This window comes from Heptranchias perlo, chromosome 25 (assembly GCF_035084215.1).
Source record: "Heptranchias perlo isolate sHepPer1 chromosome 25, sHepPer1.hap1, whole genome shotgun sequence".
Classification (NCBI taxonomy): Eukaryota; Metazoa; Chordata; class Chondrichthyes; order Hexanchiformes; family Hexanchidae; genus Heptranchias; species Heptranchias perlo.
Genome location: NC_090349.1, coordinates 23,827,339 through 24,115,696, shown reverse-complemented (window position 1 = coordinate 24,115,696; position 288,358 = coordinate 23,827,339). Strand labels below are relative to the sequence as shown.

The window sequence follows — 288,358 nt, the reverse complement described above, 5'->3', positions numbered from 1 at the left end:
AAAAATTGGAGCTGGCTTTGATCTTAAATACTTAATCTCTTTATATTAGAAATTCAATGTAGGAACATGCAAAATCAACACACAGAATTTTAACTTTTATGTAATTTGTCTGTTTGTTTATGCCAGTAGTCTTCCTGCTCCAGCGTTCAATTGACATGGCAGCTGACATAATAAAAGCTGAAATCGTGCGCTATATTAAAATATAAATTTAATAGTCACATTATATCTTATTTTAAATTCAGAATACAATTTGCAGATTTCCTGGTTTGTAAACACAAATCCATTATTAATCATGATTTTATTTATAACACAATGGGAATATTATATTCAGTTTTGGACACCGAACCTCAGGAAAGATATATTGGCCTTGGAAGGGGCTCAGCGCAGATTCACCAGAATGATACCAGGGCTTAAAGGGTTAAATCATGAGAATAGGTTGTATAAACCTGGCTTGTATTCCTTTGAGTTTAGAAGTTTGAGGGGTGATCTAATGATGGTGTTTAAAATGATATAGATATTCAATAGGGTAGATACACAAACTATTTCCTCTGGTGGGGGAATCCAGAACAAGAGGGCATAATCTTAAAATTAGAGCTAGGCCATTTAAGAGTGAAATCAGGAAGCACTTTTTCACACAGAGGCTAGTGGAAATCTGGAACTCGCTCCCCAAAAGGCCGTGGATGCTGGGTCAATTAAAAATTTCCAAGATTGAGATCAATAGATTTTTGTTAGGTAAGGGTATCAAGGGATATGGAGCAAAGATGGGTAAATAGAGTTGAGATTCAGATCAGCCATGATCTAACTGAATGGCAGAACAGGCTCAAGGGGTTGAATGGCCGACTCCTCCAGTTCCTGTGTGCTTATGTTCCTATTTAAGGAAAAATATAAGATAGGTGTCACCTTTGTTGCAGATTAAAATATTACAATGTACCCAGGTACGATAGAATGCCATAAAAAAGTAGAGCAAGTGACCTTGGCAGGGGAGCAAACTTTATTAGATGATCTGACCCTATAACCAAGACATCTAGCTATCTATTAACCCAGCACAGAGTAGCATTGGTATCTGAAACTGTAGTCAGTCTATGAGCCATTTTATTGTTTGCTCCCACTCCAGCTGAAGGACAAATGGATGTGAATGTGCTAATCAAGGTAAGAAATTATAATCTTGGGGAACTTGTTTGCTCTTTGAAGCCAAGTCAACATAACAAGTACTCCCAACCTAGGTGCAATATGGATCAGATGTAACACAGAGCTGCCTCTTTATTATTCTGGCTATACATATGACCATCCAAAGGAGGTCCTTACTGTACCACTGCCACATTTTTATTCCTCCTTCCTCCTCACAACCAAATTGGAAGGTAGTTTTGCAGTATGAGCTTATGTCCACTGGGAAAACTAACCCAATTAACTTTGTTTACAGGTTAAAAAAAATCTCAGGAAGTCACATACAATCATAGAATATTACAGCACAGAAATGGGCCATTTGGCCCATCGAGCCCGTGCCAGTGTTTTTCTCCATAAGTACAGCATAATAAGTAAATATACTAAACAGGCTATGCAAGTTAAAAAGTTATAAAATTAATTTACAAAATGGAGATGAATGGCTGGCAAGGAGCCAGGAACTGGATGACATGATGATAGTACAAATTCAAAGAGAAGTGGATGTAGCTGGGTTACAGCAGTGGAGAGAGATTCCAAAATGCATCCATATCATATTTTATTTGTTGCAAATCACAATTTCATGCCTCCATGCCTCCGTGGGTAAATGCACCGTGCGTCATTGTACTTAGCTGCAGTGGCGGCTGGTGACCTTTCTGACAGGTGAGGCACACGCTATATATGGCTAACCAAGCCAGCATGTTACCATGGCAACGAGTCCTTCATGCATGTGCAATGCGTTTTATTTTCTTGTCCATAGCAATCTTTCATTATAAGAATAATGCAAGGTCAAAGAAAAGAGGAAGAGGATAACCAATAAATGGATGGGCAGAGAGGAAGCCAATAATCACTTTGGTAAAGCCAGCTCCTTTTTGTAACCTTGTTCTTCCCGATATTGCCCTAAAGAAAAACCTTGCCGCTATAAACGCACTCAAAAGTGGAGCGAGATGTAATGCCACATCAGGTCTTCTCATTCAAACTGTTACTGGAATTCACCAGGTGAATAGGAGATAACTATCCCAGCAAGCACACCTACGGTCAATCGATAGGGAAGTCATGCACAATCTCCATTGCCTGTCTATAAATATTCTGAGAGAGACGGGGCCTCACTTGCCTCACCTGATCAGCCCACCTCTGCTGAGCTGTACACATCAGGAAGGACCCATGTTTAATCCTCACTCTGTGATCTCAGCCAGAGTGGCAGTGTGAGTGGTACAGTTAACATCAGTGTCCCAGAACTAAGTAGGGGGAAAAGGAAATCCAAACAGGGTTCCTGCTTATAACCACTGTCCTGTACACCCAACTATGAGTGTCTGTGCATTGCCATCATCAGAATCAAGCTTAGGTGTGATGCCCCCACAGCCAAATAGCCTAATATTCACCAACTATCCTAATATAGACTGGGATAACAATAACAAAATAAGGGGCAAAGAGGGGGAGGAATTTTTGGAATGTGTTCAGGTTAACTTAACCAGTGCGTTTCCGGCCCAACGAGGAAGGAGGCATTGCTGGACTTGGTTCTAGGGAATGAGGCGGGCCAAGTGGAGCAAGTGTCAGTGGAGGAACATTTAGGGAGCAGCGATCATAATATCATAAGGTTTAGAATAGCTATGGAAAAGGACATGGACCACTCTAAAGTAAAAATACTCAATTGGAGGAGGGCCAATTTCAATGGTTTGAGAACAGATCTGGCCCAGGTAAACTGGAATCAAAGATTGGCTGGCAAAACTGTAATAGAATAGTGGGCGGTCTTTAAAGAGGAGATGGTTTGGGTACAGTCTAGGCACATTCCCATGAGGCAGAAAGGTAGGGCAACTAAAGCCAGAGCTCCCTGGATGACAAAAGAGATAGTGAGTAAGATGAAATGGAAGAAAGGGGCATATGACAGATGTCAGGTTGTTAACACAAGTGAGAACCAGGCAGAATATAGAAGTTCAGAGGGGAAGTGAAAAAGGAAATAAGAGGGGAAAGGAGAGAGTATGAGAAGGAACTGGCGGCCAACATAAAAGGAATCCAAAAGTCTTCTACAGGCATGTAAACAGTAAACGGGTAGTAAGAGGAGGGGTGGAGCCGATTAGGGACCATAAAGGAGATCTACTCATGGAGGCAGAGGGGATGGCTGAGGTACTAAATGAGTATTTTGCATCTGTCTTTACCAAGGAAGAAGATGCTGCCAGAGTCTCAGTAAAGGAAAATATAGTTGAGATACTGGATGGGCTAAAAATTGATAAAGAGATACTTAAAAGGCTAGCTGTACTTAAAGTAGATAAGTCACCCGGTCTGGATGGGATGCATCCTAGGTTGCTGAGGGAAGTAAGGGTCGAAATTGCGGAGGTATTGGCCATAATCTTCCAAACATCCATAGATACGGGGGTGGTGCCAGAGGACTGGAGAATTGCAAATGTTACACCCTTGTTCAAAAAAGGGTGTAAGGATAAACCCAGCAACTGTAGGCCAGTCGGTTTAACCTCAGTGGTGGGGAAACTTTTAGAAATGAAAATCCAGGGCAGAATTAACAGTCACTTGGACAAGTGTGGATTGATTAGGGAAAGCCAGCACAGATTTGTTAAAGGCAAATTGTGTTTAACTAACCTGAAAGAGTTTTTTGATGAGGTAACAGAGAGGGTAGATGAGGGCAATGCAATTGATGTGGTGTCTATGGACTTTCAAAAAGTGTTTGATAAAGTGCCACACTGTAGGCTTATCATCAAGATTGCAGCCCATGGAATAAAGGGGGCAGTAGCAACATGCATACAGAATTGGCTAAGGGACAGGAAACAGAGAATAGTGGTGAACGGTTGTTTTACGGACTGGAGGGAGGTGTACAGTGGTGTTCCCCAGGGGTTGGTGCTGGGACCACTGTTTTTCTTGATATATATTAATGACTTGGACTTGGGTGTACAGGGCACAATTTCAAAATTTGCAGATGACACAAAACTTGGAAGTGTAGTAAACAGTGAGGAGGACAGTGATAGACTTCAAGAGGATTTGGACAGGCTGGTGGCATGGGTGGACACGTGGCAGATGAAATTTAACGCAGAGAAATGTGAAGTGATACATTTCGGTAGGAAGAATGAGGAGAGGCAATACAAACTAAACGGCACAATTCTAAAAGGGGTAGAGGAACAGAGAGATCTGGGGGTATATGTGCACAAATCGTTGAAGGTGGCAGGGCAGGTTGAGAAAGCGGTTAAAAAAGCATACGGGATCCTGGGCTTTATAAATAGAGGCATAGAGTATAGAAGTATGGAAGTCATGATGAACCTTTATATAACACTGGTTCGACCACAACTGGAGTATTGTGTTCAGTTCTGGGCACCGCACTTTAGGAAAGATGTGAAGGCCTTGGAGAGGGTGCAGCAGAGATTTACTGGAATGATTCCAAGGATGAGGGACTTTAGTTACGTGGATAGACTGCAGAAGCTGGGGTTGTTCTCCTTGGAACAGAAACAGTTGCGAGGAGATTTGATAGAGGTATTCAAAACCATGAAGGGTCTAGACAGAGTAGAGAGAAACTACTTTGGAAGGGTCAAGAACCAGAGGACATAGATTTAAAGTGATTGGCAAAAGAACCAAAGGTGACATGTGGAAAAACTTTTTTACACAGTGAGTGGTTAGGATCTGGAATGCACTGCCTGAGGGGGTGGTGGAGGCAAATTCAATCATGGCCTTCAAAAGGGAACTGGATAAGTACTTGAAAGGAAATAATTTGCAGGGCTACGGGGATAGGGCAGGGGAGTGGGACTAGTTGGATTGCTCTTGCATAGAGCTGGCGCGGACTCGATGGGCCGAATGGCCTCCTTCCATACTGTAACCTTTCCATGATTCTATGATCTTGACTCGCATACGAAGAATGGTGACACAAGTGAAGTAGCAGAGGACTCAGTGCCCGTGGAACCATTGGAAGTACCTTGACAATGGGTGTTCAAATGAATATTATATATATTTTATTGTGCTATGCTAATTGTGAAGTTTCCCAGTGGATTAGCAAAGCTGCCAATTAGAATACAATATTTATCTCCATTATTGAACTCCTTTATAAAAATGAGCTACTGCTCATCCAAACCAATGAATGAGAAACATCACACAGAGACCAGCAGTAATTCTCCAGTCATTATTTCCTAGATTCAGCCTGTAGTTTTCTATATCCTGGGGTATAGTCGAGTCAGAAACAGAAATTGATTTTATTTCCTGACTTGACCTATTGCTGCACATATGAAACTGAAAGGCTGATTCAGAAAATGACTGCAGAATATGATTAATCTTTACATTGTTCCTCAACCATTAATGAAGCCTAGGTGTTTGATTTTTTTTCTTCTTGGAGAATCGCCTTTTAAAACTAATTTGGAAAATAAAGAATAAATTAGCAGCAGTCGATTCAGGTGCAGTATAGGTTTCACCCCCAGCATATAAATCCAATTGTCATTTCACTTCTATGATAGCAAGCTGGACCAAATGGTAAATGATTCATCTCCAAAAAAAATCACATTGTTATGCAATAACCAACTTTTCTGTTTGATTATATTTCATTCCACCTCCCCTGCCCCCCACCCCCCTCCACTCCTCCCCTGAAGGTGCTGACTCTATCCAAAGTAAGGTTTCATAGGCCCCAGCAGCCCTCCGGTATTTCAGTCAAGTGGCCATTTTTCACATTAGAGCCTTAACATGAGTGTTAGCAAGACATTCAACCATGGAGTCAAGCCTGATCCTGACATTCACACACAATCACTTTCTAGCCAGGGTCACTGGATAGCAACCAGGAGCAGGGACGCTGTCTGATATTTTCCTCCCTAGCCTAGGGGCATTGAGGCTGATTGTGGTGTCCAAAAGTGTTCCCAGGGCCAAGATTGTCTAACTCAGTGTAAACCAGGATTGAACATAGGACCCTGAAGGAGCTTGGTATGATTTCATTTTATAACTGAGGTTAAAAAACACTGGACATGCAGTGTGTACAATAGGCAAATCAGATCCATTCAAACCTCATCATTACCAATTCACAATCGTAGATCTTCTGCATTGATGTGAAGTTGGTGGGGTGAGCTTTGCATCCACCCAACTTGACCACTGCAGACAAGGCAAATTTGTTTCTGTGGGGACATGGAGAAGAAAATAGCTGCTGCAGGCCTGGGCAAAAGGATGTGCAGGGATAGTAAGGGATGCTTTTGATCAATGTCTTTATACTGTGAACAGTATACTCATACTCATGCAACAGAATACAAATGTATATACATATACACAAACATATACTTACACAAGGGTGTCAGCCTTGGCTCAATGGATGCACTTTCCCCTCTGAGTCAGAAGGCTGTGGATTCAAACTCCACTCCAGAGACTTGCGCACATTAGAGACGTTAAACTGAGGTCTCATCTGCCCTTTCGGGTGGGTGCAAAAGATTTTATGGCAGTATTTGAAGAAGAGCAGGGGAGTTGTCCGAGCCAATATTTATCCCTCAACCAACATTACTAAAAAAAAGAGGGGATGAAATTGGCTAGCACCAACCTGCCAATGTGAACTGGGCACAGGGAACAATCCCTGCGGCTGAATGGCTAAGCCCGAGGCACAGTCAATATTGGGCACAATCAATAGCAATATTAATCTGCAATTATGGTTTTTGGCCTGGCTGTTTCACTGAAGATTTTCTTGTGTATATTGCTCACCTCTGGAACTCTGCTCTTCAACATTTTGGTGAATGATTCATTATTCTATTGGACATCTCCAGAGTTCTTTGAGTCCCTGACACCATGCACTGTTAAACAAGTTACCATCATGTGGCCTCCTACCAAAACTATGTTGCTATCTAGTTTCCACTTAAATCACTCTATCATTGACTCGTTTTTCATTAACTTAGAGATTCTCCAGAGCCCTGGCTTGTGTCTCATTCTGTTCTTCCTTCATATCAACGATCTCTTCCACTCATTATTCAAAGATATCCAATCTTTTTCTGATGAATTCATTCAAAGTTCATCACCTTCCTTCACATCACATTGCCTCAGTACTCACAATCTTCATTTCTCATATAGTACAATGATTGAATCACTACAATTTGATTTTTTTCCAATACCTTTTTGCTGGGCAATGACAATCTTGTTTCCTTCAATTCTTCAAAACCACATTATCTTTATGCTCCTCAGAAGTCTACCCAATAGCTAGTATTTCCTACTTTTGATGATTACACCCTTAGTCCTTCTTCATCTGTTGATCTTATTATCTCCTCTAGCCTCCAACAGAACTGTTGTATCTTCTCCATTGCTAAAGCTACCTCCCATAAGGTAGGTTTCATGCCAAACACTTCTTTTGCTCTCAGCAACTCCTGACTCACTATAAAACCCAAGTCCATTCAAGGAGCGAGAACTGCTCAATAAGTACCTCTTTTGCAGTCTAGAATTAAATTCAAGAAAACATTTGTTGATTCACGTCTAGCCTCCAATCCCTTTCTCTCTGTCATGAGCTTTCTTGTCTTTGCAATTTTATTAATACTGCTGTGGTAGTTGCTCTTCTCAACATTCCTGTGTTATTCCTAAGCTCCAAATATGCCATCCCATGCGCTTTTTTCTCCTCCCTACATCTCCACTGTGTTGAGATCAAATTTCACCACAGTTTCACGCTTCAATTCATTCTTTCCCTGGACCACAAAACTGGAACTTCTTATCTTCCTCATTGCTTTCTTCTTCCTACAATCTTCAGCCTTTAACACATCAACTTGACATTACCTAATCCACCACGTCTTCACAAGATAACTTCCCAGAATACCAACCTGGCTGTCTTATCATTACAGGATTTAGATGTCTCTTAAATGAGTAAAGTCCTCTGGCCTCACTTGCATGGCAGCCAATTCCAGCTGTTGATCACCACCTGTCTTATCCTGCGTGGCGTATGTGAAAAGCTTTACTTTCTCTATCCTGCTAAGTAACTTGTCTCTATAAGATCCCTCGTGAGACATCTCTTTTCAAAGCTGAAAAGCCTTATCTTATCCTCATAGCTGTTCCCTGTAACAATGAGGATTAACATCATTGCTTTCCTTTGCATCATCTGTAGGGCCTGAAAGGTCTCTATATCATGGTGACCAGAAGTGGTATGCAGCACTCCCGGTAATCCTGACCTTTTACACTTAGCAGCCTTGGTGCTGAATTGCGTTATAGGCCTCGGCCATTCACCTTGGTTTTTTAAATTTAAAAAAACATTGCTACAAACACCTCCTTATTGAAATTATTGAAAACATTTACTGTAAAATGTAACAAATTTAGTCCAGCTTTCCATCATCACCTTTATTATTACTCAACATGCTTGCCTGAAGTTTTCCCTATCTACTACCAAAATTTTGGTGGAGATCAGCTGATACCCTGGAGAAATTATGTAACTGGACCAAGGACCTTATTAGTATATACCAGTGATCGTTAACAGGAATTCTACCTCCATGGAATAACCTGTTAAACTGATTTCATACATAACAAATATGGCCGCACCTTAAAAACTGATTCAGAAAGCTCAATGTTAATGAGCCTTAGACTGGGCCTACAAGTCGGCCATAAGCCTACACAAGTCAGATTGAACAGCCTAAATGCTGGAAGCTGGGGTTCTGGATGCTGGGTTTCAGGAATTTGAATTAAAGGAAGATTGATATAAACGTGACGAATGATACTGGGTGTTGAAACTATTCTTTGAGTTGCATGTATAAGCAGCTTCAATTTGCAGCTCAGTCACTTTGAAAGCCAAAATGCTGTTTTATGCTGCTCCAGGTGTAAACTTTCTGCCTGAAAGCAAACAGCCAATAACCCAGAGTGTCCTTCACCAACACCTAACATAACAAATAGTGTTGTTAAACTTAATCCCAAACAAATGCTTTTAACTTGAGGCAGTGTGAGGCAGTGTGAAACAATACAGAATGCATGTCACTGGCCAGGGTGATGATGTCCTTTTAAGTGCAAAACAGGGAATTCAGGGAGAAATTTAACACCGTGCTTACTTACACAAAGGTGAAATATTTTTGTCACCAGTCACTGTGTGCGACAGCAGAATCAGCTCCCTTCTGTAAACTGATACTGAAGCACTTGCAAAACCAGACAACTGTTTCCTTGGGGCATGTTCACCGTGAAGCAAAAACGACACATTTTGCTGCTGGGCTGGTTAACCAGTCTTTTTTTAAATTGAATCACATCCAGTAAATGTGGTCCCTACACACTGGACAGAATTCAAGAAGACATTTGTTGACTTTAGAAGTATATTGCCACACACACAAAAATATCCTAACGCACAACATATCCTAACACAGGGACGAGGGAGTCAACTAGTTACACAGTCCAAATCTGAATTAATCCAGAGTCACTTGTCTGGTGGTGCTACAACTGTGGGTTAAATTCCTTTTTTTAAAATGAAAAAGGAGAGAAAGACTGATTCTCTCCGTAACTAATGAATCACTAACATAATTGTATGCTCAGAAACCACACATCATTAATTACAGAGACAAACAGACATTCTCCTGGTCTTTGTTAAAAGAGGAATTTCATCCCCTTGAGATGAATGGGTGGGAGAAGTGGTGTGTGGCATGAGACTGAAAATTTTTAGAATTCAGCCGCAGATAACAGATGTATTCGGAGGGTAAGAATCAAACAGGGATATGCGCAAAGGAACGACACATGTGCAAGAGGAAATTTTGTCACTGACCGTGAACCTGGCTTTTTTTATATATAAAGGGGCAGGCATACTAAGGTAAAATTCAAGTGTTTATGAATTGACTTGAAGTGGTCTGATTTGGCTCACTTTTTGTTATGAATTCAGTTCAGCTTTCACCAGTATGGAGAATGCCTTGACAACTGCAATGATGCATTTTGACGGTGGTTAGTAGAAGTTGCAAAGCTTTTAATCCCTTGGATAAAAAAATGGGAATATCATGATTTTAAAAATAAAATACAGAAGGTTCAGATTTTGCACTCATGTTCCCCTGTTTACATTGCCAAACTCATGCCAGAGAGAATCCACAAATCACAGCAGGCAAGCACAAAAGCTTGGTAGTTGAATTGTGCCTTTGAATTCCTTGCTGGAATGAAAAGCAGTTCCTTTAGGGATTGATTTCAGAAGTTCGGAGGTGGCTGTGGTACAAACCCCGCAGGAATGTAAAGCTCGTTTTACTCTCCCAGAATCCCATGTGATTTGAATGCATCATCTTTTTGATGTCCATTCAGGAGGGCACTCCAAAATATTTAGAGCAGTTTACCATAGAACACATGCATTCCGCATTAAAACATGATGCACTAGAGCAAACTGCAGTATTACTGGGGATAATCCACTACCGTATCGTTTTGGTAGTAGAATTCATACCTCACCACTATAATAGCTACAACACTGGCATCTATCCAGCAGTGTGGAAAATTGCCCAGGTATGTCCACAAAAAGCAGGACAAATCCAACCTGGCCAACTACCGTCCTATCAACCCTCTCCCAATCATCGGCAAAGTGATGGGAGGAGTAGTCAACAGTGCTGTCAAGTGGCACTTACTCACTGATAATCTGCGCATTGTGCACAGTTTGGGTTGTGTGAGGACCACTCAGCTCCTGACCCCATTAAAGCCTTGGTCCAAACACAGATACAAGAGCCTAATTCCAGAGAGGGGAGGTGAGAGTGACTGCCCTTGCCATTCAACCAAGTGTGGCACCAAGGAGCCCTAGTAGGATCAGGGGGAAAGCTCCGAGTCATACCTGGCACAAAGGAAGATGCTTGTTGGAGGCCAATCATCTCAGCCCCAGGACAGTTTGGCAGGAGTTGCTGAGGGAAGTGCCCTAGGCCCAACTATCTTCAGCTATTTCAATGACCTTCCCTCCATCATAAGGCCAGAAGTGGGGCTGTTTGATTCTGATTGCGCTGATTTGATTATGTTCAGCTCCATTCGCAATTTCTCAGATAATGAAGCAGTCTATGCCCACATGCAGCAAGACCTGTACAACATCCAGGCTTGGGCTAATAAGTGGCAAGTAACATTCGTGCCACACAAGTGCCAGGCAATGACCATCTCCAACAAGAGAGAGTCTAACAACCACCTCTTGACATTCAATGGCACTACCATTGCTGAATTCCCTGCTATCAACATCAGAATGACTAGAATCTCAACTGAACTAGCCACATAAATGCCTTGGTTACTAGAGCTGTTCAAAAGCTGGCTATTCTGTGGCAAGTGGTTCACTTCCTGACTCTCCAAAGACTCACCACCTCTAACAAGGCGCGACAGGAGTGTGATGGAATACTCTCCATTCCCCTGGATGGTACAACTACAACAACGGTCAAGAAGCTCAACACCATCCAGGACAAAACAGTCAGCTTGTGCGGCACTTCACCCATTAGTCGAAACATTCACCCCCTCCACCATTGGCATACTGTGGCTGCAGTGTGCACTATCTACAGGATGTACTGGAGCACCTCGCCAAGGTTTCTTTAGCAGCATCTCTCAAGCCCGTGACCTCCACCACCCAGAAGGACAAGGGCAGCAGGTGCATGGGAACACCATCACTTCCAAGTTCCTCTCCAAGTCATACACTGTCCTGACTTGGACATTTATCACCGTTCCTTCATCGTTGCTGCATCAGAATCCTGGAACTCCCTATCTAACAGCACTGTGGGAGCACCTTCACCTAACAGACTGCAGCGGCTTAAGAAGAAGGCCCACCACCACTTTCTCAAAGGCATTTATGGATGGGCACAATATGCCAGCCATGCGAGTGATGCCCACATCCAAAGAATACATTTCTTTTTAAATTCCTGGACTTGAACACATGGCCTAGGCTGAGTCTTCAGGCCAGTACTGAAGAATGCTGCAATTTGGAAGTACTGTCTTTCAGATGAGATGTTAAACCAAGGCCTGTTCCTGTGGATGTAAAAGATCCCACACTACTGTTCAATGAGTAGGGGAGTTCTCCCAGTGTCCTGGCCAACATTTCTCTCTCAACCAACACCCAAAAAACTGATTAACTGATCAGTTAATCTTAATGCTCTTTGTAGGACTTTGCTGTGCACTAATTAGCTTATTCTATAAGCTTCTGTTAGGCTTTAAACGTTGAACAAGCTGTGAAAATCAATTCATTAGTGAGGCCTTTAACTAATACTCCTTCTCATAAGCGGCACCATTCATCTTTCTGTCTTTCACTCACTGCCTTCTCTGAGGTATTTCCTGGACACCAAATCTTTTAGCCCGCACCAACATCACCAGAATCTTTGATCGGTACATGCATGCAATGATGCAGGAATTCCATTCGTTTTTCTTGAAAATGGCAGCATGGAAAACTCATAGGGGTCGAAATTGGGCCGTGTAGCGCCCATTTTGTAGGCGCTACACGGACTCCTAAACTTTGAAAATGGCGTCCGAGATGCGCGCGTGCACTTCCGACGTGATGTGTGCAGGACGCCACCTCAGTAAAGGTGGTTTGCGCACGCGCACCTAACAAAGACCGGCAGCATGTAGAGTAGGGAGATTATGATGCGAATCAGTGTGCAACGCTGATTTGAAGCAGCCGCCGCCGTTTTGGAACTCCCCGCTCCAGCCAACATTTACATTGTACGGCTGAACAGGACTTAAAGGGCATGAAGGATATCCCACCAGCGCTATTTAAAGGGATCATGCAGGAGTTAAAAGTTAATTACTGGATTAGTTATTCTGGCTGCTGGTACAAATGTGAGTGTTTGTGGAAGTTTCCTATACTTGGAGAAAGTTGCAATATTACATAGAGAGTGGTCTGGGTGGTCTGGCTGGTCATGCAGTACTGTTAGTGGCATTTAAAATAGTGTGCTGACCAAAGTTGCTTCCAGACATGGATGGCCTGCTAGGGCTTCCTCTGGGAGTTGAACATGACTGGAAGCATGCAGAGAGGCCATGCAGAGCAGGACAAGCTGCCAGAAGAGGCAGGAGGAGGAGGAAGTGGAGGAAGAGGCAGGGAGGCAACAAGGTAGACAGGCCCTGTCTGCTAGGGCTTTGCTTAATCAGATGATTAATGAGTGACTCCAGTAACCTCAACGATACCTCCCCATTCACCAACAGTCCCACACTCCTTACCTTTCCTCTCCCACATGACCATCAAATCGTCCTCCTTATTGCTTCCTCCTTCAGCTCATGGCAGAAATGAAAACCACCACCAAATACAAATTCATAACCACATTTATAGATTTAGACATGAAATGATTCAAACAAACTGATACTATTCACCTTTGTGCATTCCCTTAATGCCTGTCGTTTGGGTGCCTTTACCTTTCCTAGTGCTCCTATGAGGTGCATCACAGTGGCTGGAGCATGGGTGGAGGAAGGCGACTGACCTTCAATTGAGGAGCATGCAGATGGCATTGGAGGACGACCTCGAGCAACACTGGGCCTGGAGGGCCTGGCTGCAGACTGCACCATCTCAGCCAGGGCTGCAGAGTCTGGCCTGTCTGGATGACAGGCAACAGCAAGGGCACTGGCTGAGTGGTAGGGGTGGGAGAGAGGACAGCAAGTTCGACTGCTGTGGCGCCACTGCCACTCTCCCAGGGCGGCGCCTCAGCAATCCTGGTGATCTGCTGGAGAACAGATTGCTGGAGTGCTGTGACGCCCTGGTGGAACCCAGAGCCACTATAACAGCAGTCTGAGCTCCAAATGCAGCAGTCGGACCTTGGATGGCAGATGTTTGTGCTGCAATGGAATCTGTGACATCAGTCATTAGACGCTGCATCATGGTGGGTTCCACAGGTGTGCTGATGGAGATGACCACCCATTCCATGTGGGAAAGGATGGGCTCCAAGCTCTGCGCAAAGCCTTGTGCCAAGTTGGAGCTGGACTACTCCATGCCCCTTATCATTGCGCGCAGGCTTTCTGACAGGCTTTCCAGTGCACCAAACATTCAGCTGTGAACTCACATCAGTCTTCTTCTGTAGCCTGGCCCATCGAAGTCATCATCTGACTCCTCTGCAGCAGAACTAGGTGCGACCTCGCCCTCCGGCAAGCTGGCGCCTGCGGTATCCGTTCCCCCCGCCCCGGCTCCTGCGCACACGTGCCCAATGTCTCACCATGTGCCGATCCCTCCTCTAACCCAGCCTCTAGAATACGAACAGTCTCAATATCTGTGCTGGTGGCTGCGAGTGTAAGATCGAGTGACGGTGTGACTGCATCATCACTGCCGTCTTCCTCTGCCTCCTCTTGGGTATCTGCAATGACCATGCGACACGGGTGGAGTTGTGGTGAGGGGAGAGGAGAAAGTAAGACATGCGTGCTCACACCATCTGTAGCGTGTGAGTCAGAAAAGATTGTGGGATGAGGGAGAAGTGGGAAACGAGAAGAAGGATTTGGTATGCAGTATAACCCCCATATGTCTTAGTTGTTCTAACTGGATAGCCTGGTGGTGAAGGAGAGAATACAAGAGCCTAGTCTTCAGTTGCTTCTAAGCCTTTATTCACAGAACTCCACACAACAACCCACCCCACCACCCTAGATCAGCTCTCTTACAAATGGATACAATAGAGTCCCCAGTTGATACGTACCACCTGAATACAATTAACACTAATTGATATAAAGCACATGGATACAATTAACATTAGTCAGAGACAGAAAAACAGCACAACATGAGGGAAATTCACTAGAATCTCTTCAACTTGCCTTATCAATAATTGTTTCTCACTGAGTTTGAAATAATTCTGATGCTATCCTGGTGAAGGAAAAACACCAAGCAACAAATAATTTGTATCTAATACTCCCTGTCCTCAGCCAAAACAACCTACTACTCTAGAGTCAACCTGAAAGACAAGGACAGCCAAAAGACCCTTTTCTCCTTGACGGACTGCCTCCTGAAACCCCTTTCCCCCATTCCCTCCACCCTCACCTCCAAAAACAAGTGCGAAGAGTTCACAGATTTCTTTGTCTTTAAGTTCAACTGTGCAGCTGCATCTTCTGCTACCTCCCTTCCTCTTCCCCCTGCTCCCCCAACTCTAATCCTAATCCCGTCACTATGAAGTTTGTCGCACATCTCTCCTACCACTCTCTCCAAGCTCATCTCTTCCATGAAACCCACCTCCTACTGCCCTAATTGCCCCCTGCCCCCACTCCTGATCACTCAACTACCTTTCCTAGTCCTGTACTAGTTCACTTGGTGTATGGTTCCCTGTCACCAGGCACCATCCATCTCCCTTTCAAAGCCATTATCATCAATCACCTCCTCGAAAATCCACCCTTGACCTATCCGTCCTTTCCACCTACTGCCTCATCTCTAACCACCCTTTCCTCAAATGTGTTGTGACCTCCCAACTCTTTGCCCTTCTCACAGCAGTGATACAACACTGACCAAAATCATGAATGACCTTCTCTGTGACTGATGCATCATCTCTTTTTGTCTTCTCCACAGCATTCGATACTGTTGACCATGCCACTCTCCTCCATTGCCTCTCCTCTGTTGTCCAGCTTTGTGGAACTGCCCTCATGTACCTCTTCCCATTCCCACGCTGACACCTATTGCAGAGTTCACCTTGTTTACACTGCTGGGTGCATTCAGCAATACCAGAAATGTTGCATACTTGCAGTTGCTCAGAAGTCACTCTCTTGATCTTCCCATTTCGGTTGGAATAAAATGGCAGCCGATTCCCTTTTCTGGCAGCAGTGCTTTGCCCTGGGAGTTACGGGACAAAAGCACCACCCCTGAACAATCGCTGCACCGCCCCTAACTGACAGACCAGTAATACATATTGCCTGTATGTCACCAGGTCACGGTATGTAGTGCTTGCTACTGGCTGAAGCAACGCTGAAGTCTAGGAGTTCTACATAATTTGAGGGTGTTTTTCCCTACAAGGGCAGGATAATCATTAACCAAGAGAAAGTTCCTCTTCTCTTTAATCACGTTTTAAAAAATTATTGAAATTTCCCAATTAAACAAGGCTTCCTTTCAATGTTATCCTTAGCACGAGTTTTGGCCAACAAAATAACCTTGAAGCATTGTAGGAGTCAGGAATCACCAACTATCTTATCTATCAGCAGTTTGACATGATACAGTACACACATGGATTGTAATGCCTTCAGGCCCCATAGTAGAATAAGAGTAAATGGAAAATGTGGAATCCTGTATGGGGAACGATTAACGAAGGGGCTCTGCTTGATAAAAAGATAAGGGCTGGTTGATAAGGAGACAAAAGCATCAGAAGACGACTTACTGAAACAAAGGCTGATAATAGGAAGTGGCAGAAGGACATTCAGTACATATCTATGAGAAGAAGCTGAGAAAAAGGATACTTTGCAATTGGATCTGGGGAAGGTTAGATGGGTACCTGTTACTGACTAAGACTGTGTGATGGGGGGAGGGAGAAAAGATTTTTTCTTGCAATTTGCCTTATGGTTTATAGTATAGAACAGGAAGTTGCACAAAAGAGGTTACAAGGATAAACAATACTAAAGATTATGATAAAGACCCTTCTGGTTTCCAAACATGTCGTTGTCTTCTAGAACCATGCTCATCTATTCTGATATTCCTTGTTCAAATTCATCCAATCCGGCTTCTGCCCTTCCCACAGTTCTGAAACAGCCATGGCTAAAGTCACAAATGATATCCTCTGTGACTATGATGCATTATCCCTCTCTCTTTGTTCTTCTTGACCTCTCTGACACAGTGGACTAAGCCATCCTCCTCTATTCCCTCTCCTCAGTTGTCCAGTCCCATGGGACTACCCGTAAATGGTTCCATTCCTATTTACCCTACATGTCTCCTGCAGTGGCTTCTCTTCCCGTCCCATCAACTCTTATCCTCTCCTCTTTATCTTGCTGCCCTTTTATGACATCATTCATCGACATGGGGTAAGCTTCCACATGTACACTGATGACACCCAACTCTACTTCTCCATCCCTTCTCTTGACCTCACAACTACTTCTGTACTATCATACAACTTATCTGACATCAGGTCATGGTTGAGCCACAACTTCCTCCAGCTCAACATTGGGAAGACAGAAATCATCATTTATGGCCCTGTTCACAAGCTCCATCCCCTTCCCAATGACTCCAGCCACTATCTCAGGTGGAAACAGATTGCATGCAATCTTAGCATCATGTTCGACCCTGAGCTAAGCTTTAAATCCCATCACCCAACCATCACCAAGACTGTTTATTTCCATACCTGCAACATTGCCTGCCTCTAGCCTTACCTCAGCCTCCACTGCTGAAACCTTTGTCACCTCCAGACTCAATTTCTCCAATGTCCTCTGCATCCTCCACCCTCCATAAACTAAAACTTGTCCAAATCTCAGCCACCCCTATCCTCACTAAGTCTTGATTGCCCATCCTTCCTGACATTGCTGACTTACAATGGTAAGTTGGCAACCCATTAAATTGAAAATCTTTGCCCTTGTCTTCAAATTCCTCTACGACCTCTCCCCACCCTATCTCTGCAATATCGTCTGGTCCTATGCCTAATCCCTCATGCTCTGGTCCTCTGATTCTGGCCTTCCGTGCACTCCTCCCTCTCTTAGCCCCACAGCTGGTGGCAGAGCCTTTGTATGTCTATTCTGGTGCGTATGTAATTTTGGTCAGCAGCACAAAACATATCATCTGGTGAAACAAGCTCCAAATAATCTCTCAAAAGTAATAAGTGGCTGCTCTCATTAAGAAACGGTTACACTGAAACTTGTTCGTCCAGCAATAAAAATGAATTATTGTTAGCAACCAGCTATAAAAGGAGAGTTCTGTGACATTGCCTAGAGCGTGGAGTTTCTCCTTTAAAATGAACTGGGCCTACAGATTCATACCCAACCAATTGATTAATGGGTGTCCATTATAGGAGTGTCACTAAACACTGGCAAGTGATCCGCAGAGAAATTCCACACCAAATCCCTGTTATTGTTGATTGAAGAGTTTGATTCCTAACAGGATATCAAGTGAAGATCTGGATGTGTGTCTCCTCCTATTGTTTTGACATAATTTTTATTCACATGAACCACATCTTGATGTCTTGGCCATGGAAAGTTAAACATCCGAACTAAATTAGTTTATGAGCAGGAAGAAAAGCCTTTCCCCTATGCTAATAAAATATTTTGCATTCCAATGTTCTGTGCAATTATTATATAAGGAATTAAACCAGCAGCATCCCTTAAAAAAAATGACGACTTCCCCATTCCTTACCCCCCCATTCCTTATCCCCCCCACCCCCGATGATTCAGTCCGTCACTGAACCATACAGACCAGAAGGTCTCAGGTTCGACTCCTGGTCTGTGATGAGTTGGATAATCTCAGACAAGGTGACAGTAGAGATACTACAATTAGCACCAGTGGCCTCTGGCCAGGGAGAGGATAAAATCCTGATTGCTATCCAATGACCTCTGCTGGAAAGAATGCAAATGAGAACAACAGGTGAGACAAGGTTTGCTCTCAGTAGTGATGCCAAAATCGCCTGCCAACACTCACATTACGGACTCACGTATGAAATATGCGCGGTTGGGCACAGTATTAGAGGATGTCAGGCAGGGAGGGACCTTGCCCACTGAGGAACCTTCAAGGGAAAAGGAGGGGTGGAATTAGACAAATAATTAAAAACAACTTCAGGAATGCCGATTAAGTTCAATATCTTAATGTTCTGCTGATCTTCTAAATACTTTGGTTTGACAATGAATGTTGATGACGTGATCAATGCAACTGGCTTGGAGGGTCAGATTGTGTAAGACAGCAGATTTAATATCAGTAGACACAAATTAACCCAGAGTATGTTGTACTCTTGCCACTTCACCAGTGTATGTTACTTCAGCTCCTCGCCAATTTGGGATCATCCACACTCACTGCTTAATACAAAAATATGTTTTTTAAAAATCAAAAGAGATGGAAAAGTGTTTTAAAATGTATTTGTCATTCTTTGCCATGGTTTGATATTTCACAAGTGATAAAATAGTGAACTTTTCTATCGAATGCGAAGCTGCAGGCAAAACAGGTTTAATTTTTCAGCTAGTTGGGTGCTGAAAAAAAATTGTTTTACCTTTGAACGTTATAAAATAAAACATGATATCCTGTTACTGATGAACAGACACCATGCCCAGTATGACCCAACACAAGCCTGACTTGACATTGGATATGTTAAGACAGCTGATTGAGGAGACATGTTTATATGTGAAAGCCCTTCCACATAAGCACTTCCTGTCCTCAGTCAGCTTTCTTATCCACCTACCAGATAGAAAATTAGGCCATTGTACATCAAACAGGTCAAATGTGATTAACTGGACCATTAATAAAATATGATCAGTTTTTAAATTCTGATATCCTCAAAATGAAGCTACATTTAAATCTTTTCCCAACTTCTTTAATGAGTGCATCTAATTTTTTTGAAAAATACTAATTGATAAGTCATATCCTTGAGTTTACTGCTCACCCAAAATTTTGTCTACTGTTTATCTAGTACTCTTGCTTAATACATATTTTAGCTGGGTGGGTTCCAGTTAAATAATAATCTCTTTAATGATTCATATTCTATACACATTGTACTGTGAATATAAAACCTGAATAAGTACCAATTTCATAGACTATAGGATAAAGATCCTGGATCAGAAGTCAGAACAATTTAAATGCAGTTAAATGGTAGTTAAATGGGCAATGCCTGACTTTTTTAAAACATGGTCTTCCCTACACCTTATGAGGTATGCTGCAAGAAGCTATAGTGAGGCCTAGACAGCTTTGTAGCTATCGCTACCACTAATGAAAAGAAATGATGACATACTTTTAGTAGGACCAGTAAATACATTGGCAATAGTCACTGACATTAGGAATGACTAATAGTGTATCGGATAACCTAGTACTATTGTACCACCATGGTCAGAATTGCTGATTAAAGCTAGAGGTTTTCCATTCATACTTTGACTGTTTTGATCCCATCTTTAGACATCATTGGTGCAGGATTTTTGTGGTGGTGACACCAATGTATTTTCATAGATTAGTTTATTTTCTGTTAAAACAAGATGACTCAAATTCTATTCATACAGTGAGTCCTCCTGAATTGCAGGAACATCATTCCTTTACCAATTCAAGAACAGTTATTGGATGAGATCTCATTGACGTTTAAGAAAAGGCTTGTAGAATACATTTGCTGGTTCACCTTTGGTTTTAAATTCAAATCACTGGAAAAGAGGCTGAACAAAAGTCACAAAGTGAGTGGTGTTTCCTGCCGACCGATGCACTCTGCATTCTGTGATGTCATCTGTCTCTTTGTACTTTTTACTGGATGTCATCTCAGTTCCCAGGATAACCCAGGAGGTTATGTATTCACTCTTGCTCCTGTACCAGGGACTTAATAGTTCTGAACTCAATTACCATCCCATGTGAAAAAGGAACTTCACATGTAGGCTTTTAAATTAAAAAATATAAAATTGCTTCTTTTATCTGATTATATAAATTTGGTAATTCCTTTTTATTTTCTATAATTTCAATGCATTATATTCAAAATTGTTTATTTTAAAAACAAGAAACATAAAGGAGCTGTTCATTGTTTTATCTTTGGTTTATATCTTCACCTCAAATCCCAACACATGAAGTTGTTCCAGGAGCCAAATAGTTAATTCCCACATTGCTCATTAGAAAATCCCTTTTCACTAGGGTGCACATTCTCAAATAAATGCTTACTTTGTGAAGTGTTCATGGATCAGGCTAGGAATGGAACACAGTGTGTGAAGTGAAATCATTTAAATGTAAAAAGTAATTAGTCTGATAGTGTGAAGCCATCAGAATCATTGCCAAATTTCAGCCTTTTAAAGCACCAACAGAACCAGAATGTCCTTCAGCTGCATTCAATGGAATAGATTTGAAGTAACCCCAATCAAAAACAACTAACCATCTCTGAAATTTACAGCATTTTCTTACCAGCACTATGACCAGAATAGTCTTATTTCCAAAGATATGAAGTTAATTCTCATACAGGGAGATGGAAAGTACAGGAAACTGTACAGTTTTGTTGTTTTTTTTTTCAGATGTCATAGTCCAGTTTGAAACTCAATCCCAATGAAATGGACACAGAAAGATATACTGTATCTTTAGCACTAGTCAATCTTCACAAGTGGGCTTGAGAAACTTGAGTCTGCTTTGCTGAAGTGCTAGGTACATGGGCCTCTGTCACCTGATCATCTTCTCTTGGCTCACAGTGGGAGAAGGTGATGACAGTCGATCGTGTGAAGCTGTTCTGGGTGTGTGACAGTGAAGGCTTCTCTGGCTTCACACAGCTGGACCGGGTGTGACAGATGTGAGGAAGCCTGCTTTCAATGAGGCTGCTACAGGCCACTTTGATCTTGCCTTGGAGGGAGGTGATCGGGTGCTTCAGCAAATCCTGCCAGTTTATCTTGGAAGGGTGTGAGCAAGAAGAGAGAGAGAGACAGAAAGTGTTTAAAAAGACAGATTATATGGTTAGAAAGGCAGTTTATTTTGCATGCGGGATTTATGGTTTTCAATCTAAACGATCTTGGTCATTTGACTCTGTATGAATAATTCACCGGCAGATTCTAAACATATATTTAAAGGTGCAGAGACAATTATCAGAGTAATTTCAGTTACAACAGTATTATAATAATTTTTAAAAATATTTTTCTTGTGAAAAATCTGGAAACTGTTTTAATGGTGCAATAAAAATATAAGCAGTAAATCCAGGAAGACAAAATACAGAAAGAGGAAAACTATATCTACCAGAGTCTCATTTAATTGGCGTCCGTTACTCTAGAATGAATCGAGAATTGTTTTGACTCCAGAGTAACAAGCCCCATACACATGTTATTAAAATCAGAGTCTCCTGTTACCCCTTGCTGGGTATTGGTTTATTCCAAAGGGAACGTGAAGTCTTATCTGACACTAATCTTTACTTTGTATCGGTTTTTCCCTGCTATAAGTCAAGTTCTTTTTAAACAGTTTAGAAAAGTTTACAAACTTTTTGCAAAGTTTTGATAGTTGGGGCATGAGGTGACCATGAACAGTTGGTGAAAATATTCTCTGTTTCACTCACTTTAGCAGGCTTTATTTTTGCTGTCACCCAAGAAATTGGCAGAATAAAAGGAAGTTTATAAAACATTTCATTTTAAATGATCTACATTTCCTTAGAGGAAAAAATTGCCAAAAACTTTCATGGAACAGGATGCGAACAGCTGAAATTTTCTAAATTGTTGTAGGATTCTCTGACCAATACCATGCCGAATATTCTTAAATTGGCTTTGTTGACTTTTGTCCTTCAAGAAGTACAATCCCTTAAAAAAAGTGCCATCCTACAGCATTTGTTTCAGTTGATACTGATATCTAAATGTAAAATCTCCGTACAACACAAAGACCAGAAATTGGGTTTCAGAAATTGGCTCTGTTTTCTTTCCTTTGGTCCAGGAGTCACCCCACAATGCAGCAGAACAATTGGTCTTAGTGTCCCTGGCTCGATTTGGAAAATTAAATTGGTCACTGTTCCTCTTCCTATTCACTATTCAGCAACCCCAGCTGAGAATGTGCATGTGTGGATGTTGGATAAGTAGAAGGTCAGCCTTGGCCTTTTTTTAAAACATAACACTGGCAAGACCTCATTAATTGCCCAGCCGTAATTGCCTTGAGAAGGCGAAAGTGGGCCTTCCTGAATTGCTGCAGTGCTTGTGGTGATGGTGCTCCCACTATGATGTTAAGTAGGGAATTCCAGGATTGTGACCCAGAGATAAAGAAGGAACAGTGATATATGTTCAGGTTAGAATATTGTGTGACTTGAAGGGGAACTTGGAGGTGACGGTGTTCCCATAACGTTGCTGATCTTGTTCTTCTTGGTGGTAAAGGTCGACGAACTAGGCGGTGCTGTTGACGTAAGCTTGCTGAGTTGCTGCAGTGCATCCTGTGGTTTGTATGTACTGCAGCCAGAGTACAATGGTGATGGAGGGGTGGCGAATGAGTCCTATGACAGGGGCACCAATCAAGTGAACTGCTTTATCCAGGCTGGTGTTGAGCTTCTTGAGTGTTGCAGCTTTACTCATCCAGCGCGTATTCCATCACACACCTGACATGAGTCTTGTAGATGATGGAGAGGTTTTGAGGGTTAAGGAGATGAGCCACTCATCGCAAAATACCCAGCCTCTGCCCTGTTCTTGTAGCCATGTTGTTGATTATATAGTATGAGTATTTATAGATGTTCCTTTACTTCAGTACGTGTTAATATTTCAGATCAGTTGCAGTATGGACTTTAGAGACATTCCCTTACAATTAATATCTGACAATCTTTCAGTAAGGCAGCTAGTTTGAGCCAGACTGCCCCAGCAAGGACTGATCATGGAGTTATGTAAGCAGAAGCTGAACTATAATGTTTTAAAATCTTAAAGAAATATTTTTCCTTCAATCTTGGATTACAAATAACCCCCCAAAAAGTTCAGGATAGGTATATTACTGGAGGGAAGCTTCTGAAAATCACCCTTCTAATGCCAACCATGTTATTTGATATTATGGGTTGCAAAGGCATGAAATTTGCACTCAAGAGACATCACCCAACATGAACCTGCAGCATCTCTCACAATAGATAAATGACTGGTAATAAAGTTAACAACATATGCTTCATATACAGAGGATCACAACATATTCGATCTGCAAAAAAAATCTTATGAAGAAACTTTCAGAAAATCACAGGAGTCTATATCAGATGGTTTGAATAAAAGCGATTACTACATATTTTCATGTACAGCACATCTTTTGTTAAACAAGCTTCTTTTGTGTAGCTTATGATATCATCCAACTGAATTGCTAGATCTCCTGCATAACTGTTTGTTATTTGAATTTGGTAAATTTAATCTGAGTCTGAATTATTTCAATTAAATTCACCCTTTTGATGTGGTCACCCATTTGCACTTCAACTGGTGATAAGGTCACTCATGGGAGCCAACTCAAACGTCATCAATCCAAATCGGTGCAGTTATAAGGTCAACTGCACTCATATGGCCATCACTGAAGCTTTTGCTCCACATCAATTATACTTGTTAAAGAGTCTTTATTGATGATACCTGACACCTTCACCCATTGGGCGTTGGAATATCAAAAACACCAACGTGGTTTATTGAAAATCAAGGACATAGAATAATTTTGGTTCTACATTCAATGATGTGTGTAATATTACATTAAACATAACTTTATGTCACACTGTTATGAAAGGATATTCTTTTGATGAGTTGCTTTTTAATGTTTAATGAACATGTAAAATTTATAAAGAATGAGCAATTATTATATTTTAGTAGCTAACCTAGAATTTGTACTGTTAGTCCCGTTATGAACAAAACCAAGACAAGCAAGGCACATAGCAGCTGACAGCTAGTTTGTACATTAATAATGGGTTAGTATTCACATAGTTTACATTTTAATAGTTTTTAAGAGTACAAGTAGGCTAGCTTTTGGAATTAAGTGTTTTGGAAGGTTGAACAAACTGAAATGATAAAACATGTTGGATTCATCCTGTGCACTTTATTTACAATGTGTCATGAGGATCAGCCCTGTGTTTATGTTTACAAACCACATTAGCGCATCCTGGGTCCCGATGTAGCCACATTCTATTTTTGTTTGCTGGGCGGAGATCTGTCTCTTTCTATGTCTCTATACCAGCTTCTGTAGAGGGCAGGCAGACAATCTGTTCCTAGGCCTACGTCAATGCTCATGTTTAATGAGCTGCTAGGAGGTGCATGCGAGAAAGCCATTGTCACTTTTACTTCTATTTCCTGTCACCCTGTAGAGCACCAACTGGCACTGCCTTGGCATCTCTTTGCAAAGAGGCACTTGATTATCAGGGACTTGCTCTTTGGGAAACTGTAACATCCATACCCACTACAATGCATCAGAGCAATGCATGGAGGTGGAGGATTGGTTATCGAACAGGAAGCAGAGAGTTGGGATAAATGGTTCATTTTCGGACTGGCAACCAGTAACCAGTGGTGTTCCACAGGGGTCGGTGCTGGGTCCCCAACTCTTTACAATCTATATTAACGATTTGGAGGAGGGGACCGAGTGCAACATATCAAAATTTGCAGATGATACAAAGATGGGAGGGAAAGTAGAGAGTGAGGAGGACATAAAAAACCTGCAGGGGGATATAGACAGGCTGGGTGAGTGGGCGGAGATTTGGCAGATGCAATATAATATTGGAAAATGTGAGGTTATGCACTTTGGCAGGAAAAATCAGAGAGCAAGTTATTTTCTTAATGGCGAGAGACTGGAAAGTACTGCAGTACAAAGGGATCTGGGGATCCTAGTGCAAGAAAATCAAAAAGTTGGTATGCAGGTGCAGCAGGTGATCAAGAAAGCCAACGGAATGTTGGCTTTTATTGCTAGGGGGGTAGAATATAAAAACAGGGAGGTATTGCTGCAGTCATATAGGGTATTGGTGAGACCGCACCTGGAATACTGCATACAGTTTTGGTGTCCATACTTAAGAAAAGACATACTTGCTCTCGAGGCAGTACAAAGAAGGTTCACTCGGTTAATCCCGGGGATGAGGGGGCGGACATATGAGGAGAGGTTGAGTAGATTGGTACTCTACTCATTGGAGTTCAGAAGAATGAGAGGCGATCTTATTGAAACATATAAGATTGTGAAGGGTCTTGATCGGGTGGATGCAGTAAGGATGTTCCCAAAGATGGGTGAAACTAGAACTAGGGGGCATAATCTTAGAATAAGGGGCTGCTCTTTCAAAACTGAGATGAGGAGAAACTTCTTCACTCAGAGGGTGGTAGGTCTGTGGAATTTGCTGCCCCAGGAAGCTGTGGAAGCTACATCATTAGATAAATTTAAAACAGAAATAGACAGTTTTCTAGAAGTAAAGGGAATTAGGGGTTATGGGGAGCGGGCAGGAAATTGGACATGAAGCTGAGTTCGGATCGGTCAATGCCCTGTGGGTGGCGGAGAGGGCCCAGGGGCTGTGTGGCCGGGTCCTGCTCCTACTTCTTGTGTTCTTTAGATTTGTGGTTGGGATCAGATCAGCCATGATCTTATTGAATGGCGGAGCAGGCTCGAGGGGCCGATTGGCCTACTCCTGCTCCAATTTCTTATGTTCTTATGTTCTTATGTTCATCTGCAGCATCTCCAACACCTTTATATTTCTGGAGAGAACCAGTGGCAGTTTTACAATGGATATATATTTGTTTTGTCTGCCACCTTTCTTCCTTCCCTCCTCTCCTGAATGTATTGACTGCTCAATGGGATATCATTCCAACTGTCCCTTTCTCAAATAGGTTATTATTCACATATGAGCCAAGACAAGCTCTTTGACTGCAGGAGCATCACAGCCGAGTCTGATCCTGTCTTCGCTCAGCATTTATAAATGTGCACATCCGGCAAGAGGCACTAAAAGGCATCAGAGATGCGAACCCTGGCAGATTTTCCACTCTATAACTCAAAGGCATGAGGCCAATTGTGACACCTCCAGGATGTCTTGGCTGAGATTAGCAACTCAGCACAGATCAGTGCTCAAAGCTGAGACTTTTCCAGTCTACATGGCTCAGCTATTCACTGCCTTACCTCATTGAATGATTGGGATAGCCCAATAGATCCAATTCGAATTTCATCCACATCTTTTGCCTACATTATAGTCAGTGCATTTCAAAAGGAATTCACAGTGAGAAATTTTGACATGATAAGGCAATGTATAAATGAAAGTATTATTACTGGTTCCAAACTGATCTGTCATCTTTATTAACATGTTGCTATATTATCAGTAGAGATTCACATAGTTAACATTTTAATAGTTTTTAAGAGTACAAGTAGGCTGGCTTTTGGTTTCCTAGTTAAAAGCCAGAATAGAGCCATTATAGTGCATCAATTACTGTATGTACTGCTCCTACTCTAGCTGTTAGCACAGCTATCATAGAAACAGTACCCTAGAGTAATCAGCAGTGTTATGGTGGTTTATTGCTTTGCTGACAGCATGAACACTGGTACAACCAATCCATTTTAACAGCATCAATTATTTACTGCTGTTATTCTCTGCCCACACGCTAATACATGGATCCCTCCATTACCTGTTACCAATCCAAAAGCTTCTGTTGAACAACAATTCAGGCTGAACTTCTGCCACCAAGGCCGTCAATTATTTATAGCGACACAACAATTTGCATGCTGCTTAATTAGGAGTTGTAAAATATTTCATAAACAGAGTTATTCTGTGGATCCCCACAGTCAAAGAGCTGGCAATTTATTATAAACATTTGATGGAAATCTGATCCTCACTACATTGGATGTTTTTGCAGTGGTCCATCTGGCAGTGTCTCTCCATTTGTTCCTACAGTAAAGCTCCCCTGCAAGGTACAATTTGATGTCCACACTGATAAGAGAATGTTTTGTTGAGTAGGTAAATCTTGTAATGATTACATATCACAAAAACAACAATGAAGGTTGTCACGGGTGGACGAGGAGAGACATGTGAATTCCTACTTAATTAGTACATTGGCCAAAACCAAATGCCAACCCCTAGCAACCTAAAAGAGCGTGTAAAAGACCCAAGTAACAGCAACAACTGACATTTAATTCACCTCAGCCTTTTACAACCAGTGTCCAAGTGAAATCACAAGGCTCTTTTTCCCTTGCCTCCTTTAGAAAAAACAAGTATTTTTATATTGCTGAATCTTGTGATAATCTCATCACACTGGATTCTAGCTCTTTTTCTTTTAAAAAAATGCTGTTTTGTTCAGAAGGCCATGATATGCTATTTTGGAAAACTCTGGTTGTTCCACGTTGATGCACAGAACTGTCCAATGGTGAAATGTTTTAGTACAAAATAGGACCAGGTGGAAATCTGCCCACTTGAAATTTCCAGGTAAATCAATGAGAGTGAATTGCATTGGGTATTTGAGATGATGCAGACCCAGGCCAAGGATTTGGGTCAACTGATCTGTAAAGTTTGTTACACCAGCACAATGCACACACAAGCAAGAAGAGCGAAACTAATAGTGTTGGAACTGCTGGAGCCTGAGAATAGCACAGTAAGGAGAATACATGCCCATCACACTGACATTCCTTCAGCTCACTGGCTCTTGAGGCAAGAAGCAAACCAACATTAATAGGTTCTTATCGGGTCATATAGGCCAAAGGGAGGCTCTGTATAGCCGACCAGGGACAGTGCAGCTGACCATGGCATTTCTCACCCACATTATTGGCATCTTCTAAGTTTCATTGGCAATTGGTCAGTGGACAAGGTCAAATGGCATTGTCCAGGCTTCACGCTACTGGTTATGTTACTGGGCTAGTAATCCAGAGGCCTGGACTAAAATCCAGAGTCATGAGTTCAAATTCCGCCACGGCAGCTGGCGAATTTAAATTCAATTAATTAATTAAATTCAATTAATTAAATAAAAATCTGGAATTAAAATACTAGTATCAGTAATGATGGCCATGAAACTACTGGATTGTCGTAAAAACCCATCTGGTTCACTAATGTCCTTTAGGGAAGGAAACCTGCTGTCCTTACCCGGTCTGGCCTATATGTGACTCCAGACCCACAGCAATGTGGTTGATTCTTAATTGCCCTCTGAAATGGCCTAGCAAGCCACTCAGTTGTAAAATCTCGCTACGAAAAGTCATAATAAGAATAAAACCGGATGGACCACCCGGCATCGGACCACAAGGCACCGGACACAACAACGGCAAAACACCAAGCCCAGTCAACCCTGCAAGGTCCTCCTTACTAACATCTGGGGACTTGTGCCAAAATTGGGAGAGCTGTCCCACAGACTAGTCAAGCAACAGCCTGACTATAGCCATACTCACAGAATCATATCTTTCAGCCAACGTCCCAGACTCTTCCATCACCATCCCTGGGTATGTCCTCAACATTGACTCTGGACCCCATGAGATCTCATGGCATCAGGTCAAACATGGGCAAGGAAACCTCCTGCTGATTACCACCTACCGCCCTCCCTCAGCTGATGAATCAGTCCTCCTCCATGTTGAGCACCACTTGGAGGAAGCACTGAGGGTAGCAAGGGCACAAAATGTACTCTGGGTGGGGGACTTCAATGTCCATCACCAAGAGTGGCTCGGTAGCACCACTACTGACCGAGCTGGCCGAGTCCTGAAGGACATAGCTGCTGGACTGGGCCTGCGGCAGGTGGTGAGCGAACCAACACGAGGGAAAAACTTACTTGACCTCGTCCTCACCAATCTACCTGTCGCAAATGCATCTGTCCATGACAGTATTGGTAGGAGTGACCACCGCACAGTCCTCGTGGAGATGAAGTCCCGTCTTCGCACTGAGGACACCATCCAACGTGTTGTGTGGCACTACCACCGTGCTAAATGGGATTGATTCAGAACGGATCTAGCAGCTCAAAATTGGGCATCCATGAGGCGCTGTGGGCCATCAGCAGCAGCAGAATTGTATTCCAGCACAATCTGTAACCTCATGGCTCGGCATATTCCTCACTCTACCATTACTAACAAGCCAGGGGATCAACCCTGGTTCAATGAGGAGTGTAGAAGAGCATGCCAGGAGCAGCACCAGGCGTACCGAAAAATGAGGTGCCAACCTGGTGAAGCTACAACTCAGGACTACATGCATGCTAAACAGCGGAAGCAACATGCTATAGACAGAGCTAAGCGATTCCACAACCAACGGATCAGATCAAAGCTCTGCAGTCCTGCCACATCCAGTCGTGAATGGTGGTGGACAGTTAAACAACTAACGGGAGGAGGAGGCTCTGCAAACATCCCCATTCTCAATGATGGTGGAGTCCAGTACGTGAGTGCAAAAGACAAGGCTGAAGCGTTTGCAACCATCTTCAGCCAGAAGTGCCGAGTGGATGATCCATCTCAGCCTCCTCCCGATATCCCCACCATCACGGAAGCCAGTCTTCGGCCAATTCGATTCACTCCACGTGATATCAAGAAACGGCTGAGTGCACTGGATACAGCAAAGGCTATGGGCCCCGACAACATCCCAGCTGTAGTGCTGAAGACTTGTGCTCCAGAACTAGCTGCGCCTCTAGCCAAGCTGTTCCAGTACAGCTACAACACTGGCATCTATCCGACAATGTGGGAAATTGCCCAGGTATGTCCTGTCCACAAAAAGCAGGACAAATCCAATCCGGCCAATTACCGCCCCATCAGTCTACTCTCAATCATCAGCAAAGTGATGGAAGGTGTCGTCGACAGTGCTATCAAGCGGCACTTACTCACCAATAACCTGATCACCGATGCTCAGTTTGGGTTCCGCCAGGACCACTCGGCTCCAGACCTCATTACAGCCTTGGTCCAAACATGGACAAAAGAGCTGAATTCCAGAGGTGAGGTGAGAGTGACTGCCCTTGACATCAAGGCAGCATTTGACTGAGTGTGGCACCAAGGAGCCCTAGTAAAATTGAAGTCCATGGGAATCAGGGGGAAAACTCTCCAGTGGCTGGAGTCATACCTAGCACAAAGGAAGATGGTAGTGGTTGTTGGAGGCCAATCATCTCAGCCCCAGGGCATTGCTGCAGGAGTTCCTCAGGGCAGTGTCCTAGGCCCAACCATCTTCAGCTGCTTCATCAATGACCTTCCCTCCATCATTAGGTCAGAAATGGGGATGTTCGCTGATGACTGCACAGTGTTCAGTTCCATTCGCAACCCCTCAAATAATGAAGCAGTCCGAGCCCGCATGCAGCAAGACCTGGACAACATCCAGGCTTGGGCTCATAAGTGGCAAGTAACATTCGTGCCAGATAAGTGCCAGGCAATGACCATCTCCAACAAGAGAGAGTCTAACCACCTCCCCTTGACATTCAACGGCATTACCATCGCCGAATCCCCCACCATCAACATCCTGGGGGTCACCATTGACCAGAAACTGAACTGGACCAGCCATATAAATACTGTGGCTACGAGAGCAGGTCAGAGGCTCGGTATTCTGCGGCGAGTGACTCACCTCCTGACTCCCCAAAGCCTTTCCACCATCTACAAGGCACAAGTCAGGAGTGTGATGGAATACTCTCCACTTGCCTGGATGAGTGCAGCTCCAACAACACTCAAGAAGCTCGACACCATCCAAGATAAAGCAGCCCGCTTGATTGGCACCCCATCCACCACCCTAAACATTCACTCCCTTCACCACCGGCGCACTGTGGCTGCAGTGTGCACCATCCACAGGATGCACTGCAGCAACTCGCCAAGGCTTCTTCGACAGCACCTCCCAAACCCGCGACCTCTACCACCTAGAAGGACAAGAGCAGCAGGCGCATGGGAACAACACCACCTGCACGTTCCCCTCCAAGTCACACACCATCCCGACTTGGAAATATATCGCCGTTCCTTCATTGTCGCTGGGTCAAAATCCTGGAACTCCCTTCCTAACAGCACTGTGGGAGAACCGTCACCACACGGACTGCAGCGGTTCAAGAAGGCGGCTCACCACCACCTTCTCGAGGGCAATTAGGGATGGGCAATAAATGCTGGCCACGCCAGCGACGCCCACATCCCGTGAACGAATAAAAAAAAAAATTACTATATCTGTTTAACTAGGATCCTTGAGTAATAACAAAAAAAAAACCTGATTTAAAAAAAATACATCTGCCCTCACACGTGGTCTTTGGACCATAGTCTACCCCTTCAGCACTGTAAACACAGACAAGGTGGTAGTCCTGGTTTTAAAATTAGCCCAAATTATTGCTTCATTTTCACAATATAAAAGAACTGTAAAAACTCCACAACTACCATTGTAAATACTCCTGTAAAGGTGTCAGTATTTTGAGATTCAAGCTTTAGTACGTGCAACACATACTATAAACTTAACAAGCTATGCTAAAAATAGCCCTGTGGCCAAATGGGTATTGACAGCACCCGATGTAGTACTGAGCCGTTCAGACCAGAAAGTGCTAGGCCCGATTCCTGATCAGTACTGGGTTTGCTCACCACAGCTTGGCCAGTAGTTGGGCTGCTGCAACTTACACCAGTGGACTGGGGAAGGGGATAAACAAATATCAGCTTGGGTTCCTTCTTCTGATTGTTGAAAAGCGCATGTGTGTGGAGATTGGGTGAGAACAGTGTTGGGCTCCACTGTTGCCCTCTTTGGTAGACACTCACCATGTCGGCTCACACAGAGAATAATAACTGGGCCAAGGTACTGCTAGGTGGTCAGCACCTATGGAACTGTATCCCAGTGAGAATTGGGACCTTCTGCAAAGAAGAAAGTTGGCAAAAAAAAAACTATAATCTTGATTTTTTTTAAAAAAGAGAATTGTAAACTTTTCAACTGAGCAAAAGCTTCTGAGTACAAATTTGGCAACCCACCTTACTTTGTACAGGTAATTCACTTTGTTTTTTGATAAGCTGCTTAATGCACACAATACTATCAGTAAATTCCATAAACAATGGGGGACTTTTAAGGAATGTTTTAGTTGTTATTCGAAACCCTAGAAGCCAGAAAGTGCAACAGGTTATTGAATATCTGCCCGCTTTTCTAAGGAGACACAATGACTGTATTATGGAAATACAGAAGCCACCATAATGAGAATAATGCAGCTTATCACACTGCAAACATCAGCTGTAGGGCCGCGAAAAAAGAAAGCAGACACGGAGACAAACATCAAGCCAGCAGCCAACTTTGTGCTTAGTGCATTAACTGAAGATAAAGTAAAAGCTGTGGGTTTATCTGCTGAAGACTTGTCAAAAAGAATGTCATACTGTTCGTGCAACAGGTGTGGCAGGTTTACCTGTAGGCAGTTCTACTCAGCTTTCTGTCACGTCTTTAGTCCATAGGACTAAAGATCCTTTGGATAAGATTCTTCAGAAAGTGTCTCTTGCTACATTTTAAACTCATTAAACTACTGTATTAGCTTCGGTCTAATTTAACAGTTAAGTAATGGATCTGTCTGCATGCTTTGCATCTAGTTACAGCGTTAAGTATTTTAAGGTCACATGTGGTACAGTGTTGTCATCAGCTGCCAGAATTTTAAACACAAAACACTAGTGCTTTTAGGATTGGTGGAACCACAAGAAGGGCCTACATAGAGAATAAAACTCCAACACCAGAAATTTGAAAATTAAAAACAGAATGTGCTGAAAATACACTGCAGATCAATCAGGATTTGCAAGAATAATATAGATTAACGTTCAGAGTGTGACCCTTCATCAGAGCTTCGGGACTATATTACTTTGCTAATAATATTTTGGTTAATTTCTGAATTGACTCAGTCCCAACACAAAATAAAGATAGATTGTAACCAAAATGTATCACTTCGGTCCAGCCTAGTACATCTCTTATTCAGCCCATTGCTGTTGGCATTTTCAGTAGCAGCACCATTTAAGACTATACTAGATGTGGTGGGGGGGGGGGGGGGGTCACTGTGGGCCTATGGTTGAATAAAAATGATACCTCTGCTCACTAGTACACAGAGTTAAAAGAAAAGGATTACAGAAGGGTTAAATCCTAATGTCAATAGGATTGAATTAAATGTAATTTGTCCATTTCACAGTTGTATGATTTCTTTTCATAACCATGAAATTATAAGGTAAATCAAGCTTCAGACTTTTGCTAGGCTACACTTCATAATGTAAACACATATTCTGGGCAGTTTTTATACTCCAGGCTTGCAGCACATGAACATTTAAACAAAGCAAGCACCAGACTTGCACATTTCTGAAAGGGACATTAAAGAGTAAGAAAGAAAGAACGAACTTATATATAGTACCTCTCATATCTTTAGCACATTTCATCGTGTTTCACAGCCAATTAAAGTACTTTAGAAGTATAGATACTTTTGTAATGTAGGGAAACATGACAGCCAATTTGCACATAGCAAAGATCAATGAGATAAATGACCAGATTATCCGTTTTAGTGGTGTTGGTTGAGGGATAAATGTTGGCCAGACAACTCCCTTGTTCTTCTTCCAACAGTGTCATGAGATCTTCTATGTTCACCCGAGAGGGCAGACAGGGCCTCAGTTTAACATCTCATCAGAAAGACGGCACCTCCGACAGTGTGACACGCCCTCAGTCTTGCACTGAAGTGTCAGCCTTGATTGTGCGCTCTGGAGTGGGGCTTGAACCCATGACCTACTGACTCAGAAGTGGAAGAGGTAACACTGAGCAACCTTAGCTGAAATGAGAAGGTTAGCACTGCTACATTGCAGAGAGTTCTGTTGAAAGCATTATTTAGTCAAAAAAGTTAAGAAGGTGGCTTAATGGTTTAGTGCATTGGTGCTTGAACATGTTGTACCACACAATGTTATGAAAGGAAATCATGGGCATAAAACCTATGTGAGAAGTCAACCCTGTCATTGGGGGCACACAGACATAGATACCCAGTGCTCCCTGTACATGGAGGGAAAGTCACCTTGGGCAGGGTGCCTAGATACTGTGGAGTATTGGACAGGCCAGGGAGCAAGTTGTTAGCCTGAACTCTTTGCCTGATAAATATAAATGATTAAAACCTCAAATCACTACCAGGATCATAAGCAATGGATCAGATTTTGAAAGCTATCAAAGGGCCACCGCTGTTCATCTGTGGTAAAATTTGGTTGATTTTGAGCCATTTGCTTTTCAATTTTTCTCTGGTTCATCTGCTCCGATATCTGACTGCAGGTTCCAATATTGATTGCCTTGTCTTGCAGTTTTTCTGATCATTGGTGAGCACAACCATTCAAGGAGCAAGTGGTTGCTACTGAGTAGAGGGTCCATAACAACCTCCAGTCAGAGCAGAGTTCTGATATGAAGGGCAAAGGTTTTACATACTCAAAAAATAATAAAGAAAACAATGGGCTGAATGGCCTCCTTCTGTGCTGTAACCATTCTAAGCAAGCTTACTGAAGGAACAATTACTGTCTTTAGAATACCAAATAAAACATGGATGTTCCTAACAAACAGGTTCTTTCAACTGTTATAAAAGATCTTATATAATTAAAGTACTTATTAAACTAGAAATTTATTTCATCCCAGTTGAATGAGCAGTATATTTGCTGAGACATTCAATATTATGTAATATTGATCAATATTAATATTGATCTGTTTGATCATCGGAGAACAAAAACATTAATTTTTCAGATATCACTATCACAAGTTTGAAGAAACAACTAACTTTGAGGTCCATGGATGTTCCAAGTTTGAAAATCTCAATGATTCCTCCCTCCCCCCCCACCCACAAACATTTCATTTTCATCCACTAAAAGTTTCTCGTAGATAACCTTGAATCTTCCTCACCCCTCAGAGCACCCCATAGCAGAAGATAACAATGAGGAACTGTTAGTCCAAGCTCAAAGATCCAGGATCACAACTACAAACATTTTCATTTGCAATGGGCACTTTGTTACTTATGATCTAATTTCAATAATCTTCAGTCACAGATATAATAGGGCCAACTTTAACTTTCTCCGCCCGGCGAGAACATGTGAATAAGGGGAGTAAAATGGCCTGGGAGGGGGTTAGAGGTTTACGACACGTTGCCATCCGCTACCGTTTTTACTTGCCTGAATTCAGGCATGGGAAGGCTGCCTACCCCAGAGGAGCAGGTACCTAATCTAAATGGCTGTGTCGCGTCCTGATGACATTATCGGGACACAAACGGCATTGTAACCACGGGCCCAACTACGGCCCAAGTGGTCTCCGGCAGCAAGAAATCAGGCCCAGGTAAGTGATTGCAATTTTTAAAAAAAAGATAGGTTTCTTGTGGACCAGAGCAGCAGGAGTGCTCCTCCTGACCACACAAAGATAACTTGGGCCCCCCCTGCCCTGATCACAGACTTGCCAACCTCCCCTAATTCATAGTTACCTTGCCGGGGACCTCACCCATGCGTCCCCAGTGGTGTCCAGACACCCCCCACCCCACCAATTTTGATGTCACTCCTACCAGTTTTGAGGAGCAGTCACAGTCGAGGCATGTACATGAGGGCCGGGGAGTTAAAATCTCTGGGGCCTCACTCTTTAGGGGGGCCGGGCGGTTCGCTGCCTGCTTTGGCCCCCACACCCCCAATTCCCACCCTTGAGTTAATATTGGCCCTAATTTTTTTTTATTCGTTCATGGGATTGAGAAGGTTGTGGTGAGCCGCCTTCTTGAACCGTTGCAGTCCATGTGGTGAAGGTTCTCCCACAGTGCTGTTAGCTAGGGAGTTCCAGGATTTTGACCCAGCGACAATGAAGGAACAGCGATATCTTTCCAAGTCGGGATGGTGTGTAACTTGGAGGGGAACATGCAGGGGGTGTTGTTCCCAAGTGCCTGCTGCTCTTGTCCTTCTAGGTGGTAGAGGTCGTGGGTGTGGGAGGTGCTGTCGAACAAGCCTTGGCGAGTTGCTGCAGTGCATCCTGTGGATGGTACACACTGCAGCCACAGTGCGCCAGTGGTGAAGGGAGTGAATGTTTAGGGTGGTGGATGGGGTGCCAATCAAGCGTGTTGCTTTGTCCTGGATGGTGTCGAGCTTCTTGAGTATTGTTGGAGCTGCACTCATCCAGGCAAGTGGAGAGTATTCCATCACACTCCTGACTTGTGCCTGACTTGAATTATATGAATAGAAGAAAATTTGTTACCTGCGTGGGGTCCTGGAGTGGCAGGATTGAGGCAGAGGGCTGTTGGCAGAAAGTGGGAAGGGGATGGAGCCAGGGGCTAGGAGGGAGAGAGAAGGCTGGGGCCTGAGAGGAAGCAGATAACTGGGAGCCTGGAACCTGGGCCTGGGGAAAATAATTGCTTGAATCTCATCATATTTCCATCTGGGTGTTCCATCTGGAAACTGACACTGGAAAGCAATCTCCCATCAAACATACTAAATAAACAACTCTCAACGCAACATGATTTCATGTGAGCAGGGACCCATCATGGCTACTAATGTTCTTTCCTGGAATATTGAACCAATCAGGAACTTCAAAAAAATTAATTACTTCCACAGAAATTTGATTGTTTAAAAAAAGAAACAAAGACTTGCATTTATATAGCTCCTTTCATGACCTCAGGACGTCCCAAAGTGCTTCACAGCCAATGAAGTACTTTAAAAAAAAATCCTAGTCACTGTTGTAATGTAGGAAATGCAGCAACCAATTTACGCACAGCAAGCTCTCACAACGAACAATAGAAACAATGAACTGAATCAATCAATCAGAAAGCTCAGAGATAAGCCCTTCACTGAAATCAACCAATAAGTTGGTGCATAAAGCTTCAGACACAAACTTAAAATCAAGTTATTTTTTAAAGGAGCTGATGAACATTTTTGACGTTGTTGGGAATCTATTTCATGTATCGGGAGGAAGAATATTCTCATTCCTAATCTTGCAAAACACTCATTCGTTTTTACCAATGTCCTCTAATATTCTAATCGCAGTCTAAGGTTAGCAAACTGCCTGCAGCCACACATCTCTCATCATTTGAAAGAACTGGCTCACATCCACTCTAAGGTTGCATTCAGACTGCAACTACTGGTCTCAGGCCAGCAGCTGCAGTTAGACAGAACTGCATTCACATTGCCTACAACTTGCCTGCCAGGAGCTATAACAGCCTTCCCCAGGAAAGGGTTGTGTGCATACTTGGAGACAGGCCTGAGTAGAGCTCTGTCCCCACAGTTTCATATTTCACTGCTTAGAAAGTGGGGAGGGGAGGATTCCCGCTCTCTGGACATTCAAGTTGAGGTTAGATAGCTTTACAATAACCACCCTTAGTACTTTGTAAAGGACTGGATTTACACTCTGCGTGTAAAGCAGTGTGAGGCTACCCTCTTCGAGGGATCTCGCTCAGCTCCTCGCTAGAGTCAAATCAAGCACTGAATCCTGATTTATTGGTGCAAAGCCCAAATCACTGTGCACCAATGCTGGTTGGAGCTAAGAAATGGATGGAGCTAAGAAATAACAAGGAGCAGAAAACACTGGTGGGAGTAGTTTATAGGACCCCTAACAGTAGTTATAGTGTTGGATAGGGTATAAATCAGGAAATTAGAGGAGCATGTAACAAGGGTAATGCAATAATTGTGGGGGACTTTAATCTTCATATAGGCTAGGCAAACCAAATTGGCAAAAGTAGTTTGGAGGACGAGTTCATGGAATGCATTCGAGACAGTTTTCTAGAACAATATGTCAAGAAACCAACTAGGGAACAGGTTATTTTCGATCTAGTATTGTGTAATGAGACAGGGTTAATTAGTAATCTTATAGTTATGGATCCTTTGGGGGAAGAGTGATCATAATATGATAGAATTTCATATTGAGTTTGAGAGTGATGTAGTTAAGTGTGAAACTAGGGTCTTAAATTTAAACAAAGCCAATTACTTAGGTATGAGGGGCGAGTTGGCTAAGGTAGATTGGGAAATTAGATTAAGAGATATGATGGTAGATAAGCAATGGTGAACATTTAAAAAAATAATTCATAATTCTCAACGAATATACATTTCCTTGAGAAATAAAAAGACCATGGGAAAAGTGATCCAACTGTGGCTAACTAGAGAAGTTAAAAATAACATTAGATTAAAAGAGGCTTACAATGTTGCCAGAAACAGTAGTAAGCTTGAGGATTGGGAAGATTTTTAGATATCAGCAAAGGATGACCCAGAAATTGATAAAGAGGGAGAAAATTAAATATAAGAGTAAACGAGCAAGAAACATAAAAACAGATTGTAAGAGCTTCTACAAGTATGTAAAAAGGAAGAGATTAGCAAAAGTAAACGTGGGTCCCTTAGAGGCAGCGACAGGAGAAATTATAATGGGGAATAAAGACATGGCAGGGACGTTAAACAAATATTTTGTATCGGTCTTCACAGTAGCAGACACAAAAAACATACAGGAAATAGTAGGGAACTAAGGGTCTAATGAGAGTGAGGAACTTAAAGTAATTAATATTAGTAAAGAAAAAGTACTGGAGAAATTAATGGGACTAAAAATTGACAAATCCCCTGAACCTCATGGCCTACATCCTACGGTTTTAAAGAGGTGGCTGCAGAGATAGTGGATGCATTGGTTTTGATCTGCCAGAATTCCCTAGATTCTAGAACAGTCCCAGTGGATTGGAAGGTAACAAATGTAACCCCGCTATTCAAGAAAGGAGGGACAGAGAAAACAGGGAATTACAGACCTGTTGTTCTGACATCAGTAGTAGGGAAAATGCTAGAATCTATTATTAAAGATGTAGTAATAGGGCACTTAAATCATAATATGATTAGGCAGAGACAATACGGTTTTATGAAAGGGAAATTGTGTTTGACAGATTGATTAGAATTTTTTGAGGGTGTAACTAGCAGGGTAGATAAAGGGGAACCAGTGGATGTAGTATATTTGGATTTTCAAAAGACATTCGATAAGGTGCCACACAAAAGGTCGTTACCCCCAATCCCATGAGCACTAATCTTGTGTAATATATTAGCATGGATAGAGGATTGGTTAACGGACAGAAAACAGAGAGTAGGAATAAACGGGTCATTTTTGGGTTGGCAAGTTGTAATAAGGTGGCAGATGGAGTATAATGTGGGGAAATGTGAAATTATCCACTTTGGTAGGAAGAATAGAAAAGCAGGATTTTTTTTAAAAGGTGAGAGACTAAAAGATGTTGGTATTCAGAGGGATTTGTGTGTCCTTGTACACAAATCACAGAAAGTTAACATCCAGGTCCAGCAAGCAATCAGGAAGGCAAATGATATGTTAGCCTATGTGGCAAGGAGGTTGGAGTATAAGAGTAAAGGAGATCTTGCTGAAATTATATAGGGTTCACCGTCTACAGTTTTGGCTTATACTTGCCTTAGAGGGGGGGCAACAAAGGTTCACTAGATTGATTCCTGGGATGAGAGGGTTGTCCTATGAGGAGAGATTGAATAGAATGGGCCTGTATTTTCTGGAGTTTAGAAGAATGAGAGGTGATGTCATTGAAACGAATAAAATTCTTAGAGGGGTTGACAGGGTAGATGCTGAGAGGCTAGAACTAGGGGTCACTGTCTCAAGATAAGAGGTCGGCCATTTAGGACAGAGATGAGGAAAAATTTCTTCACTCAGAGGGTTGCGAATCTTTGGAATTCTCTACCTTGGAGGGCTGTGGATGCTCAGTCATTGAGTATATTCAAGATTGAGATTGATAGATTTTTGGACACTAAGGGAATCAAGGGATATGGCGGAAAAGTGGAGTTGTGGTAGAAGATCAGCCATGATCTGATTGAATGGCAGAGCAGGCTCAAGGGGCCATATGGCCTACTCCTACTCCTATTTCTTGTGCTCTTATGTTCTAAGTATCTAGAGATGAGATTTTAGGGAGAAAGGAATCAGTGACTGTCATGAACAATGTACGGTGATATAATCAAGTCCATTCAAACTTCTCCAACTTATTCAACCAAGATAAATCTGAACCTTTGCACCTATTTTCTTGAATGTTGATGAAGATCAGCTGAACATTAATAGTTTGAAATATTTTCACGAGTGTAAATAAAATGTAGTTACATATGTGCTGATGCATATTACAGATTTTGTGACACTTCAAACTTTGTTTACATTTGCAAATGGCCAGCACAGTTTGCGTCTGACTAAACCAAGAGTGGTTGAACCAAGCTCCCTGGGTTTCCTTTCATGGGCTGGCGTGTCCAATTTGTATCAGTGCCTGCGCAAATATATATTTTAAACAGTAGCTCCCTCCAATTTCCACATAGGTGGAGATTTTATAAAATCAGCATCTTGAAAAATCAGACTGTATTTGGCTGACTCTTCTTAGAAAAGCTTCAGATCTTGCACAAGCGCGACAAAGCAGCAACAGTACAAAGTGAGCAAGATTAAAGAGCAGCAAGTCAAAAGTCCTACCTACTTACCTGTTTTGCATTATGCCTGCCTAAGAAACTGGGAACACATTTTTACTTAGTTTTCTGTATTCTTTGAAATATAATATTCCTCACTTTTATCTCATCTGTATTTTCAGTGAAATGCCTACTATCAGGTTCAGGTAACTAATGTTGAAGGAAATGTCAAAAGTCAACTCCCTTGCTTATAGCAGCCTTTCACATTCTCATTCCACACAGTCTCCTTTAATTGTCAATGCTGATTTGGAAACATCCAACAAAGTTATTGATTTTCTCCACATAAAAATTCAACTGAACTGCTGGGAGCCTGTTTTACATCATTTATTATAACTGAGAATCAGCATTAACAAGGCAGAGCTAAAGTATCTATTAGGCATGGCTTTTAATAACATGCAACCAATGGATGTCGTATCTCAGACAATCAGTTGGTTATTTCTACCATTCTACAAATGGTTGTATAATGGCAGATAGATATTTTATTAAAGTACTCGCAGTGTTGGAATTCCATGTTTTATAAGTGTTGCATATTTAGTTTCACTGATAAGGCTATGCCCATTCCGCATGGGTTTTTTTCCCTCAAAGTATTTATGGAATATGTGGAGATCATGCCAATATGAGGTTAGCACATTGTACATTAGTAGCTTTTAGGTTCAAAGTTACCCCAAGGCATAAAGACTAAGTGCAGGCAAAGCTGGTTCCAAAACAAATTAATGCTGAAGTTTGGTTGGAAATGAATACCGATCTAATCTTCTAATTTGCCTTTATGTCTGCATTCATGTTTTTACAAGTTTCTTGTAACTTGGAAGCACTGGATCCTTTTCCTTTTGTACGATGGCGGGCTCACTATTTACAGGCACAGCCTCCAGAGGAGGCCTCACAGGCATGTTCTACTTAAGACAACTCTGTGTTTAAATTAGACAGCGTAGCTAAAATGTTGTGCAAAAAAAAGTTATCTGCAGCCCATCTCATGTCAGAAACAGTGCAAGGGATTTTTTTCTTTTGCATAGTTTAGAAATTCTATTAGACAGGCTTAGGTTCTATATTCATTCATTCAACTAAAAAGAGTTGGAGTTTTAGGGAAAAAAAAGTGTCAGTAAGCAGAAATGACAATGAAAGAGCTGACTGACAATTCATGGAACCCCTGTTGTACTACAGCACTTCACAGTATTTTCAGAAGTTATTTATTTTCTTTACAGGTGGGCGATTCGCCTTCATGTGATGGATTGAAAATTCATATCAAAATCACCATGGAGTAGCACTCGCTCCAGGTACATGGAAATCGTAGCAAACATCAAAGAACCTGCCTACAGTCGATGCCCCTTAAAGAGACATGTCAGAACCAAGCCTTTCCTCTAATCCCTTGTGATGGGTTTTGGCAAGTCTCAGCCAGGTTACTAAAACAGGCCACGTGACCAAAGAGAAATATGACCTGTCTTCTTCATTGTCATTGATGTGTGTCAAATATCTGTGCACAACAGTATTAACAGTAAAAGATATGCAGAGATCTACAGCCTGCTCAGCAAGCTAGATAGGTAGTGACTGTAAACAGAGGAAAGAGAAAACAGTTACAGGAAGAAGGGAAGCGTTCTAGTTACAAAGTCAGCTTTAGTAATATAAGAATTTCTCCTCATATTGATTTCTATTCTTAAAATAAAGACTTGTTCCATATGAGAAACTGAATAGTTTCCATTAACTTGATTTGGTGATCTGGATTTTTTAAAAAAATAATAAAATGAGAACGATGAGTTGCTTCCTTTTTTTGTGAAGTTGCAGGTTCCCTTTTCCATGATCTTGTTCATTTAAGTTCAGTCTCAAAAGAGCAACAGCCATTGATTGAGTACCTTGGTTGGTTTTAAAGTAGGGATCATCAAGTAGTATTATAATATTGCATATGATGCAAGAGAAAACGGTTACAGAAATTTACAAAAGGAGCACTTTGTTCGTGTGTGTGTGTGTGTGTGTGTGTGTGTGTGTGTGTGTACAGACAAGTAATGGGTGCTGGGAAAAGGAATATATTTAATGCTTACTAACAGCATCAAAGTTTCCCCTTTTAGGCATGGCATGAACTAGATGCCATTCTAAACTTGCCTTGCCTTTATAATGTCCATTCATCCCAATTTCAATTGCATCACTGTAATACTTGCCCACTTCTCAATCATTCAGGACCTTGTGAATAAGATTGTTGAATTAGCACCAAATACGACGTCAGTTTTGCTTCATCTCATCTGTGCGAGAGGATTCTAGTCCAGTATCAAACATAGGGGAATATTCACTCTTATTTCATACTCTGTTTCTACAAATATCACTTTTCAATTGAATCTTATAAACTGGCCAGTAGAAGGGCAGCTGAAGCGAACCAGAAGCTAAATAATCAGAAAAATAAGAAAATTCAAAGCCATGCTTTTGAAAGTTCATTATGCAGTCTCGGAGCATAGGCAATAGAGGCTGGCTTCCAGACACAAAAGGCTTTCTTCTTGGCTAATAAGTGACATAGGCCTTGGAGATTCCTCGAAGGTGCTCCCACTCCACCAGCGTTACTTCACTAGAAATGTGGTATAAACGGAGTTTCAGCCGCACATCTGGCGAAGTAGTGCAGCTGCGAAGAATTTCTCGGCCATAGTTACAGGGCTGACAACGGTAACCAAGATGCATGTTTTACACAACTAGCACTGGCAGTTGTTTGGAGCACAAAAAGATTTCAAAAAATTGGAGTATCAGTGAGCAGCAGATTTGCCATATATCCTCCAGCAATCCTTCTTCACTAAGCTCTGCATTTGAATCTCTACATACAGAGGGACTGAATTCCAGGTGATAACATTGTCTAGGAAACAGTTCCACAGATAGAAGAAATGTAAGATGATTTGCCAGAATCTCAGAGCTCCTAACCTTAACCCTGCCTCACAGCAGGGGCTTTTCTAGTTTACAATCAGGCTTCAAGATGAATGATACCCAGAACCTTGCATCTCAGGCAAGCAAAAATTGAACATTGTTCAGCTCACTTCAGTTAAACTGTATCTCCTGATGGCCGATCACAGAATGGTAGAGACCAGACACGTGGAGAGTTCTGTTGCCACAGTTGGTAGTGATAATATCCACAGGCACCGAGTCAGCTTCCTGATGTATGATGACACCCAACTCTACCTCTTCACCACTTCTCTTGACCCCTTGACTGCCTCAGTACTGTCAGATTTCCTGTCTGACATTCAGTCCTGGATGAGTCATAGCTTTCCCCGGGTCAACATTGGGAAGACCAAAGTCACTGTCTTCAGCCCCCATCACAAACTCTGTCCTGTTGCAAGTGATACCCTTCCCCTCTCTGGCTACCTTCTCAGGCTGAAACAGACAATGTGCAACCTTGTTGACTTGAACTAAGTTTCAGACTGCATATCCTCTCCATCACAAAGGCCACTTACATTCACCTTCGCAACATTGCTGGACTCTCCCTATCTCAGCCCCATCACCACTGAAACCCTCATCCACGCCTTTGTCACTTCCAGATTCAACCATCCAATATTCTCTTTACTGGCCTTCGATGCTCCACTTCCATAAACTCCAACTTGTATAAAACTCTGCTGCACGTGTTGTATCCTGCACCAAGTCCGATTGGCCCATCACCTCTATCCTCACTAACCTACATTGGTTTCCGGTTCATCAAAACCTTAAATTTAAAATCCTAATCCTAGTCTTTAAATCCATCTATGGATTCACTCTGCTCTCTCTCTGGAACCTCCTATAGCCCTATATCTCCTTGTTCCTCTGACTCTGATCTTTTGTGCAACCCCCTCCCTTCACCTTACCAATAGTGGCTCAGCCCCTGGGTTCTGCTGTCTAGGCATTACCTCCCTGAACCTTTTTGCACTTCCATCTTTCTCTTCTCCTTTACAAATTTCCTCAAAAATCATCTCTTCTCTCAAGCTTTCAGTCATCCTTCCTAACGTCTCCCTTCTAGGTTTGGCATCCCCTTCTATATACCAATCTGTGAAAGACTTTAGGATTGCTTTTACACTAGAGGAGCTGTATAAATGAATGTTGTTGTAGTCGCTGCTGTTGTATTAACCATCTTCATCAGAGCAGAATTAAGAAAAAGTATTGCTTCACTAAAGAATATTCATTCCCTTTATCTTTTAAAAAATCAGCACCTGTCTTTTTAATACTCAAAGAAGATAAATCAAAAGGGACTAATCATTCTGATTGGAGTATATTTGGGACAACCTGATTTTAGTTTCCTTTTTTAATGTTGGTAGCCAGTTCTTCTGTGTAAGAGCCTTTGATAGTCAGGAACATAGAAATGTAAAAATCAGATCAGCCATGATCTCATTGAATGGCCGAGCAGGCTCGAGGGGCTGAATGGCCTACTCCCTCTCCTATCTCTTATGGTCTTAATGTAGCAGTCAATGCCAATTTGGAGAAATGTCCTAAAACACATTTGACAAGATATGGTTTGTTTCTTTTTGTTCCTCCAATTTTCCATCCTCCTCGCCTGACATCAGCAACTCTTGCTGGGCGTTGGTTTCTGAGGTGGCTCCTTGGTTCTCACCCAAGTGCTGAAACCTGGAGAGTGAAATCAGCGGATTATTCGACAGCCGAGCCCACTCCTGTCCTCACCTACATGAGGTTGAGTCCATATTTGGGATCTTTTGTCTAATAGAGTGGAAGCTTTCATTCCACTAGTCCGGTTTGCATTTGAATCTAGGTTCCAGAGGGCAAATGATAATGCTTTACTTGCTGTATCATCTGTATTGTTGTTATGCCTTATTGTTTTACATTCTTAAAATTTCAGGATCAAATGATGGAGGAAAAAACACTATGGGGGTAATTTTAACCTAGCCTGCATGTCAAGAAGTCAATGGAGAACAATATTGGACAGGTGTAAAACCAGCATTGCACCCGATCCCATGGATTTCCCGACAGGGGAACAGCGAATCGGCGGCCCGTTTTTACACTGCGCCCATTGACTTCAATGGGAAAGAAAATCGAGCGCAGAGTTAAACGAGCTGCCAAAAAACCAACGTCTTGGAGAAATAGTACTGAAGAACCAATGGGCAGTCCCAGCTTTCCTGTAATCCTATTTATACTCCACATGGTCTTATTTCTCCCCCACAGTAGTTGATCAATGATATTCGACCTGTTTTATATACTCAAGTTTCATTCTAGCAGCACCACATTCAGATTCTTTTTAATTTAAAAATCTTTTTCTTGTCTACTAACTCAGATCTTCTTTTCCCCCCCCCAATTCAGGGTGCCATCGTTAAACACTCCTAGATCAGGTACTGCACCTTATACTAAAGCTGTTGAGGCTAGGTCAATTGACAGGCGGGTTAGGGTAAGATTGCCCCCTAGGTTTTTATAGCTGAAAACAAATTTACCGTAGCATTCAGCAGCTCACTGCTAGCTTAAAACTTCCTTCTTGCAGGTTCACTTCTGTCTTCTGTTTAGAGGTACTGGCTGCTAAACATCATTATGGATGCAGCATTTACTGATGTTAAAGGTTGTCTCCAAATTCTCATGTCATTACACCACCCAGTTCACAAACACTTATTGTACACATCAATGTGCCATCAAAGAATTGTTGGTCAGTTAGGTGCTTGGGCAGTGAACAGCTATATTCTTTTAGCATAAAGATTCAGATTGTATCACTCCTCAATGGCTCACCAAGTTTCTCCAGTGACTCGCTGAACCATATAGATCAGGAAGGGCCCAGAATTAATTGCCAGCTTCTGCTGGGCCCTTAGCTACACTGAGACAGCTGAATTCAGCTGGGACTACAGTTAATCTGTGTCCCTGGGTTAGGGAGGGAAAAATCACCCACATTTCCTATCCAGTGTGCAATGTCAGGTAAGAACAGGATTGAGTTTGGCTGTAATGCTTCCCCTGGTAGCCTAGCCTGCCGACATTCATTGTCAAGGCTCAAACATGAAGGATGGACATCTGACTGAGGTGCTGGAGCGTTATTATTCCCCGTGAAACTGTACCCCAAAAAGCAGTCGGGGGGGGGGGGGGGGGGGGAAGAAGATCTGAGTTAGTAGACAAAAAAAAGAAAAAGATTTTTAAATTAAAAAGACTCTGAATGTGGTGCTGCTAGAATGAAACTTGAGTATATAAAACAGGTCGAATATCATTGATCAACTACTGTGGGGGAGAAATAAGACCATGTGGAGTATAAATAGGATTACAGGAAAGCTGGGACTGCCCATTGGTTCTTCAGTACTATTTCTCCAAGATGTTGGTTTTTTGGCGGCTCGTTTAACTCTGCGCTCGATTTTCTTTCCCATTGAAGTCAATGGGCGCAGTGTAAAAACGGGCCGCCGATTCGCTGTTGCCCGTTTCACGCTTTCGCCGAAGACCAATCTCACCCCCGTTGTGTGTTCACAACAACCAGCAAAGGTCAAAGTTTGAGACATTGGCCCTGGTTACAGCTGACTTCAGCTACACCCTGTTATGTAAAAAAAATCCACATTGAGACGGAAGTAGGACAGTCTTTGTTACAGGATATGAGTGCTGCATCAAATGCTAATGTTTGCTTTATGGGAAATAGGACTTATTCTTTGATAAACAGAAACCATTGCTAGGTGTAACCACCAAATGCTGCATGTTGCCACTTTGTGCTTTGGAATACAGTATATTCATTGTTCAGTAATCAACATTATATCACCATATAGAACACTTGAACTAGCCTCAAAATATATCATATTTCATGCCTACAGGCACATTATAATTGTCTGGCTAATATGCAAGTCTCTCAGCTAGATTTGCATTCAAATCATTCAGATCTAGAGTCAAAACCAGCATCATGTCTAGTGGAAGCTGTGCGCTCACCATGGACTTTTCATCTCTTTCAAGTTTACTTCTCAGATTACTGCAGGCACAGTATGACTGCATCTGCTAATACAGCCACAAAGCACTAGTGCGGCAGAGTGCTGTCTCTACCCGTTTTGGGCAAGTCATTGAATTATCAGTCAATTATACTGTGCTCAAGCCCAGCAAAATTTGTACAATTCCCACTTGTGAAGCTTTGGAACACAAAGCACTCTACTTCTAAGTAATGTATTTTCCAGTGAAATCATCTCTAATTGTACTCTCTAGATTTTAAAATAAAGCAGTTGATAGTCAAACCTTTTCAACTTTTAAATTATGTAAATTGTCATATTTGTAGCACTTGTTCATTGTACAACGTGGTAATGGGCTGGTGATTTCAGAACTGGTATTAGACAGATCCTCATTGTTTAGTGAAACATGAGTCACTTCATTCATATAAGTATATTAATATCATTTATTTTGAGTTTAGAATTTCCCGCTGTTCAATTGCAAATAATTCCTCAATAAATTTGCGATAGCGACACAACAATTGATCTTGGTGTATGAACATCTTCGTCCATCAACACTGAACCCATTTGGATTTGCACTGACACCTATAATTGCCATTAGGAGCCGTAGCTGAAACCCCCCCACCCAAAAAAGTGAACAGATTCCATCGATAATACAGGTAGAACATGGAGTGATTTCAAGGTAGCAATCTAAGATGGTGTTTCAAAACTGCTCTCGTCTCACTGCCACAGTCCCTAGAATAACTTGAATCTCTCAGCAATGATTACTGTTTTGAAACTATTCCTCCATATCCATTGTTTAAATTATGTATTGCAATAGCCACCACTTCCATGTACTGCATTTATTTTATTAATTGGACAAATTATTTCTACCCAAATTATTTTCTTGCTACTCCAATATTTATTGTCTGTGTAAGAGTTAACACACAGTGGGCAACACAATTCCTGTCGAAAAACTTATGTAACGATTAATAGAGATTCATATTAAGTTCATGTTAAAGGAGCTGTATTTTAATAATGATATCCTAGCCCTCCCTCTGTTGGACAGCAGTGGTACTACAACTCTGAAGCATTTTCAACATTTCACACTGTAGACGAGTGAAAAACACAGGGAAACGCACATATGGTCTCCAGACAGAGGTCTGAGAGAAAGAACAAAAAAACAAACGAAGCCCACAGAATGTCCTACTGTTCTGTTACAGCTTTCAACAATTATTTGAGTCACAAGAACTAAAAGTACTGTAGGAAAGTCAGAAGTCTCCCTGAGTAAAGTTCAGTTTGATGAAAGTGGATTTCAGCATAACATGTGGCCCAAGTTTACTCATTCAGAATTATCTCAGTAATTCAGGATGCAACATATTAACTTATCTAACTTCAGCTATTAGGAAATTCTTTACAGATATCAGTGGAACAGTTGCTAGACACACACCACTTAATGCCAAACCTTTATCATTTATTGGGGTGTCGATGCATTGTCAATGTTACAAAGAGGCAAAATTCACTTTGAGGAAAGCATTTAACATTAAAACATTTAGCCATAGAATCTCCTGAGTGTTGTTTCTATTTTAGTGAAATTCTATTTTAGTGTTATTTCTATTTTAGGGAACACTTTCCACTTTGGAAATTCAGGGTGCCATCGTTAAACACTCCTAGATCAGGTACTGCACCTTATACTAAAGCTGTTGAGGCTAGGTCAATTGAAAATGTCAAAACTGAGATTGATAGTTTTTGTTTGGCAAAGGTAACTGAACCAAGACGGGTAGGTGGAGTTAAGATACAGATCAGCCATGATCTAATTTGAATGGTGAAACAGACATGAGGGGCTGAATGACCTACTCCTGTTCCTATGTTCAACACTGTGCCTTCGTCCCAACCTCACAACAGCACAATTTAATGCACCTTTCTCACAGGTGACACCCTCTGCCCTCTCTGAGCAAGATGGCCAATATAGTGCCACCTAGCTGTGTGTGGTGGAGCCATGAGAACCAGTGTCAGGCTGAACCCTGACTCTGGCTTCAGTTGGAGCAAATCCACCAAAACATCAGGTCCTAAGAGCTGCTGTGAGAAGCAGATAGTTGATTGGAGAATAACTTGTAGATAATTTTACTTCTTTGTGAATCACCCACCTTCTTCAGTTGCCTGCTCTTGATGCCTTTACCACAAAATAATGAGCACACTGCCTGCTCCCAAACCAACCACTAGGAGGTGCTGGTAATCATTCAGATGAGACTAACCATCCAAATTTCCCTCCTGCCCTGTTACATCCATTCAGCATAGTCCCAGATTGGGAACTGAGCAGAGCAAGAGTCAAGTTGATCCTACCCTCCGGGACTCCGTCTTGTGGTGTGGCGTCATGAGTCAAAAGGAAACATTTTTTATTTCCAGTCAAAGACAACACCAAAGCAAACTTTTCACCCAAAAGTTATAAGCACTAGGGCCCTATTCACAACGTGTTGCAGATCTGCTTCCAAGTGTTTAGATCCAAATGGTCAAACTTGGCTATAGATGAAAATAAACTTCAGGAAACCACATTTTAGCAGATCAGAAAAGCCTTGTGAATTGGTGTAAATGTCAAAAGCCTTGATGTTAAACTGGAAGTTTGAAGGAAACATGAAGCTTATGAATTTTCATGTTGCATTAATTATCCTATTTTTAAACTGTAAACCCAAATTGGGTTGATGTCTCCCTGGTATGCACACAGTAATACAAAATTGCTGTCAACATTGACATTTTGAAGTGTTTGCCTTATAGTGCCATCATGTGGCAAGAGTACCCAAATTCTGTCAGTCTCTGAGGACCTGGACTTGTGTTATTGCAAGATGGCCTAGAATTAAGAATCCAAATTATTGGCCCAGATTTTGCTGCCAAAATAATGTGCTCGCTGATATTAATGTGTAAATCGTCCAGCAACTTGTGGCAAGGAAGAAATACCCCGTGAATTGCGAAACGCCACAAGTTGTTGGACAATTTACGCCTCTCCGCCGATAGCCTCGTGAAAACAGCAGCTCGCCCCCAACCTCCCAGTGAGTTTCAACAAATTGCTGCATTTGGGCATTAATTGCTAATTAAACTCGCCGCATAAAGTTAGGGCTGCTACTTAACAATGCAAGTTCCTTTTTAATGACAAGATTTATGTTCCTGCAATGCCACTGAACCTCTCCAGCCCAGAAAGGGAAAAATTGAAACTATGGAGACTCATTCCTACAGGTAGTAAATTATTGTTAGAGATTTTTAAAATTTAAAATTCTAAAATGTTTTTCTTACTTTTTCTTTGTCACTTTTCTATCTCTCTCTCTCTTAATCCAATCTTTCTTTCCTCTTTCTGTACGTGATTTGACTCTAATTCACCCATTTTCCTTCTAAGTCATTCCTCTATTTCATTCTCAATCCTTAAATCTTATTGATTAAGGAGATAGACTGTTGGTCCCATCGCTCACTAAGGTCCCAGAAGCCCCATTGCCTTCACCATGCTGTTATCAGCTCGCACTTCCAGGCCAAAAAATTTGAGCTGAAGGGTGAGGGAAAGAGGCTAACTAACGAGATGCCCCACTCCAGCAAATTCTGGGCCATTACATTATCACATAAACTTAAATTTATCACCATGTTTATCATTGCGGAATTTGGAAAAATAATAAAATATCCGGAGTTGTGTAAAGCCACCAAAGACTAGGGCAGGGAATTTCCTCTGAGTTGCTCCCACTCCACCGTCGGAGCTTTGCCGGAAGTGTGGTGGAAACCCGGCAAAGTTACTGAAGCGGAGCGGGAGCAGCTCTGAGGAAATTCCGGCCGAGCTTTCTCTTACGAAAACAATTTTCAATTTTACATATTAAAAAAGAATCAATTTTGATTTTACAATTGAAAAATAGTAACATTTTACATAAGTGATGGAAGGTGTCATCGACAGTGCTATCAAGCGGCACTTACCAATAACCTGCTCACCGATGCTCAGTTTGGGTTCCGCCAGGACCACTCGGCTCCAGACATGGATAAAAGAGCTGAATTCCAGAGGTGAGGTGAGAGTGACTGCCCTTCACATCAAGGCAGCATTTGACTGAGTGTGGCACCAAGGAACCCTAGTAAAATTGAAGTCAATGGGAATCAGGGGGAAAACTCTCCAGTGGCTGGAGTCATACCGAGCACAAAGGAAGATGGTAGTGGTTGTTGGAGGCCAATCATCTCAGCCCCAGGACATTGCTGCAGGAGTTCTTCAGGGCACTGTCCTAGGCCCAACCATCTTCAGCTGCTTCACCAATGACCTTCCCTCCATCATAAGGCCAGAAATAGGGATGTTCGCTGATGATTGCACAGTGTTCAGTTCCATTCGCAACCCCTCAGATAATGAAGCAGTCCGTGCCCGCATGCAGCAAGACCTGGACAACACCCAGGCTTGGGCTCATAAGTGGCAAGTAACATTCGCGCCGGACAAGTGCTAGGCAATGACCATCTCCAACAAGAGAGAGTCTAACCACCTCCCCTTGACATTCAATGGCATTACCATCACTGAATCCCCCACCATCAACATCCTGGGGGTCACCATTGACCAGAAACTTAACTGGACCAGCCATATAAATACTGTGGCTACAAGAGCAGGTCAGAGGCTGCGTATTCTGTGGCAAGTGACTCACCTCCTGATTCCCCAAAGCCTTTCCACCATCTACAAGGCACGAGTCAGGAGTGTGATGGAATACTCTCCACTTGCCTGGATGAGTGCAGCTCCAACACCACTCAAGAAGCTCGACACCGTCCAGAACAAAGCAGCCCGCTTGATTGGCACCCCATCCACCACCCTAAACACTCCCTTCACCACCAGCGCATCGTGGCTGCAGTGTGTACCATCCACAGGACGTACTGCAGCAACTCTCCAAGGCATCTTCGACAGCACCTCCACCACCTAGAAGGACAAGGGCAGCAGGCACAAGGGAACAACACCACCTGCACATTCCCCTCCAAGTCACACACCATCCCGACTTGTTAATATATTGCCGTTCCTTCATCATCGCTGGGTCTAAATCCTAGAACTCCCTACCTAACAGCACTGTGGGAGAACCTTCACCACACGGACTGCAGCGTTTTTTAAAAATTCGTTCATGGGATGTGGGCATCGCTGGCAAGGCCAGCATTTATTACCCCATCCCTAATTGCCCTTGAGAAGGTGGTGGTGAGCCGCCTTCTTGAACCACTGCAGTCTGTGTGGTGAAGGTTCTCCCACAGTGCTGTTAGGGAGTTCCAGGATTTTGACCCAGCGATGATGAAGGAACGACAATATATTTCCAAGTCGGGATGGTGTGTGACTTGGAGGGGAACGTGCAGGTAGTGCTGTTCCCATGTGCCTGCTGCTCTTGTCCTTCTAGGTGGTACAGGTTGCGGGTTTGGGAGGTGCTGTCGAAGAAGCCTTGGCAAGTTGCTGCAGTGCATCCTGTGGATGGTACACACTGCAGCCATGGTGCGCCGGTGGTAAAGGGAGTGAATGTTTAGGGTGGTGGATGGGGTGCCAATCAAGCGGGCTGCTGTGTCCTGGATGGTGTCGAGCTTCTTGAGTATTGTTGGAGCTGCACTCATCCAGGCAAGTGGAGAGTATTCAATCACACTCCTGACTTGTGCCTTGTAGATGGTGGAAAGGCTTTGGGGAGTCAGGAGGTGAGTCACTCGCCACAGAATACGCAGCCTCTGACCTGCTATTGTAGCCACAGTATTTATATGGCTGGTCCAGTTATGTTTCTGGTCAATGGTGACCCCCCAAGATGTTGATGGTGGGGGATTCAGTGATGGTAATGCCGTTGAATGTCAAGGGGAGGTGGTTAGACTCTCTCTTGTTGGAGATGGTCATTGCCTGGCACTTGTCTGGCCCGAATGTTACTTGCCACTTATGAGCCCAAGCCTGGATGTTGTCCAGGTCTTGCTGCATGCGGGCTCGGACTGCTTCATTATTTGAGGGGTTGTGAATGGAACCGAACACTGTGCAATCAGCGAACATCCCCATTTCTGACCTTATGATGGAGGGAAGGTCATTGATAAAGCAGCTGAAGATGGTTGGGCCTAGGACACTGCCCTGAGGAACTCCTGCAGCAATGTCCTGGGGCTGAGATGATTGGCATCCAACAACCACTACCATCTTCCTTTGTGCTCGGTATGACTCCAGCCACTGGAGAGTTTTCCCCGATTCCCTTTGACTTCAATTTTACTAGGGCTCTTTGGTGCCACACTCAGTCAAATGCTGCCTTAATGTCAAGGGCAGTCACTCTCATCTCACCTCTGGAATTCAGCTCTTTTGCCCATGTTTGGACCAAGACTGTAATGAGGTCTGGAGCCGAGTGGTCCTGGCGGAACCCAAACTGAGCATCGGTGAGCAGGTTATTGGTGAGTAAGTGCCGTTTGAAAGTGCCAAAATAGTTTAACTGGTCATTTATTTTCTGGCTGTTTGTTTGCCTACAATACAATGCAAGTACACTCTGAATGTACTTGTTAGCCATGAAGCGTTTTGAGATGTCCTGAGGATTTGAAAGGCGCTACTGTATATAAACTCAAGTTCTTTCTTTAAGAATGAGTATCTTAGTAGTCTCTCCATTCTCTTTTTTTTTTCCTACGGGAATGGTTACCTTTTTTGTCTTTTATACCTGTGACTATTCTTTATAAACTGGTTTTTGGTCCATCTTTAGCTGGCCCTATTGCTCTCTGACCAAGTTGCTAATAGATCTGTCACATCTGGCTGTTCTTTCACCAATCACATATCAAATAATGATAGGAAGTGCCAGAAACAATAAAGAACCACATCCAGACTATCCATTACCGGTTATATAAATGACTAATGTCCTTATATGGAAAACAATGACTAGCATTACAGCGAGAGGAGTTGACCATGTAGGTCAGAAGACTGTTGGCAATGTGACAAACTGATGAAAACTCCAACTGACATTTTATAACTTTGGTGCCAAATTCTCGGAAATAAATCTGCACATTTTGATATAAAATATAGTCAGCGACCAAGGATATAATCTTCAGAAAACACAAGGGTATAAAGTGCATTGTATCTATTATGGAACATTAATGATACTTTTTCTTTGATCTTTTTGATAATCCCCTTAATCCTTTCTTCCTCCTCACACACTTTCATTTTAGGTGGTTTAAATCAAAGTCCTTCTCTAATGCAATAAGAAGGTTACAAATAAAACTCCTGGATACAGCTGAAGGAATGAAATGCCACGTGCCCGCTTGGCTCACTGAGAAAATGCACTGCTCAGCGTTGTATTCAGTCAGTCATTCAGACCAGGAAGAGCCCTAGTTTAGAAAGCTGTGTCACCATCAAATGCTCCCAAGTAAATCAAATATAGCATGTTTAGATGCAGGGGAATGCTCTCCTACTCAGTCCAAGTAATGTGCTTTCTCACCCCAACCTCCGGAAAGGAGCCCACACTGCACCAATGTTACATCTCCATTACCCACAACACCCACCTTTGTGGCTTCTCTGAGTGAGACGGACAATTTTATGCCAGTTACGGCCACATTTCATGTTGTGAATTTTCGATTGAGTCTGCAGAAGCTAATTTCTCTTGAAGACCCTTATTGTTATCAAAGGGAGGAAAGGTTTCATGTCTTTAGACTGGGGCTGGATTTAAACACTGGTTCCACAGGTGAATGGACAGTACTCTAACCCACTGTGCCAGTCTCTCGCTCCCCCCCCCAACCCACCCCACCCACCCCACCCTCAGACCTCCACTTTTCATTGGAGCCATCTTTTAATTTCTGCGGCTACAGCGAGAAAGTAGAATCTCTCCGAAATTGTTCGGGAAACACTGCTTCCAATCCATACAAAGAATAATTACCATATGAAGATTCTTTGGTTTCTCATGAAGATATACAGCTAGGTAGCTACAGCAAAGTATTAAAAAATACTTCTATGTGCCTTTTCATTTTAAAGATCTATGATTAGAATCAGGAAGTAAGATATTGGGCTCAATTTTAAAATCAAAAATTGCGGGTGCGTTGGGGGCGTGGGGGGTGCGATAAGGGTAAAAATCCCGAGGGAGTTCGGAAGCCGGCTCCAACCCGCCGACTTCCGGGGTTGCCACAGACGATCCTGTGTGCGCGCTTCACGAATCCAGAAGTCCCATTCGCAATTAAAGCCGGCAGGATGATAGGTAAAGAACCAAATGTTTTTTTTTATTCGTTCACGGGATGTGGGCATCGCTGGCCAGCATTTATTGCCCATCCCTAATTGCCCTGGAGAAGGTGGTGGTGAGCCGCCTTCTTGAACCGCTGCAGTCCATGTGGTGAAGGTTCTCCCACAGTGCTGTTAGGAAGGGAGTTCCAGGATTTTGACCCAGCGACAATGAAGGAACGGCGATATATTTCCAAGTCGGGATGGTGTGTGACTTGGAGGGGAACGTGCAGGTGGTGTTGTTCCCATGTGCCTGCTGCTCTTGTCCTTCTAGGTGGTAGAGGTCGCGGGTTTGGGAGGTACTGTCGAAGAAGCCTTGGCGAGTTGCTGCAATGCATCCTGAGGATGATACACACTGCAGCCACAGTGCGCCGGTGGTGAAGGGAGTGAATGTTTAGGGTGGTGGGTGGGGTGCCAATCAAGCGGGCTGCTTTATCTTGGATGGTGTCGAGCTTCTTGAGTGTTGTTGGAGCTGCACTCATCCAAGCAAGTGGAGAGTATTCCATCACACTCCTGACTTGTGCCTTGTAGATGGTGGAAAGGCTTTGGGGAGTCAGGAGGTGAGTCACTCGCTGCAGAATACCCAGCCTCTGACCTGCTCTCGTAGCCACAGTATTTATATGGCTGGTCCAGTTAAGTTTCTGGTCAATGGTGACCCCCCAGGATGTTGATGGTGGGGAATTCGGCGATGGTAATGCCGTTGAATGTCAAGGGGAGGTGGTTAGACTCTCTCTTGTTGGAGATGGTCATTGCCTGGCACTTATCTGGCGCGAATGTTACTTGCCACTTATAAGCCCAAGCCTGGATGTTGTCCAGGTCTTGCTGCATGCGGGCTCGGACTGCTTCATTATTTGAGGGGTTGCGAATGGAACTGAACACTGTGCAGTCATCAGCGAACATCCCCATTTCTGACCTTATGATGGAGGGAAGGTCATTGATGGAGCAGCTGAAGATGGTTGGGCCTACGACACTGCCCTGAGGAACTCCTGCAGCAATGTCCTGGGGCTGAGATGATTGGCCTCCAACAACCACTACCATCTTCCTTTGTGCTAGGTATGACTCCAGCCACTGGAGAATTTTCCCCCTGATTCCCATTGACTTCAATTTTACTAGGGCTCCTTGGTGCCACACTCGGTCAAATGCTGCCTTGATGTCAAGGGCAGTTACTCTCACCTCACCTCTGGAATTCAGCTCTTTTGTCCATGTTTGGACCAAGGTTGTAATGAGGTCTGGAGCCGAGTGGTCCTGGCGGAACCCAAACTGAGCATCGGTGAGCAGGTTAATGGTGAGTAAGTGCCGCTTGGTAGCACTGTCGACGACACCTTCCATCACTTTGCTGATGATTGAGAGTAGACTGATGGGGCGGTAATTGGCTGGATTGGATTTGTCCTGCTTTTTGTGGACAGGACATACCTGGGCAATTTTCCACATTGTCGGGTGGATGCCAGTGTTGTAGCTGTACTGGAACAGCTTGGCTAGAGGCGCAGCTAGTTCTGGAGCACAAGTCTTCAGCACTACAGCTGGGATGTTGTCGGGGCCCATAGCCTTTGCTGTATCCAGTGCACTCAGCCGTTTCTTGATATCACGTGGAGTGAATCGAATTGGCCGAAGACTGGCTTCTGTGATGGTGGGGATATCGGGAGGAGGCCGAGATGGATCATCCACTTGGCACTTCTGGCTGAAGATGGCTGCAAACGCTTCAGCCTTGTCTTTTGCACTCACGTGCTGGACTCCGCAGTCATTGAGGATGGGGATGTTTGCAGAGCCTCCTCCTCCCGTTAGTTGTTTAATTGTCCACCACCATTCACGACTGGATGTGGCAGGACTGCAGAGCTTTGATCTGATCCGTTGGTTGTGGAATCGCTTAGCTCTGTCTATAGCATGTTGCTTCTGCTGTTTAGCATGCATGTAGTCCTGAGTTGTAGCTTCACCAGGTTGGCACCTCATTTTTAGGTACGCCTGGTGCTGCTCCTGGCATGCTCTTCTACACTCCTCATTGAACCAGGGTTGATCTCCTGGCATGTTGGTAATGATAGAGTGAGGAATATGCTGGGCCATGAGGTTACAGATTGTGCTGGAATACAATTCTGCTGCTGCTGATGGCCCACAGCGCCTCATGGATGCTCAGTTTTGAGCTGCTATATCTGTTTTGAATCTATCCCATTTAGCACGGTGGTAGTGCCACACAACACGTTGGATGGTGTCCTCAGTGCGAAGACGGGACTGCATCTCCACGAGGACTGTGTGGTGGTCACTCCTACCAATACTGTCATGGACAGATGCATTTGCGACAGGTGGATTGGTGAGGACGAGGTCAAGTAAGTTTTTGCCTCGTGTTGGTTCGTTCACCACCTGCCGCAGCTATGTCCTTCAGGACTCGGCCAGCTCGGTCAGCAGTGGTGCTACCGAGCCACTCTTGGTGCTGGACATTGAAGTCCCCCACCCAGAGTACATTTTGTGCCCTTGCTACCCTCAGTGCTTCCTCCAAGTGGTGCTCAACATGGAGGAGGACTGATTCATCAGCTGAGGGAGGACGGTAGGTGGTAATCAGCAGGAGGTTTCCTTGCCCATGTTTGACCTGATGCCATGAGATCTCATGGGGTCCAGAGTCAATGTTGAGGACTCCCAGGGCCACTCCCTCCTGACTGTATATCACTGTACCGCCACCTCTGGTGGGTCTGTCCTGCCGGTGGGACAGGACATACCCAGGGATGGTGATGGAAGTGTCTGGGACGTTGGCTGAAAGGTATGATTCTGCGAGTATGGCTATGTCAGGCTGTTGCTTGACTGGTCTGTGGGACAGCTCTCCCAATTTTGGCACAAGTCCCCAGATGTTAGTAAGGAAGGACCTTGCAGGGTCGACTGGGCTTGGTGTTTTGCCGTTGTCGTGTCCGGTGCCTAGTGGTCCGATGCCGGGTGGTCCATCCGGTTTTATTCTTATTATGACTTTTCGTAGCGAGATTTTACAACTGAGTGGCTTGCTAGGCCATTTCAGAGGGCAATTAAGAATCAACCACATTGCTGTGGGTCTGGAGTCACATATAGGTCAGACCAGGTAAGGACGGCAGGTTTCCTTCCCTAAAAGGACATTAGTGAACCAGATGGGTTTTTACGACAATCCGGTAGTTTCATGGCCATCATTACTGATGCTAGTATTTTAATTCCAGATTTAATTAAATTAATTAATTGAATTTAAATTCGCCAGCTGTCATGGCAGGATTTGAATTCATGACTCTGGATTTTAGTCCAGGCCTCTGGATTACTAGTCCAGTAACATAACCACTATGCTACCGTACTGTACTTCATTGAGGTACTTAAGGTGCTTTATTTCTAAGCAGTAGATAGTTAAAACAATTTTAAACTTACCCGGGCAGCTTCCCACGGCTTCCGATTCGTGAAGGGCCGGATCAGGCAAAAATAAACAAAATAAATTAAATAAAAAACCATTGCACAAAGTTAAAAAACAAAATGAACCTACCTTTCCACCCTGCTCTGATGTTCGATGTCTCCGTCTCAGCCCCTGATGTCTCCGTCTCCGATCTTCCCCTCTCCCTTCCGATGTCCACCTCCTCCCCCGATGTCCCACCTCCTCCCCCGATGTCCCACCTCCTCCCCCGATGTCCCACCTCCTCCCCCGATGTCCCACCTCCTCCCCCGATGTCCCACCTCCTCCCCCGATGTCCCACCTCCTCCCCCGATGTCCCACCTCCTCCCCCGATGTCCCACCTCCTCCCCCGATGTCCCACCTCCTCCCCCGATGTCCCACCTCCTCCCCCGATCTCCCACCTCCTCCCCCGATCTCCCACCTCCTCCCCCGATCTCCCACCTCCTCCCCCGATCTCCCACCTCCCCCCCCGATCTCCCACCTCCCCCGATGTCCCACCTCCCCCGATCTCCCCCGATCTCCCCCCTCCCCCGATCTCCCCCCTCCCCCGATCTTCCGTGCCCTCCACTCTCTGATCCAGCGCCGGATGACGTCTCTCTCTTTCTCTCCTTCCCACCCCCGAGCGTTGCAGCTCCTGTCGGCAGCCTATCTGTCAATCAAGCTGGCTGCCAGGCGCGAAACCCAGAAACAACTTGAATCACCATCAATCACATCGCGATTGTGTCGGAAAAGTTAAGTTTTTTTTGATCATGCGGGTTTGCCACACACACCTTCACCCCCCCCGCTGCCAAACCGCCACCATTTCAAAATTGAGCCCATTGTACGGCTCACCATCTTTGCTTTCAGTATTTATTATGCACAGTTCTATAAAAACATTAGATTAAATACAGTTGAAAGCAACTTCTCACACACTACAGTAATTAAACTGAAAAACCTGTAAACTAATGAAAAATAATAGTGAATGACTGTTGCTGTATACAGAGAGTTATTGCGATAAACAATAGGAGATTACCATGGTATCTTTCACTGGCACTTGAAAATCAGGGAGAAATTGGCCTTTATAATAATTGAGAGAAATGTGAAGGAACAGATAGAAAAATTCAACTACTTCTTCCCCCAACCCCCCCCACCTCAGAAATGATCCCTCAAACCTACTTGGTGTGAAGCTTCTGTAGTTTAGTCAGCAGCCACAGGCACTTAATGAGATACAGAAGGTGAAAGAAAGCACGATTCATTGAAGTGTGCCACTGCGCAAAAAAAAATCTTCAAAAGGCAACCTGAAAGACATGATCCCTAGCCTCTCCTATTTCTAGCTTTGTTTTATGTGTACACGCATATAGAGGTTCAAAAATGTGACTGAGGCATCTAACAAAAGGAGAATTGAGCATTCTTCCTTGATACAGGCCATTTCACATCTTGTACATAGTGCTGACTAGTGGTAGAATTGTTTTGATGAGATGACATTGATGTGTAATGTATATATCGATATCAAGATCCAAAGTAAAAGTCTGCAGATCCTCATTGTGGTGCTGCATCAGTTCAGTTAGAATGTCATAGCACACTGACATACCAGCCACTCCCACACTCAGGCTGCTACCAGCCCTCTCTCCACTCAGTTCCTGCTCACTGCTGAGCGCCTGAACTGAATTCCTTGCCATTACAACCTCAATAATAAACTTTTTAAGAAACACAATCCTGAATTACATGCCAATTTGTTTTAAGGATTGGAAGTTCAAAAAACTGATAAACCACTTGGACGTCATTCCCGACCTCTCATCATGTACATACCGCCAGCTTGCACCCATCTCTTTGCTCACTTTACAACCTGTATGAAGACAAAATGGATGCTGGGTCGAAACGCTGAGTGTCTGCACAAACACCCTCAGTACAACACATGCCACATTACCTCGTCCCCTCTGTAAAATAGTTCCAAAAATATTGGTATTTTGCAGTTGCTTGGCACTGCGATTATTATTTCAAAACTACAGCTTGCTGCTCTCTCTGTAGGCTGTTAGAAATGTTTCTATGTTCTATACTTTGTTGCCAATGGGTTTTGTAATAACTGAGCAAGAATGAAGGAGAAACCATGCATATAAAGGGGGTTCCAGCATTCCGATGATTGTTTTGGCAAACTGCTAAGCCAGAAGAAAAAAACCCCACAATATACCATCTTCCTCATTCACTACTGACATTAGATCACATATTCAGATGCTGTTCCATTATTTGAGGGGACTGCTCAATTTCTGGCTCCACTTCAGTCCCACGCTCTTCTGCAGTCTTGTCCGCGCCTGGGTGGCCCTGGAGGGGGAGCATGCGGGGTCTGTCGGTACGCTTGAGGCCTTCCGTGACCAGTGAGCACCACAAGGACTGGAGTGTATAGTGAACACTAGTGGTAATATTATTTAGTTTCACAAGCTTCCTTTGTTCCTTTTTCACAGTTAAGTTCTTTTATTAGTTGTGCCCCCTTAAAAAAGGGGCACATCGAAAAGAATGGGTTTTCAGTTGATGACACTAGGGCAACCCAGTGGCTCCTTATTGATAATTAGAAAAGGCATACCCAGATGCTGATCTATGTGAAAAGTCAATGACTCTTCTCACACTGCAACGACATGCTGTTCAAAAGATGTTTAACGTTGGTGTGTAAAAGAACCCTGCATTTAATGTTGCAACTGAAGTGGTTACTGATTTGCCTTGATGCTAAAACTGGTTTGTAAACAAGGATGGCGACATACAAATCACACTAGAGCATTGGGAATGACCTCCCCCAGACTGTGGTCTGCTACAGTTTGGGTTCAGAGGTGCACAGTGCTAACAGGGAACCTAAAACATCACAACATCAGAACATCAAAAGGCTTCAAACTGATTTTGAAACCAGGAAGTAAGATTGAGTTTACAGTTGGGTCTCCAATCCGGCAATGAACCTGATAATGATTTGCTCTCAGTTTGACTGGGGAAGGGGGAAGTATAATTGCTCCTTTACAGTGACAGTCACAACCACCATGGATAGTGTCTTTATACAGAGGAATATTAAAACTCCATTCTGAGTGAGTATAACAGAATTATATTTTCAGTGCTATAGCAGCTGATTACCATGTTAATATTGATTTCACACTGATGGGCCCATCATATGTGGTTATACAGAACATCATTTAGAAATTTAACAGTAAGATGTTTAAACCACAGTTGTGATCTCAGAACTTGTGGTCTGTGTAGGTGATATCACTAATGCTGCATTATTGGCTTTGACTCCCAAAAGAGAAAGGCCCATAAATTGACAAACATCACTGGCATGAGAGAATTTGGAGTTTTTCCCTCCCTCAATGTTCTCTTTGGATTTTACTACTGGGGAGGCTGCATAACAGTATAACACACTGATACATTAATGTGCAGTATCACAGAGTGGTCTGTAATTCCCAGTTAGTGAGTGTCTAGTCTTAAATGAACCACCTGATGAGTTGGGGCTTAGCACATTCCCACAGTGAGGGAAGAGAATCTGAGGGACACATGTTCACTGGAGCAGAACAGCAGCTCTGCTTCTACACAGCCAAATAAATAGCTTCCAAATATAATTCTCAAAAGGTTCATGTTGATAATGACTCTCTGTCAATCCTTGAGACAAAGTTCTGTTCTGCTGTAACACTCCAGTGATAGAGAGGTCAATTTATTGAATGTTAATGGGATCCATGCGATACATTAAACATTAATAACCGGCTCACTGCTTTCAGTAACAAAATGGTTTGAGATAATCTATACCGTCATTTATGATATCCTCACTCCAAGCAGCATAACAAGAATGTTCCTTAAACCAAAAGCAAAATACTGCGGATGCGGGAAATCTGAAATAAAAACAGAAAATGCCGGAAATACTCAGCAGGTCAGGCAGCATCTGTGGAGAAAGAATCAGAGTTAATGTTTCAGGTCAATGACTTTTTGTCAGAACTTGAAGTTGTTAGCGATTTAACAGTTAATAAGCAAATGCAGAGCCAGGGAAAGGAGGGCAGGCAGGGCGGGGTGGTGGTGGTGGAAAGAACAAAAGGAAGGTCTGTGATAGGGTGGAGGGCAGGAGTGATTAAATGATAAAAGGGATGATGGTGCAAGGCAAGGAGGGTGGTAATGGGACAAGTAAAGAAACAAAAGTTGGGTCTAGAGGAGCTGTAAATGGCAGCATCAGAACCATTACCAGCACCTGCTGTCTGAAAAAAATGGGAGCTGTGGTTATGATCTGAAGTTATTGAAATCAATGTTGAGTCCAGAAGGTTGTAAAGTGCCTAATCGAAAGGTGAGGTGCTGTTCCTTGAGCGTCCATTGAGCTTCATTGGAACAGTGTAGGAGGCTGAGGACACAGAAGTCAGAGTGGGCGTGGGACAGGGAATTAAAATGGCAAGCAACCGGCAGGTCAGGGTCACGCTTACGGACTTAACAGAGGTGTTCAGCAAAGTGATCACCCAATCTGTGTGTGGTCTCCCCAGTGTAAATCACTGTTTCACCTGGAAGGAGTGTTTGGGGCCTTAGATGTTGGGAAAGGAGGAGGTGAAAGGGCAGGTGTTGCATGAGAAGGTGCCGTGGGAAGGGGAGTGGGTGATGAAAGAGTGGACCAAGGTGTTACGGAGGGAACAGTCTCTTTGGAATACTGAAAGGGGAGGGGAAGATATGTTTAGTGGTGGCATCGTGCTGAAGGTGGTGAAAATGGGGGATGATCATCCATTGAATGTGGAGGCTGGTGGGGTGGAAGTTGAGGACAAGGAGAACCCTACGGTGGTTCTGGGAGGGAGGGATAGGGGTTAGGGCAGAAGTGTGGGAAATGACACGGACACAGTCGATGGTCCTGTCAACCACAGTGGAGGGGAATCTTCAGTTGAGGATAAAGGAAGACATAGTATCATAGTAAGTACAGCATAGGAGGAGGCCATTTGGTCCATCGTGCCTGTGCTGGCTCCTTGAAAGAACTATCCTATTAGTCCCACTCCCCTGCTCTTTTCCCATAGCCCTGCAAATTTTTTCCACTTCAATTATTTATCTAATTCCCTTTTGAAAGTTACGACTGAATCTGCTTCCACCACCCTTTCAGGCAGTGCATTCCAGATCATTACAATTCGCTGCATAAAAAACATTTCCTTATGTCACCTCTGGCTCTTTTGCCAATTACCTTAAATCTGTGTCCTCTGGTTACTGACCCTTCTGCCACTGGAAATATTTGCTCCTTATTTACTCTGTCAAAACCGTTCATGATTTGAACACTTCTATCAAATCTCCCCTTAACCTTCTCTGTTCGAAGGAGAACAACCCCAGCTTCTCCAGTCTCTCCACACAACTGAAGTCCCTCATCCCTAGTAAATCTCTTCTGTACCCTCTCTAAGGCCTGGACATCCTACCTAAAGAGTGGTGCGCAGAATTGAACACAATACTCCAGCTGAGGCATAACCAGTGTTTTATAAAGGTTTAGCATAACTTCCTTGCTTTTGTACTCTATGCCTCTATTAATAAAGCCCAGGATTCCATATGCTTTTTTAAAACAGACTCTCCTGGGCAAGATCCCTTTTTAACTCACTGAAATTTGTCCTCCTCCAGTTAAGCATTTTCACATTTGATTGTTCCTTGTCCTTTTCCATAACTATTCTAAACCTAATTATCTTAAGATCACTGGTCCCCAAATGCTCCCCCACTGAAACTTGCTCCACCTGCTCCACTTCATTCCCCAGAACTAGATCCAGCACTGCTTCCTTCCTCATTGGTCTGGAAACACACTGTTCTAGAAAGTTCTCATACACATTTCAGGAATTCCTCCCCCTCTTTGTCCTTTACACTGTTACTGTCCCCGTCTATATTGGGATAATTGAAGTCTCCCATTACCACTACTCTATAGTTCTTGCATCTTTCTGTAATTTGCCTGCAAATTTGCTCCTCTATCTCCTTCCCACTATTTGGTGGCTATAGTATACACCCAGTAGTGTAATAGCTCCTTAATTCTAACCAAATAGATTCAGACTTTAACCCCTCAACTACATCATCCCTTTCTAGTGCTATAATAATTTCTTTGATCTTTACCACACCCACCCTCCTTTCTTTCCTTTCCTATCTTTCCTGAATACCTTGTAGCCAGGAACATTAATTACACATTCCTCCCTTCTTTGAGCCTGGTCTCTGTTATTGTCACTATATCATAATCCCATGTGGCGACTTGAGCCTGCAGCTCACCAACCTTATTTACCACGCTACGTGCATTTACGCACATGCACTCCAATCTCATCTTAGACTGCCTTGCATTTGCCCCCTCTCTGATCCCTCCTATTTCAGAACTATTGTTTATTCCAGTGCTATTTGTCCCTCCCTGTCCTCTGTGCACCTTGTTTCTCCTCTCTAATGTTTCATCCTGATGCCTATCCGCCTGCCAAATTAGTTTAAACCCTCCCGCTCAGTTAACCTCCTCACGAGGACATTGGTCCCAGCTCTGTTGAGGTGCAACCCGTCCATCTTGAACAGATCCCTCCTGCTCCAGAACTGGTTCCAATGCCCCAGGAATCTGAAGCCCTCCCTCCTGCACCAATGCTCCGGCCACGCATTAACCTGTCTTATCGTACTATTCCTATACTCACTAGCTCGTGGCACTGGGAGTAATCCAGAGATTACTACCTTTGAAGTCCTGCTTTTTAACTTACCCCCTAGCTCCTGAAACTCTGACTGCAGGACCTCGACCTTTTTCCTTCCTATGTCATTGGTTCCCACATAGACCATGACTTCTGGCTGTGCCCCTTCCCCCCTCAAAATGTGCTGCACCCTCTGTGATGTCCTTTACCCTGGCATTAAGGAGGCAACACACCATGCGGGATTCACTTTGGGAGTTGCAGAAATGCCTGTCTATCGAATACCCGAAAACAACTGCATTTCTTTTGCTCCCTGGGCAGCCAAGTCTCCCACTGTGCTGTGGATTTGCTCCTGACTGAAATCCCCCGAGGTGTCGACACCCTCACTGGTATTCAACACTGAATACTGGTTTGTGAGTGCCACACTCCCTGGGGACTCCTGCACTGCCTGCCTGTTTCTCCTAGACTGTCTGGTAGTCACCCACTCCCTGAAGGAGGCCTGAACTCTGTAGCTGCGGGGTGACCACCTCCTGATGCTATCCACGAAACACTCAGCTTTCCGTATGCACTGAGCTCAAGCTTGAGCAGTTGGCGGCATTTGCTGCACATGTAGTTTTCCAGGACACAGTGTTCTGGAGTTCCCACATAGCATAAGATGTGCATGCGATGGGCCCCAGTTGTCCTGCCATGTTAGCTAATAGTTGTTTAAACTGTTTGTTTAGCCTTAAGGCACTTTACTGATTATCTGACATTAAAAACACTAACCAATGAACTAAATACTTACTGACTTACCCTTGGCGCTCTGCTTTGCCTTGGTTTGATTCCTCATGAGGTTCCCTTTATGCTCCGCTCAGTCTTAGTCTATAGGTCTTTCCTTTAAATCACTTAGCACCTCCTTCCACCTCTGCACCTAATTTCCACACTCACCAAATCCCCAGTTGAATGTGTTCACTCCGTTAGAGGTTCACTCCGTTAGAGGTTCACTCCGTTAGAGGTTCACTCCGTTAGAGGTTCACTCCGTTAGAGGTTCACTCCGTTAGAGGTTCACTCCGTTAGAGGTTCACTCCGTTAGAGGTTCACTCCGTGTTTTTCCCAACATATCAGAAGCACTGGCGTGGAAGGTGATATCGTCAGAACAGATGCGACGGAGACGGAGAGACTGGGAGAATGGAATTAGTCCTTAAAGGAAGCGGGGTGGGAGGAAGTGTAATCAAGGTAGCTGTGGGAGTTGATGGGCTTATAGTAGATATTGGTGGACAGCCTACCCCGAGAAATGGAGATAGAGAAGCCGAGGAAGGGAAGGGAAGATTCAAAGATGGACCATGTGAAGGCGAGGGAGGGGTGGAAATTGGAAGCAAAGTTGATGAAACTTTCCAGTTCCGGGCAAGAGCAGGAAGCGGCACCAACAGGGTCATCAATATATCGGAAAAAGAGGCGAGAGTGGGGACCTGAGTAGGACAGGAACAAAGAATGTTCCACGTATCCCACACCAGTGCTTCAGATATGTCTTCCTTTATCCTCAACTGAGGATTCCCCTCCACTATGGTTGACAGGGCCCTCGACCGTGTCCATCCCAATTCCCGCACTTCAGCCCTTATCCTTTCCCCTCCCTCCCAGAAGCACGATAGAGACCCCCTATTCCTCAAATTCCATTCCACTGTCCAGGGCCCCAAACAGTCCTTCCAGGCGAAGCAGCAATTTACTTGTACTTCTTTCAATTTAGTATACTGTATTCGCTGCTCACGATGTGGTCTCCTCTACATTGGGGAGACCAAACGCAGATTGGGTGATCTCTTTGCTGAACGTCTGTCCAGTCCGCCAGCTTGATCCTGAGCTTCCAGTTGTTTGCCATATTAATTCTCCATCCCACACCCACTCTGATCTCTGTCCTTGGCCTCCTACACTGTTCCAATGCAGCTCAACGGAAGCTCGAGGAACAGAACCTCATCTTTTGATTAGGTACTTTACTACATTGAGCTCAATAACTTCACATCATAACCACTGCTCCCATTTTTTCAGACAGCAGGTGCTGGTAATGGTTCTGATGTTGCCATTTACAGCTCCTCTAGACCCATCTTTTGTTTCTTTACTTGTCTCATTACCATCCCCTTTTGCCTTGCATCATCAACCCTTCTGTCATTTAATGAGTCCTGCCCTCCACTCTATCACAGACCTTCCTTTTTGTTCTTTCCACCCCTCCGCCTTTCCCTGACTCTGTACTTGCTTATAAACTGTTAAATCTCTAACTTCTTCCAGTTCTAACAAAAGATCATCGACCTGAAACGTTAAGAATATTCATTACATTTTTTCACCTAGATCATTTAAGTAATATAGTTTTACACAGCAGTACAGGTGTGAGTTTATATCTCTTTCAATTATTCTCCATTTTTAGTTAGACCTAAAAGGACTAATGACCACAATGCACTGCAGTGTCTCTGTCTATTTGTTAGTCCAAAATCTCACCTCCCAGTTTCATTTCTTCCACCTTCAAAAGGCACCACAAAACCTACCCTTTTGACTTTGCCTTTAGTCTGGTGTCCAAATTCTATCCCCTCCTCTTGCCTTCAGATGTTTTTCTATTTAAAGGAACTATTAAAAGTATAAGTTGTGTGTAATTGTGTCTACAATGAAGTCTGGGGCCCGATTTTAGCAGGCCTGCGGGTTCCCAGCGGGTGGTCCTTCGGGAGCATGGAAAATGCGGACGGCTAATTGAGTGCGCCCCCCGCGCGATCGCGGGATAATTGATCACATTAAGCCGTGGTTCCGGGTTCTCCGCTCCCCAGCTGCGTGCCGGCGGGCTGCGCATGCGCACTACCGTTTTCGCGATGGAGGAGCTCCACTTAAAGGGGCAGTCCCCCAAAGCCCCTCCTGCTGCAAGCAAGAGGCAACACAGGATGGCGCACCCCAGGGGCAAGGCTGCGCCACGCTTCTCCGACCTCGCACTGCAGCTGCTGCTGGAGGGTGTGAGGAGGAGGAGGGACACGCTGTTCCCGGCGGACGGACGCAAGTGCCCTGGCTCAGTCACCAGGAAGGCATGGGCAGAGGTGGCGGCGGAGGTCAGCAGCAGGGCCAACACCCCCAGGACATGGGAGCAGTGCCGCAAGCGGTTCAATGACCTCACTAGGTGCGGCAAGGTGAGTACACCAACGCACCCTCCCACAACCCATCCCCACCATCACGCCAAACATATCACAACCCCTCCTGCAGAGCCACCACAGCGCTCCCGCAGCAATCCTCACAGCCACTCACTCACCATCCTCGCCGTGCCCGCAAGTACCCACCGTCCCTGTCCCCACCCGAACACTACCACACACCCCAATCCCCACCACACACCCCAATCCCCATGCAATGGGATGGGCATGTGGCACACGCATCCTCCCATCCATCTGCCCCACGCTCAACCCACCCACACCGATGCTTGCTGCGTCTCACTATGCAATATGCACTCACTCACGCATCTGTGTTTTGCCTTGACAGGAGAAGAGATGCAAGAACAACCGAGAAAGGGCCCGCACCGGAGGGGGCCCGCCGCACATGGTCGAACTGACGGAGGCAGAGGTGGAGGCGCTCGACCTCGCGAGCACGCAACATTGCCGCTCCGTGGCAGATGGTGAGTCTGGCGCTGCAGAAACGGCCGGTAAGGGAAAGCTGACACTCAACACTCATGATCGCGAGTGACCGTATCATCACCTGGCACAGGCGCACCGCAACGTTTGTGCACATGCCTCATAGTGCCCTCTGTTCTCTTGCAGGGCCGTCTGCGAGCGCTGTGTGCGAGGAGGGCGATTCCTCAGAGGACATGCCGGTCTCTGAGGGTGCATCGTCACATATGAGCCAACCGTCCACCAGCGCAGAGACACGCACCTCGGTGGGTCCCCCTCGCCAACTAGTTGGGGTTGCACTTGGTGATTCACCGCGCACGTGTGAGCATGAGCAGACCCTGGTGGCAGGGGCAGCCGCGGAGGGTCCGCATCGGTGGGAGCACTCATCTCCAGGCTCTGCTCAGCCGGACCCAGATACTGAACCCAGGGGGCCACCAGTCAAAAGGAGAGTCGTCGAGGGGCACCAGCTAATTGCCGAGGTACTGGGAGAGGTGCCGCGCGCATTGTCCACAATTGCGCAGGTGATGGAGGAGTCCAACTCCTGCATGCGGGCATTGGTGGCGCAGGTACAGGAGGGTATCGGCGACACAGTGTCACGGGTAGGTGCGGGAGCGTCTGCGGTGGACGACAGGCTAGCCTCCCTTGAGCGTCACGCACAGCTCCACATAGAGTCCGTGCAGGCCCTGACAACAGCTGTACGGATTCAGGGTGAGCAACATTCCGCCGCCATAAACAGGCTGACGGATACACTAGGGGTGGCCTGGAAGGCCTCACACATGCCATCCAAACTGTCGTCCAGCAGGGTGGAAGGGGTGATGTGGGCCGAGGCCACGAGAGGGATGATGGTGAACGGGGACATGGAAGCGGGGACGCTTCTCAAGGTGCCCCCACGTCCCACCCGTTGCCCCCCTCTCAACCAGTACCCGCAATGGTGCCTCCTCTCCAGGTGGCCGAGTCTGCCCCTGCACAGGTGCAGGAGGAGCAGTCTGTGGAGGTGCCCTCACGGGCACCGAAACCCAGGGGCCGTCGGCCCAAAGCATCTACCCGGTCAGGGCACGAACAGGAGCAACCTGCCACTACCTCTGCTGGAGCCACAGGGGTAGCACCACGTAGGGGTACCCGGAAACGAAAGCCAAAGGCGTTATAAGCACAAAGGGAATGCACCAGGGTGTCTGTTAATTTGTACACTTTTTGTTTATAGTATTGCACCATGTACATATTAAACACTATCGTTCTCACCACTCCTGCCACCTCTCGTCCATTCTTCTGCGGCCTGTGCAATAGGTGCGTTCCGTGCAGCCCATCATGACGGCGAACACCTGCTGACGCCCATTGGGCACATTGCTGTGGGTGCAGGAGTACTGGCAACACTCTTCAGTGGAGGGGGCTGGTATGGCCCCTCGCATGTGCAGGTGAGGAGATGCGAACGCGTAGCACTGTCTGACTCTAAGAGAACCGTTGACATATGAGTGCCTCCCTGGCCCGGCGAGCATCCCGGTGAGCCGGTGTTCGGCGCATGGGTCGTACATCATCCTCTGGCGTGTCCTCCTCCTCCTCCTCCCCCACCTCCTCCTCCACCTCCTCGTCCTCATCGCCGTCCTCAATGTGGGTGGCGGGTGTGGATGGGGCCTCCTCCAGCGGCACCCCTCTCTGTTGGGCCATGTTGTGCAGGGCACAGCAGACAACTATGATTCGTCCCACTCTGAATGGTGTGTATTGGAGCGCTCCCCCAGAATGATCAAGGCACCTGAAGCGCATCTTGAGCAGCCCTATGGCCTGCTCAATTGTAGACCTGGTAGCAGTGTGGCTGTCATTGTACCGACGCTGCGGCTCGGTGATGGGGTTCCTCAGAGGTGTCATGAGCCACGTGTGTAGGGGATATCCCTGGTCGCCGAGGAGCCAGCCGTTGCCGGTGTTGGGTGCGTGGAAGAGGGGCGGGATGGTGGACTCCCTGAGGACGAAGGCATCGTGGCAGCTGCCGGGGTATCTGGCGCACACGTGTAGGAATCTCTGGCGGTGGTCACAGATGAGCTGCGCGTTCATGGAGTGATACCCTTTCCTGTTGATGAACAGCCCTGGCTCATGCGGAGGTGCCCGTATTGCGATGTGGGTGCAGTCGATTACACCCTGTACCCGTGGGAAGCCAGCCATGGCATGGAATCCAACCGCCCTCTCCATCTGGCTGCGCTCGTCCATGGCGAAGTTGATGTAGTGCGAGGCCCTGCGGAACAACCCATCGGTGACCTGCCTTATGCACTTGTGTGCAGACGACTGACAGACCCCGGTGATGTCCCCGGTGGCACCCTGGAAGGATCCGGATGCGAAGAAGTTGAGGGCAGTGGTGACTTTGACGGCGACAGGTAAGAAGATGCTGCTTGGTCCATCCGGGAGCAGCTCGTCGTTAAGGAGACTGCAGATGTCAGCGACTACCTGGCGATTGACTCTGAGCCGCCGTATGCACTGCTCCTCGGAGAGGTCCATGAAGCTGAGCCTCGGTCTGTAGACCCTGTGCGGAGGGTAGTGCCTCCTGCGACGCATCTCTCTCTGCGGTTGCCCTCCCTCCTGCTGTGCAGGTGGGTGTGCCACAGCACCGTGTTGGGGGGCTCCATGTCGCTGAGGCGGACGGCGTGGACTGCGAGGCTGCTGGGGCTGGTCATGCTGTTCGTCCTCCGAGGATGTCAACGCACCACCCATCTGGCAGGTGTTGGTCTGAGGGGTTGTGTACGGTAGGTAGGTGTTTCCTCGCACTGGAGCTGCGGTTTCACGTCGGTGTTTCCTCTGGCTTAGAGGGGGGTGGTGGAGGGCAGGGGTTGCCCTATGTGACGCGGTGGCCTCCTGCGAGGGCTCTTCCCCCCCCCCCCCCAACCTACCTGTGGAGTGCACCTTGGCAGCTGCCACAGGGCTGCTGGCTGCAACACGTCCGGTTGGAGTGAGACTGTTTCCCCCAGTGTGTGAAACAGTATCGGTTGAAGGTACAATCCCACACTTCCTATTAAGACAGCTGAATCAGGTCATTTAATGACCTCAACAAGCAAGGTAAATACACTCAAGTGGCATCCCGCTGGCTTTAATTGCCTGCGGGATTCCCACCAGCGGGGGCTGCGCACGCACCCCCGCACATCAGCTCGGAACCCGGAAGTGGGCGGGATCGAGGCGTGATCCGGTGACGCACCTGGATATCGCGATTTTCGACCCCCCCCCCCCCGGCCGGGAACGCACCCGGAACCCGCTGGTAAAATCGAGCCCCTAATAACACCTGTAATCTCACATGTGGAATGAAATTTAATGAATTAATATATAAAAGGCACATAAAAACAAATATGAATTTCAAAGAAATCTGACTGCAGGATTACTTAGAAATAAAAACTTTACAATTACAATGATTTATTTACTTTGGAGTCCCACCTCTTCTTCACATACAGTTATTGGGAGTGCTGGATTGGAACTAAAGTTTACTTGTTTAATCCATTCAGCTACAGTTATTAGTACACTGCGAAAAAATGCAGGCGCTTTACTGACAGTATTGATTCACGAAATCTTGCAGTCTGGTCAATTGAGAGGGCTAGTGAAATTAGTGAATGATAGCACAGGTGTATGAACAGAATGTTTTAGAAAGCAAATATGGGACTGTCATGAAGTTGTACTTGCAATTAATGTTCTACTATAGAACAGTATACTGTTCTAATCTACTATAAACCCACATTGAGTTTAACAAGGCGTTGAATAACTCATGAAAACCTGTCAATGGAGATGATCAATACATTATTTGTCTATCATTAAGTTAAATATAGAATTTTTTTTTGTTTCAGAAGTGTGGGGATCACTGTGCTATAAGTTTCATAAGATCACCCTTACAAATGAACTCACACAGGGTCCATGACACTCAGTTACTTCATAAATGTAAACTGGAAGAAGAGCAGGAACTATTATCAGGGTCACTGAACACCACAGGTCTCTGTGAGGCTTGTAACTTATGAACCATTTTTACTAACTCTCATTGTTGCACGAAAGGAGATTGTTACCCTCATTTAAGTCAGTGTTATGTCTTTAGAGATTTAGAGTACAAATGTATGTGGTGCAGATGAGCATTAAATGGGCCATAAATCAAGTCTTTTGTGCGATGCAGGAAATATGTAGTACAGTGGAGTGTTTGAGGACAACATGTGTGGCAGGTGGTGAGACTATGTTTTGGGGCTTATTCAAAGTCACATGATATAAAAAGTGTTTGTGAAACTTAGTGTATGGGAAAAAGGTATTTATTAAAAATTGGAGAAGCCAAACAACACACATGATCTCAGCTTGTAATAAATTAAAGCAAAGGCAAATTAAGTTCAACCTACATACATATCACACCACTGCCCAACTGTCCAAGTAATAACCTACAGTTGCAGAGTATTTGAGAGGGCATGCACATCTTCTGGACTTGTCGAAACATCCAGCGTTACTGGGAAAAGGTGCAAGACATAAAAGATCATAAGAACACAATCGGATCAGACCCAGCGCATACTTCCTCCTGGGCCTCCCCATATAATGTATCTCTGGGCCTGACTATGATTACGTTCCTGAGCTTCTCTCTGACAACAGCCAGAGATGGAGGTAGGGTCTTCTTCTGGGCTGACAAGAGTATAAGCACTACGGAAAATAGCCTTGTCCAAACAAAGTCATGTACTTGCTCAGGCTGAACCAGGAGAAGGTTTTGAAACCTGTTCCCAGTTCCTGGCCGGTAGATCAACGTCCCCTTCAGGAAACAAGGCAAAAAGTACACTTCTCAACCCACCTAAATATGCTAACTCACAAAGCACAACCATAGCCCACTGACCAGTGACTCTACTGGTAAACATAGAAGTACAACACAACACTACCACCACTCTCCAGTGTCATTTCCCAGGATCATTGGAAGACAGTCTGCACTTCAAAATTCACTTGCTATCACGAAATAACATGTGCACTGCACCTTATGCACTGTTCATTATGAATTTAACAGTATATACAGTTACTGTAACCAGAGAACAACTGGAATTTTGAAAAAACTATTGTGTAAAAATTGTTACCTCTTATGTTGGAAAACACATGCTATTAAAGAGAACCCAACTGTAATATAAAATTGGACAACAAATATTTAACCATTTCTCTTTCAAAAGCTACTGTCAATTCTGCTTCCACTGCTGCTTCTCATAAGGCACGTCCTAACAATCCTCTTGCAGTAAAAATTCGCTTAACTTCTCCCTTCATCTTTTGGTGACTATCTTAAATTTATGCCTTCTGGTTATCAACTCACTGACCAATGAATATATATTAAAAATCTTGGGGCCGATTTTCGGATGGCCGAGCGGGTGCGTTGGGGGCGGGGGGGGGCTCGTAAAATGGGGGAATCCCGGAGCCCGGCTCCAACCCGCCCACTTCCGCGTTTCCCAATGACGCGTCCGGGTGCGCGCGCAGCTCCCGCATGCAGGACTCCCACCGGCAATTAAAGCTGGCGGGATGGCAATTCACATACTTATTAGCTAGTTGAGGTCCTTGACAGACCTCATTTACAGGAGATTTTGGCAGGGGTACAATTTTCAAGTATCCTCAGCGTGTTTCCCGTGCTGTGGGAAACACTCCCTGTTGAAGCAGACATGTTTCAGCCAGCAGCCAGTGGGAGATGTAAAGGATTATTTGACAGGTGGGGGGGGAATACCTCATTTATTGTAGCAGGGCACTCTGTCACTTCAGACAAAGTTTTGGCTGCAACACCTTTGTCTTCCCACTCAAAATTATTAATTTATACCCTAAACTCTGCTGTGCAAACACATTTACCTACTTTGCGGACCCCCTCAAACTCACAGAGTCAGCATGGGGGGCGCCATAGCTGCATTCATCACTTCATCTGAGGACGAGCAACATCACCAGCCTTGCCAGGCACGCCGTCCACCTCCGCCACGTGGAGCTCCACAACACAGTGCTGTGCCACACGCACCTGCACAAGAGCACGGAGGGCAACAAGAGAGAGAGCGGCGTCGCAGGAGGCACTACCCTCGCCACAGGGTCTACAGACTGAGGCTCAGCTTCCTGGACCTCTCTGAGGAGCAGTGCACACCGAGGCTCAGACTCAGTCGCCAGGTAGTCGCGGACATCTGCAGTCTCCTTCATGCCGAGCTGCTCCCGGCTGGCCCGAGCAGCATTTTCTGACCTGCCGCTGTCAAAGTCACCACTGCCCTCAACTTCTTTGCCTCCGAATCTTTCCAGGGTGCCACCGGGGACATCGCCGTGGTCTCTCAGTCGTCTGCACACAAGTGCATAAGGCAGATCACCGACGGCTTGTTTTGCAGGACCTCGCACTATATCAACTTCCCATGGATGACCTCAGCCAGACGGAGAGGGCAGTTGGATTCCACGCTTTGGCTGGCTTCCCACGGGTGCAGGGTGTAATCGATTGCACCCATATAGCAATACGAGCACCTCCACACGAGCCAGGACTGTTCATCAACAGGAAGGGCTATCACTCCATGAACACTCAGCTCATCTGTGACCACCGCAAGAGATTCCTTCACGTGTGTGCCAGATACCCTGGCAGCTGCCATGATTCCTTCATCCTCCGGGAGTCCAACATCCTGCCTCTCTTCCATGCACCCAACACCCGCAAGAGCTGGCTCCTCGTGAACAAGGGATACCCCCTGCACATGCGGCTCATGACACCTCTGAGGAACCCCACCACCGAGCAACAGCATCAATATAATGACAGCCACATCACTACCAGGTCTACAATTGAGCATGCTATAGAGCTGCTCAAGATGCGCTTCAGGTGCCTTGATCGTTCTGGGGGAACGCTTCAATACGCGCCAGACAGAGTGGGACGCATTATCGTCCTCTGTTGTGCCCTGCACAACAGAGAGGGGTGCTGCTGGAGGAGGCCCCGTCCACATCTACCACCCATATTGAGGAGGAGGAGCAACTCATGGGCAGAACAGCGGCTCACCTAGCTGCTCGTGAGGCCAGGGAGTCACTGATATGTGAACGGTTCTCCTAACATCAGACAGTGTGAAGAGTCCAGTCCTCGCCACCTGGACAGAGGAGCGGCCACACCAGCCCCCTCCCCCTGAACAAAATAGTCGTGCAACTACGCCTACACCCACTGTAGAGTGACCCAATGAGTGGCATCAAGTGTGGGTGTGCATGGTGAACCTCATGAAAGGGACTTATTGCACAAGCCAGTCAAGAATGGGCAAGACGTGGCAGTAGTGGTGATAATAATAAGATTTATTGTGAGTGGAAAAAAAATCAAATATAATAAAAAACATGACAAAGCGGTCAAACACCCTTGTGCATCCCCTTTGTGCCCACAAAACCTTTGCCTTACGCTTCCAACTACTCCTACGTAGTGCTTCCCCTGTGGCTGCAGCAGAGGTAGTGGCAGGTTGCTCTTGTTCATGCTTTGGGCCGATGCCCTCTGGGTTTCGGTGCCCATGAGGGCCCTCCAAAAACTGCTCCACCTGCAGCTGTGCAGAGGCAGACTCGACCACCTGGAGAGGATGCAGCATTGTGGGTACTGGCTGAGAGGGGGGCAACAGGTGAGACATGGAAGCGCTTTGAGTGGTGTCCTCACTTCCATGTCCCCTTTTGCCATCATCCTTTTCCTGGGCCAGGCCCACATTACTCCTACAACTCTGCTGGACAACAGTTTGGAGGAAATATGTGAAGCCTTTGAAGGCCAGTGCTAGTGTATCTGCCTGCCTGTTCAAGGCAGCAGAAAGTTGCTCACCCTGAGTCCGAACGGCTGTTGTCAGGGCATCAATGGCCTCATTGTTAAGCCGTGCTTGAAGCTCGATGGAGGCTAGCCTTCCCTCCATCGCAGACATTCCTGCACTTACCTGCGACACTATCTCAGCGATGCCCTCACGTCCCTGTGACAGTATCTCAGAGATTCCCTCCTGTACCTGTGCCACCATTCCATTCATGCAGGACTCCTCCATCCTCTGCGTGATTTTGGAGAGTGCACCTGGCACCTGTTCCAGCACCTCGCAAATGTGCTGCTGCCCCTCGATCATTCTCCTTTTCATGGATGGTCCCCAGGGTTCAGCATCTGTGTCCAGCTGAGCAGAGCCTGGAGAAGATTGCTTCCACTGACGCGGACTCTCCACAACTGCTGCTGCCACCAGTGTCTGCTCGTGCTCATGTGTGTGTGGTGACTCACCATGTGCAACCCCAACTAAGTGACGACGGGGACCCACCGAGGTGAGTGTATCTGCGCTGGTGGATGGCTCACTCAGATGTGACGGTGCCCCCTCAGAGGCCGGCAGGTCCTCTGAGGAATCGCCCTCTGCCGTCACGGCAGTCGCTGAAGGCCATGTAAGAGAACAGAAGGCAATATTAAGCATGATGACAGATGTTGAGGTGCTGAAGATGGCAAGGCATGTTAACATCATTTGCTATTGTGAGTGCTGAATGTTAAAGTTCTGTCACCAGCTGTTTGTCAGGTGGCAGTCTCGGCATCGCCCACGGACAGGCACTCGAGGGTGCAGCTTAATTTGAGAGCCTCCTGCTCCGCGTCCATGAGGACGACCTGATGTTGTGGCCCCCCTCTGGTCTTCACCCTCTCTCGTGCTTTCTGGGCTCTCTTCTCCTATAAGGGGAGAAAGTAGAGAGGTGAGAGTGAGGGATGGTGACTGAATGCATTGGTTTGGGTGAGGCTGACCGTGAAAGAGATGCATCAGAGGGAGAGTATGAGACAGAGCCATGACATTGTATGAGGATTGAGTTGAGTGGTAATGGTGGGATGAGTACTGGGGAGGTGAGGAAGTGCAGGTAAGTTGAGGATGAGGTTTGAGTGGGTGTGAGGAGTGATGTGATAGAGTAGTGTTGGCAGTGCAGAAGGAGTTGTGGGGTGGGGGTGGTGATGTGGAAGACGGAGTGTAGGAGAATGAGTAAGTGTACTCACTTTGGCTGACCTAGTTAGGTCATTGAAGCGCTTTCTGCACTGGATCCAACTGTGGGATACGTTGCTACTGCTGCTGACCTCCTCTGCCACCTCGAGCCAGGCCTTCTTGGTGGCAGAGGCAGGCCACTTCCTCCCATCCTCCGGGTAGAATATCTCTCTCCTCCTCCTCACCCCATCCAGTAACACCTGGAGTGAGGCATCATTAAACCTGGGAGCAGCCTTTCCCCTGGGCTGCTCCATGCTCCTCTTTTGGTTGTTTGCTGCAGGAGCAGCATTGGAGGACTGCCCCTTTAAATAGGGCTCCTCCAGGTGACAGCCTGTGATGCGGGAGCGCAGTCCGCCCGCTGCGCAGGTTTCCAACGTGAAACCCGGAAGCCAAGGTAAGTGACTTCAATTTACTCGCGATCGCGTGGGGAACGCACCGATTTTACTGGTTACCCACGAACCCAGTCGCCCCCCCCCCCCCAACCGCTGCCAACCCGCCTCCCTGGTAATATCGGGGCCCTTATGTCTGCATGCACATCTACAAAACGTTATTGCTGTTATCATACTGTTGTGTCAACTATTACCATTATAATGGGCTATGTCCATATTTATAATGGAAACTGCCTATGTAAACTTGTCTCGCTGTAAGGACACCCTCTCACTAGTGGTGATGCTGTGGCACTTAAATTTGCATCTCCCAGCTCCTCAGCACTTCCAGCAGAGAAACTCCTATCCTCAAACTAACTCAATTTCTCTGCGTCTCAAATCGCTACCAGTTTGCTATAAATCATATCAAATAAAATTATTAAATAAAAATAAGGACAGAATGCATGACTTTAAAATGATTGAATTATGCCTGCATGCACTAGTCCAATTACCCCTTGCTCTCTAACTTCTCTTCATCTGAAGATTATACTTGAATATACTTAGATGGTAAAGTATTTCCTCACAGAAAGTGAATGGAAATTGAGGAAAGTGAATTAAACTGCACTGCTCTATACACTATTCACAGCCGTTTGAGTTGTTACAAGAGAGACTCATGGCCCCGGCTCACCTCCCGCAAATGACAACATTCAGGCTTGGGCTGATAAGTGGCAAGTAATATTCGCGCCACACAAGTGCCAGGCAATGACCATCGCCAACAAGAGAGAGTCTAACCACCTCCCCATGACATTACCATTGCCGAATCCCCCATCAACAACATCCTGGGGGTCACCATTGACCAGAAACTTAACTGGACCAGCCACATAAATACTGTAGCTACAAGAGCAGATCAGACACTGGGTATTCTGTGGTGAGTGACTCACCTCCTGATTCCCCAAAGCCTTTCCATCATCTACGAGGCTCAAGTCAGGAGTGTGATGGAATACTCTCCACTTGCCTGGATGAGTGCAGCTCCAACAACACTCAAGAAGCTCGACACCATTCAGGACAAAGCAGCCACTTGATTGGCACCCCATCCGCCACCCTAAACATTCACTCCCTTCACCACCGGCACACAGTGGCTGCAGTGTGTACCATCTACACGATGCACTGCAGCAACTCGCCAAGGCTTCTTTGACAACATCTCCCAAACCCGCGACCTCTACCACCTAGAAGGACAAGGGCAGCAGGCACATGGGAACAACACCACCTGCACGTTCCCCTCCAAGTCACACACCATCCCGACTTGGAAATATATCGCCGCTCCTTCATCGTCGCTGCGTCAAAATCTTGGAACTCTCTTCCTAACTGCACAGTGGGAGAACCTTCACCACACGGACTGCAGCAGTTCAAGAAGGCGGCTCACTACCACCTTCTCAAGGGCAATTAGGGATGGGCAATAAATGCTGGCTTTGCCAGCGACGCCCACATCCCATGAATGAATAATTAAAAAAAGAATGAGTGCGCTTGACAAGTGGCTCCTGCTCCTCCACAGGACCTGCGCACTCTGGGTGACCAGTTTGTCGAGTTCAGAAGAAACAAAATGGCCAGAGCGTTGGAGGAGGAGAGATTTGTGAAGGAGCGGGAGGCACATACACATGCTCTGCAGGCACAGGCTATGGAGAGTGTGATGCATCCAGTGCAGAAGGTCCATTATGGAGCCGACCTGACAACAGATAAACTGAAAGGTTTTCGTGGAGAACAGATTGGACAGCTATATGAACTGATGCAAGAAGTCACAAAACCTAATTACCAGTTCAATATTGAAGATGACACCTATTGCAAGAAGTAATTGAGTAACTACCACAACAACATATGCTTAACAAACTAAGGGATTATATCTGTTGTACCTGCTATCTATGTATTGGTTGTCTCTGTTAAAAATAATAACGTCTGAAAATTAAACACTAACAGCTGGCTACCGAGAAACAATAGCAGATACCTGGGAGAAATGGACTTGCCTGTCATTTCAGTCAGGACACAGTGAATGCATGGGAAAACCAAAAGAAAAGAGAAAAACTAATTTAAAAAAGGAACAATAATAAAGTATGTGTGAAAAACTTCTGATCCTAATGACACAATTGCTGAATACTAACATTATCATCTTGTCCTGCTAATAGATCAGATCGGCGAGTAACTGTGTGCTGTTCTTATTAGAGTTACGAAGTGACAAAATAATGTTAGTGTAAACCATGTCACCACATGGATTGGTTACAAATAGGATGTATGCATGTTAGTGGGCTGTTCTAAGCAGCCCCATTGATTACCCAACTGGGCAACACCTACATTTAAGAGAAATCTGTAGGACCCGAGTGATTGCTATGCTATGAAAAATGCATTAGGGGGCAGTAAAGCAGTTTCTAAGGGACAATTGGAGATGAATCGTATTTTCCTCCTTGCTCAATTACACTTAAACAAATGCGCTGACTAGGGTAAAGCACCATATCACAGAAAAGGGCTGCACTCTGAGTCAATACTAACATCCCGCAGCAGGGACGGAGCCATTCATAATCCAAACAGATTATGCACTTTCAATTTCTCACTTTGAGGCCCTTCTTCCAGAGGAACATGCTTCACTTCAGAGGTGAATCCAATCCATCCATCCTCTCGGTGCCACCTTTCTTAGTCTCATTTACATTTACCAGCGTTTTTAAAGGGGAAATAGACTACAGTAAAAAAGAGACTGCATTTCATTTTTCATCTAATTTCTAATGAAGGAATCTGTGGCGCTGCACGGTAGGAGACAGCCCCATTTATCAAGTGCTCCAGGCACGAAGCTTCGGAGCGGCGTAATTCTATGAGGATAACAAGTAAAATGGATCTCCCTCGCTTTCTGCGGAGTTTAAAAATAAAGTCATTGGAGAATAGTTAGAGTGGAGCAGTGGGACGATCTTTGTGCCTGGTTGACAGCAAACCCATAGATTAAAGCAGGGGAGCTTGGAATAAATACATGGGTAAGACAGGTACAGTAAGGTTTTAGACTTTGTTAAGTGCCAAGTTTGGATTCAAATCAAACTATAGTACAGCTGACCTGAATCTTGTTTAGCATGCAGGCACCGACAGTTGAAGTAAATATTAAATTACACCTCCACAACATGCACCGTTAAGGGATGTGTCACCAGATGATGAATCACTGTACCACATTGGATTTTTAATTTGAATCCATTCCAGTTTGATTTTGGATTACTGTGGGTCTGGAGTGCAATAGATTCTCTAGGCAATGAAAGGATCATCGTTTGATTCACATTCAGACAGAGTTCATTTGATCCAAACCATTGATACTGGGGTTTGGAATTCAGCTGTGCTGGAAATTCGAATTTGAGCTACAATTGACAGTCACACCAGTCTCTCCTCTTGTCATGTGTTACTACATCTGAATCAAGCCCAACTTACACTACAGACTCTTGCCTTGCTTTAAAGTGATGCAAGAAATGAGGTAAACTTTTTCATCCTGAACTAATATTTTTTTTAAATTGGGCACATAAAGTGAAATCGGCCAACACCAACATCTATAATGACACATGCAGCATTCAAGGCTCCTGCAGCTAATGATTGCACACATCAAATTGCAAAGAGACAGACCTGGCAAACTGAGAATTGACTGGAGAAGAATAATAGGAAAAGGAACTTGAATTAATGGAACCAAGAGGGAGGAAAGCAAACCGGCCAAGAGTGAGACTTTAGATGTTAAACCCGGCAAGAATCATTTGCAGTGATACCTGATGCTGTAATCCAAGCTCAATATATGGACTATATGAGGCCCAATTAGTGGAGCCACCTCGGTTATACCAGAAACTCTCAACAGGGCACTTTGTCACAGAACTCTATTTTTGTCCATGCTTTGGTTCACATAGGCAGGATATTTTTCACATTTTTATTTTAAATTGTTGCAGAGGCAGAGCTGATTCAATTGGGGGGGGGCAGGGGGGCGGTGGTGGTGGTGATGAAAGGGCAGTCAGGAATTCAATAAAAATGTGGCTCATTTAACATCAAGCCGACTCGGTTGCCCTCCTCAATGGATAAAGTCCAGTGTAGCATTAAGCCAAACAGATCAGAGGGCTCAGGTTCAATTCTTGGAATGTGATGAGTGAGCTGATCTAAACCACAGTAGCTGTTGGGGTGCAATAGTATAACTCAACTCCCTTAGGCGAAGGAGAAGAAAATCAGCCAGGTTCCTGCTCCTGATCCTTATCCAGTAATGCAACTGGAAAGTGCATGTGTGGCGGCTTTCTGTTGAATACAGGATTGGCTCAGCTGCGCTGCCATTTACAGTCAAATAGCTTTTTGGTACTCACTGTCTACACTCACATGCAAAGAATGGCCATTTTGGGAGAAGTATCAGAGAGCTGCTGGCAACTTTCAACTGGACCCCAACAAAAGTCAGTGCTTTCAGGAGAGAGAAAATAAAGGAGGGGAAATTTCTGCTGGGTTATATTGGCAGAACAGAACGGACTATTGCAAAGAAGCATACCGACAACTGGACAACCAGGAACACTACAGACGGTTACCCGCAGATCCGACCAAAGAACACACCCACCAGCTCAACAAACTGATCAAGACCTTCGATCCAGACCTTCAAAGCGTCCTACGCACTCTCATCCCACGTACTCCCCGCGTGGGAGACTTCTATTGCCTCCCAAAGATACACAAAGCCAACACACCCGGACGTCCTATCGTATCAGGCAACGGAACCCTGTGTGAGAACCTCTCTGGATACGTCGAGGGCATCCTGAAACCCATTGTACAGGGAACCCCCAGCTTCTGTCGCGACACTACAGACTTCCTACAAAAACTCAGCACCCACGGACCTGTTGAACCAGGAACACTTCTCACCACGATGGACGTCTCGGCACTCTACACCAGTATCCCCCACGATGACAGCATCGCTGCGACAGCCTCAGTACTCAACACCAACAACAGCCAATCTCCAGACGCCATCCTACAACTCATCCGCTTCATCCTGGATCACGATGTCTTCACCTTCGACAACCTGTTCTTTACCCAAACACACGGAACAGCCATGGGGACCAAATTCGCACCCCAATACGCTGACATGTTCATGCACAAGTTCGAGCACGACTTCTTCACTGCACAGGACCTCCAACCAACGCTATACACCAGATACATCGACGACATTTTCTTTCTATGGACCCACGGCGAAGAATCACTGAAGAGACTACACGATAACATCAACAAGTTCCATCCCACCATCAAACTCACCATGGACTACTCCTCAGAATCGGTTTCTTTCTTGGATACACGAATCTCCATCAAAGACGGGCACCTCAGCACCTCACTCTACCGCAAGCCCACGGACAACCTCCCGATGCTCCACTTTTCCAGCTTCCACCCTAACCACATCAAAGAGGCCATCCCCTATGGACAGGCCCTGCGAATACACAGGATCTGCTCAGACGAGGAGGAACGCGATGGACACCTACAGACGCTGAAAGACGTCCTCGTAAGAACGGGATATGACGCTCAACTCGTCGATCGACAGTTCCGACGGGCCACAGCGAAAAATCGCATAGACCTCCTCAGAAGACAAACACGGGACACAACCAACAGAGTACCCTTCGTCGTCCAGTACTTCCCCGGAGCGGAGAAACTACGCCATGTTCTTCGCAGCCTTCAACATGTCATCGATGACGATGAACACCTCGCTAAGGCCATCCCCACACCTCCACTACTCGCCTTCAAACAGCCACCTAACCTCAAACAGACCATCGTTCGCAGCAAATTACCCAGCTTTCAGGAGAACAGCGTCCACGACACTACACAACCCTGCCACGGCAAACTCTGCAAGACATGCCAGATCATCGACACAGATACCACCATCACACGAGAGGACACCACCCACCAGGTACATGGTTCATACTCCTGTGACTCGGCCAACGTTGTCTACCTCATACGTTGCAGGAAAGGATGCCCCAGAGCACGGTACATCGGCGAGACCATGCAGACACTGCGACAACGGATGAACGGACACCGCACAACAATCGCCAGACAGGAGGGTTCCCTCCCAGTCGGGGAACACTTTAGCAGTCAAGGACATTCAGCCTCCGATCTTCGGGTAAGCATTCTCCAAGGCGGCCTTCGAGACACACGACAACGCAAAATCGTCGAGCAGAAATTGATAGCCAAGTTTCGCACCCATGAGGACGGCCTCAACCGGGATCTTGGGTTCATGTCACGCGACATGTAACCCGACCAGCGAAAAAAGTTATCTGTTTTTAATACAACTGGACATTCTCTCTCTCTCTCACTGCCTTTCGGGTCTCTTTCTCTCTCTGTCTGTGTAATCTGACCCATTGTGTATTCATTATACTGGGATGTAATGTTTTCCGTGGCTAACCTGTCTGAACACCAACGACACCTTTGATTGCTGTAATCGTCTCCCAGGCGAGGTGTTATAGGGGGCAGTTGGAAAGATTATCTGTAATCACCAGGCATTGTTCTCTGACTATATATGCTATCCGTTTTTCGAATCTCTTCACTCACCTGACGAAGGAGGTAAGCTCCGAAAGCTTGTGATTTAAAATAAAACTGTTGGACTATAACCTGGTGTTGTGCAAGTCCTTACATTTGTCCACCCCAGTCCATCACCGGCATCGCCACATCATGGTTTACTTTGTTATTGACTCATCATCCGCGATTCAGGTAAATCATAATAAAACCAGAATTGTATTGAGCCAAGGTTTGAGCTGACCTATCCCTCATTTATTGATATATGGTGAGAGGTAAGTGCCTATTTCCAGTTAGTAGCATCAAATATGAGTAAGTTACAGTTAAGATAATGTTATAAATTATGTAATTATAACAACTGTTAAAGTTTGTCTCAGTGTGCAGACTTTCCTACAACGGGACACTGATTATCTGAACAGTTCCTGCTTTATTAAGTGAATAATCTGGATAACTGATCACATGTTAATTCCATTAAATGATGTTAACTCCCCATCAACACTGATAAGCAGTATGATGAAATAATGACATACACAGAGTGTACTGGGAGGTCCAGCCACTTGAGTTAACCAATCAATTCAAATAACTAGTGTTTAGTAAATGGGTTCCCACTGTAGTTATTTCAAGTCTTTAAGATACAGATTAAGCTTTTAACAATATTTTAAATTAATATATAATAAACACAAAAGATATAGCTAGATTATGTTTAAACTGTTTGCTACAGACCGACATACTGGAATCTCTATAGTGCTGACTTAAGTCGTCAGGATTACATGGTTTAAATATGAACCGGTCATGTAACACTCTGAAGTGCATGGGTTCTTTACAAGCAGAGCAGGGACCAATAACCAGATCACAGGGTTTTATTAAAGTTAAGGTGCCACAGCTCTTACACAGTGAGTACAGTGCTGCACTGCTTCACGATATTAAAGTGGACTTATCTGAGAATTCCTTCAGCAGCCTACTTCTCAAACTCTATCTGGGGCCTGCATATTGATTAATGCAAAAGTTTGCACTACAGCAGATGGGGTTTATGCCTCAGCATGAAGTGGTGTGATGCGGTTTTTGTGAGGTGGTGTCAAATGAAGTATATTAAAAAAATATTTTTTTCACAGCACTGCCAGTGCAGGGTGATATCACTTGTGTGAAGCGCCACTGAAAAGGCTCACTTGCCAGTTTTTAGCAGTGATGAAACCCTTTAAGATCAATACTCTGATGCCTCCTTTATAGTGGCAAATGGTGGTTGAATCAATTGCGAACATCACACCTGTTTGTTAATGTAAATCAAGCCATCTGTGCCAAACTGGTACCAGTATGAGGAAGACTCACGTCAAGGGCAGATTACACATCATTGGTGATGTAGAAGCATTTCTCCATAAAGAACAGGGTGATTCAGTCTACCCAGTGCATCAATTTGTGTCAGCCATCTGTTTAAACTGTGACTAGAACAGAAACAAATCGTTTGTAAAATATTATTCTGCATGTGCACACGCACTCTGCCTTGCGCATGTGTACAGTACACATCAGTACATCACGTACTAAAAGGTCAGAAATGTGCGTATGCTGCTCCACGAGACAGTAAGTGGGGTAGGTTCATGGCAGTTCTCAGATTCGTACTCAAAGATTTGATAATCAGGCTGCACTTTTTGCACTGAGTCTCATCATAAATCTGACTGAAGACACCATGCAACAAAATTGAATCTCGTTACGCCCTGCCCTCTGCAGTAACCTCCTATTTTTCTCTGCAGTGTCCCGTTTACTAGATTGCAGGAGATTTCCTCTGAATAGTCTGCAAACTTCAAATTTTAAAAGTTTCCCATTACGCCAATATTAAAATCTACATTTTGTTTGAGCCATTATTACACTTGTTCAGTTAATCTGCAACTTTTACACTGGAGCAGTTAATTCAAGTATAATTCTGGCAATGTTTAGAAGCATTGTGGACAGAGCTTGGGAAAGATAATCCCATGTGAATGTGCACCAAGTACAGTATAACTACAGCAAATGTGCAGTGGGCTTTTTAAATTTTGTTAAAAACCATAGGTAGCTTGATGTATATCTTCCCTTTTCTAAGGGACTGGAGTCTCCAACTATCCTGCAAGTCCTTTTCAGTCACTGAAAATCTCACTTGCAGTCAGAGGCCAGTTAACACCTCAAGCAGGTGTTTGAATACCCCACTGAACAATGATCTGGACAGACTGCATAACCACAGCTTCCTATCTTGCATCATTGTTAAAAATGCACCTGATACTGGACCCCGTTAGTGGAGAATTACTAGACCATAATAAAACATTTATTTCTTTTTCTTTTAAACCAAATAATTTTTTCTGCTGGACTGGCAACTGGTAAAAAGTCCTTCATCAGATCATGTATCAGGAAAATGTAGCACTAAAGTGGAACCTGTGACTGACTAGGGATTTAAAGCCTAGCTCAGACTCCTGGCCTGGCCAAGACTAGAGGTTGCGTCAAACTTACTCCTGACTCCGCTCAGGTCATTCTTATATGTACAGGGTCACATAGTTCATTGTACATTCCTGAGGCAGTGACACTGGAGGTGGCTAAGACTGAGAGTTCAATTTCTTTGGATTTAGTTTTAAACACATTAAATGGTTAACAACAATGTGCAGCTGGAGACAAATGGACTTAGGGCAAATGTGTCATGAAATTGACCCCGATGGTTACTGAGTGTCAAGAAAGACGTGGAGAAATTGTAACTGGATATCAACTTACAAGTCACAGAACACTGTTCAAATTTTGCTTTAAAAATCTGCAGTTCACAAACCCAAATGTTAAACAGCATGTTTTAGTATTTTAACACTGGGACCAGGGAAGACGCAAACGGAGTGTTAGCCAAAACACTTTATGACCTTGTAGAGCTGTTTCAACTACATAAAGAATTATGGAAAGGACCAACACAATTATGAGTTGTCAGATGATGCACGAGTACAGTGAAGCAGACAACCATTCTGCTCTCCAGAATACTAGACGCCTTTTATCACAATCACTCTTCTCCCTAAACTACCCACAGGTCAAATATATTCTTCACAAGGTCAAGATGTCATCCAATAACCACCAGCCAAAGAGATAAACTTAAAAATAAATCATCCACATTTGTTGCTGTGTTTGGTCAGTGGCTTGCTGTCCTTTATTACAATAAAGGAACTAATAGCAGGGCCTGTAAAACTGCAGCTTATATGGACAAAGGATTTGCATATATATGCATGCAATCAATTATTTTTGTGTCTTTAGGTGATGCAGGCAATATCCCTGCCAGCGACGTATTACAATGAAGAAATAATGTTCACTCAGATAGCCAGAACAGGTTTCCCATATTCATCCCATCACATACAACGACCAACAATAGATCTACTGATTAAAAAGGTGAAATTTCATTTTTTGTACTGAGGAGGAAACCAGAAGGATTTGAAAAGATTAAACAAAAATGGACAAACAGAACAGGTATACATCCGTGAATTCAAACTGCAGGTCATGAACTTACAGTCTCAGGGAAATTCCCATTTTTTTTTCAAAATGGAAGTTTCATGTTGGCTCCATAGATAACGACTTTAATGCTTTTAGGAAAGGAACATTCTAACTTAGTGAAAATAGTCAAATTCTAGTGAAAATGACAAGATGAAAATGCTCAACAAGTTTAATAACTATGTATATGACAGACAGGCAGTTATTATTCTTCTGGTAACGAAACACTTGCAGTTTCTTCAATAGTAACAATACCTTTCAACTTGTAATAAAAACAAAAAATGCTGGAAATACATAATAGATCTGTCAGAGTGTTTAAATCTGTTCATGGCCTTGCCCTTCCTTATCTCCATAACCTCCTCCAGCCCTACAACCACATTGAATTCTCCATTCCTCAGACTCTGGCCTTTTGTGCATCCCTCCTCTCCTATCAGCCATCCAGGTACCATGCTCAGGAATTCCTTCCCTAACCCCTTCTTTTTAGGAACATAAGACTAGCAGTAGGCCATTCAGTCCCTCAAGTTTGATCTGCCATACTATTAGATCCTGGCTGATCTGTACCTCAACTCTATTTACTCACCTTTTCTCCATATCCCTTGATACCCTTACCCAACAAAAATCTATCAAAACATTTCAATTGGCTCAGCACCCACAGCCTTTTGGGGGAAGAGATTTCCAGATTTGCACTACCCTTTGTGTGAAAAAGTTCTTCCTGATATCACTCCTAACTGACCTGGCTCTAATTTTAAGATTATGACCTTATGTTCCAGATTCCACCACCAGAGGAAATAGTTTCTCTTTACCTCCCCTATTGAATCCTTTCATCATTTTAAATACCTCGATTAGATCACCCCTCAATCTTCTAAACTCAAGGGAATACAGACCACGTTTATGCAACCTGGCCTCATAATTTAACCCTTTAATCCCCAATATCATTCTGGTGAATCTGCGCTGCACCCCCTCCAAGTCCAATATACCCTTCCTGTGGTGCGGTGTCCTGAACTGAACACAGTACTCCAGATGAGGTCTGACCAAAGCTCTGTACAACTGAAGCATAGCTTCTTCCCATTTGTATTCCAGCCCCCTTGCGATAAAGGCCAACATTCCATTAGCCTTTTTGATTGCTTTTTATACCTGTCTACTAGCATTTAGTGATTTGTGTACATGGTCACCCAAATCACTTTGCTCCCCCACAGATCTTAGTCTCTCACCATTAAGAAAATACTCCGATTTTTCTTTCTTGAATCCAAAGTGGATGACCTCACACTTCCCCACATTGAACTCCATCTTGCACAGCTTTGCCCACTCACTTCATCTGTCTGTGTTCCTTTGTAACTTCCTGCTCCCATTTACACAACTTACTGTGCCTCCTAACTTAGTGTCATCTGCAAACTTTGATATACAAATCTCTATTCCTTCATTGCACTATCCGACTTCAAAGGACAAGTGCTTCTAACCTGTCTTTGGTTTAACAAAACTAATAATTTAGTTTTCAAGACTAAAGAATCTGCAGGTAAGGTATTTGAAAGGGCAATAAAGAATTCAATTCTTGCCTTACTGTTCTATGCCACATTCTAACAATACAAAAGATCTATCAAAAACACCTACCATAATTACTGCATGGCTGACACACATGATCCTTTTGTCAAGTTTTTAGATAGAAGGGCTTTAGTTAGCATGCTTGGCTATGACATACAGCTCCTAATTTATTAGCGCTGCCTCTTTTTCTGGTTCAGTAGCGTAACTGAATGCCATAAATTGTTAGCAAAATTAATTTGGAAGATTAACCAGGCAGCTAAACAATTTATAAGAGCATATGATGTAACATGTCAACATGTTCTTTAGCCCTGTGTACCCATGAAGTGTGCACGATCGTGATGATATCAATGCTGATAGTCCACAGCAATTAGTTACCATGATAGTGCATTAATAAAAAAATCAAGGCGTTAGCTGTCATGTCACACTGGGGATGAGGTACTTTCACTCCCTGTCAATGCACATTAATTCAAACTGATTGCTCACACACATTTCTAGACCACCCACAGGCTAAATTTGAACACGCACAACCTAAAGGAATGTGAGTGATGGCGAAATAGGATTTATTTTCAACGTTATAAATTTTTAAACGAGCTGCTTTAAATGCAAGGTAGAATTTGATAAATTTGTCAAAATGGTAACATTTATACAATGATGTAGAGCTCATCTTCCATGACTAGAGGACTCAAAGTGGAACTAACAGCAGTCTTCACAGACAACCTCCACTAGCTTCCCAACTGCGAACACGGCGAATTCAAAATCCTCGCCATCCCTCCAGGGCCTCCCGTCACCCTATTTTGCAAGTTACTCCAGCCCCAAAATGTAGTTTGCACCCTCCAGTCTTCTGATGCTGACCTACTGTACAACCCCCCTTCCATCAGTAGCAGAGCTTTCAGCTGGCAATGCCTTGCACTCTGGAAATTTCTTCCTTAACCCTCCCTTCCATCTATATCTCTTTTCACCATCAAAATCCTACCTCTTCAACCGTGGCTTCAGCCCATGCCAAAAAAAAGGCTGAATTTACACTGAAAATCATGGAAATTCCAGCAACTCTTGCAAGTATAAAAAGATTAAACCAAACTTTATATATATGTAGAGCACACCATTATATTCCACTGGAAACATCAACAAAGGGACTTCTACACAAAATAATACAGCTATTTCAAAGACACTGCCATTTCATAAAAATTGTTGACAGCTTTTATTTCACTTGTCTTTAAACAAACAACATGCTTACATAAGTGGCCTCGAATAAATCTTTTCTTTAAATGTATCATTGCATCACTTGAGGGTGAAGTTTTCTCTTCCAGCATTTCTCTCTCCTCAAACAAAAAGATATTTGCCAAACATTTAATATTTATATATATCTATATCTGGAATTAAAGTTGATGTTTATGTTCTCAATCCTTTCAGTGCATTCTCAGACTTCCAACTGAGCTGAAAATGTCCCTCCCTCCTTGGTAAAACGTGGATGGATAGCACCTTATGAGATTGTTAAAAAGAAAGTTCAGTAAAGTAATACCACAGCAGGTCTGTAAAACCTCAATCTTATTTCTACAATGGGATTTGTTGACCTCTGACCATTAGTTGATGAGGCCATTGGTAGTGCTGTGTGAAATGATTTCTGCAATGAGATATGCTATCAGTGTCTGTCATGCACTGCAAGGACTCTCAAACAAGGCAAGTAATGGTGCTGTTAGGGCAGTGTTAGGTTTTATCCTGATATTTCTTAAAATGTATGTTTTCATCATTTAAAGAATACTTGGTATAAAATACAGCAAATGAAGTGGCAAAGAAACCAACAGGCAATATGGTTACTCAGGTTTAAGAGACAGAGCAAGAGCTGGCTCAAGCGCATCACGGTTAAGATATTCTATGAACAACCCTTTGTTCACAGGTTTGTGTCCCTGAATAGTCTGATTCTGATCAGTTCTTTAGTCAGACTCCGAGGCCTCGATTTTAAGGTGGGGGCGGGTCCGGTGTACACAAACCTCGAAGCGGGCGGCAAACCCGGGGAGTCCGGGGACGTGGGGGCCCAGCCTCATTACCATAACTTTTCTCTGACTCCCACCCGGAACTGGCCAGATCCATTACCTGGCCAGCAGGTGGGAACGGGGAATTTGGGCGGCAGGAGGCAGTCAGTCTGCGGGGGGGAGGAATTGGAGAGTGGCCACAATCGGGAGGAGTGGGGCTCTGGCCACAATCTACTTACTGGAGTAAGGATGCTTGGTTAACAGATCAGTGGTGTTGTATGAATTAAAAGTAATCTTATGAATCTTTTTATTGAGAAACTAATAAGGGCAAGGTTCTATAGTGCAGAACATCAAGGTTGAAGCCATATGGACGTGGTGGGGGGAGGCCCAAGGCTTTCTTATGAGGCCACTTCTGCTCCTCCTGGCCTACAAGGAAACCTAAAATAATTTTTTTACACTTACCTGCTGGGCCCCTTCTGGCCCTGACCCACCTCCTGACAGGTTTGGCCTGACGGGGAAGCTGTCACTGCTCCCCACTCAGGCCTCTGACTTAAATTGCAGATGACATCATTGGACCTGATCTGCATATTTAAAGGATGTCCTGTTTGCCTGCTCAAAAGAGCAGGTTAAGATCAGGACACGGTGGGAAAGCAGCGGGATTAGAGAGGGTAAGTGACTGGCTTTATTTTAACTGACCCCCCCCCCCCCCCCCCCAAACCCGGTTTCCACCAGGTGGGATCAGTTAAAATCAGGGCCCAAAACTCACCTACCCAAACTGACCTGGAGTTAAAATCAGGGCCTGTGAACAGTACTGTTCATTGTTTGTAGCAAAGTTTTAAATGAATGTATTAAGAACACATTTTTCTACAAATAGCAAACAAAGGAAATCTTCCCCTAAAGAGGCTGCTGTAGAACAATCTCTTTCCCCAATTAAGAAAATGTTGGCTTTGTGAGGTAAGATATATCTGGCAGTTCAGAAAATATTACCTGATAAAACTCCCCAAGAAAATGAATTGATCCTTTAACACTGATAATAGTTAGCGTTAGAAATAAGACTGGCCGGATATAATCTGCTATATAAAAAAATCCACAGTCACTCCATAAAGTGAACATGTGCTCAACTTTGGCATCAAATTTTCATCACAATTTATTAAACTGTGCTCATCATAATTCAAAATATACTTCACATTCACCTGCACGGTCTGGATATGGGCAAGCCATCTTACACTAAAAGACAAGCCACAATTGTCTAACTAAAAGATATTCCCCTAAAATGGCAGAAACTTTTCTTTCATTAACTTTCAGCTTAGTCTCCACTATCCATAACTCATCCAGATCTACTAGACTCCATTTGTCATGGCTTGACTTCCTGCTGAAAAATATAGCCTTCATTAAATAACATGGCCATAAAATAAATGGATGCCAAGTAATTTAGTGAGATTAAATGGGCAGGACTTTGGACACTTATCATGGGCCCTGCAATGTATCATGCTAGAATACAGCAAAATTGCAAAGTTAAGAAATGTTAAGGCCATTTATCAGTCTCTCAATATAGCCAGGATATAAAATAATGCCAGTGGGAGATGAAATATAGATTTTTATTTTGGTAAAACTATGCTTTGATAGAACATGCTTCTTCTGGATTACAAAAAATAAGAGACCCAGCAAAGACACATTTTTCCAAAATAAAATGTTTTGCACATTGTACTTTAAAATGTATACAGTATTCCCTGGTTAGAATTCTAGGCAATAGTATGATACATGATACTTCACTAATCTACTTGGTTATTTTCACAGTAACTGAGAAATGTGACGTTCAGAACAGGGAACATTTGAAACACTATAAGCCCCAATTTTAACCTACGGCGGGAGTGTGGCGTGTGGAGGCCGGTGCGGGCGGCAATAAATCTGGCCCCCCTCAGCACGAGGCCCAGCAGTTAAAATCTCCCACGGCCTCGTTTAAATGATTTAAGCAGCTCTCCTGCCAGGGACATTGGGCAGTAGGAGACCACCCACTGGGGGACCCGAGGGCATGGACCCCGGCGGTCAGGTAAGTCGACCGATCATTCCTCCTGGCCCACAAGGAAACCTTTAACAAAATTTCAAAAAATTAAATTTACCTGGGCTTCTCCTGGCCACAATCCATCCTGCCACCAAATTTTACTGACGAGTTCGGGACTGGGCGGGTCTTCATCGATCTGCAGTTAAAATGGCGCGTGCGTCTGGATGATGTCATCGGAGAGTCCCTTTACCTTTGTAATTAGGCCCCCGCGTGCCTGGAGTGGGTGCCTGTCCCGAAGCAAAAAAAAATTACCTGTTAATATGGCAGCCGACGCAAGTTCCCAAGCCCGATTTTAACCTCCGCACTCTACATTCCCGCCGTGCCGGGAAGAATAAAATCGGGGCTTCTGCTTCTCCATTGCACTGAACTTAATTACGAGTGTTGACCAGTATTGGGAATGAACATGGTTTAAGATGATTGATTGAAACCTCCAAAAGTTCATTTAATTTGAATTATGTGTAAAACGAAAAAAAAACTTGCATTTATATAGCGCCTTTCACGACCTTAGGACATCACAAAGCGGTTTACAGCCAGTGAAGTATTTTTGAAGTGTAGTCACTGATGAAATGTAGGAAACACACAAGGTCGCACAAACAGCAATGTGATAATGACCAGATAATATCTTTTTTAAGTGATGTTGGTTGCGGGATAAATATTGGCCAGGACACCATGGAGAACTCTCCTGCAGGATCTTTTACATCTGCTCAAGAGGGCAGAGAGGGCCTCGGTTTGACATCTCATCCGAAAGATGGCACCTCCGACAGAGCAGCACTCCTTCCGTATTATACTGGAGTGTCAGCCTAGATTTTGTGCTCATGGCTCGGCAGCGGGACTTGAACCCACAACCTTCTGACTTAGAGGTGAGCGTGTTACCGACTGAGCCACAGCTGACACCTACAGATACTACTGAACAACAAATTTCTTCATTATAAAAATTTACACAATAGTTGTATTAATATACTCCGTTGTAAGAACAAATATGTTAATACTGTAATGGTTATTGAAAGAGCAAATAAATATTGTAGCTATTCTTTGCAGCGAATTATGTACTAGGGAACCTTTGATTTCATTCATTTAACAAGCTGGGTTGATACCAGTTTAGTCAGATATGTATGGTTGCTTAGCCACTGGTGTTATCTTAGCACCCACCCTTGCTTCTGAATGGATGATGCGGGGTAAAACATTTGGGTCCAAAATCCCTTGAGCCTCACTCCCCCATTGTAAATGCGACGGGAAGGAATTCAGCATGCCAGTCTCCCCCACCCTGCCTCCATCTTAAATCCAAACCATAAAGTCATTTGCATGCAAGGGGCAAGCAAACACCTACTTGTCCCATTTCCTGTGCTCTGTCCTGTGTGAGGAGCAGGTTAGTAAATTTAAAGCAGCACTTGGTCACTCCGCTGGGAGAGAGGCAGTCTGTTCTGGTTGAATATCACAGTTTCTTTTTTCAAAAAAAAACACGAATTAGTCTTTGCTGTTTGGAAGCCAACCTTTTGGGCCCCACTTCTGCATTTTGCAGGCACACTTTGCAGTGGAGTGGGATTTCAGCTGGGCAACATCGTCCCTCAAGGCCCACTGCCTCTTCAAAACAAAAATAAAAGGAACAGTGACCCAGCAGAACCAAGTCTTGCCGAATATTCCCCCCCCCTCCCCGGTATTTGTTTGGTATATGCCCTTCTCACCTCCTCCCAAATCCAAGGATTTTGGGCCCTATGGCTTAAACTTTAGATGAATTTTCTAGAATGTATCACATGTTTTTTTTTTTGCTTTCCCCCCCCCCAGAAAACAGGGGGGGGGGGGACTAATTTCAGGGGGCAACATCCTATGCCCAAATATTCCTGCTCCTCCTGGCTCACAAGGAATCTAAAATAATAAATAACTTACCTTACTGAGTCTTTTCTGGCCCTCAATCTAGCCTCAGAAAAGAAACCGCCATTGGTCCCCTGTTCAGGCCTCAAGTTAAAATGGCAGCTAGAGTCCTGATGACATCATATTTAAAGAAGACCCCACCAGCTTGGGGGGGTGTCCTTGCTGCCTGCAATTTAAAATTGTGGTCAGTCAGATTGGGGAGGGAAAGGAATGGGTAAATCCCCCGCTCCATTTTAACTGCTCCCCCTACCCGGTTTCTGACAATCGGGGGAGTTAAAATTGAGGCCTTGGTTTCGGTTTAAAACTCATTTCAGCCTGGGGTATTGTAACTTCCAGGCCTCTTTATAATCTCACTGGTGACTTTCCCATTGAATTGGCCGACCTGATTGGAAACCCGCCCATTTCCGGAGAGCTATTTCTGATGGGTTGTCCTAAGCCCTATTTAAAGTGGGAGTGCACCTCTTAAAGTGAGGTTGTACTCCCTTCTGGCATCTTTCGTTTCCAAGATGCTGGAAGAATCTTCTCTGAAATGGGTCACAGGCAAGCCCCTAGATTCTCAGAAGCCTCCCTGGAGGTGCTTATGGAAGCGGTGAGGGCAGCGATGGTAATCCTGTTTCCCAGCAGTGTCAGGAAGGTTGACAAACGCTCTGTTCAGCAGGCACGAAGAGAGATTGCAGAGGTCGTCAGCTCCAGGAGTGCCACCCTTAAGGAAGTGCTGTAGGAAGTGCTTCAATTACCTCACTAGAGTAGCAAGGGTGAGTACTGCTCTTCATTTATCCCTGTCTCTCTACAATACATGGCAGCTGTTCTCCACCCTCTTCCCCCACCACTCTCAACAATTCCATTCCCTCCATCACTTCCTTCACCGCCAAGCACAAGGCCACACTACACCACCTTATTCTCTTAACAAACATGCATTCACCTCTTTCTTGCTCCCTTCACACTAGCCACTAGCACCATTCCCCTCTCACTTTCTAGCCTTTGCACAATTCTCTCAGGACTCCTTCCTCACTTCACACTTGCTTTCCATTCAGCACCTCTTCATCCTGCCTGCATCTTGCATCTTCTCCCCCTCAGCATAGGCTCAACAAGCAGAAGCCCCACACATCTGCACTCTCCTTTCTGTAGCCACTCACTAACTCTCATCCTTTCTTTCTACAGGACAAAACGGCATATAATAATTGTGAGAGGATCAAGACTGGGAAACAACCACCCAGCCTAATGATCCTCAGCGAGCTGGAACTGCAAGTCATGGACATTTATGGGCCTGCAAGAGCTGTGCGCATCGGTCATTTTGAGGCTTAACTGACAATTAGATGTACCACTTCATTAAGCACTGGAAAAACACACATTGAACCAGCTTGACTACATCAAATTACATTGTTATGCATGTCTTCTGCAACTGTGCAGTCTCCCAGTGCCATCCTAATGCTTCTCTCTTTTTTTCTTTTTTCTAGGTTCTCTCAGCAACTAGACCCCCCCCGAAGAAGGAGAGGCCTTCTGAGGAGGCACCATCATGGGCTCCATCACTCCCAAGCACCTGCACAGAGCAGAGCTGGGAGAGGATCTCACTGTCCGATGAGCTGTCTCCTGAGCTGTCCCTGCTACCACTACCTGCTCCGACGCACTGGTGCTAGGTGCACCACCACCTGCAGACTCCTCTATCTCACTCTCTAACCCAGCCGTGATGCCAATCTCTGTGTCTGGGTCTGACATGGGGGAGGGAGTTTCACTCTCTTTCACTCCAGAGTCAGATTGGCCTTGGAGCCCAGATTTACACAACGGTCTCTTGGCATCAGTGTGACGTGAAGCCACTTTGCACCAATACTACAGCTGTAGTGTAAATGGTAAATGCAGCCTTGAACACCACATTTAGAAATGCTGCTAACCATTTCTTAAGAGTCAAACTGTATTTTGGATCTAGAATTATTAAAAGCAGGTTCTGATCTGTTGGAAGTGTGAATTTCTGTTGATAAGTACCAGTGAAATATTTAGCTCTGAAATAATCAGAAGTGCCTCTTTCTCTATTTGACCGTTATTGTATTCAATTTGATTTGATGTGATTGAGATATATAGGCTCTTTATAATGAGTCAGCACTGCAGTTTCTATGTTAGTAGAAATTCCAAAGGCCAAATGCTTGATCACAAGCTTTTCTTTGACAGAGATGTTGATTTGGGGAATGATATAACAGCTGATACGTTTGGTGTGAGCTTCCTATAACACTTTGCGAACCCTAGAAATGCTTGTAGTTGTTACACATTTTCAGGTACATCTGTTTCTCTTACAGCCTTCTCTTTATCTGGTACTGTATGGCGCCTTTGTGAATTCTAACTTATCCCAAAGAAGGAACTATTGGGATAGATTTTCCACCCACTGACCATGAATAGGTGGTAAATCTTCATATCTTGCATGAGTGAACATCTAGCCTAGTACTATTGTTGCAAAGGCATTCTAAACCCGTTCAGCCTGATTAAATGCTGAAACAACAATCGTTGACAATCTGATATTTATGCTGACCCAGATGAACACTTATTGTAACTAATTATTTAACCTTTATATCTAGCATTATCTGCTCATTAGCATGCAACAAGTCTAACTTTAAGAACTTTTGACCTCTATTAACAGTGCTAATTTGGGCAGTGGCTACTGATCTAGGTCTAGAGGAAGATTTGTGATGAGTTTAAGATCAGCATTGTTGTAGCGGCAGTCCACTTATTAATTTACTTCTTCTAGCACATTTAAAACTGGCTCAAGTTCTCTTCAATCTTCTCTGTAAAAAATGGGACACAGTTTTAGTCTCAATTAGACATTCATTCCCTTAAATGTGCATCATTTCTCTTTGACTACTTTCCCACTCCCTGGTGAGATGCCATGCGCCCAGCTTGACAATTAGATCTCTAGATAATTGCTTCAGTGCTTGACCATGCTTGAATGAGAAGCTGAATTTCAGCACAGTTCCCACCGCTTATAGTGGGGTGTTGCTTTGGATGGTTTAACCCCACCATCTACAATACTCATGATGCTCAGAAGAAAGAACTGAAATATCAATTAAATCAATTTAATGCTAAAATGTCGACAGCTATGTATAAAAGATTCATTTATCAAGATTCAGCTATTATTTTGTAGATGTACCTAATGATTTTGGATGCTTTAGAATATTCCTTAGGTAAGTGTAGTCAGAAAGCTGATAAATAAATAATGGTAAGTGAAATGGAACTATAACGATAGACTGTGGCGGTCGTACTACAGCGGAGATGAAAGATGAACCGCCGGCTACTTTGTCCTATGGACCTTAATGAACTACTGTTTACTTTGTTACTGTATTCAGTGCTGAGCAGTGCAAGCTGAATCCAGCACCAGTTAGAGGTGATAAAGTGGACAAGGTAAAGGCACCTTAACGAGGTGCGAACTGCTGAGTGAACACCTGTTTCTGTCTGAAATACCGTAAGGGGTGACTTTTTAATTGACTAGATTGGTAATGGAAAATGGCTAGCACTTTTGGCCGATTTAAACGATTGGCCAATTTAAGCATGGGTGGTTTAAATTGTGGGGACTGTATATTCTGAAATGACAGACACTATATCCAAACTCTATCTAACTCCAGTTCAGCCTGACCACCATTTATCTCTGGCTTTACTACAATGGGTGGCAAATTACCATGCATTGTATTTTTCATTAAACAGAGAGATCTTCATTTGCTTTTCTACAGAGCTGACATCTTGGCTAAAAATTTTAAGCAGCTTTACCTCTGTTTGATCATTTTTCAGCTTTTCTGTGGATTTCTCTAAGAATGCTCACTGGAGATTACCACTGAGGTAATTCAAGCTATTACAGAATTACTTTTTACCCAGGCAATTTAAGTGAAGTGAACTGGGTTTAAATTCAGGTTATTTTTAACTTTATGTTGTTTTACAGGTCATTCCTTTTCTGCTGTAAAACTTGTCTCCTCTCTCTGACAGCTATAATGGTTCTCTCCTGTGCATTGAGTTCAACTCATCTCAACCCAGTCCCTGGTAGATGCATGGGGCAAAATTGCTCAAAATTCAGCACAAAGTGTCATTCGTCTTCCCAGAGGCTGTGATGGAAAAAGGAAAAGTTCGAACTAGTACTGTAGGTAATAATTTTGTGAGATTAGGATTATGTCCAATCCTCACTAGATACAGGGGAGGTACCGGAGGACTGGAAGACTGCAAACGTAGTACCATTGTTTAAAAACGGTATGAGGGAAAGGCCGAACAATTATAGGCTGGTCAGTCTTACCTCGGTGGTGGGCAAACTATTAGAATCAATACTGAGAGATAGGATAAACTGTCACTTGGAAAGGCATGGTTTAATCAGGGATAGTCAGCATGGATTTGTTCAGGGAAGGTCATGCCTTACAAATCTGATTGAATTCTTTGAGGAAGTGAGAAGGAGAATTCTTGAGGGTAGTGCAATGGATGTTGTCTACATGGATTTTAGTAAGGCATTTGACAAGGTCCCACATGGCAGACTGGTCAGAAAGCATACAGGGAAATGTGGTGAACTGGATCCAAAATTGGCTCAGTAATAGGAAACAAAGGGTAAAAGTCGATGGATGTCTTTGCGAATGGAAATCTGTTTCCAGTGGTGTGCCACAGGGCTCAGTGTTGGTTCCCTTGCTGTTTGTGGTATATATTAATGATTTGGACTTGAATGTAGGGGGCATGATTGGCAAATTTGCAGATGCCACAAAAATTGGCCGTGTAGTTGATAGTGAAGAGGATAGCTGTAGACTCCAAGAAGATAACAATGGTTTGGTGGAGTGGGTGGACAAGTGGCAAATGGAGTTCAACCCAGAGAAGTGTGAGGTAATGCACTTAGGGAGGGCAATCAGTAAAAGGGAATACGCAGTAAACGGGAATATATCGAGAGGGGTGGAGGAAGTGAGAGACCTTGGAGTGCATGTGCACAGGTCCCTGAAGGTGGCAGTACAGGTAGATAAGGTTGTGAAGAAGGCATACGGAATGCTCTCCGTTATTAGCCGAGGTATAGAATACAAAAGCAGGGATGTAATGATGGAACTGTATAAAATGCTAGTAAGGCCACAGCTGGAGTATTGTGCGCAGTTCTGGTCACCACATTACAGGAAGGACGTAATTGCTCGGGAGAGAGTGCAGAGAAGATTTACAAGAATGTTGCCAGGGCTTGAAAATTGAAGCTATGAGGAGAAATTGGATAGGCTGAAGTTGTTTTCCTTGGAGCAGAGGAGGCTGAGGGGAGACTTGATTGAGGTGTACAAAATTATGAGGGGCCTAGATAGAGTAGACAGGAGGTATCTGTTTCCCCTAGCGGAGAGTTCAAGAACTAGAGGATATAGATTTAAGCTGATTGGTGGAAGGATTAGAGGGGACATGAGGAAAAACTTTTTTACCAGAGGGTGGTGGGTGTATGGAATTCGCTGCCCGAATTGGTGGTAGAGGCAGGGACCCTCAACTCTTTTAAAAAGAACCTGGACCTGCACCTAAAGTGCTTTAAGCTGCAGGGCTACAGACCGGGTGCTGGAAGGTGGTATTAGAATGGGCACCTGGTTGTTCTTGGAGCTGGCGCGGACATGATGGGCCGAATGGCCCCCTTCTGTGCTGTATCTTTTCTATGGTTCTATGGTTCTATGTTACATTGTTGGGACAGAGTAGAGGGAACTTTCCTCCACACCTGGCCTTTGCTAGACTTGATCTGAGAGGGTTGATGCTGACATTGGGTGGTAAAAATGGAAAAGACAATTCACCTCTCCTGTACTCCCCCCCCCCCCCCCCCCCCCCACAAAAAAGGATGAAAATGGTGACCTGGTTCCTGTATCAGTAAAATGTTAGACTCTAAAGAATGGGAAAGCTTGAATTCCGGTTTGATCCCGGGCTCAATTCACCTGTTCGCATTGGATAAGGTTTTCCAGTTCTTGACTGGGCCGCTAGATCTGCAGCACTTTAGATCAGTGGTGGGTGGAGAAGGAGGACCTGTCTGGGTCTGTGGGACCACAATTCTAATCAGTCAAACAGTGTGGTATTAACTGCAAATGTGGAGACGTCCATGGTCCAGATCACCACACCTTCTTATATAGAAGAAGGAATCGTGAAAAAGGGGAGCTGCGAATGAAAAAGAAAACACTTGAGCCATTTAAAATAAAAAGGGTGAGATTTTGGTCAATTTGTACAGCAAGAGACCGATACAAATCCTAGCTCTTCACTGCGCACTACAATAAACCTGCATGACCTCCCTCAGAGGCATATAGTTAATTTAGATCAATATAGTCTAAATTAAATGTTTCCAGCCTTATTATTTACCTTCATTCACACAGAACCTTGTTAAATTTCACACAGATGCAAATTCAATTTAGATTTACAGCCATGGTTTGTAAACTTACACGACCTTTGAGATTAATGTATTATGTACACTGTGGTGTTATTCCATGCATATTTAATAATACTTCACAACAGCCTTTTATCCGTAATGTAAAATTACTCATGTTTGTCTGTTTTGATGAAAGCAAAAATCTTAATGACACTCATGGTTCTGCTTCTCGTAATATAATGCAAACATGGACGGCTATCTTGGTATCACTTACAATATCAAAATTGTATGTTTAATGTCCTTAGTAATTAGGCTGGAATCTGTTTCAGCACTGAGGAAACATCTTTGATAACTGTAGTAAGTCTAGAAAGTTATTACAGCCTGACTTGAACATGTAAAAATCTACCTGCCACTCAAATATAGTTAAATATATTCACAAAGATCACTAAATAGATCAACACAGACAGCTAGTCTACCAGAGCAAATTTCAATCTACATCATATATTTATTATTGTTGCAGATATTCAACAGTCACAAGTTACTGTGTAAAAAATCTTTTTATGACAGGGATTTTGTTTATAATGATTAGATTATGAATTGAGGTCACTGTGAAAATTGACAACACTAGAAAACTAAATGGTACAGCTTCAAAATAGTGTAGGACAAAACACCATGTACACAGAAGACACCTTATGTAAGAAAGGCCCATTTATAAACATATTTTATTATTCAGAGAAAAGAGTACATACATAGATTTTCCGACATCACTGCACACTATTTGTTACACTGTACATATGGGTTCAGTTAAGCACTTGCACACACTTTGGGGGTTAGGGTAATTTGTCAGTGCGATTTCAAGGGTCCTGCCTGCATAGAAAGAGGTCTCTCACAAGGTTGGCTACTTGCCTCTATGTGGGGTTTTAAGGGCTGAATCAAATGGAAGAAAATCCTTAATGGCTTGTGGCTGAGTTCCAAGTTAGTCCCTTCTTACCTTCTGGAGGGCAGTTAGGGTGGGCAGGAATGTCAGAGTAGGTTCCCATGAAAGGGCTCAGAACACAAGGGTGCTTCTAGAGCTCCAGGCAGGGTCCGTATATTCCCAATTCGTACTGGTATATGTCCCACCAGTGTTTCTCACACACACACAAACACACACTTGTGGGGAAAGTTGCAGTTTGCTACAGGGGGGAAATGCAGTGACAGCTGTACTAGCTTACATGTTGCTAATAAATAGGCTTAATGAGCACAAGCCAGGGACTTCAGGGATTGAGAGACTCATCATGTTGTCTGTGGCCTCTTAGACTGCTGTCCAGAATGGCTGAATGAGGAGGCACATCCACAATAAGTGATTTACAGCCAATGAATTACCTTTGAAGTGCAGTCACTGTTGTTTACTAGGCAAATGCAACAGCCAATTTGTACACAAACAGTAATAACATTAAATATCAGAAAATCTATCCAATGGTTTTGGTTCAAGGATAAATTTGGCAAGGACACTAGGAGAACTCCCTAGCTCTTTTTTAGTTAATGCCATGGGATCTTTTACATCCACCTGAGCAGGCAGTCAGGACCTCAATTTTAATGTCTCACCTCCAACAGTGCACCACCGCCTCATTACTATACTGAAGTGTCAGCCTCAATTATGTGCTGAAGTAGGTCTTGAACCAATGACCTTCTGACAAAGAGGTGAGAGTGCTACGACTGAGCCACGTTGACACTTGGCAGTATGCCTTTCTGTTCGCAATCCCTTCAGCAGTCATCACCCATGGAAGTATGGCATTTGCGAAACATCTGTGGGGTGTGGTGTTGTCTTAAACTAGTCGTCTCACATTCTTCTGCAGGCGGTAGCTGTGAGGGTTTGCTCACACGCCTATCTTCTTCCTCCTCTGCTATCTGATGGCCCAGGTCAAGTGAGGGGGAGGGGGTCAAAAAAGAGTTCTTATAACATGGCTGGCTCCTGGGGTAGCTGTTTAATTCAAGTTGGAGGGTAGTGGTATTGGTCTTGTTGGGTGAGGTGCAATTTGTCTGCCAGCTGTTGAATGGGGATAATTTGGCAACAAAGTGTGCACCTTTCCATGCCAGGTTCAGAATCTGCCCATGCACGTGGGAGATTTCCTTGGTCCCAGATTGGAGAGAGAGCCCATAGGACTAATTGAATTCTCGGAGATTCACGGGCTTCTTTCCAGGCTGATTCATTGGCCCCTACGTTTACGGGGAGGCGGGGAGGGAGTGGGGTGGGGGGAGGTGTAGCAGCCAGAAATACGGCTTTCCCGGAGGTCCTGCCGAATTTAATGGCAGGACCTGATTTTAAATGTTTGGACTCTGTTTCCCAGCTACTGCCAGCCAGATTGAGAGGCTGGCTGGCTGACGGATAGGAAGGCCTGTGGCACCAGGCCGCAGTCGGGGAGTGGAGAGGAGGAAGGGAGGGAGGGAGAGGATCGTGGGTCGGGGCATCGGGGTGGGGGGGCCTGGAGATATCGGTCGGAGGTCGGAGAGATTGCGGTGGGGGATGGCGATTGTGAGGGTCCGATCGTGGTGGGGGTGGGGGGGCAATTGCGAGGGTCCGATCACCAGGCGGAGGGGGATCCAGTCGCGGGGAGGTTAACAGGTTTGCTTGGTGGTCTGGGGGGAAGCACTTCTGCTCCTCTTGGCCCACATGCAGTGCTGGAAAGGCACTTAACTGTTGGATCCAGCCGTTCTCGCCTCCCTTCAGCTGCCGGGTTTCCCGAGGCCTGGGAAACCCAACCCGCAGGTGTTAAATCTGAAACACAGCTAAAATTTGAGGGAAGCAGCCTCATTAAAATATGTCCCCCAACCCGCCTCTGTTAAACCGGAAGTGGGCAAGTGGGAGGCGGGTCAGGGTCGGGTTTCCTATTTTTCAAATTTTAAACCCCACCCCCACCCATCCTGGGTGGGGGGGGATTTGAAATGACCCCCATTGCGGTTCTGGCCCTCTTTCTGTCTCCTCTCTGTGCGATGCTTAACATGCATATTGGGGGTTGTGTTTGACGCTTTGGTCTCCATACCCAGCTATGGGTTGTGGAAGAGAGATATATATATTTATTTTCCTAGCCCATAGGGTATGGCTTTACAGATTATTAGTAACTTTTATACATTCTATAAAGCCTTTCACTGTTAGATTTAGCCTGATTAATAAATACAGTGGCATCTTTAATTTCAATAACAGAAAATCAAGAAGACTAAATAACTTATAGAGGGGACCAGGCAGGTGATTGTTGGTAGAGCACGGAGATGGTAGGATGCAGCTTAGTGCACGTAATGCTCAACGCAGTAAGTTCCTGATCTTTGCAAGGCTGCCAGGAAGAGCTTGGTGAGGGCAAGCCAACCTTGGCTGGTCTCCCAGACATGCTTGCAGCCAGTTGTAACAAAGCAGCAACAGAGGCTGGTACATAGCGGGGGAGGGGGGAAAGTTAGAGGCAATTAAAAAAAAGAAACAAAATAACTCAGCAATTGCTTCTCAGATCACCGCAAATGTTAGAGACGCATTTCTTGCGTGAAACCAAATCTTTCTCTTCCAGGTTGTTTTGCTCTGGTAAATTGCAACATGAGATTGAAAATGTTAGCTGATCCACAGGTACATCGAATGCAGCAAGAAAGGGGCTGGTAATTGTAAGAGAACTTGTGACTGCTGTATGGTTTTGTAAACAGGAGGTGGTCGTGACTCATGACAGATGGTGACTTCTACACTGTAGTTGGGCAAAGTGATCCATGATACAATGACCACTTTATGGGGTTTATTTTTGTACTGTTTTGTAGTTCTGCAAAAGTGAGATCACCTTCTTCATGATTACCAGCGATGCTTATACTGTTTCTGTTCAAGGTCTAACCTGCTTGTATCGATCAATTTGAAATTGGCAGGATGCGTGTTTTTAATGTGTTCTCCCTGTTAACAGCGAAAGACGTCAAAGTAGCGTTCAGCACGAACAGAGTAGTTTAATGGGTCTGAAATTGAAAAGCGTTCATCCATACCACCCTCCTTCCCCTTCTAATTGACTTGGTCAATCACAGATTAGTTCCTAAACAGTCCACCAGATGGCACTTTCAGATCATCTTTCTATTCCCAGATTACACAACTACATAACTGGATTTCAAATTGTATGTTTGCAATTCATGCAATGCATTAGCTAGCTGGGTCATGAAAATAAAACAATTTCTGGAATTTATTAATTGTAAATTTAGTTGGCTGGTATTGTGGCTAATTAACTGACATGACAGCTCTGCAACACTGAGATGTACAAGTCTTTTATGAGTTTAAAAAATGACCATAATTTCAATTATGTAGTACCTTTAGGATAAACTAACTGAAGTATTAGGTCATAGACGGGGAGAATCTATTCTAGTTCACCTGGCTTTCCAAAGTAATAAACTACATAAATAATTTTTAAAAAAACAAGTTTGTGGAGATACTAATGGGATGGAATGTATTGCATATCTTGCTGATATCGCATTACACTGGCAGACATATTTTATCCTGATTCCAAAATTCCATTTGTTATTTTCGAGTCCAAAAATATGAATTAGAATGAAAAATACCCATTTTGTACTGCCAGTGAGTTAGAGATTGAGGGAGACAAAAGACAATGAAAGCATCAGTTCCTTATTAGGCTATTGTATATTCTTAATTTCTAAGCTCCAGTTCTTTCAGCTATGCTGCCTTGAACATACAATTTAACCAAACGCTTATTTTCTTATTGCAAATGATGCAATGTAGCAAACAAATGTAATTTCTTTACATTACAAACATTATACCCTGCTCTTAAAGACATGTGAAGCATTAACCGCTCTCTTACTGTCATGTGAAGCATTTACCTGTTCTCGTACAGTAATGTGAAGCAGTTACCCCCTCTCGTACAGTAATGTGAAGCAATTACCCCCTCGCGTACTGTAATGTGAAGCAATTACCCCCGTGTACTGTAATGTGAAGCAATTACCCCCTCGCGTACTATAATGTGAAGCAATTGCCCCCTCTTGTACTGTAATGTGAAGCAATTACCCCCTCTCATACTATAATGTGAAGCAATTACCCCCGTGTACTGTAATGTGAAGCAATTACCCCCGTGTACTGTAATGTGAAGCAATTACCCCAGTGTACTGTAATGTGAAGCAATTACCCCCTCGCATACTATAATGTGAAGCAATTACCCCAGTGTACTGTAATGTGAAGCAATTACCCCCTCGCATACTATAATGTGAAGCAATTACCCCAGTGTACTGTAATGTGAAGCAATTACCCCCTCGCGTACTATAATGTGAAGCAATTACCCCCTCTTTTACTGTAATGTGAAGCAATTACCCCCTCTCATACTATAATGTGAAGCAATTACCCCCGTGTACTATAATGTGAAGCAATTACCCCCGTGTACTATAATGTGAAGCAATTACCCCCTCTTTTACTGTAATGTGAAGCAATTACCCCCTCTCATACTATAATGTGAAGCAATTACCCCCTCTTTTACTGTAATGTGAAGCAATTACCCCCTCTCATACTATAATGTGAAGCAATTACCCCCTCTTTTACTGTAATGTGAAGCAGTTACCCCCTCTCTTACAGCCATGTGAAGCAATTACCCCCTCTCATAATGTAATATGAACTATTATACTGCCACTCTTACTGCACTGATATGTGAAGTGATCACCTCCCCCTCACTTACTGCTACGTGAAGTTATTGTATCACCAATTTGGTATCACATTGTTGTGAACAAAACCCTTTCCAGTTAAAGGGAAAGAGCAAAACTAGACAAGGATCATGAATTATGGTGGTGGGGAAAAACTAACTAAGAGTGAGAGCTCCAACAGTAATATCCAAAAGGGAAACTCAGAAATGGTTGGTGGGAGGAGAGGGGTAAGGCTGGAAACCGCACATATAACTAGAGAAGTGGTGTTTGTAATTGTAGTCAAACCACTAACAGACTCTATGGTGCAGTAGTATGTTGAGCTGGAGAGTTAGGGTATTTGCTTGGCCTTGGGGCCTTTTGTCATTCTTCATTTTATGTCCTTATGTAATAAACTGGTTAACTTCAGATAAAAACAGGCTGAAAGAATCCATTCCTTTATCTATTTGAATTTTTTATTTGTTTTTATTTTTCTATTATCTCTCTTAAATTAGTTCCCCAACCCAATTTACACCAGAGAAATTAGTCTAAATTTTCTTAGTTATTGCAATAATACAAAATGGATTTGTTTTGAATGTTATCTTAATACCTGAAGCTATCAAATGAAATTGGTGTTTAAGGGTTTGATGGGCAAAATAGAAAGGCCCCAATTTTAATTCTGGGTGGGTTTAGTGCAGGTGGGCGGCAAGGTGAGTTGAAAACACATACACTGCTGAAGAAATCAGGCCTGGAATTTTAACTCCCGAGCCTTACTAACATGCTGCAGTTCCGGCAACAAAGGCCCGGGAAGAGGCTTCCGGCCTCTGGAAAATCGGGTGGTCCATCTTCGCCCGACAGCACTCAGGTATGTATGGGAAGAGGGTTCTAGGAGGGGCTTGCAGGAAGAAAGGTGGGGAGGGAGTGGAATCCAGGGCAGGTGAGGCCAAACTTTTCTTGTGGGGCCGGAAGAGCACTCCTGCGCCTCCTGGGCCCCCAAAGATACACTGGCCCCCCCACTCAGGCCTGAGTTAAAATTGCTGTCCGGGCCCAATGACGTCATCGGATCATAATCTGCATATTTATTGAAGGACCCCGCCATTTTGGGTGGGCGGCCTGCATAAAAATCGTGGTTGACGGGATCCAGGCGACTCGAGGCGGGTAAATAGCCTGGGCATTTTTAACTGCCCACCCACCCACTTTCCGCCGGGCAGGTTGGGTTAAAGTTGCCCTCAAAATAAAATGAACAATGCTACAGTAAAGGCAGATCAGAATTGCAGCAGAGAACTTATGTATGTATTCCTTATGAAAACCTACTTATTGATTCAACTACCTATGCCTCTAATTTTTCATGAATTATGATGGAAGCAATGTTAAGTCTTTTCAACTCCCTTTGGCTGAGATGCATTTAACACTGACTACCTTCCATGAGACCTATTGCTTTTTCTCCTCTAATCCTCTTACACAGAAACATTAAAAATCTGGGTGACTTGCTGTCCCGCTGCAACTAAACTTTTGGGCTGGTTCAGAACTGGTGTAAGTGCAGGAAACTTGTGTTCTGAACTCACCGACCCATGCTGGGTACAGCTCCCCTGGTAACACAGCCGCCTGGTATCTCATGGAAATAGCCATATTGCATGTGTGAACCTGGACAGTGATTGCCGGCACACTGTTCAATCGTGGAAGTCATCTATTCAAGTATTTTCTGAAATGCTTGCAGTACAACCAAATGATTGCCAGGAAACGACATCCATTTGTTCTACATCGATATACTATTTAGTTTGAGTAATGACTGCAATGCCTCCAAGGTGACTCCTTCTGTGAAGCTGGGTTAAGCCCATGTAATGTTGGGAAAAAAAAGTCACTACTGTTGCTTGTCGTGTTGCGTTAAAGAGGATGCACCTGTGCCCACTCCCTACATGGCAGCATGGCCTGGAAATCCTGCATCAGCTCCAGTGGGAATTAAAAACATGCTGCTACAGTTGTGTGCTAGTAAGAAGCATTGAGGCTATTTAGCAATGATGCAATGGAAAATTTACCCCAGCCATCTGTGGGGAGGAGGGAATATTATCAAAGTCAACTTGTGAGTGGCAAATATGTTGCTGACGTGACAATACAGGATTCATTGATTCACTGCTGAGATTCGGCGAGACGGTACACATGTATCTATTATTAATTTATTTCAGATTAACTTGAGGGGGTGGGGCAGCTTGTCTCAGCCCACTTTCTGTGTGTTTGCTGAAAGTAACTGATTATCATTTCAAATTTAATTTAAATATGCACAAGGTTCTTCGTGGAAAGCATCGGATTAACATTACAATTTTTAAGGTAAATGAAACCAGTAACAAAAATATTGTCCCGATCAGTTATTTAGTTCAAAGCATTAGATGAGCATTTTTATTGTTACATTACTCTATTAAATTACAAACCATTATTCAAGAGAAGAATTTCAGCTTTGCAAGATGATGGGCTCCAATCACTTCAGGCCCTCTTACCACTTCACCCTGTTTCTTGGCAATTGCATCGATCTCTGTTGTGTCATTAGGTCTTAGGGCAACAGACAGCCAAGCGATAGTGGGGGGATCTGGGGGGTGTAGTTAATACAAAGGAAGAATGCATTAAAATACAAGAGGATATTAATAAACTTGCAGAATGGGTGTGTAATTGGAAAATGAATTTCAATATTGATAAGTGTGAGGTGGTGCATTTTGGTAGGAAGAATAAGGAAGCCACATGTTGCTTGGATAATAAAAATCTAAACGGGATAAAGGAGCAAAGGGATCTGGGGGCACAGATACACAAATCTCTAAACGTAGCGACGCAGGTTAATAAGGCCATAAAAAAGGCAAATCAAGCGCTAGGGTTCATTTCTAGAGGGACAGAATTGAAAAGAAGTTATGTTTAACTTGTATAGAACCTTGGTTAGACCACACTTGGGAGTACTGTGCACAGTTCTGGTCATATAAAAATGATATAGAGGTATTGGAGAGGGTGCAAAAAAGATTCACAAAGATGATACCAGAACTGAGAGGTTATCCTTATCAGGAAAGGCTGAACAGGCTGGGGCTCTTTTCTCTAGAAAAGAGAAGACTGAGGGGTGACCTGATAGAGGTCTTTAAGGTAATGAAAGAGTTTAATAGGATTGACGTAGAGAAAATGTCTCCACCTGTGCGGGAATCCAAAACTACAGGTCATAAATATAAAATAGTCGCTAATAAATCCAATAGGAAATTCAGGAGAAACTTCTTTACCCAAAGAGTGGTTGGAACATGGGACACGCTACCACAAGGAGTAGTTGACTCAAATAGCATAGATGCATTTAAGGGGAAACTAGATAAGTACATGAGGGAGAAAGGAATAGAAGGGTATCCTAATAGAGTTAGATGAAGTAGGGAGGGGGGAGGCTCATGTGGCGCATAAACACCAGCATAGACCAGTTGGGCCGAATGACCTGTTTCTGTGCTGTAATTTTGATGAAACTCAATGTAACCTGAGGAGGAAAGAAGAGAAGTTCTGTGGTACATAGTTAGAAAACAGGCTATCCATAAAAATTCTATCGTGTCAATTAGAGTATTGGCCAGCAAAAAACGTAGAGGTGTGTGCACTGTCAGAGTGACTTTCAAATAAAGTAACGCCAATGCTTGACAAGACTCTGGCACTGCTATGGAGAATTCATAATAAATATATTTTAAAATTGAACTTAATTTACATTTTGTGGCATGTATCATGGCGCAAAGCACCATTTGAAAATGCAAGGAATCCTGCCCATGTAGTTGATGGGGTAACAATAACTTCCTTTTGGTCTCCTCAATCAGTTCTTGTCTATTTACCTGTGTAGTTAAGCTTTCTTGCATTTGGCACACACAGACATGGCCAATCAACTTTTCTAGAAAAAAAAACAACTTTTATTTTATCATTTATTATTCAGGAAATATTTGAATAGGTGCTACTGAAATAAGAAATATAAATGGTAGCAGGGGCCTTTTACAGGCTTCATCTACTCAGGAGGTTTACCTTCAGAGCGTAAAACTGCACATGTCATTAATTTTTCATATTCTGATATGTACAGTGCCATAAAGCTCTCGATATCTTCTCATACTTGCTATATGCTTGTTACACTATTGGAACTATGTAAACTTTACAAGTAAACCTGTACAACTACAAGGAAGGGATATCTACTCAGTTCTAACCTTTTGAGTTGATCTGAACAGTAAAACAGCACAGCTAGCATTTGTTTCTAATGGGTTACGTAATCTTCCCATGAAATAAAAAGACTCTACTGCTGACCAGCAAGTACTCTCGTTATTCTGTATTATTTGTCACTGTTCTGTATTATGTGTTATTGCTGGATGATGTTATCATGATTTAAAAAGAGCTTACAAACTCACACACCCAATAATGTTGGGTCCTGTTTCTACTTCTGGTCTTTGTTCATTCTAAATTATTTACAGCTGGTTCACTCTGGGTGCCTTCTTTTTATGTATAGACATAGACATGATCATCAGCCTCTCATTAGATGCTCGCTTAATATTTCCCGTGTATTTTAATTACCATTATTGCTGTATTTTGAGCAGAATACAGTTAAGGGCCATCCCTTGATTCATTCATCGAGTTACATTGAGTCGACAGCACAGAATCAGGCCATTTGACACAACTGGTCTATGCCGGCGCTTATGCTCCACACGAGCCTCCTGCCACCCCTCTTCAGCTAACCCTATCAGCATACCCTTCTGTTCCTTTCGCCCTCATGTGCTTATCTAGCTTTCCCTTAAATGCATCTATGCTATTTGCCTCAACTGCTCCTTGTGGTAGCAAGTTCCACATTCTAACCACTCTCTGGGTAAAGAAGTTTCTCCTGAATTCCCTATTAGATTTATTAGCAACTGTCTTATATTTATGACCTTTTAGTTTTGGACTCCCCCACAGATGGAAACATTTTCTTTGTGTCTACCCTATCAAACCCTTTCATTATCTTAAAGACCTCTATCAGGTCACCCCTCAGCCTTCTCTTTTCTAAAGAAAAGAGCCCCAGCCTCTTCAGCCTTTCCTGATAAGTATATTCTCTCAGTTCTGGTATCTTCCTTGTGAATGTTTTTTGCACCTTCTCCAATGCCTCTATATCTTTTTTATAATATGGAGACCAGAACTGTTCACAGTACTCCAAGTGTTGTCTAACCAAGATTCTATACAAGTTTAACATAACTTCTCTGTTTTTGAAATCTATCCCTCTAGAAATGAACCCCAGTGCATGGTTTGCCTTTTTTATGGCCTTATTAACCTGCGTCGCTACGTTTAGTGATTTGTGTATCTGTACCCCCAGATCCCACTGCTCCTCTACCCCATTTAGACTTATTATCCAAGCAGTATGTGGCCTCCTTATTCTTCCTACCAAAATGCACCACCACACATTTATCTATATTGAAATTCATTTGCCAATTACATTCCCATTCTCCAAGTTTATTAATGTCCGCTTGCACTTTGATGCATTCTTCCTTTGTATTAACTATATCCCCCAGTCTGGTGTTGTCTGCAAATTTTGAAATTATACTTCCGATTCCCGAGTCCAAATTGTTCATTCCATCAATCCATCACCTTGGTGTCAGAAATGAGTGAGAACTCCAGAGCTTGAGTACATAATCTAAGTTTACGCTTCATTGCAGTATTTACTAGTAATACACACAGCAAGCACTTGAGCCTAAGTAGAAATAATTATATAATACATGAACACATTGACATTCACTTTAATGGTAAATCTAAGAATCACCAAGTTCCAGTTTCAAACTGTCAAAAGCCCAGTGATAATGTACAAATACTGTTTTAGCCAACTTATTTTTGTCTGCCTTGACATACTGCAAAAGGTGAGGAGTTCACCATGCTTTAAATGACAATATCGTGCACATAACATTCTTCCACACACATATATGTATATACACTGGCTTTTTTCTTTCCTAGAATAAGAAATTATCTGTTTATAAACAGAGTCTTCCTCGATTTACTTACAAAAAACATTGTATGGAGTGCAAATAACTCAACAGATACAGATAAATAAGGTTGCCGAGACATAGGAGATTTAGGAATTTCCAACATTGTGTACTTCACAGGGTTTCATATATCTAATCACTGATAGCAAGTAGTGATTGCAATACTGTGGTGGATTTAAACCATAGTACAAATATTAGGATAGTATTCAATTCATGTCCCTCCTTAACAAGATTTATTTTTATATGGCTTGTCTATGATGCTTATACTGAGTGACATATAACTGCTATTTGAAAATCTTTCATACTCAGTATCAGAAAATCTCAACTGTTTTCAGATGTTCCTTGTTTAATTTGATCCAACTGAATGGCTCCAATGATTGGGGCAATCTGGTGCTCTCATACTGTGACCTACTTCAATAGCTGGACACCAAACGGCAGGTGCCATCAAAGACAATGTGGAATAAAAATCTTGGGTGATGAAATTACTCTGGACAACTTAATGGAAAAAACAACAGCCAGACTCTTGCTCAGGCATTAAATGGCCAATTTCTGCAAGGAAGCTTCTACATTATGTGAGGAGTCACTGATAAAATGCTTTGGTGTGTTGAGCCAGAACCGCTGATGAAGTTAGAATGAAAGAGCATATTGTGACCTGGTCACCAACAGTCTTAGAAAAATGGGATGATCACAGAAGGCCCTTCAGCCCTAGGCCTGTGTAATAAATGAAAGAGAGGAAGAAAGAAAGGAGCCAACCGTTCCCCCCCGCCCCACCTGAGAATCATATGTTCTTTATCATTCACACAAGCATTACTCTTTTCCAAAAACTTTAATCTACATGTAGTTAAAGAGATGACATTGTCCTTCCATTTATAAAACACATTCCAAAATGAAAAAAGCATTACTGAACCCTACGAATTCAACATGTTCATTAACAATCAAACAAGCATAAATACTAAATTTCTGTCAATTTACCTGACATAGAGAAAGCCTAATGGTTTTAGTTTTATTTAAAAATGTACTCCCCCTACCATATTTTAAAAAATAATACCCTTGGGATGGATGACGTTCATTACTCAATTAAAAATGTTAATGCATCCTACTTATTCAACACTTTTTGCTTCCGGTCTGTACAACATTTAGGCTTTTTCTTCTGCATAAAGTTTCACTGGGGCTGTGATATGTACTTACTCTGTTCTCTATGATGTACAATATTAACCTTCACACTGTCATATTTACAGAATAAGCCTACTCTAATTATACAGTGATTGTGCTGAAAGGGTACTTGCTACCATAGTGAGTCTTATTGTTGTCTGACTACGTAAAAACTGCAGGTACTTTACAGGAGTTTTTCATTAAATAGCAGAAATAATTGCAATCAATATTTTTTTGTTTGTCCAGGATCTAATGTACTTTGTGGGTACAATCCTAAAGAGAATAAAATGAAAACTCTCAAATGCAAAAACAGGAAAATTCCCGACACCAGTAACTGTGTAGATAAATATAAACCATAATATCAGATCTTAAAGATTACCATCTATTGCCAATAAAGAAGATGTAATTTAGTATGAAAACAAAGTGGATGTAATTAAACAACATTGTCATCATGAGGACTAATTTTAGCTTTCAAAACTGAGAACATTTTAATTTCTTTAGGTTGCGCACATTGAAAAATCTATATAGTGATCTTCACTGAAGTAAAATTGTAACTGTGTGGAGATAATGTTATAGCCGCAAGATTATTCTACCTTCAAAATGTCCTGTGTTAAAAGAAATCTTTAAACAAGGACTTTAAGTATATACATAAATATAATAAATAAAAGGCTTTAATATGACTGTAAAAGAAACCTGAGGTTATAGTGAAGTGCACAGGTGGTAAATACTACTGCACAAGTATGAATACTCTAGATTTATTTTCTTGTAACCTTTATTTGAGCTGATTCTTAACCTCAAACATGAGTACTTGTATCTAGTCTTCTGAGACTTTAAGTGTTGCTCTCTCTGCCTTTCTCTGTGTATCACAGTGTTAAGGATCAGTAAAGGACAGTTAGAAATCATTGGCTCCAGAATGTTATTTTGGGTTCACAAATATTCAAAGCATTATTGGAATCGATTCTGAGGGACAGCATAAATCGTCATTTAGAAAGGCATTGGTTAATCAAGGACGGTCAGCATGGATTTGTTAAGGGAAGGTTGTGTCTACATGGATTTTAGTAAGGCATTTGACAAGGTCCCACATGGCAGACTGGTCAGAAAGGTAAAAGCCCATGGGATACAGGGAAATGTGGTGAATTGGATCCAAAATTGGCTCAGTAACAGGAAACAAAGGGTAAAAGTTGATGGATGTCTTTGCGAATGGAAATCCGTTTCCAGTGGTGTGCCACAGGGCTCAGTGTTGGGTCCCTTGCTGTTTGTGATATATATTAATGATTTGGACTTGAATGTAGGGGGCACGATTGGCAAATTCGCAGACGACACAAAAATTGGCCGTGTAGTTGATAGTGAAGAGGATAGCTGTAGACTCCAAGAAGGTATCAATGGGTTGGTGGAGTGGGCGGAAAAGTGGCAAATGGAGTTCAACCCAGAGAAGTGTGAGGTAATGCACTTAGGGAGAGCAAACAGTAAAAGGGAATACGCAGTAAACGGGAATATATTGAGAGGGGTAGAGGAAGTGAGAGACCTTGGAGTGCAAGTGCACAGGTCCCTGAAGGTGGCAGTAGAGGTAGATAAGGTTGTGAAGAAGGCATACGGAATGCTCTCCGTTATAGAATACAAAAGCAGGGACGTAATGATGGAACTGTATAAAACGCTGGTAAGGCCACAGCTGGAGTATTGTGCACAATTCTGGTCACCACATTACAGGAAGGACGTAATTGCTCTGGAGAGAGTGCAGAGAAGATTTACAAGAATGTTGCCAGGGCTTGAAAATTGAAGCTATGAGGAGAGATTGGATAGGCTGGGGTTATTTTCCTTGGAGCAGAGGAGGCTGAGGGGAGACTTGATTGAGGTGTACAAAATTATGAGGGGCCCAGATAGAGTAGACAGGAAGTATCTGTTTCCCCTAGTGGAGAGTTAAAGAACTAGAGGACATAGATTTAAGCTGATTGGTGGAAGGATTAGAGGGGAAAAACTTTTTTACCCAGAGGGTGGTGGGTATATGGAATTCGCTGCCCGAATTGGTGGTAGAGACAGGGACCCTCAACTGTTTTAAAAAGTACCTGGACCTGCACCTAAAGTGCTGTAAGCTGCAGGGCTACGGACCTACGGACTGGGTGCTGGAAGATGGATTAGAATGGGCACCTTGTTGTTCTTCGAGCCGGCGCGGACACAATGGGCCGAATGGCCCCCTTCTGTGCTGTATCTTTTCTATGGTTCAATGGTGCCTGGCTAACTTAATTGAATTTTTTGAGCAGGTAACAAGGAGGGTCAATGAGAGTAGTGCTTTTGATGTAATGTACATGGATTTTGGAACAAAGGAGGCTGAGGGGAGATTTAATTGAGGTATATAAAATTATGACGGGACTAAATAGAGTGGATAGGGAGGACCTATTTCCCTTAGCAGTCAGTGACAGGGGGCATAGATTTAAAGTAATTGGTAGAAGGATTTGACTGGAGCTGAGGAGAAATTTTTTCACCCAGAGGATGGTGGGGGTCTGGAACTCACTGCCTGAAAGGGTGGTAGAGGCAGAAACCCTCAACTCATTAAAAAAGTACTTGGATATGCACATCAAGTGCCGTATGCTACAGGGTTCCGGACCAAGTGCTGGAAAGTGGGATTAACCTGGATAGCTCTTCTTCGGCCGGCACGGACACAATGGGCTGAATGGCTCCCTTCTGTGCCGTAACTTTCTATGATTATTTCTGAAAGAGCAGAGACCTGGTGAGATCTTTTCATTCTTAATCCTATTACTTTCCCCCCACTTTTATACATTGTTTCTTCTTCTTCAACAACAACAACAACAACAACAACAACAACTTGCATTTATATAGCGCCTTTAATGTAGTAAAAAGTCCCAAGGCGCTTCACAGGAGCGTTATCAAGCAAAATTTGACACCGAGTCACATAAGGAGGTATTAGGACAGGTGATCAAAAACTTGGTCAAAGAGGTAGGTTTTAAGGAGATTCTTAAAGGAGGAGAGAGAGGTAGAGAGGCGGAGAGGTTTAGGGAGGGAATTCCAGAGCTTAGGGCTTGGGCAGCTGAAGGCACGGCCGCCAATGATGGAGCGATTAAAATTGGAGATGCGTAAGAGGCAAGAATTTGAGGAGTGCAGAGATCTAGGAGGGTTGTAGAGCTGGAGGAGGTTACAGAGATAGGGAGGGGAGAGGCCCTGGAGGGATTTGGAAACAAGGGTGAGAATTTTAAAATCAAGGCAATCCCGGACTGGGAGACAATGTCAGCGAGCACAGGGGTGATGGGTGAACTGCACTTGGTGCGAGTTAGGATACGGGCAGCAGAGTTTTATTTATTTGTTAGCTGTAGTTTGGATCGTATGTTATTATTTCTCATTATTATCCTCTGATGCATAGCACTGCACCATCTGCTGCACTCATAAACAAAATTACAATTTGGAGGACATTAAAGTGATTTGCCCAAGACAGATTTTTCATGTTAAAATGTTTGGTTAAGGACACAAAAAACATCATGCATCATAATTGTTTACTGTCCAGATGTTTCAAAAATAATCAGAAACTTTCCAAGTTGTCCCAGGATGTTGTTATAAATTATTTATTTTTATATGGATGAGAAGTTAACAACTACCTTTGCTGGTGTGTTGATTCTCCTCCTTGGGGGGAGGGGAGGTAAGAGGGATCTTTTGGAGTCAAGGTGGCTCCATCTCTCAAGCCACGTATTCATCCTAGCTATCCTGTCACTGTGGAGCATCCGCGATGCAGAGAAACTCGTGGCTAGCACGTTTAGCGAGTTGGTCACACCGCAGGTAAAGGGAGTACAGGCAGGAAGTGAATGGGTGACCACCAGGCAGAGTAAGAGGTGTAGGCAGGTAGTGCAGGGGTCCCCTGTGGCCATCCCCCTCTCAAACAGGTATACCGTTTTGGATACTGTTGGGGGTGATGGCTCACCAGGGGAAGGTGGCAGCGGCCAGGTTCATGGCACCGTGGCTGGCTCTGCTGCACAGGAGGGCAGGAAAAAGAGTGGCAGAGCTATAGTGATAGGGGACTCGATTGTAAGGGGAATAGACAGGCGTTTCTGCGGACGCAACCGAGACTCCAGGATGGTATGTTGCCTCCCTGGTGCAAGGGTCAGGGATGTCTTGGAGCGGCTGCAGAACATTCTGGAGGGGGAGGGTGAACAGCCAGTTGTCGTGGTGCATATAGGTACCAACGATATAGGTAAAAAACAGGATGAGGTCCTACAAGCTGAATTTAGGGAGTTAGGAGTTAAACTAAAAAGTAGGACCTCAAAGGTAGTAATCTCAGGATTGCTACCAGTGCCACGGGCTAGTCAGAGTAGGAATGACAGGATAGCTAGGATGAATACGTGGCTTGAGAGATAGTGCAAGAGGGAGGGATTCAAATTCCTGGGACATTGGAACCGGTTCTGGGGGAGGTGGGACCAGTACAAATTGGACGGTCTGCATCTGGGCAGGACTGGAACCAATGTCCTAGGGGGAGTGTTTGCTAGTGCTGTTGGGGAGGGTTTAAACTAAAGTGGCAGGGGGATGGGAACCAATGCAGGAAGTCAGTGGGAAGTAAAGTGGTGACAGAAACAAACGGCAGTAAGGGAGAGTGTACTAAACATGACCGGACAGATGGTCTGAGAAAGCAGGGCAAAGACCAAGGGAAGTCTAGATTAAACTGCATTTATTTTAATGCAAGAAGTCTGATGGGCAAGGCAGATGAACTCAGGGCATGGATGGGCACATGGGACTGGGATGTTATAGCTATTACTGAAACATGGCTAAGGGAGGGGCAGGACTGGCAGCTCAATGTTCCAGGGTACAGATGCTATAGGAAAGATAGAGCAGGGGGTAAGAGAGGAGGAGGAGTTGCGTTCTTGATTAGGGAGAACATCACGGCAGTAGTGAGAGAGGATATATCCGAGGGTTCGCCCACGGAGTCTATATGGGTAGAACTGAAAAATAAGAAGGGAGAGATCACGTTGATAGGATTGTACTACAGACCCCCAAATAGTCAACGGGAAATTGAGGAGCAAATATGTAAGGAGATTACAGACAGCTGCAAGAAAAATAGGGTGGTAATAGTAGGGGACTTTAACTTTCCCAACATTGACTGGGACAGCCATAGCATTAGGGGCTTGGATGGAGAGAAATTTGTTGAGTGTATTCAGGAGGAATTTCTCATTCAGTATGTGGATGGCCCGACTAGAGAGGGGGCAAAACTTGACCTCCTCTTGGGAAATAAGGAAGGGCAGGTGACAGAAGTGTTAGTGAGGGATCATTTTGGGACCAGTGATCATAATTCCATTAGTTTTAAGATAGCTATGGAGAATGATAGGTCTGGCCCAGAAGTTAAAATTCTAAATTGGGGAAAGGCCAATTTTGATGGTATTAGACAGGAACTTTCAGAAGTTGATTGGGAGAGTCTGTTGGCAGGCAAAGGGACGTCTGGTAAGTGGGAGGCTTTCAAAAGTGTGTTAACCAGGGTTCAGGGTAAGCACATTCCTTATAAAGTGAAGGGCAAGGCTGGTAGAAGTAGGGAACCTTGGATGACTCGGGAGATTGAGGCCCTAGTCAGAAAGAAGAAGGAGGCATATGACATGCATAGGCACTTGGGATCAAGTGGATCCCTTGAAGAGTATAGAGATTGCCGGTGCAGAGTTAAGAGAGAAATCAGGAGGGCAAAAAGGGGATATGAGATTGCTTTGGCAGATAAGGCAAAGGAGAATCCAAAGAGCTTCTACAAATACATAAAGGGCAAAAGAGTAACTAGGGAGAGAGTAGGGCCACTTAAGGATCAACAAGGTCATCTATGTGCGGAACCACTAGAGATGGGTGAGATCCTGAATGAATATTTCACATCGGTATTTACGGTTGAGAAAGGCATGGATGTTAGGGAACTTGGGGAAATAAATAGTGATGTCTTGAGGAGTGTACATATTTCAGAGAGGGAGGTGCTGGAAGTCTTAACGCGCATCAAGGTAGATAAATCTCCGGGACCTGATGAAATGTATCCCAGGACGTTATGGGAGGTTAGGGAGGAAATTGCGGGTCCCCTAGCAGAGATATTTGAATCATCGACAGCTACAGGTGAGGTGCCTGAAGATTGGAGGGTAGCAAATGTTGTGCCTTTGTTTAAGAAGGGCGGCAGGGAAAAGCCTGGGAACTACAGACCGGTGAGCCTGACATCTGTAGTGGGTAAGTTGTTGGAGGGTATTCTGAGAGACAGGATCTACGGGCATTTGGAGAGGCAGGGACTGATTAGGAACAGTCAGCATGGTTTTGTGAGAGGAAAATCATGTCTCAAAAATTTGATTGAGTTTTTTGAAGGGGTAACCAAGAAGATAGATGAGGGCTGTGCAGTAGACGTGGTCTACATGGACTTTAGCAAAGCCTTTGACAAGGTACCGCATGGTAGGTTGTTACATAAGGTTAGATCTCACGGGATCCAAGGTGAGGTAGCCAATTGGATACAAAATTGGATTGATGGCAGAAGACAGAGGGTGGTTGTAGAGGGTTGTTTTTCAAACTGGAGGCCTGTGACCAGCGGTGTGCCTCAGGGATCGGTGCTGGGTCCGCTGTTATTTGTTATTTATATTAATGATTTGGATGAGAATTTAGGAGGAATGGTTAGTAAGTTTGCAGATGACACCAAGATTGCTGGCGTTGTGGGCAGTGAAGAAGGTTATCTAGGGTTGCAAAGGGATCTTGATAAATTGGGCCAGTGGGCCGATGAATGACAGATGGAGTTTAATTTAGATAAATGTGAGGTGATGCATTTTGGTAGATCAAATCGGGCCAGGACCTACTCCGTTAATGGTAGGGCGTTGGGGAGAGTTATAGAACAAAGAGATCTAGGAGTACAGGTTCATAGCTCCTTGAAAGTGGAGTCACAGGTGGATAGGGTGGTGAAGAAGGCATTCAGCATGCTTGGTTTCATTGGTCAGAACATTGAATACAGGAGTTGGGATGTCTTGTTGAAGTTGTACAAGACATTAGTAAGGCCACACTTGGAGTACTGTGTACAGTTCTGGTCACCCTATTATAGAAAGGATATTATTAAACTAGAAAGAGTGCAGAAAAGATTTACTAGGATGCTACCGGGACTTGATGGTTTGACTTATAGGGAGAGGTTGGATAGACTGAGACTTTTTTCCCTGGAGAGTAGGAGGTTTCGGGGGGATCTTATAGAAGTCTATAAAATAATGAGGGGCATAGATAAGGTAGATAGTCAAAATCTTTCCCCAAAGGTAGGGGAGTCTATAACGAGGGGGCATAGATTTAAGGTGAGAGGGGAGAGATACAAAAGGGTCCAGAGGGGCAATTTTTTCACTCAAAGGGTGGTGAGTGTCTGGAACGAGCTGCCAGAGGCAGTAGTAGAGGCGGGTACAATTTTGTCTTTTAAAAAGCATTTGGACAGTTACATGGGTAAGAAGGGTATAGAGGGATATGGGCCAAGTGCAGGCAATTGGGACTAGCTTAGTGGTATAAACTGGGCGACATGGACATGTTGGGCCGAAGGGCCTGTTTCCATGTTGTAAACTTCTATGATTCTATGATTCTAACATGACATGCCTGGTGATGGAAGTCTGGAATCAAGTCAGCCCTCTGTGGCAGATTTATAGAATCATAGAATCTTATAGCACAGAAGGAGTCCATTCGGCCCATCGTGCCTGTGCCGGTTCTTTGAAAGAGCTCTCCAATTAGTTCCACTCCCCTGTTCTTTCCCCGTAGCCCTGCAATTTTCTCCCCTTAAAGCATTTATTTAATTCCCTTTTGAAAGTTACTATTGAATCTGCTTCCACACCCTTTCAGTCAGTGCATTCCACATCATCATAATTTGCTGTGTTAAAAAAAACCTCTCATCTCACCTCTTGCTCTTATGCCAATTACCTAAAATCTATGTCCTCTTAATAATCTGAAAACTGACCCAGGCAGATCTGCTGTAATCTAGGGTCCTGTTAATGACTGACCAGCCAGTCTGTCTTCCTCATGGAATGTGGAGGGTTGACCAGTTTCTGTGTGCTGGGATTCTTCCTAAGCAGCTCATGATAAACTTGCGAACCAATGCCCTAATGGTTTGGATGATCCTGAAAGGAGAAACAATGGAAAGCTTACCAGTGCCCTGTGCTGGGAGACTGCATGGTTCTGGCTAGTTAAACTCCAGCAGTTCTCCAACGCATACTTTAGTCCTTAAGTCTTGTCTCTGAAAACCTGCAACTAAGCTTTCTGGACTTCGGCAAGTGGGGTGTGTCTGTATGGTGAGAAAGTTTGCACTCTGTATTGAAATCTACAAGTATCAGGAAGCTGCCTGACCAAAAAAAGCTGGTGTGTATTTATAATACCTGAATTGAGAACAATATTGGGAGTATGGAACTGGATTAAACATGAACTGCTTGGATGGGGAGGAGAAAGAGTGAAGGTTGACGATTGGAGTTGGCTCATATCAGGCTCCTTTATTCTAACTCTGCTGGGTACTTATTTGCTCTCATTCTTAATTTATATCATTTTGTTCTATTTCTGCATTATTTGCACTTTCCTTATCTGCTTTATTCCTTTCTCCTTCCATAATTTGTCCTTTGTGTTCCTCTTTTCACTCTGTCTTTCATTTATTTATTATTCCCCAGCTCTGTTTCTTAATGAAAGAAAGCAGTAAAGTTATTTCAGTTTCCCCATGTTCATTTATATTTATACTTTAACTTTTTTTTTCAATAAATCTGAACTTAATGTATTAGTTTTAGAAATATCAAAGAAGCACAAATAATTCTATCAACTAGAAACAGACTTTATGTATAGCCACTGAATATTTTACAAGTATTTTATTGCAGGCATGTCTGTAGAATAAGAGCAATAAAACTATAAATGAGCAAATGCTTCGCTAACTTCAGGCTATAGATCTTGTATTTACTCAGTACATAATACATTTGTAATGCATAGAGTCATAAAAAAAAATAGGATTCCATAATCACAAGACTGAAATGCAAGGTTAATGCATGGTTTATAATGATTTATTTTATTCTATGTTTTCCCTTCTCCCCTAGACAGAGTTCAGGGATGTCGCTAACAATTCAGGAGAGATGGCTCCAGAATTACTGGATTCATCCTTCATTCAATTTATTAATGTGGAACCTCCCATATGCTTAAAAGGAAGATCATCTGTAGGATGATAGTATTAGCAGGCTATTTGCGGACTTGTATTAGAATATAATGTTTTTTAACACCTTAAGGTGATATATTTTGGTATTTCTTATATTCAATATTATCGTACCGAATCGTTCTTGCAACCAAGTTGATTTTTGTCTTCCAGAAAAGTATAATGTAGTGATGTAAGATCATCTTTCATGATCCCTAATAGTGGAAACTTTAAAGAGGGAGGAGCTCAGCATGCATCAGTTTCACGTTAAAGATTAATGAACTCATCCTAGATCTAACCAACAAAATCTCCTCTTAGTAGTAATGTTGACAAACTCATGAAGTTCATCTTTACACAGAGAGTTGTGAGGACGTGGAATTCAATTCCAGGTCTCGTGGTTGAAGCAGCAACTCTGTTGACATTCAAGGTTAGATTGGATAGGTGGATGAAGGAAAACAAGTGAAAGGGAACATGGGAACAGGGTAGGTAAATATGATTAGAACTGTTTGCTCATGTGGAGGTTAAACGCCGCTGTGGACTGATTGGGTCAAATGGCCTGTTTCACCGTTGTAACTTCTATGGATCCCTAGTTGGCAAAGGCTGGTAAAGAAAGTTAGATTTGCAAAACAATTTTAACTCTTTTAATCAATTACAACACACTTTATAGCAAAGTAGAAGTTGAAGCTTTCACCGACCTTTAGGAATTGGGTATAATTAGGGTGCTTAGGTTTAAAAAGAATTTCTGTGAACGTTTTAATTTTCAAAAAATGAATCCTGATGAAAATAAAAGGGGGATTGAACAAATGTTACACTTTCCATGTGAAAATCAAGATCACAATGCAATGTCACTCTCTTTTACTGATTGTATACTTTCCATACATTAAAAAGCAAAAACACTCTGAAATCCTCACAGGCTGAGAGGACGTACACAGTAACTTTTACTGCTACACAAATTGCATACTGGGAAATTCTGCAAACTGCATACACTCAAAATGCACAAATGAGGTTGATAGCTGTCTCTAACTGTTGTGGAATAAAAATATCCTGTCAAAGCCCAGGCTTTTCAGACAGGCTGAAACCTTGAAGTAAAGACTTTAATGAAGTTGTTAAAAAATACAAAGCACAATTCAATGTGTAAGTTTAATCATGTTAATCCAGTACAGCTACAACACTGGCATCTACCCGACAAGGTGGAAAATTGCCCAGATATGTCCTGTCCACAAAAAGCAGGACAAATCCAATCCGGCCACTTACCGCCCCATCAGTCTACTCTCAATAATCAGCAAAGTGATGGAAGGTGTCGTTGACAGCGTTATCAAGCAGCACTTACTCACCAATAACCTGCTTACCGATGCTCAGTTTGGATTCCGCCAGGACCATTCAGCTCCTGACCTCATTACAGCCTTGGTCCAAACATGGACAAAACAGCTGAATTCCAGAGGTGAGGTGAGAGTAACTGCCCTTGACATCAAGGCAGCATTTGACCGAGTGTGGCACCATGGAGCCCTCGTAAAATTCTCCAGTGGCTGGAGTCGTACCTAGTACAAAGGAAGATGGTAGTGGTTGTTGGAGGCCAATCATCTCAGCCCCAGGACATTGCTGCAGGAGTTCCTCAGGGCAGTGTCCTAGCCCCAGCGATCTTCAGCTGCTTCATCAATGATCTTCCCTCCATCATAAGGCCAGAAATAGGGATGTTCGCTGATGATTGCACAGTGTTCCGTTCCATTTGCAACCCCTCAGATAATGAAGCAGTCCATGCCCGCATGCAGCAACCAGACTTGGGCTGATAAGTGGCAAGTAACATTCGCGGCAGACAAGTGCCAGGCAATGACCATCTCCAACAAGAGAGAGTCCAACCACCTCCCCTTGACATTCAACAGCATTACCATAACCGAATCCCCCGCCATCAACATCCTGGGGGTCAACATAGACCAGAAACTTAACTGGACCAGCCACATAAATACTGTGGCTACAAGAGCAGGTCAGAGGCTGCGTATTTTGTGGCGAATGACTCACCTCCTGACTTCCCAAAGCCTTTCCACCATCTACAAGGCACAAGTCAGGAGTGTGATGAAATACTCTCCAGTTGCCTGGATGAGTGCAGCTCCAACAACACTCATGAAGCTTGACACCATCCAGGACAAAGCAGCCCACTGGATTGGCACCCCATCCACCACCCAAAATATTCACTCCCGCCACCACTGGCGCACAGTGGCTTCAGTGTGCACCATCCACAGGATGTACTGCAGCAACTCGCCAAGGCTTCTTCGACAGCACCTCCCAAACCTGTGACCTCTACCACCTAGAAGGACATGGGAACACCACCACCTGCACGTTCCCCTCCAAGTCACACACCATCCCGACTTGGAAATATATCACCGTTCCTTCATCGTCGCTGGGTCAAAATCCTGGAACTCCCTACCTAACAGCACTGTGGGAGAACCTTCACCACATGGAATGCAGCAGTTCAAGAAGGCGGCTCACCACCATCTTCTCAAGGGCAATTAGGGATGGGTAATAAATGCTGGCCTTGCCAGTGACGCCCACATTCCATGACCGAATAAAAAAAAATAAATGTTGTTGTGAAATATGTAAATTTTGATTTTTTTTGCCCTTTTGTTTAAAACCTTAATTTTGGACATTACATATTTTAGTTACTGACAAAAAATAGTGGATGAATTTGTTTTCTGAAAGCCTGATTTCTCCTATTGTCACATTGCCCTCATTTATCTGCTGCTGCCTCTCTCCATCATCCTTTGCTTTCTAACATCCTGCCCTGCGTATCTTGTGCTCCATCCCCTCTGTTAGTCGCTTCTCGCCTTGTGGCATTGACTCTCCTCTTCAACCCTAATTGTGCGTACCTTTCCTCCCAATGCCTCGCTTCGGATCCACATTGCCCCTCCACCTGTAATAATCGTGTCATTCTCCCCAAAATTGTGGCCCGTTGCCCTAACATCCCAGTCTGTCGCACTGTCCTCCTTCTGGCTTCTACCAGATCCCTTTTCGCCCTAATATCCCTTCCCCCCCCACCCCCCCCCCCCCCCCCGCCCAATTGACCCCCCATTATGATATTTTTGAATTTGATTCCCTGCACCAATCTAGGTACCAGGAAATTGTTTTCAAAGTGATTATAGCACTACAGTGTGCTGACAGGACTTTAAAAACAAACTGCTGGTTCCCAGTGAAGAAGCTGATCCACAACAGCAGTTTTACGCCCAGGCAGCAAGTTGAAAATTTATTCAGAATCTCCTACATCCATATATTGTTTTTAACTTCAACCTTGTACATTCAGATTTTATGTTGACCATTTCCCCTTCCAATCCATATTGAATTTCATTCCGCGCTAATCTGTCCATTTTCTGATTTATCTCGCTCATTTTATGTGACCTTGGCTGTATCTTCACACTTGACTGTCTCCCCTATTTTGGTATTGTTTGCAAATTTGACTAGTTAGTATTGAGTTTCTGAATGCAGGTTGTTAAGGTAAATTATAAACAGTTGGGATCCCAATACCAATCCCTGGGATAATCATTATAGAAACAGTTCAATTTTAATTTTCATTGAAAGCATTGGAGAAGAGTCCTGGAATAATGTTGGCTCTTCAGCTTTAAAAAGGAGGCAGCTAAGAGAGAACCTCATGAAGGGATACAAGAGAGAGATAAAAGAGGTGCTTTCAGGCAGCAAAAGGCAGATTCAGAAAAGAACAGGAGGCTGCAGGGAGAGGAGTTGTCCCTTAAGCTGTAGGCCAGATGTAGGAGTTATTCTGTTGAAGTAAGATGATTCACTTATGATGGGGAAACATCGAGCGTTCATTGCAGAGACAAGTTGTATTAATTAAAATAAGTGAAACCAATCATAACTGCTATGTTGAGCAGATGTGAAATTAAGCAGTTTCCTGATTCACGTCAAGCCTTGCATCACTAAGTGTTTGCTGAGCCTGCCTTTGGAGAGATTGAAGAAATACATGTGGGAATGACACAAATATCTAGTTCAGATCACATCCCCTGGTTATGCTATCGTTCACGTAGATGTAGGGTCGTGTGAGTCAACTCTCATAAAAGTAAGATTCTCAGGCCACTTACAAGAGTGAATGACACCACTGAACCCGAGAAGATATCTACAGCAGACCTGACTTTGTAGGTTATCTTAATGGTAATCGTCAAGTGTGCTTCTGATAATAAATTCAGTTGTTTTACCTGCTCCTGATGATCCTCAGGTTTCTTCCCCTTAATGTCCTTTAGGGTTCTTCACATTTCTTTGATCATGCACTTAGCATTTTTGTTCTGGAAAAATGTTGCGCTGTTATTTTTAGCATCTGCAGCAATGCTAATAGCGAGATTCCCCATTGCCCCTAGTGCCTCTACCCTTTCTCCCTGCAGGCTTTGTAGAGTTCATTATTTGCCCCTTGTTTCACTTTGAATTGTTATGGTTGGTTGTTAGCTTGCCATAGACAGCAATATTCATATTTCACAATTAAACGGTTATCCTGCACAATAAGCTTCTTAAATAAAACATATTCATCAGAGCTCTCAGTGAAAAAGAGCGTATTAACCAAAAATGTCAATGTTTTCTGGCTCTGAACGCTAATGCAGCAGTGCCAGCTCTGTCAGCGCTAATTAAGGTACCAGCTGTTCTAGGAGTACCAGGTCTGCCAGCTATGCAAAGTGCACCATTAGCTCCAGATGTGCCAAATTCTGTTCAGGCACAGCAACCCTTGATTTAATTAGATGATATTTTCTCATTCTGAGTTTTCCCACAAAGACTCAGATGGTGCGATAGACAGAAGGGTGCTTCTCTGTGTATAGAAAAGGTACAAGTGGAAAGTTAGTTTGGTTTGCGACATTCAGCTACATAACTCAACTGGATACAACCCAAATAGATGACAATACTGCAGTCACAATATTTATTACAATAGAATAAAGTAATTAAAAGTCAAAACCAACATTCCCACAATCTACAAAAATAGTTGATTCCCTAAGTTTTTTTTACTACAAAGCTGTATTTCTTCCAATTAGAAGCAGAACAATGCTTGGTTATATAGGCCAACAATTTTATTTGAAATCTACAAGCTTTCGGAGGCTGAAGCCTCCGAAAGCTTGTAGATTTCAAATAAAATCGTTGGACTATAACTTGGTGTTGTAAAATTGTTTACAATTGTCAACCCCAGTCCATCACCGGCATCTCCACATCATGGTTATATAGGAACATAGGAACAGGAGTAGGCCATTTAGCCCCTCAATCCTGTTCTGTCATTCAGCGAGATCATGGTTGATCTGTGACCTAACTCCATATACCCGCCGTAGCCCCATATCCCTTAATACCTTTGGTTAACAAAAATCTATCACTCTCAGATTTAAAATTAACAATTGAGCTAGCATCAACTGCTGTTTGCAGAAGAGAGCTCCAAACTTCTACCACCCTTTGGGTGTAGAAGTGTTTCCTAACCACTCCTGAAAGTCCTGGCTCTAATTTTTAGACTGTCCCCTAGTCCTAGACTCCCCAACCAGTGGAAATAATTTCTCTCTAGTTACCCTATCAGTTCCCCTTAATATCTTAAAAATTTCATTTAAATCACCCCTTAATCTTCTAAATTTCAGGGAATACAACCCTAGTTTGTGTAATCTCTCCTTGTAATTTGCTTCTTTCAGTTTTCTTATAAAGTAGCACATATCACTAGTCCATGTGCATTTCTTTCCAGGTTTGAAAATAACATGCTATGACCCACAGGTTAGGCTATCCTATCGTATAAAAATCCGATTGCATGCTATAACTATTTTCATCTATGCCTTTGTTGCATCTACTCGACTACTCCAATGCTCTCCTGGCCTCCCACCTTGCCTCCTCCGTAAACTTGAGCTTATCCAAAACTCTGCTACCCGTACCCTAACTCGCACCAAGTCCGGTTCACCCATCACCCCCTGTGCTCGCTGACCAACATTGGCTCCCGATCCGGCAATACCTCAGTTTTAAAATTCTCATCCTTGTTTTCAAATCCCTCCATGCCCTCGCCGCCCTCCCCCATCTCTGTAACCTCTTCCAGCCCTACAACCATCCGAGATCTCTGATTTTCTTCGCTCCACCATTGGCAGCCGTGCCTTCAGCTGCCTAGGCTGTAAGCTCCAGAATTCCCTCCCTAAACCTTTCCACCTCACTACTTCACTCTCCTCCTTTAAGACAGTCCTTAAAACCTACCTCTTTGACCAAACTCACCTGTCCTAATATCTCCTTATTTTTTTTTATATTCGTTCACAGGACGTGGGCGTCGCTGGCGAGGCCGGCATTTATTGCCCATCCCTAATTGCCCTCGAGAAGGTGGTGGTGAGCCGCCTTCTTGAACCGCTGCAGTCCGTGTGGTGACGGTTCTCCCACAGTGCTGTTAGGAAGGGAGTTCCAGGATTTTGACCCAGCGACAATGAAGGAACGACGATATATTTCCAAGTCAGGATGGTGTGTGACTTGGAGGGGAACGTGCAGGTGGTGTTGTTCCCATGCGCCTGTGACTTGGTGTCAAATTTTGTTTGATAATCGCTCCTGTGAAGCACCTTAGGACTTTTTATGACGTTAAAGGCGCTATATAAATGCAAGTTGTTGTTGTTTTATTGTAAAAGTAGTACAGCAAATATTCTAATCGAGCAGATCTAGAAACATACCTCCAGGATCTGCTAAATTGATACTGTATCGCACTAAATACCAACATTTATTAGAATGGCTTGGTATTTTGGTATGGTCATCAACTTATTCAATTTGTAGCCATTACACAGGATTTTCCTAACATTACATAAAAGCAAGAGTAACTTCGAAGAGAGTAAAAGCTGTGGAGCTTCATTTCTGCAGTTCAGAATCATGTGAATGGACTTTTATGTATATAAAATAAAAATAGGCTTCGACATTTCACCATCAAAAATAAGTTATCATTGTGTTCATTCTGAAGTAGAGCTCTTGAGTTAAGTGCAAAATCTTGTGAATTTATTTAAATTCATTTGTTCAAAATAATTGACTGAAGTAAAATAAAATCTTTGCTCTTTCTTGATATATTTAATTCTGAGCGACTACTCATCAAAACACTTCTTTTGTCATTGTGTATTAGGTTTAGTGTATATTGTGTGCAAGTTGTTGGACACTGAAGGGCCTGCACATGCCATTGATAAAAGTGATAGTATTTTTAATTTGAGACTTTTTAGGTATCTTAAATTACTGCTGTTATCTTCTGAATAAATGATTAAAAATAAATCTGTAACTTAGAATGTTCCTGAAAACTGAATACAGCAGCTGACTGTGTCCATGAGTCAAAGAATTTAAAGCTCAGATTGCTATGACTCCAATCATGCCAATATTGATCTGCTAATTAGTTCATTGATGTAGAGGGAGTAAGAAATTGGTTGGTTTCTGAGGTCCCTAATTCGCTATTGTGGTCGCTGCAGCGTATTTAAATTATTTTTCCAGGAAATTTCAGCATAAGTTCACACCGTGAAGTTTGATGCATAGTTTATGGCGTACATCCCTGATTGCGCCGTTCCAGGAAATTCTGGACCGCTATCCGTTACAGGAACATTGAGAAAGAAATACAGGGGGTTAAATTGGTTAACCCTCAAAAACAGGCGCTGGGATCGGGGTGCATGATTAACCAGCACCCGGTCATTGAGATGCAGGCAGCACGTAATATTCGTGCTGCCTGGTGATTGCAATGATTGCTGCGTGCAGCCAGCTCTACCTGCACTGTTGATTGGACGCATGCACCAGCAGGAGGCCCTGATATCGGGAGTGGCTAGCACTACTTAAAGGCAGTCTGCAACTCTTAAAGGGGAGGTGCACTATGGCTGCAGGGAGACCTGGGACATGATTTTAACCCCGAGCCAGGAAGTGGGGGGTGGGTCAAATTGCAGATGGGAAACCCGGTCGGTTTGCTCTCCGACTGACCGGCCTGATTGACAGGCTGGCCTCAGTTGGACGGGAGACCAGCCAAGGAGAGGACGTGTTCAGGTAAGTCTGTAGGTAAGTCTTTGCTTGTATGGATGGATGGGGACGCATGGGTGGGCACGGGGGCATGAGTTGGCACAGGGCAGTCAGTCATGGGGGGAGGGATCGGGGGTCAGTTACGGGGGTGGTGTCAGGATCAGGGGTCATCGCGGGGGTCCGCGATCGTTATGGGGGGAGGATCGGGGATCGGGGTTGAGGGTCTGTGATTCGCGATCAGGGTCGGGGGTCTGCTATCATTGTGGGGGGGGGGGTGGGGGGAAGGTCGGGGGTCCACAATTGGCGATCGGGGGGGGGGGGGAGTGGTCCACAAACGATGGGGGGTCCGTGATCATTGGCAGGGGGTGGGGGGTTGCTGCAGGTAGCCTTGTTGGACCTGGGGGAAGCACTCCTGCTCCTCCTCACCCACAAGCTGTGCTAAAATGGCACCTACCTGTTATCCTGGGGCCTTCTCGCCTCCTTTTATGAGACTTAAAAGAGAAAGCCCGAGAATACTGGCCCCCGGAGTTGAAATCAGAAACTGTGGGAAAATGGAGGCCTGAAGACTTTGAATTGTTTTAAGGCCCGACTTGTCTCCTGGGAGCGGGTTGGTCGCCCACCCCTCGTCCCGGCCCGGTGAAAACCGGAAATGGGCGGGTTGGAGGCGGGTCTGAAATAGTTGCAATTTTGAACATCCCCCTGCCCCCAGCACACCTGTTTTTCACTGTTAAAATCGTGCCCCTGGAATTGGTGTGGCAACTAACTCTGTTCTGGAATATACTGAAGAATGGCTGGGCCAGCGAGAGAGTGTGCACCAAAGTTCTCGGACGACGCACTAGAGGCCTTGGTGCAAGAGGGGGACACCTGGAGGGGCATCTTTTATCCGCAGGGGGGCAGGAGACCCTCCAAACATATGTTGAGGAGGCAGTGGCACGCGAGGTGAATGCCAGGAACATCGCACCATGCACATGGAAGCAGTGCAGGAAGAAATTCAATGATTTGACACGAGTGGTCAAGGTGAGTGACTTCAACTGTTAAGTGGCATATCCTACCATAGGCACCACTAGCCTCATCCACTGCTCCAAGCACTACACCCACTGTCACCCACCTACCAACAAACTCTTTCCATCAGTATACAACTCTTCAAATCAGATGCTGCATCTCACCCTCACACATTACCACTCTTGTATGTTGTACACCCGCAACTCAAGGGTCACATACACTGGCAGCTCTTCAACCATGACAACCACATCACCCAAACACCTTGCAGGACACTCACTTCCCTCTTTCTTGCAGGAGAAGGTGGCGCATAACAACAGGCAGCAGGAAAGACCTGGGGGAGAACAGGCATGCCTACAGGTCCTCACCGCCATGGAGGAGACAGTGCTGTCGATCATTGGACAGGCCGTCGCTGCGGCCGTGGCCACTGGCAGTGCTGGAGGTATCGATGACGAGGGTCTCTGCATACCCAGTCCTCCTCCTCGCTTCCCACTTCTCCCTCATCCCACAATCTTTTCTGACTCACGTGCTGCAGATGGTGTGAGCACGTATGTATTACTTCCTCCTCTCCTCTCACCACAACTCAACCCATGTCCCTGGGTCATTGCAGATACCCAAGAATTGGAACCTGGCCAGTCAGAGGAGGTAGAGGAAGATGACAGTGACATCTGCCATCCAAGCACAGACGGCTGCCATTGGAAGCTCAGACTGCTGCTATCGTGGCTTTGGGTTTCACTGTGGAATGGGGCTTTCGGGGCATCACAGCAGTCTAGCAATCTGTTCTCCAACAGATCAGCAGGATTGCTGAGGCACCACCCCGGGAGAGTGGCAGTGGCGCCATGGAAGACGAACTTACTGTCTTCTCTCAGGATGACACCATTCCTGCTCCCCCCCGCCACTCTGTCAGTGCCCTTGTTGCCTGTCAGCCAGCCGGCCCAGACTGCTGCAGCCTGCAGCCAGGCCCTCCTGGCCTAGATCTGCTGGAGGCCGTCCTTCAAGGCCATCTGTATGCTCCTCAATTGAAGGACAGCAGCCTTCTACCACCCATGCTCCAGCCACTTTGGATGCACCTCGTAGGAGGACTAGGAAAGGTAAAGGCATACGAACGACAGGCACTAAGGGAATGCACAAGGGTGAATAGCCTCATTTTGCTTGAATTATTACGTGTTAATTTATAAATTTAGATTTGAATTTGTATTTGATGGTGGTTTTCATTTCTGCGATGAGCTGAGTGAGGAAGCCATATGTAATCATAAGGAGGATGATTTGATCGTCACGTGAGAGGAAGGGTAAGGAGTGTGGGGCTGTTGTTGAATGGGGAGGTGTCATTGAGGTTACTGGTATCGCTCATTAATCAGCTGATCATGCTGAGCCCTGGCAGACAGGGCCTGTCTTCCTTGTTGCCTCTCTGCCTCTTCCTCCACTTCCTGCTCCTCCTCCTCCACTTCCTTCTCCATCTTTACCTCCTCTGCCTCCGGTTCTCACTGGAAAGGGAGTGACAAGGGCTGTTCCCTCCTAATGGCGAGGTTGTGCAGCATGCAGCATACAATGACAAATCTTGATACCCGCTCAGCTGAGTACTGCAGGACTCCTCCAGAGCGGTTCAGGCAGCGGAAGTGTTGCTTGAGGACGCCTATGGTGTGCTCGATGATATGTGAGGCAGCATGGCTCTCATTGTACGCCTGCCATGCATGTGTGCGCGTGTGTTATGGACCGGAATCATGAGCCACTTCATGAGGGGATAACCCTTGTTGGCCTGTAGCCAGCCCATGACTTGCTGTGCTGGTTGAAATATAGGTGGAACGTTGGACCACTGCAGAATGAAGGAGTCACCTCTGTTGCCAGGATATCAGGCATTGACGTGCATGGTGTGCCGAGTGTGGTCACATACCAGCTGCGCATTGAGGGAGTGGAATCCCTTTCTATTCATGAACATGGCTGAGTTCAGATGTGGAGCATGCATGGCAATATGCGTGCAGTCAATGGCACCCTGTACCACGGGGAAGCCTGCAATACGAGCAAACCCTCGTGCTTGCTCCTGCTGTTTGTCTCTGTCAAGAGGGAATGTGATGAATCTGTTTCTGAGTGCGTACAGAGCCTCAGTGACCTCCCTTATACAGCAGTGCACTGCAAACTATGAGATGTTGCTTATATCTCCAGCAGCAGCCTGAAAGGAGCCAGCGCACTAAAAATTTAAGCACCACGGCTACCTCGACAGCTATAGGCAATGCTGTCCTTGCCCTGCTCTGAGGCTGCAGTTGTGATGCAGCAATTGACAAATCGCAGCCACAACCTCTTCCATGAACTGCAGCCGTTGGATGCACTGGTCGTCGCTGAAGTTGAGGTAAGAGAAAAGGGTGAACCAACCATGGCTAACTAAGGAAGTCAAGGATGGTATCAGGTTAAAAGAAAAAGCATACAACATGGCAAAGATTACTGTTAAGCTCGAAGATTGGGAAAACTTTAAAAACCAGCAAAGGATGACTAAAAGAATAACAAAGAGGGAGAAAATAAATTATGAGAGTAAACTAGCAAGAAATATAAAAACTGACAGTAAAAGCTTCTACAAGTATATAAAAAGGAAAAGGGTAGCTAAAGTAAACATTGGTACCTTAGAGAATGAAACTGGGGAAATAATAATGGAAAAAAAGGAAATGGCAGAGGAATTGAACAGATATTTTGTATCTGTCTTCACAGTAGAAGACACTAATAATGTACCAATAATGGTAGAAAATCAAGGGGCAAAGGGGAGGGATGAACTAAAACCAATCACTATCACTAGAGAAAAAGTACTAGGTAAACTAATGGGTCTAAAGGCTGACAAGTCCCCTGGACCTGATGGCTTGCATCCGAGGGTCTTAAAGGAAGTGACTACAGAGATAGTGGATGCATTGGTTGTAATCTTCCAGAATTCACTAGATTCTGGAAAGGTCCCAGCGGATTGGAAAACCTCAAACGTAACACCCCTATTCAAGAAGGGAGTGAGACAGAAAGCAGGTAACTATAGGCCAATTAGCTTAACATCTGTCATTGGGAAAATGCTAGAATCCATCATTAAGGAAGTAGTAGCAGGACATTTGGAGACGCATGATACAACTAAGGAGAGTCAACATGGTTTTATGAAGGAGAAATCGTGTCTGACAAATTTATTAGATTTCTTTGAGGAAGTAACGGGCAGGGTGGATAAAGGGGAACCAATGGATGCAGTATATTTGGATTTCCAAAAGGCATTCGATAAGGTGCCACATAAAAGATTACTGCACAAGGTAAGAGCTCATGATGTTGGGGGTAATATACTGGCATGGATAGAGGATTGGCTAACTAACAGAAAACAAAGAGTTGGGATAAAAGGGTCATTTTCAAAATGGCAATCTGTAACTAGTGGGGTGCCGCAGGGATCAGTGCGGGGGCTTCAACTATTTACAATATATATCAATGACTTGGATGAAGGAACAGAGTGTCTTGTGGCCAAATTTGCTGATGATACAAAGATAGGTGGGAAAGCAAGTTGCAATGAGGACACAAAGTGTCTGCAAAGGGATATTGACAGGTCAAGCAAATGGGCAAAAATTTGGCAGATAGAATATAATGTGGTAAAATGTGAAGTCATCCACTTTGGGAGGAAAAATAAAAAAGCAAAATATTATTTGAATGGAGAAACACTACAAAATGCTGCGGTACAGAGGGATCTGGGTGTCCTCGTACATGAAACACAAAAAGTCAACATACAGGTGCAGCAGGTAATCCAGAAGGTAAACGGAATATTGGCCTTTATTTCTCGGGGGTTGGAGCATAAAAGCAGGGAAGTCATGTTACAACTGTACAGGGTGCTGGTGAAACCACACCTGAAGTACTGCGTACAGTCCTGGTGCCCTTATTTAAGGAAGAACATTCTTGCATTGGAGGCAGTTCAGAGAAGGTTCACTAGGTTGATTCTGGGTATGGAAGGGTTGCCTTAGGAGGAAAGATTGAACAGGTTGGGTCTATACTCATTGGAGTTTAGAAGAATGAGAGGAGACCTTATTGAAACATACACGATTCTGAGGGGACTCGATAGGGTAGATGCTGAGACCATGTTACCCCTCATGGGGGAATCTAAAACTAGGGGGCATATTCTCAGAATAAGGGGTCGCCCATTTAAGATGGAAATCGAGGAGGAATTTCTTCTCCCAGAGGGTCGTGAATCTTTGGAATTCTTTACCCCAAAAAGCTGTGGAGGCTGAGTCATTGAATACACTCAAGGCTGAGTTAGACACATTTTTGATCAGCAAGGGAGTCAAAGGATATGGGGAAAGGGCAGGAAAGTGGAGTTGAGGTAAAAATCAGATCAGCCATGATCTCATTGAATGGCAGAGCAGGCTCGAGGGGCCGAATGGCCTACTCCTGCTCCTATCTCGTATGGTCTTAGAATTGGTCCCGGAAGGCCCTCGTTGGATATGGCCTCCTGCTGAGTGCCCTGTGCTTCCTCCTCCCCCTCCCTCTTCTCACAGCTTGTCCTGCTCTGCACACTCCCAGTCACGTTCAGTTCCCAGAGGAAGCCCTAGAAGGCCATCCATGTCTAGCAGCAACCTTGTTCAGCACACTATTTTAAATGCCACTAACTACTGCACGACCAGCCAGACCACCCACTCTCTATATAATATTGCAACTTTCTCCAAGTATAGGAAACTTCCACAAACACCCACAATTGTATCAGCAGCCAGAATAACTAATCCAGTAATTAACCTGTAACTCCTGTATGCTCCCTTTAAATAGCGCCGGTGGGATTGTGTGGGGGGTGGGTCCTTCATGCCCTTTAACTCCTGTTCAGCTGGAGCTGGGTGTTCGAAAATGGCGCTAGCTGCTTCAAATCAATGCTGCACACTGATTAACGTCATAATCTCCCTAACTTACATGCTGCCAGCATTCGTTAGGTGCGCGTGCGCAAATGCCTTTACCAATATGGTGTCCTGCCCATGGCATGCCGGAAGTATGCGCGCGCATCTCGGACACCATTTTCGGGGCTTAGGAGTCCGCGTAGCACCTACACGATGGGTGCTACCCGGCCTAATTTAACCCCCACAGCAGGATTCTGGCAACAAATGGCAAGTCCCTAACTTCTCCACAAACAGCAAACCATTCACGGTGATGTCTTGCTTAGACTTCAATTGATTAAGTGTTCTTGCTCATTAAAAAGAAACTGGTCATTCTCACACCTTAATAGTGACTAACAAACTGTCCTGGAACGATACATCTGGAGTCCAAAAACATTTTTTTATTGACTAATACTTTCACAACTTTCATTTTTAAACATGAAATATATATTTTTTTAAATTATTACCCCAATATAAAAATAAAGTGTATTATTTTGTCTGTAAGATGAAATAGCATTAATATCCTCTTTCTCCATTGAAAATCAAGTGCAAATATGTATGTGAAAGCCATCCTTTTCAGTACACATTACATTTTTATTTCCTTCTTGATCCAGTCATTAGGTAATGGCAGTATTACAATATCATTTGCTTAACATGAACACTCACCACTCTACCCAGAATGGCTAATACTTCTTTCGCTAAAATATGCATCAGAGGATCTAAGGTTGCCATGTTATTTTAATGTGTGGTGAGATTTGTAAACTGGACTACTGGTTTCTTCCGATACTTGAGGACAACTTCAACCTAGGCATACCAGAGAATAAATTAATAGGATGCTTATTCTACCAGCAGGTAGTTTTATTGTGGCATTTGTTTTTTTTTGAACAGTACAAGGATGCTTTTATTATTCAAATGGCAGTGATATAGTTAATGCCTTATTTTTGAATGCTAATATTCCAAGTTGAAGATATGGTTAAAATGGAGATTATGTCAAGTGAGTTGTCCAATAACCAGCAGCTTAATAATATATTAAAAAATGATGCAAACAGCAAGTGCTACCATCCAAATATTCTTGCATGCAGAATGTCATTACTGAGCTAGTGATGTTGTTATAAACAAATTACTAGAGAAGTCTATATAGTGCTTTTGAGATTGAAAGTCAACATTAAGACAAAAAGCTGTATAAGTGCTCCTGAAAAGTGTATCCGCTTCTATAAGTATAATGACCACCGGCCCACATAATTACATTTAATTTGGGTTACGATGGCTCAAACTAACACTGATTTTCCAGGATTTATATGGAAGGTGGCCTTAGAGTGAACTCCAACACAGATACCTACTTAAGACATCCAATGTTCCTAAATTAAATTTGTTTGCAGATCTATGCCAAACAGATTGTAATTTCAGGCTTCAGGGGCCAGATCTAAGCTGAAGGTAAAATATGGTCTTTTTAAGTCTGGTAATGGAATATGTTAACTCCTAAGCATTGACAGATCAGATGTTTGGAAGCACATCTACTGCAAATTTGCAGCTGTAGGGTTGGGGACAACAGTAAGGGGGTTACATTTCATTTGATAAATGTGTATGTTTAAAATCATTTTTTGAAGGCTTGTCGCTTGTTTTAGAGATCATGCATTCTCAGAAACATCTTCAGTAATTTTGTTTGCTATGGTAATACTGAGTTGTGGGAAGTCAGATGTCTCAACTGAATGATCAGGTTCTCATTCCTTTTGAGTAATGTATACAATAACAATAGACTACTGAATTGCTAGTTTAAGTAAACTGTGCAATTGTGCAGATTTCAGAAAAAATACAAGCTGTTAAGGAAACCGATGGGCACTAAGGTGGTGGGACTTTTTCCTCAGTGGAGGTTGCTGGCGGGAGGAGTACAAGAATAAAAATATCTGACCCACAGGGGTGAAAAAAAGCGTAAAAGTGGGCATTCTAGTCACAAAACAACTGCAAACACTGGAAATCGGGAACAAAAACAGAAAATTCAGTTCAGTCAGTAACTGTCAAGTGAAAAGACATGTTAATATTTTGGGTAAAACTCCACTTCAGGCCCTGTCTTTTCTCTTTAAAAGGTACTGATTGACCTGCTGTTAATGTGCAGCATTTTATGTTTTGATTCTAGTCCCAATGCTATTTCCAAAACTTACAGTAGCTTTTAATATCAGTACTGAACCCACGTTCGTAAGCACTAAATAGATTGAGATTTACTGAAAGTAAATAAAAAATTTAAGGGATGCATTTTATCGTCAGGAGACTATTGACAAATAATGTACCACCATGATTTATAGTGCAAATACTATTTAGTGCTTCACTAAATTAACACCCTATTTTAATCTTGATCTCATAAGTAGTGATGCAGCATTCCCATGCTGCGGTCGTCACAGGGGCATGCAAATATACATTAATACTGCATTGAAATTATTAACAGTTGAATTTAAAAATGACGTTTCTTCATTCCTGCCCTCCCATTTTCCAATTTATGTTGTTGAATAAGTGACCGGATTACACTTAATGCTGATTTGTTAAAAAAAGTTTGTGATAAAGCCTAACTCTAAACATTGCAAGTTTAAGTAACCATGGAATTGTGCAGATCTCAGAAAAAACATGACCGGTTGTGGCACGCACCAGTAAGATGGGACCTTCTTGATGGGTGCTGCACGTAATAATATTCCAGCAACATTGCCTTATTTAAACTGTGATAACTCTGGGGTTACAGAAACAAAACATGATGTATTGGTAGACTAGACTGACAAATCTAACACTAATAGGTCACACAAGCTAAATCCCAGTCAAGAATCTGACCACCTGGAGTGAACCATCTATATGCTGCAAAATATTACCTGATCAACAATTATGATGCTGTAAATTATTTTAACATTTCCTTTTAAAAGCCATTCTCATAATCCCCATAACATTCATTCAAAAAAACCCAGCTGTTGTATAAGAAAGCTGCTTATCTAAAGTGTTACACTCTAGTGTCAACTTGGCTGATGCCATTTAAAGCAGGTTTGCAGTAAGTTTCCGATAAGTCTCTTTTTCTGTATTCCAGGAATGGTGTCTGTCCACATATTCTTTGGCTTTAGCCACAATGCTTTCCTTCAAACAAGTATCATTGATCAGTCTTTTAGATAATTCAACAAATTCCTGAGAAGAAAAAAAAACAATGGAATCAGAATTTCACTCATGTAATGCAATTCTCAAATAGAGCTTTATTAAAACCTACATAGTAACAAGGTTTGCTTAGAGAAATTATATTCCAGTGGTGAAGTAATTCTCGCTCCATTCAAAAACGGAATAATTTTAAAGTAGTTTTCTATTCCTCTGGTTGGTCCACACTTCACTGACTTTGTTTAAGCTGATTGATTTTGGTTGTTGCTCATCATTTCCTTGCTATGAAAATTGGCTAAATTGTATAACTGATAACTCTTAGTCCCATGTGTAAAAGATTACATTCCGCTTTTCCCTTCTAACACCCAGCAGCAGTGCCATTACTTAAATATGATAAACAGAGCAGATCTTACAGGAAAAAAAAACTGTAGGCCTGAGGAAAGATCTATGATTCATAGAAACTAACGCGTCAAAGCAACCAAGGTGAACTAGACAAGTCAGTGAGTTAGCACGCTGCTATGAGAATTGAGAAACATTCGAAGTAATTAAATAGAAAGAAGAGTGAGTAGTGTACCATAAAGGAATAGTTTCTCCACTGGGATTTCCTTTATAAAAATTAAATTTTTCCTTTGAAGTGACTCATTTGCAGGTAATTCGAACCTATAGATTGTAATAAAATTCCATGCTTTTAAGTATTATGGTATAGTGCAATCTGTGAGGAATGGGATGTACCACTTGTGGTTTGTATGAACTGCATTCAATTCAGTGGACACAAAACTGGAAGCACAAAGACATATAGAAATTGTAATGGACACTTATGGGCACATTAATTAAAATACTAATATACAGCATGAAAAACGGAAAATATTGGTAATACAGTCAGCATCTGTAAAGAGAAAAAAATGATATTTCCTGTGTGTACCCATCAGGGGCACACACTCAAAACTTAATAACCTGTCTGTTCTCTTTACAGATGCTAATGACCTATGTATTTTCAGCATTTTCTGTTTTAATTACTGATTTGCAGTTTATCTTTTTTTTGTTTAACTGATACGTCATATCCAAATATTTTTTTAAACCACCAAGTATGGTAGCACCTACTCTGACATTAACTTGATTTTTTAATTGTAAAAGACCTCCTCTAACTGGCAATGACATTGGAATGGTCACAAGAACAAATATACATCTTAATGACAAAACACATACCTGTCATGTCTAATCAAATCTAATGGAGCTTCGGTATGTTATTGCTAAAGGTTAAGTGCTATTGAATATAGGCTGCTTTCATTAACTCAATTTCATCCACTAGGCATTGAAGAGACAATAATGATTACTTGGGCCATCTTTACCCAACTTTCTTTCTATACGTTATATACAATTGCTCTGGGTTTTTCATTTGCTATTTTATTACCCAGATTAAGATTAAAAGCGGCTTTAATATTTCAGTAGCTTCATAACAGTCCACGGCCTATAAAAAACATACCAGTCTTGTACCCTGTATGACTTACATTGCTCCTCAGGGTCAACTTTACAAAGAATATTTAAACAATCAATAGATGGCTCTAAAGCTGGCCTTTTATTTCACAGCAATAAATCTTTCCACATCTATGTTTAACAATGTTTTCTTATTCTAGAATGTTTTATTATGTCATAAAAGTCTCAATTTTCTATTATACTAGCAGAATATGGCATTACTCATGGTGTGAAAGAATTTGCTGTTTTATATCAATAACAAAATGCATTTATATAGAGCTTTTAGTGTAGAAAAATGTCCGAAAGTCCTTCACAGAGGTGTAAATGGTCAAAGTTGGACACTAAGCCAAATAAGGGATTAGGAGGGGCAGCCAAAAGCTTGATCAAAAAGGTGGGATTTAAGGAGGGTTTTAAAGGAGAGGAGACAGGTGGAGAGGTTTAGGGAGGGAGTTCTAGAACGTGGGGTCTAGAAGGCTGAAGGCATGGCTACCAATGATGGTGCAAAGGTAGGGGGGCTTGCACAAGAGGACAGAATTGGAGTTAAGGAGAGTTCTAGAGCTGGAGTAGGCTACAAAGATAGAGAAGAGCAAGGCCATAAGAGGATTTAAACACGAGGATGAGAATTCCAATGTCGGTCAACAAGGACACGAGTGATGGGTGAATGTGACTTTACGTGGCTTAGGATATGGGCAACAGGGTTTCTGGATGAGCGGAAGTTTACAGAGCATAGAGGATGGGAAGCTGTCCGGGAGAGCATTGGAATAGTTGAGTCTGGAGGTGACAAAGACATAGATGAAAATTTCAACAGCAGGTAAACTGAGGCTGGGGCGGAGGTGGGCGATGTTAATGATATGCAAATTGGCAGTCTTTGTGATGGAGAGAATATGGGGCTGGAAGCACAGCTCAGGATTGAATGGGATGCTGCGGTTGTGAACACTCTGGTTCAATGCTAAGGAGGCGGAATTTATTTTGAAGACAATGGCTTCGATCGTCCCCATGTTTAACTGGACTAAATTATGGCTTATTTGAGACTGGATACTAGACAAGCAGTGTGACAGCACAGAGACTGTGGAGGAGATAAGTGAGGATATATACTTGGGGGAACTGCAGAGGTAACGGTGCAGGAGCATGTTATCAACAAAGTGTGATGAGGAAAGTGTTACAGGATGAGTGATACCTGAAGGAACTGGAGTGGTATATGCAAAACTTTTAATATATTTCTAGTGGATCTTCCACTGCATTGTTAACAGGATATTGGAGGAATTAAGTTACACTCCTGAAAATTTATCAATTAAGTAAAAGCAGCAGGTATTTGCAACTTTCCTGAAATTTGATTAAATAAAAGCAGTGGTCATTTGATGAAAATGGGGCCAGTTATTTAATCTGTTGGGTTTACGCAAACTTAATAAAAGCAGCAGCTGTTTAATACAATGGGATTCCTCCAACATCCATTAACTAAATAAAAGCAACAAATACAAAGTTCTAGAGAAAATCATTAATTAATAACAGCAAGTCCAACAGGGCTCTCACAAAATGTTTAAAAAGACCCCTAGCAACTTCTTATGTAAAAATAACTTAACTGCTGACCTAGATTTACATTTACAAATGAGTGTAATTTGGTTCATCAACTTGAAATTGCTATTACTATATAGTCACTAGATGGCATTGTTATATAATTTTTTACATTTTGAGGCTGAAATCCAAAAGAATGTTAACCAAAGATAAGATGGTGCTTGGGTTGGATTTTAGAACAAATCTTCTCACTACACTTGCAGTACATTTGTGAATTTCTCTCATTTTAGTGACATGAAGCTTATAGGAGTTGGGGATGGAGGAAAATCCTATCTCCTATAGCCACCTAAAATATTAAGACTGTACACTGAAAATACCAGTAAATTATTCAACCCCCGAGTGCTTAATATTCTAATTAAATACAAAATTAAAAATGTGTGTAGCTACAAAATAAAACAAAAATACAACACATACTATTTCAGTTAGCATATTTAACTTACAAAAGTTATATTAATTAGCCCAAATAAACTTTAGCACTTTAATAGTGTACAAGGCACAGAAACCAGTAAACAATTGTAGAAAATATACATGGTGTATACCTGGGAGTGATAAGAAGAATCGGACAGTTTATGGATCTGAATGCTTTGCTGGTTTGTAAGCATTATAAGATTTTAAATTTTTTTTTGAAAAATAGCCATAGAAGTTTACAGTACTGATTGAGGCCATGTAGCTCATTGTGTAAGCACTTGCTCTTTGCCACAGTAATCCAAAGTGAATCCCACTGCCCTGCTCTCTCCTCAGAACCCTGTATCTTCCACTGCTTTAAATATTTGTCTACCTTTCCCATAAAAGATGCAATGGTTTCAGCCTTAACCATTCCCTGTGGTAAAACATTCCATGGTCCAATAATCCTGCTTTTCTCCTACCACCAAGAACACTTGCTTTTTGACAATTATAAATTGACGATCACTTGTTGATGACTCTCCAACCAGAAGAAACAGTCTTTCCCTATTCACTCTACCAAAGCCCTTCATATCCCTCTATTAAATCTCCTCTTAGCCTCCTCCACATCAGTGCAAATAGTCCCAGTGTCATAATTATAGTTTCTTATCCCTGGTGTCATCCTTAATTTTGGACGCTGTCTGCCAACAATACACAGCAGCAAAAGGAAAAAAAAGAGAATCCTGAGTTTGTAAATCTTGTAAAGAATCGCAACTCTTGTGGTTCATGACAATCATTTCAATCTCTCAATATGTTACAGCTTTATGAAACATTGCAGACAGTACTCCATATGATAAATAAAGACTCTCTTCCAGGACTTTACTACTTTTATGCAAGTATTGTCCGTTCATTCACATTGCATTTCTAGAGTAAAGGCAGCCTTAAAACCTGTTTTTTAAAAATGCACTCAGTTTCTAGGTAGCATAGACTGTTACCAAAAAAAAATTGTAATACAATATTTATAACTGTAGCAGCATTTTGAACACTAATCTATTCAATTTCTAGAGGGCTAGTACACAAGCCTCAACTTAATATTTTCAAACCACAGCCAAGTATTGTACTTGGTGCAATCAGGGGGGACAAAAATAATGTATCAAGATACATTTTGAAATAAAACTGATTTTGTAGTACCAGTGCAAAGAGGTCAAAACTTTAACTTAAATTCATTTGCAACCAACCTACCTTTGCTGCTTGACTGAATGTCATTATTTCAACAAAATTTTTCACTGAAGGGTCTGACAGACAAAAGCAAACAATTCTGATGCAATTACCGTGCTCTGTTTGTATACTACTAGAGAGTAAAACAGCTGTTTCCTTATGAAAAGTTTAATTCCTTAAAGTGCAACAACTGTCCATCACAAAGGTTTTGACAAAGAAGAAAAAAAGTACAAATACTGAAAATGTTGGAAATAGATCTGCCACTGGGACATTTCAGCTTAACCCTTCGAAAGAACTACCTTTTGTTTTTACAATACAGTTCCTTAAAGTCCAAGTTACAAATTCATAAAAGTATTATCAATTAGGTTGAATGCCTAGTAATATTACAATTCTTCAAGTTGGCAGGAAAAAAAGTAACGCTGTCTGTTTTACTTTGCTACAAATGTTTCTCCTGCTGGTTCATCCGGGGAAGAATTCATTGACAATTCCACAGCTTAAAGTGTCCTTCCCCTTGCAAATGAAAGTAGTTGCATGGAAGCTGTACATGTTGTGGAGAGAATAAAAAGCCCAAAGTATTATTGTTTTTATGACTTGGATTGCCTATGTCTCTGCAAAAACTAATGCTGCGTAGTAAATCTCTTAATACACATGCCTTGCCATTCACTGTCGCATTAAATGATGTGACATCTCAGCTGATCAAAAGGAGTTAAAATGATTCAGCTGTAAGAAATCTGTTTCACCACATTCAAAAAACCCAAAAAGAACTCACCTGTCAATAAACTTAAAAAAACAAAACAAGTCTCATCTGCCAATATTCCATTCTGAAAGTACTGTACAGCAGAAGCTTGCTGATTGAAACAAACAGTTAAACAAAATTTCAACTTTTGACAATGTTATTTTTGCACTCATCAATAGGAGGGATGTTAATACTGGGGAACAGAACATTTTTCCATTTTTTGGAAATCCACTGTCAGCAAAAGGTTTTGAGATCAGGTAAAACGCAACCACATGCAGTGTAAAAAGCTCCCTTTTCTTTGCCACCAATATGCTTTCACCCCAAATTCAGAGGAACACCTCCTACTGCAACATAGTGACAATAAACAGAAAATGTTATTTTCTAGTTAATTCAGTCAGATGCAATGGATTAAGTAGAGTTAGTGTTGTTCGGAATGTTATTTATGGATACTCAAAACTTTGCTTTTGATCCCATGTCTTGAGGAAAGTGAAGTATTATTTGAATCACAACCTGATATTTTTCAATGAATGATATTTTTGCATTTGAAGTGTTTTCAAATATTGCACTGGAAACAGAGACGAGAAGGACAAGAATGTGCCTTACAAACATGTACAGCATATACATTGTCAACAAAGTAAAAACAATACATATATAATGTGGATATAACAAGAGATGCCTGCATTAGTTCTAAAGCTGTTGCACTCATTAGAGATGCTCAAACTAATATCCATTTCTTGATCACCAACACAACTTGCCTCACTTTCAAACACTGGCATTGTCATATAGGGGCCATACAAATGCTGTATGTAGAGGACCCGACACTAAGACTTGTAATGTACAAAGAATGTATTGACACTTAATTTACATGCACTGTAACAACATGCTCTTATTGATGTAACATTTTTTCTCATCTTCCATAAAAGAATGATAATGTGTGTGCATGTTTCAGATGTAAGGATATTCTTTTAAAAAAAAGGTTGGCTGAGAACTACAAAAAAAATTGACTTTCTTGTGATCTTACTAGTAATGTTTTCAGAATTCCAGGACATTTGATAAATTATCAGAGTCCTATACAGGAGAGGAATCAAAGGGATATTTTTCATTAAAAAATTCCATACAAATATACTAAGATGTGGAACATCTATTAAAATACGAATTACATTTTTGGTTTTCAAATATGTGGATTCTAAAATGAAAGCAAAATTAATTGTGCTGACAGCTGAAGACTTAGAATGGACAGTCTTGCAATTTCTGCTAAGGGACAATAAGTGTATTTTGTCGTTAGCCACAGAAAAAATTTACAGCTTGTAAAATACTTGTTATTCCTTTTACTACTCAGTGACAGTTAAGTGGGCAGAAGATTGGATTTCCCTTCTCTCAAGCCCGATTCACACAATTAAGATGACAATGCAAGTTTATCTGTTTAGTCTTTATGCTTCTCTATACAGGCACAATCGATGTGCCCCATCTGTCTATGAATATAATAACCCATCAATCAATTATAATCTCTTAATTTTATTTCATTTATGCATCAAAGCTCATTATGTGATATATATTGGGTAAAATTAAACAGATGCTGCCTTTAAATTATCACTTTACCAGCAACTGCAGATCAGCTCCTTTGTGACATTGGCTGCTGCAACACTAGCAAATGATTCACATTGAAAACTAGCATTGCATTATCCATCTTTCCAAAAAAAGATGTAGGACATTGTGACATCTTTTTGTCAGCTAGCAGCAAGCACAATCACTGCAATTGAATCTGACTGGGAAATAGGCAGTGTTGTTATATTTTCACTTCCATTTCAATGCGAAAGCAAAGCTAAACCAAATGGGAACATTTTAGCAAAGCTTAGTACAGCTCTGATATGCAGATTAATGTTACTACAAAGCATACCAATCACTGTTTCCATACAGTAATCTCTGTGATTGAATGCAAAAATACCCACACATTCTTTTCATAATGTAATCTCAGCTACATGAACTTTATTCAGCGGATGATTCTACAATTTTCCATTTTTATACCAGGCTTGTTTCAGCAGAGATGGAAAATGATTGGAGATTGTGTTTTTATGTGTTAAGCGATTCTGAGCAACCTTCTCTGCACCGGTTCCAAATCTATAGTAGTTATGTTGAAATGGAACGCATTTGAAGCTAGGTACGCTGATGCCATCATAGCCAAACATATTGAAACAAGTAGGGGTCAACTGATTATCTAAATAAAATATCTGGTAGCCAGTTGCAGTTTTGTGGCATTATTGTGAGTAGCAATCGAATTAATTTAAAAAAAATGGCAGCCATTAATCACCGTTTCGTGGTTTCCATTTTAAACCAAACCCTAATATTTTATGATGAAATAAGGTCACTTTGGCAGCACCTGTCTCTCCTGTGAACTCTCCCCTTGAGAAGGACGGGAGCATCAATGTCGTGGAAACACCACCATGTCCAAGTTCCTCTCCAGGTCACACACCCTCCTAACTTGGAAATATTTCACTCCTCCTTCATCGTTGCTGGGTCAATATCCTGGAATTCCCTACATACTAGTATTGTGAAAGCACCATTATCACAAGGAATGCAGCAGTTCAAGGAGACAGTCCACCACCACCTTCTCTGGGGACCCAGGGATGGGCCACAAATGTGGCCTCGCCAGTGTCACCCATGTCCAGAGGACAAACAAAAAACTAAATGTAAAAGAACAACTGGATTGTGGTATGGTCAATTACTCTTGTGATACAAACCAACAACTCTATGCTGGTTGTCCATCATGCTAAACTGTATACATTTAAACATGTGACTTTAGGTCATTATTAAGAATAAGTGTTTAATATGACAACATTTTTAATTTGACCAGACTTTCAATATCCTGGTTAAATTTTTAATTCTTAATTACTATTATAATTATAACTTCCTTTTGAGCTAGAAGTGTCTTCAATCATTTTTTAAAAACTGAGCACTTTTGGAAGTGTATTATCTCATGCATTCCTGATAAACAGAAATTACTGCTTGAATATAAACAATTTCGGAAATGACAACTAAGTAAATGATACCAAGAAGTTTATCAAAAGTGGGACAATTTGCAGACAAAGATTCCACACTGTCTTAGCAGACATTCTTCAGAATGAATATGGGATAAGGAAAAATGGGATTACAAGATGATGAGAACCTTATAAGCATGTGCAACTATTTTAATAAAAGCATGCACAACTAACGGGATCAGAGGAAAGCTCTGCGTTGAGTGACTCACGTTCTGACCACGCAAATCCTCTCCAAGATTTACAAGGCTCAAATCAGGAATGTGATGGAACACCCAGCACTTGCATGGATAGGTGCAGTAGCAACAACATTCGAGAAACTCGACATCAACCAAGACAGAGCAGTTCATTTGATCGGCACTCCTGCCACTGGACTCAGTGTCCACATGCTCCATCACCAGCGCACTGTGCCTGCGGTATGTACAATCGACAGGATGCACTGCAGCAACCCACCAAAGTTACTTCAACAGTGACTCCCTTCCATGCAATCTCTACCAATGAGAAGGACAAGAGCAGCAATATTGAGCGAACACCATTACCTCCAAGTTCCCTTCCAAGTTTTGTACTATCACTTTTCCATATCCCATGATAAAGCTCTCCTCTACAGTCGGTCAAATACATTTCCAGCTAGAACAATGTACATTTTCACTCCTTTTTCACATCCTCCCTTTTGCTTTTGCCTGAAAGATGCCTTGTAGCCATTTGCGTTTGGTGTCATCGTGACGATGCCTGGCTTTGGATTTCTTGTGTAGGATTTGGTATGTCTGTTCATAAATCACCAAGCACATTCATTAATAGTGAATAGGCAAGTAAACAGCAGCAACGGCACAGTAGACTTATTTAACTATTCAACCTTGAAATACAGAAAGTAATAGTCATGTACTCTGCACTAAAGCTCAATGTAATACTGGACTGGAAATGTCCCTTACATTAGGTTTTATTGCAGGAGATGGGTTTGTTATTTTCCATATTCTATGGAGGAATAATTAAGTTCCATATATTACTGTAAATCTGTATTTTTGCCTCTGTTTACATATCTATTTAATATTAATAAATCCATTTTGCTAGATTTGGCACTTTCATCCTATTGGGTGCAATTCTATTGCCCAAAGTAACCCAGAATTCAACATTAATTGGGATCACACAGAATCAACAAAGGTGCCCAAATTATGGAGTAAAAGGGTCCTGTTGACATTTTTACTCTGCATCTAACTCATACCCTACATGAACTGTGACCATTCAATACTGAAAGTACCCACAAAAGTGGAGAAATGTTACATTCCCCAGCTAACATACCACAAGATGATAACTGTGAAGCTCTTTAACCACCCCAGTGTCTCCTCAATCATCAGCATTTATTCCAGGTCATGCCTGTAATATAATTGTCATGAAGTCCATTGGTAAAAATGTAAGCTGCTGCTAAATAAAATAAGATCATACTTCATTCCAATCTTGTCATTATATAAATCTTAAGGAAGGTGTTAATCTTCAATTTCTCAGTCCCATTAAATACTAGAATGCTGCTGAGCTCTGACTTTAACCTTTTATCTTGAGGAATATTGGCATTGTTCCTATTAAAATGACAGTCTTGAAATTTATACCCTACATACCAGATTTATTCGTATGTGAAACACACAGAATCTGTCAGTATTTTCCATATAAAAATTCATATACTTAATTCACAACAAATCATTTTCTGGCCTATTACTATTAATTAACGTTTCTAAAGTGTAGGTCAATGAAAAGAAATATTATCTACTTTAAAGCACTGATTAGGAAAATAATTTACAGGTTCATTAAGCTCCTCACCCTTCTAATTTAAAATATTAACCATAAATGACATTTTACTTAATGGAACAAGAATGTGAAACATCACAAATACAAGAGTAAAGTTTGAATAATTGTTTTCTTACGCCTATCACATTTTAACAAAAAAAAGGTAATTTGCAGTCAGATTAGAACATGGGTTGATGATATGAACTGGCAATACAGAATTGGGCCCCAGGCTGGCTGAGGTAGTTTTGATACATGTAAAATTCATAGACTGGATAATGCAAGTGAAAGGGAATAGTACAACAGAACTCTGGATATAGATCAGGAGTATTGACCTGAATTTCTAGGGGTGTTCTTCTAATCCCGTCATAACTTCAGCAGGAGATTGGCTGAACCCTCATAGAAACTGCGTAGAAGATTAATAATGGCCATTTACGCCCTTTTTCCAGTGGTTTCAACAATCTACCATCAAAGTTAGGGCAGGCGATCAGGAGAATCCTGTGGAAATTCAGGGCCCAAATGTTAATCTGGATTCCAAAGTGTAAGATCGAGTTGCATTTTTATTTGATCTAATTCATATGATATATACCCATTTGTTATATGAAACTCAATTTATAAAAATCTACAACATTTAGTCCAGTTAATGTTCTTGTATTTCTGTTTAAAATAGCTCAGGATTGATTATATAACTTGTCCTTTATCTGTTAGTTAATTGCCCCACTGTTCCTACTCAATAATTACCAGATACAACAATGCACTGGCATATGCACAGATTATAAATAGAAAATAATTGATATCTGGAAGTGATTACAATTGCGGGAGTTCAAATGAGGTCATATACTCCAAGAGCAAAACCCAGGTGGGTAAGATTAGCCCTCTGAACCAAACATATTACAGTCTCCTTGGTAACATGTACTATTTATACACACAGTATAAATAGTAAATGTGAAGATTTTTTAATGGGTGTCTTTTTTACACCATGTATGGCTCTGTAACTTCTTTGCAGCAAGGTGAGGAAATACAAATATTTCTCTGCAAATTTGAACAACTGCTTAGTTCTCAATTGACAGTAATGAATAGACAGTTTCGCACAATTCAACATGAAAGCCAAGGTTAACTGAGAAGGCACTGATCTCTTGTAATCACTATGATTTCTGGTGCATGAAACTTGGAAAATGACCAGCACATCTCTCCATTTGAGAGTTTACAGAAGAACTGTTTGATCTTTGCTCTATGTGTTTACAACTAAAATGCACTATTCTTTCCTAACCTCTGCATGACAACCATCTTTGACCACAAAATATAGCTTATCAAAAGTTTCAGTGATAAATTGTACAAGGTAGGTTTGTATGAAGAAGGCCTTTCTGCCCATTTGATCTTACCCTTCCAGAATATTAACCCTACTATTTTTTGCTTACAGTGTCTAGTTGTTTCTTAAATGAGTCCTGTGTCTGGCCTCAGCCACTCTTTCTGGCAACCGATCCAGCTGTTGATCATCCTCCATTATAAAGAAATACTTCCTGATGTCCGCCATCATTTTATGCTGTGCCTCTTTGTCCTGCTGCCCTGACATATCTTATCTTTTCTATCCTGGTAAGAATCTTTATCCTTCTACAAGAACCTCTCGAAGAAGTCTCATTTGAAGGTTGAAGAACCCAGGCTGATCAATTCTCCATTGTTCCATTTTCTTTATGGCAGAAGCAAAAGTATCTTGACATATATGTACTTTTCAAAAATACAACATATGCACCAGACAAAATAGTTTAAATGTAGAAGCACAAGATTGATTCTTCTTAGAATTTTATGCAAGTCTTAGACTGCAGCAGGTCAGGGAAGTTCCAGTCTTCCTCAGTCAACAATTTTGCAAGTTTTTAATTCATGTAGAGTAGAACCAATATTATAGCAATTAAACTACTCAAACATCAGGAACGGGTTTATTATTGTAATATTGATCCTAAGCACAAAGTCAAATGCTAAATATACAATTCTACATAAATATATGACGCAGTGGGTTAGGACATTGACCTTTCACCTCTAGGACTAATTGGATAGCTTTTTCCAATGGCCTCCTTCTGTGCTGTATGACCCAGGTTCAAATTCAGCTCAGAATGATAGGATGATTGACAACAGTGTTAAATTTAAATCACAGGAGATTGTTTAAGTTAAGGGTCTGCTGCCCCTCTAGCCTAATAACACCCAAACTCTTCTACTGCATTTGGAACGCTACAATTGAATAATTTGTTAGCATAGATTATGCACTCAAGTGAAAACTTGAACTTCCCAAAAGGGAATGCTGCACTGTTGGAAATGTCATCCTTCAGATGCCTCATCAATTCGAGGGCCCATCCGCCTGTTCTGCTTGTTCAGGTGGATGTTAAAAATCTCATGGCATTGTTCAAAGAAGAACAAGGAGCTCTTCCTCAACTAAATACACCAAAAATAGATTAACTGGTTAGTCATCTAGTTACTGTTTGTGGAACTTTGCTATGCACAACATGGCTGCCACGTTTACAGAAATGTAACTCATTCAATATAAAGCACTTCAGTTTTACTAGTGTTCCTTGGTGCCACACTCGGTCGAATGCTGCCTTGATGTCAAGGGCAGTCACTCTCATCTTACCATTTACTCAAAAATATCCAGCTGGATTAGAAAATATAGCAGCAGGTGAAGCAAATTCTTGATCACATAAAGCAGTACATTAACTAAGTGGTACTTCCTTGAAATGTAGAAATATGAGGCGATTATTAAAAATTCAGCACTTTCATTTCTGGAGATAGGAGAAACTTAGCTGCAGCATTGGGCATAAAGGAAGACGTAGCTTGACAACTGCCATATCCACAAGCCAAACAAGACAAGGTTTGTTCATTACTAACATTTGTGGTTCACCAACTCTCTGTACTGACACGAGGGCTAGAAAAGTAACCGTTTTCACTGAAAGGAACTGAAGCGCACAGAGATCCATGTTCAACGGGTTCTGATATTAACTTGGTCAGAACCAAATTCATATTTCAAACAAGGACAGCCTGAGGAATGAAAGGCCCTGTTCCAGCCATGTTTCACAAGCCCAAAACACTATACGGCATTCCTAGACTGCCATATCTGAAAGATTGGGCGTTAGGCAGAAATAGTAGCAACGCGACTATTTGGAAGGAGTTTGGATGCAGTCCCTAATACACCAGCATCTGAAGCTTCATAAACATTTTCAGCATATCACATCCCAGTGGACTGAAGTGACGAGTGTGGCACAGTCAACAATTTACTAGCCATCTAAAGGCACTGGCAATAACAACTTGAAATCAGCACCAGAATTTCAGTAGTTTCTTGTTTGGCTACCTTTCAATAGATTTCTCTGTCAAAAACTGAATTGATTAACTCTCAGTAGACAGCCCATTTGGGTGGCTTGACAGTACCCTGGTCAGCAGTTCTGGGTCTCAGATGCCTAGTGCTATAGTGAGTTTGCCACCTGGCCAATATTATCTGTTATCAATCCTCGTTGATTCCAGGCACTACAAAAATCAAACTGTGTGCATCCAACATGCTTGGTAAGGGGCCAATCTGGAGCATTACAAGAAGATTAAATCTCTTCACCCAATACTTCAGATACCTCAGGGGGACAGATACGTTGCCTATAGTAGGAGGGAAAGAAAAATGAGGACGCAACATTATATTTAGTAGTGTCCACTGGTGACTTTCTTTCCCTGTGGGATGACAATATTTTTTATATTGAAGTTGAACAAATTAGGAATAATTATACATATTATTTTCTTTCTCTCTCTTTGGAAAATCCTCCCACAGCTTGCATCATTCCTCAATTAACAATAGGAGCACACAACCTATGATATTTCCAGGTGTTTTGACATCTTCCCTGTAGGAGTCGACCTTCTCCAGGCAGCTGTACTTATAATCAATAGGGGCCAGTCTCATTGAAGTAGGCAACAGCTAGCAGCTGGCAGTGCTCAAAATGGTGCTGGTGAAAAGAACAGTGTGAAACTAAAGAAACTGAATTTTTAAAAATTGGAAGAACTTCTCTCTACAAGCTGCGACTGTAGGAGAGGAGTTCAACTGTTTTTCAACAAACAAAAAACTGTTAAATGATAAATCAGAATTTTTTCCGATCTTGGGGACAGATATGTTGCCTATAGTAGGAGGGAAAGAAAAATGAGGGGGCAACACTATATTTAGTAGTGTCCACTGGTGACTTTCCTTCCCTGTGGGAGGACAATATTTTTTATATTGAGGTTGAACAAATTAGGAATAATATTACATATTATTTTCTTTCTCTCCTTTTGGAAAACCCTCCCACAGCTTGCATCATTCCTCAATTAACAATAGGGGCACACAACCTACTCCCAGGTCTCTGCCAATGCTACTCCATAAATGTACTCCTGATGATTCGTTAAGTGGAAGCTCAATATGCATTAAATAGTAGTTAAAAAAAACATTAACCTGTGGTGCAGGGCATTGGTACTTGGGTTCCCAACACATGCTACTTTGAAGCAAAGTGAATAGATATTGTTAGAAAATTTCCTTTTTGTCCAGTTTCCAAATACCTGTAGCATGTTATGGCCAGGGCCATCTTTATTTAGAATACAATAAAAGCAGCCCAAAGTACCCAGAGTAAGGAATGGGAGGGTAGAGAGAGAGAGAGAGAGAGATCAGTTCACCAAATTCTCCATCATTTTGATGTGCAACTGGATTTCTGTGCAATCTTCACAAGCGCTATCATGCATAATGGATGACTTCAGAAAACAATGAATTTCAGAGTGCAACTGTGCTGAAAGATTTAATGTTGTGCTGTAAATTATCAGGTTTTAAAAGGGGTTTTTCCAGGGCTCCCTCAATAAAGCTGGTTGACAAAAATTCCATATTCTTTCATCTTTTTCTAATTGTAATGATACATTTCTGCAATTACACCAGAAAAAGTGTTCAAGAAACCTGTATCTGTAAATAATTCATCCACTTAGAGACAATCATGACTGACTCTTCCTTGGAGGTGAAAAGTAATGAAACTAGTACATCTTACTCAAAATTAAACAGCCGCTCAACTGATTTTTCTGTTAAAACAAGGCTCTACTGTGCGTGAGGAAAAGCAAGGTCTTATTCAATATTTAGTGTACTAGGGCAACCATGTAACCCTACATTAAAACAGAACTCCAGAGATACAAATAAGTAGATAACAAAGGGATAGCGACAGGTTAAGTGAGCGGGCAAGAAGTTGGCCGATGTAGTGTAATGTGGGGAAATGTGAAGTTATTCACTTTGGTAGGAAAAATAGAAAAACTGAATTTTTAAAAAAATGGTTAGAAACTATTAAATATTGGTGTTCAGAGGGATTTAGGTGTCCTTGAACACGAAACACAGAAAGTTAACATGCAGGTACAGCAAGCAATTAGGAAGGCAAATGGTACGTTGGCCTTTACTACAACTGGGTTGGAGTACAAGAGTAAGGCAGTTTTGCTGCAATTGTACAGGGCTTTGGTGAGACTACACCTGCAGTACTGTGTGCGGTTTTGGTCTCCGTACCTGAGGAAAAATATACTTGTCTTAGAGGCGCTGCAACAAAGGCTCACTAGATTGATTCCTGGGATGAGAGGGTTGTCCTATGAGGAAAGATTGAGTAGATTGGGCCTATACTCTCTGGAGCTCAGAAGAATGAGAGGTGATCTCATTGAAACATATAAGATTTTAAGAGGGCTTGACATGGTAGATGCTGAGAGGATGTTTCCCCTTGCTGGAGAGTCTAGAACTAGGGGACATAGTCTCAGGATAACGGGCAGACATTTAGGACTGAGATGAGGGGGAATTTCTTCACTCAGAGGGTCGTGAATATTTGAAATTCTCTAACCCAGAGGGCTGTGTTTTCTTAGTCATTGAGTATATTCAAGATTGAGATCGATAGATTTTTGGACTCTAAGGGAATCAAGGGATATGGGGATCGGGCGGGAAAGTGGAGTTGAGGTCGAAGATCAGCCATGATCTTACTGAATGGTGGAGCAGGCTCGAGCGACCGTATGACCTACTCTTGCTCCTATTTCTTATGTTCTTATGTAATTTACAAAATGTATCCTGCCTAAAATGCGTAGCCGTCTTGTTGTACTGAAGAAGCACATTGTAGAAATCACAATCTACATTACACTGTGAAATAAATGAAAGTTTGGCTTATTCAACTACCATAAATCAATGGCCGTGATGACACCTTGGGGTAGATTTTAACTGGCTCCGCTGGGCGGATAGGGGGCAGTAGTGCACTGAAAATCACAGGGAAAAACTTGCCGCCCCAATCCAACAGATGCCACCTTTATCGGGTCCTCACGAAGGCGGCCGCCACAAGCAGGAGCTTCATTTAGGTGTTTAAATCAGGGTCCAATGACGTAAATGGAACCCAATTCCATTTTGAGTGATCAGGGCAGAAGTAGTGAAATATGAGTGGTGAATCCCCCCAGTATTACTTGGTGGTACAGGCAGGAAACGGAACTTGGGAGGAATACTTAAAGGGGCAATCACGTGCAAAGTGTCAGATGTCAGGAATGTTCCTGAATTTTGTATTGTTGCTTATTTTGAGGGTTGAGAGTTAATTGGAATACTAAACTGCTACTTTCATGCAGAATTCTCAGTGACATCAAGGAGAGAATGGGAACTTTTGACAATGGGAGGTTTCCTGACCACAACTGTGGGCGGAGGAGGAGGAGGAGGAGCAGCAGGGGGAACCCCAGGGAGCTGCAGTAGGACTATTGAGGGCAGCAGAAGGGAGAGGCTGCTTGCAGGCTTCCTTGCCCTGCACAAAGAGTATAGAGAGCCCAAGTTAGTTACCTGCAGCTTTCAGAGGAGCAGAGTGTCAGGAGGCTGTGGTTCTCCAGACAAGCGACCATATACCTGTTCAGCCTCCTGCAGGAAGAACTGCAGCCAACTCTTCCACCTGACCATTCCTTGCCTGGGTCTGCAAAGGTAACTGTGGCCCTTAATTTTTATGCTTCAGGCTCGTTTCACACTGCAGCCAGAGACACATATCATATCAGTCAATCTGCAGTCCGTCACTGCATTAAGCAGGTCATGGACGCCCTATTTGCAAGGCAAATGATTACATCGAGTTCCCCATGGATGTCTTTAGTTAACAGGAAACCGTTGTAGGGTTTCCTCCCATTGCCAGGTTCCAAGCACAGGCAGCCATTGACTGAATGCATGTTGCCATTAGGGCACTTCCAGATGTGCCAACTGTATTCCTCAACAGAAAAGGGTACCATTCCCTTAATGTACAGTTGGTGTGCGATCACCGGCACACAATAATGCAGGTATATGCCCGGTTCCCCGGCAGCTACCATGGTGCCTTGATACTGCACTGCTCCACCATCCCCTCACTGTTTGACACTTCTTCTGGAGGGTGGTCCCTGGTGCCATCAAAAGGTAAGAGGGCTTACCTGTGTATCTCACCTGCTTCACCAGGATCTCCATCGCTGTGTTACTGATCCTAGGGGATCTTACCTTTGACATTCTGTGTTGCCTTTAAAAAATTGCTGCACCAGCCACAATTTGCTCTGGGTAAAAGCACAACCTAAGAGGTGCATTCACCCTTTAAATATCTGCCAGCAAAGACAGAAATCCCATCCACCAATTAAGGAGGCTACCCGTCACCACTGTAAATGCGTAGGCAATCAGCCAATAACATGCTAATGTGGCCAGACGGTCAAAATCGGCCAGGCCCTCTGCTCATGTGGTCAGCCCAATCACTCCGCCCACTGACTGCACGAAACCAGCCTGCAGTCAAAAGTTACCCCATTGTGCTTATAAACAAATATACATTATCTCATTGGCAGCCCTGGATATTGTTTGACAGGAAAATACATTTATTTTGGGGAGTGCTGTACAGTCAAAGGTTAAGGAAGGTCCAACAATGTAGCTAGACTTAATTACGAGAGTTAATACACTAATGTAAAGGAATCGGGAGAAGAGCAAACTATGCATACAAGACATATGCAAGAGACCGAATTGGCACAAAACTGTAAATGCAGAGCACTAGTTGGTTCCAATGAAGTAGGCTAGTACAATTAAAAGATGCATTTACGCTACAACTGTAGTGTCGGCGCAAAATTGTTTTGCTTAGCAATTATTGTGTAAATGCAGCCTGAATCTGGAGTCAGGGCCTGATCAGACACCAGAACAAAGTGGAACGAGATTCTCTGCAGAAGTGAGTCTCACAGGTACCAAAACTACTTTGCACTAATTAAATTTAGTGTAAATGCATCCTAAGATATTATAATTGTATTTTGAAATGTAACTGTGATAAACTAGCACAAGAGGTGGCTTGAGTTTATAGAACACTTTATTACAAAAAAAATTATTTTAATCTGAGGAAGTTAGAAAAAAGCACAACCAGCAGTTTTGCTTGATTTCTATTACCTTACACATCATACAACACTTAATAATATTGAAAGCTTTACGTATTTCACCCAAATCAGAATGTGCCATTAATTAATTGTACAGATGTTCTGTCATGGTTTTGTTTAGCTAAAATTATTTTTTGTTAATAAGCTGTACGACAGCTCCTTGATCGCTCACCTCCTCCTCAATAAGATAAAACAAAACTGGCTAAATACTTTGTGTGAATTAGCTAAATTACTAATATCACAGCTACAAAGAGAGCACATGCCAGAATCTGGATTCAGGACAAGAGATCTATAAAGGAAGAATGGTGAAACTGCCACAGTTTTACTGCACAATCTCAAGGTCAATTTTTAGGAGGCAAAATTATATTAACATTTTTAATTTTTTAAAAAATGCAAACATGACTGCAAGAACAGTCTTCGCGAAGGGATGGATCACAGTGCGCTACTAGGTTCTACAGGCCCCATCACATAGCACCAGTGTGAAACCAACCTTTAGTCGGGTACTGTTTTGGCACATGTTGCTCTGATGGATTGCATTAGAAACTAAAGGTGGGATCGTGGATGATTTCTGAGCCAATTTCATCCCACTGTGGCACTATAATCAGGGCATAAATTATCAAATTTTGTTTGATAATCATTCCTGTGAAGCACTTTGGGATGTTTTATTATGTAAAAGGCAAGTTGGTGTTGTCCTATAATCAGGGCATAAGATTCCTCTTGTCCAATTTAAATTGTACCAAAGTCAGCTACAGTATGTTCATTACTCACCGGCGGATCGAAAAAGAGAAGTCCTGTATTTTCATGTTTTATTATTGCTCTGTTTCCAGGTATATTCCTCGCCAGCACTGGAACTTTAAGGTCCATCGCCTAAAGGCAGCCGCCCCGCCCAAAAGAAAAGAAAACTCGTGTCACTTATCTTAGCAAGCAAAAAAATATAATGTAAAAATAAATTGTAAATTTAATTTGAATTCTTTCCAATTTCATCCCTTATAGGCTACAAGTCACAACAGTAGAGTAGAATGAGCCTATACACTCAGGAAGTTAGTAGAATGAGAGGTGATCTCATTGAAACATAAGATTCTGAGAGGGCTTGAGAGATTGTTTCCCCTGGCTGGAGAGTCTAGAACAAGGGGGCATAATCGCAGAATACGGGGTCGGCCATTCAAGACCAAGGTGAGGAGGAATTTCTTCACGCAGAGGTTTGTGAATCTTTGGAATTCTCTACCCCAGAGGGCTGTGGCTGCTGAGTCATTGAATATAGTCAAGGCTAAGATGGATAGATTTTTGGACTCTAGGGGAATCAAGGGATTTGGGGATCGGGTGGGAAAGTGGAGTTGAGGTCGAAGATCAGCCATGATCTGATTGAATGGCGGAGCAGGCTCGAGGGGCCGTATGGCCTACTTCTGCTCCTTTTTCTTATGTTCTTATGTAACACACCCTCCTTCTGGTGAGAAGTTGGTCTGGTGAATTTCTTTGTAATCTCTACTGATCTTTCAATAGCCAGACAGCTAAAGGTGCGATTTGAGTTGGGACAATCATAACAGTGACTGTTCCTGCTCCCTTCTATATAACAGACACTTCGCTCTAAAAATGGAGCTTAACACCCCACATGTGATTCAAGTCACAGGTAAACCCAGAACTCACAGCTGCTGACATTATAATTGAGAGGTTAAAGAGCTAAGCCATCTGAGTTACTTGAATTGCAACAAATTTTTAAAATGTTCTTGTTTATAAAAATTTTGCAGATACTTTGGAAAGTACAGAACCTCTAGAATTGTAGAAGACATTCCTTCAGAGATGGAACTGTTTACTACAGCAAACGAATTCTTCACGGCAGCATGCAGTTCTTCCTGGGGTTTCTCTGAAACTAGATAGACCCCATAGGCACTACAAAACAACAGAAAAATGGTCATGCATAGTTCTCATAAAATCATACACTGTAGACGAATACAACTATCGCATGCTATCAAAACATTTTAAAATCAATTAAATTCAATTTTATGGTTTTATTACAATGTTTTTTTTTGTTCTCTTGAAATTTTGAATGAATTTTTATGCCCGACAATTCATTATGAGGAATGTCATTGCTGGATTGTGAAAGATTATATCCATTTTGAACAACTATTAAGTACTCCCAGGTCAGTATAGCATAAGCAAGAAGTTGAATAAAGCTCTTTTTACTCTGTTCACCTGAATTCCAGCCTTGGAGCAGAACTTACTGCATCAGTGCAAACTTTTCCTTTTCTCAATTTAATGCCATTTTTTGCGCCATCAGGTCATGCCCACTAGGGATTGGGTTCAGGCTGCTCTAATTCAATTTGCATAGGATCCAGAAAGCCAACAGGGAGACTTTTTCTCCATTAGACATGGCTGGATTCAAACCAACTCCCAGAGAACAATATCACTGAGACCCCCCCTAATGGTTTCAATTTTAGAAACTTTCAAAATTCTGCTAATTCAATACATTAAAGTATCTGATATGTTCCTGTATAAGCTGCAAAAAGCAATCATTCCATAAATCAAGTAAACAATAAATGCTGGGCTTATATCTTCAAAAAGAATGTTGTTTAAAAACCGAAAAACCCCAAGTTTGGCATCAAGAATAAAGAGTAAATATTTCAGGGAAGCAGAGGATTATAATTATGGACACCTGTATTTTCAATTTAAAAAGCTAAAACTAACTTACCTCTTGACCTTAGCTTCTACCTGTTGTGTAAACATTAGATCAACCTGAGAAGAAAGATCGGTCAGCAGGAGATACATTTGACATTTCGCTTTGGGAACATACGTTAAAAATAAAACTGTATTTGTCCCTTTCAACAACAACAACAACTTGCATTTATATAGCGCCTTTAACATAGTAAAACATCCTATGGCACTTCACAGGAGCGATTATCAAACAAAATTTGACATTGAGCCATATAAGGAGATATTAGGACAGGTGACCAAAAGCTTGCCCAAAGAGGTAGGTTTTAAGGAGTATTTTAAAGAACATAAGAAATAGGAGCAGGAGTAGGCCAATCGGCCCCTCGAGCCTGCTCCGCCATTCAATAAGATCATGGCTGATCTGATCCTAACCTCAAATCTAAATTCATGTCCAATTTCCTGCCCGCTCCCCGTAACCCCTAATTCCCTTTACTTCTAGGAAACTGTCTATTTCTGTTTTAAATTTATTTAATGATGTAGCTTAAAGGAGGAGAAGTGTAGAGAGGCGGAGAGATAGAGGAAGGGAATTCCCGAGCAAAGGATGTAGGCAGCTGAAGGCACGGCCGCCAACGGTACAGCGATTAAAATCGGGGATGCACAAGACCGTCAAGTATTGAATATGCTTTGTAATTTTTAAAAATATCTTTTCAAATCCTATGATATTTGATGTGGCCAGCATTCTTCCCTCAACCAACACCAGCAGAAACAGATTAACTGGTTATTCATCTTATATGCTCTTTGGATTTGGAATTCGGATGTATTCCAAATTGACTGCAATGTCTGTTTACATAACACTTCAACTTAAAAGTAATTCATGGGTTGTGAAGTGCATTGGAATGGCCTGAGACATGATAATGCGCAATATAAATGCACGTCTTTCATCTTTCTATCTAACATAACACCCACAATAAAAAAATCTGTAAATTACTTTTGCTTTCAATTTTCTTCCTTTTCCTCCTGACAGTGGTGACTCATGCTGGGCTATGGTTCCATGAGCAGTGACAGCCCTACTGTATCTCATCCAAGTGTCCATTTTTAATTTGTAGGCCTAGACAATGACGGCTGACATCCTATTTCATCATGATGGCACCACAACTGAGCTCAATACTGTTCTTACTCGACATCCACACACATGCACACCTTCCAGCAGGGGTCATTGATAACAATCAAAAGGATCAGCTAAAAGATCCAGTAAGGGAGCAGAAGGTGAGCCAGTGGCACTGATCAAAAGGGACTCGTGAGTTGTCATTTTGATAACAGGAAGGCTAAGAGCAAAGAAACAAAAACAAAATCCTGCATAGTTTGGGGAGAATAAAAGAAGCATTGATTTACACCTATCCAAGGATTTCGGCAAGCTTGTTGCCGAGGTACAAACATTGACCTTTAAGCTAAATGACTGTTCAACCTAGCATTGTAAGAATTCATTTTGTTGTGTTACAATTGATTTTTTACATAATTTGTGTGTGCAACTACTGCCATAGTAACTTTTTCTTGGTAATAAATCACAGTGTTATGCCAGTTTAAAATGGTTGTAAAAGAAGTAATTAATCCACCGAAAAGCTTCTTCCTGTTCAGCCGTTGTAGAAATACTTCACTTTACTGGGTCGACAGATTGATCAGACTTGGGTCAGTTCCCAAATTGATTAATCACAGTCAAGTGACCCAATTTACTTTAAATAGTCTGAGCACAAATTGGCTTTGCGAATGCAGATTATAGCAACCAGTTGCCTCATTGTAACTCCTGTAGAAACATGGATGTTATTAAAACACTTTCGAAGTGGGACACAGTTAAAATAAACTTCATTAAAGTGCCACATTGCTCATTCTGACTATTCATCGGAAAACGATTGCCAAAAAAAAAAATCAAATATGCCTAAAAATTAATAAAAGCATAGAAATCATAATTTTGCAATGCAACTGCATGCCCTTCTATATGGCAGGCAGCCAGATAGGCTTATTGGCAATATCAAAGTCATTAACAAAGAAAACACATTAGCTTGTTTAGCAATGTGGTGACAGGACCATCTGCTGACCCTAAATGCAGTCTTGCATATGTAAACCAGGTTTAATAGGATATTTTTCCATAAAAACTGCTAATTCAAGATTTGCTTCAAAATTTGACCCCTTATTGAAAACTGCTTTAGCAGAGCTGACATAAGGAAATGTTAGGAGTAGCATTTCAACTGTCTTGGCCCTCCTCTCTGGAACTTGCTCTTTGCACCCTTCCACTTCTCTCCCTGTCTTTATAAGCCTTCTTTTCAACCGGGCTTTCATTCACCACTCCTAACTCTCAATCCGGGGCTCAGCATCATTCAAGCTACGAGCCCAAACAAAGTCAAACTGTTTCGCATGAAAGCAGGGTAGACATGATTAACTGATCACTAAAAAGTGAAATAAAAAATAAAATAAAATCTTCCACAATATTTTCATAAGCTCATTTAATGAAGAGTGTGGTCACAAAACTTTAATGTCATATATATTTGTTAGGATAATGCATTGGATTGCTATTAACTTTTCTTACCAGTTATACCCTCTATTGTGCAGAGGGCCACTACATAGGCCAATAAAATATTCTTTGAGAAAAATACAAAGGATTCCATCACTCAAACATTGAAGAATGATCACTTACCTCTGGTCCAATAATAATCAAATGAACCCAGGGTTCTTTTTTATGCCAAGCTAGAAAGCAAGATAAAGATTTTTTTAAAATCAGCTGAAATGCAACAAAGAACATTTAAATTAGTGTGATGTACTGTAGTATTCTACAAATTCAGCATAACAGCAAGGTTGATCCATGTCTACTATGGATTTTCTTTTCCATATTTCAATGGTATTGAATTCATAACAATGAAAAGCTGCCTCATTTCTAGTCAATATTTTTAAGGAAATAGATAAAATTGAACCCCAATTGTATGTTTGAAATTGCCATTAACTTTAGAACCAGGGGTCATGGGCTCAAGCTCAGATGAGGGGAAGTGCACAGCCAGTTTAAATGTAATTACTTTACACAGCAGATGGTGAATGCATGGAATGGAATTCCCAGAGAAGTAGTGGAGGCAGATAGTGTGGAAAAAATTAAGGTGGAATTACAGTAGATAGATATTTGAGGGAAGGGGTGATTTGAGAGGTATCCGTTTTTGAGACTGGCCAGATAGACTGCTAAATTTTTCTGGTCTTGTACATGAGTCACTGAAAGCTAACATGCAGGTGCAGCAAGCATTTAGGAAGGCAAATGGTACATTGGCCTTTATTACAAGAGGATTCGTGTACAGGAGTAAATATAACTTACTATAATTATATAGGGCCTTGGTGAGACTGCACCTGGAGTATTGTGTACAATTTTGGTCTCCTTACCTAAGAGAGGATATACTTGCCACAGAGGGAGTGCAATGAAGGTTCACCAGACTGATTCATGGGATGGCGGAATTGTCGTATGAGGACAGATTGAATAGTCTAGGCCTGTATTCTCTAGAGTTTAGAAGAATGAGAGGTGATCTCATTGAAACATACAAAATTTTTTATAGGGCTCGACAGGATAATTGCAAGGAGGACGTTTCCCTGGTTGGGGAGTCTAGAACCAGGGGTCAGAGTCTCAGAATAAGGGGTAGGCCATTTAGAACAGAGATGAGGAGAAATTTCTTCAATCAGAGGGTAGCGAATCTTTGGAATTCTCTACCCCAGAGGGCTGTGCAGGCTCAGTCATTGAGTACATTCAAAACAGAGATGGATAGATTTCTAGATATTAAAGGCATCAAGGGATATGGGGATAGTGCAGGAAAATTGTATTGAGGTAGAAGATCAGCCGTGATCTTGTTGAATGGTGGAGCAGGCTCGAGGGGCCGGATGGTCTACTCCTGCTCCTATTTCTTATGTTCTTATGGTCCTGTACTTTATGTTGTGAACATTTGTTTTAAGCTGCAGTGCCATTTCACCCTGTAGTCTACTCTATAGATGATCAATGGTCACACAACAAAAACCTTAAAGACTGTATTGACAACCTTTGTAACTTGAATTTGCTGAATTCTTTCCCATTTCATTAGATCAAAAAGCTTCTGATAGAGTGAATTTTGTCACTATAAACACAACTTTAATTATAGTAGGCCTCCATGTAAATTTATGAAAAACTTCCCTGTATCCAAAACTAGGGGTCATAAATATAAGATAGTCACTAATAAATCCAATAGGGAATTCAGGAGAAACTTCTTTACCCAGAGAGAGGTTAGAATGTGGAACTCGCTACCACAAGAAGTAGTTGAGGCAAATAGCATAGATGCATTTAAGGGGAAGCTAGATAAACACATGACGGAGAAAGGGATACAAGGTTATGCTGATAGGGTTACATGAAGAGGGGTGGGAGGAGGCTCGTGTGGAGCATAAACCTTTGTAACCGGCACAGACCAAATGGCCTATTTCTGTGCTGTACAATCTATGTAAAATATATATGTATATGTATTTATCAACTTTTCTAAGAAATGCTGTAGCATCTGCAAGTTGCTTGTGTTTTTAACTTTAAGGTTCGTTAACAGAAATTTCTCAGCCATTAATTGCATACCTTACACGTTCCTTCACAGAAGGAATGTCTAGTTGGAAAAGACAAAATGTTTCATCAACAGTTTGTTAATGACAAAATATAATTAATGTTTTGGCAGAAAACTCTACATTATTCCAGAAGTTATTCATCTCAAAATCTCATCAGTAATACATAAAATAGCTGATTAAGCTGCATTATATTTCAATAAGTTGTGTCAAAAGGATAATTATGCATATCACTTTGTAATGCCAACCGTCCAAAAATAGTGCTCTTGATCAAACTAAATTATATTAATATGTAAGCAAGGTTTGCAGAATGTACAAGGTCTTTCTTCAGACATAAATTACACTTGCAGAAAGTAATGAGCTTTCAATTAACAAAAATCATTAATAAAAGAATCAACAATTCAGCGCAGAATATACAAGTCTGTGAGGTAAAGTGAGAGTAGAATTATAAATACAACCACATAAAGGATGAGGAATGTTGAATACATTAGGTTAATGAAATCTACATTGAATACCTGAAAAAGCATCCACCAAATAGAGGGGATCTTTGACTCGCCGAAGTCCACACACCAAAAGAAAGATGTACGGGTCAATATTCTCGCACTGAATCCCTGTAACCAGTATACAGAACACAATAGCCATTTTTCTTCACTTAAAAAGTAGAAAATCCCGTCAAGCAACCCTTTCAGATTCAAGTATGTCCAGCCTTCATTATCATGACATTTCTATTATCACCTTTTGCAAGTAAGAAAGTTTCAAAGTCAAAGCAATCTAGTTCCATGATGCTATTCTAGTGGAGCAGAAAAGCAAGGTTGGTATAGGAAATCAACGTTTTCACAGCATTCTGTATTGTATTTCAAGCACCTGGTTACTTTATTGTAAACTGTTAACTCAATAATGTCATACTACTTTCTATATCAAATCGAAAATAAAATAAAAAAGGTGAAAAAAAGTTTCATCATTTCAGCAGGCTCATTAAAAAAAACCTTCTAGCGTGAAGGTTTTCAAGCCTGCGTTAATTAATCTCTGTTTTGCTCCTGGGTTTGGTCTCTCCTAATGAGAGATTACTTCATGCAAATATTTTTTTTGTTTTCTGAAGAGAAATGAACAAACATTTCATTCTACCATCTGCAAATTGAAATTGCACAATCTATTCTTGTCCTTGGTCAATAAAACAGTGACAGATGAGAATAATCCTCCTTTCCACTGGCAAACTCCAAATCAGGAGAGAACATGTATTCAAAGTGAATAGACAATGATATAGTAGCCGTGCCAGTACATGATGAAGTGGTTCTGTAGGGGGAGGTTAAATTTAGTGCAGTAAAACAGAATAATTGGCTATATATTATATGGAGGACGGTAAATCCCTATTTAATTCACCATCCAAAAAAACAGGACAGACTGGTAACTTCTACCAAGTAGATATCTTGAGGCCCTGTATCATAGCATATTTTTAAACCAACACAAGTTAGGTGGAATTTAAAAAAAAATCCATATGCAAAGAAACATTTTTGGATGGGTAACAGATGGTTCTCTTCAATAACTCAATCTTGGGATTTAAATGAATAACAAAGTATTTGAGCTTTGCTCTCTGTTTAAGATGACATCCGAATAACAATTGGATGATTGCTTTGTAATCTACTCTCATCGATCCAGTATTCTGTATAACGCAATGGTGTCCACGGTGACACAAAAAGGGAGAGAGTTTTGATGAGTCCGCAATCAAAACATTAACCTATCGTTTCTTCTTACAGACACTGGTGAGCCTGCCGCATATTTCCACACTTTCTGGTTTTATTTTCATTCTCCACAACCCACTAATTTGGATGAATTAATAGGTCACAATAGTTACAAATTTGGTCTTTTAGTTCATTGCTTCATTTAATTTGTTGGGTTAAATACACAGGCAGGACCGTTGAAATCTTCCGGACTCAGCTGAATCTGAGGAACGCCGCTAAATTACCCTGATCCCCAAAGCGTGTGATTACTAGCATGCGCTTAACTGCACCAACAACTTCAATGTATCAATGTATTCTCCCGTAAGTACTGTGCAACAAAACTGTAGTGACTTCACAAAGTATGCGTAAGGATTTATTTGAATAAAAATAATGATTTTATGAACTATTGAGGGAGAAAGAAAACAGTATTCAGAATTTGAAATACATTTGAATTGATAAAGCACTTTCAATATGTGTGAAGCTGATGGAAGCCATTGATAATGATTAGATTACTGTACCGTTGGGGCAAAAAGGAAAAAGAACAGATTGGGTTTGATGACAAGACAAATGAGAAGAGACATTCTGACCGTAAAATCAATCTGTACTGAATAATTTGACGCCAATTGTCAACTTAAAAATTAACAGTAATATTGTCAGAGGCTTATTACTTTTATCCATTGGAAGCAAGAATGCATTTTCACCCCTAGATTGGGCTCTGATAGAGCAAAATTGCTTTTGTGGTAGCAAAACAGCACTTTCTGTTAAATTAAACTTCTCTCATGTTAGAAGACACATGACAGTTTGTGTAAAGAGTTGTACTCTCTCAGATAGAGTTTATAGTTTAAAAAAAATCATTCTTTACTAAAGAAAAACCATCTTGCAAAACGTGATTGTTAATCAGGCTGCAGCAATTAATGTCAAATGTTTATTGTACATATTCTGCAGTTAAATGGTATTATTTAATCCAGCGAGAATAACTGTAATGCAAGTTGCATTATTTATTCTTCTCAGAAATATTACAACACATCTAATCATTTTTCAGCTTATAGCCTTAGACAAGACTTACCTGAAGGACTCTGAGGGATGGATATTTATTAGAAAATAATGACGAATATACGGCAAGCCAAAAGAGATGAAGAGTGCATGTTTTCACAATTTTCCTATGTTTATTTTTGGAACAGCTCAAATACGAATTCTTGAACATACAAAAACCTTCTAACTGTATATGCATGTTATGATTTCTAATGTTATTTATTTATAATTGTCATAGAGAATAGGTTAAGAACAGCTTCTGACCTGCTAAATTTAGTAGAAGAAATGGCAATGGAAGCCACACATTTACAAAGCGAACAAGATACCAAAATCAGTTTCAGTGATATCACAATCAAGAGCAAAAGACAAAAAAAGAAATTGAGAGTAATTCTATTAACCTACTTTAGGAGTGAGGAAGCACGGAGTAGCAGCTATCGACGGAGTCTGGTTTCGACAGAGTCTATAATTGGGAATTTGGTGAGTGAGGGGATTCGGTGCAGTAAGGGGTGAGGTGCATTTGATTAGTCAGCGGAGAGTACCGAGAGCGGGTCACAGCAACAACAAAACAAAACTGCAGTGTGACGATACAGGTAACGCAGGTAGGTGAGGTTAGTGGTGAGTATCTCTTCTGTTTTCTTCTTTCTTAGTGCTGTGGGCTAAGTAACTTATAGCATAAAACTAAATTAAAAAAAAACTAAACTTAATTTAATAAATTAAACAAGGCCAGTACTTGGTTCAACCTAAAAATAATTTGATTGGCATTGTAGTAATCAATTAAATAAATAAAAGTTATGACAGGGCAGGAGATGTGTTGCAGCTGCAATACGTGGGAGCTACTGGACAGTTTTGTCCAGGGTGACTACATCTGCGGTAAGTGTCTGCAGCTTGAGGAACTTCGGCTTCGAGTTGAGGAGCTGGCGTCCGAGCTGCAGACATTGCGATGCATCATGGAGGGAGAAAGTTACCTGGGCACTTTGATTCAGGAGGCAGTCACGCCCCTTAGACTAAATACTGTAGAATTGGCACGTGGTCAGGGACAGGAGGGTGTGACTGCGAGTGAGGCAGGTACGGGGATCCAGGAGGTAGCATTGCAGGATCCTCAGCCTCTGCACTTGTCCAATAGATACGATGTTCTTGCAGCCCTTGTGGGCGAGTGCAGGGACTGCAGGGAGGATGAGCAAACTGGCCACGGCACCGTGGTTCAGGGGGCCATTCAAGTGGGGGGAGTAAAAAGGAATGTGGTTGTAGTAGGCGACAGTATAGTTAGAGGGATAGACACTGTTCTCTGCAGCCAACAGCGAGAGTCCCGAAGGCTGTGTTGCCTACCCGGTGCCAGGGTTAAGGACATCTCCTCAGGGCTGGAGAGAAACTTGGAGTGAGAGGGGGAGGGGAAGGATCCAGTTGTCGTGGTCCACGTAGGTACCAACGACATAGGTAGGACTAAGAAAGACGTTCTGCTGAAGGAGTTTGAGCAGCTAGGGGCTGAATTAAAAAGCAGAACCTCAAAGGTGATAATCTCCGGATTATTACCTGAGCCAGGAGCAAATTAGCACAGGGTAAATCAGTTCAGAGAGATGAATGCGTGGCTCAAAGATTGGTGTGGGAGAAGTGGGTTTCGATTCATGGGGCACTGGCACCAGTACTGGGGAAAGAGGGAGCTGTTCCGTTGGGACGGGCTTCACGTGAACCATGCTGGGACCAGTGTTCTGGCAAACCGAATAACTAGAGCGGTAGAGAAGGCTTTAAACTAAATGGAGGGGGGGGGGGGGGGGAGGGCTCAGGTGGGGCGAAGTTTAGATTGATAAAGAGAAAAGACAAGGAAGTAGTACAGGAAAGTGATGGGGGTAATGATAAACAGAGAGTGTCAGGAAGGGACAGAGGGTACAAACATAAGAGTACACTAGCAAATGGGGCCGGGGTAGGAAAGAATGGTAAAAAGACAAAATTAAAGGTTCTTTTCCTGAATGCGCGCAGCATTCGTAATAAGATAGATGAATTGATGGCACAAATAGAAACAAATGGGTATGATCTCGTGGCCATTACAGAGACGTGGTTGCAAGGTGACCAAGGTTGGGAGCTAAATATTCAGGGTTATTTAACATTTCGGAAACATAGGAAAAATGGTAAACGTGGTGGGGTAGCTCTGTTAATAAAGGATGAAATTGGTATAATAGTGAGAAATGATCTTGGCTCAGAAGATCAAGATGTCGAATCAATTTGGGTGGAGGTAAGAAATAGCAAGGGAAAGAAATCATTGATGGGAGTAGTATGTTGGCCCCCTAACAGTAGCCACACTGTAGGGGAAAATATAAATCAGGAAATAAGGGGGGCTTGTAAAAAAGGTAATGCAATAATCATGGGCGATTTTAACTTTCACATAGATTGGACAAATCAAATGGGCAAAAATAGCCCTGAGGAGGAGTTCAGAGAATGTATTAGGGACTGTTTCATAGACCAATACGTTGGGGAACCAACCAGGGATCAGGCCATTTTGGATCTGGTAATGGGGTAACGAAACAGGGTTAATTAACGATCTCACAGTAAAGGATCCCTTGGGAAGCAGTGATCATAACATGATAGAATTTCACATCCAGTTTGAGAGCGAGGATCTTGGGTCTGAAACTACTGTATTAAACTTAAATAAGGGCAATTATAAAGGAATGAGGGCAGAATTGTCTAAAGTGGACTGGGTAAACAGATTAGATGGTATGACGGTGGATAAGCAGCAGCAAACATTTAAACAGATATTTTATGACTCGCAACAAAAATATATCCCTGTGAGGAGGAAAGACTCCACAAAAACGGTGACCCAACCATGGCTAACTAAGGAAATCAAGGATGGTATCAGGTTAAAAGAAAAAGCATACAACATTGCAAAGATTACTGGTAAGCCCAAAGATTGGGAAAACTTTAAAAACCAGCGAAGAATGACTAAAAGAATAATCAAGAGGGAGAAAATAAATTATGAGAGTAAACTAGCAAGAAATATAAAAACTGACAGTAAAAGCTTCTACAAGTATATAAAAAGGAAGAGGGTAGCTAAAATAAACATTGGTCCCTTAGAGGATGAGACTGGGGAAATAATAATGGAAAAAAAGGAAATGGCAGAGGAATTGAACAGATATTTTGTATCTGTCTTCACGGTGGAAGAAACTAATAACATACCAATAATGGTAGAAAATCAAGGGGCGAAGGGGAGGGAGGAACTAAAAACAATCGCTATCACTAGGGAAAAGGTACTAGGTAAACTAATGGGTCTAAAGGCTGACAAGTCCCCTGGACCTGATGGCTTGCATCAGAGGGTCTTAAAGGAAGTGGCTACAGAGATAGTGGATGCATTGGTTGTAAGCTTCCAGAATTCACTAGATTCTGGAAAGGTCCCGGCGGATTGGAAAACTGCAAACTTAACACTCCTATTCAAGAAGGGAGTGAGATAGAAAGCAGGTAACTATAGACCAGTTAGCCTAACATCTGTCATTGGGAAAATGCTATTGAATCCATTATTAAGGAAGTAGTAGCAGGACATTTGGAGACGCATAATACAATCAAGAAGAGTCAACATGATTTTATGAAGGGGAAATCATGTCTGACAAATTTATTAGAGTTCTTTGAGGAAGTAACGGCAGGGTGGATAAAGGGGAACCAATGGATGCAGTATATTTGGATTTCCAAAAGACATTCGATAAGGTGCCACATAAAAGATTACTGCACAAGATAAGAGCTCATGGTGTTGGGGGTAATATACTGGCACGGATAGAGGATTGGCTAACTAACAGAAAACAAAGAGTCGGGATAAAAGGGTCATTTTCAAAATGGCAATCTGTAACTAGTGGGGTGCCGCAGGGATCAGTGCTGGGGCCTCAACTATTTACAATATATGTCAATGACTTGGATGAAGGAACAGAGTGTCCTGTGGTCAAATTTGCTGATGATACAAAGATAGGTAATAAAGCAAGTTGCGATGAGGATACAAAGTGTCTGCAAAGGGATATTGACAGATTAAGCGAATGGGCAAAAATTTGGCAGATGGAATATAATGTGGGAAAATGTGAAGTCGTCCACTTTGGGAGGAAAAATAAAAAAGCAAAATATTATTTGAATGGAGAAATACGACAAAATGCTGCGGTACAGAGGGATCTGGGTGTCCTCGTACATGAAACACAGTCAACTTCCAGGTGCAGCAGGTAATCCGGAAGGCAAACGGAATATTGGCCTTTATTTCTAGGGGGATGGAGTATAAAAGCAGGGAAGTCATGCTGCAACTATACAGGGTGCTGGTGAGACCACACCTGGAGTACTGCGTACAGTTCTGGTGCCCTTATTTATGGAAGGACATACTTGCATTGGAGGCAGTTCAGAGAAGGTTCACTAGGTTGATTCTGGGTATGGAAGGGTTGTCTTATGAGGAAAGATTGAACAGGTTGGGTCAATACTCATTGGTGTTTAGAAGAATGAGAGGAGATCTTATTGAAACATACAAGATTCTGAGGGAACTCGATAGGGTAGATGCTGAGACGATGTTACCCCTCATGGGGAATCTAAAACTAGAGGGCACAGTCTCAGAATAAGGGGTTGCCCGTTTAAGATGGAAATGAGGAGGAATTTGTTCTCCCAGAGGGTGGAGAATCTTTGGAATTCTTTACTCCATAAAGCTGTGGAGGATGAGTCATTGAATACATTTAAGGTTGAGTTAGACAAATTTTTGATCAGCAAGGGAGTCAAAGGATATGGGGAAAGGGCGGGAAAGTGGAGTGGAGGTAAAAATCAGATCAGCCATGATCTCATTAAATGGCGGAGCAGGCTCGAGGGGCCGAATGGCCTACTCCTGCTCCTATCTCTTATGGTCTAATAAATATCACTTTTCCTCAAAAACAGAAATTTTAGCTTAAATGATTGTCAGCAACATTAACAGCAATTTAGTTTTAGTATCTTGCCATCACCTGCATTTGTTAAAAGGGCAATATCTGTCTTGAATAGCATTTGCAAAGTTTTCTTCCTTCTATTGAATACTATAATAATACTACACAAAAACTCAAGTTGATTTCCTGTGATGTTGCTTAAGGCAGAATTTTTTAAAAATTCTTTCTTTTCTGTTGATTTCTCATTCTTTCTGTCTCTCTGTTTTTATCCTCCACTCTCTGTTTGCCTCTTGGTGTTGTCCTTGTGCCTCTTAATTTGTCTCAAACTTTTTATTAATTTATCTCTCCTTCTGTGTGTTTTCTCTTCTGTATATCTTTCACTGTGTATGCCTCTCATGATCATTGATTTACTCGATTTGTATCTTAAGGCTAAGATATGCACCAAGATGGCAGTCAACAAATACTGGATCAAAGGTAGGGAGAGGCCTTCTGGGAACTACTGCAGCATGCATTGGTGAAAATAGCAGCTGGAAGTTGTGTTCTTGGTTAGGATAGAGGGATGGGGCTTGGCAGGGGTGGGGGGCGGTGGGGAGGGGGGAGAATCCAACATGGTTGCCTTGTCTGTTTTTGTGAAATTGAGCATCAAGATCTGATTGGTTTGATAGGATTAGATAATATCATGTGATCAGCATGGACCAATAAGTAATGTCTTTGGCTTTCTACAATCTCGACATTTCTACAAAAAACAAAGCTCTTAATAGTACAGATAGATAAACAAGTAGAAACAAAAAAAACACTATTTAATTAATTTACTTTGCCACATTGTTGAGGATAACAAGACCTTTAAGGAGTCACACAAACCATTCTCAATCTTTCTGCCTTGGTGCAAAACCCACATCCAAGCAACAACGGACTCCATCCCACTCCATATATAGTTAAAACTTCACAATATTATTCAGACTAAAAAGAACTTTTAGAACAATATTAAGCAAAGCTATTTAAAATCATGTTTATATATTTCAAATAAAAAGACACACATCTTGATTAAAAACACCATCAAAAACCATACCTGAACTTTGAAGGAATTCTCTCCAGTTAAATTTTGCACATGGCTTCGTCACAACACCTGGATTGCATAAGAAGGAAAGACACAGAATAAAAAGAGCACGAAGACAGTTAAACAAAGATGACAACAACAGTTTAGCGTGACTCCTTTCATTTCACTGCCCCTTTCCTAATTTGGATAGGAAAAGTTGAGTGACAAATGACAAAAATAAGTTAATCTGAGTTTCCAGCAGACTGTATTAGATTCCTAATTACTGGTCTTGAGCTGAATTCTAATATTTGAAATCTGGATTTCTTCCTTTGCACTGCCCGATAGAATTACAAACTGGCAGGACTGGTACTGTTGCTCAGAAGCTCACCCCCTCATCAGTGAATTATGGAGAGCAACTGGTGGAAGTCATGGAGCCACAACCTAGACTATCCTACCCTCATGTTGGGAGGAGGAAGCACCACAACAGGAGGGCAAAAAGGAAGAAAATGGGAGAGATTAAGGGAATGGTAATATATCGACTGATTTTTGCAATGCAAAAATGATGTTCTCAAAAAAATAAACAGAACCTAAAGGGATAATTTTTGACTTTGTGTTCCCAGTGGAGCCTTCACTGCTGAGAATCCATATCAGAAATTCAGGTGCACACTGCGCACAATTTTCCAAATGTTAATTCAAATCGCCAGGAAACTGCACACAGTGCATGCCCGAATTTCCAATATGTGCTACTGGTGGACGAAGCTCCATGTTGGGGATGTAAAAATCATGTATTTATTCAAAAGTACCACAACAAAGAATATTCAAGAGAAGTCACTGAATGTGGAATTTCTTTGATGAGGGAGGGGCACCAACTAACTTATAAGTGCTGTAGACTGGACTGAGTTCCCATTCAAGTGGAGTGAATTTCACATTCATGGTTGACAGTAGAGTATCTGTTCATGCCACTCTAAGTAATTTCATTTTAACCCGAGTTACTAAAAACATGCAAGATGTTCTGATATCCCCTATCTTTACGTGAACTGGTTTTAACCTTTCTTCAGAAAATTTTGTCTTGCCATTTTGAAAACCCTATTAGTAGACATCATAATTGGAAATTATGGTTAGGCACAATCCTAAAGATATCATTTTATAACTCCTGATGGACTTAATTTATATCTTTAACTCTTATTTTTTTGGCAATTCTAATGCTTTGAAAATATAAACAAATGTCATCAATGCAGCCATGAACACAAATGCCTTGAAAATGACTCTGAATATAACGATGCAAAATCTTTTTGTCCACCACAGGTGCTATCCTGTTTAAAATAAACAGTTAACACCTCTGTTAAAATAATGGAAAAATGAATTTCATATGAATGCTGCTGACATCACTGAGCTCAATCAAAAGCTAATAATGAATGAGCATCTGCTCCTCTGCTGGAACTTCTGTTTTTTGATGCTTGACTGACTCGGACTGCTCAACTGGCCTGATATCCAGTCTTGGATGAATTGTAACTTCCTCTAGCACAACACCAGGAAGACCTAAGCCAACATTTTTAGTCCCCGTCACAAACTCTGCTCCCTTGACACTGTCTCCATGACACTGTCTCAGAAAGAACCAGCCTATTCTCAACCTTAATATCCCATTCCACCCAGTGCTGAGTTTCAGACTCCATATACTTTCCATCACAAAGTCCACTTACTTCCTCTGTCACTTGTGCATCCCATCCTTACTTCAGCTCCTTTACAATTGAAACCTTTATGCATGCCTTTGTCACCCCCAGACTCTATTACTTCAATGTTCTCCTTATTGGCCACCACCCTTCATAAACTTCAACTTGTCGAAAACTCTGTCACACATATTCTGTCCTGTGTTGAGCTATGTTAAATTTAATGTTTTGGGGGATGGAGATCTAAAGTCTTTGTCTTCAAATTTCTCCGTGGACTAGTTCTATCTCTGAACTTCCCACCAGCCCTACATTTACACCTCCCTAAACACTCCATTCCTTTAACTCTGGCCTTTTGTGCATCCCTCCTCTCACTGTCCTATTATTTGTGGCAAAGCCTTGAGCCTCCTGGGTCCTACTTTCTGGAATTCGCTCACTAAACTCTACCTCTGTCCTCCAAAACCTTTTCAAAACCACATCTTCAACCAAGCTTTTGATCACCCCCTCCTAATCTCTCCCTTTCTGGCTTGATGTCTTTTTTCCTTATATGTGTGAAGCACCTTGCGATATATTTTACATCAACGGTGATCTAGTATAACGGTAGGTAACCGCAACACAATCTCCACTTTAGTTCTTTCCCAACTTGATAATTTGAAAGTGCAATTCATATTTATACCATCAATTAATCACAGTAATAAGATATTAGATGAGCTTCATGGCATGTGTACCCTTTTTAGAGATACTTTTGAGGTATGAGTGGAGTAAAATAGTATTACCATATCCCATGACTTAACATATTCTGTCAATGAGAAATTAATGAATTAAAAAAAGAGTAGGCACCAGTGAGTGGTTTAAAACTATACTATAATAGGAACAGGTACCAATTTATTTTGAAAACTTAACCAACATTCACAACAGAAACTAAGCTGAATTCACGTTAGAGAATTTAAACAGGCGATACTCTGTAATTAAAATGATGTATTCTAATTAAATCACCAAAACACCTTGGGATAGAGCCTGCCTGAACATTTTTTTTAAAAAAACACATAGAATAAAAATCATTGTTAATTTCAATATTGCCAAGGCTATCATTCTAAAAAGCACAGTTTGCCAGAATCTGCTCATCAAGGCAAAAGTACTTGGTTACAGGGAAATTGAAATAAGATTGCTTGTGGACACTTTTGACCATATCTTAGGATTGATTGCAGGCATTGGGAAAAAAATAATTGTTATCGGAACATAGGAACAGGAGTAGGCCATTTAGCCCCTCGAGCCTGTTCCAACATTCAATGAGATCATGGCTAATCTGTGACCTAACTCCATTTACCCGCTTTAACCAAAGGTATTAAGGGATATGGGGCTAACAAAAAATTGATCAATCTCAGATTTAAAATTAACAATTGAGCTAGCATCAACTGCCATTTGTGGAAGAGAGTTCCTTTGTGTGCACAAGTATTTCCAAACTTCACTCCTGAAAGTCCTGGCTCTAATTTTTAGGCTAAGTCCCCTAAGTTCTAGACTCCCCAACCAGCAGAAATAGTTTCTCTCTATCTACCCTATCAGTTCCCCTTAATATCTTGAAAACTTCGATCAAATCACCCCTCAATCTTCTAAATTCCAGGGAATACAACCTTAGTTTGTATAATCTCTCCTTGAAATTTAACCCTTGGAGTCCAGGTATCATTCTAGTAAAACTATGCTGCACTCCCTCCAAGGCCAATATATCCTTCCTAAGGTGCGGTGCCCAGAACTGAACACAGAATTCCTGGTGTGGTCTAACCAGGGCTTATATTCAGGAAGTCTTCACCTACATTCTGCATTATATTTGGAGAGTAAGTATTTAAAGAGAATTAGGAAGCTAGTATCTGAAGGCTTCACAATTGGATTCCCAATGGGAATCCCATTTTACAGGATATACATGCTAAAGGAAGAAGAGCAATGGGAAGCTGTAATGGAAGCCGGGTTAATCAGAAAGCACCAGAGGAGAGCCAGACCATTCTGGCAGAATCCATCCAGTAGGATGTATCAACCCAGGTACACTTTCCGAGATCTTTCACAGGAGCTCTGCGTCAAGGGGCTGCACTTCAGTCATGATGCTTTGGAGGAGGTCTGTTCATTGCTGTAGCCAAGGTCCACAACACGGACAGCTCTAACTATAACAGAGAAAGTGACTGCAACTCTGAACTTTTATGCCACAGGCTCATTCCAGGAAACCACAGTGAACTGATGGCAGAGGTCCCTGAGGATGCCAAAGAGGCTGATGATGACATTGCTGATGTTGAAGACCAGGTCCATGCAGAAAAGGAAGCAGGTGCAGTAGCTGGTGCATCAAGACCGCTGAGATTCAGAGTCATTTGGGACACGTGTACGGATGCATAGAGCAGTATTTTTTGGAAGATTCAGCCCATCAAAAATCTGCCTCCACTCACCAACCTCTCTATGGTCTAAGTAAAATCCTTGCACCTCAGCTAGCCATCACATCATAATATTGAATCTCAACATCAGCATGTTACCAATTTCCCACTGCCCTACAAGCAACCCAAACACTAAGTGATTTCTTACAACTATTTCCAAAAGCATTGCTTGTTTTTTGTATACCCCTTGTGACCACTTTTTTTTTGCTCTATTCTAACACTTCTTCTACATGTCACTGAGGATCTGTGGTCAGAGATGTAGATGGATATTGCAAAATATTATGAGCCTCATTGGATGGCCATGGCCCTTCTTTCTTTAAATTTCTACCTTGAGGCCCAGAATCATCATAAGGGAAATATATTTTTTGACTGGAATATGAGAGAAACATTGAGACCACAGACAGACGTGTACCTTATTTGAATGGCATTTGCAGGAAAGGTAATGGCACATCATTAAATCTCAAATATACACACATGCACAGGCAGACTGAGGCATTGCAGTAGTGAACCAGAACCATTCGACTGCAGCGGCTGAGCATGAAAAAAAATCCAATCCAAACAAAATTGAAGTGTTGCACAAATTTGAAGAGACAGTACCACCTTTGGTTTTTTTCCCTACCCAAAGATGTAGTTGAATAACTCGCTTTTAACCTAGTTATCAAAATCTTCATAATGTACCCATTCAAAGATGATATTAGCACCATTACAGTTGTTGATCCCAAGGGAATGTCGTATGTATTTATTGCACCAGTGTGACAGTGATAGGGAAATGCAAGCAAGTCATAGCACAATGGCACATTTCAATGAGGGAGTTACACAAAGACAGAGTTATAAAAAGCATTATAATAAAAACAGCTGTTGTTATTGGTAACTGAATATAGTCAAATTTAATTCTCAATTGTTTTGACAAGGCATGGCAGGTCTTCATGGTAAATAAATAGTTTTAAGTCCACCATAAGTCAACAAAGGGATACTGTCTCTTGCCCCTATATTTGATACAGTAAATTACATTTTGTTCCAATAGGTCTAGCAAGCACGCAAAGTTATTCATGCATAACCCCCCGAAACTTAAATTGTGGATAAAACCTTTTAAATAAAAAAGCTTCAACCAAATTCTGTTGCACATTCATGCAAAAGGCAACAAAGGCATAAAGTTCACAGCACCATGCTGAAAAGGCCACCAATCCTGTAATTTAAGCTGTTTCCACACCTTACCTTGAGGCTGCACATGAATCTTACTGCTAGCGAATGGCTTAAAAATAGGAAACAAAATACAAGATGAATAATATTTCCAAAAATATACCTGGAATAGCTTGCAAAAATCAAGCCAATACATAGAGCGGATAAAAGTACTGCTTTTTTTGTACATTATGGACACTTGCATACAACATGTAAAAGGGTTTATGACTTGCCTCCCAATCCAAAAGAGAGTATAATACATGTGAAAAATTACAATAGGCTTGTTTAGAACTTTGTTAGATACAGTAAAATAATTCAATGCAATGAATTTTATTTAAGGCATAATCAATCTTCTCTCAGGAGTCAACTACTGATCTTACAATTTACCCTGATAGTTCAGTCGAATAAAATTATTTGAATTAACCTTATCTAATAATTTACAGTCCCAACTTCAAAATCATTTAAATTCAATGAATAACAATATTTCAAAAAGTATAATTTTAAAATTTGTTACTGTCAAGATATACCTTTCACTGTTGTAACAGCTAAGAGATAGTACAATCATTTAAAATCTTGTGATTGAAGTTTACAATTGGTGAGAAAGCAAAGTTAACCTATATTCTCTAAATATGAACCTGTATTCTCTAACCATGCATTCTTGAAAACACTTATTAATCAATTGCACCAAATATCTGCCTTCATAGAAATACTTTTTTTGTTCCAATTTTCCACCCTTGCCTCTCCATTCCTGGTGAGGTTCAATTCCAGAGATACTGGCCACCCTTTGATGCCTCGCTGAAATGGCCATTTTTCATCTGTGAACCTAGACAGCAAGTGACAGATGGCTATTCAACCATGGAAGACATCACAGCCAAAGTCGATCTTCTCCTCACCCAATATCCATACACTATTCAATAAGGGTCCATGTATAGCAATCAGGAGCAAGAAACGTGGCTGATTTTTTGCCTTCCCCTAGCCTAGGGGATTGAGGCTGATTGTCACCTTGGCTGAGATCAGCTAACTTGGCAGAAACCAGGCATCAAAGCTGTAACCTTCTGGCCTGCATGGCTTAGTACCACAGAACATGTTACATTTGCCAACTAAGCCACTGGGGAAGCTCAGAGATAAATAATTTTAATTGCAATTCATCAGTGGCATTATTCTAAAACTGATATTTTGATTTTCTTAATGTGGAGATGCCAGTGATGGACTGGGGTTGACAATTGTAAACAATTTTACAACACCAAGTTATAGTCCAGCAATTTTATTTTAAATTCACAAGCTTTCGGAGGCTTCCTCCTTCCTCAGGTGAACGTTGTTGGAAATGAAATCCTCGAAATGAAATCGCATTTATAAATCACAGAACAATGCTTGGTGATTACAGACAGTTTTTTCAACTGCCTGTTGCCAAGGCAATCAGTGTGCAGATAGACAGGTGTTACCTACAAGGTCTCCGAATATACAAATCACCAAAAAAAAACAAAAAAAAAGAGATAGAGAGGTAGAAACATAGAAAAGACAGCAACTGACCCGTTATATTAAAAACAGATAACATTTGTTCGCTGGTGGGGTAACGTGTAGCATGACATGAACCCAAGATCCCGGTTGAGGCCATCCTCATGGGTGCGGAACTTGGCTATCAATTTCTGCTTGACGCTGCGACAACGGATGAACGGACACCGCGCAACAATCACCAAACAGGAGGGTTCCCTCCCAGTCGGGGAACACTTCAGCAGTCAAGGACATTCAGCCACCGACCTTCGGGTAAGCGTACTCCAAGGCGGCCTTCGAGACACACGACAACGCAAAATCGTCGAGCAGAAATTGATAGCCAAGTTCCACACCCATGAGGACGGCCTCAACCGGGATCTTGGGTTCATGTCACGCTAGACGTTACCCCACCAGCGAACAAATGTTATCTGTTTTTAATATAACGGGTCAGTTGCTGTCTTTTCTATGTTTCTACCTCTCTTTCTCTGTTTTTTTTTGGTGATTTGTATATTCGGAGACCTTGTAGGTAACACCTGTCTGTCTGCACACTGATTGCCTTGGCAACGGGCAGTTGAAAAAACTGTCTGTAATCACCAAGCATTGTTCTGTGATTTATAAATGCGATTTCATTTCGAGGATTTCATTTCCAACAACGTTCACCTGAGGAAGGAGGAAGCCTCCGAAAGCTTGTGAATTTAAAATAAAATTGCTGGACTATAACTTGGTGTTGTAAAATTGTTTACAATTGATTTTCTTAAGTTAATCTGTAATAATTACAAATGGAAAACTGTACTTCTGTCTTTTAAAGAAGATGGGCAGGAAAGTGTTATAAAATAGGATGGTTAACTAAACTGGAAATCAGAATTATCTGCTTTGTGGTCCTCTGTAGAACATAGCTTTAAATTATACGTAGAACAAACATGTCCCTTAGCAAATTCAGCAGCTAGACAGAATATAGAATTCAATGCTAGCCTGGTTGTAATGTTTCTGGATGTTTTGACCATTTTTACACAAAAAAAATTTGGAAAAAAAATTAAACTTTAGGTGTGCCTTAAAGCAAAGTGTATGTATTTATTTAAAAAAAGATAGGGACAAAAGGTGGTTAAAATGTTAATGAGCTAGGCTTTCAAGTTATTTCTCCTTAGGACTATAAACAAGCAATTCATTAACCTGTCTTTGTAATCAATAAACACCTCACACCCATTGTGTTGGGAGGTCATCGATCCCAGGCCTTGGCAGGGAGTGTCTGGTATAGGTCCTCCTCTCGAAGTGTGAACAAAGGGCGATAAAAAAAGACAGGGACACAGGGTTCAGTGTCACTACACGTCTCCCTCCTCAACCCACAGATCATGATGACACTTTCCACTTTCTCCCCTCTCAGTTTACACTACCAATCTACCTTCTCCACCCAGTTTGCAATAGCACTTTTCTCCACCTCACCCAAACGTTCACAATGGCAGTCCTCTCTCTCTCTCACCTTCAATTCAAGCTGACACTCTTCACCCCAGTTCACACTAGCACTCCTTTCCCTTGCCTCCCAAGTTCATTCTTCTCCTTCCCACTCCCCTTATAGCTGCTCCCAGCTCCAACCCTTCCTCCGCACAACTCCCAGCTGAAACCTGTGCTGCTGTTGTGGGCAGGATTTCCTGATCTTGCAAAATTTTCATCAGAATTCTCATCCAAAGCACAAAGCAGCATTCAATCCTATGAAGCAGCAGCAGGTAGGAGCTGGGAGCAGCACCAATGTTTGTCCAAAACCATGGACAAATACATAGTGCCATCCAGATGCTGACTGTTCATACGAGTATGTATATGTATAGCAGTTTAACAGTATGGCGTGGTAGTTGAAATACAAGAAAATGCAAATGCTTGTATGCTATTTTACTGTAAGTTGCTCCAATTGGGTGTTTGCAAAATTAGGTCAAAGTCAGATGGTGGCCTATTCACATTAAAATGGTGATCATGTTAAGGTAGCAAAAGTTTTTCTTGTATATACCAAAATGTTAGTGGCAAAATCAAAGTATTCGTGATTCCTGCAACAAATTAAAACATCGTGCTCCATTATATTTCAAGTGATCGCAACAAAAGTTGCATTTCAGAGGTTTGTCACCATGGTGTTGAAGTCCTTTTGTGAAAGGCACAATGAAATAGAAAATTATAAATAAAATTTACAGCGTGATACCTTCCAACACTTCCAGGTCCAGACATTGTCAAGGATATATTGCAAACATTTGACACATATTAATTAAAATCCACTTTTACACAAATTGTTAGTGATACTTTTTTAAAGCTTTCTTTAGCCTGCTAAAGAAATGTGTCTCATCAGCCCAATGCTTAAAGGAATCATAACCCAATGAAAATCTACTATTACAGTTGGTCTCAGAAATATTAATAACTAGGACACACTAGTGCAAAACTGGGAAAGAGTACAATATTAAACATTGGAATTTTTACATTTTCATTAACTCAGCTTTTATTCAATACCAATAATGAGCTTGATCAAAAACAGCCTTTGGCACTAGGTGCCTGAGATAAACAAAGCTGAAACATGCCAATATCTTCTTTCTATTTTGTCTTTTAAAAAAAAACTCACAGCAAGTTAATAAAACTGCACTCTTCTATTCAGCATCTCTTGTAAAGCCACTAATCTCTTTTCTTTTTTTAAATTGAAGGCTTTCATAATAGCGTTTAGCTTTTGAGTCCAATTAAGTAGGGTCTGAATGTCAGATCGAATCAAAAAGTTGCACTGTATGTCAAATTGTTTGGAAAAATGCAAATCTTAATATGTCATGACACATAACAGCAAGACAGAGTTTAACTATGTAACAAATATTTCACTTCAAAAGAAATTTTGACCATTTGGCTACGTTGCAAACTCCAGAGCTACAGATTAATTAACAATAAGCCTCCCCAATATAAGATACAAGATTAGTGCCGATTTACTGATTGTTTGTAGACCTGTCAACTCATTGCAGCTGTGCCAGCTCTATGAAAAAGCCACGTCATTTCATAGAATCATAGAAATTTATGGCACAGAAGGAGGCCATTCGGCCCATCATGTCTGCGCTGGCTGAAAAAGAGCTATCCAGCCTAATCCCACTTTCCAGCTCTTGGTCTGTAGCCTTGTAGGTTACTGCACTTCAAGTGCCTATCCAAGTACTTTTTAAATGTGATGAAGGTTTCTGCCTCTACCACCTTTTCAGGCAGTGAGTTTCAGACCCCTACCACCCTCTGGTGAAACAATTTTTCCTCAGCTCCCCTCTAATCCTTCTAGCAATTACTTTAAATCTATGCCTCCTGGTTATTGACCCTTCTGCTAAGGGAAATAGGTCCTCCATATCCACGCTATCAAGGCCCCTCATAATTTTATATACCTCAATTAAATCTCCCCTCAACCTCCTCTGTTCCAAAGAAAACAACCCCAGCATATCCAATCCTCCTCATGGCTAAAATTCTCCAGTCCTGGCAACATCCTCGTAAATCTCCTCTGTACCCTCTCTAGTGCAATCACATATTGCCTGTAATGTGGTGACCAGAACTGTACGCAGTACTCAAGCTGTGGCCTAACTAGTGTTTTATACAGTTTTAGTGTAACCTCCCTGCCCTGATATTCTATGCCTCGGTTAATAAAGGAAAGTATCCTGTATGCCATCTTAACCACCTTATCTACCTGTCCTGTTACCTTCAGGGATCGGTGGACATGCACTCCAAGGTCCCTCTGTTCCTCTACACCTCTTCACCTCTTAGTATCCTCCCATTTATTGTGTATTCCTTTGTCTTGTTTGCCCTCCTCAAATGCATTACCTCACACTTCTCTGGATTGAATTCCATTTGCCACTTATCTGCCCACCTGACCAGTCCACTGATATCTTCCTGCAGTCTACAGCTTTCCTCCTCACCATCAACCACATGGCCAATTTTTGTATAATCTGCAAACTTCTTTATCATGTCCCCTACATTTAAATCAAAATCATTGATATATACCACCAAAAGCAAGGGACCTAGTACCGAGCCATGTGGAACCCCACTGGAAACAGCCTTCCAGTCACAAAAACGTCCGTCAAGCATTACTCTTTACTTCCTGCCATTGGGCTAATTTTGGATCCAACTTGCCACTTTCCTTTGGATCCCATGGGCTTTTACTTTTCTGACCAGTCTGCCATGTGGGACCTTGTCAAAAGCCTTGCTAAAATCCATGTACACTACATCAAACACGCTACCCTCATCGACCCTCCTTGTTACCTCCTCAAAAAATTCAACCAAGTTAGTCAGGCACCACCTTCCCGTAACAAATCCATGCTGACTGTCCTTGATTAATCCGTGCCTTTCTAAATGACAATTAATACTGTCACTCAGAATTGTTTCCAATAATTTGCCCACCACCAAGGTTAGGCTGACTGGCCTGCAATTACTCAGTCTATCCCTTTCTCCCTTTTTAAATAACGGTGCAATGTTAGCAGTCCCCTGATCCTCTGGCACCACTCCTGTAGCCAGAGAGGATTGGAAAATGATGGTCAGAGCCTCTGCTATTTCCTCCCTTGCTTCTCTTAACATCCAGGGATACATTTCATCCAGACCTGGCAATTTATCTACTTTCAAAGATGCTAGTCCCCTTAATATTTCCTCCCTCACTATGTTTATCCCATCCAATATTTCACACTCCTCCTCCTTAACTACAATCTCTGAATTTTCCCCTCTTTTATAAAGACAGGCGCAAAGTATTAATCTTCCACCTCCACACACAAATTACCTTTTTGGTTTCTAATAGGCCCTACTCTTTCCTTAGTTATCCTCTTGCTCTTTATGTATTTATAAAACATCTTTAGGTTTTCCTTGATTTTACTTGCCAATATTCTTTCATGCCCTCTTTTTGCTTTCCTAATTTCCTTTTTAATTTCACCCCTGCACTTTCTATACTCCTCTAGGTTTTCTGCAGTATTGAACTCTCAGTATCTGACATAAGCCTCCATTTTTTGCCTTATCCTACCATGTGTGCTCCTTGACATCCAGGGGGCTCTAGATTTGAGAGTGCCATCCTTTTTCTTTGTGGGAACATATTTGCTCTGAACCCTCATCATCTCCTCCTTGAATGCCTCCCACTGTTCTGACACTGATTTACTTTCAAGGAGCTGTTTCCTGTCCACTTTTGCTAAATCACTTCTCAGCTTAGTAAAATTGGCCTTTTCTGAATTGAAAACTTTTACTCCTGTTCTATCTTTGTCCTAGCATGGGCTCTAATTTTCTCTGGTAGTTTCTAACTAGCCAGAGAGTAACATAAGGGAGGGAGTAATCATCCAAAGAGAAAAATTCTTCCAGTGGTGTTCCTCCACTATTTCTTGCTGGATTTACCTAAAAATTGTTTCTGTAGGAAATAATTACTTAGATGAGCAAACACTCTTACTTTCATCTTTGTGATGTCAGCAAAGTGATAATTTTTAAAATGAAGACAATGGATGAAATTTCAAAATAGTGATTTCCTGAGGAAAATTACATAATTTTAGGAAAAATGATGGAACTGGTATAATGATCACACTATAAGTAGGCAATAAGATAAGAGCCATCTATCACCAAGGATGAAGGCCAATAACACTGATAGCCAAATTAAGGCCGAGCAAAGTAACGATCTTAAGTTTCTTTGTTTAGTTCACAAAAAAACATCAGTTTGTTCAAAATGAAAGTGAAATGCAAGTAAGAGTTAATTGACAACTAAACAGTTTAAACTTTTCAGGCATTCATTATAAATATGAACACCACGGGATATTCTTCAACTAAACTTCCACTCAAATGCAGGTGCTAAGATAGTCCACGATTTTGAAGCTTCCGTAGCTTTGACAAAATGGCTGGGATTTTTTTTTTTTTAAAGTTGTTCTCGGGACGTGATGATGCTGGCAGGGCCACATTTATTGCCCATCTCCAGTTGCCTCAGGAAGGTGGTGGTAGGTCTTCTCCTTGAACCACTGTAGCCCTTGTGGTGATGGCCCTAAGGATTGTGTCATGATCCCGAGACCATAATGGAGAAACTTTTTTCACTTAAAATTGCAGGCCCCTAAGGTGAGAGGATTAGATAATACAAGAAAGGTTTCAACCACTAGAATCATAGAATGGTTACAACACAGGAGGCCATTCGGTCCATCGAGCCCTTGCCGGCTCTCTGCAAGAGCAATCCAGCTAGTACCACTCCCCCACCCTTTCCCCATAGCCCTGCAAATTCTTTTCCTTCAAATACTTATCCAATTCCCTTTTGAAAGTCACGATTGAATCCGCCTCCACCACCCTTTCAGGCAGTGCATTCCAGATCCTAACCACTCGCTGTGGTTTTTCCTCATGTCGCCTTTGGTTCTTTTGCCAATTACCTTAAATCTGTGCCCTCTGGTTCTCCACCCTTCTGCCAATGGGAACAGTTCCTCTCTATTTACTCCCCTCATGATGTTGAGCACCTCCATCAAATCTCCTCTCAACCTTCTCTGCTCTAAGGAGAACAATCCCAGATTTTCCAGTCTATCCACATAACTGAAGTCCCTCATCCCTTGAACCGTTCTAGTAAATCTTTTCTGAACCCTTTCTGAAGGAAGGGAATTCTGTTTATTTAGGCTGGTCCTGTCAAGAGCCTGGCCAATATCGGAGGCTCTGTGGGTTGCTATGCTGCATATGGACTTCTACATTTATTAGATAATCCAGGATGCAAAATGGTGATTGATGATCGAAGTCAAAAAGTTCAAAAACCAAGTGGTAATTGGCCAGTAACTGATATCCATTGCTTGGATCTGGTGAATAATCTTACCTATATGAGAAAGCAGCGGTAAAGTGCAAGAAACTTTCCAGACCAGGAGACTGACAGGCCATCATGGGCCAAGTTTGATTCCTACAACAGAATCTAAGTAGTTGTTTGTTCTGAAAGGTTACCATGAGATATCTTTCTCCATTTGATCTCCATTGACCCATGATGAACAGTCCAATTGAGTTATTGTTGAAAGATTCAGATGTGACATTTTGTACCTTGAAGAGGTCCTGAGCGGGTATAGTTCTGATGTTTTGATGCACTGGATTCAGCCAAAGGTGGGAACCAATTACTCCTTGGTTTATGTACCTTACTATTGTGGTACGGTCTGTCCAAATTGATCAATTTATGGACACATTCTTTGAAGAATAGCAAGGCTAACAACCACTTAGACCAAAAGCCAGTTAATGTGCTAGGTGTACTGGGGTCCACAATTCTTTTGAGTGTGTACTCCATTCCGTGGGAAGGCATCAAGGAAAGAAGGGGACAGCTGCTGCTCCTGACACTAATTGTAGGGCCTCCTTGTTGATCTTGACATTCTTGGGACAATTTTGCAAAATGTTTTAGTTGCAATGGTCTCATGAATAATCTTGAATTGGGTACTACTAATGTGGCTTGCTGCAATCGGTACTATATATAGTACTGAACATGAATCCTGGTTTGGCAGGAGTGAGCAGCAGTTGAATAACTATGAACTATTCTAGTGATAAAGATATTAGGGTTGATTTTAAACTTGCTGCCTGGGCGTAGAATCGGCATTGCAGAACGGCCACCCGTTACAGAAACAGGTCCGATTTTCAAATTGGCCAGTTTCTATAATGGGCAAGTTATCCGCAATGCCAATTTATGCCTGGGCAAGTTGAAAATCTACCCCATTGTGTCCCAAGCTGTCTGAAACCAAGCATTTATGAAGATAGGTACTGTAGTAATTGTTGCTAGTACTTTTCTTGATTTATGAGAAACCCTTATCTCCCATAAAATTCAACAGCTATTGGATGACCATCCAAGTAGTCTTAGGAAGGAGCCCAGAAAAAGTGATCAACTAAGGACTAAGGGCAGCCACAAAATATAGCTGCTGCAGTATGAAAACGGATCTCACTATGAGCAGGAACTTTCATGAATCTCCTGAGTGTTGATTTGAGACAGGATAAAAGCACCTTGTATTGGTAGAACTCAATTTATTTCCAGTGGAATTCTTTAACAACAGACAGCCTCCCATTTGAATTATTTGTCAACATCTTGGACCTTTCATCCAATATTCATGAGTTAACGCCCATGCATCCAGTATGTCAATCTTTCTGCCCTTTTGAGTACAGCAAAGTAGTGGAAGTAAATTCCCGAGTTCTTTTGCCCTAAGGATACCTTGTGTGTTGCCTGGAAAAGCAGGCATTTCAGCACTTCAAAGCCCAAAGCGAGCTGAAATGAGCACTCTGCTCAAAGAAAGTCACTCCTCTGAATTTGGTGAAAAGCCAATTCATAAGAACATAAGAAATAGGAGCAAGAGGATTCCATATGGCTCCTCGAGCCTGCTCCACCATTCAATAAGATCATGGCCTCAACTCCACTTTCCTGCCCGATCCCCATATCCCTTGATTCCCTTAGAGTCCAAAAATCTATCAATCTCAGTCTTGAATATACTCAATGACTGAAAATCTACAGCCATCTGGGGTAGAGAATTCCAAAGATTCACAACTCTCTAAGTGAAGAAATTTCTCCTCATCTCAGTCCTAAATGGCCGACCCCTTATCCTGAGACTATGCTCCCAAGTTCTAGACTCTCCAGCCAAGGGAAACAGCCTCTCAGCATCTACCCTGTCAAGCCCTCTCAGAATCTTATATATTTCAATGAATTCAGCTCTCAATCTTCTAAACTCCAGAGAGTATAGGCCCATTCTACTCAATCTCTCCTCATAGGACAATCCTCTCATCTCAGGAATCAATCTAGTGAACCTTCATTGCACTGCTTCTAAGGCAAGTATATCCTTCCTTAGGTAAGGAGACCAAAACTGCACACACTACTGCAGATGTGGTCTCACCAAAGCCCTGTACAATTGCAGCTAGACTTCCTTACTCTTGTACTCCAACCCCCTTGCAATAAAGGCTAACATACCATTTGCCTTCCTAACTGCTTGCTGTACCTGCATGCTAACTTTCTGTGTTTCGTGTACAAGGACACCCAAATCACTCTGAACACCAACATTTAATAGCTCCTCACCATTTAAAAAAATATTCCGTTTTTCTATTTTTCCTACCAAAGTGAATAACCTCACATTTCTCCATATTACAGTCCATCTGCCCACTCGCTTAACCTATTTATATCCCTTTGCAGACTCTGTGTCCTCCTCGCTGGTTACTTTCCCACTTAGCTTTGTATCGTCAGCAAACTTGGATACATTGCACTCGGTCCCTTCATCTAAGTCATTAATATAGATTGTAAATAGCTGAGGTCCAAGCACCGATCCTTGCAGCACTCCACTAGCTATAGCCTGACAACCTGAAAATGACCCATTTATTCCTACTTTGTGTTTTCTGTCCGTTAACCAATCCTCTATCCGTATTAATATATTACCCCCAACCCCATGAGCCCTTACCTTGTGTAACAACCTTTTGTGTGGCACCTTATCGAATGCCTTTTGAAAATCCAAATATACTACATCCACAGGTTCCCCTTTATCTACCCTGCTAGTTACATTCTCAAAGAACTCTAATGGATTTGTCAAACATGATTTCCCTTTCATAAAACCATGTTGACTCTGCCTAATCATATTATGATTTTCTAAATGCCCCATTACCACCTCCTTAATAGTGGATTCCAGCATTTTCCCGACTACTGATGTCAGGCTAACTGACCTGTAGTTCCGTGATTTCTCTCCCCCTCCTTTCTTCAATAGCGATGTTTGCTCTCTCACTTTCTTCTATTTTTGTATTAATAACTACTTTGATCTAAAATAACCTGTTCTAACTGTTCAATACCTTTTTGTCCACCTCTCATACCCCACTGTCCATTTTGAAGGTTGGACCTACATCCAAAAAAACTGACCTCTATCTGAAAACGAGCTTCAAAGGCTCAGGCTGCTAGTGTCAGATGAGTTGTTTGCCCATAGTACCTGGTAGTCTGACTGTACACAGACAAGATAACCCTTGTTGCAGTGGGTTAACACCAACAATTACACATAATATTTGCTTTTATTATTACTACATTGTCATATTTCAAGTGCACTGGTGTATCAATTTCTGCAACATTAATTATGAATCAATTTGCCCATCTTCAGACTCTGCTAACTCTTGAACTCAACTCTTCCACCAACAGGTTAGGTGCTATCGCATTATGTGCCAGGGAAATATTTCAGATTTTTAAAAATCATTATCTGTGATTATTCACTCCTTGGGAATTTAAACAAATTGGGGAGAGTTCATGACAGTGAACAGCATATGTCATCAGTTGGACAGAATGGACCTAATGGGCAGAATTTTCTCAATCCCTATTTTTGAATGCAAAATAGCTTCAGACTTGGTGATTCTTGGACATTGTGGACGAACACAAAATAAAATTTTCTGAAAACCAGATTATGTGAACATATTTTTAAAAAAATCTTTGGGGAATAGACCTCTGATAGTGAGTACGCATGGATGCAGTTTACTTATTGCGAAATGGAAATGAGCTATGAAAATGCTGAAACTGGCTCTTGTAATAACATACATCATTGAGTGCCCAGCTAAAAATATACATATCATATTTAAGCCATTATTTTGTTATATTATAGCCACATTATTTATTGTTGCTTCTGGAGTGCTGCAAAATACAATGATATCCTGCATAAATAAAATGAAATATTTACTGTAGTTCCTTAAAGCATTAATATCAATACTGAAGATTCTATTCCACCCATTAAAAAAATCTTATTTGAGAACCTGCAATCCCTGCAACATGTACAAATAACTGTGAATTTAAAAGTCAACTTAAGCCAGAAGATTTTCTAGCTAATTTGAGTCAGCGGGTTAGTATTCTAGTTAGTTTGTCAAGTCTTCACAATCCATAATATGCTGATAAGGAAAATGTGGATGCAGCGGTCTGAGGACTAAAAATGGCTTCTGCCTCTTGTGGCTGAAGGTACCAGGGAAATCAGCAGCTCTTTGGCTTATGATCATCACCTAGTGACCCTTGGTAGAAAATAAATGTGTGGGAACATCAAGTTGGGCTCAGCTATAATGCCCTGAAGACAAATAGCCTGCTGAAACTCACTGTCTGGCCTTATACATGAAGAATGGGAGATGGTATTTGTTGGTCACTATTGCCTGTGGAAATCATATCCCAGCAGGAGTCACTGCCTTCAGGAGAGCAGGAAAGAATATGGTGGGGGGCGATGGGGGTTATTGTACACTTTGCTTTTAAAAATAACCATTGAAGACATTTTGGCGAAGAAATGTGGGTTTGTAAAGCCGTGTTTGAAAAGGGAGGGTGGGGATTAATAGGCAAGACCAACAGGTCCCATGTCAACCATCAGTGGTGGAAATTAAGGGATACAGAAAATATATGTTGTATCAGATTATAGATTCATTTATTTTTCAAATTTGTCATATTATTACCTTTCCTTGGGAGAAGAAAGAATGGGTCAGGTTGGATTTTTTGATACAGTGTAACTAATAATTTAATTATGGGGAATGCTTATTTTAACAGTGCAAAGTATTTATTTTCTGATACCTACCCCAGGAGAAGGTATATTTGTTACAAAACATTACAAGGGTATAACAGTCATTGATCCTACCTTACTGCAAGCAGTTCAACTTAAATAAACGTATGCAACCCAACTATAAAAATACATATGGATACTGATAAGGGTACATGACAGGCAAAGCCAACACAGTACAAAGACATACCCAATGCAGTTCTGCCGTTTTCTTCAACTGGTCTGTGAAAGCCACCAGAAACCTGGCAATTAAAAAGTTTTCAGAAAAGCAACATTAAAAAGGTTTCATGAAGAAAGGCTGCTTCAGTACATTTGAGACATATGTCAACATTTTGGGCTAAAAGGATGTTAGAAATTATAAAAAGCCAAGCTTCAAAAAAAGTGGAGAGGAAATTTAATTAACAAAGTTGCAGAGGTACAGACAGTTTCAGGGTTATTTTTTAATAAAATTCAGGCTATAGGCATCTCTCTGGGAAGCTGTTCTAGACAAAGGCAGCTGAAGGAATCTCAACTGCAAGAGAGTAAATCTGCTGAGAATGATGCTGTTTAATCAAAGTGTATGCTGAGCACAGAACTCCACTAATAAGCCTCCAGTCATAATACCAAAGACTTTCTACAGAATTTCTCATAAATATCCATCACCTAACCAGTAGATGTCAATAGGAAGACACAAAGATAGATACTACCCACGATGTACTAAGCCTTTGATAGATTTTGTTAGACCAGGCTAATTCGTCTACTGGTTCGAAGTCCCATCAACCAGATCATGATTTTTTTTTAAGTAAATACTTTCTCCAATACTGTTGATGAAGATAACTTTGATGAGACTCCTAATTCAATATTACAGAAGCTAAATACTGCAGATGCTTGAAATCTGAAATAAAAACAGAAAATGCTGGAAACCCTCAGCAAGTCAGTCAGCATCTGTGGAGAGAAACAGAGTTAATGTTTCAGATCGATGACCTTTCACCATCGACCTGAAACATTAACTCTGTTTCTCTCTCCATATATGCTGCCTGACCTGCTGAGTGTTTCCAGCATTTTCTGATTTCATTCCTAATTCAATACACATACACATTCATAGAAATGGCACAGAATTGCTGTTGCTGCAACAGTATTGAAGAAATAAGGTACAAGACTCTTAATGGAAAATTTCACATGTGAAGAAAACATTCCTTTTAGACTATTATTACCATTAATACTGGAATATATTGAGACTGAACTGGAAGCTTCACTTCCAAATGTTACCAGTTTATGAAAAGTCATATATAAATGTATGTATTATACCGACATTTTGTGTATAATTTTTTGTAGGCATCATGTAACATGTGAATAATATGCAGTAATGCACATCACTGAAGAAGCTTAAAGGTTCATAATAATCTGTCTAACAATAACATAAATATACATTTTACCAAGAATAGAGTTCCAGCGAATTCACTGGTACCAAGGGCCAACATAAGCCAATAACTTGCAATTGTATACTTTTAACGCAGATAAAAACGTCACAAGGCACTTCACATATGGAAAAACAGACGCCGAGCCAAAGCAGGAGGGATTAGGATTTGTGACCAAAAGCTCGGGTGACTCACTTGCTAATAAAAATTGAAATACCAGGTGTTAATTATATGATTGCATCAATTGGGGTTAACTGTATTCAGACGGTGGGTATCGATTGGGGACTCTCTTGGATCCTTTTCATAGGAGAGCTTAGCTAGGGTGTGCAAGAGGAAACTCTGTGATTAAAGGCTTGGCAGCAACAAATGACCAGGCTCTAGTATTCTTTCCTTCACCACATGACTATCCAGTTTTAACACTAGGAGGCACGCTTTTGGGACAGAGTAGAGGGAACTGTATTCTGCATCTGGCTGTGCTATACCTGACTTGGGAATGCCTGACACCATCACTGGGTACCTGAATTGGGAAGATTTCGGTTCTCTAGCACTATCATCATTCACCTTGAGCACAAAAAAGTATGTTCACCAAATGTACACAGGTGAGAAGAGAGAAGCATTCAAGACTGATTCCCAGTTTCTCAACAAAAACATCTAAACTAGCAGGCAGTTCTGCAGACCTTCTTACTGATGTTAATTCAGATTTATAGATTCAATTGTTGTAGAATTCCCACTCCTGCCCTGCTCCCCCACCCACCACTAAAGAAAAAAATATACGCTTGATGTTTACCTGGATTTCTGGAGCACAGCTCCCATGACTTCAAGCTTCTTTTCGTCCTTGATATCTTCATTGATATCTGTTCCACCAAATATAACTCCATATGGGACACTATTGTCTAAAAAAAAGTGACATTTTTAACTAAATGTAATCTTATTTCTTTGAACTTCTGACTTAGTTCTCCACCATCAGTACAATACAATAAGTTAAAATCACTTCTGGTGTTTCAGCTGGTTAAGCTGATAAATACTATTCACTTTGACAAAATAATTCGAAGTTGGAGGGAGACAGAGGGGAAGGAGGGGCAGGAAGAGAACGAGGGAGGGAAAGGGGTAGTGGGATGAGTAAGAGGAGGAGGAGCAAGGGGGAAAGAGAGGGAAGGGGAAAGGGAGAGTGCAGGAATAGGAGGGTCAGTTTTGGGGAACTGGGAATACTCCACTCATACCACAGAGCTATCTGTGAAAAGGGTATGTGTCATGAAGCTGGTATATATACCATTATAGAGTACTGAATGATATTGAAGTGTGCTGATGGTATTCGAACGTGTGAGAGAGAGAATGAGTGAGAAAGAAAGTGAGAAATGGAGCTTTGAAAGAAGTTAGAAGATAGTGTTATCCTGCTTAAATGGGTCTTCACACCAGGTATTGTAGAAACATAGATCTTTTAAAAGTGAGAGCGCAGGTATAAAAGGTCATAAAAAGACAAACAGCATTCTAGGTTTTATACAACAGGTAATGAATGTTTAAAAAAGGAACGGACGCTGAATTTATGCAAAACATTGGTTGGAGTATTGAATGCAGTTTTGGGCACCCCGATATAGGCACAATTAGAGCCATGGGAAGATACAGCAATGACTCAGCAAAATGATACCAGGAATGAGAAGTTCTAGTTATGGAGGAAGGCTAGAAAAATTGGGGCTTTTTCACTGGAACTCAATTGGGATTTTTCTTCTAAACAGAGAAAGTAAAGGAGGGATCTAATGAAGGCCTGACCCCAATATTCCCTACCCATCAGCAGCCATATAGTTTCCTGTGAGAGGCAAGAAAACAGATTTTAATAAACCCTAGGCTAATTATTGGAAAAATGACTTCCAGGAGACAACAATAACCACAAGGTATATGACTCTACTTCCCACCAACGACATAACGATATCAGCCTCCTCCAGGAATTCATCCAGCTCTCTTTTTAATGTTTGGAGCGAATCTGCACCTACTGTACGAGCCAGCAACTTATTCCAAAAGTCAATTATCCTTTTGGAAAAGAAAAATCACCCGGCATCTAACCTAGTTCTATGCTTAACATAACTTGTACACATCCCCTCATTCTCACTAACTTTATCTAATTCAAATAATCCGACCACATGTAAACAGTCTAGTTCCTACATCATTAATACATATTAAATACTTCAATCAAGTCTCCTGGAAGTCTATATGTTTTTCTAAATTTAAAAAACCCAGCTCCCTGGGCCTATCATGATAACTAAGGATTTTTAAGACAGGACTTAATCTAGTGGCCCTCCTCTGAACCTTTTCCGGGGCCTCCATATCTCCCACCATACGAGGGGACCAGAACTGGAAACCGTATTCTCAATGGGGCCTAACCAAGGTCCTGTACGAGGTCTCTCCCTCTGTCCCTCCTCCCATGGTATGGCAAAGATTAAGAACTGAGCACTTGAGGAAAAACAGGTGCAAACTTGCATTACACCGCTCCGTGACACGCTGAATGTGAAAATATGAAAAAAATCTTCATTATTTCCAGATAACACCATGTAAATGATGGCTGATATATTCTCTAATCACAGACATATGGAGGAAGTCAATCAGCCTTGCAGTGAGTTCATAGAAGCCTCACCAATTAAAAAAAAAAATTGTCTACAGGCTGATGCATTAATAACTTACTGTTTAGGGAATAAGTGTCTTTTGCCACTTCCTCTTTGCCTTTGTTGGAAACTCTCAAAATTTTAACCATTTTGCATTTTGTTTTGCTGCACATATAAAATGTTTTGGTAATGCATTTAGATTCAAGTTATTGCCAAAACTAAGGTACTGTGCTACAAATCTCATTAAACAGATATTGCCACTGCTTTACTGCCAGTTCATAAATAAAGCCCATAGTGAGTCACTGCTTTACATTCAATACGCTTTGCATTTATCAATACATAAGTTTACCTACTCCTATTTTAGAGCGGGTTGGCAAGCAGCAAGTTTCCACTGATCTAGATTGTTAGGTCAGGATATTAAGAAGAAGCTGATAACAGTACCCACAATTTGGACAACATTAGTAAAACATGCACTATGCAAAAAGGCCAGACTGGGTTCAAACATTTCGCCGTAATAAAAAGTCAAAAGACGGAGATCAAATATATTTAATGTAGCTTGGTTTACGTTTTCCTTACTTATGCAACATCTACTTTTTCAGAACTATAATAGACTAGCAAATTTACTATCCCTTTATAAAACTAAATTGGTGTTTAAACACAATCAATATTTTGCCACTTATTGTATTTTCTTCAACCCTCTTCTGCCAAATTCCCTATATAACCTGGAACCTGTTTCGACAATACTGGAGCTTACCATACCTAATAGCAATCTTCCTCCTTTGTAGAGATGGATTATCAGCACTGCCTCAAATTTCTCCTCAGAGATTAAGTCTGAAACTTGAGAGGATGATTTAAAATCGGCAATATCTCTCAAAATACATACATGGCCAAAACCGTGTATATATTCGCTACAGGAAAGAAAGATAAAATGAAAGTAAAACTTAATTCTAGCAAATATTAAGGCTGTGCTTACTAATGCAAAGAGTTTATTCATAAATTGTTTTAGCTACATTTCTAAATCATCTTTCAAATTGCAAAATATATAAAGAAAACCTCAGGATATTATACTACAACAAGATAAACCAAGGGAAGTTCCGGTGAGCTGCAGCCACTTGTCTGTTTATGACCTTAGTTGAGGTTTAAAAGAATTATGATGACTTACTGGATAAGCCATGATGTGGAGATGCCGGTGATGGACTGGGGTTGACAATTGTAAACAATTTTACGACACCAAGTTGTAGTCCAACAATTTTATTTGAAATCCCACAAGCTTTCGGGGGCTTCCCCCTTCCTCAGGTGGTGTGGAAATGACATTTTCGAATCCTTCGCATTTTAAGATCACAGAACAATGCCTGGTGATTACTGCCCGTTGCCAAGGCAATCACAGTGAGCAGACAGAAAGGTGTCACCTAAAAAGGCCACCGAATATACAAACCCCCAAAAAGGAGAGAGAGAGAGAGAGAGAGAGAGAGAGAGATAAGGAAGACAGTCAATGACCCGTTATATTAAAAAGATAACATTTGTTCGCTGGTGGGGTTACGTGTAGTGTGACATGAACCCAAGATCCCGGTTGAGGCCGTCCTCATGGGTGCGGAACTTGGCTATCAATTTCTGCTCGACGATTTTGCGTTGTCGTGTGTCTCGAAGGCCGCCTTGGAGTATGCTTACCCGAAGGTCGGTGGCTGAATGTCCATGACTGCTGAAGTGTTCCCCGACAGGGAGAGAACCCTCCTGTTTGGCGATTGTTGCGCGGTGTCCGTTCATCCGTTGTCGCAGCGTCTGCATGGTCTCGCCAATGTACCATGCTCTGGGGCATCCTTTCCTGCAACGTATGAGGTAGACAACGTTGGCCGAGTCACAGGAGTATGAACCGTGCACCTGGTGGGTGGTGTCCTCTCGTGTGATGGTGGTATCTGTGTCGATGATCTGGCATGTCTTGCAGAGGTTACCGTGGCAGGGTTGTGTGGTGGGTAATTTGCTGTGAACGATGGTTTGTTTGAGGTTGGGTGGCTGTTTAAAGGCGAGTAGTGGAGGTGTGGGGATGGCCATAGCGAGGTGTTCGTCATCATTGATGACATGTTGAAGGCTGCGGAGAACATGGTGTAGTTTCTCCGCTCCGGGGGAAGTACTGGACGACGAAGGGTACTCTGTTGGTTGCGTCCCGTGTTTGTCTTCTGAGGAGGTCTACGCGATTTTTCGCTGTGGCCCGTCGGAACTGTCGATCGATGAGTCGAGCATCATATCCCAAAACTGGACAACCAGGAACACTACAGACGGTTACCCGCAGACCCGACCAAAGAACACACCCATCAGCTCAACAAACTGATCAAGACTTTCGATCCAGACCTTCAAAACATCCTACGCACTCTCATCCCACGTACTCCCCGCGTGGGAGACTTCTACTGCCTCCCAAAGATACACAAAGCCAACACACCCGGACGTCCTATCGTATCAGGAAATGGAACCCTGTGTGAGAACCTCTCTGGATACATCGAGGGCATCCTGAAACCCATCGTGCAGGGAACCCCCAGCTTCTGTCGTGACACTACAGACTTTCTACAAAAACTCAGTACCCACGGACCTGTTGAACCAGGAACACTTCTCACCACGATGGACGTCTCGGCACTCTACACCAGTATCCCCCACGATGACGGCATCGCTGCGACAGCATCAATACTCAACACAAACAACAGCCAATCTCCAGACGCCATCCTACAACTCATCCGCTTCATCCTGGATCACAATGTCTTCACCTTCAATAACCAGTTCTTTACCCAAACACACGGAACAGCCATGGGGACCAAATTCGCACCCCAATACGCCAACATTTTCATGCACAAGTTCGAGCAGGACTTCTTCACTGCACAGGACCTCCAACCAACGCTATACACCAGATACATCGACGACATTTTCTTTCTATGGACCCACGGCGAAGAATCACTAAAGAGACTACACGATAACATCAACAAGTTCCATCCCACCATCAAGCTCACCATGGACTACTCCTCAGAATCAGTTTCTTTCTTGGACACGCGAATCTCCATCAAAGACGGGCACCTCAGCACCTCACTCTACCGCAAGCCCACGGACAACCTCACGATGCTCCACTTTTCCAGCTTCCACCCTAACCACGTCAAAGAGGCCATCCCCTATGGACAGGCCCTGCGAATACACAGGGTCTGCTCAGACAAGGAGGAACGCGATGGACACCTACAGACGTTGAAAGACGCCCTCGTAAGAACGGGATATGATGCTCGACTCATCGATCGACAGTTCCGACGGGCCACAGCGAAAAATCGCGTAGACCTCCTCAGAAGACAAACACGGGACGCAACCAACAGAGTACCCTTCGTCGTCCAGTACTTCCCCCGGAGCGGAGAAACTACGCCATGTTCTCCGCAGCCTTCAACATGTCATCAATGATGACGAACACCTCGCTATGGCCATCCCCACACCTCCACTACTCGCCTTTAAACAGCCACCCAACCTCAAACAAACCATCGTTCACAGCAAATTACCCAGCCTTCAGGAGAACAGCGTCCACGACACCACACAACCCTGCCACGGTAACCTCTGCAAGACATGCCAGATCATCGACACAGATACCACCATCACACGAGAGGACACCACCCACCAGGTGCACGGTTCATACTCCTGTGACTCGGCCAACGTTGTCTACCTCATACGTTGCAGGAAAGGATGCCCCAGAGCATGGTACATTGGCGAGACCATGCAGACGCTGCGACAACGGATGAACGGACACCGCGCAACAATCGCCAAACAGGAGGGTTCTCTCCCTGTCGGGGAACACTTCAGCAGTCATGGACATTCAGCCACCGACCTTCGGGTAAGCATACTCCAAGGCGGCCTTCGAGACACACGACAACGCAAAATCGTCGAGCAGAAATTGATAGCCAAGTTCCGCACCCATGAGGACGGCCTCAACCGGGATCTTGGGTTCATGTCACACTACACGTAACCCCACCAGCGAACAAATGTTATCTGTTTTTAATATAACGGGTCATTGACTGTCTTCCTTATCTCTCTCTCTCTCTCTCTCTCTCTCCTTTTTGGGGGTTTGTATATTCGGTGGCCTTTTTAGGTGACACCTTTCTGTCTGCTCACTGTGATTGCCTTGGCAACGGGCAGTAATCACCAGGCATTGTTCTGTGATCTTAAAATGCGAAGGATTCGAAAATGTCATTTCCACACCACCTGAGGAAGGGGGAAGCCCCCGAAAGCTTGTGGGATTAAAAATAAAATAGTTGGACTATAACTTGGTGTTGTAAAATTGTTTACAATTACTGGATAAGCACCATGTGGTGTAGTATTGAGCCATAAAGGTGATTCCCACGACTGTGCTGAGTTAGCTGATCTTAGCCAAGGTGGCAATGCCAGGCAGGCACGAGAGGGTGCTACAACTGGCCACAACATTTCTGGGCTGGAGGTGGGGTGGGGTAGGGCAGGGTAGGGAAGGGAAGACAACTAGGGACTCTGCTTCTGATCACCATCCGAAGAACCTAGTTACAAAGTGCATGTGTAGGGGCAGCATCTGACGCAACTGTGATGCCCATGATACACATGAGGGATGTTCATTTAGACAAGGAACCCGTAGAACTAGTAGAGGGAAAAATTGAACTAAAATGCATACCAATGGCAATACAATTAGTCGTGGATCCATTTGTGTGTGCTTGGAGCTAAAACAGAGCAGGGGAAAGGATATTGGAAAGGGATTCCCAAAGGTGTAAACTTCAGTGTGTGGAAAATCCCACACAAGAACCAGCACCCACAACAAAGTGTTCTAGTGTACTAATGTAACGTGCCAAAAGGATGCCACGTGTCTGTTTTCAAAGCAACACTTTGCAATAATGATACACAATTAGAAACAGGGCAACACAACAAAAGTTAAAAATGCACCTCATCCAGGACTGATTATACTACAGGACAGTAATTGTACCTTAAGGGCACAGATGGCATGAATCTCTAAGGATAACCAGCCTTACAATAAACCATGTCAGTTTGGCTCAGTAGTATAATTCTCACCTCAGAATCAGAAGGTTGTGGGTGCAAGCCCTACTCCAAGGACTTATGCCCATACTCAAGGCTGACATTTCAGTGCAGTACTGAGGTTATTCTATATTGTTACAAATGTCATATTTCCAATGAGATGTTCTCCCTGTTCAGGTGGATGCAAAAGATCAAAAAGCACTATTTGAAGAAAAACACGGGAGTTCTAGGTCAATTATCCTAATATAGACTGGGATAACAATAATAATAAGGGGCAAAAAGGGGGAGGAATTTTTGAAATGTGTTCAGGATAACTTTCTTAACCAGTATGTGTCCGGCCCAATGAGGAAGGAGGCATTGCTGGACTTGGTTCTAGGGAACAAGGCGGGCCAAGTGGAGCCAGTGTCAGTGTGGAAGCATTTAGGGAGTAGCGATCATAGTATCATAAGGTTTAGAATAGCTATGGAAAAGGACACGGACCACTCTAAAGTAAAAATACTCAATTGGAGGAGGGCCAATTTCAATGGGATAAGAACAGATCTGGCCTGGGTAAATTGGAATCAAAGATTGGCAGGCAAAACTGTAATTGAGCAGCGGGCGGCCTTTAAAGAGGAGATGGTTTGGGTACAGTCTAGGCACATTCCCACAAGGCAGAAAGGTAGGGCAACTAATGCCAGAGGTCCCTGGATGACAAAAGAGATAGTGAGTAAAATGAAACCGAAAAAAGGGGGCGTATGACAGATGTCAGGTCGACAACACAAATGAGAACCAGGCAGAATACAGAAGTTCAGAGGGGAAGTGAAAAAGGAAATAAGAGGGGCAAAGAGACAGTATGAGAATAGACTGGCAGCCCACGTAAAAGGGAATCCAAAAGTCTTCTACAGGCATGTAAACAGTAAACAGGTAGTAAGAGGAGGAGTGGGGCCGATTAGGGACCATGAAGGAGATCTACTCATGGGGGCAGAGGGGATGGCTGAGGTACTAAATGAGTACTTTGCATCTGTCTTTACCAAGGAAGATGCTGCTGCAAGAATCTCAGTAAAGGAAGATATAGTGGAGATACTGGATGGGCTAAAAATTGATAAAGAAGAGGTAATTGAAAGGCTAGCTGTACTTAAAGTAGATAAGTCACCTGGTCCGGATGGGCTGCATCCTAGGTTGCTGAAGGAAGTGAGGGTGGAAATTGCGGAGGTACTGGCCATAATCTTCCAAACATCCGTAGATACGGCGATGATGCCAGAGGACTGGAGAATTCCAAATGATACACCCTTATTCAAAAAAAGTGTAAGGATAAACCTAGCAACTATAGGCCGGTCGGTTTAACCTCAGTGGTGGGGAAACTTTTAGAAACGATAATCCAGGACAGAATTAACAGTCACTTGGACGAGTGTGGATTGATTAGGGAAAGCCAGCATGGATTTGTCAAATCATGTTAACCAACTTGATAGAGTTTTTTGATGAGGTAACAGAGAGGGTAGATGAGGGAAATGCAGTTGATGTGGTGTATATGGACTTTCAAAAGGTGTTTGATTAAGTGCTGCATGGTAGGCTCATCATCAAGATTGCGGCCCATGGAATAAAGGGGGCAGTAGCAACATGATACTGAATTGGCTAGGTGACAGGAAACAGAGAGTAGTGGTGAATGGTTGTTTTTCGGACTGGAGGGAGGTGTACAGTGGTGTTCCCCAGGGGTCGGTGCTGGGACTACTGCTTTTCTTGATATATATTAATGACTTGGACTTGGTATACAGGGCACAATTTCAAAATTTGCAGATGACACAAAACTTGGAAGGGTAGTAAACAGTGAGGAGGACAGTGATAGACTTCAAGAGGATTTGGACAGGCTGGTGGCATGGGTGGACACGTGGCAGATGAAATTTAACGCAGAAAAATGCGAAGTGATACATTTCGGTAGGAAGAACAAGGAGAGGCAATATAAACTAGAGGGCACAACTCTGAAAGGGGTACAGGAACAGAGAGATCTGAGGGCATATGTGCACAAATCGTTGAAGGTGGCAGGGCAGGTTGAGAAAGTGGTTAAAAAAGCATACGGGATCTTGGGCTTTGTAAATAGAGGCACAGAGTATAGAAGTATGGAAGTCATGATGAACCTTTATATAACACTAGTTCGGCCACAGCTGGAGTACTGTGTCCAGTTCTGGGCACCGCACTTTAGGAAAGATGTGAAGGCCTTGGAGACGGTGCAGGAGAGATTTACTAGAATGATTCCAGGGATGAGGGGCTTTAGTTACGTGGATAGACTGGAGAAGCTGAGGTTGTTCTCCTTGGAACAGAGACGGTTGCGAGGAGATTTGATAGAGGTATTCAAAATCATCAAGGGTCTAGACAGAGTAGATAGAGAGAAACTGTTCCCATTGGCGGAAGGGTCAAGAACCAGAGGACATAGATTTAAGGTGATTGGCAAAAGAACCAAAGGTGACATGAGGAAAAATGTTTTTTCACAGCCAGTGGTTAGGATCTGGAATGCACTGCCCGAGGGGGTGGTGGAGGCAGATTCAATCATGACCTTCAAAAGGGAACTGAATAAGTACTTGAAAGGAAAAAATTTGCAGGGCTACGGGGATAGGGCCGGGGAGTGGACTAGCTGGATTGCTCTTGCACAGAGCCGGCACAGAATTGATGGGCTGAATGGCCTCCTTCCGTGCTGCAACCTTTCTATGATTCTCCCACTGTCTAGGTCAACATTTATCCCTCAGATCAACATCTCCAAAATTAGATTAACTGGTCATTTCTGTTTGTGAGACCTTGCTAAATTGCAAATCATCTGTCGTGTTTGCTTATAAAATAACTAACTATTCTTCAAAAACAATTCATTGCCTTTGAAGAGCTTTTGGATATCATGAGGTTATGAAAGCCGCTATATAATTGCAAATTCTTTCCTTTTTAAAAAATATAGGGTGGAGGATAAACGGGATAACTTTTCCTAAGGCTATTTCTAAACATTCATCATACAATGTAACACTACACAAATGTCAGAAGCTATATTCCCACGGTAATATAAGGACATGATGCAACAGCAGAGAGACTAACAGCAACATGCCTCCCCCCCGCACTCCCCATCTCTGTAACGTCCTCCAGCCCTACAACCCTGAGATCTCTGCGCTCCTCCAATTCTGGCTCCTTGCGCATCCCCAATATTCTTTGCTCCACTATGCCTTCAGGTGCCTAGGCCCTAAACTCTGGAATTCCCTCTCCAAACCTCTCTGCCTGTCTACCTCTCTCTCCACCATTAAGATGCTCCTTAAAACCTGCCACTTCGACTAAACATAGGAACAGGAGTCGGCCATTCAGCCCCTCGAGCCCGCTCCGCCATTTGATAAGATCATGGCTGATCTGTGATCTAACTCCATATACCTGCCTTTGGCCCATATCCCTTAATACCTTTGGTTGGCAAAAAGCTATCTATATCAAATTTAAATTTAGCAATTGAACTAGCATCAATTGCCGTTTGCGGAAGAGAGTTCCAAACTTCTACCACCCTTTGTGTGTAGAAATGTTTTCTCATCTCATTCCTGAAAGGTCTGGCTCTAATTTTTAGACTGTGCCCCTTACTCCTAGAATCCCCAACCAGCGGAAATAGTTTCTCTCTATCCTCCCTATCCATTCCCCTTAATATCTTATAAACTTCGATCAGATCACCCCTTAACCTTCTAAACTCTAGAGAATACAATTTTGTGTAATCTCGCCTCGTAACTTAACCCTTTAAGTCCAGGTATCATTCTAGTAAATCTACATTGCATTCCCTCCAAGGCCAATATGTCCTTCCGAAGGTGCAGTGCCCAGAACTGCTCACAGTACTCCAGGTGCGGTCTAACCAGGGTTTTGTATAGCTGCAGCATAACTTCTGCCCCCTTGTACTATATCTAGAGGACTAGAAAGGTCAGCATTCCATTAGCCTTATTGATTATTTTCTGCACCCGTTCATGACAGTTCATGACTAAACTCTTGGTCACCTGTCTGAATGTCTCCTTAGGTGGCTCGGTGTCAAATTTTGTTTGATATCATTCCTGTGAAGCGTCTTGGGATGTTTTACTATGTTAAAGGCGCTATATAAATGCAAGTTGTTGTTGTTATACAATTCCTTCTCTTCTTAATTCATCCAGGCACTTTGTCTTAACTAACCAAATTTATGCAAAACCCTTTCTGAAACAAGAGTGCAATGGTAAAAGAAAATAAAATGAACGAGTGAGACACTGCTTTGGTGCTCCAACTCCATGTGCCGCAGAATAGTAGCACTTGCAGTTACCTACCATTTCCAACTGATAATGATCTCAAAGGTATGAGCAGAGGCTGAATGTTTCTCCCCCCGAAGGAGAAACGTTAACTAATATCATCACATCAACTACTCCACTGCTTTCATTACTTTGTAAGGAATCTTACAACACCAGGTTATAGTCCAACAATTTTATTTTAAAATAAAATTGTTGGACTATAACCTGGTGTTGTAAGATTCCTTACATTTGTCCACCCCAGTCCATCACCAGCATCTCCACATCATGGCTTCATTACTTTGAATATAGTGCACATAAAGTCTTTTTAAAAGAAAATGAAATCGGTTGTTGGGATGTGGGTGATACTGGCACGGCCACAATTATTGCCCATTCCTAGTTGCCCGAGGTGGCAATAGTGAGCCTTTTCCTTGAACTGCCGCAGTCCTTGCGGTGATGGCGTTATGCAGAGAATTCCAGGCTATCAACACAGCAATCTGCAATACACATCCAAGTAAGAAGGACATGTGACTTGGAGGTAAACTTGGAGGTAATGGTGTTCCCACATACATTCCTCATTATAATTGATGGGAAGTCGAAACAAGTTGTAACTGCTAGCCTTTAGTGCTGGACTTGGTGATTATGGATGAGCTACAGTATGTAGTTTGATAACAAACATTGGTCTAACCCTAAACAGATACAATGCGATTGTTGGAGTAATTTAGCTTCACAGCATACAGATGAGGCAGTATAACTCTGGGTTAGATCAGTGATCTGACAACAATGCAGTTCAACACAAGGAGCAACTCTAACTTGGTGGCTTGGGGTTTCTGACCAGAATCTGAATTCACGAGTGATAGTGTAAACTTAGATTCCCTAAATTCAGGTGTAGAATACGGTGCCCTGCTGTGAAGCGTACCTACCCATATGAACAGGAGCATGACCCCTATTCCATGGGATCTTTAACATCCACCTGAAGCAAATTTGAATAGAGGTGTAAATCGGGTTTAGGACTACTGTGCACTCAAAAACAAACCTGTTTCACATCGTAATTGGCAATAAACATTCGGCACAAAGAGGATTTCCCGTTGCGTATACAGCCTGAAATAAGCTTTAAAATAAAACTAGCTCACAGGAATGCAGTCAGAATTCAGTCTGTTCTTGATGTTACACAGAATGATTGAAACTATAACAACCTGCATGTATATAGCACCTTTAACACAGAAAAATGTCCCAACGTGCTTCATAGCAACGTAATCAGACAAAAGCCAAAGGAGATATTAGGAGGAGTGACTAAAAGCTTGATCATTGAAACATAAGATTCTGAGGGGGCTTGACAGGGTAGATGCTGAGAGGTTGTTTCTCATGGCTGGTGAGTCTAGAACTAGGGGGCATAGCCTCAGGATATGGGGTCGGTCATTTAAAACTGAGATGAGGAGGAATTTCTTCACTCAGAGAGTTGTGAATCTTTGGAATTCTCTATCCCAAAGGGCTGTGGATGCTCAGTCATTGAGTATATTCAAGGCTGAGATCGATAGATCTTTGGAATCTAAGGGAATCAAGGGAAATGGGGATCAGGTGGGAAAGTGGAGTTGGGACCAAAGATCAGCCTTGATCTTATTGAATGGTGGAGCAGGCTCGAAGGGCCGTATGGCCTACTCCTGCTCCTATTTCTTATGTTCTTATGGTCAAAGTAGTAGGTTTAAAGGATGGACTTAAAGGAGGAGAGTGAGTTGGAGAGACGGAAAGGTTTATTGAGGGAATTCCAGAGCTCAAGGCCTAGACAACTGAAGGCATGGCCACCAATGGTGGGCTGAAGGGAGTATAGGAATCACAAGAGGCCAGAGATGGAGGAACAGAGAGTTCTCAGAGGTTGTAAAGCTGGAGGAGGTTACAGAGATAGGGAGGAAAGGGCGAAGCCATGACAGGATTTGAACACGAGGATGAGAATTTTAAATTGGAGATGTTGAAAGTCTGGGAGCCGATGTAGGTCAGCAAACACAGGGATGATGGGTGAGCGGGTCTTGGTGCAGTTTGGATACAGGCAGCACAATTTTGGATGAGCATAAGTTTATGTAGGGTGGAGGATGGGAGGCCAACAGGAGAGCATTGGAACTGTTGAGTCAAGAGGTGATAAAGGCATGGATGAGGGTTTCAGCAGATAGATTGAGTCAGGGAAGGAGATGGGCAATGTTAGAGATGGAAGAGTTGGTTTTTGTGATGGAGAGGATTTGGGGTCTGAAGCTCAGCTTGGAATCAAATAGAACGCTGAGGTTGTGAACAGTTGGCTTCAACATAAGATGGTGGCCAGGGAGGTGGACAGAATCAGGGGCAAGGGAGTTTGGTGGTGGGGGGTGCAATGATGATGGCTTTGGGATTCCCAATGTTTAACTGGAGGAAATTGCGGCTCATCCAGAACTGAATGTTGGACAAGCAGGCTAACAATAGCAGTGGAGGGGTCGAGAGGGTAGATGGAGAGGTGGAGCTGGGTGTTGTCAGTGTACATGTGGAACCTGATGCCATATTTTTGGATAATGAGGGGTAGTATGTAGATGAGGAATTGGAGGGGGCCAAGAATAGATCCTTGGGAGACTCTAGAGGTAACAATGTGAGGGTGGGAAGCAAAACCATTTCTTGAGATGCTCTGACTAAAATTGGATAGGTAAGAGTGGAATTAAGTCAGTACAATCCCACTCAGCTGAACTATGAAGGGAAGGCGTTAGAGGAGGATGGTGTGCTCAACTGTGTCAAAGGCTGCAGAGTGGATGAGAAGGGCAAGGAGGGAGAGTTCACCACAGTCACAGAGGATGTCATTTGTGACTTTGATTAGGGCTGTTTCAGTGTAGGGGCAGAAACCTGATTGGAAAGGTTCAAACATGTAATTGTGGGAAAGATGAGCACAGATTTGAGGCAACAACAATTTAGAGAGGAAAGGGAAGTTGGAAATGGGGCGGTAGTTTACAAAGACTAAGGGGCCAAGGGTGGGTTTTTGAGAAAGGGGGTGATAACAGCAGTTTTGAAAGGGAGAGGGCAGTTTCTGAGGAGAGGGAACCATTTACAATGTCAGGTAACTTGGGACCAGGAAAGGAATTTAGATGGTCAGCCATTTAGTGGGATTGGGGTCAAGAGAGCAGGAGGTGGGCCTCATGGACAAGATGAGTTTAGAGAGAGTATGAAGGGAAATTGGAAAGAAACTAAAGAAAGATGTGGGTTCAGGGCTAGGGCGGGGGAACCTGGGGGAAGTTCAGCTAGACGTGCAAGGGGAAGAGGGGGGATGCGGCAGCGGAACGAATCTTAGTGGCAAAGAAGTGCATGAGCTCCTCGCACGTTGTTGGCGGTAGGGACGGGGAGAGGGGTTTACAGTGACGATTTGTAATGAAGATGATCCTGGAGTAGTGAGCGGCTTGGTAGAGAACAAGGCCCTTTAGTGCTTGATTTGGCAATGGATGGCTAAACCAGTTGTGTGCCAGATACTTTCAAGACTCCAATCCTTGGTCTTGAGGGAGCAAATATAGAGGCTACGATCCTAGGCTAGAATCAGGGGCAAGGGTATGGAGTTTGGTGGTGGGGGTGCAATGACGATGACTTTGGGTTTCCCAATGTTTAACTGGAGGAAATTGCGGCTCATCCAGGACTAAATGTTGGACAAGCAGGCTGACAACAATAGCAGTGAAGGGGTCGAAAGGGTAGATGGAGAGGTGGAGCTGGGTGTTGTCGGTGTACATGTGGAACCTGACGCCATGTTTTTGGATAATGAGGGGTAGTATGTATCCCACAATCAGGGTGGGAGAGTAAGGATTTTTACTAGCAATAAGGGCATTAAAGGCAGAGGTGAAGGAGTTACTGAGTTGATTGGACAGCCACGCGTCATGGTAAATGAAGGGTTAAAATATAGACTGTTGGGTGTTTGAAAGTGCAGTTCTAAGTTAGGAGAGAAACTAAGGAGTGATTTGGTGATAAGGGCCACACCACCACCATGGCAGTTTGGTTGGGGCAGATGGTGAAAAGTATAGCCAGGCGAGGAGGTTTCAGTAAGAAGCAAGGTGTTGCCACCCTTGAGCCAAGTTTCAGTTAAAGCCATGATATGAATGTAACCATCCACAATAAGGTCATGGATGGCAAGGGCCTTGTTCGAGAGTGAAAACTGGACGGAAATGCAGATAGGGGCGGTACACATATAAATTCCTATATTATAAACATGTATATAGAGCAAATCCAAGCTGGACTCTGTTGCAACAAAAACAGATCAAAGATTGGGTGGATGGCCCGAGACATGTTCCAGCTTAACCATAACTAAACCCTTTTTATAGGTTACTCCCACCTCAGCCAACATTCACGTCATTACTTACTGTAAGGACTCAAGCCTCACCTTATTCTACGAGCTGTCGTTCTGTTCCCAGTCCGAGGGCGAAGGCAGGCGAGAAAGAGCAATTTCATCCCGGGCTGCTGATTGAAGCCACGCAGCCAACCACCAACCTGCCACAACTTCAAAAATCACCACGGCCCTGCAGCGACCGGCTGCCCCCGGGGCCCACACACGCACCAAACACCTTACGTGCGGGAATCCAGACTCCAAACCCAGTCTGGCAAACCGCACAACAACAAGCTAAGAATACAGAGAGCCCATTAACAGCGCGGATTACGGTAGAGGGGGAGGAATCAGAGTAAATAAATTAAATTAAAACACTCGACAGACAGCATCTCCGACACCCAGCGTCGGCGACAAGATTGACAGCAACACTGTCCAATTGGAGCCTAGATACCCGCTCAGCTGCGTTTTCATTGGGTGAGAGGTCCCTCGGGTTCGAGCCAATGGGCGCAGGGTGAGGGGGCGGGCCCTAGTTACGGTTGCTGGGACCAGGGGTCATGACCTCAGGCGCCGGCTGGTTGTTTATCAGCGGACGGTGGTCAGGCGGGTTTGAAAGGCTCAGTCTGGGGTTTTTTTTAAATTGAGGATGACGATGTGTTTTTAAGCTGTAACCGGCCAGCGACGCTCTGTTACTCAGCGGTTTAGGGCCTAAAAGTTACGAGTTACTTTAAAAAAAAATTTAAAAAAAGTTTTAAAATATAACCATGGAAAGCCGCCAGGATGAAGAAAGGACTCCTCTGCTCCCCGAGAGTCCGAGTGGAGACTCCAGCATCAGGCGGGTGGCCGCGAAGCCGGTGGCTTCTGCCTTCGAGGGCAGATGGCTGGCCTGCGCCGCCGTGCTGGTGACCGAGTCCCTGGAAAGAGTGGCGTTTTACGGCATCACTTGCGGCCTGGTGCTTTTCCTCAACAGCGAACCCTACTACTGGTTAGGACCGAAGTCGAGTCAGACGCTACTGATTTTCATGGGGATAAGTTACTTCGTGTCCCCGTTTGGAGGCTGGCTGGCCGACGCCTGCTTGGGCAGGTTCCCCACCATCCTCCTGAGTATGATCCTCTACTTGGCCGGGATGATGCTTTTTCCTTTTATTTCATGGGATCAATCTCGCCGTTACCTCTGTGGAGAATTGGAACTCTTTCCCATCTTGGACCCCCATTGTATCAACAACAGCTCCAGCGCTTGTTTACTTCACCGGAATAGTTACTGCACACCGGCCGTCTATACGGGACTGGTACTCATCGCGCTTGGCGTGGGATCTGTGAAGGCAAATATAACTCCTTTTGGTGCTGATCAGGTACAGTATCCATTTCAGGAGTTCTGGAGTAGAATTAAGTTGCACACAATGCAAAATACTTCAGTAGTGTCATTCCCACTATTTGCATTTTACATTTATGTTTAAAAAGCACCTCTGAACTCTGGTGTGGAAGGGTAATTGCCAGAACAACCAAAACTCTAGCCAAGTCTGCTGAGCGACTGTGGGACGAACTATAGGCTGCTGAGCGACTGTGGGACTAACTACAGGCCGCTCAACGACTGATAGATGAACTACAGGCCGTTGCGTGACTGTGGGAACAAGGGACTATACACAGACTGAGTGGCCTAATTACATGCTGCTGAGTAGTTGTGGGACTGTCGTACAGACTGCTGAGTGACCGTGGGACATACAGGCAGCTGGGCGACTGAGGGATGAGGTTACAGGCTGTTGAGTGACTGAGGGATCTAAGTACAGGCTGCTGAGTGCCTGAGGGACTAACCTACAGGATCTTGAGTGAGTGTGGTTGATAGTGGGGAAGAAAGCTGTAGACTGCAGGAAGATATCAATGGACTGGTCAGGTGGGCAGAAAAGTGGCAAATGGAATTCAATCTGGAGAAGTGTGAGGTAATGCATTTGGGGAGGGCAAACAAGGCAAGGGAGTACACAATAAATGGGAGGATACTGAAAGGTGTAGAGGAAGTGAGGGACCATGGAGTGCATGTCCACAGATCCTTGAAGGTAGCAGGACAGGTAGATAAGATGGTTGAGAAGGCATATGGAATAGTTCCCTTTATTAGCTGAGGCATAGAATATGAGCAGGGAGGTTATGCTGGAACTGTATAAAACACTGGTTAGGCCACAGCTCGAGTACTGCGTACAGTTCTGGTCACCACATTACAGGAAGGATGTAATTGCACTAGAGAGGGTGTGGAGGAGATTTACAAGGATGTTGCCAGGACTGGAGAATTTTAGCTATGAGGAAAGATTGGATAGGCTGGGGTTGTTCTCTTTGGATCAGAGGAGGCTGAGAGGTGATTTAATTGAGGTGTACAAAATTATGAGGAGCCTAGGTTCTTCCTATCCACTCTATTTCCCTTAGCAGAGAGGTCAATAACCAGGGGGCATAGATTTAAAGTGTTTGGTAGAATGATTAGCGGGGAGCTGAGGGAAAAAAAATTTCACCCAGAAGGTGGTTGGGGTCTGGAACTCACTGCCTGAAAGGGTGGTAGAGGCAGAAGCCCTCAACTCATTTTAAAAACTACCTGGATGTGCACCTACAAGGCTACGGACCAAGTGCTGGAAAGTGGGACTAGGCTGGGTGGCTCATTTTCGGCTGGTGCGGACACGATAGGCCGAATGGTCTCCTTCTGTGATGTAAATTTTCTGTGATTCTAAGTCCTTACTACCATTCGATGCGTTGCAGCTGCCAATGCCTTCCTAACTCCATGGCATTTATTTAAAAAGGAGTATTGTCTTATGGAATGTAGTGTTTTTCCCCTTAACATAATTTTGTTCCCGTAATAATATAATTTTGTTTTAAAGTGGAAGTAACTTTCAATATGGAATTGGCTAGACAATAAAAAGAAATGTATTACAAATTGTTTAACATAATATTGACTTCAGTTACAGACTTGTTAACTCTGGGAACTAATTGAGAGAATGCTGTTTTTTTTCTGAGTAAAGAACATTGAATCATAGAATGGTTACAGTACAGAAGGAGGCCGTTCAGCCCATCGAACCCATGCCAGTTCTTTGTAAGAGCAATCCAGTTAGTCCCATTTCTCCGCTCTTTCCCTGTAGCCCTGCAAATTTTTTCCCTTCAACTATTTATCCAATACCTTTTAGAAAGCCACGATTGAATCTGCTTCCACCACCCTTTCAGACAGCGCATTCCAGATCATAACTACTCGCTGCGTTTTAAAAAAAAGTTTTTTCTCGTGTTGCCTTTGTTTCTTTTGCCAATCACCTCAAATTTGTGTTCTCCTGTTCACGACCCCTCCGCCAATGGGAACAGTTTCTCATTTTTTATATTATACAGTAAATAAAATGTTTGGCTAGCCTATTTTTGTTTGAAAGCAGAAACCAAGAAGAGCATGTCATTTTGTCAGGTCATATGCAAGTAACCTGATAAACATCAGCACATTGGGTTTCACAAATCTTTGTTTACAAACATGTTTTTGTGAAGACTGCTTCCCATTAAGAAACAAAGAACACTGCTCATGAGTTTGGCATTCAACCAAATGCTTAGTTGCGTCCTTTAAAAAAAAATATTTTAAAAACTGAGTCATTGCTTCAGGCTGCTATTAAGACTTGAATGGTGAACTGAAGCATCTCGCTACTTTGCCAAAGATTTTTAGGGAAAAAATATCTTGGTAGCAACCCCTAACTGTTTTACAGTTCACATTGATTTTTATTTAAAGTTTTTTTCATATATCAGTTAGAGGTATTTTATAAATGCTGTTTAAATAGTGTTTAGCAGTTACATATGAAAAAGGACAGAAGCAAGACCTGCTGGTCCATTGAGCCTGTCCCAACCAGGCATGGTGTAATTCTGCACACAATCACTGCCAACCTCCTTCCCCCCCCCCCCCCCCCATCCCAGTTTAACTATGGATGTCACCTAATTCAAAATCTATACAAATATGCATTTGTACAAGGTTGGGTGTCACCAAACACTGCATGGCAGAAGTGGGCAAATCAGTCCTTCACTTTACTACATTTTGTTCAGTTACTGACCCTACCCCTTTGCCCCTGCTCTCCCAGTCCAATCCAGAATTGCTATGCTGAAATAAAGAATCAAGGTCACCAGAATGAGAAGACAATCAAAATTAAGTTTACAATTTTGTTTCTGAAATTCAGGGACTTATTGTAAGTGGGGGAAAAAAATAATTGAATAATGTGTCGGATTCAATAGGGGACCTGTGAATTCCAGGATATGTCTTTTCTGCTGCTGCAGCTACCCTATCAGCATTGTATAATTTCCAGCAGGGTTAAGAGCATTTATTTGGGGAGGGAAGAAGGAAAAAGAAGTGTTTTAAAATCCTCTATTTTCTACTCCAGTGAAGAAAGCTATCAAGTGACGTGTGCAGTAGTTTCAATTTAGAGATAACGTTGTTAAACAAAATAATGTGAAACAAAATAAACCATTCCTAATTTTAACTTCTAAGAATAACCTCTTGTTTCAGACACAACATTTAATTTGTATGTAAGTTTTCATATTGCACTTTGAATTAGTCATTAATACTAGTGTACTGTAGTGGAGCTAGCATTTCTGAGCCTGAATTCATGTTTTCTGTTTCTAGAATAGAAACTGGTCTTATGACTGTCATGTGTTCAACTTCTTCTTTGTCATGTGTTCAACTTCTTTACAGGCAGACAGTAAAACAGACTCCTTATTTATTCAATACAGAAATTGGCTTAAAAGTATGCATTTTCTGATTGATAAATGCATGACTGCAATATTCATGTCTTGCACTTGGAAGAAAAAAAGATTAGATGATTTTTGTTTGCATAAAATTTAATACTTTTTAATTGGAAATTTCTAGCATAAGCCAAAAGTTACATCAGCACCAGTGATGTTGTACAGCATTGCTCATTGATTAAAATGTGAATGGTTTAGTACTCGGCCCTGAAGTGCCTTCTCCTAGGCTTGTTTCTTGAACCCCAGGTATCATGCTGTGCGGCAGAGCCCTGGGGTATCTCCAACCTGTGTCATATTGGGGCTGTAGTGTTCGCCCAGACCTGCCACTCTCTCATCTAACTTCAGTACCCACAGATTTGATCCTGGTCCTGTACCTGATCATGTGCTGTGGCCATGCCTCCTTCTTGCTAACTGACATGGCTCTACGGAGTTTGGGGGGGTGGCTGCGGCAGCAAGGGAGGGAAGAAAATGTCAGAAGTAAAAATAAAAATACATTCATCTCTTTCTGCATTTTGTACAGACAAATTTACCCCTCTCGCTTCCCTTTTCCTAACGTGGAGTTGGGGGAGGGAGGGGGATGTTTCTGCCTCTTGAAAAGAGTCTTGTTTTCACTCATCCTCTCTTTTCCCACCCCAAAATGGTCTCCACTCATTTCTTTTTCTTCCCACTCAATTCTCTTTCATTTTCTTTCTCACATTCTCTCTTTGTTGCTCTCTTTCTCTTTGTGTCTTAGTTGCAGTTGCTGCTCACTTCCACTTTAACAGTTCTGGCTATTGGTTGCTGCTTAACTGTCATTTTGAACTTTGTGGTTCCCTTGTGGGCTCTTCACTTTGGCCTTCTTTGTAAAAAGAAAGAAAGACTTGCATTTATATTGTGCTTTTCACGACCTCAGGATGTGCTTTGCAGGCAGTGAGGTACTTTTGAAGTGTAGTGACTGTTGTAATGTAGGGAATTTGGCAACCTATTTGTGCATAGCAAGCTCCCACAAACACCAATGAAGGAAATGACCAGATCATTTGTTTTAGGAGTTGGTTGAGGGCTAAATGTTGGCCAGGACACTGAGAGAACTCCCCTGCTCTTCTTCGAATAGTGCCGCGGGATCTTTTATATCCACCTGAGAGGGCAGACGATGCCTTGATTTGATGCATCATCCAAAAGACAGCAGCTCCGACAGTGCAGCACTCCCTCAGTACTGCACTGAGGTGTCAGCCTAGATTGTATACACAAGTCTCTGGAATGGGACTTGAACCACAACCTTCTGACTGAGGCGAGAGTGATACCATTGAGCCAAAGTCTGACACCATACTTGTTGTCATGAGAGTCAAAGATGAGAAAAAGCCAATTCATAGAATCATAGAAGTTACAACATGGAAACAGGCCCTTCGGCCCAACATGTCCATGTCGCCCAGTTTATACCACTAAGCTAGTCCCAATTGTCTGCACTTGGCCCATATCCCTCTATACCCATCTTAATAGAATTGATCTGTCAAATTGCATTTCAAGAATAAATATTTTGTCATTTTCTGCTATGCAGTATATTCCTGTAATCAAGTGATACTACTTGTATAATATATAAAGAATTTGCATTTATGGAGCACCTTATATCTTAACTGTTATGTTGATGGATGCCAGCCTATGTGTATAAGATGGATAGTATGACTGAATGCAATTTTGGTATATAGTGGTTCTAAACGTTCTTTTTTTGCTTTAGGTGAAAGACAGAGGCCCTGAAGCTACGCGTCGTTTTTTCAACTGGTTCTATTGGTCGATTAATCTGGGTGCTATTGTCTCATTGGGTGGCATTTCATATATTCAACAAAACTGTAGTTTTCTCCTTGGATACATCATCCCAACTGTTTGCATGGGGATCTCTTTCATCATCTTTGTGTGTGGCAAATCCGTCTTTGTCTCAAAGCCACCCGATGGCAGTTCCTTCTCAGACCTGTTCAAGATTATTTTTGACTCCTGCTTTTCAAGGAAACCTAATAATGAAGAAAATACCAGGTAAAGATTGCTGAGTTTTTAAAAATTAAATTTTGGGGGGTATGCTGTGCAGTTAATGCTTCTATCTCTCAATAGCATTTTAATTGTCCCTTTCTGTTCTTGTTTTGTATTGCATGTTATACATATTTGTAACTACAGAAATGATGCATCGCGGGAAAGCATGTAACTAACAGTGCATACATATTTGTTTTTACATTCATTACACTCAACAAAAAATGTATTTAATTAACTTTATTAAAATAATCCTGCAAAGTTCTAGTCAGAATTTTTTAATTGGTAAGAGACATTGCTGCAAAGTGTCTATCATTACACTTCCTGACTAACAATTATTAGATTCTGAATGTATTTGCAAGTACAGTACACACTGAGGTTAATTTTGTTCACATTTATAAAACTCAAAATTTAGCTACTTGTATAATGTTATATAAAGAACTTGCATTCATATACCTTATGTCTCAACTGTTATGCAAATTTTACAAGGAAGATTGTTTATAAACATTGTTAATGCCATATTGACCTTTGTTTAAACTCCATCTTATCACTCCATTTTTAAACTGCTAAACTGAATTTGAAGTTTAAATTTATCAATATTTTCCATAAACGGTCATCAGGAGGCCACTCACTTTAACTTGTTTTGGTATTCCAGTGTTGCACCTTGTCTCTAGTTTAAGGTGATATATATAGTATGGATCTAGATATTGAATTTCTGGAAACTTTGTAATTTTTTTTGCATTAGCTGTCATTTCATCTTTTACTGGCTAGTTGCTCTAGTTTTAACACAATCTTAAGGCAGACCAGGTTTTATTTATCACTTCTATAAATAAAATGAATTATAAAATGTCATTTCATTTGCTGCCAGCCAGAGCATTGGGATCTACCCACCACCTACTGAACCAGGTTTTCTGGATCGAGCCAAGACTGTCTATGGTGGACGATTTCAAGATAGCAAAGTGGAGGATGTGAAGGCCCTTGCCAAAATTATCCCAGTATTCTTGGCACTCATTCCTTATTGGACAGTTTACTTCCAGGTCTGATGTCATCTTGTATGCTATTAATGGATAAAATATTGAATTGTTTGTATTGTATATTGTTTGGATATTCAAACTAACTGAGAACAGTGGGCCTGTCTTTCATGTTGAATTCTTTAATGCATAAATATAAACAACAGTTATAATTAGCATTGATGGCTTCTGTATTTGGGGAAGGAGCATTTTTTGTAGCTAATTTTCAAGTTTTCTTTTTGCATTTTAGATGCAAACAACGTACGTTCTACAGAGTCTGCACCTACAGATCCCAACATTTTTTGGCGGTCATAATAATAGCAATGTTAGCAATTCGTTTGCAAGCTGCAATCATCACATGGTAAGATACAATTAGAACTACTTTGTTTAATACTGTTTGAAAGAATACTAATGGGTTTAAGATGGTGACTTTGAATGCTGGCTATGTCAATTTTCAACAATGAGTGTCAGAAGGCAGTTTCCATATTATTTTCTATATTATTTTCTCAGTTATGCTACTGAGTAGGAGCAGCAAAGTTTATGCACGAACTAGGATTGATGCCCCATGCATGCGGAGAGGCCTCCATAAGAGGAATTGTGTCATGTATGTCGATATTTTGGGAGTGGAAGCCCAGGGAAGCATAAGGAATAGATGAGAATTCAAGTTGATAGCCTTAGAGATAGGGGTGGGCCTGTCCCAGAGAGAGGGTGAAATGAATTCTAAAATAGTGTGCAAGTTGATGCATGGTCTAGAGATTTTCTTTTTAAGAATTGTGATTTTCATGTGTTATGTTGTAACTTTTTAATTGTTAGGTGTATGTAATGCGGGGGTCAAAAATCATCTGGAATACTGTATCCAATTTTGGCCCTCTTTCCTGATGGGCGATGTAGAGGCCCTGGAAAAGGCTCAGAGGAGGACCACTAGAATGATCCCAGTTTAAAAACCCCAAGTTATCACAATAGGCTTAAAGAGCAGGGTCTTTTTTTTCTCTGGAAAAGCATAGACTTCGGACTGATATAATTGAAGTGTTTAAAATGATGAAGGGACTAGACTCTGCGTGGATAGACTCTTTGAACTAGACAGATTAGGGAAAACGAGGGGCTATGTGTACAATCTATGTAAGCAGAGAACTGGGTTCGATCATAGAATGGTTACAGCATGGAAGGAGGCCATTCACCTGTCGAGCCCATGCTGGCTCTCTGCAAGAGCAATCCAGCTAGTCCCACTACTCCGCCCTTTTCCTGTAGTCCTGCAAATTTTTTCCCTTCAAATACTTATCCAGTTCCCTTTTGAAAGCCATGTAAAAAAGTTTTTCCTCATGTTGCCTTTGGTTCTTTTGCCAATCACCTTAAATCTATGTCCTCTGGTTCTTGACCCTTCCGCCAATGGGAACTGTTTCTCTCTACCTACTCTGTTTAGACCCTTGATGATTTTGAATATCTCTATCACATCTCCTTGCAACCTTCTCTGCTCTAAAGAGAACAACCCCAGCTTCTCCAGTCTATCCCCGTAACTGAAGTCCTTTATCCCTGGAACCATTCTAGTAAATCTCTTCTGTACCCTCTCCGAGGCCTTCACATCCTTCCTAAAGTGTGGTGCCCAGAATTGGACGCAATGCTCCAGGTGTGGCCAACCCAATGCTTTATAAAGGTTTATCATAACCTCCTTGCTTTTGTACTCTATGCCTCTATTTATAAAGCCCAGGATCCCATATGCTTTCTCGACCTGCCCTGCCACCTTCAACGATTTGGTTACATATACCCCCAGATCTCTCTGTTCCTGCACCCCCTTTAGAATTGTACCCTTTAGTTTATATTGCCTCTCCTTGTTCTTCCTACCAAAATGTATCACTTTTGTCAGGAGCCTTTTCTTTTTGCAGAGGGTTATCAAAGCATGGAATAAGTCGCCGGCATGTGTGGTGAGCACAGACTCACTGCAACAGTCCAAAAAGGAACTAGATGAGTTTCTTGATGTGGCTAATATCACAGCATACAAAAGCTAGGCGAGATGTTTGGATATGTACCTCATGGTCATTGTGATCTCCTGAACTAATTTTGATTGCCTTAGGGAATCAGAGGAATTTCCCATATTTTTTTCTCTGAATTGGTTTAGAATTATTTTTATTTGGTTTATTGCCTCTCCCAGGAGATTACATGACTGCTGGTGAGAGGGCACACTGAGGATCATGGTGCTTAGTTGCATCAGAACTGTTTGGAACAGATGCGATGGACCAGCCAGTCTCTTTTCCTGCCTGTCTCTTTGTATGTTCATATGTAAATCAATGTGACGATTGTGGTGCTTCAATGGTAGTTCTTCCCTACCTGAACTAATTCATATTCAGTTAAGGGCTTTTTAATGCAATATTTTTGAGCCAGGATTTTTTTGCCTCACACATTTTGCATGTGTGATGGTGTGTGACAGTTTCAATACTCCTGTCGTACAATATTTATGTAGGAAAATGTATTGGTCAGTTATTTGTTGATGGTGGGGAATGAGGGGATACTTTATGTGAGAAAAATGGTTTAACCTCACCATTAGGTAGCTGACCTTCCAATTGAGATTACCGTTTCCTTAAATTTTCCAAGGGCAGGTGAGGAAATAGGAAACTCATTGATTAACCTGGGCTGTCAGCAACCTTACTTAACAAACAACCCCATGGTGCAGTTTTAATTTTAAAAAAAATTCTATTCAAATAATTGAATGTTTCAGTTTAAAATTGAAGATGAGGCTATTTTACCTTGGATATTTATTTAAAACTCAATCCTGTAACACATCTAATCTATAGAATGCTGCACATGTTCCTTCATCTATAACATAGTTAATGACACAAACTGTACATTAATGACTTGTGGACACTTGGGCTTTATCCCTGCACAAGCATAAACCTGTGAAAGAAGTGCATCTTTGGAATAAATTTAAATATACCATGTGTTCCACAATCAATGCGCCTTTATAGTCTATGGCATTCTGTGAATAATTAACACATCAAAAACAAAGTCCATTAAACTCAATTAAATGATGTATTCACCAGAATTTGGTGGTACACCACGGAAGAGATGATTTGGAAGTGCTGATGTCTTCTTTCTGTAACCTGTAGAGAGGATGCAATTGCAAAGTGAATTCAGTTAAGAATCTTGTTGTTTTAATCTTTCATGAGAACTTTGTTTACGTAACCAAACCCCACTCTCTTCCCCAATTTTCCTAAAAAAAGAACTGGCAACAGTATGCATGTCTGTACAAGTAGCATTATTGCTACTTTCTCTTCCCCTTCCCACTCCCAGCACTCTTGAAGGAGCAATTATGCACAGCTCCTCATTAATTTTAATGCAGGACAATTAGATGTTTTAATATATGCAACATTTTTTTTTAATCAGTGCATTACCTGATAGTAATCTAGTGCATCTAATTTAATATAATATAATCTGGGCCGACTTCATAATGTAGATGGGTTTGAAAGGAAGCTTTCTGATAGCTTATTTTCTTTTAGTGGCATATAAATTTTATTTGGGTTATGGTTTAGTAATTGGGATCTGAAAATAATCTGCTGTTCTTTTTACTTTTTTGTGTTAATAACTAATGTTTAGATGCATTTCAATTTGTCACTTCTAGAAAATTCTTTCAGTTTAAAATTATAGTATACTTGTTCTCTCTCTCAACATTTATGGTATGTGCAATCGTTACAGCACAGAAATAGTGATAACCAAGCCAGATTGATTCAGTGACCAATAAGGAAAGGGAAAAAAAATCTCCATAGTTTAGTGTAGTCAATAGTTATTTTCTACTTGGACAAGTGATGAGTTTAATAACTACTATAAAACCTGTGTTATTGATACGTTGTTCAATTTATTCTTTTGCTGTTTATTAACATTTTTTTGGCTATTAAAACCTAAGTCAAGGTCTAGTGTAGTTATTCTCCTGCCTTCTAAAGACGAGGAAGATCATGAGACCACATAATAAAACCAGTAAGCTGAAATAAAGTGCAGAGAGTTCTCTGTTCAATCCCTGGGCGCACTGTTTATTTGCCTAGATATCTGGGCAAGTAAAAAGGGTCTCGACAACATAGCGGGTGAAGGCTCACCTACAGGAACATTGAGAGTGAAGGCTGACCATTTGGAATGTTAGTAGATCCCTTACTTCTGCCAAAATAATATTTCATTTTTGAAAAAAGAGTCAAAATCCACAGTAGTTTTCACAGGAATCCATTCAAGGGGTAGTTAGCAAATGCAGCATGTTACATACATGACAAATGGTACTTAAAATGTTGAAATATTGCCATTATTTAATATACATTTTGTATATATGCTAAATGGTTAGAACAGTTATGTTTGTGAATCTGAAAGAAAATGCAAACAGCATAAAAAAACTGTTACAGTCCTTCCAGAATTTGATCATCCCTCTAGTTTGAAGGGAGGGTCTGAATAAAAGTCCTGAATTTAAATGTGTTTAAACAGGATCTTTTGGTGACATTAAATCTTGTTGCAGAGTTTTTGTAGTAAAGAGGGCAAGTTGCAAATTAGTTTAATATTTTCTTTTAGTTTTGTGTTTTGGTCCTCACTATAAAACTGCACCCTAAACTGATGGGGCAGTCAGCCTATGTGATGCTGTAAGTACAAAGTTGTTTATTGAATCTCCCTCAAATAAACTTTTGAAAAGAAATATAATTTGTATTATTTTTGATCAACGTACTTTATAATTCTAACCATGAAGGAAACATAGACAGAATTGTAAAGCAAAATATTACAAGTTTTAACCAACAGTTTTAAATGTTGTTTTGAACAGGGAGGCATAACTTAATTTGTGAGCTTTAACTAATACAGATCAGATTAGTGTAGACTTTTATATTATGTGACTTTTTCCTACTTGAGCAAATGCATAGTTTCAAAATAATGTGCACATTTGATATTGTATTTGGTAGTGATAGCCTGACCTCAATGAAATTGCTATTGTTATTTTAACCATACCTAGATAGATAGATAGAAGGAGATGCCTATATGCCAAAAAAATGAAGAGGGGCTACAGAAACATGACTCAATACCTGTGTGGAGGGTCACCACTAGTTTTTATAGTGAAATGTGGAAGTTTGTTCTCACTCATGTGACACATGCAGTTTTATTTATTATGTAACTGGAATGTGAGGGAATAAGTTTATTTATTGATCTGCAGTGAGCAAGGAACTTCTTTTAAGGAACCAATCAAAAATTGTTACATCTCCACTGAACGATTTGGAAATAAGTAACAGCATAACTTCTGACTTAAAATGAGTTAATCCTTACTAACATCACTTAGATGTCTATTTAATGTGTGAATGATAACATTGATTCGTGGTGTGAAAATATTGCTGTTAGGCTAGCTAAGATCTTTTAACCCTGGATGATAAATAACAATACGATGGCTGACTAGCATTTATTTTTAAGCTGTTCTCACAGGTTATACAATTTGGTTGAATGTATTCTCTGTTTACATGCCTTTAGCTCTCTTCTTGACTAGTTACAGTAAATGTTTTCCTTTTTCACGCCATTATTAGATTCTCAATAAAAGAATCAGCAATTTAAAAAAATCCTAATTAAGAGACTCTACGTTAAATGTGATCTTTGCATATGACTTCAGCATGATTGCAACCTCGGTACAGGGAAGTGCATTTCCAATCGTTTACATTTTTAAATTCCATTTCAACACAGAAGAAAAAGCTCCACTCTTGCATAATTGGCAGTTTACTGACCATAAGTCACTGCCCACCCTTTTAGATCTAGGAATGGCACAAAAGAGACTTTGGGAGGGGAGTAGGAAAATTGATTTAAAAATGTGGAAAAATAATGCATTTCGACAGTTCATATATCTCTCAATACTCGGTCAACTAAGAAATATTCTGAAATAGTTATGGCTCATTCTATTTGAAAGCTTTGAAATAGAAAGAGCCAAACCCAAGAAGCTTCAAATTGGACAGGGATGGATTTTCTCTGAAACCTACCAAACAATGCTCCAATGTTCCATCACCGTTGAATGCTGAAGTAGGTCTTCCATGTATTCCTAGAGATGGGGCGGAAGGCTTTACTTTCATATCCCCATATTGGTCTCCCTCTCCCCTTCCCCAAAATATAAGCCTTTCTGATTGTATATGATAGATAAAATGTCTTCAGAACACTCCTGTCATTGCCTTGAAATGCATCCGTTCGATTATTCTTTGGATGAATTCATTTGGTAATAGAGTTGTGTGGTAAGTTTGTTAATGGGAAACAAAATTAATAAATTTACGTGACCTAACCTGAAAAGTTAAATCATTTATTTGATTAATGGGAAATATCTTGTATCTATTGCAGGAATAAAAATGTATGTATATATTATATACACTTACTGCATTTTAGTTTTTGATATGCCTGTTTTAATATGTACCTATTCAGCTATTGGAAGGGGTACAAGGAAGCACTCCATGGTTGATCCTAGAATTAAGGGAATGAGTTATGAGGAAAGATTGGCTAGCCTGATGTTTTCTCTCTTGAAAAGAGAAGACTGAGAGGGGAAATGTTAGAATTGTTCAAAATGAAGACAGGTTTGGACAAATTGGATCCAAGTAAACTTTACTGCTGTGTACAGAATTAAAGCACAAGGAATCATATTTACAAATTAAAGGCAACAAAAGAAAATAGGAAATGCAGGAGGAACTTTTTCACTAAAAGGGTGGTTAAGTACGCAGAACAGATTACCAAGCGTAGTGGAACAAGAAAACCTAATGGCTTTCAAGGAGGAACTAGACCAGTTCTTGTCAACAAATGGGATTTGGGGTTAGTAGAAATGAATCAAGGGAATACTGTGGCTAGATGGGATGAACATCTCCTGCTGAAACTGGTACTAAATTACTGATATGCACAACCTATACAATAACACTGATTCTCCAGAAATGGTGAAAGTGTTCAACATTGAATGCTTTCTATAAAATGCACTGTATGCAGCATTCTGAAAATTGTAAAACTCCACTTCTGCAGGTGTGATAGAGTACTGGTACAAAGAGGGAAAATCTAGTGTGACTATTAAAAACATACTTCCCTTTTATATTAAATTTCATTTTCTGTTCCTTACTGTACCATACTCTTAAGCATTTGACCTCTTCCTTCCTCTTTTTTTTCCAAATTTGTGCTTTAGAATCAGCCTTCAGCTGAAGTGTTTGCAACCATCTTTACCCAGAAGTGCCGAGTGGATGATCCATCTCTGCCTCCTCCCGATATCCCCACCATCACAGAAGCCAGTCTTCAGCCAATTCACTCCACGTGATATCAAAAAATGGCTGAGTGCACTGGATACAGCAAAGGCTATGGGCCCCGACAGCATCCCGGCTGTAGTGCTAAAGAGTTGTGCTCCAGAACTAGCCGCGCCTCCAGCCAAACTGTTCCAGTACAGCTACAACACTGGCATCTATCCGCCAATGTGGAAAATTGCCCAGGTATGTCCTGTCCACAAGAAGCAGGACAAATCCAATCCGGCCAATTACCGCCCCATCAGCCTACTCTCAATCATCAGCAAAGTGATGGAAGGTGTTGTCGACAGTGCTATCAAGCGGCATTTACTCACCAATAACCTGCTCACCGATGCTCAGTTTGGGTTCCGCCAGGACCACTCAGCTCCAGACCTTATTACAGCCTTGGTCCAAACATGGACAAAAGAGCTGAATTCCAGCGGTGAGGTGAGAGTGACTGCCCTTGACACCAAGTCAGCATTTGACCGAGTGTGGCACCAAGGAGCCCTAGTAAAATTGAAGTCAATGGGAATCGGGGGGGGAAAACTCTCCAGTGACTGGAGTCATACCTAGCACAAAGGTAGATGGTAGTGGTTGTTGGAGGCCAATCATTTCAGCCTCAGGCCATTGCTGCAGGAGTTCCTCAGAGCAGTGTCCTTGGCCCAACCATCTTCAGCTGCTTCATCAATGACCTACCCTCCATCATAAGGTCAGAAATGGGGATGTTCACTGATGACTGCACAGTGTTCAGTTCCATTCGCAACCCCTCAGATAATGAAGCAGTCCATGCCCGCATGCAGCAAGACCTGGACAACATCCAGGCTTGGGCTGATAAGTGGTAAGTAACATTCACGCCAGACAAGTGCCAGGCAATGACCATCTCCAACAAGAGAGAGTCTAACCACCTCCTCTTAACATTTAACGGCATTACCATCGCCAAATCCCCCACCATCAACATCCTGGGGGTCACCATTGACCAGAAACTTAACTGGACCAGCTACGTAAATACTGTGGCTACAACAGCAGGTCAGAGGCTGGGTATTCTGCGGCGAGTGACTCACCTCCTGACTCCCCAAAGCCTTTCCACCATCTACAAGGCACAAGTCAGGAGTGTGATGGAATACTCTCCACTTGCCTGGATGAGTGCAGCTCCAACAACACTCAAGAAGCTCGACACCATCCAGGACAAAGCAGCCCGCTTGATTGGCACCCCATCCACCACCCTAAACATTCACTCCCTTCACCACTGGCGCACTGTGGCTGCAGTGTGTACCATCCACAGGAAGCACTGCAGCAAATCGCCATGGCTTCTTCGACAGCACCTCCCAAACCTGCGACCTCTACCACCTAGAAGTATAAGGGCAGCAGGCACATGGGAACAACACCATCTGCATGTTCCCCTCCAAGTCACACACCATCCCGACTTGGAAATATATCGCCGTTCCTTCATCGTCGCTGGGTCAAAATCCTGGAACTCCCTTCCTAACAGCACTGGGAGAACCTTCACCACACGGACTGCAGCGGTTCAAGAAGGCGGCTCACCACCACCTTCTCGAGGGCAATTAAGGATGGGCAATAAATGCTGGCCTTGGCAGCGACGCCCACATCCCATGAATGAATGAATTTTTTTTAAAAAGCCCTAAGTTCTGGAATTCCCTCCCTAAACCTCTCTGCCTTTTTACCCCTCTCTCATTTAAGATGCTCCTTAAAACCTACCTCTTTGCCCAAGCTTTTTGTTACCTGCCCTAATATCTCCTTACGTGGCTCCATGTCAAATTTTGTTTGCTAACGCTCCTGTGAAGCGCCTTGGCATGTTTTACTGCATTAAAGGTGCTGTATAAAAGCAAGTTGCTGTTTGTTTTGCAACTACATCAGCAACTTTAAAACTTGGATTTTCAGCTCAGATGGTTATACTTCTACTTGTGATGCTGGATGATTGATTTGAATGTTAAGGTTTACTGCAGAGCTTCTATCGGTTCAGTCTTTTGTGACTTCTCCAACTCCTCGGTAGCATGCAATATTCTATATAATTAGGATAGATAAACAGTACTTTTCCCAAATGGTCACTCTTCATGTATGTGTTGACAGGGTTTCACACCTGAGTCTGGTCCTGCCCTTGCCTGATATCTACAATCAAAGCTGCCAGTAGAAGTTACCAGATAGCAATCTGGAGATGGCTTCCCCAGCACAATTTGCTGAGCTAATTCTACTACCCTTATTGCCATCACGAGTGAATGAGCTAAATGAGCACTTTGGAAGATTGAAACAAAGACCTTCCTAGTTTGTATGGCTCTGTTCCATAGTGGCAACGCACTTACCGCATCAGTCAGCAGAGAGATGGTATATTTTTATTTAATAGAATTCACCACTTGATATGGAAAATTACATTCCACTCATGAGGAAGACTTGACTTGCACATGACCTAGCCACTTAAAAAGTCAGTGAATTTTTTTTTAAAGTACAGGAAATGCATAGTATGTTAATCAGATAAAAGGCAGGTTAGTATTCAGATACGGCTTTTAGTTGAAACTGGAAGATAAGTGATCTATTTAATGGAACTGAACAAAACAGAAAGGGGTGGGAGTACCAAACCAGTTTAATTGAGAAGATCGATAAAAGTGAAAACTCAGTACGTCTGAAGATTTTCTCAATGAGGCAGTGAAAAGGCATCAAAAGATTAAAAGGCCTTGAAATAACTAATGAGAAAAATGGCAAATCTGAATTAAAAAGACAATCCAGGAAATGCACAACAGGCTGTCAACATGCAAAAAGGGAAAAGACAGACTAACACAAATACAAATCCCTACCAGAACTATGCTCTGGCAAAGAGTCCACACGTGCAATGCCAACCCCTGCCCCCCAAATACCATAGAAAATAGGAGCAGGTGTAGGCCATTCGGCCCTTCGAGCCTACTCCGCCATTCAATATGATCATGGCTGATCCTCTATCTCAATACCATATTCCCCCTCTCTCCCCATACCCCTTGCTGCCTTTTGTGCACCTGCTGTGCATCTTCAGCCCCAGTCTCTAAGAAAGTTTGAGAGATAGCCAAGGAACCAAGGTCTGAAGTCGCTGAAGTCAATATTCAGACCAGGGGGCTGCAGGGTGCCTGACGAAGATGAGATACTGTTCCTGGAAAGTGTCAGTGAATCAATCAACACACATAAAAACAAACTGCGAATGCTGAAAATTTGAAATAAAAATTGAAGATGCTAGAAATTCACAGCAGGTTCATAACCTGCCGTTGCTCTTTACAGATGCTTAATATTTTGGATCTGCACCCTTTATTAGAACCAGAAATTGAAAGAGAAGTGAGCTAAACAGAACAAAAAAGTGGGAGATGGGAAGAGGAACAGTTTCATTGCTTTTGTTAGTTAATGCTCTCCCTACAAACAAACTTTCTTCTCTCAATTGGGTCATCTGAGGAAGGGTACTTGAACAGGCTTCCTTGTAGGTCCATGAAGAGTGACATTATGGCACCCATTGCTAAAGGCTAAGCTGTCCCATTCTTCTAATTGAAAAAGATGTGAATGATGGGGCTTACACTTCCACAACTTTATAATCCTTGCAAATCAGCATTCAAAGTAAACTAATATACAGTAGAAATATTTAAGAATTAATTGGGTTCTTCAAGTCTTTTGACCCCAGAGAATATCAGAAGCAACTTCAATGCAGAGAGCCATAAAATAAGGGTTCACGGTATAGAAAAATGTGGAGTGGTGTAAAGAATATGGCTGAATATCAGCATTTTATGACTGAGTAGTTAGAAAGTAAAAAGATTTTGTGGTTTTGTACATAGCTCTAACTCCGTAACATTTGGGTGGTGTTCTTGCAGATGCTGGTAATTTGAATAGATCAACATTTTGAAAGGTCCAGAGTTCTTTCAGTTTACAAGCATATTATTGGATAATTTTAATAGATGCTTTAACATGCACTGGGTGAGGTGGTGCATTAGAACATTATCCTTTCATAGCTAGACCTAGGTTTTAATCCAGCTCAGACTGATGGTATGAAAGTCTCTTCTGTGTTTGACTGTAAGTGTCTTACATCCTGCTCCCTAGTAAGCAGGAGTCCCTAGCACACAGATTTCTTAAATTTGTCGTGTTGCTCCATTTATATGGATGGCCATGAGAACTAGAATGTTGCACACATTCAGTAGGAAGTATTGCTCTGAGGGTGTGGTTGAGGCTCATTGGTGCAGAGTAAAGGGAGCAATAACGGACTTGGATGTATTTTATGTTGAAACTGTGCCAAAAATTGGAAAAGTGATCCATTCCATAGCACAGATATACGTTGCTTGGATCATTTTTTTAACGTCGGTCCCTTTCCTCTCCCTCCCTCTCCCCAAAAAATCAACTACGATACTGCTACTTTCCATAGTGCCATACAACACTGTTTTATGTAATTTACGAACAAAAATTGAGATTAGTGTTTTCTTTCATTTTCCTTATTTCAAAGTGCAAAGAGGAACCAAAAGAAGGCATTAGGATATGTGATAAAACAATGGTTTTAAATGATGACAGCAGCTATTTATAGTATAATATTATGAAGAGGTGCCGGATCCACTTTTTGCTTCATGTTTTCAATGCATCTCTGTAATAAATGGCATATTGCTTTGGATAAATACCTTTTTATTTATTTTTTGTACTTCAACTCATTTATTTCAACTGTAGAAAGCCGTCAATAGATTAAACCTTGGCCTATAATTACCGTGCTAGAAATCAATTACTGACCTCATCATTTTCAGTCAACAAAGTAAGTACAAAGACTGTTTCCTTTGGGATGGTTTTGATAGCCCAAAAGCTATGTAAACCCCTTGTAAGTAAATTGTTTTTAATAATACTGAGAATATTCAAGCTAAGTCAGCCAAGTCAAAAAGGGAAAAAAAAAATCCCAAAAGCGTAACACACCAAGCAAATTTATTTGCAGATGGTTGAAGTTATTTGGGCAGGAGCTCAAAGCAAATTGAAGTGGGAATTGGTTAAGTTAAGAATACTGAAACACATTCGTTGATAAGTGACATCAGTTGTTTAAGTAAGAGTGCAAAATAAATTAAGTTGGGACTGGTTGTTAAAGTGCACTGTAGAAGGATTAATAATAAACCATTTTGCTGACCTAATGTCTTTGTCCCTGAAGAGAGATGGGATTGAAATATTTCAAGTTCAATTAAACTTGAATTGGAGAAAAATTTATTGGGAGATTTTCTAACCTAAATATAGGATTTTGGAGCATGTTACTAATGAATTTATTTTAGAAAGAGAAGACCCGCAATCTTGACCCTTTGCAAATAAAATGATATGACAAATTTACTTAAAACTGATGTTCTTAGATCATTTATTGTGTATTTCAGAAATATTGAAAATTGGCATGAAGTAAGTGCTCAGTGTCTGGAGGCCCATGAAAATTGAGGCATTGGGATGTGCACTCATATGTTGCCAATTTGTTTTGTTTTTGCTATATTACTAGAGCACTGTATTTGCAGCTGATATGGTGAAACAACTTTTTCATTTTTTTTTCTGCTGTCATATGAATATTGAGTACTGTGAAAGCTCCATAGAATGTGAATTGTATGAATAATGATATCACCTGTAATCCTTTTTTTGTGGACACTGGTTCACCAGTATTATAAGTATTGGTAATGCTTGCATTGATCTGGTGCTTGTAGCATAACTATTGGTACAGCAGCAGGTTTGGTTAGAAACCAGGCCTTTAGTAATTTTTAAAAACTCAAATATTATGTATATTACTTTTTCTGCTAGCCTATGGCGCCCGTTTCCATTTTCCTCCCATATTTAAGGAGTTTTGTGTTATCAACCTTTTTAAAGTTGAGCAAAAGTCTGCATCCCACAGAACACTAACTAAACGTGTAATCTTTAGACATTGGCACCAGAACACTTAAATAGTGAAGAGTTTTTTTTTAAACTGAAAAATGTAGGTGAAAGGCCAAAGCCACCCACAGGTTGACAAGGATAGTGTGGAAGACAAAATAAATTGGGAATTAATGGTTAGGTGATATCAAGCTTGTGGTACAGATAGCATCCTACCATTTTAGTCACTATTTTTGATGCTTAATGATGTAGGTTTTTATAATTCAAACGCGCTCACTATTTGTGGCAGTAATACTAAATTATAGGTCTAGTTGTAAAAAAGAACTTAAAATATTAGATTGCAATATTTTGTATTGCCTTATATTGCAGCAGTTGCTATTTTAAGTAGTGCCTTAAGGCTTAAAGAATATGAAAACTGCATGTTACGTTAACATGGTACAAAGCAGTAGCTTACTGCACAAGATTCAATCTAGGTAAAGGAGACGGCAGGTGATGGAAGTTTAGTTCTGCTACTCCAGATCTTCTTTACCAGTGCTCCTTGGCATGGGTGAAACTGGACAAAAGGGTTTTCATCGATGTTAAGTGGCACGCATAAGTAGCATAGTCACTTTTTTGATGCGTACACTCAAGACAACTAGCATGATGTTTCAACAGCCTGTCTGTTTAAAAGAAACAGTGGGCTTGGCTGTGTTTGATTTCCACGCATAAAACCTTCTTGTTTTCAGCCTCCAGTGGGATAAAGCAAATAAGTAAACTGCAGTATTGAACTAACCTGAACATCTTGTCTTGGGATTTGAATATTTTTGACTGATTTTGGACTAGTGAACCTACAAGAAACTTCCATCACTATATCTTTAACAGCATCTAATCCTTTTGCAGTAATAGTTTTGGAAGTGGTCAAAAACTCCAAGAATAAATCGTGTTTGACAAACTTGATTGAGTTCTTTGATGAAGTAACGGAGAGGTTTGATGAGGGTGGTGTGGTTGATGTGTATATGGACTTTAAAAAGGAGTTTGATATATATATGCTAGACTTAGGTATACAGGGCATAATTTCAAAGTTTGCAGATGACACAAAACTTGGACATGCAGTAAATAGTGAGAAGCATAGTAACAGACTGCAGGAGAACATAGGCAGATGAAATTTAACACAGAAGTGTGAAGTGATGCATTTTGGTAGGAAGAATGAGGAGAGGCAATATAAATGAAATGGTACAATTTTAAAGGGGGTGCAGGAACAGAGACCTAGGGGTGTACATACACAAGTCTTTGAAGATGGCAGGACAAGTTGAGAAGGTCATTAAAAGGGTATATGGGATCCTTGGCTTTATTAATAGAGGCATAGAGTACGAAAGCAAGAAAGTTATGCTAAGCCTTTATAAAGCACTGGTTAGGCCTCAGCTGGATTATTGTGTCCAATTCTGGGCATCACACTTTAGGAAGGATGTCAAAGCCTTAGAGAAGGTGCAGAGGAGATTTACTAGACTGGTATTAGGGATGAAAGACTTCCGTTACACGGAGAGACTGGAGAATTTGGGGTTATTCTGCTTCGAGCAGAGAAGGTTAAGGGGAGATTTGATAGAGGTGTACAAAATCATAATGGGTTTTGATCAGAGTAAATAAGGAGAAACTGTTTCCAGTGGCAGAATGGTCAGTAACCAGAGGACACAAATTTAAGGTAATTGGCAAAAGAGCCAGAGGCGACATGAAGAAAAACATTTTTACGCTGCGAGTTGTTATGCTCTGGAATGCACTACCTGAAAGGGTGGTGGAAGCAGATTCACTAATAACTTTCAAAAGAGAATTAGATAAATGAAGTGGAAAAAATTGCAGGGCTATAGGGAAAGAGATGGCGAGTGGGACTAATTGGATCGCTCTTTCAAGAGCCGGTACAGGCACGATGGGCCGAATGGCCTCCTTCTACGCTGCCTACTGCACATGATTCTAAACTTAGTGTAGAACTGACTGCACGCATAGCTAGACAGATACAATATTAAATCTGTAGAAGCATACAAAAGCCCTGGGATCTGAGGGAGGAATTTATCAGGAAAGATAATGTAATTAATTAAAGAAGGAAATTAAACTGTTCAAAAAAAATGTCTTGGGATATTTTAGTAGTCGACAGCAGTTTCAATAGATGCATTCATTTTTTTCTAAAAAAAAGAAATTTAGTTTTTTAAAAAAAACTCCATCTAAGTTTTTGCAATTGCTAATAAATTGAACTTAGTCCCTGACCATATTCTTTGTCAAAGATAGACTGACGCCCTTATCACAAAGAACAGTAGGTCTTCTCTGTATTACAATCAGTGTGGCCTCATGACTTTTGCAAAGTTATGTAATTGAATAGGGAGATAAGTTCACTTGTGATTTAATGTAGGGCTATCACTAATTATGCCAAATTGGCAGGCTTTGAACAGGAGGAAAAGAGTGATTCCTTTCTGGAATCTGTAACTGCACCTTAGTCAACAAGCTGCGTTATGTCCAGGAACACTCTTATTGTGGACAATGAACACATTCCCCAAAGTATTTTTTGTAGCTTATTTAAGATTAAGATCACGCATATTCAATTTCCTCAACCCCTTCGAAGTAAAGGTCTGTCTGGTCTTAAATGCTTTGCATAATTAGCAAATGGGAGACCAATATTATGAGTTACAAGTTAATGCCAATATTTTGCTGCAGATTGTGAAATCAGTGAGCCATCTGCTGGTGATGTAGATGTTTTGTCACTTAGTATTTGTCAACCTTTCAACAGTCAACATCTTCTGCAAGATTTTATTTGATAATAGAAAACGGCACTAACCGACACAGAAAATTTACTAGTCTTAATTTTGTGTTTTTTAATTCTATTTTAACTCAGAATACCCAGAAATGTTTATCTATGAAACATAACTGATCTGTTGTTCTCTTGAATTGTGGTTTATGCATTTTGTATTTGTATGTGTGGACATAACTGTACTGACAAATAGTCATATTCCTTGACCTTACTGGAGCACATACATAATAGTCAAGGCTTTCATGAGGTGGGAGGAAGGACTTTTTGATATGTTTAAAAAATCAGTTTTCTTTTACAGTACATTGAGAGGGAATGGTGGGATGCAGCAAAAGAACACTACTTGCTTAAAAAAATAACATGGCCATTAACATAAGAAGTAACACCTCTAATACAAATATTTACTTTTTTAAGACAAAATAAAAAAGCTGTTTTTGTTACATAGAGTGCAGTTTCTAACAGAAAATTACAATGCATTGTTTATTATACTGTCAAAAGCAAAATACTGCAGATGCTGGAAATCTGAAGTAAAGACAGAAAATGCTGGAAAAGCTTAGCAAGTGAGGCAGCATCTGTGGAGAAAGAAACAGTTAATGGGCGTCATTTTAGCACCCGCTATCGGGTGCATTCCTGGTGGGGGGGGGCTCCGAAAATCGGAGAATCCCGGAGTGGGTCGGGAGCCCGACTCCAACCCGCCCACTTCCGGGTTCCCCACTGACGCGCCGGCGTGTGCGCGCAGCCCCCGCTGGTGGGAATCCTGCAGGCAATTAAAGCCAGCGGGATGCCACTTGAAGCTATTTACTTTGCTTGTTCAAGTCATTAACTGACCTGATTAAGGGATTATGTGAGGAGGGGTGGGATTTTAAAGCAAACTGGGACTGTTTCCTACACTGGGGGAAACACTCCCAGGTCAAATGGACCTGTTGCAGCTGCCAGCCTGTGGCAGCTGCAAAGGTCCATTTAACAGGGGGGGGAGACCCTCATTCATTGCAGGAGGCCACTCTGTCACTTGGGACAAAGTTTGGCCTCCACCACCCTCCTCTTGACAATCAAAGTCACCAACTTGCACACTTACCCCGGGATCCAGAGACTTGTACCTACCTTGCGGACCCCCTCAGATGTACATCTTCCCGGTGGGGGCCGCCGTAGCTGCAGTCATGACCTCCTCGGAGGGCGAACAGCATCACCAGCCTCACCATCCACGCCGTCCACCTCTGACACATGGAGCTCCACAACAGAGTGCTGTGACACATCCACCTGTACAGCAGAAGGGAGGGCTACCGCAGAGAGAGATGCGTCACAGAGAGCACTACCCTCGCCACAGGGTCCACAGACTGAGGCTCAGCTTCCTGGACCCCTCTGAGCAGCAGTGCACATGGAGGCTCAGAGTCACTCGACATGTAGTCGTGGACATCTGCAGCCTCCTTCATGCCAAGCTGCTCCTGGCTGGCCCGAGCACCATCTTCTTACCTGTCGCTGCCAAAGTCACCACTGCCCTCAACAACTTCTCCTCCGCATCCTTCCAGGGTGCAACCGGGGACATTGCCGACGTCTCTCAGCCGCCTGCACAAAAGAGCCCTGCAAATACACCTATACCCACTCTGCAGTGACACAATGGGTGGCATCAGTTGTGGGTCTTCATAGTGATCCTCAGGAAGGGGCATTATTGCACAAACCAGACAAGATTTGCGAAGACATGGCAGTAGTGGTGCCAATATAATATGTAATGTGAGTTGGTCAGAAATTCAATATAAGTAACAACCATGACAAACCCTCAAACGCCCTTGTGCATCCCCTTCATGCTCACGACACGTTTGCCTTACGCTGCCTACTGCACATATGTGATGCATGCCCTGTGGCTGCAGCACAGGTAGTGGCAGGTTGAGTGAGGCTGACCGTGAAAGAGATGCACGAGAGGGTGAGTATGAGATAGAGCCATGAGATTGTATGAGGATTGGGTTGAGTGGTAGTGGCGGGATGAGTACTGGCGAGGTGAGTAGGTGCAGGTAAGATGAGGATGAGGTTTGAGTGGGTATGAGGGGTGATGTGACAGAGTAGTGTTGGCAGTGCAGAAGGAGATGTGGGGTGGGGGCGGTGACGTGGCAGACGGAGTGTAGGGGAAAGACTACGTGTACTCACTTCGGCTGACCTACTGAGGTCATTGGAGCGCCTCCTGTATTGTATGCAGATGGGCGATATGTTGGTGCAGGTGACCTCCTCCGCTACCTCGAGCCAGGCCTTCCTGGTGGCAGAGGCAGGCTGCTTCCGCCCGCCGGGGGGAAGATCTCTGTCCTCCCCCTCCTCTTCACCCCATGTATTGATACCTGGAGTGAGGCATCATTAAACTGGGAGCAGCCTTCCCTCTGGGCTGCTCCATGCTGTAATTTTTTCTGTTTGTTGCAGCATCTGTCAGTGGAGGACTGCCCCTTTAAATAGAGCTCCTCCAGCTGACAGATCTTACTGCGCATGCGCAGCCCGCCCGACGCGCAGATCAGCAGTGGGGAACCCGGAGGACAAGGTAAGTGGATCCAATTGGGCTACGATCGCGCGGGTGGCTGACTAATTTCGCCGGGCGCGTTACCCCTCCCCCCCCACCGAGAACCCGCAGCCCTGGTAACATCGGGCCCAATGTTTCAGTTCGAAGACCTTTTTATTATACTGTTATGTCTTCACTTATTTTTATAATTTCTGATTTCACTTTTTAAAATTGTGTTCTGTTCCAACCATACTTTTCTACAGCTTCCAGCAGCTTGGTTCACCATGTTTGATGCAGTACTTATTCTGGTCTTGATCCCAGTGAAAGATAAAGTGGTAGATCCCATATTAAAGAGGAGAGGCCTGCTGCCTTCATCTTTGAAGAGAATCGCTGTTGGCATGTTTTTTGTCATGTGCTCTGCAGTGGCTGCTGGTAAGATTGTCTTGAATAAAGTTTCAAACATTTTTATCTTCAGAATTTAATATTGTAAAATGCAAGTCACTTTGAGATTATAAAAATGACTAGCTGTAACAAGAGTTTTTGTAAATTGGAGGACTAAACATCAAGTGCATTATAATAGTATTGTAATTTTTTATTATATTGTATAGCCCTATTGTATAGCCTTCTAGTGATTATTGAAGTGGTAGCCAGTCTTGGTTTCGTATATTCAATCAAACCTGAAGACTGTAGGATGAGGGAACATTGAAGAGCAAGTAAATGAGAACAGGGCCAGTGCGGATCTTGAATTGGAGTATCCCTTTAAATTCCTATTGAGATCATTGGCGAATTTAGAAACCTCTGCTATTTTTTGTTGCTCATCTGTGTAGACTATGCCTCCCTCTATCCAGAGGAGGAACTGCAGCTTGGAGGAAGGTTTTAGTACTGAGATTACCTGGTACTGATGGATCAAACTTGTTGGAATAAATAGCATTTGAATCGATGCCAAGATTGTTGCTGCACTTTCAAATTTCTTTACTGCAGTGACCATTGGGGTTGAGTAGCTCCTTATGACTGATGCTGGTAGTTCCAGTCGTTATCCTGACAATTATCATGAAGAGCAGATCAGGACCTCTATTTTAAATAAAGGCTTGCGCATCAAGGAACTATTCTGTCACGGGGGATAGCAGTGAAGACACCAAGGATATTCTGCTTTCCTTCCTTATTTAGGGTATATCACGTGAACTATGCATGACTGAGATCCTGGCAGAAAACTTGTGGGATGAGGAAATGGACCATATGTTTTAAATGACATTAGGTCTTGTTATGATGTCCTTTTTAATTAAGTTTAGGTATGATTTTCTTCCTCCTGTTGTAGTCCTAAGGTAGACTTATCAAAAGGACTCTAAATAGTAGTAAAAGTTAGTGTCCCACAATGGATTTGTAGGTCATAACCTTCAATCGCGCAACTAGACTGAGGTAAAGTGATGGGAATTATAATCTTTTAAAAGAAGCCTTAAGTAGTTTTTTTTTTAGTGTGTATTTCTAGCATTTGCTGTTTGTTTCAGATTTCCAACATCTTTAGTATTTTGCTTTTCACTGGTAAAATGAAGTAATTCCATGAGTCTTTCATTATTAAGTTTGATTTTATTCATTCTGGAATCCAACTATTAAGTGATGCCGCAATGAATTATTTTGCTAGGCAACAAATTTCATTGACCATCATGGAATGAATTTCATAAATTTATTTGAATTATTGAGCTAAGTGTAGCAATGGCTGCGGATTATTTCTCAATAAAGGAAACCACTGAACTTATATTAAATAGGATTTTGGAAATCTTTTTAAAGTTCAACTTTCGGTTTCTAAGAGTAAGTCTGTTACAGTTTTAATGAACTGACTCCCAAATTCCTCTCATTCCAGTACTGAACACTAATTTTGTGCCATCTGAATTCCTAGCTATTGCTGAAGGATAGATTTATTTTAGAATATTATGTTGTCACTGCTTGATTTCATTTGACTTGGAATTGTTTGGATAGGCTGCTGGAGGAATATGTGCTGTCATCACTTTATGATCAAACAAATAAACATCCAACTATTCCCATCTTTATTCATCATTACAATTCTCATAGTTGGTTAAAGAGGAAATAAATTCTACTGAACTGTCACAAAATACTTGTACTTTGTGTCTCTATCTATTCCAATTGCCCTGCTTTAGATTGTGCTTTATGTAGCCCAGAAGCAAATCCTTTGTGTAGGATTCCCTCCCATGTACCATCATGAAGTTCCCTTTATTCCTTAACCAACACCACCACAAATAAACAATCTAGTAATTTGTCTCATTGCTGTTTGTACACTGCACTTCCCTACATTATGACTGCATGTCAAAGATACTTCAGTGGCTGTGAAGTGCTTTGGGATGTCCTGAGGTTATGAAAGGTGCTACATAAATGCAAGCTTTTTCTTTTGTTTCTATGGCAGTAATAATGTGAATGAGAATTGTAGCCAACAATCCATTCATGTTGTCATATGAGGGGGAGTTGTGTGCAAAAAAATTTGCTTCTAATTGCTTCTAATTTGCCTCTAATCAGTAGTTCACAGGATAACAAGAATGACCTGAAACATGCCAGGTGGAGGTATTTTTCTCTCTTACAACACTTATGGGCCTGTTCAGTAGAATATTTTGATACCTGCTGGGCACACCAGTCCTTGCTAGAGCAACAGTTTATACTAGAACAGTGGAGCTACAACATGTTTCCACATTCAATATGCACCAGCAGCAGGGTCATTGGTACGAGTCTACTATGAAACATAGTTTGCTTGGAGGGTCCAATTCTCGTGCAAAATGGTGCCAATGCAGACGTGAGATGCCTCGGTGAACTGAAAGGCAAAACAACTTGCCATCTAGTAAGTAAATTAGTGTGTCCACCCACCTTTTTTTCTAAACTTTAATTTTCACTGCTGTATTAGTTTTCATTTGTTTGATGTTCAGTAACCTTTCTTAGTAAAAGGAATATTACTCTTGCAACCTCTACCAGCTTTATTTAGCAATCTCCTTCAGAATGACTAAAAGGATGACAAATTGAATGCTAATTCTGTATGATATGTACAGCTTGGGAACTGGTACTGCAACAACCAGACTTGCAACCAGTGGAGGAGAGAAGTGCAGTTCAGAAATCATAAGAGGAGCGGTGGTTAATTCAGGAGCTGCTAGAGAAGTGGAGAATTATACAGTAACCAGTAGAGTTTGATCTCAGAGGCCAATAGGGAAGTTGAGATTGATACTGGGAAATGGTTGAGGAGCACAGGTTGATTCAGGAGGCCAGCATTGGGGGAGTAGATTAAAATCCAGGAAATCCGAGGCTAATCCAGTTCAGGAGTCAGCAAGCAGTGGAGGTACAGCCAGGAAAGCAGCGGAGCAACAAACTTCAAACCAGAATTTAAAAGAGCTCCAGGAAAGGAAATAAGAATTCCATTTCAAATGCGTCTTCTGTTTGAGAGCCTAGTTATTGTGGATATGGAAATGTTCCACCTTTCTTCTTCTCTCCTCTCTTCTCTTTCTTCCCCCCCCCCCCCCACCCCAAACAAAAGATGTTTGAACTTCATTGGCTTCATTAACAGATAATTTTGCCGCTGCTGCTATGTGCCACACAGGACCTGGTATGGGAAAGGAAAGATTAATACTGTTATGGGATATTGGATTAAAAAATTCTTCCCTGGAGATTGTTCTATTATGGCACCCTTTAACGATAATTCATTATACAGTATTGAAAGATAAAAATGTAGGAAGACAGACATTGTGGTGGTGGTTGACCTTTTAAATAAAAATGTTTTCCTATCTCATAGTCTGTCAGAAATGGTGACAGGAAATTGTCCTACAATAGCCAGCAACCTTTGCGTCTGTCAGTGAGATCTTTTGTGTTCACAAGGCTGAAGGTAGATTCTGCCCATTATTAGAACAGTTATATCAGCTGAAGATTCAAAGGTCACAGCTGTTGACATTAGTCTTTTGATAAGATTGCCATTCTAAGCAGCTAGCAGTGGTGCAACTAAAATATAATGTATCTTGATGAGATTGTCTGATGTCCTAAACAATGATACAACTGAAGCCAGATCCATTGAAACAATAACATGACCGCAAGATGTGTGTCAAACAGTACAAATCAATTTGTACAGGTCTATTTTAAAAAGTGTTAGAAGTAGTCAGCATTATGTAGTATATATAGGTTCAAGTCATAGAAGTTGCATTTATTGATGGTTAGAAGTTGTGCTTTTTTTTTAGGACAATATGTTTAAGTTGTGAAAAGTGTATTTTGTAGGCACTTAATTCCATACTGGTACAGTATACCTGAATATATTGAAGAACGATTCCTTTTCTCAAAATCCATTTGTATTGCATCCTAGTAGGTCAAGCATTAGTATGCTTGCCACACTCATTTTGGACAGCAAGTTCATTCCAGTAAATAAAAAACAAAAGGTATTGGCTTATAATACTGGTGTTACAGCTTTGGAATATCAAAAAGTGGCAGATGTAGGTCTGTCCCCAAATAATTGGTTCAGTTGTTTTTGGCAAATTAGCGGTAAGTGTATACGGCAGAATTAAGCCAGCATTGCATGATGAGATGTGGCTTCAACATCAAGATGGAATACACCACTTGGCCGTAAGTTGGTGTAAAAATGATCAACACTCTCAAATAGGGGCAATATCTGAATTAACAAACTACAGCTTCTGTTTCCCCTCCCCAACCAGCTGTAGGATGCAGCACTTGAAGTAGTAGATATTCCATGTATGGTTTATTTTGATTTTACGAGATGAACTTTACAAATATATATGCAACTTTTCTATAAAGTGTCAATTTAAGAACTCAGTGGGTAACTGTACCACTTAGTGTGATCTTGAGCCATACAGCATGATCCCACGTTTCTATTGAACTAGCTGACCTCAGCTGGTGAGATCGCAGCTGCTTTTAAGCATCCCTGCTGAAGAAGAGAAATTCCTGCTACTGATTGCTGTACTGTAACTCCTGCTGAACATTGAGAGAAAATAAAGTCAGTGTTGGCTGTGTGATACTTCCTTCTCTCGTCCCATCACCACTCACTCTCTTGTTTCCACTTGAGCAAGGTACAGGAGAGCTACCAGCATCACTGTTTTAAAGAGAGGAATTGATTTTCAGCATTGTTTTTTCTTTTTTGTTTCTCTCTGACCTGGAACTGCAACCACATGAATTGCTATATGAGGATTCCAGTGTCTGTTTCTCCCCCCGCCCCCTACCTATTTGATATCTTTAACTTTTAGCTATACATGGCATATTTAATTCTAAAACAACTGAGAACCATTTATAGCTTTAAAATATTAACCTTCCAGTTTTACAAATCCATACAGTTCGGTTGCATGGTTTGAGCAACACATATATGCAACGTGGTATTCTTTACTTGGGAACAATTAAATAGTCTAAAATATTTTGAACCTAGTTAATTAAAACTGCAGCATTCCTTTCCCAACAATTCATTAAAATCGAAAGAATTAAACACTGCTCTCTCACTGCTTGAGTTAATTTAGAAGTTAGTTATCAGTAAATTAATTAACACACTAAAATTAAACTGACTTTAAAAATTGCTTATGATATAGAATATTACAAGTAAAAAAACTCTGGTTAAGTACCTCTAGGAAATGTTTTGAAAATGATTTTTATGATGTTTTGTTTAGTGGTGACATTGATGTATTTATATTAAATGTGCACCCATTCATTTACCTATCCATGCTTAGTACCAATGTATTATACATAAACAACAAGATGAAATAAAGCTGAAATATTTAATTTCCATTTCATAAAAAACTGATTTGTAGCATTTAGAATAAATTCTCTATTGGGCATCCTTCTAAAGGCCAGAACATTTAAACAGTCTCCAGTTTTTGATTTTTGAATAATTTGAATAAGGTTTGAGGAGTTTTTGTGTTTTCTGTGTAATGTAGAGAAAAGATATATTAGAAATGGTTTTATTCCCATCTTGAATGCAATTACATAGCATGAAGTTTATTATAGGATGTTCCGTTGATTGGTCAGTTTTCTATTAACATTTCCAACCTTGTTCAAACAACGTTTGGAAGATTTATATTTTCTATTTTCTATGATCTCTAACTATATGTATGCAGTTTGCAAATTAATCATTTTCATTTCATTTAGCCCTGTATGGAAAAATAAGCCTGGCCACCTTTTTCTGTTCAATGAAACAAAGATAATTACAGATGAGGAAGGCCATCTGGCCCATTTTAATTAATCCATCCAGAAAGACCCTACATTTCCCACATTGCAACATCAAAATGTTCCATGAATGATAGAATAGTACAGATGAAAACTCTACCTGGAAGTCCATTCACTCTTTTGTGTAAAGAAGCACTTCCTATTATCAGTCCTAATTATTAGATGTTGCATTCCATGAGTGTGATTGCAAAAGAGATTAAACTAAATGTGTGCCCAAATTTAAAATTTGCTTTTGAAAAGTTTTTTTGAAATAAAGAAAATATTCAAATGTTTAAATGAAAAAGACAGGCTTCAAATTATGTATGTTTAATAAATGAAATGTTCAATATCAAATTCCAACAGATTCTTTTCATACATTAGGCATCAGAGTGGACCCATTTAGCTGGCTCATAATTTTCCATGAGAGGGGTTGTGTCAGTTCTGGAGATGGTTGTCTTATCGTTTACTGCTGCTGACTTAATAAATGAGAAACTCTGAAATCAGCTGTTTTAATGGTGGAAATTTGATAACACGTGCAATTTAACAACTCACTAGAGACCCTAGTTCTGCACTCTTCCTGAACAACAGTAAAATAGGGATTTCAAATACACAAGATACTGGCTGGCTCTCTTCCAATAAAAATATCAGTATTCCTATGTAAGAAATTGGGAAGTAACTTTAAAAAAAAAAGAAATTGAGTCAGCATCTTGAGATTTTTTTTTCTCAGTTTAAGCAGTTGATTTTATTCAGGCTTTCTGTAAATAGAAATTGTACCTTGCTCAGACATTTAAATTTCAATTTCAGCACTTGAAAGTTTTGATGCGTGCTATAACTCATTTATCTGTATGCAAACTATGAAATTTCCCCCATTGAAATAGTTCCTCTACTTCGTGGTTTCCCCACATATTCAGTCGCCAGCAGTAAAATGCCCTAATTAAATCTGAATTACCTGTGAAGAACATTGTAATGACAGTTAATGGCAATAATGGATGATTCAAAGCTTTAACTTTGCATTCATTTGTTCTGTGAAGATGAAATGGCAAAACTGAATAATGGTTTAGAATTGGAATTGAATTTTGTTTTATTAAATGTAGTTTTGCCTATTTCATCATTTATATGATCTTGAAGATTGAAATTTCAGAAACAAAAATAAATCCATAAAACATGTAATGGTTTGATTAGAACAAGATATAAATGAAAACCTAACCAAAGACTTCAGGATTATCGGGCTGCACATATATTAGTTGCCAAATATTCTGTTTCACTGTTTGTGTACAAACCTATTCTGTTTTTTCTTGTCAGGAATTCTGGAAGATCAGCGTTTGAATAGCCTACGGAATGGTACAATTGAGCAACAGATTGGAAATGTGTGGTACAACGCTGCACCATTATCAATATGGTGGCAAATTCCACAGTATGTAATGATCGGGATTAGCGAAATATTTGCAAGTATAGCAGGTAAGTGTGGCAAACAGTACTATTAATTCTCATATGTAATTAGTATCAATTCTCTACATCCTGATGTTTTTCCAATGAAGATGCTGTTGAATATAAACCAGTATCCTTTAACTACAAGGCTATAAATCGACTAAGAAGTTCAGGTAACATTTTTAGACATGAAGATCATGGGCTCTATTTTTGCACCCGCTGTCGGGTGCGTTCCTGGCGGGGGGGGCTCTGAAAATCGGAGAATCCCGGCGCGGTACCGGAGCCCGCCCCGAACCTGCGCACTTCCGGGTTCCCCACTGACGCGCCGGCGTGCGAGCGCAGCCCCCGCTGGTGGGAATCCCGCAGGCAATTAAAGTCAGCGGGGTTCCACTTGAAGGTATTTATTTAGGTATTTCAGGTTAAAGGATTATATGGGATTTTAGAGCAAACTGGGACTGTTTCCCACACTGGGGGAAACACTCCCAGGTCAAATGGACGTGTTGCAGCTGTCAGCCTGTGGCAGCTGCAAAGGTCCATTTGACAGGTGGGGGTGGGGGAGACCCTCACCCATTGCAGGAGGCCACTCTGTCACTTGGGACAAAGTTTGGCCTCCACCACCCACCTCCTGACAGTCAAAGTCACCAACCTGCACACTTACCCCAGGGTCCGGAGACATGTACCTACCGTGCGGACCCCCTCAGATGTACATCTTGCAGATGGGGGCCGCCGTTGCTGCAGTCATGACCTCCTCGGAGGGCGAACAGCATCACCAGCCTCGCCATCCACGCCGTCCACCTCTGACACGTGGAGCTCCACAACAGAGTGCTGTGACACATCCACCTGTACAGCAGAAGGGAGGGCTACCGCAGAGAGAGATGCGTCGCAGAGGGCACTACCCTCGCCACAGGGTCCACAGACCGAGGCTCAGCTTCCTGGACCTCTCTGAGCAGCAGTGCACACGGAGGCTCAGAGTCACTCGACATGGAGTCGTGGACATCTGCAGCCTCTTTCATGCCGAGCTGCTCCTGGCTGGCCCGAGCACCATCTTCTTACCTGTCGCTGTCAAAGTCACCACTGCCCTCAACAACTTCTCCTCCGCATCCTTCCAGGGTGCAACCAGGGACGTCGCCGATGTCTCTCAGTCGTCTGCACAAAAGAGCCCTGCAAATACACCTACACCCACTCTGCAGTGACACAATGGGTGACATCAGTTGTGGGTCCTCATAGTGATCCTCAGGAGAGGGCATTATTGCACAAACCAGACAGGATTCGCGAAGACATGGCAGTAGTGGTGCCAATATAATATGTAATGTGAGTTGGTCAGAAATTCAATAGAAGTAACACCCATGACAAACCCTCACACCCTTGTGCATCCCCTTCATGCTCACGACACGTTTGCCTTACGCTGCCGACTGCACATATGTGATGCATGCCCTGTGGTTGAGTGAGACTGGCCGTGAAAGAGATGCACGAGAGGGTGAGTATGAGATAGAGCCATGAGATTGTATGAGGATTGGGTTGAGTGGTAGTGGCGGGATGAGTATTGGCGAGGTGAGTAGGTGCAGGTAAGATGAGGATGAGGTTTGAGTGGGTATGAGGGTTGATGTGACAGAGTAGTGTTGGCAGTGCTGAAGGAGATGAGTGGGGGCAGTGATGTGGCAGACGGAGTGTAGGGGAAAGACTACGTGTACTCACTTTGGCTGACCTACTGAGGTCGTTGGAGCGCCTCCTGCACTGTATGCAGGTGGGCGATATGTTGGTTGCGCTGGTGACCTCCTCTGCCACCTCGAGCCAGGCCTTCCTGGTGGCAGAGGCAGGCCGCTTCCTCCCGCACGCCGGGAGGAAGATCTCTGTCCTCCCCCTCCTCCTCACCCCATGTATTGATACCTGGAGTGAGGCATCATTAAACTGGGAGCAGCCTTCCCCCTGGGCTGCTCCATGCTGTAATTTTTTCTGTTTGTTGCAGCATCTGTCAGTGGAGGACTGCCCCTTTAAATAGAGCTCCTCCAGCTGACAGATCTCACTGCGCATGCGCAGCCCGCCCGACGCGCAGATCAGCAGTGGGGAACCCGGAGGAGCAGGTAAGTGGATCCAATTAGTGGATTGGATCCTACAATCGCGCAGGAAACTGACTAATTTCACCGGGCGCGTTACCCACGCGCCCGATAGCCCCCCCCCATCACTCACTCCCTCGTCTGTACTTTCTCCCCTTCTAGGAGAAGGGAGCTCAGAATGCTCGAGAGGACGAGCACCGAAGGGAGGCCTCCACAAATAGTGGTCCTCACAGATGTGGACGAGGAGGCGGCCCTGCAGATCAGCCGCACCCTCGAGTGCCTGTCCGTCGGGGATGCCGAGACTGCCACCCCACAAACATCTGGTGACACAACTTTAACATTCATCACACACAACATGAATTAATCTTAACAGTGATTGGCATGTTGAACACCTCATTATGCTCATCACAACATGACACATCTGTGATGATACTTAATATTGCTTTCTGTTCCCTTACAGGCCATTCAACGACTGCAGTGACGGCAGAGGGCGATTCCTAAGAGGACCTGCCGGCCTCTGAGGGTGCACCGTCACATCTAAGCAAGCTATCCACTAGCGCAGACACTCACACCTCCGTAGGTCCCGGTAGTCCGTTAGTTGGCAGCTGGTGAGTCACCACACGTGAGCATGAGCAGACACTGGTGGCAGAGGCAGCTGTGGAGGGTCTGCATTGGTGGGAGCACCCTTCTCCAGGCTCTGCTCAGCTCGACGCAGATGCTGAACCCCAGAGGCCATCCTTTAAAAGGAGAATGATCGAGGGACAGCAGCACATTTGTGAAGCTCTGGAACAGGTGCCATGCACACTCTCCACAACAATGCAGAGAATGAAGGGGTGCAACTCCTGCATGAGTGGAATGGTGGCAAAGGTATGTGAGCAACTGTCAGAGAGTGTCACACGTAACTGCTGAAATGTCTGAGATAGTGTCGCAGGTAAGTACAGGAATTTCTGCAATGGAGAGAAGGCTAGCCTCCGTTGAGCTTCAAGCGTGACTCACAAATTAGTCCATTCAGGCCCTGACAATGACCGTGTGGGCTCAGGGTGAACTACATTCTGCTGCCTTAGACAGGCAGATGGATACATTGGCACAGGCCTTACAAGACATCACACATGTCCTCCAAACTGTTGTCCAGCAGTGTGGTAGGAGTGATGTGCTCTTGGCCTAGGAGAGGGATGATGGCGAAAGGGGATAAGGAAGTGGGGACACCACTCAAAGCGCTCCCACGTCTCACCCGTTGCCCCCCCCCCCCCCCCCTCAACCAGTATCCGCAATGCTGCCTCCTCTCCAGGTGGCTGAGTCTGCCCCTGCACAAGTGCAGGTGGAGCAGTCTTTGGAGGGGCCCTTACGGGCTTCAAAACCCAGAGGGTGTAGGCCAAAAGCATCTAAGCTGTCAGGGCATGAACAAGAGCAACCTACCACTACCTCTGCTGCAGCCACAGTGGGTGCACCACTTAGAAGCATTGGAAGAGAAAGGCTAAGGATTTGTGATCAGAAAGGGTATGCACAAGGGTGTCTGACAGACAGATGTTTTTCTTTTATATTTGTTTTTTGTTAAAGTCACATTAAATCTTATCATTCTCACTGCTACTGCCACGTCTTGCCCATTCTTGACTGGCTTTTGTGATAGCACCATTTCATGTGCTTCACCATGAACGGCGACAGTTGATGCCACCCAGTGGGTCACTTTACAGTGGGTGTATGTGTAGTTACAGGATTGTTTTGTGTGGGGGGTGGGGGTGTGGCTGGCGCTGGTCTTTCCAAGTGGTGCGATGACTGCACTCTTCTCACTTTCTGATCTTACGAGAACCGTTCACATATGAATGACTCGCTGGCCTCACGAGCAGCCAGGTGAGCCGCTGCTCTGCCCATGGGTTCGTCCTCCTCCTGCTCCTACTCGATGTGGATGAGGGGATGGGGCCTCAACCGGTACCCCTCTCTTGCGCCATGTTGTGCAGGACACAACACACTACTGTAATGCAACCCACTCTCGCTGGTGCGTATTGAAGCGCTTCCCCCAGAACGATCGAGGCACCAAAATCGCATCTTGAGCTGCCCTATCGCATGTTCAAATATAGGCCTGGTGGCGATGTGGCTGTTGTTGTATTGACGCTGTTGCTCGCCGATGGGGTTCCTCAGAGGCATCATGAGCCATGTGTGCAGGGGGTATCCCTTGTCCCCGAGGAGCCAGCCCTTAAGGGTGTTTAGTGTGTGGAAGAGGCCTGGGTTGTTGGATTCCTTCAATGAAGGAATCGTGGCAGCTGCCAGGAAATCTGGCGCACGCGTGAAGGAATTTTTTGCGGTGGTCACAAACGAGCTGAGTGTTGATGGGGTGATGCCCCTTTCTGTTGATGAGCAGTCCTGCTTGTTTGGAGGTGCTCGGATTGCTATATGCGTGCAATCGATTGCACCCTGCACCCGTGGGAAGCCAGCCACAGAGTGGAATCCCACTGCCCTCTCCATCTGGCTGAGGTTATCCATGGGGAAGTTGACGTATTGCAAGGCAGTGAGCTGCCTTATGCACTTGCGTGCAGATGACTGAGAGACCCCGGCGATGTGACTTGTGGCACCCTGGAATGATCCGGAGGCGAAGAAATTGAGGGCAGTGGTGACTTCAACAACGATGGGTAATGAGATGTTGTGAGGCCCAGCCGAGAGCAGCTCGGCATGAAGGAGGCTGTAGATGTCTGTGACCACCTGGCGACTCACTTTCAGCCTCCGTATGCGCTGCTCCTCAGAGGCCCAGGAAGCTGAGCCTCAGACTGCAGACCCTCTGGCGAGGGTAGTGCCTCCTGCGACGTCGCTCCCTCTGTGATCTTGTGCAGATGCCTGTGGCGCAGCACTGCGTTGTGGAGCTCCAAGTGGCGGAAGTGCACACCGTGCCTGGCGAGGATGGTGATGTTCCTCGTCCTCTGATGTAGTGGTGAATGCAGCCATCGCGCCCCCTCCCCACCATCTAGATAGTGTCAGTTTGAGGGTGTGCAAACAGAAGAATTCTGAGTGGAAACCAAGAATTTTCAGTCTAAACCCAAAGATCTCCCAGCCAACAGTTTGTCTGAGAGAACTGAATGCCCTGCTGCAATAACTCACCTTTTATCCCCATCTGTCAAACAGGCATTTAAATATCCAAATGGCTGCCGGCTGAAACACAGCTCCTTCAACATGGCGTGTTTCACACAGCACAGGAAACATGCTGAGGCAGAATGAAAATCCTTTCCCTGCCTCAATCACCATAAAATTAAGTACTTTAACAAGTTTAAAAATCTTAATGACTGATTTAAAAATCAACAAAGCCAGCGGCCGCGCACGCACACACACAGACGCGTCTGTGTGAAATGCGGAAGTTGGCGGGTTGGAGCCGGCTTCCTTACCCGCTCTGGATGTTCGTTGCCCCCAACGCACCCGGACTTCTTTTTGAAAATTGAGCCCATTGCTTCAAATTGAGAGGTTTGAACAGAAGTACAGATAGATGTATATTGTTGCTTTTGCTAGCTGTTTACTGGTTTATGTACCAATATATTTTTGTGTTCTCTTTATATCGTTTGTATTTCCATCCTGGGATATGAGGGTTGTCCTATGAGGAGAGATTGAGTAGAATGGGCCTGTACTCTCTGGAGTTTAGAAGAATGAGGTGATCTCATTGAAACATATAAGATTCTGAAGGGGTTGACAGGGTAGATGCTGAGAGGCTGTTTCCCCTGGCTGGAGAGTCTAGTCTCAGGATAAGGGATCGGCCATTTAGGACTGAGATGAGGAGGAATTTCTTCACCTCGGGGTTGTGAATCTTTGGAATTCTCTACCCCAGAAGACTGTGGATACTCGATTGTTGAGCATGTTCAAGACTGAGATCGATAGATTTTTGGACTCTAGGGGAATTGAGGGATATGGGGATTCAGTGGGAAAATGGAGTTGAGGTCAAAGATCAACCATGATCTTATTGAATGGCGGAGCAGGCTCGAGGGACCATATGGCCTACTCCTGCCCCTATTTCTTGAGGTCTTATGCTCTTATCTCCTGACATTGCAAATAATAAAGACTGCCTTTATAAAAGCTCCTGCATTCACTGAATGCTATGCTTTTAAAAAGTTATCTACTTTCTCATGCCACTTGAGTAAATGGTATAAAAATCTGCTTCATTATTAAAGTGGAATTTATCAATACAATGTCAGTTTTCACAATCCTTCAACAGGAAAATAACTAAAATTACTATTTTTGGCCTGCTACAAATGTTTTCAGCTGTATTTCTCCTTGTGGACTGCTCAGCATGTATGATGCTGAAAGAGACCTCGGAGTCTTTGTAGATTCATTGCCATACATGTCCAACCTATGTAGAGTAGCAAAGCCAGTAGGCTGTTGAACTACATAGCCAAAGCAGTAGAATATAAGTTTAAAATCGGTAATGATCACACTTTATAATGCACTGGTCAGACTGCACCCTGTATACTGTGTCCAGTTCTGGTTCCCAAAAAAATAAGAGACATTCAAGCACTGGTGGTACCGCAGAGAAAAGTTGTGAGACTGATTTTTGTTAGGCAAGGTTATTAAGGGTTGCGGAACCAAAGAGGGTAGATGGAGCTAAGATACAGATCACCTATGATCCCCAGTGTCACGGGTCTGAGATAAACTGAAAGACCGGGGGAAAGTTCGGCTTATCAGACTAGAAAGGATGTGTCAGAGAGGTGATCTTAGAGGTATATAAGATTGTTAAGGATATAGAAAAAGTAAACTTGGAATAAAGGTAATTTTAGCACCGTTATCCTTCTTCACGCACAAAGAGATCAGCGTGTGGCATAAACTTACAGCCAGAGCGGTGGAAGCAAAAATCCTGGAATTATAATTGCTTTGGACTGCTTGCTTTCTAATGCATCATTATTGCTGTCCACGAGGATCAAAATTCAGGACAGTCTGCATGGGTGTTAGAGGCATAAAGAGAGAAGGAGAAAGACACAAAGAATTAGAGCTGGAGACAGTTACAGGAGGAGAGATGTAATCGTTTTCTAACTCTTATCTGTGAACAATGCCATAAGTTAATTTTTAAAAAAATATCTCTCAAATTACAATGTTGAAATATTTCTATTATAAAAAGGCAAGTCTTCTTACAGTGAGCAACATTACAGGGGATCTGCTTGTACTCTTTAATATTATTTGATATACTGCTGTTATGCTATCAATCATCTCATGCTGCTTCCACCAAACAACAATAACAGATTTATAACTCAAACTGCTTTCTCTATACATCAATTTGGAAGGCCAAAATCTGTAACTGCACCTCTGGGAAGTTTTCACTGTTCAAATGGATATAGCTCAATGATTTCACCCATCCACCAATGAGCATTACTGAAATCCTGGTGAAAACATTGTGTTGTCTACCCAGTACGTGGTGTTGAAGTAGAATTTTGTAAATTTTAAGCTTTCACTTTAGTTCTCATTCTGAATACTGTCGCATATATAGATTTTATTTCCAGTAAAAGGGTATTTTGCAAAACATAACTTTCCTTTTGTGGGAAACTACAGATAGAGGTTGCATCTGCAACTTCAAGTCTCAATTTGGTTTCTGTATGATGTGTATGTTTCACTGCCACTAATAAAAAAAAAAGCATCTACTAAATATAATGTAAATTATTTGTCTTATCTCAATGGGACCTGACTAAGTGCAGGACATTCTGAAGTTCTGAAGGGGGAGGGTGAACAGCCAGAGGTTGTGGTCCATGTCGGTACCAACGACATCAGTTTAAAAAAAGGGATGAGGTCCTGCAAGCAGGATATAGGGAGTTAGGAAATAAATTAAAAAGCAGGACCTCTAAGGGAGTAATCTCAGGATTACTCCCAGTGCCAGGTGCTAGCGAGAGCAGAAATAGGAGAATAGACTAGATGAATGTGTGGCTTGAGAGATGGTGTAGGAGAGAGGGGTTTAAATTCCTGAGGCATTGGGACCGATTTTGGGACAGATGGGGCCTGTACAAGCTGGACGGGTTGCACCCAAGCAGAACCAGGACAGACATACTCGCGGGGGCATTTGCTAGTTCTGTTGGGGAGGGTTTAAACTAGTATGGCAGAGGGATGGGAACCAAAGGGCAGGTTCAGATAGGACAAATTCAGACCAGGAAACAGGAAGTAGAAAAGCAGCTAGTGACGTAGTTAGCGACTCAAAGGCAAAAGAAGCAAAGGTTAAATAGTGTTCAGCACAGGAATTTGACTGGGTTAAAGGGTATATACTTCAATGCAAGGAGTATTACAAACAAAGCAGATGAGCTAAAGGCTCATGGCAGCACATTATCATTGCTAGAACGGAAACCTGGCTTAAAGAGGGGGATAATTGGCAGCTCAATATCCCTGGATATAGAGTTTTCAGGCAGGATAGAGTGGGTGATAAAAAAGGAGGGATGATATGCTAAATGGATCATCAATCAAGGCCATATGGGTTGAGATAAGAAATAAAGGGGCAGTCACACTACTCGGAGTGTACTATAGACCCCTGAATAGCGAAAGGGAGATGGAAGAACAATTATGTAGGCAAATTTCTGAGTGCAAAAATAAGAGGGCAATAATAGTAGGAGACTTCAACTACCCTAACATCAACTGGGATTCAAACAGTGTGAGGGACGCAGAGGGTGCAAAATTCTTGATCAGTGTCCAGGAGAACTTTTTTAGCCAGTACGTGACAAGCCCAACAAGAGGGGATGCAATTCTAGATTTAGTCCTGGGAAATGAAGATGGGCAAGCGGGTGAAGTGACGGTGGGTGAGCATATTGGGGATAGGGACCACAATTCAGTTAGTTTTAGCATTATTATGGAAAAGGACAGAGTTAAATCGACAGAGTTAAATCAGGAGTAAACGTTTTAAATTGGGGGAAGGCAAATTTTACAGAACTAAGAGGTGATTTGGCAGAAGTGGACTGGACACAACTACTTGAGGAGAAATCAGTGGCAAGCCAGTGGGAGGCAATAAAAAGTGAAATTCTACGGGTACAATGCAGACACGTCCCCTCAAAGAAAAAGGGTGGCACTGCCAAATTTAGACCTCTCCGGTTGTCTAGAAGTATACGGGGCAAGATAAAGCAGAAAAAGAAAGCATATCTCTGTCACAGAAAACTAAATACTGCTGAAAGCCTAGGGGAGTATAGAAAGTACAGGGATGATGTAAAAAGGAAATAAGGAAAGCAAAGAGAGGGCATGAAAAAATATTAGCTAGTAAGATTGAAGAAAACCCAAAGATGTTTTATCAGTACATTAAGAACAGGAGGATAGCTAAGGAAAAGGTGGGACCTATCAGGGATGATAAGGGTAACTTGTGTGTAGAAGCAGAGGATGTGAGTAGGGTTTTTAAATGAATATTTTGTCTCTATTCACAAGGGAAAGGGATGATCCTGATGTAGTAGTTAAAGAGGAGAGGTGTGAATTATTGGATAAGGTAAACATAACGAGAGAGGAAGTACTAGTGGGACTGGAATCCTTGAAAGTTGATAAGTCACCAGAGTCGGATGGATTGTTTCTTAGGCTATTGTAGGAATCCAGGGAGGAAATAGCGGATGCTCTGAGGATCATTTTCCAATCCTCACTATATACAGGGGAGGTACCGGAGGACTGGAAGACTGCAAACGTAGTACCATTGTTTAAAAAGGGTACGAGGGAAAGGCAGAACAGTTATCGGCTGGCCAGTCTTGCCTCGGTGGTGGGCAAACTATTAGAATTGATACTGAGCGATAGGATAAGTCACTTGGAAAGACATGGTTTAATCAGGTTTAGACAGCATGGATATGTTCAGCGAAGGTCATGCCTTACAAATCTGATTGAATTCTTTGAGGAAGTGACAAGGAGGATTGATGAGGGTAGTGCAATGGATGTTGTCTACATGGATTTTAGTAAGGCATTTGACAAGGTCCCACATGGCAGACTGGTCAGAAAGGTAAAAGCCCATGGGATACAGGGAAATGTGGCAAATTGGATCCAAAACTGGCTCAGTAATAGGAAACAAAGGGTAAAAGTTGATGGATGTCTTTGCGAATGGAAATCTGTTTCCAGTGGTGTGCCACAGGGCTCAGTGTTGGGTCCCTTGCTGTTTGTGGTATATATTAATGATTTGGACTTGAATGTAGGGGGCATGATTGGCAAATTTGCAGACGACACAAAAATTGGCCGTATAGTTGATAATGAAGAGGATAGCTGTAGACTCCAAAAAGATATCAATGGGTTGGTGGAGTGGGTGGAAAAGTGGCAAATGGAGTTCAACCCAGAGAAGTGTGAGGTAATGCACTTAGGGAGGGCAAACAGTAAAAGGGAATACGCAGTAAACGGGAATATATTGAGAGGGGTAGAGGAAGTGAGAGACCTTGGAGTGCATGTGAAGGTGGCAGTAGAGGTAGATAAGGTTGTGAAGAAGGCATACAGAATGATCTCCGTTATTAGCCGAGGTATAGAATACAAAAGCAGGGATGTAATGATGGAACTGTATAAAATGCTAGTAAGGCCACAGCTGGAGTATTGTGCGCAGTTCTGGTCACCACATTACAGGAAGGACGTAATTGCTCTGGAGAGAGTGCAGAGAAGATTTACAAGAATGTTGCCAGGGCTTGAAAATTGCAGCTACGAGGAGAGATTGGATAGGCTGGGGTTGTTTTCCTTGGAGCAGAGGAGGCTGAGGGGAGACTTGATTGAGGTGTACAAAATTATGAGGGGCCTAGATAGAATAGACAGGAAGTACCTGTTTCCCCTAGAGTAGAGTTCAAGAACTAGAGGACATACATTTAAGCTGATTGGTGGAAGGATTAGAGGGGACATGAGGAAAAACTTTTTTACCAGAGGGTGGTGGGTGTATGGAATTCGCTGCCCGAATTGGTGGTAGAGCAGGGACCCTCAACTCTTTTTTTTAAAAAAAAAGTACCAGGACCTGCACCTAAAGTGCTGTAAACTGCAGGGCTATGGACCGGGTGCTGGAAGTTGGGATTAGAATAGGCACCTGGTTGTTCTTCGAGCCGGCACGGACACGATGGGCCAAATGGCCCCATTCTGTGCTGTATCTTTTCTATGGTTCTAAGTGCCTTTTTGAAAGTCACACCGCAATAGAATTAAATTGTTTCTCTGACACTTCAACATTTTGATTCAAGCTGCAGTAAGCAAGTGCTTGATTTTTTTTGATACATCACATTATCAATCAAGCCAAAAGTTGACCCTTCGATTATCTCATTGCCAAATGAATTTAAATTCTTTCGGGGTCATGTTTTAGTTTGCCTCGCAATTAAGTGCATTTTTTTTCCTTTTAATGAAACTGCTAGGTAATGACTACATGGTGATATCAATCAGGTACAATTGATTTATAAGCCAATAAGACATTACTGAAATCAAGGTCACCATCAGGTATGTAGGGTATACATGGCCAAGTCCCAGCAGTTCACCCATCCCAGCCATAATATGATACATCTGGGGTCTTGTATGACACTTTGTGGATAGCCAGCGTCAGATACTGTAATCTGTAATATGTCATAGTTTTAATGAAATGTAACCATTTCCCACGGTTGGGCTTTTGTCCTTTGTTCTTTGTATTATGTATTAATTTCTAACTTTTTGCCTATCATAAATTATAGAGCCACTACAGTAAATATTGTTGAATTTGTGTTTTTTTTAAAACGTCTGCTCTGGCTGCCGCCCCTTAGCAGTTGTGCCCCAAGGGATTTTTTAATCAAATGTGCGCTGCGGTATGCTAGCTTTATTATCCTAAGCTATTTCTTCTGCATTCTACTGCAAGTATTTTCACTGTGCATTTCATCTATCAACATAGTGAATTTTTGAATGTGTCTTTTGCCAGAATGAGGGCAGATTAAAGCACTCTCCCATCGACTCTTCCACATTGAAACAAAAAGGTCATGATGCAATTACTAAATAGAAATACATAGTCATTGCCTCTTCAGGTAGTTCAACTTCTGGAGACACTCACAATTGACCCAAATTTAAAAGTTCCCAAAATGGTCTTTTGGGCTATATTTAGGCTAGTTTCGCTATCATGAAGTTTGCCCAAAATTTACCAGTGGGGAAAATCATATTATAACCCAGAATATATTAGAGGTAGTGCAAATCAGAAATGTGGGTGCACACTGCCCACAATTTTACACCATTCATTTTAGCTCATGCTGATGATGAAAGGAACTCCAATACAGTATTAAAGCTACTTGAATGCCAAGGATACCTTTTTATTACTGTAATAACCCAATACAAGTAAACAGTAAAATAACTTTCAGTGAACATTCTGAACGCCTCTACTCATCTTTTTCTTTTTTTTTTCCTTTCTTTTCCTTTTCTTTCTCTCTCTTGTTTGTCCATGGCCCAGGGAGCCCAATCGTGGTCTGATGAGATAACTTGACCATGGTGCGATATGGGTTAGAAGGTAAACTATCAGGCAGTAATTAATCGCGCACTTGTATTAAAGAAAACCCATGAGATGGAATGAAAAATACAAGTTTTCTTGATCACTAAAAGCTGTATATATTTATTTTTAAGGAACTTGTATTCTTGTCATTTTCTGGCACACAAACTGCAATACTTCAAAATTACATTCAGAACACTGAATGTATAACCTAAATGAACAGAAATAAATGTAACCTCTTCTGGATAAACAGTGCCACATTTGTCTGCTAATTTATGCTGTCTTGTATGTTGTTGCATGTCATCCTTAACCTAAAGCCTTTTTTATCCTACTGTATTAACATCGATTTTTACAGCCATCACTGTTATCTTAGCTAGAGGAGCTTCCGCTCCTTATCTTTATTATTGTACTTAGTAATGTAGCACTTTAATCCTGAAATTACTTTTTTGGTATTTGCAGTGCCAGCTGTATGCTCTCTTTCTCCCCCAATGAAAAAGCTAATTTTGATACTGGATTCATAATCTGCTCATTTTTAATTTTTTTTTTAAAAAAGCTTGCATATTATTGACAGGAATTCAAATTGCAATATTCAAGTTTCTGTGACCAACTTTGAAGTATAATTTTAATATGGGGAATATATGTTTAAAAACAATTTTTATGATGATACATTTTAAATAATTACAGAGCAGCTGCAAAATATACTGAAGAAGTTAAGTATAATAGAATCAAAGAAAGTAACGGTACAGAAGGAGGCCATTCAGCCCATCGTGTCTGTGCCAGCCAAAAAAGAGCTATCTAGCTTAATCCGACTTTCCATCACTTGGTCCGTAGCCCTGTAGGTTACGGCACTTCAAGTGCTCATCCAAGTACTTTTTAAATGAGTTGAGGGTTTCTGCCTCTACCACCCTTTCAGGCAGTGAGTTCCACTGGGTGAAAAAATTTCTCCTCCGCTCCCCTCTAATCCTTCTACCAATTACTTTAAATCTATGCCCACTGGTCACTGACCCCTCTGCTTAGGAAAATAGGTCCTCCCTGTCCACTCTATCTAGTCCTGTTGTAATTTTATATACCTCAATTAAATCTCCCCTCAGTCTCCTTTGTTCCAAAGAAAACAACCCCAGCCTACCCAATCTCTTCTCATAGCTAAATTTCTTCAGCCCTGGCAACATCCTCGTAAATCTCCTCTGTACCCTCTCTAGTACAATCACATCTTTCCTGTAATGTGGTGACCAGAACTGTATGCAGTACATTCAAGCTGTGGCCTAACTAGTGTTTTAGCATAACCTCCCTGCTCTTATATTCTATGCCTCGACTAATGAAGGAAAGTATCCCATATAATGCCACACAAAAACATGACTGTTTGCAAATGGATGGGTGGTCAACTATGGTATCTGGAGAAACTAAATAAATACTGATATATTATGCAAGAATTTACTGCTCGGGTCTCATAAATGGCCGGGATTATGACTAAGGCTCTGCTCAATTTTGTGAAATAAATTATATATTCTTATTACTTTCTCAAATTTTGTAAAAGTCAATATGCTTTAAAAAAATGGGCCCTGAAATTTCAATCAGCCTGCTCCTCCAGAACTGCTTCGGATTGAGCCGCTAGTACACAAATTTGAGCAGTCCATGTCATATCCCAAATTATGGGGCCGACAAGTTTATTTGCATACTCATGTATGCACATGGGGCTCGATTTTTCAAATCGAAGTCGAGGGGCTGGGAAAATTGGGAAAATCCCGAGCGGGTAAGGAACCCGGCTCCGACCCGCCGACTTCCGCGTCTCTCACAGACGCATCCATGTGCCTGCGCGGTTATGGAATCCGGAAGTTCCGCTGGCAGTTAAAGCCGGCGGGACGATATATAAAGAAGCAAATGTACCTCATTGAGATACTTAAGGCACTTTATTTGTTACATAGTTAAAACGATTTTCAACTTACCTGGGCGGCTTTCCAACGGCTTCCGATGAAACCAGGCATGAAGGGCCGGATCAGGCAAAAATAAACAAATAAATTAAATAAAATAACATTTCACAAAGTTTAGAAAAAATAAATTAAAACTACCTTTTAAAATGATCTCATCTGCACCCCTCTGCTCCAATGTCTCTTTCCCCACCCCCCCCCCAACTCTCTGTTCCAGAGATGTGTCTCTCTCTCTCTCTCTCTCTCTCTTTCCGACCACCATCTCCCATCCCCTGCCCCCCCCACCCAGGCATTGCAGCTCCTGTTGGCAGCCTGCTTGTCAACCAGGCCGGGCATGAAACCTGGAAACAAGATTAATGAGCATCAATGACCTTGCAATCGCGTGGAGAACGGTATGATTTTTATTATCTGGGTTTGCCGCACGCCTGTTGACCCTTCCCCCCCACATCATTTGAAAATTGAGCCCATTGTGTCAGTAAGGGCATCATACTTGGCGCCCATCCCAATCTACCTGCAACAAAGTCGAAATGGTAGCATGCAAAGGCCTAACACCTAGGTAAACTGTCGACACCTTCAACTCCCAATGGAACCAGTGGAGCATTTTGTTTAAGATAATCAATCCCTTCTGGGATCAATTACCTTTGGCTGGAAGACATACGAATTAAGAGCAGGAGTAGGCCATTTGGCCCTCGAGCCTGCTCTGCCATTTGATAAGATCATGGCTGATCTGATTGTGACCTCAACCCTACTTTCCTGCCTACCTATTATAACCTTTGACTCCCTGGTTAATCAGGAATCTATCTAACTCAGCCTTAAAAATATTCAATGACCCTGCCTCCACCGCTCTGGGGAAGGGAGTTCCACAGACTCACGACCCTCAGAGAAAAAATTTCTCCTCCGTCTTAAATGGGAGACCCCTTATTTTTAAACTGTGGCCCTAGTTCTAGTCTCTCCCACAAAGGGAAACATCCTCTCAGCAGCTACCCCTTCAAGTCCCCTCAGGATCTTCCTCATAAGATAACCCCTTCATCCCAGGAATCAGTCAAGTGAACCTTCTCTGAACTGCCTCTAAAGCAATTATGTTCTTAAATAAGGAGACCAAAACTGCACATAGTATTCTACATGTGGTCTCACCAGTGCCCTGTACAACTGTAGCAAAACATCTCTACTTTTATATTCCATTCCCCTTGCAATAAATGACAAGATTCCATGTACTAGGACACCCAGATCCCTCTGTACCTCAGAGTTCTGCAATCTCTCTCTATTTAAATAATATACTGCTTTTCTATTCCTCCTGCCAAAGTGGACAACTTCACATTTTCCCACATTATACTCCATCTGCCAATTTTTTGCCCACTCACTTAAACTATCTATATCCCTTTGCAGACTCCTTATGTCATCCTTCACAACTTACTTTCCTACCTACCTTTGTGTCATCAGCAAATTTAGCAAAGAGTTTAGGGGCCTTTCCTGCAGCTTTAGCAGGACATGCCAGTGCTCAATAGGCATTAGTTTTGCTGAGGCTGTTAAAGGGCATACTGAACAGAATTCCCAGGGAAGCCTGAGAACTCTCCAGACATACTCCCCTGGCATGGAGAGGCAGGCAGTAGATTTGCCCATTTCATGCTCCACCAAAATTTCTCCTAAAGGTTCAAATGGGAATCGTGGGGGAACTCAGTTTTGCCTCATTTTCTGGTTCCCAAATCAGAGATTCACCCCACTGATGCCTTGGCCCCAAGTAAATTTAGTGCCACCATATTGCATTTCTTTCTCATACAAAAGCAAATTATGAAAAATTAGGAAGGACAGTAATTGTCCAAAAAGCACGAAATGTCCACTGTGCTTGGCGTACACCATTTTGATAGTCAAAACCATAAAACCATACAGCACACAAGTAGCCCATTCGGCCCATCATGCCTGTGCTGGCTCTTTGAAACAGCAATAAATTAATCCCATTCCCCTGCTCTACTATAGACCTGTATATCTTTCCTTTTTAAGTAAATATCCAATTCCCTTTTGAAAGCTACTATTGAATTTGCTTCCACCGCCCTTTCAGGCAGTGCATTCCTGATCATCATAACTCACTGCGTTTTAAAAAAAAAAATTCTCCTAATTTCCCCTCTGGTTCTCTTGCCGATTATCTTAAATCTGTGTCCTCTGATTACCAACCCTCCTGCCAGAGGAAACAGTTTCTCCCTACATACTCTATCAAAACCCTTCATCATTTTGAACACCTCTATTAAATATCCCCTTAACCTTCTCTGCTCCAGGGAGAACAATCCCAGCTTCTCTATTCTCTCCATATAACTGAAGTCCCTCATTCCTGGTACCATTCTAATAAATCTACTCTGCACTCTCTCCAAGACATTGACATCCTTCCTACAGTGTGGTGCCCAGAATTGGACACGCTACTCTAGCTGAGGCATAGCCAGTGATTTATAAAGGTTAACCAGAACTTCCTTGCTTTTATACTCTATGCCTCTATTTATAAAGCCAAGGATCCCATATGTTTATTTTAATGGCTTTATGAACTTGTCCTGCCACCTTGAAAGATTTGTGTATGTGAACCTCAGGTCTCTCTGTTCCTGCACCCCTTTTAAAATTGTACCATTTAATTTATATTGTATCTACTCGTTCTTCCATCCAAAAGGTGTGCTTTGCTTAGTATCATCGAAATAATTTTCAAATGCATCATCTAAACTAGATGCCAGTCTGCTTGCTTGTAAGTACAACCGAGATTGCTAACGGTAAAGGGGGAAAAGGGTCAGGAGGAGCATGAGATTCAATCCGCAAGCCTCCATGCCCAATATCAGCTTCTTCAATGCCCTACCCCGAAGTTCGCAAACATTTTTTGCTGAGTGCCCCCTCTCCCCTTCAAAGATTCATGTCTCGCGGACGCCCTCCCCCCTTCGTAAGAAACAGTACAAGACTGCAAAAATACTATCAGTAATTTTGAGGCTATAATTAATAAAACATTTTCAATGTGTATTAAGTAGAAATGCAAATGATTAACCATAAACTTAATTAAGTATTTTTGCTTATGAGAGTGGGTAACACTTTCTGTTTCAGGCACACTGTCAGGATAAAGCACTTCCAGGTTAAGTAGAACAGAGCCTTTCTACTCTGCATCAATTCTAACCACTGAAGAGTATCCCCTGCTGCACCAGGATGAAATTTTGGCAATGCACACTCCAACCATCCTGCAGCCTCTGTAAAGGAAATTGCCAGTTGTTTTATGTTGGACCTATGCTGACTAGGAACTGAATTGAGTCTGTCCAAATTCACTTAACACCTTAAACTCAGCCATCAGTCTGGAATTTGAACCCATGTACCTGAAGTGAGAGACCAGTGTGTAATCCACTGAACCATCCCTGCTTCCTTCTCCCAATCAATTAACTTGTTACTTTGCCATGTATTCTTTACATGCATGGTACACAACTCATTACATTTAGTCAGAAGGGCGTTAACACTGCTATATTAAAATAAATAATTAAATCTGTATTGATCTGTAGTTCATTCACTTGGCTATTGGTGAAAAAGTAATCTGAATGAGTGAGCTGGCACTTGTACAGTACAAGTTTAGCATGTTACTGATAATCTACTCAGACCTCATTTTAGCAAGGAAGCGCCATGAGCTAGGGATAGTCTAATCATGTGAATATTCAGTAACTATTTTAATCTGTTTGATTGTCAAAATAATTGGTAGACAAACTCTTAATTGTTCACTTCAATGAATGCCACTTCAATCCTTTGCTCCTCCCATTCAGTCAAATTGGGGACATGCCGCTGGAGGAGGCAGAATGGGTGGACTTCAGCACTTTGCTTTTATCCCACCCCTTCCGCCTTATGCCTCTCCTGATAACCTCGTTTTGGAACTTCTGCCCTACCATAAATAAGATAGGGTAATTTATTAGGCTAACACACACCTTTTTAAATCTGGAACATTTTGGCTACTTTTCCAATCGGGAACTGATTTGTTTTCAATGACTGCTGGATGCAAAATCAGTTTTGGCACACATCAGTCTCTGATTTGAGAACAACTATTATTTTCTATCGATTAAACCTAGGTGAAGAGTCCAGGCCCATAATACAGATCACCACTAAGATTCAAAATGGCTATAATAGTTGATCTCTTTCACAGTCACATACAGAACCATTGTTTGCATTAACAATATAGCAGTGCTGAATGGTAAGGAACTGCATTGCAGTGCAATAAATCTTGAGCATTAGCTCTGGGATTAGATTGTGGATCATATCTATACAAGGTGTAATAGAATTGGATTAAAATAATCTAAATTCTATGAAAATTTTGTGTGTTAAGTTGTGATATTTTAAAAACAATTTTAGCATATACTGGACTTCGGTTGCTAAAATTCTAAAGGCTATCTTATCCAAACGTGAACTAATACTGTGTTCTTACTGCAGGTAACAGCACTGTCCGTTCCAGCCAGGAAGTACCCCATTTACACTGTCCGGCACCTGTATGGCTGGAACTCAAATTCTTCTGCCCGGGGAGATCCATATTCATTCTCTATTTAAATTAATTGCAGATAGGTTTAACAATTGTCCAGGTCCAAAGGACCTCTTGGGCACTTGTTAAACCCAGTTGGACGTTGCATCGTAATTACATGTGTTGTCAAACCCAAGTGATGCGAGACTACCACTCTAGGGAGTTTTGCGCTGCATCTCTACCGAGTAAGGTCGGTTCTGATCTGGATTTACACCACAATTTTAGCATAGATGTGAAGCAAAAATTGAGGTAGCTTTAGTGCACCAATATTAAATACATTCTGTAACAAGAATATATTTCAGAATTTAAATGCAATTGGTTCTTACTCTTTGTATATAACATTTTTTTTAGAAATTTGCAGAATTCTTTTGTGAATGTATTGTGTATATAATGAAAGATGTGCTGCTTGCAATTCTGTTCAAAGCTGGAAAGTAATTTCAGCAAACCACAGATTAATCTATATCCAGCTACTCACTCTTCGATGGAATTGTAAGATTGCACCTAAAACTGTGCTCTTTGTTTTATGGTTTTTCAGGTCTGGAGTTTGCCTACTCAGCTGCTCCCAAGTCCATGCAAAGTGCTATCATGGGTCTATTCTTTTTCTTTACTGGAGTTGGCTCCTTTGTTGGTTCAGGACTTCTGGCCCTAGTGTCTGTTGATTGGATTGGTTGGATGAACTGCAAGAGCGATTTTGGTGAGTAAATGTGGTTCTTTGTAATTAAATCAGAACGATGAAAAATCAGTACTTGATTGGGGAAAAAAAAAGATTGGTTAGATTTGGTTTTGATGGATATGTTACTAAAATCCAAACAAGCTATTCCCCTTGTTTTGTTTCCTTGACTTTGATTACTATGGGTAATTAACCCATTCATATTAATATTTAATTGTAAGTAAAGATATTAGTTGCTTTAATCTGTTAACTCTCTCTGATCTGTGTTAATACCAACTTTTCTTCAAAATGGTGGATAACGTAATGTAAGGCTGCATTAAATGCAATATTCAGATTACTGCAAATAGGATAATTGCTAATCTCTCAGATGCACATCTCTACAAAGGCTGAACACAGAAAAGGTACAGTTTCAGGAATTGCTGTTAGATCATTGAGAGAGGGAAGATAGTTCTATAAAAACAACAACTACTTGCATTTATATAGTGCCTTTAACGTAGTAATATGTTCCAAGGCACTTCACAGGAGGGATTATCAAACAAAATTTGACACCGAGCCACATAAGGAAATATTAGGACAGGTGACTAAAAGCTTGGTCAAAGAGGTAGGTTTTAAGGAGGGTCTTAAAGGAGGAGAGAGAAGTAGAGAGGTGGAGAGATTTAGGGAGGGAATTCCAGAGCTTAGGGCCTAGGCAGTTGATGGCGCGGTTGCCAATGGTAGAGCGATTCAAATCGGGGATACGAAAGGGGCCAGAATTGGAGGAGCGCTGAGATCTCGAACGGTTATAGGGCTCGAGAAGGTTACAGAGAATGGAGGGGGGCGGTGGGGTGAGGCCATGGAGGGATTTGAAAACAAGGATGAGAATTTTAAAATCGAAGCGTTCCCGGACCGGGAGCCAATGTAAGTCAGTGATTACAGGGGTGATGGGTGAGTGGGACTTTGTGCGAGTTAGGATACGGGCAGCAGAGTTTTGGATGAGCTCCAGTTTATGGAGGGTAGAAAATGGAGTCCTGCCAGAAGAACATTGGAATAGTCAAGTTTAGAGGTAGAAAAGGCATGGATGAGGATTTGAGCAGCAGATGAGCGGAGGCAGGGAGCGGAGATGTGCTTGAAATTGTGTACATGAACTTAGCTTTTCCGAACAATCAGTCTGAGTACATTAGCCCTACAACTGTAACAACCTTTGATATTTTGCAACTTGTATTATTGAAAACTAACATCACAATTTGTAAATGCCGCAAAGTTGTCTATGATAAGGATAATACCACTTGCAGATCTGAAAAATCCTCTTCTGGCAGTAATTAAATACTAGTGTAGCCTATTTAAATCTAAAAATTACATTATTTTGTTTCTCTACTTCAGTGAAATAGCTTTTTTAAAAAAAAATGCCAAAGCTGTTTTACAAAGGAACAGTAGAATTGTATCTGGTATATTCTGTGTACACAAACTTATTGCAAAAGCAGATGCTATAACCCCTTTTTTATTTAGCGTAAATGCGCAAAATGTTTTAAAATCTCAAATGGTAAAATTCTTATCTGCATATCTTGGGAAACCACAAACTAGATTAGGTCATTTCAGCCGACCACCCCTGCTCACCAATTGTATTTTTTAAAATTGCATTTTTCTGCCTTTTCTCCATATCCTTACTTCTTAGTTAAATATCTATCTTGTCTTTAAGCATCTATGGTCTTTAGGGGCCATGCACTCCACATTCTTGCAACCATTGTGTGCAACCTTTTTGCTGGATTTGTTTTTAACCATTTTTGGCTCCACTTCTAATATTATGACTTATTATTTGATTTCAGTGCTATTGGGAACTGAGTGCATTGCATGTGTCTGCATCAAGGTTTAAGCTCTTTCTACAACTTAATTTACACAAACGTGGGTATCTGATGGCCAATACCATCTATCTCTCTCTTTCTGCTTTGTCTCCCTCTCTCTAGAACTGAATTACTTATGGCTCACTTCCAAAGAAGTGTTGCTGTAGTATTATAGGCAGCTACTAGACTTGTAGTTAATGTATAAAACAGCTGTTTCTGCTAAGTCTCCAGTAGTAGTCTTTAATGCACTCGCACGCTCAGTCAAGAATCTTCAAGGCCAGTTGACTGTAGCTTTACGGGCCGAAAGGCCTCCTTCTGTGCTGTAACCATTCTATGGTGTTTGTCAGCCCATCTATCCAAATCTTTCACTATAAAACCAACAGCATTGTATCAGGAAGTCCCATCTTTAAAACATGGAGGAAATACACAAAAGAAAGAGGGAAACATTGAAATGGCGTTTGGGGGAGGAGAGGTGAAATGTTACTGCTTTGTACCAAGGTGAGCCCTATATGTCCCAATAGAAGATTCACACTGGCCACACCTGTATTGTTGGAAATCCATTATTGATTACTTATTTGGTTTAGTATTGAATAGAATTGTTTTGTAAAGTTGATCCTAGGCATTTGAGCTGTTAGTGTACATGGAGTAACTAAGCAGCTAAATGGAGATGTATCCTTTGCTACACAAATACTCAAAGAATAGTTTTCCAAAGCAATGGAATCGGTGGAATGAGTTTTTAAAAACAAAATCTAATTGCGTATCCAGTTAACGACAACATGTATAATGGAACAGTAAAGTATAAATATTTCAATATGCCATCTTTTTCAATATGCAAAATAAAATCACATTTACTGTCCTCTCCAGAGGAAATCATTCTGATGTCAAATACCAGCAGGTGGCATCCAGGGAACTTGGCTGCGACGCTCACTTATGAATCAACCAGTATCGGCACCACCAAATTATTGTGACAAATTATCTGTCCTCATGAAAAATAAATGAGACTGATCAGGAATTAGGATGATCTCAAAGTCTAACCTAGCTGAAATGTTTAATGCCTACTTTGGCAGGTTATCAAATGCCTTTTCATTCGTAATGATCAGCACTTTCAAATGACATAGAACTTTCATTGAGGCAGCCTGTCAGTCATATTGTGAAAAGCTGTATAAATTTATGCTTTCCCCATATCTTTCTTGTTTGTTTGGACCGCAGGGATAATTGATAGCAGGCCAATAAGTCTAGTAGATACAAATTTCTTTGTTTTGCACTATGGAGTTTGGCCTATTCAGCAGGGTTTGAACATTCTGCATTTCATTTGGCTGTGAAAAGTTGGAGTGGATTATTTTTATACATTATGAATATAATTAGTTGCTATTTATAGATGCAGTGAAGTGAATCCAGAGTAGATTAATTATTGTTTAGTTTCTACTGGTTCATGGATCCTTTTCATCCACCTATTAATTCTCATTGCAAAAAGGTTAAATGACTCCTTAAAGCTGGTGAGTCAGTAACACTGTGATTATGACTATTCTAACAGAGCAATGAGTTGGATTGATATCTGTTGTCTGATAGGTTCTATTTGGACATACTATTAGTCAACGGGGACAAAAAGATTTTAGTAGTCATGGAAAAACAAAAGATATTGGTTGGGATGCATATTAAAAGGACAGTTTAGCCCTGTTTTGTATTGAAGATCAAATGTGTATAAATTAAATATAATTGCTTGTTTCTAATATAAGCCATCTGTACTAAAGGACAACTACCCCACAGGACCCTGATTCAGTGGAAGATTAAGCTCAGCATAACTGCAGTGTAAGCAAATCAGCCTCCATATTTAGCTCTCAGACTAGCTATTATTCCACATTTTTGTGTTCCCATTTGGATTGAGGAAACATTAAATGTGTCTTATTTATGCCTTAATTTTTAAGGCTACTTTGAAATAATATTTCACTTATTTGAAATAACATACAAGTAAGAATTATGAAGGCTAGTGTAGAAGATAAACTAGTAGGATGTTGAATTAAGCTGTCTCTAGACTTTTTACTAAACCCAACTCCTTGCACCAATGATGTGATTCTGACCACTACCAACGGCCAATATTTACTAATCAATCTCTAAGAGATTAAATCCAACTAAATCAAAACAGATTAAAAGGGCCAATACATTGGGTTAGGTAAGGATGCAAAGAGTGGTACTAGGGATGAGTAAAATGCTTTCAGAACATATACGGACTCCAAGGCAGGAAAATTGAGTAAGTAACAAAATATGAAACAAGTGGGGAAAAATGAAGCCAAGAGAAAATATTGAATGCATGATTGCTGGGAACGTCTCAACTAATAAAGGGTTTGTCAAATTTATACATGGTAAACGAAGGATGAAGAAAAGTATTAGTTCACTTAAAAATGATAGTGGAAAGTTGAAATCTTCACATTTGCCTTTATACAAGAGGAGAAGGCAAAATTGTCCTATCAGACTTCCAGGAACAGCAGAGGGAGAGATAGTATATACAGATTAAAAAGGTTAGATATTCTTATAGTAACCCCTGGTTCAAACAACGCACACCATCAAGTTTTAGAGGATATGGAAGCTGAAATGAATGAGGATTTAACTGAAATTTTTATGTTTGCTAAATTCGGGAAAGACTTCTCAGGATTTGCCAACATGAATGCATTATTTATAATAGAGCTGAGACACACCTGGAATCTATAGACCAGTATGCTTAACATTCGTTGAAGTGAAAGCCTTTGAAAAAATCTTGAGATGTCACAGGTGAACGGTTTGGAAAGGAAAAACTTGTTAAGGAATTAAGCATTAATTCAGGAAAGGGAAATCCTGAACTTTAACTGAATTGCAAAGTTTTTCCAAAGGTATTATTGACAGAATGAACCACGAGCAATGCTGTTGATTTTATATACAGTACTTTGATTTTCAGATGGCTTGTGACAACAATTCAACCAGTTTTAGTAAGATTTAGATCTTTTTTAAATAACTGGACTAATAGGTGACAGACTCAAAATGAATAAGTGTAAAATGATTGCCTTTGGGGGCAAGGAACTAAAAGAGGGAACATGGGGTCGATTTTCGGATGGCCGAGCGGTGCGTTCGTGGCGAGGGGCCTGCTAAAATTCGGGATTCCCGGGGCGGGTCCGGAGACTGGCTCCAACCCGCCCACTTCCGGGTTCCCCAGTGACGCGCTTAGATGCGTGCACAGCCCCCGCATGCGGGACTCCCACCGGCAATTAAAGCCGGCAGGGTCCCACTTAAACCAATTAATTAGATAGTTCAGGTCGTTTGCAGACCTGATTGGAGGATGTTTTAGGAGGGGTGGGATTTTCATCTCAACTGAGCATGTTTCCCGTACTGGGGGAAACACTCCCAGTTGAAACAGACGTATTGCAGCCACCAGCCTGTGGGAGCTGCAAAGGTCCATTTGACAGGTGGGCGGGGGGGGGGGGGAGACCCTCACTCATTGCAGGAGGCCACTCTGTCACTTTGGACAAAGTTTGGCCTGCACCAACCTCCTCCAAACACAAAAATTCACAAACTTGGAACCTCAACTCCGGTGTGCAGACACATTTACCTACCTTGCGGACCCCCTCAAACGTACATCTTGCGGATGGGGTCCACCATAGCTGCAGTCATGACCTCATCGTAGGGCGAACAACATCACCAGCCTCGCAGGCCATGCCGTCCACCTCTGACACGTGGAGCTCCACAACACAGTGCTGTGACACATCCACCTGCACAGCAGGAGGGAGGGCAACCGCAGAGAGAGATGCGTCGCGGAGGGCACTACCCTCGTCACTGGGTCTACAGACAGAGGCTCAGCTTCCTGGACCTCTCTGAGGAACAGTGCACACGGAGGCTCAGAGTCATTCGACATGTAGTCGTGGACATCTGCAGCCTCCTTCATGCCGAGCTGCTCCCGGCTGGCCCGAGCACCATCTTCTTACCTGTCGCTGTCAAAGTCACCACTGCCCTCAACAACTTCTTCGGATCCTTCCAGGATGTCACCTTGCCTGAACTTACTCACCGCCCCAGTTCCCATTCGAACATTACCACGCAACCCAATCCTCATACAATCTCATGGCTATGTCTCACACGCACCCTCCCATGCATCTCCCTCATGGTCACCCCCACCCATACCAATGCATGCAGCGGGTCACTATGCAACCATCATTCAATCATACCTCTCTGTGTTTTGCCTTGATAGGAGAAGAGATGCCAGAAGGCCCAGGAGAGGGATGATGGCAAAAGGGGACATGGAGGTGGAGACGCCACTCAACGTTCTCCCACTTCTCACCCGTTGCCCCCTCTCAACCAGTACCCGCAATATTGCCTCCTCTCCAGGTGGATTTTCGCAGGCCCCCCGCCACGAACACACCCACTCGGCCATCCGAAAATCGACCCCATGTTCCCTTTTTTAGGGGACATCGCGGCGTTTCTCAGTCGTCTGCACAAAAGAGCCCTGCAAATACACCTACAACCACTCTGCAGCGACACAGTGGGTGGCATCAGGTGTGCGTCTCCATGGTGATCCTCAGGAAAGAGAATTATTGCACAAACCAGACAAGTTTTGCGACGACGTGGCAGTAGTGGTGATAACAAATTTTGAAGTGCTTGGCAAAACAAACAAAACTAAATGAAAATATGACATTCTGTCATACACCCTTGTGCATCCCCTTTGTGCTCACAAAACCTTTGTCTTACGTTTATGGGAGCCCCTACGTGGTGCTACCCCTGTGGCTTCAGCTGAGGTAGTGGCAGGTTGCTCTTGTCCACGCCCTGACCGATGAGATGCTTTGCGCAGATGCCCTCTGGGTTTCGGTGCCCATGAGGGCCCCTCCAAAGATTGCTCCACTTACACCTGTGCAGGGGCAGAATCGGCCACCTGGAGAGGAGGCAATATTGCGGGTACTGGTTGAGAGGGGGCAACGGGTGAGAAGTGGGAGCACTTTGAGTGGCGTCTCCACCTCCATGTCCCCTTTTGCCATCATCCCTCTCCTGGGCCTTCTGGCATCTCTCCTCCTATCAAGGCAAAACACAGAGAGGCGTGATTGAATGATGGTTGCATAGTGACCCGCTGCATGCATTGGTATGGGTGGGGGTGACCATGAGGGAGATGCATGGGAGGGTGCGTGTGAGACATAGCCATGAGATTGTATGAGGATTGGGTTGCGTGGTAATGTTCGAATGGGAACTGGGGCGGTGAGTAAGTTCAGGCAAGGTGAGGATGATGGTTGAGTGGATGTGAGGAGTGATGCGAGACAGTTGTGGTGGCAGTGCAGAAGGAGCTGTGTGGTGGTGGAGGTGATGTGGAAGAAGGAGTGTGGGAGAATGTGTAAGTATACTCATTTTGGCTGACCTGGTTAGGTCATTAAAGCGCTTCCTGCACTGGACCTAGGTTCGGGAGATGTTACTGCTGCTGCTGACCTCCTCTGCCACCTCAAGCCAGACCTTCTTGGTGGCAGAGGCAGACCACTTCCTCCCGTCCACTGGGGAAAAACGTTTCCCTCCTCCTGACCCCATCGAGCAGCACCTGGAGTGAGGAGTCTGAGAACCTTGGAGCAGCCTTGCCTCTGGGCCGCTCCATGCTGCCAATTTGGTTCTTTGCTGCAGGAGGAGCATTGGAGGACTGCCCCTTTAAATAGGGCTCCTCCTGCTGACAGCCTGTGATGCGGATGCGCAGTGCGCCCAGTCGACCCCCCCCCCCCCCCCCCCCAGTGCCAACTGGCCTCCATCCTAATATTGGGCCCTGTGTGTTAAACAGAATAGTGATAGTGTGCTGATCACGATAGTGATCTAGGGTTTATAGTAAAGAAAGAAAAAAAAACATCATTTACATGGCACAGTTCACATCCATAGGATATCCACAGTCAATTAAGTATTTTTAAGGTGTAGTCACCTGTAATATAGGCAAGCACAGTAAGGTCCCACAGAGAGATAAATGACCAGTTAATCAGTTACAGTGGGCAATTTTCCACATTGTCGGGTAGATGCCAGAGTTGTAGCTGTACTGGAACAGTTTGGCTGGAAGTGCGGCTAGTTCTAGAGCACAAGTCTTCAGCACTACAGCTGGGTTGTTGTCGGGGCCCATAGCCTTTGCACTCAGCCGTTTCTTGATATCACGTGGAGTGAATCGAATTGGCTGAAGACTGGCTTCTGTGATGGTGGGGATATTGGGAGGAGGCCGAGATCGATCATCCACTCGGCACTTCTGGCTGAAGATGGCTGCAAACGTTTCAGCTTTGTCTTTTGCACTCACGTGCTGGACTCCGCCATCATTGAGGATGTGGATGTTTACAGAGCCTCCTCCTCCTGTTAGTTGTTTAATTGTCCACCACCATTCACGACTGGATGTGGCAGGACTGCAGAGCTTTGATCTGATCCGTTGGTTGTGGAATCGCTTAGCTCAATCAATAGCATGTTGCTTCCGCTGTTTAGCATGCATGTAGTCCTGAGTTGTAGCTTCACCAGGTTGGTACCTCATTTTTCGGTACGCCTGGTGCTGTTCCTGGCATGCTCTTCTACACTTCTCATTGAACCAGGGTTGATCCCCTGGCTTGTTGGTAATGGTAGAGTGAGAAATATGCCAGGTTACAGATTGTGCTGGAATACAATTCTGCTGCTGCTGATGGCCCACAGTGCCTCATGGATGCCCTGTTTTGAGCTACCAGATCTGTTCTGAATCTATCCCATTTAGCACGGTGATAGTGCCGCACAACACGTTGGATGGTGTCCTCAGTGCGTCATCTCCACGAGGACTGTGCGGTGGTCACTCCTCCTACCAATACTGTCATGGACAGGTAGGTTGGTGAGGACGAGGTCAAGTAGGTTTTTCCCTCGTGTTAGTTCGCTCAGCACCTGCCGCAGGCCCAGACTGGCAGCTATGTCCTTCAGGACTCAGTGGTGCCATCGAGCCACTCTTGGTGTTGGACATTGAAATCCCCCACCCAGAGTACATTCTGTGCCCTTGCTACCCTCAGTGCTTCCTCCAAGTGGTGCTCAACATGGAAGAGGACTGATTCATCAGCTGAGGGAGGACGGTAGGTGGTAATCAGCAGGAGGTTTCCTTGCCCATGTTTGACCTGATGCCATGAGATTTCATGGGGTCCAGAGTCAATGTTGAGGACTCCCAGGGCCACTCCCTCCTGACTGTATATCACTGTACCGCCACCTCTGGTTGGTCTGTCCTGCCGGGGGTCATGACATACCCAGGGATGATGATGGAAGAGTCTGGCTGAAAGGTATGATTCTGTGAGTATGGCTATGTCAGGCTGTTGCTTGACTAGTCTGTGGGACAGCTCTCCCAATTTTGGCACAAGTCCCCAAATGTTCGTGAGGAGGACTTTGCAGGGTTGACTGGACTTGGTTTGCCTTTGTCGTATCCGGTGCCTTGTGGTCCAATGCCGGGTGGTCCGTCCGGTTTTATTCTTACTATGACTTTTTTTAGCGAGATTTTACAACTGAGTGGCTTGCGAGGCCATTTCAGAGGGCAATTAAGAATCAACCACGTTGCTGTGGGTCTGGAGTCATATATAGGCCAGACCAGGTAAGGATAGCAGGTTTCCTTCCCTAAAGGACATTATCGAACCAGATGGGTTTTTATGACAAACTGGTAGTTTCATGGCCACCATCACTGATACTAGTTTCTTTTAATTCCAGATTTTATTTAATTAATTGAATTTAAATTCCCCAGCTGCCATGGTGGGAATTGAACTCATTACTCCGGATTATTAGTCCAGTAACATAACCACTATGCTACCATACCCAGATGGGGTACGGTACATATGTAGCATCACCCACCTCCAACTTTACCTCATCCTCACTGCCAACAAAACACTCATTACATGTCTTTGTCCTTGCCAGGCTCAAATCCACATCTCCGCCTTTTTCACCTCTGAGATTAATTTCTCCAATGATCTCACCAGACTCTGGAACTCCAACCTACGTGAAATTGAACTCATCCAAAACTCCCCTACCCACTTCTTATTCCTCCCTCCTATCACTTAGATTGAAAAAATATCAGACAGCTCCACTGTAATTTAAGTAATGAAAATATTCAAGAGCTTGTGCATAAGGAATGATGGAATGCTTGAGGGTGTCTCTCTGCCAATACTTGCAAAGATTGAAAAACAAAACCACAATTTAAATAACATATAAAAGAGCAGCTAAATCCAGATAAAGGCCACATTGGAATGAAAAAATAGAAGTAACTTTTTATTCCATTCCAATATGATGTTTATCTGGCTCTAGTTGCTTCAGAAGCAGAGTAACAAATCTCTTTTTTTAAAATCCCATTCCAAAAAGAGTCCAAGACTAGAAGCATTTCTGTTTTATACATCAGTAATACTGTTTGGTAACAGAGAAGTTTATTGCAGTATTTTGCTTCTAGGCAAATGCTTTCGTTACATTTTAATATAATTTTACAACTGAGACAACAACTAACTTGACTTGGCAGCTTATAATTTTTTTAATAAGTCAAGCAAATGTTTTGTTTTTCTTGTTTTCAAAGCTGCTAATGTTTATCATTAGTGATTTTTGTTGATGGGTTATTCATGCAATTGTTGAATCACAGATGGAAAAGTACTGTACCAGTGATGAAAATTGATTTTTTTTATGCTGTATAACAGTATATATTTTCCAGCTTGGTGAATAGGAAAGTGATTTTACTACATGCAACAAGCCTAGGTAACCTAAAAATGTGTGCAGTACAAATAGAGAGGAAATGAAGAAAAAATTGTCAATGTTTTGACATGATCAGAGCATTTTGTATATTTTATATAATCAACACTCTGATTATGTTACAGCCTGAAACATTCACCCAGCCATTTTTACTATAAACTAAAAACAACTACTGTTTTTGTTTTGAGTTTTCCTCTTTCAATTTGGAGATTCTATTTTACTGCTAAAATTTGATTTCTGGTTTCACATTACATGAAAGGAAAAGATATAAATTGACCTGTCACTGTTTTTGCCATATTTTACTATCCTTCATGTATTCCATAGGTATGTTGTGTGTATGCCAAAGCTCTCTTGGGAGCCTGTATATGCATAAGTGCTCATGCACATGACCCAAACCAATATGCCAAAACCTTTAGTAATGCTCCATTAGCTCACTGGCGTAGCCTGAAGTACCACGTCAGCTATATCAAGCATTGTTTGACTCTCGCTATAATAGAGCCACAGTATAAAGCACATTTACTGATGCACTATTTCGGTAGATCCCAAAGACAGATGGAATACATAAAATAGTTCAAAGGTTCTACAAGCATTGTAGTCCTATCCTTACTAATTCATGCATATTTTTTCAGGTAGAATGCATTGCTCTAATTGGGTTACTTTCCTAACCAATAAATTTAAATAACTGAAATAATTGTCCCATAGTTTCATTGGTTTAATACATTATGTCAGGAGTTGAAGTTTGAATTAAGATATTCTATTTAATCAAATGTAGGTTAATTTGATTTGAATTTGCTCATTCATTTTTTGTATAAGTCAAGATGCTGCTTAATTTCAAAGTAATGCAGCTCAAATAATTACATGTCTGAACCTCTAAGACAATAGAACTTTGAATTTTAAATTTAGTCATGCTTCTGCATGGGTCACTAGACCTTGCAGAGCATTGGTGGGGGCAAGGAAACAATTAGAAAGCAGTCACACATCAGAGATGGCCATTTCAGTTGGATGAGGCAGACTGAATGGTAGCTACTGTAAGCACAATCTGCATGTACTGCACTAATTTGTTAAGAAAAGGGAGAAATAAGCATCTGTGAGACTTGTGATATGTGGTCATGTATGATTAGTTTTTTTTTACAAAGGTGTATATAATAGTATTCCTTTAATGTATAAAAGGTTGTCACCTGTGTGATCAGTCAGATATCATTTGGATTCAGAAAAGCCACTTGGCCTACCATAAGGAAACAAAATTAAGTTTTCTAGCCAGCACTCTAACTGCAAGTTGGGTTTATCTAGTGAGTAGTTGAGGTTCCAGGTTTGATCCCCAGTTTCTACTTCATTAGCTGAGCTCAGCTGAGGCAGCAGTCAGTGCGCTATGTTTAGTGTCAGCAACTCTGGATTTGGGACGTGGGTAAAAATCGACCAGGTCCCAGTCCTGATTGCTATCTAGTGCTTTCTGCTGGAACTGCACATAGGTTCACATTGGCTTGGCTGTGCTGCCCTTGAACAAATAGTCTATTGATACTCACTGTTAAGATGTACACAACAATAACCACTTGAGCAAGGGGTCAGATCAACCATTACCAGTGAAACTGTACCACAACAGAAAGTCGACAACTTACAGAGAGAAATAAATTAGAGGAGGAAAAAATAAATAAAAATGGATAATGGTACCCAAGACCAAAGTAGTTTAGAATCATTGCCTAAGAGCCATGGTATGTGGAAAATAATAGTGGTAACGTGGAAGGTTAAGTGGATTTACATGTCCTGTCAAAATTTGCATACATTTTCAATTCCTCACTGTTAGTAAGTCATTCACACTGTTTAACATATTGTATAGTGTGGTACAATAATATAATATCCAGTTTTATAATCTACCGTTGATCCTAACCAAGGACACTAAATTGCAAATAAACCAGTGCATCTCAGCCCACACATGGTCTAACTTGCCTGTTTACTGCTGAACATGAAAAATCAAACAAAATCCAAAAGCTTTTTACATTTCAAGCAGTGGTGTGGTGGTGAATAGGACTTTCATGGATTGCTAGACTTGGGTTGATGTAATTCAGGTAATTGGTTCTGACAAAAGCCACATGTCTGTACGTACCCAGAGGGCTCCATGTAATTGGACTTATTGTTATATGTGCCTGGCCTCAAATTTATCTCTGTTGCTTTCCTTCTAAATTTATTGCCTGATGTGAAAAAAAAATCTGCCTCATGTTGTTCCAATTTGCAGATGAACGCCATTATACCCACAGGCAAATAAATACTTATTGCTGTTTTATGTCTGAGAAGGGGTATCTTAAAATGTAAATTAAAGAAATGGATCTTGGTATCCAATTTTCTATAGATTTCCTTTATACACCAGGCACAGCTGTTGCCGTTAGACAAAAGTGGCAGCAATTTTGCACTCACTACGTCAGTGCTACAGCTTTCTTTTGTTATTTGAGCAGTTCCATTGTATGGTCCTGTTCTATTGCAGTTATTGTAGTCTTTTACCAGAAAGAGTGCTAAATTAAATAATGTGCTTGCTAACTTGCAAGCTTATACTTTGTATCAGAAAGATTGCACAACTGGGTGAAACCTACTCATCAGTGAGATACGGAGGCTGCTGCTCACTGTTCATGCCACATGTTGGTAGCCTTAAAGGGCTCCTGAATAAGTGGTGTTCATTTGCTTTTTAGTATTAAATCAATGCTTTCATCAAATTGATTAAACAGCAACAGTGTAGACAGTGCAGCTCTACATTACTGGCATTAGACCAACTGATTTTTGAAATCACCTTGGACTATATTATACTAGTGTTTTTCATTTGTTTAACCTCCAAGTACAAATAATATTATTTCTATCCCAGCGAGAGAAAAAAATAACCTGCACACACAGTCCAGCTTAGAGCTTCATGCCACATGAATCCTTATCCACTAAGTGATCTTCACCCATTCTGATATATAATAATTCCAACTCGATCCTGTTTTTTCCAATGATTGAGAATAGTTCTGTTGATTGACATGCCAGAAAAAAAAGTTTTATACCATTTATGGGTTCTGTTTGTTCAGTCATGTATTCTTGCCACAGTCTGGTAGTTAAGTTTTCAAATTCAATTGTTTTGTGAAGTTTTGTTTTTCAAAGAATGCACTAATAGCCAATGTTACGGTTATATTTTCGGCTTTCTTCCAATGGCTTCAGCTTGTGCTCACAAAGGAAACCTTCACTTTTGTGCATGCTTAGGCTAGGCCCAGAACACCCATCAAAGGTCCTTTGGCTATTGATGCACTGAGCTTTACCTTTTGGGGTACTGCTGGCTGAAGCCAATTTTTTTTTAAAAACTCATTTGCCCTGTCTATCCAAAGTCATATAAAAATATATTACAGAAATCTCCTAAATCGTTTGTTACAAAACTCCAACATCACCAGCATAAGATGTCTACTGTGACCAAAAGTGCCAATTATAGTGTCAGACAAAAAAATCAACAGTACATATTTTGCACATCACTGATATCAACTTTCATAGTGAATAAAGATCAATTAGGGAGTGTTGCCCCCTCTTCCCCACCCCCCCCCATGACAAACTTCTTTAGCTCATTCCTGCATATTAAAATAAATAAAGTACTCTAAGCTGTTTCCTATTTTTTCTCCTACTTTTATATGTCGAGCAAAGAAGGCATACTTACTTTCCAAATTATATTACACTAATTACAGCTTAAATCACCATGTTGAAAATGATTGGCATTCTAAATGGTATGCATATGTGCTTTATCTATGCTAATCTCTAAAAGGAAGGTGAATCTATTCCAAAGTGCTTTGTTAAAAGCTCTAATGGTGCTTTGACTTGAGTATTGTACATCAGAAATATACAGATGGTTAGATTTAATTGCACCATATTTCATGGCGCTGAACAATTACAGTTGCATCATCAAAAAGAGGAATAAAGCAACACCAATCTTAAATTTTACAATTGATAAGCCATTGTAGCATTAGCAGCGTTTTGCTCTATTTATAGTAGCAAATTTGAATTATCATTTTTTCTACTTGATAAATCATTGTGAGCTTCCTGTTGAATACATCATCCTCATTATAAGGCATGCAGTTGTAGCACTAACTTTGTTACAATGCTGCTGGAACTTAGTTCCCAAATTTTTAGTGGTGCATCTTGTATTATATTGTGCCTCAGTCTCTCTAATGCACTTAGTTAAAACAGTGAATACTGTATTTTGATATAAATGCATTAGCTATCGCACTAAAAATAATGCACACGGAGGAATTTCAATCCCTAGGTGTTTCAGTGGAAGGGAAGTGGAAAATTATTAGGCAATCACCCAACCAGCTTTTGTACATCTACCAGCAGCTGCTCAAGAGCAGCAGACACCTAGGAGCAAGACAGCTGGGAGCAAGACATCTGCCTTTCTGTTTGAGGAGGAGTGATGATGGGTGGCAGGGGAGACCTGAAAATAGAAAAAGATGAAATGGGAGGAATAATGTTAAAATGCTATCAATGATACTAAGTCAATTAAATGGCTAAAGTTACAGTATATTTCTCTAAACATTTACAGAATTTTTAAAAAAAAATGAAATCTGTATTTTGAAAGATTAAAGAAGTCTTTTAAGTACTTAAAATATTTCAGTATTCTAAATGTGTGTTTGTTTTGGGGAGATGTCCACTTAACAATAACTATGATTCACAGAAGTAGTCCGTCATTTTTAGATTGGATACAGTGATAGGTACAGCAGGTGCTTCCCCATGAAAAAGTGAAATGCAAAGCAGCAGTACTTTTTATCTTTAATTACCCAACAAGGAATTCCTAAGCAAACTTTCTAGGCAATTAAGTAAATGTGCAATGAGTATCCATTTTCAAAGAAAAGAATTTTCCCAGATATTTGAGTAATATGCAAATGTAAAGAAATTCCCACTTTGACTTTCAAATTATTTACAAATCATTTTCTTTTATATTTTAAAAACAAAAGGAATGAACTTGAATTCAGTATATGCCGCCGTTGTGAAACTGCTCAACTAATTGAAGTTAAACGTTCATAAATTCAGGAAGTGGAAAGTCCTATAGCTTCCAAGAGATGTCAACATCCACCAGGGCTGTGGAGAAAATTGAAAAGTGAAGTATCTGTTTTCTGCCATTGGGGGGAGCAGTACTATCTCCACAGACATTCTAATGACAGACCCCTAGCTACAATGCCTAGTGTAGCATATAATCTCAAATTTGAAATGTTAGTGATATGAGCATTCCCACTGTAAAATGGTAAAAATGTATGGAATTCTATTGCAGTAAAGAAAAAGCAAAAAAAGCTGCAGATGCTGGACTGAGTCGAAAACAGAAAATGCTGGAAACACTTATCAGGGCAGGCAGCCACTTCAATTTCCTGCCCTAATGCCACTCTTACCCCTATGTCTTTGGCCTTCTGCACTGTTGAAATGAAGCTCAACTCCTCTATTCTTTCCTTTTATAATAAATTTTGATTCTTTTGTAGAACCTGCCCCCTGGTTTGTATTTCCAAACTATTTCTAATCCTGAAGCTATTGTATGATTATCTTGGCCTCTTTTAAACCAGCCACTTTTAAAGTGTTGCTAATTATATTTTGTTTTTTCAAAAAAACCCAGGAGTAATTAGACTCTGAATGGAAGTAGGCTTTGGATGAGCAGAGGGATTTGGGGATATTCTAGGTTTTATCACAAGAGGCATAGAATATAAAAGCCAAGAGTTAACAATGAGCCTATATAAAACCTTAAGGCTGCAGTTGGAGTACTGCGTGCAGTATTGGGCTCCAATTGGAAGGATATTGAGGCTTGATAAAGGGTACAACGCAGATTCACTAGGATGCTGCCTGGTATGAGGAAATATAAATTGGAAGAAAGACTTGAAAAATTGGGGATTTTTCATTGGAACAATGTAGATTACAGGGCAGTATCATAGAAGTGATTACAATTTTGAAGGAATGGAAGAGGGTAGGTAGAAGCAGGCTGTTTCCAGTAGTTTTGGGTCTAGAACGAGGGCCATAGATAGAGGGTAAATGACATGGATTGGTTGGGCTAAATGGCCTGTTTCTTCAGTAGCTTCGATGTATTTCTATGTAATGGAGCTCTCAATAGGCTATATGTTGAGCCCATGTAACCAACAACAATCCTGAAGATGCTGTCATAAGTTGCCCTCCAGTAAACATTCATTTTTTTCTTGTACTGTGTTTTAGTTATTTTTATTTTTATTTATATAATATATATATATATATATATTATGTGTAGTCTTGTGGTGGTAAGAAGCTTTGGTGTGAGTGACTCATTAGTAATGAGACCTTTTGTGCAATTGTAGCAAAGGAGTAAATGTTACTTGTTTAACACAGTTCAAATTATCTGAATGCAAAACTGCTCTAGTTCTATACCTCCCATCAAAAAAGTGTACTATATAAAATTTGCTCTTGAATGTTAAAGCATTTCACACTGTGTTGTACTTGATATTGATCTAAATGGTTAAAGTTTAATAAAGAATCCTTTTATATGTTTATGCCTGTAAATATCAGAATGCTATAGAACTAGTAAAGCACTAGAATTCAGAGATAGTACAGAAGACTATGATGTAAAGGAGGCAAACTGCATCCCTCCAATAGTGTCGGTGACCCCTCCCGAGCACAGAATGTGGAGCTCTTCCTTTTTCCAACAGTGACTGGGATCACATGGGGAGGGGGGAGTGACGCTGTCCGGTTGTACGACTCTTGAGCACTGCTCTCTCTCAGTCCAAGAACCAGTATCAAAGTGCCTAAAATTTGGATGCATTCAGGCAACATTAAACCAGCATAATTTTGCTTATACATCATATAATCAGCATTTGACCAAATGATCATCTGGGTGTAAATTTTAACCCCCAAGAACGGGTGAGTTGGGGGCAGGTAGGGAGTAAAAATCCTACGTTTTCAGAGCGGGACCGCATTCTGGCTCCAACACGCCTACTTTTGAGTTTAACCCAGGCAGGTTTGTATGCGTGTGGCGAGCAGACACCAGGAATTCCCGCCCCCACTTAAAACCGGTGGGCCAATACTTGAAAGGACAATGTACCTCACTGAGATACTTAATATTTTGTGTATTGGACACTTAAAAAAAAAAAAAAAAAAATTTTGGGTTTCTCATCACTTCCCATTCACGTCAGGTGAAAACAAGCGGTAAGGGCCGGATCCACGAGGTGAGTGCCTTTTATTGCACTGCTTGTGGACCTGGAAGAGCAGGAGTGCCTCATCCAGGCCCAACAAGCTCACCTGTCCAACAGGACCACTCCCCCCCCCCCCCCCCCCCCCCCCCCCACCCTACTTCGGTATCGTGAACCCCACCTACCCCCAACCTCCAACGACCTCCGATTTACTTTCCTGCCCTCGGATCTTTTCCCCAGCCCACAATCCCTCCCTCCGATCCTGGCTGCGGCCTGCTGCAGCACGCCTTCCTGCCCGCCAGCCAGCCAGCCTGTCAGTCAGACATGAAACCCGGAAGTGTAATTGATTGGCCTCAGGATCACAACCCGCCCATTTGCCTTCCGGGTTTCGCACCATGAGATCCACCCCCCGCCCCCCGCTTTATAAATGCACATCTTTTCTTTCTTTCACCTGTATAACACATGACAATTTAGAGGTTTATTACTGGATTGTATCAGTCATGTCCACAAGTTGTACATTTTCCATACTACTAATTCCAATGTCTTTTCTGTATACATAGTAAAACTAGTATCAAAGTCATCCCAGTTGGTGTTCTTTCAGTGTAGTTCATTAAAAACACATTTTCTATGTTCAGTTTAATTGTGATGGCCTCTTAATTTGCATAAAGTCAATTTTATAAAGGTTAATTATTTCTTCTTTTCCCCCCAGGTAACATTAACAAATGCCATATGGACTACTATTTCTTCCTGCTAGCAGCCATCCAGTGTGTGACACTGATTATTTTTATTATTGTATCTGTGACATATGATCGCCACAAAGCCAAATCTGGTATGCTATCCATTAATGGAAGAAGGCAAAATGGAGAACTGAAGCATAATCAGACCAGGAAATAAAAATGAGAACCACTACCTGTGAAATATACCATTATTAGGCAAATACTTTTAAATCCTTTCTTCAGGCATGTGATGGATTGGGTAGTATTCCTGGGCTCACCAACTGCAGACGGAACCTTTAAGGCTAAGTGGTATTTTGCCTGAATGACTGTTGCATTTCAACAGCAGGAGAAATGGTACACTACAAGCAAGTTCAGAGTTTACTGGCAGGTAATGCAGACTGTTCAAACGTATTAGTATTGTTTCTGTTGGCAAGGCAGCATTTTTTTCAGTTCTACTTCAGCTGCTGATTGCCACTGAAAGAAATCCACGTGACATCCTGGTGTCTGGTAAAGTTCTAGTGTTCAGTAACAGGTCTGTAGTTCGTTTTGAAACTCATGGGTCAACGGTCATTTTTAGCATAAGTGAATATTAGAGTATTTCGATGAATTGGGTAGTCTTTTTACCCTGTTACATATGTTAGTTAGGTGTTAACAAGGTGATGTGGTTTATTATTTTTATCTTTGTTAATATAACTGGCAGTGATGCCCTTTTAAGCTTGTTCACCCCTCCTGTAAAACGACCAAAAATATAATTATGACCTTGGCACTTCTCTAAATCATGTTTACAACTAAAGGCCAAGGGAAATGCATCTTGCCAATAACCAGTTGACTGATAAATAAATAGATAACTGGATTATATGTTACAAAAATTGAAAGCTGTATAATAAATGCTAGCTGATCATCACTTGCCAAATGCATGTATAATACACTTGCACATTGTGGCCAGGCTATGATCTAACTTGTTTTTATGGCTCATTTGAATTCTGTACATTTTTTTTCTGACTAACAAAAACATTTTTTGCCTTACACAAAGCAGTTGAGCAAACCTGACCAATTGGTGACAATTTTTTTTCCTTCCTAACCTTGTGTTTTTAATTTTAATTTTAACAAAGAAATTGAAGGATACATGCCATTGGGAGATGAGCTTTTCAGAGGATTGTTCTGGACACACTATAAGATTGTTGTATAATACCAAATAAATGTAATTTGTTTTAAATGTAAAGCTGCTTCATTGCCCTGTTGCACAAATGGATGAAAAGATGCTGCCAAACTTGCTATGCGTGTTTTTATTTGAGGGTAGTTTTTATTTATTACAAACACATTAACATATGTAAAATGATTTTTTTTTTATTTTTGTTGTGCCGACAAATCTCTTATCCATATTCCTGTTATATGTACTCCTGATTGTCAGCAAGAATTGGGGGGGGGGGGTGGGGAAGTAGGGAAAACTGCAGGAATTCGGGTTTGGTTTTGGATAAACCAACCAAAAATGTAATTTGAGCATTTTAAATCAGTTTTTCCACAGATTCTCAGTTCTTGATCCAACACAATAAGTAGTTACCTGGATGACTAGCCGAGTTGGTAGAATTTACTATCTGTGTGGCTCTGATATTTAGCTTGGGGTCTAGGAGACCAGTGGGAATCTGGGCTTTGGGTTCAGGAAATCAGTGAGATCCAGACTGCCAGCATCTCTTTGAAGAATAGTTTATTTTAAAAATTGAAGAATGTGAGATCTTATCTGGGCACACTGTCAGTGTGATTACAGCAAACAAATTAATAAACAAACAACAAAAACAACTTGCATTAATATTTAACATAAAACAATATCTCAAGGACTGAGCCAAAGCAGCAGATTTTAGGAGGGGTGACCAAAAGCTTGATCAGAGGTAGGTTTTAAAGAGGGCCTTAAAGGATTAGATGGAGGTGGTAGAGGCTCCAGGGAGGGAATTCTAGAATATGGGGTCTGGGTGGCTGAAAGTATGGTCTACGGTGGTGGGGCGAAGGGGGGTGCAAAAGGGCTTGGAGTCAGGGGGTGGATTGTAGCACAAGGGGGTTACAGAGGGAGAGGGAGGGGTGAGGCCATAAAGGAATTTAAAGACAAGGATGAGAATTTTAAATTTGAGGCATTAGGGGATCAGGAACCAATGACTTGCTGCAGGATAGGATACAAAGTTTATAAAGCATAGAGGATGCGGGCCTCATCAGGTGGGCATTGGAATAGTTGAGACTGGAGCTGACAGGCTTGGATGAAGGTTTCAGCAGCAGATGAGCTGAAGTATGGGCAAAGGCAAACTACGTTACGGAGGTGGAAGTAGGCAGACTTTGTGATAGAGAGGACCTGGACTCAGAAGCTCATCTCAGAGTGGATCGTTTAAAGGCCTATCTTTGACTTGATCCACTGGGCAGATGTGGTGTAATGCCTCAAAGCATTTATGCTTAGATTTATTCTCCAAGAAAAATGTACTCTTTAGCCCATAAATTCTTAGACAAACTTCAGTAAGTGTCTGTCTGATGTTCAGTTGCATTTACTATTCCCATTATATATAAAAATAATTCTAGTTATTTTATGACCAGTACACTTCATTTTTGAAACTTTAGAATCCAGAAATGTTGTTGCTTGTAGTAGGGATCTTAGTGCAGTGAGCTCCATAGCACCATCTTATCCAATAACCTGTTTCTGAAAGTTAAAATGAAGTGCAGACACAGCCACAGGAACTATTAGTAACACAAGGATGTGGCCCTCTGTAGGAAATCCACTCCAATATGATGTGATGAATGGTACCCTTCAGCTAATTTACCCTTTAAGCAATACCATACATAACTTAACAGATTACAGATGCATGATCTTGTTCCTGGGGCTCTGCCAAGCAACAGGCCCAGAACTTTCCCTGAGCTCTTCTATGTTCTGTTAGTACTACATATTTTCAGAGACCAGGCAATGCATTTATATTGGCAACTGGATTTGTGAAAGGTAGGTCGTGCCTGACAAACCTGATTGAATTTTTTGAAGAGGTGACTAAAGTAGTGGACAGGGGAATGTCAATGTATATTATTTATATGGACTTCCAGAAGGCATTTGATAAGGTCCCAAATAAGAGACTGTTAGCTATGATTGAGGTCCATGGAATTGAGGGAAAAGTACGGACTTGGTTAGGAAGTTGGCTGAGCGAAAGGCGACAGAGAGTAGGGATAGTGGGTAGGTACTCACATTGGCAGGATGTGACGAGTGGAGTCCCGCAGGGATCTGTCTTGGGACCTCAATTATTCACAATATTTATTAACGACTTAAATGAAAGCATAGAAAGCCTCATATCTAAGTTTGCTGATGACGCAAAGGTTGGTGGCATTGTAAGCAGTGTAGATGAAAACATAAAATTACAAAGGGATACTGATAGATTAGGTGAATGGGCAAAACTGTGGCAAATGGAATTCAATGTAGACAAATGTGAGGTCATCCACTTTGGACCAAAAAAGGAAATAACAGGGTACTTTCTAAATGGTAAAAAGTTAATAACAGTGGATGTCCAAAGGGACTTAGGGGTTCAGGTACATAGATCATTGAAGTGTCATGAACAGGTGCAGAAAATAATCAGTAAGGCTAATGGAATGCTGGCCTTTATATCTAGAAGACTGGAGTACAAGGGGGCTGAAGTTATGCTGCAGCAATACAAAACCCTGGTTAGACCGCACCTGGAGTACTGTGAGCAGTTCTGGGCACCACACCTTCGGAAGGACATATTGGCCTTGGAGGGAGTGCAGGGTAGGTTTACTAGAATGATACCTGGACTTCAAGGGTTAAGTTACGAGGAGCGATTACACAAATTAGGGTTGTATTCTCTGAAGTTTAGAAGGTTAAGGGGTGATCTGATTGAAGTTTTTAAGATATTAAGGGGAACAGATAGGGTGGATAGAGAGAAACTATTTCCGCTGGTTGGGGATTCTAGGAGTAGGGGGCACAGTCTAAAAGTTAGAGCCAGCCCTTTCAGGAGTGAGATTAGAAAACACTTCTACACATAAAGGGTGGTCGAAGTTTGGAACTCTCTTCTGCAAACGGCAATTGATGCTAGCTTAATTGCTAATTTTAAATCTGAGATAAATAGCTTTTTGCCAACTAAAGGTATTAAGGGATATGGGCCAAAGGCAGGTATATGGAGTTGGGTCACAGATCAACCATGATCTTATCAAATGGCGGAGCGGGCTCGAGGGGCTGAATGTGCTACTCCTGTTCCTCCATTCCTAATTGTTCACCTCAAAGAAAGGCTTGTATTTATAGTGTTCTTCACGTCCATAGGACATTCCAAAGCGCTTCACTGCACAGTGGTTAGAAAATGGAACTACCTACCACATGGAGTATTTGAGGTGAATAACATAGATGCATTTAAGGGGGGAGCTAGATAAACACACATGGGAGAAAGGAATAGAAGGTTATACTGAAAGGGTTAGCTGAAGAGGGGTGGGAGGAGGCTCGTGTGGACCATAAACACCAGCAGTTGGGCTGAATGGCCTGTGTCTGTGCTGTACATTCTCTGTAACTGCCAATGAGGTACTTTTGAAGTGTCACCACTTGTTTTGTAGGCAAATATGGCAGCCAATTTGCACACAGCAAAGTCACACAAACAGCAATGACCAGTTAATCCGTTTTGGTAGGTCAGTTGGCAGATACTGGGAGAACTCCCTCCTCTTTGAAACAAAAAAATGCCGTAAGATCTTTTAGGTTCGCCTGAAAGATGGCCGCACTCTCTCGGTACTGCACTGAAATGTCACCCTAGATAATATGCTCAAGCTTCGGACTGGCGCTTAAACCCACAATCTTCAGACTTAACAGAGACCCGTGAAGTCCTTTCATCAGAGTGTGACCACAACTCCTCCCCAAAAATGTGAATCAAGTATTACCAGAGTGACGTGACCTCATATCCATTGTGAACAACTGTGGCTCGTTTTCCTACAGCAAGTGGCTATACATAGACATGACATGATATGCATATGCCCTGGAATGTAAAAAAAAACATTTTTTTTCAAACTGTATATACATCAATGCAAACCAAAAGAAATATGAAAAATCTTACTGATGTGGGGACAGGAACTTATTCACCTGTAGCCACAACAAAATAATGTTGTAAAATAACGGCATCGCTACAACAGTCTCAGTACTCAACACCAACAACAGCCAATCTCCAGACACCATCCTACAACTCATCCGCTTCATCCTGGATCACAATGTCTTCACCTTCGATAACCAGTTCTTTACCCAAACACACGGAACAGCCATGGGGACCAAATTCGCACCCCAATACGCCAACATTTTCATACACAAGTTCGAGCACGACTTCTTCACTGCACAGGACCTCCAACCAACGCTATACACTAGATACATCGACGACATTTTCTTCCTATGGACCCACGGCAAAGAATCACTGAAGAGACTACACGATAACATCAACAAGTTCCATCCCACCATCAAACTCACCGTGGACTGCTCCTCAGAATCGGTTTCTTTCTTGGACACACAA

General features: G+C 42.2%; 2 protein-coding genes across 2 annotated transcripts; one reads left to right on the top strand and one right to left on the bottom strand.

The window, feature by feature from the left end:
• Window positions 1-138,586: 138,586 nt before the first annotated feature.
• Window positions 138,587-211,666, bottom strand: glt1d1 (glycosyltransferase 1 domain containing 1). Its single transcript, XM_068005756.1, has 12 exons — window positions 211,397-211,666; window positions 198,551-198,699; window positions 195,985-196,090; window positions 193,991-194,042; window positions 180,881-180,917; window positions 175,621-175,677; window positions 167,458-167,553; window positions 165,036-165,085; window positions 162,387-162,430; window positions 161,467-161,587; window positions 160,469-160,567; window positions 138,587-141,169 (listed from the first exon to the last, which is right to left on the bottom strand). Exons 1-12 carry the CDS (start codon window positions 211,462-211,464, stop codon window positions 141,023-141,025), a joined length of 1,026 nt encoding a protein of 341 aa, XP_067861857.1. The 5' UTR covers window positions 211,465-211,666; the 3' UTR covers window positions 138,587-141,022.
• Window positions 211,667-211,926: 260 nt separating this feature from the next.
• On the top strand, window positions 211,927-284,070 carry slc15a4 (solute carrier family 15 member 4). Its single transcript, XM_068005755.1, has 8 exons — window positions 211,927-212,688; window positions 217,782-218,074; window positions 218,934-219,102; window positions 219,326-219,436; window positions 237,643-237,811; window positions 244,859-245,014; window positions 264,363-264,521; window positions 282,842-284,070. The coding sequence occupies exons 1-8, from the start codon at window positions 212,101-212,103 to the stop codon at window positions 283,024-283,026; spliced, it is 1,830 nt and encodes a 609-aa protein (XP_067861856.1). The 5' UTR covers window positions 211,927-212,100; the 3' UTR covers window positions 283,027-284,070.
• The last annotated feature ends 4,288 nt before the right edge of the window (window positions 284,071-288,358 follow it).

What these genes read in the sequence shown, in the direction of transcription:
- glt1d1 (XM_068005756.1), bottom strand. Translation starts at nt 211,464, where the DNA reads ATGAAATTGCTCTTTCTCGCCTGCCTTCGCCCTCGGACTGGGAACAGA. An exon ending in AGAATTCCTTCAAAGTTCAG is followed by an intron (nt 167,554 to 175,620) that starts GTATGGTTTTTG and finishes TACTGGTTACAG; the next exon opens with GGATTCAGTGCGAGAATATT. An exon ending in TTTGGTGGATGCTTTTTCAG is followed by an intron (nt 165,086 to 167,457) that starts GTATTCAATGTA and finishes CTTGCTTTCTAG; the next exon opens with CTTGGCATAAAAAAGAACCC.
- slc15a4 (XM_068005755.1), top strand. Translation starts at nt 212,101, where the DNA reads ATGGAAAGCCGCCAGGATGAAGAAAGGACTCCTCTGCTCCCCGAGAGT. An exon ending in AATAATGAAGAAAATACCAG is followed by an intron (nt 218,075 to 218,933) that starts GTAAAGATTGCT and finishes ATTTGCTGCCAG; the next exon opens with CCAGAGCATTGGGATCTACC. An exon ending in GTGCTCTGCAGTGGCTGCTG is followed by an intron (nt 237,812 to 244,858) that starts GTAAGATTGTCT and finishes TTTTCTTGTCAG; the next exon opens with GAATTCTGGAAGATCAGCGT.